The 288,358-nt window shown below is 41.2% G+C and overlaps 1 protein-coding gene across 3 annotated transcripts; it reads right to left on the bottom strand.

The window, feature by feature from the left end:
- Positions 1-21,387: 21,387 nt before the first annotated feature.
- On the bottom strand, positions 21,388-189,996 carry EPB41L4B (erythrocyte membrane protein band 4.1 like 4B). Of its 3 annotated transcripts, none has more exons than XM_058800164.1 (25): positions 189,697-189,996; positions 138,779-138,883; positions 128,012-128,054; positions 125,751-125,829; positions 122,303-122,347; positions 121,538-121,590; positions 117,463-117,583; positions 116,769-116,856; positions 116,124-116,212; positions 115,816-115,885; positions 115,474-115,643; positions 115,261-115,370; positions 113,216-113,246; positions 112,704-112,737; positions 111,683-111,750; positions 93,813-93,994; positions 87,989-88,104; positions 78,422-78,535; positions 67,267-67,334; positions 54,422-54,526; positions 51,412-51,550; positions 50,892-50,969; positions 31,513-31,581; positions 27,612-27,775; positions 21,388-26,019 (listed from the first exon to the last, which is right to left on the bottom strand). In XM_058800164.1, the coding sequence occupies exons 1-25, from the start codon at positions 189,994-189,996 to the stop codon at positions 25,950-25,952; spliced, it is 2,511 nt and encodes an 836-aa protein (XP_058656147.1). In that variant the 3' UTR covers positions 21,388-25,949. The 3 variants fall into 3 exon arrangements, with proteins under 3 accessions (XP_058656147.1, XP_058656139.1, XP_058656154.1); XM_058800156.1 differs by having other exon boundaries at positions 78,410-78,535; XM_058800171.1 differs by lacking the exons at positions 21,388-26,019; positions 27,612-27,775; positions 31,513-31,581; ... (5 more) ...; positions 87,989-88,104; positions 93,813-93,994 and adding an exon at positions 107,237-108,665.
- Positions 189,997-288,358: the final 98,362 nt, after the last annotated feature.

The following is a 288,358-nucleotide window of genomic DNA, read 5'->3' on the forward strand; positions in this document are numbered from 1 at the left end:
GCTCTGGTATCTGAAGCTGGACTTGCAACTAGGTATCCACGAATTGATGGAGGAACCATGGCCTTTCATCCCTTGCCTTACTTGGGTTTGGATTGCTGTCTTTTGGTTATAGCTATAATTTTATTTTTGTGTTATTATGCATGGTCACACTTCCTCCTCTGAGAGTCTGGAATAAAATTTGAGAAAACATCGGGGGGAGAGAGAGAGAGAGAAAGAAGAATGCACAGCAGTCTGTAATATTCTGGAAATTAAAATAACCCTCCATTTAAATATTTTCTATTTGTAGTATCAGTGACTGCACTGAGTTACTTTTTCATGGGGCACTGAGGCTGCCCAAGACCTGGGCATTAGGGATAAGTTCATTCCCATGGGCTGAGCAGTGACTTGTCACACTGGAGTGTGCTCAGCTGCATCAAGTGGAGGATGTTAATTCACATCTCCATGGTTTAGTCTGGTGGAGTAGCATGGTATTTCTCACTGCAAATAGAGGAATAGCTACACAGAGGAAGAAAATAAGTTGCAAAAATAATACCAGTTGCATGCAAATTCAACATGTTCCACAGTAGCATATGGAAAAAGCTATAGGAAAGCAACAGCAAGCTCAACTGCAAAATATTGAGTCCCTTCTCCCTGCCCCACTGAGCTTGGCAAACTTTAGCAGGCTAGTGGAAAACAAGCAAACAAATGGCAATAGAAAAGCCCTTATAAATCAGGCTAACAGGAAAGTAAGGCTGAAGCTTCTTCTTTCTGGCAATAATTAACTTTGATGAAGGCCCCCCATCTCCCTTTTTGAAATAGCTAGCCGAGGGTTGTGGTGCCTGTGAAGAAGCATTTGCTCAGCAAGGGAGCAGCTGTCAGCTGCATGCTGGTTTCTCCTCCCTGGGAACAGGCTTTAGCACACTGTGATATGGGCAATGCTTCACAGTTATCATAAACACTTAGGATATTTGTCATGTATTGTTTGTGCCTACATGACACCTATCATTTTAAATCTGGCAGCTGAGATATCTCTCTGTGATTACAGCGGAGCTGCACTGATTTTCTGAAGTGAAGATATGGCTAAGAAACTGACTTTCCTCCTAGTAAATCCTTAAGAATTAAAACTAAAATATTCCTGAATTTTTTGTTGCTTAGTAGAAGCTCTTGTGGTTGTCTGAAGGTCATCCCTGTCTCAAAAATGGGTTGCTCAGGGAAGCCACATCACACTGAGACAGGTGGAGCTCTAATGAATACCTTCAGTTTTCACCAGACGGAAAGGTCTTCACTGCAACTAACAGCACTGCCAGCAGTACTGCAGGAAAAATCCTTATCTGATTAAGTAATTGATGTTGTCATAAAAAAAAAAGCATTAGCAGAAAGAGCCCAAACTGCAATTGCATGAGCAGCCTTAACCCTCAAATGCCTGAACTCTCTGAATGCCACACTTCTCAGCTTGCACGTGCTTATAATGCCCCTCTCAGAGGAGACACAAACAAGCAATTTGAGTACCACAGGTTGGAAGTCCTCTGGCAGCAGGAGTCCTCTTGCTTTTGCTGAATTAGAGATGTGAGCATTTCCACCACTTCTTGCACCATTGCCTCCTGCCTCAGGGGAACCTAGCAGTCAAATTCTTTCGATGGTTAATTGCTCTAGTTCGGGCAATTCTGTGGTGCTAGCACTCAGCCTGTGGGTGTCTTCCCAGAACTGGAGACCAGACTTATCCCCATCTTATCCTTGAGGCTCACTGTGCCTTCTTTCTTGGCTGTTTTTGTCATTCACAGTACACCTTTAACCTGGAGGCTCATGCTTTTTGGAGCCTTTGGACTAGAAATTAAAGTTTCAATAAGTCTCAGTTTATATAAAAGACATTCAGAAAAAAAATCATAGTTCTCCTGGTCATTTCCATCCAATCAACATGTACTGAAAAATTAGTATGTATCCATCAGTGCTGACTGAGAAAACAACTCCTGAGACAGCAGTTTTCTTATAGTAAATCTGTAGTAACCTGAACCAGAGTTTGTAATTCATATGCAGTTTTCTCAACTCTTACAACACTCTTGTTCAATGTGGGGAATATATCTACTCTACAAGTCATTTATCTTGGGCTCTCCTTTATTAAACAACAATAAATTGAGAAATTGTTGAATCATAAGTTTTCATTAGTAGTCATTTATCCTGTGCTCTAGTTAACCATCTGGGACTCTACAGAAGCATGCTTGTGGTGTTAGTTACTCAGACTAAGACATGGGAGAAAAAATTGTTGGAATTTCTTGCAAGCAGAGCTTTTTCACAGCATACAAAACAGAATGATGATGGGAAATATGTCAAATGCCAATAGACGAAGCACATTTCCTATGAGAAAAGTGAAAACTAAGTGACTGCCTTAGAAAAACCAAAGCATTACAAAGGAAACAGATGTGTGCTATTTCTGAAAGCAGCTCACTAAAGAGATGAGTGAGCTTTTTGAAGGCATGGTATTGCTTCAGATCTTCTGGAGAAAGGCAAGAAAATATGAACTCTAAATATGCTATCATCCAAATAAAAACTGCATTATATCCGTAGATCATCTGTTGCTCAGCACTGGTGAATTTTTCATTTTCTGCTGTCACTGAGTTATGTATCTGGTCTTGCTTCAAGTATCTGGTCTTGCTTCAAGAGTGATTGTGCCATTACTGCCCACAACAGCACTCTTTCTGTAAAATTAATCTAATGTAGGAAAAAACAATGTCTCCAAGCTCTTTTGCACAAGCATAACATACACCAATCTAAAGACTAAGTCCAGAACTAAATCAGCATGAATTTTGCTTCAGTAAGCACTATGGATCCTTTCCAAGGTATATTAAAACTGAAGTTTTGTTAGTTTGTTTGTTTGGGTGTTTATATGTGTGTGTGTTGGTTTCCATCAGGTAGTTTATAACTTTTCTCCCAATACTGCATTTTTTTAACCTTCTGGCACTCTTTGCTACCTCAGCTGGAATGCAGTTCTGGGAGGTGTATCTACCCTGAAAACCAGATCTACCAGATGGTGGCACAACCTGCACCAGGATGCTCTAGAGCAAAATGTTACACTTTTTTTTAACAAGTCCTCATTACAAAGAGGTTATTTATAGTGTTATTCTAATAAGGAGCCAAAGCAGAGCAGCCTTTTATTAGAACTCGCAATGAAGGGCATTACACTGAGGCCTCCCTGTGCATAAATATCAGATACTTACTGTGCAAAAGTTGGCCTGGAGAGCAGAAAAATCCAGTTTGTATTAGCAAAGAGTTCATTTGGGTAGGAAAGTTTTAAAGAGTTTAAGCAGCATTAATTCAATTAATTTTACATGTGACAATGTCATTTTATTCTAATTATTCAAGAATTCAGAAATGGGGAGGGGGTGAAGAGAAACTGTTCTCTCCTGAGACTTCATCTGAAGAATTAAAATAAAAGTGCTGTAAGTTTGACTGTTGGAAAATAACCTTTTAAAACAGCCTTTCCCCAGGCCAAATACAGATATCACTGAATCAATAATAATAATAATAATAATAATAATAATAATAATAATAATAATAATAATAGTAGTAGTAGTAGTAGTAGTAATAATATATTTTCTAGGTGAATATAAGTAAGTGGGTGAGAGAAAGCAGCAGAGGAGCTCCTTTTGGCTCAGTGCTCTGCAGTGAAGGTGCTTTCTATATGTCCCGGCATCTTCAGCCAGGGGATCTGAGGGACATAGGTCTTGGCCCCTCCTGGGCACAGGCTCCTGGGGGGTATGCTTTGTTTCAAGCAACCCATGAATAAATTCCGGGATTAGGGCTGTTTTCTCTGGCTCTTGGAGTCGTTGGAGTGCGGTTGAAGATCAGTCCCCAGGTTCTGGGAACATGCTCCAAGTCTGGCTTAGGGATGTAGCATCCCGGTCACCCGCTGCTGCTTCTGGTGCTGCTGGCCCCCTGCCCAAACACACCCAGCTCTCTCTACCCTGATTTTTGGGCTTGTGCTGCAGGACAGGTGCCTTCTCTCTCTCTGCCCCCGCAAATGCAATAACGCGTTGCGTTCCAGCCGCAAGCGCAGCTTCGGCGTGGTTTGGAGGAAAGAGGGAAGGAGGCGCAGACGAGAGAGAAGAAATGGAGGGGGCAGAGGAGAGTGTCGGCAGGATTCAGCCGGTTTGGGCTGGGGACGGTGCGGTGGCAGAGAAGGCACCCCTGTCCCCGTGCCGGAGCATCGCCCCGGAGCCGCCGGTGCCGGGGCTGGCAGTGGCACCCGCCCGCCGCCGAGCGGCACCAGGGCACCGAGGGACGCCGGGGCCCGGAAAACGAAAAACACACCCCCATCAACGAGGCGAGACGGGAAAGCGGTCTTTTCCCTCTCTGCCCGCAGCAGGGGACGGGGGAACGCTGACGGGGAGCCCCTCAGAGCCAGCCCGGGGAGCCCGAGGCAGCCGGGATCATCCCTGCTGATCATGGCGAGCAAGGCGCGCACGCAAATGACTGGTAAACTAGTGGGACGGCAAGTGAGGCTTCTCCGTTCTTAAGCAGTAGCAAGGAAAAGGTTTCTGGAGCGGTAGGGTGAGTTACACAGCGTGGAAGGAAAATTCCAGCCCAAATTCCAGCTTTTGTCTCAAGCTTCCCTCCTTGCATATCACTATCTACCAGGCGTGTCCGTAGATGGCGGAGTCAGTCTGGTGCACAAGCGTCTTCACTGACTTTAAGAAAAAAAATCTGTTCTTTTGTTCACATAAAAACTGGGGAAAATTAGTTATAATGAAGGCTTTGGGTACCAAAGAAGTCCACACTAATGGAGCAGCGCTATACCTCTCAAAAACCTCACTGCAGGCTTTGGTAGGATCCACAAGGTGCATAGTACTCTTTGAACCATGGATGCAGGGACCAACTAAACAAAAACCAAGTTTCTCTGATGTAGAAAAGATCCCATGCATCTGCTAGTGGTTTAAGAACAAACAGCCTTGGAGAGTCTGGATATATTGTTTTGATATTGCTTGTAAGCTCTGTTAAAGAGGGACATTTTTAATATTGTCATTTATGTAAGTTGCTACTAATATTTAAATTAGCAAAGTCAGGTTTACTCCTCACAAAATCAACGAACTGAGAGTTCAGCATGGCTTATTTATTCAGACATTCTAGAATACAGGAATGCTGATGAAACAACGTTATTGAACAGAGCAAAACATTTTGCAAAAGACAAGATTAAGAAACACTTATACCATTTAGTGTGGGAATAAAACCATCATATTTGAGGTGAATTTGGGGATCTCTAGCCAGTCTTACACCTCTTTTTTCTATTAACTGAAAAAATTGGAGCACTGATAAATGGTTGGGACTTTCTAGTTAATATCTTCATGTGACCCAAGCCGTAAAGAATACCGAACTCATTTTCTTGTTTCTACTGTGCAGGTATGTAATATATCCTAGGGTTAATTCAGTGGTTTACATACAGATGTTTACAAGGATAAAACTAATTAAAAATAAGTATTTAACTGGCTTATCTTCATTTGGCATTCAATATGTGCCTGGAGGAAAGGTTTCCAAGAGCCCATGCTGTGCAGTAGCCCCTTCCCTTACACTTCAAAAAAATGAGAGCATGTTATGAATTCTGAAGCCATTTCAGTATGCCATTAAGCTGATGCTTATGAGTTTTGTTCTGATGCTGTTGCTATGCCAATTTGAGACAGGAAAACAGTCTCCAAGCATTTACTGAAAACATTGCTCATCAATTGGAAAAAAAGAAAACGGGGAAAAAATCCAGACATCAATCTGGTACTTGCAGAGAAACACAAGCTCCCCTGTTCTGGCAGCCGGTTCTCCCACATGTACACAGAGCCCTCTCCCTGCCATTGTGAAATAGTCACATATGTCAGCCACCCAAAAATGTAGCAGTGAAGAGCAAAAGAGCACCAAACAGAGGCTTTCTTGCCACTCCTCACAGGCAGTCAATGTTGCTGAGTTGACACCCAACAGTTTTACCAAGCTCGAGCCACACTGGGGCAACAACATTTTTCGCTGTAAGAGCTGATGAGCATAAACCTGAACCCAGACATAGAAAGAGCAGTTAAACATTATTTACTGTGTGATACAGACAGTTTAAATCTGCCCTCTGAGCATCCTTTTGGACCATAAGAAATTGGTTTTTCCACTCCCTCAGGCCTTTTGTGCCCTGGCCATATGCTGAAGGAAGAAATTGCAGGTGGATAGAGTGTGCAATAGGCTGAGGAGGTGAGATGATTTCACTGTGCAGGCTCCAGGCAAAATGCTAACTGTCAGGCAGGACTGGACGCTGCTCTAGTCCCAGCTCTGGGCATCCCTCAAAGATAGAGTTAATGGTGTGTGGCACTAGGGACTGCAAAACAGCACAGCTTTTTCCATCCATGGTAAGCCATGCTGCTTCTCATGAAATGTCTCAGCATTTAGTTGGAGTATATTTAGAAACATTCACATTTGCTAAAACAACACAAAGAGAAAACCTCAAACTCATCAGAACTCTCATTCGTTGTGAAGTATTAATATACTTTTACCCAATGTAAAAGTCAAGAACAAGGCTTTGATTTTCTAATCTTTTTTGGGAATCAGAGTTCTTTGTTTCTACAACTTTGTTCAAAAGTACAATTTTGTACTCATGACATCATACCATTGCTTATTGTATTCATATTTTGTGTGCCAAAAAGAGTTTAACAGCATCAGAAGAGGTAATTTGGATACTTTGCTTAGTGTTTCTCCATGGGAAAGTTTTACTTTTGGTTCTCAGTTTGAAGGAAGTTCTCAAAACACAAGAAGGCCTTGCTTCTGACCAGTTGCTCTCTGAAGATCAGTCCATGTTAAGTTGAGGTTGCTGCAGGCACCCCAGCCCCTCCACCCCTCTGCCTGCCCTCGCAGGATGACTCAAGCTCTAATGACACAGTCACACATGGGTTTTTCCACAGCACCTGTCCCGTTTGACAGCCTGCAATGAATGAAAGGGTTGAGCAATGTTTATTTTTATCTTCTCTTTTCTATTTGAGCTCTGCTTTGGGGACAACTGTCAAAAGCATATTTAACCACTCACTTTTAAAGACTTGCACGCATCCTTCCAGTTGCATCCCTGTGCTTATAAATTTGACCTTCAGAACTACAACTAAGTCACAATTGCTGAGGAAAAGACTATTTTACTTTATTTTTCTGATTGAAGAAAAAACCCAGCAGCATTTTGCATTTCTCATAAGGGAACATTTCATCTTTGGGGGGAAAACTGAGATCTTCCAGCTCTTCCACAGCACTGTAGTTTTCATAGAGTCATTCTGCCCCATTCCACACAGGAATGCTATTACAGGTATTGCATGTAAAACGTTTAGCAAAGCAGCTGGCCCTGGGACTGAGAGATGCTCACACAGACAATGCAAGCTGTGTCAGCAAGCACTAGCTTAACAACCATGTAGGCACAACTGCAAAAATAAATATTTCTTGTTCTTCCTTGATCCTTGTTTAAACAATTGATGCTCACATCACTTTCCTTTTTCTTCAGTGGTTGTCCTCTATCATCAGGAGTCTCATTTCCTTGTGCTGTCTTCCTTCTATCTGTTCCCATACTGTCAGGGTTTGACAGGTACCTGACCCAAGAAGGGGCTGGCAGAGAGCCTGAACAGATACAAACCCTCAGCCCCTTCTTTTACCCCAAACTTTCCTCTTCAGTCCTGGCTGTTCTTCCCCTAGAAACCCACCCACTTCCACTGAACATTTGCAGACAGAAAAACTTCCTCTGTGTGTGCACAGCCACGACAGGCAGCAGCACACATCTGCCAGCTCCAGCTCATCAGGTGTGCTTGGCTAGCAGAAATAGCAAAATGCATGCCCTGCCAGTGTAAGAAACCTGCAGTGAAACCTTTGATGCTTGCACGAACAAGAACATGAGCATTTTGATTCATTCATGAAGGGTTTTCTCTTCTCCACTTACATGAGGAAGAAATAGGATGGCCATTCAGGGGCTGTGCAGGGGACCAAACTTTGGCTTTGTGTGCCCTGGAACTGTGGTTCCCATGCGCTTACATCAGTCCCTTTTTACAGATTGGTTCCTACAACCCCCATGAGCGGGCAGTAGTGGGGTGATTGCTCACAGGGGACTGTATCATTCCTTATCCATGACCAGAGTCATGGCTTTCCCTGGCATTGCTTTTCCCTAGCTTTTCCTAACTCATGCAAGCACCTGCAGTCCCTATTTGTACAGCTGTGTATCCTTCAGGGGAGCTGCTCACCTAACCTGACCTTGTCAGATGCCTGCACTGTGCTGCAGGTGAGTGAAAGGAAGGAGTTTCTGGATGCAGCCATGTACACTGGCTCCAGCTGCACTGCACACTGCTCTGCTTTCAGCGTGTGGCAAAAGAAAGCAGAAAGTGAAGACAACATTTACAGTAGTTATCAGTGGGAAAGAGAGTGGGAGGCTTTATAGAAAAATCTCTTCTCCAGATATTATTCACGTTCACATCCAAGCATGGTTTTTCAGGGACCTGCCCATCTTGCCTTCCTTTCCCCTCCCACGGATTTCTGCTCAGTAGGTACCACAGTAGTCTTTAACTGAGACCTCTGGTCATTAGCTATCAGTGCTTACTGTCACAGGAGGCTCACAGGTGAGATCAAGGCTTCATTTTTCCAAGTGATGGAGGATCCATAAAGGTGTTGCAGGTCCCTGCTGTAGGGCTGGCCCTGAAATGAGGCAGCAGGTCACAGGGAGCTTTGAAATACCAGCTCCAGCTGCTACCTCAAGGTTCAGCTTAACCAGCCCAGCTCCCCAGAGAGTGACATTACCAAGATCTCTTGGTGAGCTGACTCCACAGGCTGGAAGGGAAGAATAGTATTTCAAATGAGTGGACTGGCAGAGTTCAAAGGGATAATAAGCATTTAAATTCAACATGAAAGACATCTTCCTCAGCAGAGCTTTAGGATGGAATGTAGCCAGGCAGATAAGCTATTTAAAAGCCCCTTTAATCAAGACTATTAACATGGAGATTTTTGTCATAATTAAAAACATCCCCCTATTCAATCACCTTAAAGGGAAAGTGATACAAAATGTAATTTATTTTTCTATTTGAATCCCCTATAAAAGAACAGCAAAAACATTTTTCCTTGCAGGGAACCACAATGTAATTAAAATTATCTTTGAGAGAAGATTCATTCATGCTCATATTTTAGCTCGCAGTGAACTGTTGCATTTGTATTTTAACAAAAAAAAGGTAGAAAGCCTACATTTTTACTTCCCGAGGGTTTAATTTTCTGACCATAAGCAATAGTGAGGTAACTTAAAGGAAATGTTTTCTTCTCACATATTTCCTGATATCTCAGAAGATGCTGTAGAAAACAATGTCAGCTCATGCAGAAAATGCACTGTCTTTTTTGTTGTTTTTTTTTGGGGGGGGTGTTTTTCTTTGTGCATTTGGAAGTAAACTACATTAAAAGAAGCCTACCTACCTTGCAGAAGGCAAAGCAGACAAAATAGTACCATGTACTTGTATTCAGCTAAGCTTGTGAGTACCAGAAAGGGAGGATGACACTTCAGGAGATACAGAGTGCTACCAGTTCACCTCTCTCCTTTCCTAATTTAGGAGCTCTAAGTCCTGCCTGCTGTGGGAATCCCCTCTTCCCTCTAAAACAGCTGTTGACTATTTAGCTAACAATGATGAAGAATAGAAGAAAAAAATTAACAGGACCAGAGAAACTTTCTCAAAGCAGCCACAGCAGGGATGCTTCAGCAGAAACATGGCATCTGAATGGGAACAGGCAGTCCTGAGCAGGACAAGGGCTGCTGTTCACTTTGTTTTCAGGCAGATTCACAGACCTGAATGGGAACAGAGGAAGAGCAGCAGACGGGACATGTGTGAAACCTTGAGCCTCCCCCGCAGTGCTGAGGCAGCTAGCTAAGAACCTAATCCTGGGCAGGGAAAGTATCACCATCTGACTGAGTGTGCCAGTGTGAAGCAGCATTTCTCACAAGCTGAGAAGCTGTTCAGCGGTACAGCTGTGGGGACTCTGAGGATGTCTCCTGTTGATTTTACTAGACCCAAGGATGTTGCAGAGTCCTTTGCTTGTCATGCTCCTATTGCTTTGCATTCCTCAGGTTTTCAGAAAAGTCTTTGCTGCAAATCCTTCTTCATTTCAAACTGATACTGACTGAACTGGAAGATCCAGAAGGAGCATATATCACAGCATATCATATACATCAGCTCAGTGTTACCTCTGGTTTATAGCACAGCTGTGTGCTAACACAGATCCCTTGTTTTGTCCCTGGAACTTGGCTGGCCAGCTTCTGCAAAAAGCCTTTTGTTGGACTGCAAATCCTGAAAATAAATTTGAAAATGCCAGTGTTCTTCCTGAAGTCTTGAGCAGTGCCATTTTAAAGTGCATCTTACCCTCTCATGGTGTTGAAAGTGATCAAGTGTCTCCTTACCTGAATTGAAAATGCTGAAGCAGCTGCATAACCAAGCATCTGCTTGATAAGGTGGGACATCTCTGTGCAAGCAGTCATCTGTACAGCCCTGGTGCAAGTGCTCTGTCTGAGCCAGAGAACATATGCTGAATGGAAAATACCAAATGAGGCTGCTGCCTGACAGGCCTCTTCAAAGATCAAGATCACCCTTCACTAAAAATATTAGATATGTGTATTTTGTCCTGTAGATCTGTATGGATTCAGAGCAGCATCTACCTTTTTACAAGTAAGGAGCATCACCATAGCTATTTATAATAGAAACTTCATATCAGCTTTTCCAAGCAGGTCTAAATCACAGGCATCCTCTTGCTTTCCTTGGCAGCTCAATCCTCTACCTTCACCCTTCAGAATCTTGATGAAATATGCTAATTTCCTCCAGGCTCTATCTGTTCCTGTTCCCTAGAAGGTGTCTGTGCAGGCCGCAAGCTGAACAGAGCTGTGCCAGCTTATGGCAGCGGGCATCAGCTGTGGTAAGACTTGCTCACCAAGCCCTGGGCACTACCATGTTCTGCCTTGTGCATTCCAGGCAGCCTTTCCTTGGGCGTACATGTCTGGAGGAACAGAAAAGGCAGGATCCACCTGAGGTGCTTGGATGGTTCCAAGGCATTAAATCTATTTAGTCACTGCTTGAAACTAAATCTATTTGAGGGCTGTTTGATGACTTTAGTTAATTAAAAGGCTCTTATTTAATGCTGGTTACTCTTACATTTTGTGAAAAAAGAGAGATTATATCCAATATCGTCTCTTTGGATAAGAAGAATTAGCTGCTTTTGCTGATATAATCTCCTCATAGTAAGTAACCAAGAAAGATTCATTATTGTCTCTTGAACCTAAAGAAATGTCAAAGGTATTAAAACATTGACATTTCGTTGCAGTGAGATCTGTGAGATAAACCAGTAAGCTGCCTGAAGGCAAGATCTGAAATTACTCATCTGATTCTGTTGCTGTGATATGTATGGCATTGTGGCATAAAATTGCTGTGAGTCACCCCCTCCCCTGTCAAGGTTCACACAAATGGCTGTGCACCATTTATCATGGTTATAATGGACTCAAAAGGAACAGAACTAGAAACCGAGAGCTGTTTGTGGTGCTGATTTTCAAAGCAAACTATGAGCTTGTTAGAATCTGTACACTTTTTTACCATTGCCAAATGAAATGCTGCACATGACCTTATCAGGCGATGCTGAGAAAAAAAACTGTATTAAATAATTTGGGTTCAGCCAGCTGGTACTCAGAATCATCTAAATGCCCTAAAAAAAAGCTTTTTTCTCCTAAATTAATCTCTTTTCTTCCACCTATCTTTCCTGGTTCCATTTTTATCTTATTACAGTCCTTTGAAAAGACAACATGAAAAAATCCTTGCCTGGTGAAAAGATCTGTCCTGTCTGGGTGTCCAAGATACCAATTCTTCTTGCTCATCTTCTGGGGACTGTGTCTACTGTCCAGCTGTAGCTCTGTCCTTCAGCCTTGTGCTGGTGCCTTTGAGCTTCCCATGGCCATATTCCTGAACTTGCTTGAGTTAAACCATACAGAGGCAGGCAGTTGTCATCCAGTGTGTATCAGCAGCCTCAGTTTCTCCCTTTGCTGGCCAGGACAGACTGCAGGATGCCCTCAGCTTGTTCCACCTTCCTGCAGGACGCCTGGAACTGTCACAGATCACAGTGGGACAGCCATTCCCCCAGCTCATTTCTTCCCTTTCTCTCAGTATATGTTTTAGAGGCAATAAATACTTCTGGGCTTTCACAAAACAGGAGGAATGAGTTTTTTTGACAGTTTGAAAAAAGCACGTTAAGGTTTTTTTTTTTTGCTTTTCTTTGTAATAGAAGGTGGTAAGAAATGAGCTGTAGCACTACAGCAATGAGCATCAGCCAACATTCTTTCTCCACTAACCTATGGCCTGGCTGGCACATAAACCAGTGCTAAAGCAGAGAGGCCTTGGTGTCATTAAAAACCACATTTTCTCAAACACCACTTTTGAATTAAAATGGATTTTAACATCAAAAATCCCATCACCACCATCACTTCAGCCTTCACAGAGTAAGGCTACTACTCAAGCTATAGCAAGGCCTTCCTGCCTTCTCACTAACTCTGTTCTGGATCTTGTTGTTTAGCCTGGAGAAAAGATAACTGACAGGGAACCTCATTAATGGCTGTGAGTATCTAAAGGGAGGGTGCCAAGAGGATGGATCCAGGCTCTTCCTGGTGGTGCAAAGCAATAGGACAAGAGGCAATGGGCAGAAACTGATGCACAGGAAGTTCCCTCTAAACATGAGGAAGAAATTCTTTGCTGTGCAGGTGACCATGCACTAAAAGAGGTTGTCCAGAAAGGCTGTGGAGTCTCCCTCATTATTCAAGATTTGCCAGCCCTCAGGTCTTTTTTTCTAAGGAGAAGTGAGAACTCTGTCAGTTTTGAGTGGTGGGGTTTCTTCAGAGTGGCAGCAATGCTTTATTCCTCTCAGACCCTGAACAAGCTCAATGTATCTTGTGCCCACAGCAGAGGGACTCACATCAATCTCCATGCCCTTGGAACATTTCAGCTGAGATAGCTCAGCCCCCAGAGACAGTAGGTTCCTATGCAGTTACCCATGCTACCAACAGTTTGTGTTTATTTTAGAGTGTTTCCAGTGGTGAGCCCCCTTCCTGCCTCCCAAGAGCCCAAAGGAAAGGAAAGCCCACTCAGAAGGGCTGCCCTTGCTGTGGGGTTCTGCTTGGCTGCTGCTGAGGGTTTCATTTTAACTCTTATTGCCACTCATAAATGCTCAATTTTAGTGGCTCAAGTCTCCTTAAGACATTTCAAGGCAGCTCTCAACCACCCGGCACTCAACCATTCCCCACTGTTCCCTTGCTGGAAAGCAGACAGAGCTGCTGTGCTATAGCTCCTGCTCCAAGGAGGAAAGAAAGGGAATGAGAGCAGCTGGATCACCCCAGTCTCCACAGGCCAGGAGCCACAGATACATTTTCACGTGGCTCACGTCTGCATGGGAAGAACCCACAGATTCAGTCTGGGAAGTACATCCCATACTCAAACTTCTCTCCATGTCTCCTCTTCCTCACCCGAGGAAGATCCAACCTTGATCTTGATTATCTATTTTATGCTCAAAAAAGATCCCAGACTATCCTTAAAAGCTTCTCAAGATGGATCCAGATCCAGATGCAGCCTACAGGCAGCCTCAAATCTAGAAGAGCCATAACTCACAGTGGACCCAGGCTGGTACTTGCTGTTATTATAGTACAAGAGCTCTATTGTCATTACATTGCAAGAGCTTTGTACCTCCTTGATGTTTCTGGTAGGCAGCTCCCCTAGGCACTGACACTTCCTTATCCTCACAAAAGCCAACTAACTCCAATTACCCTCAACCAACCAAATCACTCTTTTATAACACTCTTCTTATTGGCTACAGCTGTGGCCTTTTAAAATCAGGCCTGTTCCTAATCTTTAATAATTAACTCAGCTGCAACTCTTTAGGGGGTAAGACTACTTTCTATACTACCTTTATTTACTTATGTTCTATCCCCCTACAGGTACTGGCACCTGAGACACAGATGTAACCAGGAGAGGGACACCACCAAATGAAAACAGCAGCTCCATCACAGCTTCCAGTCCTTTTCTGCCTTTCTGCAGCCCTGTCTGCCTTCAGAGTGCAGAGAACAGGGCACACACCCCCATAACACACCCCAGCAAAAGGTCAAAGTGAAAACAATCTCTTTTGGGCTTTAGCTGCTTTTGGCTCTTCCTTCTCCTGAAGCCTGGTCCCTGCAGACACCTAACTCCCCCAGCCATCCCTCCATCCCTAGGCCTGTCAGCAGCACTGGACCCCTTTTGTTTTCTAGCTGAGCTGTCCGCTCCCATGGTGCCTGACAAACCTCTTCCCCAGGATTTCTGCCCCACATCCTGTTCACCCTGCCACAGGGCATGGGCTCTGTGCACTCCTTGAGCCACTGCCAGCCAAACGGGCAGAGCTCAGCCCTGAGGATTTGTCAAACCCTGACATGGCAGGCACAGAGAGGAAAATAACTCCACTATCTTTTTCGGAGCAGGCTGCAGCTTCGTGCCTTCGTTATGTATTACTCTTGTCATCAGGCAAAAAGCATGCAGGAAAACAGCCAAGCCTGGCTTATCAAATGTGCCTGGTAAGAATATCTTGTGGTTTAAAGCCTTGGCACAGCACACAGCACAGGCAAGTGCTTCTGCTGCAACTGTTTGAATTTTCCTGGCTATTTTGGAGGGAGGCCATGGGGACCAGTCTCTCCCTGAAGTTGGTTGTGTGAGTGTCTTGCTGAGCCAAGGCCAAAATTTCCCTAGAAGAAAAAGGCAGAGCTTGTATAAGCATGAAAATCAACAACAACAGCAAAATCTTTGCTCTCATTTCTATAAGGCATGGAAATGAGGAACAAATCTACAGTAAATTAGCTAGAGACGAACATTTGGATTCAGATTTCATTAACATGCACATCTGGTTAAAGTGAGGTGTGATTTATTGCAAGCTCTAAGGAGATGTATAGGCCTCTATTAAGCGATTAGGGAGAGGTGTCTTCCTCCTCCTCCAATCACTTTGTTTCCTGTTTTAATTTCATAATAGCCAGTTTGAAATTTCCACAAACACTAATGGGATCTGTTTTCCCTCATGAGAGTTCACTCCTTCTCCTTTGATAATAATCAAAGCCTTTAGCAGGAGGGTGTTGGCACATCCCTGGACACAGTCTGCCTGGATGGACTCGGCAGGGCTGCAAAGGGCAAGTTTGCCCTGATGGGGAAGATTTTCTTTTCCCAGAAAGACAGCACAGCATTTATAAAAAGTCACTCTTCCATATTAATGGAATGGCTTGCACTAGGTGGGTGCATGGCTAAGCTGAGCACCAGGCACCTGATGGTGACATTAAGCACCTGAGGGTGGGGGTGGCAGTGCCAGCCATGGGATGCTCTGGGGAGCTGCAGGTGTTGTGATTTTTCAACCACCCCCAAGAAGCCCTGTTCTCCTGTCCCATTCTTTCTAGGCTGCTGGAGTTCTCATCCAGCCCATGAGCCACACACAGATTTTATGCCCCCAGACTGCAGGATGCTACTACCTTCCTAGGCCGATGGCTTGAGTAGTCCAATTCATTGCTGCATCCCTAAATAATGTGCTTTTAAAACCTGATATTGTAAAAATTTTCCCAAAAGGCAGTCTCTATTCTCTCAGGGGAAAACTGATGGAGTAAGATTTATGTCCCTTCTCAGATGCCCAAGGGTAGGAAAGGTAAAGGACTCCAAATAACCCCCATGTATATCATTGTTTACTCCTAGCAAGAGTTCAGCTGGCAGTGTTAGGTGTGTGAGGGAGAAATCAAGCAGCCGTGGGTTTCATGTGGCAGCTAGAGCTGAATGTACTCAGTTACTGCTCAAGCCCACACAGTAAGGCTGTGGAAGAGATACATGCATAATTCATATACTTTTAATTAAATGGTAACATCTTTCAATATACTGAATTTACTGCAATTACATTTAGTGCAATTACATTTATCTCTTCGCACCTTTTGACCTACTGAAGCATCTGGTTGTTTTTTTTTTTCCTTTTAGTTATGGTATGAGCATAAACAACATTAAGTGGGCTTTAGGACTAGGTGTGGCAAAGGAGGCCTGGAGCTGTTCCAGGCTGTCCCCACTGGAGAGACCAGCGCCAGAACAGGGATGCCCAAGGGCCACTGAGGGAGATGGAAGCTGCCCTGAGCTGAGCCACAGCTGCAGGGAACAAGTCCTGCATGTCCTAAAGCCCCGGCTTGGGGGTTGGCTACGATGTTCTTGGAAGTGTTTTCAAGCAAGCAAGGCTTTCCTGCAGGAGCTTTGCTCAAGCAGAGACCACAGTGGGAGCAGCGGTTTGGGCAGAGGTGGCCCTTGGACACCAACTGAGACACCAAGGGCTGCACAAAGATTTTGTTCAGGGGAAGTGTGTCCCTAGGAAGTGGAGCCTGGCCCTTTTGCCATAGAATTTGTAGGCAATGCACAGAACTAGGAGATGTGTCCCCGCTTAGGAGCAGGCTGCTGAGAACCACCAGGGCACGTTCTGCTCAGCCAAACTCATTGCTCGGCTCCCCCCAGTCTGGGATGGGATCTGGTGGGTGCAGTGCAGGGTCAGTCTGGGTCTGCTGGGCTGGGCAGGCCACAGCACAGCTGTGCTGGGCACCACTCACGTGTGGGAAGATGTTTCAAGGCACCAGGGATGGGCCACAGGACTGGCAGTGCAGGGATTCAAGTCACTGCACTAATCTGGTTTTTCCAGAGAGGGAACATAAATCATCTTGCTGGGGAAAAATGGGAGATAGCAATCCCACAAGGGTAGAATGAGGGTGAAGAAAGGAGACCCCTCCCTCTTCTACCACATCTCCTATTTCTTTACAGTACTTCAAAGTTTAGCACAGCAATATGGAGCAGCATAGCCAAAGACCTCAGTGGTAGGAAGGGATAAAAGGGTGGTCACTGCTACCATGTAGGATTATTGTGAGGACAGAGAGGCTGCAAAAGTACCCTGTCTGAAGCAAGAAGAAAGAAAGGAGAGAAGAAGGGAGGAAGCGTGGAAGGAAGGGAAGGGAAGGGAAGGGAAGGGAAGGGAAGGGAAGGGAAGGGAAGGGAAGGGAAGGGAAGGGAAGGGAAGGGAAGGGAAGGGAAGGGAAGGGAAGGGAAGGGAAGGGAAGGGAAGGGAAGGGAAGGGAAGGGAAGGGAAGGGAAGGGAAGGGAAGGGAAGGGAAGAAGGGAGGAAGGGAGGAAGGGAGGAAGGAAGGAAGGAAGGAAGGAAGGAAGGAAGGAAGGAAGGAAGGAAGGAAGGAAGGAAGGAAGGAAGGAAGGAAGGAAGGAAGGAAGGAAGGAAGGAAGGAAGGAAGGAAGGAAGGAAGGAAGGAAGGAAGGAAGGAAGGAAGGAAGGAAGGAAGGAAGGAAGGAAGGAAGGAAGGAAGGAAGGAAGGAAGGAAGGAAGGAAGGAAGGAAGGAAGGAAGGAAGGAAGGAAGGAAGGAAGGAAGGAAGGAAGGAAGGAAGGAAGGAGAAAGAGATGGAGAGCTAGGGAAAGAAGGTGACTTCTGTCACACTTCTTTGAGGTGCCTCCATTCACTAACTATCATCCTTACTGATAAAATGGAGATTAACCATCCAAAATATGAGAGCAAAATCACTCACTTCATGGGTAAGGCAAATGACAACATTCTCTCTTTAATATTTCTCTGTGTCCTTCTCCGGTGCTATGGAGTCGTCAGGAGAGTCACTGAGGCTGAGCAGTGTATCCACAGGTATTTACTGGACTTGATGGGAGCTCCTGCAGCCCTGGCTGATGGCAGACTCTCACTAGCTGCTCTCTAATGAGAGATCATCTCACAGAGGTTCCCTGCTTGGCAAGAAAACTCATTGTGCTTTAATGCCAGTTTGATACTGGACCCAGGACAGCAGCAGAAGAGGTGAGAGATGTGGGAGACACAGAGGAAAGGCAGAAAAGTGCGTATGGAGGAACACCTCCTGAGGGTCAGGGAAAGCAAGAGCTGGCAAGGGCCTTCAAAAAGGCAAGAGATTTTCAAAGGGAAAGTCAACAAAGCCAGAGGTGCTTGTGTGGAAGGGGTGCTCACAAGGGTAAAGGAAGCAAGCACCCATGAAGCAGTCTGTGAATGAGTGCCAAGCAGAAGAGGGAGAAGGATTGAAGGGTGGCATAGAAAGGCACTAAGGGGTTGTGAGGCAGGTCATTACAGGAGGCGTCTTCTGTTCCTGGTGTCTCACAATAGCCAGGGCAAGTTGTCAGGAACCCACACTGAACCTTGGCATGTTGAGCTGGAAATGGAAAAGGGGGAATGCTCTTGGGCTGCAGAGCTAAGTCAGCTCTAGCACTTCTCACCTCTGTGCTCATACACCAGCAGCCTTGGAAGAGGTGCTTCCCAGGGGCTGTCATCCTGGCCTTGCCACAGGGAGCTGTGAGTCACTGTGACAAGGACACTGCTGTTCTCACCCAGAGCAAGCACGTGCACTGCCACTTCACCCACTGCAGCTCTGCTGCGAACCTTGCCTGTTCCTTGAGCAAAGATGGTCCTGTGGGGTTCAGTCAGCTTTGGAGGGCACAAGTTTGAATTGTCTTTGCAGGAGGGAGGAGTAATCAGTCTCACAGGGATGCTTCTACCACTAAATTCCTAATTTTGCACACTCAGGTAAAGGGCAGCTCACACTGACCTTTCTCCCCAGAGCCTCATGCATCTACTCGTGGTCTCACAACATGGGCACAAGTCAGCCTCCAAAACCTGAGAGCCTCAGCTCTTATAGGTGCCTCTTACACACACAAGCATCTCAGCTCTCAGCCTCAACAGCCCCAAATCCTCACTGAGGGGCCATGGAGCTGCAAATACCTCAGCTCCCAGCAAGGCAGTGCACATCCCACCTTGGAGAGTGAAGAGGTTGAGTCAGCCAGAGCAAGAAATGCACCCCAAGAAGGGCAGTAGTGCTAGGTGCTATTAGTACTCCTCCCTCCAAAAATGCCTCACCCAGTCTTTGTTGTCTCATGCCAAACCACCTTGTGCCCCTGCCGAGCCTGGCATTGCTGGAAGGGGACCAGCAGCCAGAGCAGGGTATGAGAAAATTAGCAGAGAAATTGTGTTTTTTCTTGTTGCTGTTTTTAAGAGCAGCAGGAAAAATAACTAAAAAAAAATAAGATATTTGAGTTCCTCACATCATGAAGTCCCTGGGATGCTAAGCTGACTGACCAAATACCTTTTAAGAAAAAATTTTTGCTGCGGTTTTTTTGGATTTCCATAAGAGTTTGCTAATAAAAGGCAGAGGAAGAACAATGCAGGAGGGTTAACTTGCTCCCTGATTGAAGAACTGAAATAATCACTGCATGAAACAATTAAGACCCATGTGGCTTTTATGCCACTCTGATGACACAGCTGAGCACTCACTGGCATGATATAGCAAACACACACACAGTAGAAATACTCATTAAAAAAATAACACAATTAGTATCAATTGCATGTTGCTTATATAATTAGGCAATTTTGTATTTGTAATTTTAAAATAAAGTAAAAAGGCAAATAATGTTTCAGGCAGTACTTTGCCATCAGGCTGCCCAGCAGGTGACAGTGTGGGTTGCTGCTATTCTTGTTGTTGTTTCTTGTTGTTTTTCCCCTCTTCTCCTGACCATCATAGACCCTAAAGACTGGTGAGGAGAGGCCTTATGCACTACTGGCAGCACATAAGATTGAGTTGTATTTGTCAGGGTTGTCAAACGCATCTGATGCTGCAGCTAAACTGCTCCAATTTCCAGCTTCTCACAAAAAGGGCAAGCCTGGTCTCCTCATCTGACAGCAAAAGCTGGGATGCTCCCATGAACCTGTCCTGGGATGGCTGGGAAAGGGCAATAGTTGATTTTTTATTTCCCTTATACCCTGATGTATCCTCCCACACATCTGGTCAGAATCAAACATGACTCAGGGTTTGCTGCAGGGCTGCCCTTTGGGTCAAGTTGCATTTGGGCATGGGGATCCCAGTGCTGACCAGCCCCAAAGGCTTCACTGTGCTTGGCAAAGGCACAGCCATTGTCCTTCATGAGGCTTGGGGATCCCTCCCCTTGCCTGTGTCTGCACCCTGATGGGTGCCTTCCCACCCCCTTGCTGCCACAGGATTTTTGCACCACAGCCAGGCTGAAACCATTGCCTTATTATCCCCCTGCCCCAACTGAACAGTGCCTGTATGCAAAGTCTGTTTTCTGCTTGAGAAAGCATGTCCCCAGAGATATAGAATTAATCTCAGTGACTTCAAACTCAGTCTCATGGATCAGTCATCTGATAATGAACCAAAAGATTGTTCGGATTTACATCTGAAGTCCCCACACTTCTCCATTGCAGCCAAATTCCACAAGAGTATTTGCCGACCTTTTAGCGCGCAGCTTCTCATCACACTGCACCTCAGAACACTGTTCTTTAGCAAAGGTCTTTATTAAGGAGAATTAATTAACTAGGTTTGCTGTCTGGATAATCAATTTTCTTGGTATAAATTGAGTGGAGTTGGAAGAACGCTGAGCTGTTGCTCCTCTTATTTCTCCGCACAGAGAATAAAAATAGTAGAAGATCCAGATGGAGAAATTGGGTTCGGATCAGATTCCTTCTGAATACAGAGTTTTGGCAACCTCAGAAAATGGGGTGAACATTGCTGGGATATAATTTCCTAAGTGCACTGGGAAAGTTAATGTCAAAATATCTCTAAATCTCTGATTTAGAGATCTTTGAAGGAAAGGGAAATGTTTCATTCTGAAGAAACTTTCCATTTAGACATTGAAAGAAAGGCAAAATCAAGGCAAAATCTGAGTGAAATGTTTTAATTGTGTTTGAAAAACAAATGAAGTAAACAGGCTTAGTTTGTTTGGGTTTTTTTTGGTGGGTATGTTTTTAAATTTTTCTCTATGGAGAAGTTTAACAACCTGGTGTCTCTCAGCTCTGTGTGGAGTATTCCTCCCCACCCCTTCCGCTCTAGTAGTAGTTTTTGCTACCTTTTGATCCCTAGATGAAAGCCCAAAAACCTGCCAAGTTTTGTGTTTGTCTACCTTAATCCTGCCAGTGTTTTCTGGCTCTGGTATTCAGCAAAATGTGCTCCACCTAATGACCCCACAGACGATTGGCACCCACAACACTAGACTACAACTTTAAGCTGAAGAAAACCCTCTGGTCTTTATGAAGAAGTTATCTCTCCATTTTTAATTTGTGTTGTAATTTTTTATACGATGGTGGATCCACTTTCCTAGCAAGCAGAAGTTTCCTTTAATTGGCATGTTGCCCCTTGCCTCCTAAATGACTGATTTGACTACTAATTGACTACAGACTCTGTGATTTATTTTTCATCTCTTTTATTGCAGGCATGAATACAGGAACAGGTAAACAGCGGAGCCGTAAAAGTTTCTCTTTAGGCATGTTTTCAACAAAATGCCATCATACACTGTCTGATGATACACGCTGCTACTCAGGTGAAACAAAATGGTGTGAGCAGTCTTGCTTTAAAGCTGCTACCCACCACTCCATGCTGCAGCTGCCAAAGAAGCCTCCACTTGCTCTCTATCTTCCCTCTTTCTCCACATCATCTACAGCTTCTTTTACGGCACTTAACTTTACAAAACACAGTTGTGAGGCTAATCTTACATGCAATTACAGATCAGTCTCAGTATATTTATTGCAAACTCCTTGAACATCAGGACATTAAAGAAAAAAAAGAAAAGAAAAAAAAGAAAAAATATTCCATTGCATAATTACAAGTAGGTTTTTTTTGTAGCAAATGAACCAGAATTGTATCCAAGAAAAAAAAAAATAAATAAAAGCAAAGGCTATTTGTAAACAGTTCAAACAAAACATGATGCTGCCTCCAATGAAACGTTTCACTGCATTGCTAGCTCTGTTTCAAATGGGCGCGTAGGCATCCTGTTGCAAGAGAGTGAAGCCATGAACTGAAACTTTGGAGGAGTTAATTTTCAAATTTTGCACTTTCAGGGTCTATGAAACATGAAAAGTCTGCACACATGATGGGATCTGAGAGAGGTGCGGAATCTCAACCAACATTTCTAAAGAAAACTCAGTTATTCCTTTTAAAACAAAATAGTGGAAACGGCTGAGCCACACAAAAAAAAACGAAGCACAATTGGTTGGCTTCCATAAGAGACTGCAAAATGAGAAAATATTTAACTCCTTGCATAGCTATTTAAATGGCCAGTAAATTTTGCTGGAATCACCCAAACATGACAACATTGCATTCCGCTGCTTAGAGACTTGGCGCTGAGAAGCTGGGATCTGCTGATGGTGCCGGAGCATCACTCGGGGCACTGTGAAAAGCCAGGGCCACCCCTGGTTAGCTTTGCCAGCGTGGCTATAGCAGGAGGTTTCATCAACTCCCAGATGGAGCATGACTACAGCAAAGCCTCTGCGCTTATATCACTGTAAGTTGTTATCCCAGCTCTCTGTTCTGACAAAAGGACATTTCTGGCAGTTTATTTACACCTAACGCTCAAGGCTTTCGCTGGCACAGCTACGCTGATCCCAAATCATACCTTGAAGCTGAACCCTGGATGATGCAGCTGAGTCAGCAAGGGTTTGCAATGTAGACCTAGCCAGAGGGAGGGAAAGCAGGATTCATCTCACTTAACTTTAGTCAGTATATATACTTAAGGTAGACACTTGAATCAGAGGCACCTCCGGAAGACAGGTCCTTTGATCTCTCACCAGGTGAGAGCTGGGCATTTTAATGTTAGGTGAGATGAACCCTTTCCCAGGAGAGCTGAAGAGATAAAATCCTTTCAGCCACCCTCTTCTATCACCAGTTCTGGAGCCCATGCTTCAGAAGGCTGCTGTTCAAATGCGTTATCTTTACACATGTCAATGTACATGATAATGATAGCCTGTGCTGGGCTTCATGCTGCCACAACTACAAATGCAAGCTTAAAGCTAGCTCAGATACTTCTGCACTATTATATAGACATACCTTCAGGCAGAGTATCCTTTAACACCTGTAAAGTTAAATTGTAGGAGCAAATCTGCAATATCTGCCCCTCTGCAATATGTTCATGTTGACATTGTCTTGTTCACAGCAGTTTTGGGTAACAGGTGTCCTAACACTGTAATTCCCAACCAGAGATGAGGCAGAAGTGTTTCTTCAGAGGATGTGAAAACTGAGATGCTCAAGCATGGCTGAAGAAGGTACGTAGTAAGAAAGAACAAGATGATGACATTCCACAGTTAAAAGTTTAGTTTGATTTCAGTAAAACAGTTTTAATAAAGCTCCATTAGACTGCAGAATAGGAAACAGTGGCAGCCAGTGGATAAGACACTAAAACACAACAAGGCAACATACTTAGAGTTGTTCTGTAGAAAATGTCCCACAAAAACTAAGCAGCCACATGAGCCTTTCCCTCCTCTCCTGGTGGGAACCACAGAAGGAGGAATCTCTGCCCTTCTTCAGCTATCCCAGAGCATGCCTCAGCTATAAAGGTTTGGCCATGTAAAGTAACCTTGGTTCACGTTACTTCTTTTCCGGTTCTGATTATTTCAGCTGAAGAAATTTTATACAATGGGAGCAAAAATGATGCATTAAAAACAATACTGTTTTAGACTGTTTATGAACCAGAATATCTTATAGGCTAGTCTGACTCAGGCATTCAGTTTTGCTAAAGGCTTTTGCTTTAAGTGATCAGACAGTCCTAACGTGGATCTGTTTTGCCTCCAAACCTGAGGGCATATTGTGGGGTTCCTAAAGTCCACTGCATCAATCAGTATGTTCAGATTTTTTTCTGTTTGTTTGGTTGGGGTTTTCTTTCTGGGTTTTCTTTGACAATGACTTTGTGAAACTGTTGCAGTTCAAACACAACTGAGGCTTACCTAACAGGCAGAAAACCAGATTGGGCTAGTCAGCACTGTGCCATTCTCAACCTTACTTTGTTTTTCTCTCCCAAACCAGCATTTCTAGTTACAATTTTCTTTTATTTTTTCTTCAAAATGCTCACCCTCACTTGGATGCAGGCAAAATGTGCTGCTGCTTCTCCCTCACCAATACCTTCTGGGAAGCGGTGAGAAAAGAGTAACAGGAAATTGCATTCTTTTGTGTCTGTGCATTTTCCCCTCCTTTCCAATTTTCTCACAGGGATTTAATGTTCCTAATCAATTTATAAGAACCCTGGATTGATGGACTGGGGCATTAAAACAAAAGGAACAGAAGTGCCCTGGCACTACAGCTAGCAGGTGGACACCATACAAGTCATATCTTGATTACCCAGAAGAGCCACTGGAATGCTCTTAAATCTACAGTCCAGGTGTGTTTTTGTGGCTCCTTGTGCCCACTGCTCATGTTGAGCCACTTGATTAAATTTTGTAATGTGATTTTCTACCTAACAGTTGTGCTGTGTATTTTGACCCAATTTATGGCAACCAGAAAGTGTTGTGCTTGGTGGATTTAAATGGGAAGCTAATTTTTTGTCCCAGCAAATATAAAATAGACAGGTCATTTTATACCTTCACACTGCAATCCAGTCTTACGAAGCTCTCCAGAACTCTCATTTTAGAAAAACAGCAGAAGCTAACTGAAGGAAATCCAGTCTCACAGCAATCACTTCCCAGCCTCCACACAAACAAACTGCTTAAGCTGAGATAAAGCCATTGTAATCAGTGCCAAATGAAAGGCAATATTTTATCTTAATACAAATAAGAGAACATAGTGTACAGAGTAACAGAAAAATATACATCTTCAGCCATACAAAATGCACAAAACCTTTCCTGTTGAAAGAGTACCTTGTAGCAGGCAGTCAGATATTGTTAGTTTTCTAGGTGACCCTGCACTACTGAACAAGGGGAAACTGAGACCTTTTTTTTTCCTTAGGAGATAGTTGGTAGCGTTACCTGTATCCCATCAATTCCCTCCCTGTGGCTCTGCTAGTGTTGGACTACCCACCCCACTTCATGCCTGAGACAGCTCCACTGCAAGTAGAGGCTGCTTGGGTGTTGGAGGTGAACAGGATGTATAGTCCTGCACAGGATTGCTGATTAGTAGAATTAAAAATATGGGTGTAGGCACAGCTATGCCTTAAAATATCATCGTTCTTGTTCTTGAAGGGGACCAATCAATTCATGTCAGCCAGGAAGGTGGTTTTTTACCCAGAAAGGAAAGAATTCTCCTTGTGTGAGCTACGTCCACACCGCTGAGGCTCTGCAACCTTCAGTGCTGGGGCAGAAGATGTCTGAGCGTGGGCTAGCCTTAAAGCCTAGGCAAACTGGAGAAGGTAAAGCTCCTCACTTGCTTTAAAAAAGTCAGTATCAAGCTAGAAAGTCAGTAGCAAATTACTTTAAACAATGGATTTTTTTTCATCCATTAAGGGAAATACGGTAAGACTCTGTTGAAGGTTTAGGTCAAGGTGATAAGCTATAGGAAGTATTGGGTGTGTGTGTCTGTGTGGTGGGGTGTCTCTCCCAGTTGCACCTATTTATATCTCTGAGGGAAGGTTAAGGTTAGGAATTTAATAAGACAGCCGTTTATTCTGTGGAAACTAACAGTCCTGGGGTTAGGATGTAATAATCATTCTTCTGCTTTAAAAATGGTTCTCTTAACAAATAGCAGTAGCTCATTGCAATTTTCAGTTGTACAAAATGACATATTTTCTATGTTACTATCAAAATATTCTGCATAACATTAATTTCTGTGCACTTATTAACATATGTACAGAACAGTGTTTCCCAATAGAAATCAGTATGCTCCTTGCTGATCCTCTTTGCCCTAGATTTACCAAAACCAAACCAGAAATTAATTGTGTTAATAGTATAAAATCTCAGGAGAGAGAAAGGATTGAAGGTTTATTTCCCAGCAGCAAATGAATAAAGAAACTCCTTCAAGTCAAAGTCTAGCCAAGACGTAATTTTAACCAACGGCGGTGAATCCAGGCGAGCCAGGAATATCACACATTTTCCCGATGCATTATGTTGAGTACACAGAAGCAGAGGAATGTAAACAGACAGAAGGCACATGAAAGGCCCCAATCCATTCTCCATCTGACGGAAGTGCAAGTTTCATAATTCTGTCATCAAGAGTCTTTTCATCATTTTCTCTCTCTCAAGTTCACGCCTCAGAGTCTCAGCACTGTGTAATTAATGCACAAACAGCCAATTATGGGAACAACAATAAGTCTCAGATTTCAATTTAAAATAATTAACATTTTCAAAATACCAAAGGAGGGGAAAAAAAGGTCAGACACAATTCAGTGAAAAAGCTGATAACTGATGGCTGATTCAAAAACAAGTATCGCTTGATATTTCTGAGGAGCAAACAGAGGCAAGAAGAAGGATATAAAAAGATCCACATGGCAAAACAGTTTATAATTTTATCTAACCCTCATTAAAGGCTACTGATTTCGAAGGAAGCGGGACAAGGACTCTAAAAATGGAGCAGCTACAGCAAATGCCATTATGATAGACTACTGTGACAGCCTTCTGCTCCTTGGTGTGATCTGATATTTGAAGATATCTATATACATAGATATATAGCTATGCTGAATTTACCACAATCCTACACATAGCAGGATGCCATAATCAGAGCCTGAGGTCCTTGCTCTCACCAATTCACCCCAGAGCCCAGAGGATTTGTAACCCTGGGAATGTCCTGGTTTAGTGACTCAATTTCTGATACTGTTTACCATGCTGTTCTGAAATTTATGTATCTCACACTTGTAACAGTTTGGAGATTAAAAAGGCATTGCAGAAATCTTGCAGCCCATTTGTGGACAAGCAGGGGTAGAATCACCTACTTGTGCATGAGACATCTTACAGAAGCTGAGTTCAGCACCACAGCTTCAGAATTACTTTTTCACTGGAATGATAATTTTTTAGATGAGTAAGCAATGTTGAATTAATGTGCAGGTGCAATTAACCAGCTGCAAAAAATAATTAACAACCAAAAATGGGAAACGACTGTGAATCCAAAAGCATAAAAGATTCATTCATTATGATGTCAAAGAAATACTTTTTTCTTCATAAGCCTTGAATTATTTGTGCTCCAGAAGTAGTGACTATATCCACTGCTACATTGATATTCAGTAAATTATCAGCTTGAGTTCAGTTTTGATTAAATTATAGAATAAGAACCCAGCATGCAAAACCAGTAGGATGACAGAACAGAAAACTGAAAAGAGTCTGTCTGTAAAAAGGTGGTGTAGTTTGTTGATTCTCTGAGAAATTACAAGACCACTATAGCTTGACATTACTAAAATAGAAAAAAAAAAAAAGAGAGAGAGGAACAAGAAAGAAAACCAATGCCTGCTTTTTATTTAGAAGAACAGACATTTCTCAAACTCAGGTTTGGACATTTCATGGACATTAATTTCAAAAAACAAATTGTAACAGCAGTTATTAAAACAAAAGTTGTGTGGTTCAGACAAAATGACTTGCCTGAGGAAAAATCTCCACAGCCCTTTGTCTCCAGGCCATTGGGCACAGAAATGGTACACTGCTGGCTGCAGCAGTTAATTAAGGTAGGCTTTTCTTTATCTCAGAGCATGAGTATCAGTTACAGATATTTCTTTGCATAACCCACCTATTCTTAAGTAGTCAAGCAAAAATCTTTCAGTATAAGAGAAAATGACACTTTATGGTCATTATGACAGAAAAAGGGAAATCAATCTGATTCCTTCAATGCAGAAAACATCATAGCATTTCTGTGAAAGAACTGCACGGTACCTGTCTGCCAGCGAAATGGGCTTATGCGACGTATATACTGTCTGCACTGTTGGAGTTGGGATGGTCTCTGCCAGAGACCTCAGCACGGGTGATGGAGACACCAGCGTAATCTTAGGAGACGACTGCACCGCACAGCATTGTAATTTGCTGTCTGCAAATTCTGCCTACAAAAAAAAAAAAAAAAAGTATACACACACACGGAATGAAAAATTGTAGATTAGCTTTAACAGCAATTAAGAATGAGAAAAAATGGGAGGCCGTGGCTATAACCTCTCAGTGCAGCCTCTGCAGAGGCTCCACAGCCACCTCTTTTGATGCCTGGGGGACCAGACTGATTGCAACATGTACTGAGTGAGGTGACACCTATGGGACTGGCAGCATTCAGGTAAAATAATGATCAGTTTGGAGAATGACACTTATCACTATTGTATTTCCCCTAAAAATTATGCAGAATGTTGACAACATGAGATTTCTGGAATATCCTTCAGGAATCCTATACAATTTGCTGGCGAGTCCTCTAACTACTCTTTGTTTTGTTAACAGCTGGGAATCTGGGTTTTTAGGATTAGGTTTCAAAATCTCCATCTCTTTCCCACTTGCTAACTGAAACATGCCTCAAGAGAATTTTTCTTTCAGTATCCAATGAAAAGCAATGTTAAAGCAATATTGGAAGTGCAGATTTAAGACAAGCAGCAAGCAACCATTTCCTGTCTTTTAGGTGAGGTATTTCAGCACAACAGTATTATAGCAAAGACAGGACTATTTTTACAACCAGAATGGGAAGATCCCTAAAAATCAAACAGTCCTGTCTTGTTTTTTGGTGTGGGCTATTTCTTATGCCAAACCAGAGCAGCTAGTGGCTGCACCTGTGGTGCAGGTCTGACCCTCACCTGGGAAGAATACAAAGCAACTTCAATTGTCAGTGTGTCAGGATCATTAAAACATGCTCCTACTGGTATCTATAGCCTACCTTTCTTCCTTGGTGCCTATTTCCTCTGAACCTTGTTCAGAGTCTAAGGCAGGGAGGAGGAAAAGTCATCATCATAAGAAAGCAGCTATTTCAAGAGCAACGGTTTGTTTTGGTCTTATTATTTCTCAAATTCTGCAACTCTCTGCAAGTGATTCACAAACTTAGTTCAAACAGTGGGAAAACTATTTGAGCCCAGGAAAGACTGGTTGTGTTAGGTTTGCTTGCTTATTGTCGCTTTTTAACATGTTTAAACATATCTCGAATGATCCAAAATAATCTCTGAAGCAAAAGGAATTCCACTAATTCCACAAAATGTAAAATGGAAAAATGGAAAATCAACAAAAGAAACTCTCACGTGTTTCTTTAAACATGTAAATAATGGCTAATAGGACCTGTTCAAAATTCTCTGTAATTCAGCTTTTAAAACTCAACCTTACAAACTGCAGGGGTATGCAATTTGGTGTCCCTGTGCTCCGAGGACTGCCAGATCCTACCCTATGGCATGAGAAGAAGACATCACTCTGAAGCTGATGTAACTTCTGCCAGCCTCACTGAAATCAGCACAGTGATGACAAGCTACATTTGCTGAAGAGCTGCCTTGAGTCCCATAGTGTGTCTGCTCTGGATGATGACTATACAGTAGATATCCAAAGCATCTTTTTATACATATGTCTGGTTGCACACTTCAGCCAAATAGTTAACTGGTCTAAACAGATATAATTTCACTAATTTAAATCTATGTGGCTTACACGTGCCTGAGATTATGGCCATCATACCTGCCATTTTTCTATGGAAATCTCTGAAATTCAGAGGGTTCCTGAGTTGAAGCTTATATTTAAACATTACAGGTAATCAAGTCATCTAATTTTTCATCTGATCAAATCAACAGAACTGCACATACACCACCAAATTTGGAGCTGTACGTGAAAGGTAAAGGCTTCTAAACATCACTATACATAATCCTTTTCCTGCTCAATAACATTCCAATGTTTTCTTCCAAGTGGGGAGAAAAATAAAAGAAAAAAAAAAAAAAGGGGAGGGTAAGGGGAAATAAGGACAGAAAAAAATAAAATATAAAAATGAAACAATTACCAAACAAGTCCTAGCTACCCTTCCCTTAGAGCTCCTGCCTGCGGTGTAGCTCTTCATGCCCTCAGCAGTGCATCAGGATGGTCTGAAATGCTGCAGTGGAGAGACACCTCCCTTTGGGCTGGGACAGAGGGCTGTGAAACACAGGACCAAAGCCACCTAACTCTCCTAATTGTTTTCCCATCTCTGTGCAGTCCCATGGGTAGCTGCTTGTTCACCACAGATATTTGTACTTAAATCACTAAAAGGAATGTAAAGGGTCACGTGATGGATCGTACATCATTCGGTTTTTATTGCAATGGTGTTTTAAATATTTGTGGTCTCAGTTTTTCTCTCCACCTGCCCAGGAAAATGGGAATCTATGGGGACAAGATGGGATTTCAGAAAGATTAGTTTGAATTTTGCTTTGCTTCTTTTCTCCTGACAGAACATAACAAAAATTCAACATTTGAATTTGCTATGAAATAGCCATTCTCTGCAATATGGAAATTTCTGTGGGTAAGTATATCAGTATATCTTCTGTTTGTATTTTAGAGTTCTGACCCCCCCCAATTATGAAAATGTACGTTATGTAGCACTCCTAAATTTTGCTTTCATCCTAATCATCAGGGACAAAAAAATAATATCTGACAATCAATACTAATTAGTGAGAAAGCTATTTTGGGAGGCACATATTTTTGCTTAGATAAAGGAGTACTGTGAAAGACACAAGCACTGTAACTTTGGGTTAGCTTTTATCACAATTTTATCATCTGGACTTGCTGACATAATGAAACATTGATGTGACATTCCTGTGTACTTTCAAATGCATTTAATTAGAGCTCAACTGTGGCACTTACATTGCTTGGGAAGCCTAACTAACTTTGGCTTTAAAGTACCTATTTGGAGAAAAAACACATTTACATAAAAGCCCATGATCAGGTTTATTGTGAAAGAAAAGCCTTTCTTTAAATCATTAAATACAGACAGAACCTTACATGACCCAACAGTGAATGAAATAACTTGTCTTGAATTATATGCCAGATATAGATTGCTGCAACCAGTAAAATTTAAAGTCAAAGTCCGAAATGCTTAATTTTGCAAATGTAACTTTAAAATTACAAATCATTTTGCATGGTGTTTATAAGCAGAGTGTTTCTTAAAGAGCAGTTATTTTTTCATGCTTTTTTGGTCATACTTATTACATAATGCCTCTGCCACCAAAGCAAGATTTTGAACGTACTTACTTTTTAAATTGTCAGCTAATTTTTTTCTGTTTGTACGTAGTTTACCTCACCAAAATCCCTAAGTCACGTCTTCTGTGAATATTTAATAAGAATGAAGTTCAATATTGGATTCAAGTTCTTGGGTAAACATGGGAGTTTGTACAAGGATACCACTGTAGTCATTCACACACCAACTATAATTCTTTAAAGTTCAGCTGTACATTCAATGAAAATCAGGGCCCTCTTTGTGATGGCACAGCAGGTGGTTTCAGGCAGGAGGCCATGCAATTGCTGGACAGAGGACTAAATCTTCCCATTCCCTTACAGCTCCCTGTAAAGATGTCATGGAGCTTCACCTCTACAGTCCTGAAATGTACAACATTTGGGGACTGACTTCATTGGTGGTGAACCTTGACCTTTAACTTTTAGTCCTCTGTCTGTTAAGCAGCAATGTCTGAATGCAGGCAACATTTTGTATAATGGGAATATTTAAATGCTTCGTACTCTTAATTTCTACTTGGAATTTATCTTTTTTTAAAATTTTTTGAGGACTGCTTAGTGCATAGATTTCTGACACTTTAAAAAATCAGTTGGAATTGTGTTAAAACACAGTTCTTTATTTGCACATTCTACTTACAGAAAACTGTGGTACTGTTGTAAAGGGATCGAAAAAAGGATTAGATGTATCAGCAGGGAATGTCTTTATCTTTAAAAAAGATAAAGAAAAAGATGTTACTTTCAGAGCATAAAAATGCAAAAGAAAAAAAAAGCAGCAAAGCATTGCAACCACAGTGACATATCCAACAAATCAGAGCAGTTCAGCAGTGCCTGGACCAGACCCAAAAAAGACCCTTCCAAAAATGCATACAGAAACCTGATGATGAATAGTCAAAGCATAAATATGAAAACTTGAAAAATTAATTTTACCATGTAATTAAATATGTTGAGCAAATACAGAGCTGGTTGCATACAATATATCTTCCAATTCTGTCACCAGAATTATTATGTGATTCTTTCAGCCAGCACTACATTTTAAGATATGCAATATGAAGTGCAGGAGCAAATTTTGCTGTACAGGAACTTTGGGTAAAGAACTTGTGCTTTAAATATTTTAGACTTCCAAATTTTCACTTACACTGTTGCTACCAAAGACAAACAATCACCCAAGATCAAAAGAAAATAATATATTAAAAAACCATGGGGGCAGCTGTTTGTTTCAGGCAGCTAGGATGCTCTGTGTTGAGTAGAGGGCTGTGGATAAAGGATAACCCTTGGAGGTTTTTTGAAAAGTGCATGGAAACAAAGAGGGGAGAGACCAACATATCCATCTGCCAAGAGGGCTTGGTCCATGAGGATATAGTCACTGGTGTGACCAGATCCTGCTGGAAGTCACTTCTGCCCTTAACATAGTTTTAAACATTAGCTGAAATTAAAAATATATCAAAAGCAACAATCTGTCCCACTTCATTGTGAATGCTGTTTCTCATTATTTTCCTTTTTAGAATGCAGACATTATTATTCATTAATTCAGAGAGGACAAAATAGCAAATAAACATTTGAATTTGAACTGCACTTCATGCTTTCCCTTTGGAAAATTACATTTTTCACTGTAAAGGTGTGTTTTTCACTTTATTACAGAAACTGCTGTGCATTGCTTTGTTATGCATGTATTCAATCATAATTTACTAACTACAGCCATACAACTGTTGTCTAATAATGAGGAAAACTACCTTTAGGGCTCTGAGCCCCTGCAGGCCAAAGAAAAACCTGGAATTATGACATCAAATATAATTAAGTAAATGTACAGTGTTTATTTTGCAAATAAAATAGGAGAAACATATTGGCTTATAAGGGTACCAAGGGAAATTAACAGCTATCTGTGGGCTTCCTTCTGCAAACATGTGGAATTAAGCTTAGCATTAATTGTCAGGCTTCTTACACATGAGGAGTATGGATAGCAATGATACTGTCAAGCATGTAAATGACTTTTTAACAGAGTAAAGGTGTTTGTAAATCAATTACACAGGCACAAATGAGCTAACAACTCTGCGAAGGAGAAATTATTTCAAATTACAATTTTCTATGCAAACTTATTAAAGGAAGTTTCACAGTCCTTTTACAGTCCTATATTCATGTCTGTTAGCAAAGCATATGTATGTCTGCTGTACTGCTGATTGAACCTAACTCATTAGACTCACACAATAGCTCCTCACAAGTTTGTAATTTTACATTATACCCAGAGCCAAATCTGGACAGCTGTAGCATATCTCACTCTTTTGAGAGACAGCAAATACTCATGAGCCCAGGCTGACATTCTCAGGTTATGAAGGGTTTACAATATGATGTTACAGTACAAAGTACAAGTGTACTCAGTTACAAATAAAATCTTTGAGCCAAAGACAAACAGGGCTGGGAAGCTCTTTGCTCGTGTGCCATATGAGTTTGATATCCCACAGCTAAAATCTCTCCAATTTTGCCAGTTAGTCTCATTACAGAAATGAAGAGCAGTTACTGAACACAGGAAAGAAAAATTATGCAGAATACTGGAGACTCCACTGAGATTTGGGAGCAGAGGCACATAACAGGAGTCAGCCTGATCACATGCTGTGACTCACAGCCATGCAGAATACCCTCTTGCAAAACCAGCAATCTGTGGATGTGTGTGAGGCCAGCCTATGCATCCAAACAGGGCAAGAAATGGTCAGTCTGGTTTAGTTATCAGTGTGAGTCCCTCTCTCAGTGAGCTGTGCTGTTTTAATCTTGAGAATAGGACAATGTTGAGAAATTAAAGGCTCACTGAATTATAAACCACTCAATTTCTGGCCTTTTAAACAAAGTGGAAAGAGAAATTAGGGAACAGAGGGGAAAAAACCCCATAGCTGTGTTCAATTTAAGAGTGACAAACAAACCATCCCACTTAGCCTTTGCTATTTACTCTTCCCCCCATATTTTTTTGCCTCTGAGAACAGCCCACTGTTACTCAAAAGGCGCAACAGAGTTTATGTTTTGGCTCAGGCCTTGATTAAATTATTGCTGCCAGCTTCCATAGGCAAGGCAGAGAGACAACACTGTTGTTGCCTCTTCAACACTGGCAAGAAGTTCTTATCTATTAATGCCTTGGCTCTTCAGAGTAGGAAGTTGGTACAATATCCTAATCCATACAATAGCAGAAAAAAATATATATTCAAGATTATTGTTTAGACAGAGGATATGCAGGATGGGGAGACAACAGTGTGGAAAGCATCACTTTAAAAACTGGTTTATGTGAAACCTGATTTGGAAATTTGAAAGGTCTCTTCAGTCAGGAATACACTTTGCCAACTTTGACCTAACTGTCCTGCATGTTCACCATGGCCAGCAGTAGCAGCTGCCAGGACCTGGAAGGGGGAAGAAAAGCCTGTGATTCCCACCCCACCACACAAGGAAAGCAGCATCATGGGTGAGTCTCTTCCTTACCCTTGCACTGGAGTTGAGTTTATTGCATGAAATCAAAAATCTCAGAATAGCTCAGAAAGCAAAACAACTCCCTGAGCAGAACCTAAATGTTATGCCTTCCCCACACAGCCTCTCTCCCTGTCTTAGGAGGAAGACATACCATACCTTTAAGTATCTCCTAACTCACATGGAAGAAGCAGACTCTTAACTTTTCCAGGGTGCTTTTTTCTCCCTGTCATGGCAGCATCAGTTGAAAGATGCCACCTGGGAACTGAGAACAGAAGAAGGGCACAGCCAACTCCACCACCTACTTCAAAGCAGCAGTTCCTCCAGCATCTGGAGACCCTCAGCAGCTTCCAGGCTTTACCTGAGAAGGCACACATGAAAGGAAAAGGAGAGGGAAGAGGAAGTGGGCAGTTCCATGGACAGGTTGATCTCACGAGCTGAACTCTAGCTGCTCAGAGAAGTGAAACACAGTAGCTGTCAGTGCATGGAGTTCCTATAGACCAGGGTGAGGTTTGCTGTCTGCTTTGGTATGAAACAAAACAAGTAACACCTTTAAAGTCTACAGCTGGGTACAATTCCTGTCCTGGCAGATGGAGCAGCAATCTCATCCACCCTACTCAGATGAGCATTTTCTGGTACAGTCAGGCTCTTCCATGAGAGCAGCAGGGACTAACTGGTGTCACAGGGGCTACAGAAATAGCACGAGCAACAAGAGGTTAGAGCTGTGCTCTCCTTAACAGCACAGACAGGCTTTTAAGTACGAAACCTGATTTCAAGCACACTTGCTCTCTCTGCAGGAATGCCAAGAGTCTTGCAGCCAAAGTCACAGCCATAAAACAACCTTTAAGGCAAGCCCCATGAGTAACTGTCAGGTGGCAGAGGCATGGCTTGAAAGGGGAGGGAAGAAGGCTGACATTCCAGCAGCATCTCACATACTGAGGGCTTGTTTCATAACCTGAAATGCCCCTTGCTTGAAAGGTCAGGGAGCAGTACCGTAGCAGAACTACTTTGGACAGGTAGCTCCTTGTCTGGAATATTTAGCTTGGCAAGTTGAGAATTTACTAAGCTTAAAAGAACAGTTGGCTCTCAAAAATAACCCAAAAAACCAAAGGATTGGCATAGTCTCAAGAGACGTCCAATGGTTGAGAAATCTTTAAGGTGAGAAACCTAAACACCAGTCAGATATAACAGTCACATCAATTTTCATGGGAAAAAAAGCAAAAATTTATTCCTCTTTATTTTCTGCTAGTACTCAAAGATTCTTATTGCATTATTGCTGTCCATTGGAGTGGATTCCTCCAATATTTTGGAGGAATCTTTGCCACAGCCAGTAAGAATTAATGCACTGATTTTTCTTGACATTTATATAGAAAGGGAGAATGAAGAAGCCAAAAGGAAGAATCTTCCCCTTTTCTTTGCATTTGTGCAAAGAGTTCTTCTGGATGGAATTTCAAATCTCAGTAAAAACAATTGCACATTCCTGAAACACTTTTTAGATGAGTTAAGAGAAAAACATCTTACTTTCTCATACAAACAAATGGAAGTGGAAGGAGATAAAGAAAGAGTACTTTTGTTGAGTTTATTGATATAAAATCAGCTATTTTGGTATTTCTATCAGAAGGGAATATTACAAATATCCTTGCTTCGGCAAAAAAATGCTACCTTTGGGAGAAGTGAGCTTAATTTGGATGTGTTCCCTTGCCTTTGGAATATCCCTGGCCTGGCACAATTATCCTTCCACAAAGGTCCTGTAAAATTTTCTGCTGTTGACACTTTGCTTCACTGCCATCCCCTGCCCCTTGACAGGAGGCATTTGTAACATTATGGTGAAGAAGTGTGATCTCAGTGGGTTTGCACTGTCTCTTTATACACTGACCAGATGGAAGACAGACTTTAGGCCAAACACTTCACTGGATTCCCATGCAGTACTGCAAGAAGAGGCAGTGCTGCTAACACCTGAAGCAGTGTCATAAATAAGGCCCTCAGGATACACATAGAGCCAGAGGAATATTCTGTTTTGCTTTATTTCATTGCTTTATACACAATGTAAGTTGAATACCATCATATCTATACAGCACAGAGACCTGTTTCTACTCATCAAATTAGAAAGGGATATCAGTTGAGATGTCTGGAGGATATTGCAATGGCATTTCCCTGTCCTGACATGTGACATGACTTAAAAAATACCAGTTAACCATTAGGCCTGGTTTCCAAAACCAGTGTGAAGATTCCAGGCTCCACAATTTTTCAGTAAAGCTCCTTGTCTGCTGTAATACCATTTCAGTGGCTGAAATGAATACTGAGGCAGAAAATGTAAAAACCCAAAGAGTTTCTGGAATTTTTTACCATGCAATATCTACAGGGACAAACAAATTCTTTTGAGTGGGAGTGGTTTCAGGCTCAAATGATCCAACACTTGGATTATGTCAACCCCAGTTCATGTCCTTCTTGTGTGGCAACATAACCACCATGACAGGTAGGCATAATCACTGCCAGGATGCACAGGGCGAAAATCAGACCAAAACAGTGCAGCAAACTTGCTACAGGACAGAAACATAAATAAGAACTACTATTGACTAATTAGTCTTGGAAAAAGCTGTGTGAACTTGATGCCCTGATGAACCACATTTGGTGCAAATCCCACATGTATTGCATCACAGTCCACCTTCTTTTCATGGGATGCAGGATTTTTTCTAGTTTTTGAATTGATTTCCAGGTGTTGGTGTCAGCAGACAGATTTTGTTCACACTCATTAAAGAGGGAACTTCTGCAAAAATGTACTATTGAAAACACCCTGAGGACAAAATGAGAAGTTTCTTAAGAGGATGGGTTTCTGCTCAAACTACTAATCCAGGAAGGAAGAAGCTACATGTTCAGAACCTCCCTGCCCTGTCACTCTCTCTGAGGAGACAACACTGGAAAATCTACCTCATAGTTTCATCTGGTATTTGGGTCTCCCTTACTCATCTCAAAAAAAAACTAGGGGAGTCTGGAGATCAAGGAAATACTTCCAAGAATATTCTTTAATTCCTAAGAACCACATAAGGGCATTCAAATATTTGAATCATCTGATTTGGTGTGAGTTTCCACCGGACCACTGTACTGCAGTACCGATTCCCACAGGTACCGCTCAATTCCTTCTGGTGAACTGAAAAAGCTCCACTTTGAAAGCTCCATGTTCATCCCACAGTATCTTTGATGAGACAAGTTCTCTTGGGGCCCCTCAAATGGTGAGCTTGCCATTCCTTTGCTCACTGATGTACACCAGCCCTTCTTTGGCCCTTGCTGCAGGCTGAGTCCACCTGTCCTGGAACATGACCTGGCAGCATACACCACCTTCTTCCTGTCTCACCAGCTGCTTGTACTTTCCTCTCCATCAGGTATTTTCCTCCCTCTTAGAGGGACACTGTGCAATCCAACCCAACACAGAGGCATTGTCAGGAGGGGGCTATGCAGCTCCTTGACTGTGCTCCAGGGACTTCTGTCTCCCAAACGGATGTCAAGGGAGTTCATGAGAGTAGAAGATGTAGAAGGTTCTGTTTCTGCTAAAGCTTGGATTTGCTGCAGTTCTAGCCTTTCACAAATACTTCTTGCATAATAGTTTGTGGCTGCAGTATAAACTATACACTATTTGCAAGCAGGTCTACCTAAATCACAGCAGTTAAGATGCCCTGGGTATAAGCCTGAATCTTCATGTCAGCTTCTGTAACAATTTACAAGGACAGCCCTACAAATTTTGTTGGTGATAGTATCTTTTTTATGCTACCTTTAGGGATCGAGTACCCTAGATTTTCACTCTAAGGACTGTAATTATGGGTTGCTAGCAAAGGGATTTCAGAGGTATTGGGAGAGCATGAGGGATGATGGTAATAGTGTTATTAAATCAGTCCAGCATCTCTACAGCACATTGGAAGAAAATGAATATCCTGGATTTTTTAAGACATAACTTTGCCTTGTGAATATTTTTGAGAAGACATTTTTAAAAGAATACAGAATAAGAACAATTCAGATGTGACAAAACAAGATGGTGTCCATGCTCTCACAGTCTTTGGGATTTTCAGAACTCTTTCACTGGTGCTGTGAAGGCGAGCAAGCTTAACAGAACATAACCACAGAATGGGCTGTCAGCCCAGTCACCATCCCCTGAGGAAAACGTGGCAAGGCAAAATGATGTCACAGTCTTGGTGGGTTGGCTAAAATGCAGACTAAAGACTTGCTTAGTCTTTGTTTAAAACACAGAAATGAAACAAACAGAAAGCAGTAGGTACCCACTGTATATGATTGCTCTCCAACAGTTGCTGCATTAGTTGCATTTCTGGAACAGCTAATGCAAAGTTACCTTTCTTGTCCCTTGGCTTTTACCAATGAAATCAACGGTGATCCAGTGGTGGGTGCCTACACCACGTGCACAGCTAACAAAATCAAGTGGCATCTTGACAGATGGAGGCTGTTTTCACAGAAGAAAGTCACTAAAGATGGATAACATTAAGAGGAGGAAATGAGTGTTGTGATTCCTGCCAGTTGAGAATGCCCCAGGTAAGACATATACTTCCCAATTTCACTGCCAGCAAGCAGACTGTATTTTGTACCAGATGGAAAAACTCACCCTTACCTCACCTGATTATTTCTAAGTATAGACACTGACCCAATATCTGTTAGTTCACCAAGACTTATTAACACGGAGACTTCGAACCCAGGGACATTCCCACAAAGGCTGATTAATAACCATGTAACACACCTACCCTTTTTTGGAACCCTCAGGATCACATTCCTGTCTTGAAAAGTTATGACACATTGGCACAAACAGTGTACTGCTTGACCTTAGTCCTACAGAAACAAATAGTTTGTCTCTCTAGTGTAATCAATCTCTACTTGTGTAAGAGAAAAAGCTGGCTGAAAGTCCTTAAGTGTCTAGAAACTCAACCCATCATAGTCTCCTTGAATGTCAGGATAGTAAGAAATACTTTGCACCAATTTTCTGTCCTATTTTTCTGGGCTATTGAGCTCTGATAAAATCCCCAGGAGTTTATACAGTTCATTATGTTAAAGGAAAAGAATAGCACAGGTAGATTAAAGTCAGTGGAGCTGCAGAAAAAGTGTTAAAATTACAAACTGGTGCACTATTTATAAATTTATAAAGAAGAACACTTGAGTGTATTTTCAACTTCAGCATGTGACCAGTCCCAGGGACTACCACAGCCTTAATCTGTGCACGTGCCTACAAATTTTGGTGACTTCTCACAAGTTATGATCTCAAGTACACATAAGAGTGCTGACTGCTCTGCTGTGCTGCAACTGCCTCTCTACTCTAAACATCTACTCTGAATTAAACTTCTATAAGACAATAATAATTTCCCACCATAATATGTCACCTTTTCCAACATGCATCAAGGAAGCAGAGCACTGCTTCTTTAAATGTAGTGGATACAAAACTATTTGATCCTATCAACTCCAGCTGGAGTAGAAGCTGAAAGTCTATAAGAAGCAATGTGTTGCTTAGTTTAAAATTCATGCATTAACAAATTCAATCCCATATCTAGTAAATGTTTTGTGATAAATGTTATAAATAAAAACCTATTTATTCATAACCTCATTCCCTTGACTATGAATCATTCATATTGCCAGCCATCAAGCATTAAATAAACACAAAGATTCTGTCTTGACTGCAAGTAAAATCTAGTTGTGTTCAAACACAAGAGCTCGTTAGGCATATACAGATTCAAACACCTGCATTGTAACACTATGCCAATTCAGTGTGGTGAAACACATCAGAGGCCTCTGTGTCTGAGGGATATTACCCTAAAAGCCAGTCTCCCAGTCTGAGACACTGCACTCAGATATGTCCCAGGCTAAAGAGATTAGTCCCAGCCAAGGGATAATCCAAATCAATTTGGGCTATTAGCACATAACTCACTCTTGCCCATCCTTAATTACAAAATAAATATCTCCTTTGGACCAAGAGCACAAGTATAGAACTCTTCTGCTTGGCTCAGGAATGACAGCAGTTGAAACTGCCAGAAGGCCGTTCTCATTTGAGCAGAGCTCTGCTTCCCCATATTTTCTTTATTGAGCTAAGGCTTGAGAGGATCCATTATTAAAGACATCTCTGTGAAAGCAACTGAAGAGCATTATAAAGTTACAGGAAGCAGGAAAAGTAAAATGGAAATGAGAGAGAGGCCAAACAATGTCAGTCCTCTCCCCAGAGATCTGCTTGTGGCACCTCTTCAAGGGAAGAAATACACTATGAATAAAATGTCACAAGCAGATCCTGGTCTCCAGTCACCAACTTCCCGTCCATCCCAACAGGAGCTCACAGCCCCCAAACTGGGGCTGAACATTTCCTGTGAGGCATGTTTCCAACACCACTTCCTCAAAGACCCCTTCCCAGCACCATGTGGAGATGGAGGAGGTGAAAACACCATTGTCTGGCAACCTCTGCTGATGTTGTGGTCCCTGGGAAGATTACAGTTTACTCTTTCAGTTCAGAAAAACCCTGAAGTCTTCTAAAATGCAAGAGGAGCAAAAACTGGTCCAGGCAACTTCATAACTTGGAAATGACGAGGGGGCTTACAGTGTTTACTTTTAAATTTCTTCCCAAGAGCCCTGGGATAGCTGCAGGCTAAGACCCAGGATACTCTCTTTTCTTGGCAGAGGGGTAAGAGCAGGGTGTCATTCTCATTTGTTATTGGTTTTGTTTTTTGGTTTGGTTTTGGGGTTTCTTTTGCAATCCTATGCCTGGAGCTTTTTGACTGTGCTTTCTATGAGCTTGGGAACTAACTGTGCCCAACTTGAGCCACACTGCAGATGTACAGAAAAGCCTTTATCCATACTGCCTCACCACCCTGCTCATGGTAAGGAAGAAAAGAGAAAGCACAGTTTCTTCAACCCTTTCTCCAAACCAGTAGCAGCAAGACAGGAGAAGGCCAAAATTGCTTTAGAGGCACACACAAATATGGGCTTTCCTGACCACAGATATTTTGAAGGGAACAAGTTTTGTCTGAAGTCTGGGCAGCTCAGACACTGATGCAAACACATGGATTCTATCTGTATGTGAGCACTTGAGCTTCATGGTTATAAATTTTGACAGTTTGCTCAACTTCGCTGCAGCATGAAATGAGTGCCAAATTGTACACAAATTCAGGTGGTCAGAAGCCCACTGTGCTTGGCACATGACTTCCCATCTCCTGCACTGCCAACAGGGCTCTCAGCAGAGCCTGTGCACATGGCTGGGTGTGTATGCCAGATGGCAGGGCCAGCTCCTTCATCACAATCCATCCTGGCTGGTGCTTTGCCAGAAGAGGCCAAATGACATTCTGCAGCACTGGAGCACTTGCAAGATTCTAGTCAACCTTTTGATAAAGACCAATAAATGACATTAACTTGCTAAATGAGTTTTATAGAGGTTTACTTTCCTGACCTCACCATCTGCATCTCCTAGAAAGTACAAGCATTTGGTCTTGGTTTACTGAAAATGAGAAGAATATCATACCATAAAGCAAACCATAAATCCATAGTTCTTCCATAGTGATTGTTTTGTGGGTAAGTTCCAAGGAATAATTCTGAGAAGTATGCAAGAACTGCTTTCTACTAATCAGGCTTAAAATGGTTGTACAGAATATCTAACTCTGTAGAATTTTTCTTCCTCAGCTCAAAACAGTTTAGCTTTTTTTTTTTTTTTTTTTTTTAAGTCATATAAGGGATATGAACAGAAGGGAACCCTACCTACTGAGGTCATTGGTTTGCAATCCAGTTACCATGATAGCTAATAAGTTAGAATTAGGAAACTCCTGTTTTCTTTCTCCCACAATTAAATCACAATTTTCTTCCATGACATACAATGTCTGGAACAAGGCATAGAACTGTGGAATTTCCATAGATGTGCTGAGGTTTATGAAAACTTCAATTTTATCAGTTTGACTTACTGGTTATTCTTCTATTGCTATTCCACTGAGTTATAAGATTTGCACTAAGCTTTGTATAAAGTCATAGTCATAAGTCATAAAGTCATAAGTCAATGATTGTATTTCTGTTTTGGTTTTGCTTGCTAGTAGACAGACTACAGAAATTTAAATATATATTATGCTTCAGTAGAGAATTTACCCACTGTTGTGAATAACAGCAAAAAGCAGAACAGGCCAGAAGAGAAAATCTCTGGTCGCTTAGGTACCAATTGTGGTTCATCAAAAAGGACTGCTACTGCTTAGGAATTCTCATCAGAAAATGCCTATTTATTGAACGTGTATTGCCCTGAATGTATTACAAAAGAAATGGTGCTGATTAAATTTTCTCTATATTTAAAAATATATATTTTAAAAGACTTCAATCAGCACTTTGTCAGTGCAGTTTTTAGTCCCTAATTCAGAAATGACATTTTGGTTGGAAACGTGAGTTCATTGAAATTAATAACCCAATATCACTTGAAAATGAACCACTATTTAATTTCAAATTGGTCTGATCTTTTTATCTACCCTTCTTACTACTCTCTGACATTCAGTTAAGGATATTTTCCAATACAGACTTTTGAAAGGAAAATGTAGACAACCAGATTTTACTTTTCAAAGAAGAAAAAAAAAATCCTATCAGTTCTGAATATTCAATTGTGTAGCAAATAAAAAGAAAGTTTACTTGATCTTTTTGCTGGTTTTACAAGTTGAGTCACTCAGCCAGTCAAAAAAGCTTCAGAAAGCAGATGTTCCTATTTTCTGCTGAAGCCTGGAGACATTCAACTGAAATTTCACTGAACAGCCAAGCTGTTAGTATCACACTTGTTATCACACTGGAAAAATGTGAATTAGAATTACACATATATCAATTCATTAGATGGTTGGAAAGAAAACAAACACACAATAGTTACTCACTGAAGTCTAAATGCAATTGTCACTAATCACAGTGAGGAAGAGAAATTAGGAACTTCACAGCTGCTGAGACAAAAGGAATAATGTACTTCTCAGGTCAAAAAAAGGTGATCAATATGCCTTTATCAAAAGTCTTTGTGACATAATAGCTTCATCACTGTACTTGTCTCATCAAGAGCAAACGCAAAAAGATATACCTGGTTTCAGTCTTTGCACAGAAGCTGAGCATTCCTGTATCACATTGATTATTGTTGACTGGAAGAGGAGCCTCAGCCAGGACAAAAAGATGGTGATTTATACTCTGTGTCTGGAAAGCATTGTCTATGTATTGTTCACTTTTATTCTTATTAGGCAGACGTTACACTTGCTTACTGCTGCTCAGAACACGGAACATATTTGCTTGAAAAGTAAAGCAATAATCTTAAATAAAAAAGATGTATGATTGAACACATCAGACCTGATTTACAACAATTCATGGGTTATAAAAGCTTTGCTAAAGATTTGCCTTCTCCGCTTGCTGTAGGTGGTAGATGCCAGCTGGTTTAAAATCTGTTTGCTTGCATTTACTTGATTCCTTTCTTTTACTCTGATGTTGATTTCAAGCAAAAGAGAAAGCTGCTACTGGCATGGAATGATCCTTTATTTTTTTCTGAGGAGGTAGGAAAAAAGGATTTCAGGTAGTTTTCTTCTTATTTTTCTTTTCTTTTCTTTTTTCTTTTTTTTCTTTTTTTTCTTTTTTTTTCTTTTTTTAAGCTTCAGTAATGTTCATGACCCTCAAGTTTTCTGACCTTCCTAAACGCTGCTGAAGTGTTGGCAATCTATATCACTTCAGAGGTACTGAGAAAAGCTCTGGACTAAAAGTGACTACTGCACTAATTGCACAAAAAGTGAAGCACACAGACAGCCTTGGACTGCCCAGTCTGTGGTGTTTGGCAGATGCTCTCCATCATCAGGGAGCAGACTCCCTGGGACCTTGCCTGTCAGTTGGCCTCAGGTCACCATTACTGCAGTCAAGCACATCCTGTAACCCCTCCTGTAAACTGGTCAAACTTTAAAATAATTTCAGTAGTACTTCCTTTTGGAGTGCTACTCCAGAAACTACACCGCTGTAAATGTACTTTATCACTCCTATAGTCCTCAGGAGAGCCATCTGTGAAACCCCAGGGTTTCAGAGATTATTTGACCTAAAGCTAAGTAATTTTGTTTGTAGGGTTAGTGTTCAGCCCCACTAAGGAAGCTGGAGCAGATTAAAACATCCAGCACCCACCTACACGTGCAGCTGTGACACCACAACCTCAGTCCTCTAGCTCCACAGGCCAATCTGGAAATGGCCACTGAACCACAGGCGCAACAAACATCCCACCACTGTGCAACAACCTCACAGTCATTAGCTACAGAGCATTTTATATCTCTGCAGGCACACAGGTTCTACAGGATCCTCCAGTCTTCTGGTGTAAATATCTTCTCAAATGAGATCCCATCTGCCCAGGACTGCTATGGAGTCCAGCCAAAGCTTTAAGTTCCAGGACCAGCTCTGCTTGCACGATCTGGCAGAAACCAGATTTACTGATAGGCATTTGCACATTTTATAACTTCTATGACCATGAAGCAGGTGCAAGAAATGCTAGAGAATAGTTAGGACAGCATATGAAAAATCATAAAAGGCAACAAAAAATAATTGTATGTGGCAGAATTTATCACCTCTCCAGGGAAAAGATTCTGCCCTCTTGATCCAAACTATGTTCTGATGTTACCTTCACCTCAGGTTTTATAAAATGTTAGCCAGTGGACCATTGATTATTTAAAATAACTGAATTCTATGATACCTGCCTCAACTTTTTTTCTGTTTAACACCATTCCCTATTTTTGGAAGCTTTTTTTGCTCATATACAAATCATTCCCTATTTATCATGGAGTCCACAGGTGTAAAGTCAGCAATGGATTGCACTTTGTGGATTTTGGGTTTGTTTTTTTTTTTTTTTTTGAGAATTCACTTTCAATTAGTTGAAGAAATAGAAAAGTGTTGAATCATCCATCATATATCTAGAGTGCACCAAGTTGTCCTTCTCAGTATACAGATAATGGGGAAAAATACATTGGGCCAATGAATTTAAATCACTTAAAACAGAGGAAAAATAAAAATAAATTTAGAAGCTTAGAGTTAATCTTTTAGAATTCTCTCTTGCTTCTTTACTGACTATTTCTATAATGGATGAATGAGAGAAAATCTGTAAATAGCAAATCTCTAAATAGCAGTCAAAGAGTTTTAGGTAATTTAGTGAATTTTAAACTAAGATTCAAGGGGCTGTCTCTGAGCCTGACACTCCATTATCTTGCATGTTAGTAATTCAACAGACTGCTTATGAAACTGGCATCCACCAATAAAGCCCTGTACTTTGCAGAGCTACATATTAGTCACAAGTCCTATTTATAATTCTTTATGTGTTCACCCATTTATCTGGTTGTCCAAAGACTATGATTGTTCTAAAATATTCTAAGTTCCATCCCTAGTTACTGACATGCCTTATATAACCTAAATGATGCTCAGGTAACCTGCATCTGCTTGCTTCCAGCTGTGTGCTCCCAGGAGCCTTATGCTGGATGGGCCCCAAGCACTTCCTGCAAATCCCCAGTGTGGTGCTCAGTTTCACTGAGCCTTACAGTGAACCTCTTTGCAATGTGCTCCCATCCAGCTGGTGCCCTTTTCTTGCAGCAGAAAAGAATGGTCCTTTGCAATATGAGTAAATTTAGAGTATTCCTTGAGTTCACGTGGAACTAGATTTATTGTCTGTTGCTGTAAGTTTTTTGTATTGATGTTGTTTGCTTTAGCAATTGCTGTTCTTTGCTTTATCTCAGTTTAATATGGAGTTAAAGGGCACGAACTTGAAACTGGGAATAAAGGTGCATTCGACATCCTGCTTGCCGCTTTTCCTTTTCATGTCTATGTGTAACAGACAATCTGAGTTTTTTTCAAATTCTTTTGCTCATAATTGGCCATTGCATGTAAATTTGAGTGTGCAAAAGCTGTTAATTAAGAAGCTGGCTTGGGAAATAGCGTTTTTAATATTCCCCTTTGAATCCATTGCATAATTATTGCATCCAATTCATCTTATACTAAGAAACTTTTTGTTGTTGTTTTTGTGATGAAGATGTAAAAGTAGAAAGGTTCCAATTCTGAAATATATCACCCAGTCTTCAAGAGTCCTATTTTTTCTTCAGTATGTGGTTCACCATCAGTAAAGCATTTACAAATTTGTCTCTGACTGAGCTGTTTCAAAGATCTTGGGGGCATGCAGAGATACTTGATCTATACTTTCAGTCAGTTAGATAGTAGATACATGCTAATGTTCTTATCAAATATCAGTCTTGAATTACATTATATTCACTCTCGTTTAGAATTCAATGCCAAAAGGACTGGTTATGGAGGTATTAGAGTTTGATATGGTTACCTGTCTTCCGCTGAAAAACTGGTCTGCACAGAAAGTAAAAAGTTCTTCAAAATGAAGGCAGGAATTACTGAATTCACTTCCCACTCTGTTATTTGGCTTATTGCAACCTTGCAAAGTTTTCATGCAAATTTAGCAAGTAAAAATTAAATTAAATCTTCTTTATTAATAAAACAAGCATTAAATGGAAGTAGAATGAAAGATACATTACTTATTTTGCTCCATTCATTACCTCTTGCTCACTATCTACTGAGAGTTTGTGGGGATGTTTTATCACTTCCATCAAGATACAAAAACTTCTCCCATTTTCCCCCCGAGCTGACTCACTTTTGACCTGGTTACCTTCCCTTTATTTCCAGAATAGTAGATTATAATGCTTTAAATTCTGTACACTTTCAGACTGAGATCCCTTTGAACGAGCATGACTGCATACCCTAGCAATGCTATCACTAAAATAGACATACTTGTTTCCAACTAACCCTTAATAAAAAATATCTTGTATTTCACTGAAAGCATAAACTATCATACCGGTAATTTATACCTTTTAAACGTTCTATCTCAAGCTTTAAATAGGCAAATAATTTTCTACTTTCCATTTTCCACCAATAGATGGCAGGTGAAGCTCTAGAAAATTATTCACTTGATACAGCATGAGATAACCTATAATTTGAAAGTACTAGCCAGCTGTAAATTACTGCTCTCTGATGCCTCTTTAGATGTGATCATGACTTAGTTCTAGCCCATCCACCTTGCATTACAAACCTTAGTCTAAGTTTAGGAATACCGCCATGTTGTATGTAGAACTCTTATTTCTTTTGTCCCACTCCATTAGGTCAAACCGAAGTTTGTGCACACTGAGTTCTCTCTTGGTTGAGAAGGCACTGTCAGTGTGGTGTAGCAGTTGTTACATTCATTCAGTGCCTTAAGCCTGAGCTTTCTGTAACTAAACAAGAAAAGCTCTGCATTCATACACATGTCAGAAACCACAGCAATTATAGGCCACAACAGAATAGCTTAAAGCTCAGTGATTTCCAGTTCCAGAAAAGCTAGAAACACAAGGAGGGAGTGCAGGAGGAGAAAGAGCCTACTGCACTGACAGAGCTTATTCTAATATATGTCATTAAGGATGCTCCTAATTAAAATAATTCTTTATATATGATGCTGCATTTTTTAAAATCCATTTGCTTTTTCCAAAACACAAAAGCAGGAGGGATTGAATTTTGTTCACATACAAGCTAAAAGGACATGGTGCTAAAAGTCACAATAGAAGGATAAAAAAAGATGAAGACTCATGCTATAATTGTTTTAAGGACAACAAGTAATATGTTGTAGTCAATTAATTGTAGGATCTAATTGAAAAATGAATAGTAGTGTGCATAAACCACAGGGGTTTAGGATTGCAGAGCACAAAAGGATACCTTTCCCTCTAGGCAATCTGCATTAGTAAATGTACATTATTTTTCCTGCAAAACGATTTCCTGAAATCAGTCTGCCTCATAATTGCCCTGGCAGTCTAAGTATTGATGACTAAGTGACCATTAGAGCTCAGCTGCTTCTTGTATATATCACAATGCCTCCTCCAGGCTGACTGAGTAGGCAAATTTGATTGCTCTCATCCCTGCATTGCACCTTTGATGATTTCTATTAATTCACTCCATTCAGTAATCCTTACATTTTTATAAGTTAATTTATTTTTCTGAGCTCCACTTCTAAGTGTAATTTGCAGAATATATTCTATTATATTTGATATCTTCCACTGTTTTGCTGGCAACAGCAGCAAAACATGGATAAAACCCAAGGGCATCAGCAAACATCAGTGGTTAGACACTGAACAACAAAGATCATGCACCTCATTCAGTGACTATTAATCACTCTCTACCAAAAATGTTAAAATGTTACAGAAAAGAAGGAAGGATATCTAAAGCTGATTCAAATGAACAGCTCTCCAGTGAACTGGGGAAGTTTGGCAGCGTACATCATGACCAAAACAAATTACAAAACCTAATTTTGGATGACCAATTTAGGTGTCTTTGTCTTTCTAGCCCAGACAACAAAGACAACAGAGCTGTTGGAATAACCCTCTGCAGAAAAACCTTGACTACACAGGAACCTGAACTTCTGTCTCTATCACCTCAGACAAATACCCCAAATAAGACAACATGAATGACCCCTTCAGATACTGTACCTGTTACTGAATGTGAAACAAATGTGTGCAATTAATAACCAAATTCCCAAGGGCCAGGCCACAGCATGCAAAACCAGCACATGACCACAGACTTGACAGTAACAGGATGCTAAGCTGCACATTACCTTGACTCTCAAATAACAGACAGCACATTCTATCACAACAGAACTATTAAATAATCAGACTGTCTCAAAGCTACACATTTGCCCTTAGCTTGTCTTTGCTTGGAGCCTCTCTCCCTGAAGAGTAAACTTTTCATTCAAACCTCAGCTGAGAGCAGCCTGTAGTCAGTGAAACTGCAGAGAAAGGTCTGTAAACAATACCTGCTCTGTAGAGAACAAGCTGACCTTTATAGATGTTAAACAAAACAAAAAGGGTTGATTGATGCTGGGCAGTAACTGCTCTCCAAAATATTAAAACCAAGAAAGTCAATGGAAGGTTAGTTCATGAACATACAGTGTGATAAATAATGTCAGTGGGTGGTGGGGTAGGGAAGGGGAAAGCATAATTTGGTTAAATATTTAGGGCAAAAAGCCTGTATGTTAATCTGGAAAAAGAAAAAATGTGTATTGCTGACCTCTGTTAAATGGAAAAAAAACCCCACCAAAACAACCAAACTTATGTTATCTAGAGCAGGTCAGTTGCTGAAGTCTTCATGGCTCATTTCTTAAATTCTGATTAACACAGTAAGACATTGTAGGTTTTTAGAATAAGAAATCTATTTGTAAATTCCAACAGATAATTACAATTTAGCCACAAATGTGCTACTAATATAGAAAAGGACAATCTAACCTAGATAGAATAATGGAATTGCTTATGTTGGAAAAGGCCCTCCAGATCATCAAGTCCAACCACAACCCAGCACTGCCAAGTCCCCCCCTTAAACCACGTCCCTCAGGGCAACATCTACGAGTCTTTTAAATACCTCCAGGGCTGTCGACTCAACCACTTCCCTGGGCAGCCTGTGCCAATGCTTTATAAACCTTTCAGTGAACAAACTGTTACTAATATGCAATTTAAGGCAGTTTCTTCTTTTCCTCTCACTTCTGTCTTGGGAAGAGACTGATACCAATCTTCCTATAACCTCCCTTCTGGTAGTTTCGGTTTCAGTCTGCCTGTGTCTTGTGGATCCCCACAGCTCTCATCCAGTGGTAACAGGACACAAGTGCAGTTATTTACAGACAACTACAATATTGTCTCAGAAGCAAAAGGCACAACCCCACAGCACCTTTCCAATACTGTAAACTAGGACCTAACCATGTAGTGAAAGTAATGCCCAGGATGGAATTACCTCAATACAACAACATTTATGCCCAAAATATAATGCTGTCCTTGTCATGTTTTTTACATGCTTTAACTCTGGTTTCTAGAAGACAACAAAAATGCCTTTGGACAGGAGAGGAGCTACCTGGCATTAAAATTTTTTGCAATGCAGGATGACTTGGAGGAAGTAAAGAATCATATGATTATGCAATAAATCTGCTGAGAATCTGAGATGAAAGAGTTGAGATCACTGAAGTCAAGAGGTATTTCAATTTCAGATCGGCATCTCTCACTGGCTTTTAAGCAAAAATATAAATCATGTAGCTCCAAAAAAATAAGTTAATAATCAGCACATTTTAGGCATCTTTGTCGAAAGTGAGGAAGAGAACTCTGCTAATGAAACATGAAAGTGCAGGTACATGTCTTGGGATTGGCTATTAGGTAAGCTCTGAATAAAATTGTGGCAAAAAGAAGTAACTTTTCAGACAAATCCCAAAAGCAAAGTTATGATTACATTATGAATCTGTGTTGAAGAGACAAAGAAGCTTGTGAAACCAGTGGAGAAATGTGTAAAGATAGGAGAGAGAAATAAGTAGTTATCCAACAATAAATGCATTCAGAAGATCAGCCATAACACTTATTGATGTGGACTGTTTTTCAGAAATTCTGAGCTGAGTTTGACAGAAGCTCAGGATCACTGAATATCAAGAAAATTTACTTTATTCCTGTGCACTCTGTAACACTGCATAGTATCCCATTCATTTTAGCTGCAGACAAATGACTGAAAACTTCTACATTTTCCTGGTTACAAACTAAAACTATTTACCATTGGTGTGGCCTCTGTGAAATCCATCAGGAGGTCACCTGGCTCCAAAGCAAATGTACTCCCAGCATCTGTGGAACTCTAAAGGCAAAAAAGAAACCCAGCATTGGAATAAAGAACCATTTAATTTCTGTGGGGTTTTTTTTGTTATTTTTGTTCAGTTTTTCAATTCCTTAAAGCACAGATTGCCAAATGGATTTTAAATTTCACACCACGCTTTTCAGGTGTGGCTACTCAGGAAAGATAAAAAACATAATTACACACCTTTAAAATCCATGTGAGTAATCTTGATCCACTGCCCACTAATGCTGAGGAAAAGCTGTTATGGATTTTATCTGGGTCTTGGAGCAGGCTCTCAATACTTCCTTACACAACAAGTTAAACATATCACTACAACTCCGCATTAAAAACTGCTTTTAAATGTAGAATTATTCCATCTAGGGAAAACCTTTTACTCCCAACTCCCTCCTATCCTTCCTGAACCCTCTCCCAAGTGACAAGAGCTCATCCCTTTGTGTGTTACCTTGCCACCAGGCGAAACCTGTGCTTGTCCTTCCGATGTTTGTGGCGTGCACGTTTTCTGCGACCCGGGAGAGGCTGAAGACACAGGTGTTGATGCTGCTGCTGCTGCTGCCAGTGCAGGAGGAAGGTCATCTTCATCACTGCCATTGATAAAAACAGACAGATTTTCTCATTAAAAATGCCACTGGAGTTCTGACTGCACTTGTGTCAGAGGAAGCACTGGTAACCTCTATGTCTGCTGTGGTGCTTTGAAGTGAAGCTCCATTTACTCTTTCCTCTAAAAAGCAGCTACCTTTCCAAATAAATTAGATTTTGTTTTCAAGCTTTAAAGATTCCTTAAAAATGGATTGGTTAGGTACTTCTCATCTGCAAATGGAAATCTTATGGTTATTAGGTGCAAGTAGTGTTTCTATGGATTATGTATATATGCGTGAGTGAACGGACTGGATATTACTCCACTTTAATGTTTATTCCTTTCCATGGAGGCTGGCAGCCTTGATAAGAACAGATATGGTGACATCCATCCATGGATCTGACTGCTTCATTGGCTTCAGACACGCTAGGTTTGACACCCATTATGGAGCTAGTCTATGCTTCTATTTTCAAACTGTACTTAAAGGAATTTGATTGACTCCAAAAAGGGTCTCTTTAAAAACATTCTTGTGAGGGTATCTTTTTCCTGTCCCATTTATTCCATTTACAGAGAAAACATTTTATTTAAGATGAGGGTGCCTGCCTACCCTGGGCTTTAGGCCATCAATCTGAACTCTTTCTATCTCACCTACTATTACTACTAAATGGAAGCCAGTAAAGAATGTTACACCTTCATTTACTTTTGCAGAACCCTATTGACTACAGATCACTGGGATCAGTCAGCCCTGAGTCAGGATGCTTCCAGTTGTTAATTGCATTTGGATGGAGGTAAACAGAGTCATAATTTGGCCTACAGAAGCCTTATTACTGGGAATGATGTGTGAAAAGACTACAGATTGACAGCTTAATGCACAGTGAAAAATAATGAGAAAAATTACTTCTGCTCATAAAACAGCACTAATTTTAACTACCAATTAGGTACTCACTGTGCACAGAAGGCTGCCATGCCAGCTTGACTGCATGTATCTGCCTTGCCAGATACTTCCAGAACAGAACTACACTTGATTTAGTGCCACTTGAAGGCAGCATGCCTGGACAACACAAAAACCTTCAAAACTACATGACATACAGGTTATGCAACTTTATGCTGGGTTACCTAGCATTGTTTTTTAATTATGATGTAAGATTTTGGTGATTAATATTATCTTTTTCAAACTTCATTATTTATTCCTTCTTGTTAGGGATAGAATTCAGCACCATAGCAGGCACAGTACACAGGTTTTATGCTGGAAAGAAATTGTGAAATATTTTGGACCTGTTGAATAGACATTTTATTAATGTAACAAGCCCAGAGCTGAGCTGTTGACCTAGTTAATCTCTCTTTCAGAAACATGTAGAGGACATTTTCCCAGTCCTTGGTCTCCACTCTCAGCAGGAATTCACTGGCACCCTCCCCATTCTTTCTGAGTCAAGTTCCTCTGGTGTATACAAGGGAGTGGAAAAATAAGAGTTAGGGTTGATTTAGCAGCCATCTAGCCATGAGCACACGAGCTGCAAGACTGAGAAATGGCCTTTACTGTTATTACTTTCACAATAATCCTTCGCTGTTTCTTCACATTTCCCATGTTTGCATTCCAGATACAAGATAATTTAAAGTGAACAGAATTTGAGTTCACAAAAGCAAAAAAAAAAAAAAAAAAAAAAATTAGGGCCCATATTTTTCACTAGGGAGTCCTTGGCCCTACACATGGCCACAGTATAGGTGGCCCCTGTGGGTAGATGTGCACATCTGCTGTTCCTCACACCTTATCCTGGACAACTAAAAATCCACATGGGAGCAAGACATGTTCAAAACTATTCATCAAAACCTCATCAATCAAAAAGTGATTGTGTGTTTCCACATGCCAGTCTTGCCCTCTTGGACAAATACCAGTTTGGCCAATAGCTCGTTTTCCTCCTAGCTTCAATTTGACTAGTTCCTCTGTTTCTTGTCCTAAATAATTTTTCAGTTTTGGTAATGCAGATTGTTACAAACACAACGTTTTTAACGGTGAAACAAAAAGCCCCAACATATTGATATTTATTAGAATCCTTTTTAAGAGACAAGAAATATATTTATTCACATTAGAATGCTGAAATCCTGGATGGACTAACAGTTGCCATTCCACACAGAAAGCATACATATTTTTTTCCTTTATAATAGCATTGGTAACCTTGTACTTAAGTTTATAAGTTTATGCTGACATTATTCCTTTTTCCCTTTAATTTCTGGTGGCCTTGTCTGTCTTTTCATGGGAGGACAAATCAACATTGACTTTCACTTCTGCTCAGTACCTCACATCTCTAGAGACTTACAAGTGGAATGAAATATGTGTAAATGGGATGCCAAAGCCCTCTAGGCACAGATCCCTCTTTCCAGGACTAAGAGAGTTCGTTTTGCTGGCTGTAGCTGTAGCAGGCTCAGCAATTTCTTCCTGTGACAAATCACAGAGAGGGAGGGTGCACTCTCTGAGAGGCAATGGCTCGCAGCACAGCTTGATGCCCCAACAACTAAAGAATGTTTTCCTCATTTTGAAAATGGGGTTGTAATGAAGCCAACAGAGCAGCTTGTTCCAGCTCACACCAGGTCTTTGACATTTCATGTGGTAAAGAGGTTTTTAATTCCTAATCCATAAGCTTGGGAAAAGGTGGATGGCCTGCAATTCAAAGGGTTAGCCACTGCAGAGGAAAGGCAAATTCATTTTGTATTAAAAGCATGAAGATTCTCAGTGATGAAAGGAATGGTATCGGCATAAGATCATTATCATGTAATTGCACTCATGACTTTCAGAAGGCACAGCTAGAGCAATAATTAGCATCCCCCTTCATTTTCAGCTGTAGTAGGCAAAACCAAAAAGATAATGCTGTATGTTACTCACAAACTGTACTGCCTTGTTAACTTCCTCACACGGGGAGCTTTAACCTCCTGCTTTTCTGCAGGGACAGTTGTTGGTGTAGTTTCAGGTCTCACTGGAGCTGGGCTTCTAAAAATAGCAAGAAAAACATATGTCATAGAGGCTCTATTTAAACTACTTCAGGCATATCACCAAAGTTCTAACTCATCGACACTTACTTATCTTGCAAAGTGGCTAGTGCCCATTGGAGTTCATCCTTTTGTTCCATTTATAGTTCACTGGCCAGTGTGTGTGTGTGTGTACAGAAAAGGATGTGTGAACTCACCCTCCTGTGCTGGGCATACCATTTATAGAAGCAGCCACTGGTTACAAACACAGAGCCTATGTGAAAGACCATGTGGAAATGTCACTGTTTCCAAAATATCACATTTTAATAACAGACCAGCAGTTCAGTCACGTCAGAAATATTTTTACAAAACATATGTTTAACAAAAACTATTTTATAAATTGTGAAACCTGTTCTGCTTATAATATTTTTATTTGAAATTAAACATTATCCTTCCACAGTTGAAAGAACAGCTCAAGGGAAATGAACTAATGGATATGATCCAAGAAAAATGATCAATTTTTTTCCAGCTTGCTAAAAAAAAGCAAAACTCAGATGTGTTTCAGATGCTCATTAATGTGAAATACATCTGCAGAGCTTCAACAAAGGAAAGACATGGCAGGAGGAGGTCCACATGAAAGAATCTTCTCTTAACCATATATCAGTAGAATTAACTCAGGCTTCAATTAAAAAAAAATCATAAATACTAAATAAAAGATCCTCATGACCTTGGGAGGAAACCATTTCAACCATGAGCTTGAGGGGCATGAAGACACATGAAACATCTTAAATACTGCTTTTACTTGAAGCAACAGGTTATGATTAAATACACTATATGTGTACTATAAATATAATAAATATGCCAAACATTAAAAAAAAAAAATTTAAACTCCTGATTAAAAATTTGCGAAGTGGTATTCTGCCATCTAATCTGAAGTCAGATTCTAAATTATTAACTTGAGCAGCCCTACTGATTGCTGATGGGACTGCACATGCACTGAGGTACATTTCACAAATGGCAAACGTTTTTCTAGTCTACTTACATTGTATTAGCCTTCTAAAGCCTTAATAAGACACGCTTGTTTAATTTTCACTATTGTAGATCCCTCTGATGCCCCTGTGTGCTTTAAGCTTTGCTAACTCTCTCTCTGAATCTGATGTTGAGCTACAACAGAACCAAATGAGATGGCACAGCCTTCAGGTTATATATTCAGTTTTCCTAAATATTTCTTAGTCTTTGGAGAGGTCATAGAGCATAAGATGAAACAGTGGAAAATAGTAAAGTACAAAGGGCATAAATACATAATAAACCTGATTACTAGTTCCCCTTCTCATAAAACAACTTTTGTCAATTATTTACCTGTTATTTGTTCCCATTAATTTCAAGAAGTTGGTATAGATAGCAGTAAGGTATCAATATCAGACATATTTCCTTTCCCCTATTCAAATTTCAGTGTCAGTCATTTTTATCACAGATTTCTCAATGATATTAATGCAGAACAAGCCAGCCAGATCTGAAGGCCTTTTGCTGAGTTTGTTAGGCTATTAGGCTGGCAAATAAGGGAAAGATAAGCAAAGGGGGAGGGGGGGGGAAGCCCAAATCATCTGTTTAGTCTTGAATTCAATATATCTGACCTGAAAATATGTGAATCAACCTCATTATGGAAGCTCCCAAGTTTTTTTTGATCAAGTCAGACTTCAGATTGGAAGATTACACTAGCTCTTCTTTTCCTGAAACAAAGGTATCTTTTGGCTACTGAAAAAAATTACTTGTTCTATTTACCCAAAGTGATTTCCAATTGAAGTCTGACATAAGCAGGATAAATATGTTAAGAGACATTAAACAACAGAAAATCACATTCTGAAGGGGTGTAAATGACTGTAATTATTTTCAGCTCAAATATATTGGCTGACATTCTTGCTCTGTATGAATGGTCCTCACAACTTTCCAATAATTTTGTAAGAGGACACCTTACAATTTTTAAAGCTTTTCACCAACTCAATGAGAGTGGAAACAGAGTGATGTAAACTACATGAGTTGAATAACATTTCCTCAAAATGATAGCAAGTGATGAACTAATGCTATGAAGTGGTTCAAGAAACAGCAAAGTGTAGAATAGGAAAGCTGGTTACAAATCTATTTCCAGTTCATGAGTGCTTCGGATTTCTCAGGACAACATTATAACCTGTGATGTAAGTCAGTCATATACTTTCACACAAAGGAAGATTTGAAGTGATAATTTCAGCTCTTTTGTTACGTTTCATTTTACAAAGCCTATGTATCTCCTTTGGAATACCGTGGTTTGTAATTTAAGAAAAGAAAAGGGAAGAGGTGGGGCTTTTGAAGCAATTATCTCAATTGTCACAATCAAATTTTTGTTTGAAAAGATATAGTGCAATTTTGTAACTAAAACAGTTTGCAATGATTTCAAAGCAAGTTATAAAACTCACTTATACATATGAAATTTTTTTAAATTCTAAGTCTGAATTAATGCTGAAAAAATGTTTAAAATGAAAAATTTCACTGAACTGTAAATAAAATGTTTGAGATACAAACAGTGTCTACTCTCTAATCCAATAGAAAGATGAAAAACGTATTATTTTCATTTGAATGCTGCAGATTTTCAAGTAGGAAAAAAAAAAGGTCAAGTAAACATTAGACACACCTACTCCTTTTTCAGCCATTGTAATTGCTCAGATAAACTTATGTTTTGTACTACACCAATAAAGTATTCTACTCACTTATCTTGCAAAACCAATACCATTTTAAAAGCAAAATCTTCTTTCCCATTATGATAAAATTTTGCCATAAGTTTTGTTAGAGGCTGGTGGCAGCAAGTACCTTTCCCCTGCTGTTTCTCAGGCCACTGGGGAAGAGACAGGCACCATTTATTGCATATTTTGAGAAGCTGCAGGTTATCTAGGATGAAAATTGAAGTTACTCCCGAATGAAAAGGATCTGTGGCAATGCCTCTACCCAAAGAGGCCATTAGCACAAGATGAAATGTTAGACTAGTCCTACAAATGGTAGAGCTGGAATTTTGTCCTCATTAAAACCTTGCTAGGTTACCTCTTTTCACACCAGGCTAAAAATTCCACGACAGCTCCTGTTCCATCTTCAAACACTTTTCCTCAGTCTGGATCTGCTCAGAACTGTTTCTACTCTCTCAACAGCAACTAGATGCAGGAAGTGCTCAGCTTGATCAACCCAGTGCCCAATCTGTCTTTTAAAAATGGCAGGCTTTTAATATCATAGAAACTCTTAAAAAGTCTCATTGATATTCCAGAAAAAGTAGCAGAATAACTTCTGTTACTGTCCTTTGATTTCTACAGCCAGAATTCTTATATGGAAAGATATGATTTTTGAAGAGAAGACCTGTAATTATTTCAATTATTTAAATGGAGTGATTGTGTGCAGATATCACCATTTCAAGTTTGTAGTCCTATATAAATTACACAACTATATAAATCACAGTAGTCCTGTACAAAGGATACAGCTTGAGGAAAAGTATAGGAGGAAAGTGTTAAAGGATCAGTGGGACTCAGAATTAAAATGAAAAATAAAATGTACAGTGTATTACAGTTCCTTTAGAAGGTTCTTTTCAATGTCATTAATTCATAAACCTTTTTCCTGTAACAGTACCCAACCACTACTGCATACAAATGAAGGTACTGAACCAAGACAGAGTTACTTAATGACCTGGCACCTTGCATAAAAATCTGTCGCTTCCTGGTGAGAATGACAATAACAGCCATGAATGTCAGCATGCAGTGGCAGGTCAGCAGAAACTGCCTGTGCACTGAGAGCCCCAGCACCCTCCTGAGCCACAGCCAGCACGCTCTCCTGAACTAGCTTCAGCCTGTTCCACAAGCCTGCACAGCAACACAAACATGACCCAGAGAGAGATCTCCCCCAAACCCAAGGAATCTGTTTTGTTCACAGACTAGCAGCCAAGGAGGCGACTGAAACCAAAACTACTCACAAAAAAAAATTACCCTGTGGAACATTTCAAGTGAGCACAGATGTACGCTGGTTTACCTTGAACCTTCCTTGGGGGTGCAATGCATGTGCTCATGCTGAGGGACTCAGGGTGTCCCACCTCACCTTGGCTCTGATTGCAAGGCTGAGGCTGCACTGCTCCTGCACCACCCATTTTTGTGCCATGGCTTCCTTGTCCCCTGCTTGGGAGGCTCTGGACAGACCTCCATGCTTGTTTGAAACGTGGCAATTGGGCTATGCGGGATAAAATGATTGTCCACATCATAAACTGATGGCATTAATTAACTTCTCTTGCCTTGGAGGAACTGCATCGTTCAGGATTTTAAAACTACCAAAGACTGCTGGGGGAACACACTTCCTGCACTTCTCTTTAACAGGCTTTATCCTCTTTACTTCTCTTTCTCTTTGTGTCTATTTTGTCATCTGGAACAATACCTCTCCCTGTGTCTTCCCAAACTGATGCCAAGAGATAGAGGATAAAAACCCCATGATTACAAGGATACAGCCAGCTGCATGAAAGTTAACCTGCTTTCAGATGCTGACTCATGGAAAAGGAAAAAAAAAAGCCCCAGAGGCTGATTTTGGCTGCAGAATTCCTTTTGAGTGGGAACATGATAGTGAAAACTTGGGAAGGATAAGCAAGAAAGAAAGGAAGGAAAAGGAAAAATACTTGATAGATTCATTCTCTTGTATATCAAAGACATAGCCTAACAAGCTAAGCAAACACAGAAAAACACTCAAATCTTTCCTAAACCTGTGCTCTTAGTATTTCACACATTTCTTTTTCAAAGGTCATCCGAAGTTAAGAAACAATATGTTCTTTTTCCCTTTGATAAGGTACCTTTTCTCAGAAGACAGGTTAGCTTTTCAAAACATTGCTTGGACATTTTAAAGCTACTACCCGTATCAAATTTTCTGAATAAAGTTTTTTTCTTCTTTTTACCTCCCATACCCCCCTCCTTATAGATTGCAGATGTATAAAAAAGATCCTTGCTACAGCTTATGTGTTTTTCTTACTCACAAATTGAGTTCTGCTTCTTGTAAAGGAAAAATTGTCAGTTCCTTCCATTGCCCTTGCAATGAAAATTATGTGCAGTCTAGACAAAAGTACAGTGCCCCTGTGGTCCAACAAATAGATAATGATCATACAGGAGCTGCTCTTCTCTCACAGCTCTGGGTAATGCAAGAGGTCAACACTTGGTATCTAAGGTCAAACTGAGTACAAATCCTACCCCTGCTCACAGCAACCAGGACAGCCATAATGAATCCTGTGCTTTCCAAGGAGCCTAAGCACACTTTAGGGGACACAGGACAGAGCCAAAGAAATGCACCTCAAGTGGGGTATTTCCTTAGCTTAACCTCATCTGAAAGGTCTGAGTACTGCTCCTTCCTCTGTAGTTTGTAGGTTAAGAATACAATTACAAACAATTCATCAGCATTTGGCTTCAGGCAGCAGGTCAAAGAGGAGTTTAGACTCAGAATGAAGTCAAAGAACATACCTAGGCGTGCTATCTGTAATCTTTAATGCAGACTGGCATGTAAAGGCTATTCAAGAGTTCAGCTTGAAGTTATGACTTTGATGCAGAAATTACTCCGTGAGGTTCTTGCAAAAAGCTAGAGCAGTAGATCCATTAACCTGTCACTGGACTGAGGCCAGGGTGATGTGTATTCAGATATTCGCTTCATTTTTGGAAAGGCTGGTTGAAATTTTTCAGCTGGAGAATGATTCTTATTATATTTTTTAAGGTAAAGACTGAATGACAAAAGGAGATTTTTAAAAGCAATTCAAAATTCTTAGGAAGAAGCCAACAGAGAGTGCAGACATTACTTTGAGAGACACTCCTTCCTTGATGATACATGGAAGTTATATTTTAGAAGTATTACTTTGGTCACAAAAGGTGTTGGACATTTTCCCATCCATTGAAAGGCAGCCAGACTCAAATCCCAGCGCACCCAAGAGGCACAAGGCACAGCAGGCTGATCACATTCTGACAATCTGTATGAGCCAAGCTTACTCTGCAGTAGGCATTCAGAAGAGTGCCTGAGATTACTTCTCCTGATTCATCTGCACCCCGTAAAACTTGATATAATTCAATGTTTTCCACCCCTCTTTTCTGGTGTGCAGCATCATCGAGCTCTACGAGATAACATTTAATTTTACGTTACGTGTTGAGCAGCTCCTAATGTAATTAGTCTCAATGTAATGGAGTAATTTGGTTTTGGATGGGAAGATTTACAAAGAAAATTAGAATAAATGAATGCACAAAGCACCAGCTGGTGCTTATACCTACTCCCACATAAGAAGAATATTGCTATTTGCAATCCTATGAAAGATGAGATAATTTGGATAACAAGGATCAACAAAGGGTGATGCAGCAGTTGGTCTAAACAGAAAGAAATCCACAGACAAATCCTGAACCATGTGGGATATAAAGCGTGCCAAACCTGGCAGTAACCCAAAAGCATATTTTAAGGGAAATAAATATTGCAGTGCATAAATGTACCACATGGTGCATGACAGCAAAAGGCAACAGCAACAAGAACAGTAATAACTGACCAGCCAACTCAAGGGCTTCAGCTAAAGAGGGTTCCTGACTGACAACTGAACTTATATTTACACTTTTGATCACTATTTTGAGTAAGAGGCTGTCTAATCTCCATCCTGTATTTGGATGTTTTCAAAATTCAGATAGAAAAATCCATGGCTGACTTGATCTAGAGTTGGTGACAGTCCTGCCTTGAGCCCTCATGAAGATTAACATGTAGGAGATGAAGAAGGTATTAGTGTTTACATGTACCAAACATATCATATCTAAGCTTTCCTGAGCAGCATGTGAACATGAAGAAAAGTGTATATTATCAGCAAATCCAGTTGCTAGGTAATGTCCTGTCTTACAAATTTCACTTCAGTTGCTTACCCAACTTGTTTAACTTCAGGCATTTTTACCAACATTTCTACTGTTGGACTTATCCCAAGATGAAAATTTACTTTGGCAAACAGGCCATGCCCAAAGACAGACAGTATTTTGCTTTGTCCTAAGCAGTAGCAATTCTTAACATCTGAACTATTTTGGTGTAATTCTTAACTCTGGAATTCCTTAAGCCAGTACAGCAGAATTATACCCAGGCTTGTATTCAGACATGTTTGAAGAAGAAAACAAAACAGGAAAAAGTGCAGACCTTTATCTTAAATACAGTCCAAATGTGTATGTGTGAACCTACATGCACATGCACTCAGGTATCCATGCTATAGCATTATCTAGGTGGTCATAGCCAGAAAGAAAACATGCTTCAAAGAGTTTTGAGGAGAAATTAATATATAGGCACTGGGGAAATTGGACAGCTGGTGCTTCTCTCTGGCAAAGATTTGACTAAGAAAACAAATTCTTTTCATGGGGATCTGTGCTTAGCCATATATTCCTTATATTTAATAAATTAAGTAGGCTGGCAATTAGTCAATATATTTCTGCAAAGAAAGTTCACGAGTTTATCTTTCTAGCACCCATCCCCTTCTTGAGAAACAGGAGAGGTTTATAAAAAAGTGAAAAGGTGACTTTGCAATTCCCATTCCCTTGATACACTGCAGGACAGAAACCTCCACATCCCAAATCAGAAGGTGGGACATGCCCCTGATCAAGAGGAAAGTGTGACCAGAGGTGATAGGAAAGCTGCTGCTACATTTTTCATTTTTCTATTTTGAACAACACTTTACTTCCTTGACTATATTTCCTTCACTATACTTCCTTCATTGTTTCTGGTAAACAGCTGGAACCTTGATCTCTCAAGGCTAAAAGAACCAAATACAAAAAGACTAGTTGATAGAGGCAGGGGATGAGAGCCTTGTGAAAACTATAAGAACATTCAGTAATCTCAAGCATGAATTAAATTAGATATCTAATCAGCAAATTCTCCCAAAACACTTCTCCCTCAATACTTCCATCTGGACACAGAGACAGATACCCGAGTGTCAGGAATTCTCTAACAGATGGGAAAATACCTCTGCTGCTTCCTCATAATCCCTTCTGGAGCATTTGCTACTATGACAGGTCCTTTTACAATACTAAAGAAGAAAGTGATCTGTTAGAAAGGTTTTTCTAGCTCTATTGTATGATGAATTCCTCTTGTTGGCCTTGAAAGGGATGGATGTGATCACTTCTTCCCTTGTACACTTGGGGTCTACATCCCCAAAGAAGCACTATTAAAAATCCTAGCAAAATGACTGCCCTAACAAATTCCAAACTAACCCAGTGTTGACACAAACACATTTTTACTACATGCCTTAACAAAGCATGCTTCACCATGTGAAGTGGTAACTGCAAACTATCTCTTATTGATTCAACACAGGCAGTATAAAAAGAAAAAAAAAAAAGAATAACAAGAAAAACAAAAAGTAAAAAAAGAAAGCAAATACATAAATAACACTTTTTTCCCAGGTATTTCTTCTTCCAAAAACCAATGTTCTCTTCTGCCTTGTCCAAAATGCATACAGCCCAGCTACATAGTGACTAGTATATAGTTATAGAGTACATATTACTTTGGTGTTGAAGAAAATGTGCTTTCAGATCTGTTACAACAGAGTTGTAATAAAGAAAGGTTTGACTCTTCTTCAGAGGACTCCTGTGTCCTATCAAGGTAACTCATGGCTCTCCTATTTAACCTGCTAGAGAAATTCCCCTTCTGTTAGCTGCTCTCATTTGACTTTGTTCAGCTGAGAACTCTGTCACATGCAGCCCAGATGGATCCAGCTGAGGCAACCACCCAATTTCCCTGTAGCCACTGTCCAGATCTGCAGCTCTGTTACAGGTTATCTGCAAAGCAGTAGGGTCACCAAGGGGAATGTACAACTATGTCCCAATTCAGAGTGTAATTGAGGATTAAAGAGGATGTAAGCTAGAATGCTGCAGCATGTATTCAGTTACTGAGTCACCAGCTCTTTCATCATTTAATGTTGGAACCAGCACTTGAAACAGTCTGGGAGGAAAAAAAATCCTATCCAGAGGAGGAAAACCTACAGAAATGTGCAGGACTGCAGGACTGCTCTCCAGAGGCAGGGAGTGAGACAGGACTGCAGTCTGCTGTGATCCCATATCCTCCTGCATCCTAATCTGGTGTGTACAGGTTATTTATTAACTGCAAGATCAGGAGACAACCTTGCAATTCCAGCCTGTGCACCAAATGACAGAGCAAATTTAACAAGGCTTTCCCTCCTGAAAGCTGCAAAGTTAGTGTTATTTCAGTTTCAGCTTTGATTCCCCCTTCCTCATGTTTAAAATTACTTACATAAAGAAGTGTTTGGAGTTTGCCAGAAGACACAGAAAACAGGTGGATAAACTGCCTAATACATGACAACTTTGCATGTCAAATGACAACATTATCCTAAGGCCATGCCCAAGAAAATTACTGGAGACTGACTTGCAGGAAAAGTGGCTATACCACACAGACATATGAGTAATTACTAGTTGAACCAGAACTAATTCTACAAAGAGCTATAGCAATTGTTAGCCAAATTGAGTCTGTCATGGCAGATGCTAAAATAATTGCTATGGGAGATTACAGGCCATATCCAAGCAGTTAATTCATTAAAAGTGTAATATTCAGAATGGCAATGGAGGAGCAGACAAAATGGTAGCAAACAGAGCACAGTTTTTTAATCAAACAAGCACTACTGCCCTCCTCTGTCACCCTCTAGTTCCCTATTAATAAGAACAATTCATGCTTCAGTTACTGCTCAAAACTGCATATGTTTGCTTACTAGCAGGCCTGAATGAATTTCCCTGTGTCTTGGGTTTGGAAAAAACAAAGAATTTTGTAATGTTTTGTACAGTTATCTGTGACGGTGTCCACAGGGGTTCTTGGATGAGGGAAGAGACGAGGATCTGACTCCATGTTTCAGAAGGCTTGATTTATTATTTTATAATATATATTATATTAAAACTATACTAAAAGAATAGATGAAAAGGTTTCATCAGAAGGCTAGCTAAGAATAGAATAGCAAAGAATGATAACAAAGGTTTGTAGCTTGGCTCTCTGTCCCAGCCAGCTGGGCTGTGATGGCCATTAATTAGAAACATCCAAGATGGGCCAATCACAGATCCACCTGTTGCATTCCCCAGCAGCAGATAACTGTTGTTTACATTTTGTTCCTGAGGCCTCTCAGCTTCTCAGGAGGACAAATCCTAAGGAAAGGATTTTTCATAAAAGATATCTGCGACAGTTATCAGTGTGAAAAATAGACAAAGTCATTGTCCTTGCTATAAATCTCTCACATGAAAAGAGTGGAGTATTGCTAAAAAGCTGTGACAGCTACTAGTTTCAACCAGCAAGATATTTCAGCAGAGTCTTCAAAGATTCACAGAGGCATTGTTTACAGAAATGTCTGCATGAGCACTTGCAGGGAAAAAATATATATTCCATGTGGAAGGTTTTTTTACCAAGGGTTGTTCTGCTTGTCTCTGCTAAAGAGAAGAGAAAAGCTCCCAGACAATTTGTCTCCCAGTATGAACTAACCCTTGGCTCTACTCAGACGCAATTCCTAGCAGAGCAAAGGCTCATTTACGTCCATCAAATTCCACAAGACAGAGGTTATAGAGAATGTTATTGGCAAATAGATCACATGCTGTCTGGCTGCAGAGGTGCATACAGAGCCCTGTAGAAAGAGCAGCTGCTTGAAAGAGAAAGAAAATGGCTAGACACTGGATTTACATATATGTAGGCTGTTAAAATTGGTCTACCCCTTAAAACTGGTCTATCCCTGAGCATTGATTACTTGTATATGTGCACCTTCAGGACACAGCAATAAAAGAATTCCATTTCATTTGGTACAACTCACTGTAGAGGAAATGATGCTTGACATATCACAGATAAAAATAGATATTGGACAAGTATACACCAGAACGCTGCATACCAAGAACTCCAATGTGACTTTTACAATTTTATAAGTTTGGATGTGTGGGAAAGAAAACAGTGAAATTTGCTTTGCAGCCAGGTTACCAACCTTACCTCATGCTGAATAGTACTTTACTAAAAAGCACTTTACAAAGCACACCACTCATTTATAGTTCAAAAGTATGCAGCAAGAGAGAACCTATTCCAAAACGTGGAGTAAAAAGGCTTTTCTCAGATGTTATTCAGAAGTTCAGCAGAAGTGATTAAGGAAAACAAGTCTGTAGCCACAATCCCAGTCACACAGGGATATACAAATTAGGTCCTCCTGAACTGCTTCTGGAAGTGACAGAAAACCAACAAAGCGCTGTGGCAGAGACAACATGGGAAACCCATTTCAATTAAACAAAGAAATAGGTCACTGTGCTATGTATGTGATGAGTTTTCTTAAGAAAGAAAATAATTTCTCAAGAAAGTTTAGTTCAGGTCTAAGAAGAGCAAGGGCACAGAAGAAAAATGGGTGAATCTAAATATCAAACAGAGTTTACAGCCTCCTGGACAAACAAATGAGAAAATCATGGCCTCTCAGGTGAGACATTTCAGCTCTGCAGGGTATCCCAAGACAAGAGACTGGGAAACTGGGAATCACAGCTGCACTGCAAGCAAGCCAGGTGCTGCCATGGGAGGCAATAGCATCGCCTCTCATGTCTCCTCCTGCCTCAGCACCACCAACCATCCCCACCATTCTTCTCTAGGTAGCTGCTTTCACTAAGCAAACACAGCAACTCTGCTAGCCCAACCTGGTCAGAAAGGAATTTCTGAATGAAGTGGTTTTGAAGGCTATGCAGATTTATCACACTGTAGGGAAAATACACATTTGAAATTAACATTGACAAATTTTCCCAACTATAAGTGTTAATTTTTTAGTTCAGAATGACTTAATTTTTCAAATATAATTCATTATGCACCTCAACTAGACTTTTCTATAAGGTGATTAAATGTCTGTTTTCTGTTGCAAGAATCACCACCCAAAAGCTATAAAATAAAATGAGATGATTAGTGCTCCAGTACATATGTATATTACATGTACATGAACATATAAAAACCAGATACACTGGTGTAATTAGCTGATTTAGCAGCCATGCTGTAAATATGCAACAGTTTTCCCTCAAACTCTCCCCTCAGATTTCAACACTGCAGATGTTCAACGTGATGGAACTACCGGACACATAGAGGCAGGTGATTTCCAAATGCTCCTGCTGTAACCTCTAATCACCTGCTGGAAGACAGCATACTGTGCCACTCAAATCATGTTTACAATTAACATGCCTCTTCAAAATGGCCACTCCAATAAAGAAAGACAATTATCCTCTATCAACAGAAGAAAAGTACAATCAAAAGTAGTTACTACTGTCTGCAAATGAGTTATTTTTCTGAGGACTGTATACCAAATGCCTCTTCTTCTGAGAAGAAAAGACCTTGCACAAATTGGGAAAATCTAGACACAGGGATATGCCAGTTTGGACAGCTAGCATGTTTCTGATAGAAAAGTTATGAAAACTGACTTTTTTAATATAAGCTTTTATAAGATTGTCTCTAGACTTGATTTCTTACCCAGAGCTTTTGTCATTTATTCAAATAGATACACTTAGCCTGATCCTTAAAGCTGAGCTTTTATCAGTTCTTGAACTATATCTGATATATATGTGTAAAATAAGCACTGCTCTGACAGCCACCTTCTTCTTAGGTCATTGCATGGTGAGCTTTACTCAGCAACCGGGAGATGAGCAAATTGAACTGTAACAACAAGTTGAAATAATGTTTGGGAAATCCCTCATTACATTAATTTTTTTCTTCCCCTACAGACAAGAAGCAACAGACCTTACATTAGGGTCCTGCAGACTGGAGGTCTTACTGGGATTTACAAAAGAGGTCTCTTCTTTCACAGCCTGTTAAAAGAAGGAGCCAAAGTTTAGTACAACATCCATGCACTTAGGATAATACAACAGTTTATTAAAAAATTATTCCTGTAAGCAGCTCAGAAAACTGCAGCATTCAAAATGCTTACTCTGTCCAGATTTAAAAGACACGATCTTTTTGGGTTTTCATCTCCTACAGCTGAGATTCACTGTGATGAGCAACAATGTACAACATGCAGGGCAATAGTATAAGGGAGAGATTGGTAATGGAGGAGAAAGAAAGGAACACTGACATTTATGGCTCCTCCAGAAAGCACTTGAGCAGAAATCATACAAAATCTACACAGACAAACATACTGTAATTGAGCTGTCCTTTCAATTGGAGTAGAAAAAATATTTATTCTGAAATAATGATGCCAACTCTTCATTCAGTTTTTGAAAATCTAACTGAAAAATGTGATTCCCTACATATATTCACACTGTATGCACAATTCACAGAAAATCTCACTCACTACTGCTCTCTGCTAAATTACAGAGTCCTGTCTCTCATATGCCATTTTTCTGTCGATTTGAAAATACTAGTATTGCAAAATAACTCCCATGGAAATTGCTTTATTACCTAGGAAATGCCCAGTCTGGGCAGGTGTTGATATACTCTTCATCTGAGATGCGGTATTCCCAATCCATGTGTAAATGCCAGTGTGAGGACAACACTGCCCCCCACTACAGAAAATACTGACTACAGAGACAAGAGTATTTCCAAATACTCCTCCCCATCAGTCAGGGACTTCTCAGACTGTGACATTTGCAACCCTCTATGTGAACAGAGGGGGACTGAAATAGTCCCACAACAGAGTGGTTTTTCAGTGTTCAGTATCTGAACCACAGTAATTTGAGGCCGTAGGTCCAGATCAAATTAAATTAAATGTGTCAGTCTAATCCTCTTAAAATGGGATGAAACAGATTTCTTCAAATCCATCAAATCCAAATCAAAGGATTTTACAGACACATAAAAATATTGTAATGTTACATAAGACCTTCCATTCAATAAAAATTGAAATATTTCATTTGTGGGTACTCATAAGAAAAGAAAACAAAATCAAATCTGAGTTTCTTCTATACCTTAGCGATGAACTAAATTAAAAATATCAGTAGGGATACTCAATGCTTGGGGAAATCACCCAAGTGTTGGGTTTGTTTTCCCCTTGTGCTAGAGAGAACAGAACCCTCATTGCCACTTCCCAGATCATTATTTACCAGATCATCAGCCATGCTGCAAAGGGACTGCTCCAGCTTAATTGTGTACACAAAATTAACTGTATGGGCAATTAAACTGGAACCACTGGGAACCTGACAGAAAGTGAACTCTGTTCTGGGTCTTCTCCAGCCCAGGCAAGCACCTGAAGTGATGGGTTAGAGGGCATTTTGAGACAAGTCCTTTAGTAGGAAGTTCATCCCTTCCTACTAGAATTGTTGAATCTTGTATGTTGATACCAAAGCCCCCATCTGCAGAGAGGGGACCTTCTAACCCTCATCAGCAACTTTATCCCTCTCCCAGGGGGCTAGTTCACAGAGGAAGTTGGTTTTCAGCTAGGTTACTTGGAGGAGAACAGGATCAGCAGCAGCTACTGGAGAAGCTCCACTCCAATGTAGTGCCCTTACATATTTGGGTTTAATCTCCCTCAGGCAGAGGTTTTCTCAGTCCTGCACAAACACTCCAGAAATTAAGGAATCAGATAAATGTGAGACATTATCACTACACCACCATCATTGTAACTCAGCCACCAAATGTTTTGCTGCCAAGGTTTTCAGTGAATTAACGTCACCTCATAAACCATTTGGGGATCAAGAGTGCAATTTTACAATTTTAATAAATTTGTAGCTTTAAGCAATTCAGCTCAGCTTTAGAAAACATTTTTACTAGTCTTCTAGTAGCTCTGTCTTGCATAATGTTTATTCAAACTCTTTTGATTTCTTGAAAGGAAAGAAAAAAGTTTTTAAGGACTTGGGAGAAAGCATTGAAAATCATTCTTTGTTGGCATAGATGAGCAGTGGAAGCAATATTTCTTTGTTCTGCAGAAATTATAATGCTTTTTATAAAGTTGTTTGGTTTCTGAAATCTGTAAATGTGAATCCAGCTGTCAGAAACCTAATACAAGGTCTCTTCTTCCCCACTGATGTCTTAGCAACATTTTATTGTTAAGCCTGTCAAGCTAGCTGCTTATTATGTGTCAAATTGGTTACTTTTTAAAACTACAAATTTTAGTTCATTCCAATTTTCACCAAAGTAATTGATCTGCATTTTAAGATGCACTTGAACACAACAATGGAAAAGAGATTACAGAGATCAAGAACGCAATGCAGGGGTTGTGACTAGCAATGAAAATATTAAAATTCCACCTTCTTAAATGCAATAAGCCATGGATCTCATTAGCCAGCTGAGAGGGCTTCACTGTATTAGAGCCTTGGTGGCTTCTCAGCTCTCTGGCTACATTATTTCTCTCTTTTGTCTTCTCTCCATTGGAAGGCTAAACCTGCATCTGAAGAAGTCATATATTCCTAAGCAGCATGACCAGCATGCTCCATCAATGAGGAATTTCTCTTGGTATTAATTTTTCTCCACTACTACTCAGGTTTTAGAGATCAGAAAATACTCCTGAACCCACAAGTAAGCACTGCAGACCAGTGAGCAAGTAATCCCACTCTAAATTGTAAGGAGAGAGGGAGCACGCAAAGAAATGGGGGGGCCTGAGCAGCCCCAGGTGATAAGGCCTGCCCTCAGGGTGCCATGGGTGTGCATTGGCAGGTACAGATTAACAAGGATGGGCTCATTCTTCTCACCTTATGCCTCTCTAGCTGTGGATGAACAGACACAGGAAAATGTTATACTTGCAAACCCTTCTGCAAAGGGCTGCAGCTGTCAGAAAGTGTACCACCCCTGCTTCACTTGAGGGCTTGTTGGCTTTTGGGGTGTTTCTACAAAATGAGGTCAGTAAGTCATCACCTGGCAGCCTCTTGCTTTTATTTTTCTTCTTAACACTGCAAATCACATTCACTAATCACAGAAGGACTTCCTCAGCCTTACTGAAAAGACATGACTGCAGAACAAGGGTTGTGCTTGTAGACAGCCCTGGCACTGTAATTCCCAGATGGTTTGCCTTAATTTGAAAACAAGTGCACCTGCTGGGGCCAGGATTTGGGTTTCCATTGCAGGATGCCTTCCAGCAATGGAGAAAGGGGGTTTAGCCAAGGGTGGCAGGAGGTGCCTGGTAGGGAATGTACACACACACAGGGCTGGGCAGAGGTTCTCACCCACTGAAAGCCCAGCACTGATGTAAGAAAGACAGAGGCAGAAGCAAAGCATGAAGCTGCTTAGGTCTTAACTAAGGCAGATTCTCCCCTCCCACAGAGGCTGCTACTCTGAGGGAGAGATTTCAGGGCATAGCAGACCTGGAAGCCCAATTTATACAGAAGCATATTAATTTAATAATTACCCAAAGAGAAACAAGCCACTTTTCTGGCTACCAGACTGTAAATCAAATTAAAAGTTTATCCATATAATCCATCCACACAATGCCATTCTGGGGTTTTTTATCTGCATCAGGCCCAGAGGAAAAAACAAATAATTTATTTTCTGTTTTCATATGCCATTAACTTTCTGGATGATATTAGAAACAAAGAACTACTTTATCATTTTGAGCATTGCTTTATACTATGAAGGGACAAGAAACATGACTGGGCAGCAATGCCATTGTACAAGCTCTCTTCACAGATGATTGCTAAGAAATAATTTCACCAAAGGATGAAAAGAGGAGAAAAGTACCTAAATTTTGTCCACAGCTCTCTGAGCCATCTACCTACGGGCAGCTGGGAATTCTCAGACTGCTTTTCAGTCAGCTCCTGAGCAGTGCTAATCCCTGCTGCTGCCTTGGCAGCCAGGCCCTTTGGAGCCTTAGAGAGGGGGTGGATGCTCCAGGGATGCTACACCAGACTCTGCTGAGCTTTCTAGAGGAGGTGGGAACACTTTCTGGCCCATGAGAGTAATCCCATGCATGAATTCATAAGCCCTGGTGGCTGGATTTGCCTAGTGAACAGCAGCTCCTTCAATTTTCTTCTGAAGAAAGAGTTAGCCCCAGGGTAATGGAAGACAGAACCTTAAAATGGGAATTGGTTGCACCAAGCATGTACCAAGAGGGAAAATACAGTAAAGACAGAACTTTGGGTGCAGCCAGCCTTCTGTGATTTTTGCCAGTGGGGCACTGTGTAAGGCAGTCTTTGTTCTTCATGCCTCAAGCAAGCACCATGGGGAGCTAGTGCCATTGTGTCTCTCCTCCTACACAAGGGGAATTGCTGTGGCTCTCACCTCTACTGATCCAAAATGGGAGCACCCTGGATAAGCAAAAAAACTGCATGAAGAATCAGATCACTGCAGCCCAGGGGGAGTGCCAGGTTCTCATCTGAGAAAGACAAGGATCTAGAAGGCTCATAGGAAACATATGATGGCCCTTTTTCAGCAATTTCACAACGTTCTCAGTTGCAGAAAGGAGGGGAGAGCAACACAGCTTTCACATGTTTGGAGATCTTCAAAGTCAAGGAAGGAATGACTCTCACCACAGTGGGCCTGGAAGTACTTCTCTATCTTGGCTCTTTCTGAATCTATAATGATGGTAAGGAGCCCTGAATCATATTTGATTTTTCAGCTCTTTATCAACAATTTAATCTTTTGTCAGCCATGCCAAATGTTGGCTGATCTCATTAGATAATACAGGCTAAGGAACATGTCATCAGGAAGAATGTTCTGCCAAGGTAAACCTACCTTGGTGATTTAATATGTCAAATGTAACTTCTCAGGCAGAAAAGCATGATGTTTATGTCTCTTGGGAACAGACTACTCTGGTTTTTTCCCCCTTGAACAAGGCCTGGCACCATGGGCTATGGTGAGGCTCTTACACATCAAGGCAATTAACAGTACTTGTCTCATCATGTCCTGGCAGAGTCTCAGAGAGGAGACAGAGCTGACATATCCACAGCTCTGGGAGTCTTGTGACACCACTGCCACATTTGCCTCCACTATCCCAGGGAATAAACTGAAGATCTCATCAATTCCCATATTCTGTTTATATAAATCTTCACTCCCCTTCTGCATCTCCAGCAAGGCTCCCACATAATTTCCTCAGTTCCTTCCCTGATTTTGAAGTATCATTATTGACACTCTTCTAATGAGCTGCCATGTACCATATATTCATCACACACAATCAAAATCTTGTCTTTTTATACCTGTGGAACCATGAAATTCCTGTAGCCTCACTTTTTAAGTTGAGCAAACCTGTTTCGACATAGCAACTGAACACAGAGAATTTGAAGCTGAGCCATTTTTAAATTCCATTGTTATGAACAATTATAACTGATGCTATGTTGCACTTGCTGCTGTTCCAGCTGAGAGTCCCAGAGCAGTTGCTTCTTTTTACCTAGCCTGAAACTTGACAGTGAGGTTATTGCTCATCCAAGTGGGTGACTAACAGCAACAGCTTTAGCAAGGAAGGCACAGTGTACATAAGGAGCTGTGGAAGCTTCCCCCACAGCCTGAACACCTCAGCTGTGACCTGTTATGCTCACATAATTTCAGTTCTGATCTCTGTGCAAAGACTGTCAAATTGTGCAGTAGCTCAGTGCTGTGAATAAGGACGGATGGAGAGAGGGAGGAAAGGAGGAGAGGGAAGCAAACAGCAACTAATTCATGATGGAAGGAGCCTGAAATGTTGGAAAAGCTGATCCTTTCAGGGTACTTAAGTCAACATCTAGTGAAAGCTGAGAATTCCTCTGGGTATCCAGAAGGATTTGTTTAAGTCCTATAATAAGAAAGATCACATATGATTATAAATCCTCAAGTGTCTTCCCCTCACCTACTCTATTTTCATTCATGACCTGATTAGGATTTGAATCCAGACCTCCTTAAGTGAATAAAGCTCCAAAGACCCAGCTTGCATAAAGATGGGGAATTTTTTCCAGAAATATATGGCAAAAGCATCTGGACTTTGAAGATGACAAGTTCTTACATTTGGCTCTTTCCTTAAAGGAGGCAGAACACTAAAAGAGACAAAGAATTGTCAAAAATGTATCCATGAGAGACTGGTACTGTGGATCGCCTCACTTCTGCACCTTTTCTACCATAAATAATGCATAGATGCCAGACTCATTTACATTGCAGCCATGGCTTGCATCCATGTAGAGAGCACAGGATGACACCAGTATCCTGCATGGCCTGAGGTATTTTCTGTACCACAGACCTGTCCTTTCCTCAAGACATCTCTAAACAGCACAGACTACATGCACTTACTCACATATTTGCAGAACTTAAAGCAAAATTACATGATATTTGGCCTTGTTTCTAGGAAAGAGAGAAAAAAAGAGACCGATGGCTATCGACTTGGCCTAAAAATTTGCATGTGTATAGGCTTGTCAAGAGAGTTAGAGTGTGAAAGGAGTTAGAGGACTGAACGTCCCTTTGTTCAGCCTAAATGTCCCTTTGTTTACTGAGAATGAAGGCAGGGGAATCAATGGCTTGAGAACCCAAACCTGGCTGATTGAAGATACCTCTCCCGGCCAAGAGTTTCCATTGGGGTTGAAAAGGGAGAAATAAATGGGATTTTGTACGCTCTTTTGTAAGGACCCTGCAGCTCCAAACCACCTTTTCTCACCACTTTTTTTTTTTTTTTTCTCAGCAAACAACCCATAATGTAGCTCAGTAGTAATGTCACCTCTATTTGTCTTCTATAAACTGCACTGCAAAAATGTACCTGCGGAATGAGCTTGGCCTTCCCGTGTCTGCAGACAAGAGGAAGATGTGAGTGATGCAAAAATCAGCTGCAGTAGAAATCTGTGAGAAAAGGGATCCTTCCCTGTGCTAACCTGCTGGACACACATCAACCCAAGGATTTAGGAAAGCCTGGATAACAGGTGCAGAATACAGACACCACTTGTGGATGACAAACTGCTCGAACACTGCCTGCCAAAATAAAAAGCCCTGCTGAGATAGCTGTACATTTGCTCAGGACCCAGTGCTTAATTTTAAGGATAATTAGGGTTTGTCCAAAGCCAAAATGGATAAAAATAGCAACTGAAACCTTCAAGTATCTTTCCTTCATCACTTGGGCCATGAACTTTTTGGCCAAAGGGACTCTTTGTTTGATACCAGCAAGTTACGTTTGCTCAATCACAGCATTTCAGCACTGACTCATGCAAGCTGCAAAGGGGTTTTAAATGCTAGGGAGAGCTGGTCTTTTGTATTCTGACAGCTCCTTACTGCATCTTTATACGAGTACCTCTCAAATGAAGAGCCTGGAATATATGCAAAAAAAAAAAAAAAAAAAAAAAAAAAAAAAAAGACATGTCAGTTGCTTCACAGTGTTTAGGGCTCCCCTGGAGCTTAATTATGTGGGAACTGTGACATGTAGTCTGTCAGCTAAAAGGTGGCAGATCCCTGTGGCACAGTTTGAGAGGTGTGTTATGAAACATTACTCATTTGCTCTCGCCCTACAGGTAAGTATGACATGCTCTGTGCAAGCCACAGGTTCCCACAGCTGCATGGGGGTTCCTCACGTTTCTCATCTGTGATGTCCATGGCAGTGAGCTCCTAGATCCAGCTTCCAGCATACCTGCGCACACTGCAGTTTGGTTCTACATTTAGATGAGTGGCACATAAATATTCCCATCTTCACCACATTAAGAAAACCAATCATCACTCATGTTAGTTTTCTGCTGCTCTATAAATCTAAACTACAAGCAGGGCTAAGTGATCAGCACCATAACCTTACAAATTTTCTGTCTCTAACTCAGGGCTATAACTGTGGGAGATGTATTGTCCCCTAGGAATGTGATAAGCTCTTTGGCACAATTCTGAAATGAAAAAGCACAGAGATCATATTCCAGGATATATTTTCAAATGTCTAGCAACATTTCCCCTGGTTTCATTTTTTAAATCATAAGCACTGGAATTTCTAAGGCTCTGTCTTGTGTTGGTGCCTAGCTGCCTTAAAAAAAAAGTAAACTACAAAAAATTTCTGTCCCAACTTATATTTTCCATTTGCAAACATTTACTCAATTCTCTGAATTTACAAGGAACAGCTTCTTCTTCTACTACACGCAGGAGGTGCTTTCATATACTTGTCACATCCTGATGTTAGTAGCATATGGTATTGAAAATATTCCTACTGCTTGAAGGGAGAGCTGTTACAAATACTTCAAGCAACAGTTTGTTAATTTTGGATGTGATCCTACAGTGCACCAATATTTTTCTCATGCTTTTAAACCTAACCATATAATGAAGATGCCCCATGAAGTTTCAAAAAGAATGAGTTAGACCATAGATTTTTTGGGGACCTTAGAACATTTCCTTTCAAACACCAATGTGTATAAGACAGAGTGTTTCTTTCTTCTTCCTTTTATAAACTAGAGGAGCAAATTCTCCTTTTTTCCCCTTTTTTTTCTATTTTTTTGTGCTATCATGAAATATGGGATTAACTGTGCTCTACATGAGGAAAAGTAAGGCTGCCTTGCTTTACAACTCGAGGAATATAAGCTGTGCCTTACAGATCCTAGGTATACCTCTTGCTCTGGCTGCCTAGTAAATTGAAATATGACAGTACAAAAAAGAAGAGATGAGAAATCGGAGTGTTAAGAATAAGGCCAGAAGGCAAGACTTCTCAGGGATATAATATGGAACTGGCATCAAAAGATAGAATTGGGCAGAGGATAACATCATTAGTCCTCCAGATATACTGAGCAGCAATATATGTCACATGGGGTCAAAGAGGGGCAGGATCACAGCCCTGGGGGAATATATGGAGTAAAGTAGTTGTCTTCCATGAAGAAAATTATTCCTTATCTGCTCCCTCAAAAGGATGCTGTGTCTCTCAGCACTGTAATTCCACCCCAGCTCACTTTTCCCAGAAGATGACTGAACTGCCACTGGGAAATGGCTTAGCTAGTGGTATTCAGCTAATTGTCTGGAGGGTGGGGGGCAGGTAGAGAAGACAACTGGGTGGATTTATGGTATCTAATACCATAAAGGTGTTTGTCAGGTCCTCCTGTAGCAGCCTTCCCTTCTCCCGCCTTCCAGAAGATAAATGTTGTGTTTCCACTGGCACCTTCACCATGACCATTTTTCCTACCCTTCTCAGTGCTTGTGTAGCCACAGCTTCTTACTGGAACAGCTGATCACTGCCTGGGCTCTGCCTGCTTATTTTGCAATGTATCAGATATTTTATAATTGACAGGAAGGGAGCTCAAATGCAAAAGAACTCATCTCTAGTTACACAGGCAATTTTGTGGCTAAGCAGGCAGTTGAATGAGGATTTCTAAGATTAAGATGTCTTCCTATTTTACTGGCTATAAATCTTAAGCCACACTTTGTTAGCACTGAAATTTTCAGGGATTTCAAACTGAACCTTATGCCATTATTTTCCCACAATATTTGCTATGCTGCAACAGTCTTCTTTACCTTCCTTCCCCTGAAATAAGATTTTTTTCATTAAGGCCAAGCCCACAGATATCTACTTAATCCAATTTGATTTTTAAAGCCTTGTGAAAAACAACACAGGCAAGAAGGAAAAGAGGAATGCTCAATTTGCTGTGAAAATTATTTACAACACAACAACAGCTAAAGAATATGGTTATGGCAGGAAAAGCAACCCAGGATGCTTTCTCTTGGAAAGCCTCAGACTGAAAAATTAAGGCAGAGCAGGTCAATTGAGAGATGCATACGTTAAGCACATTTCCTATCTTGCCCTAATAATGTATTCTGAATGCAGCAGCACACACTGCTTTCAGCCTTTAACTAGCCAGTCAAACATGACCATTAAGCATATTCAGGAGGAAATACAAATATGAGAAGTATACCATGACATCCTGTAGAAAAAACACAGGAAAAACAGAAGGTAAACCCAAGGGCAGAAATATGCTGCATAAAACACAGTTGATACAACACAGAGTTCAGAGAGGTGAGAGAACTGCTTTAAGCAAAAATGAAAAGACAAAAGAATCACCCAAACAACTCCTTCCTCCTTTTATGCTGCCAGATTTATGGTTTCTGCTATTGAAATCTAAGGCAGTGAGAATAACAAAATTTTGATGCTTACTTAAATCTATCTAGACCAGATGTAATACAGCTCTCAAGTGAAAGATCTGCCAGGGAACAACAAATACACAAAGCTGATTGTTAACCAAGTCCTTTGCAGGGCAAGTTGACCTGGTACATTATTGTGAAAAGAAACAAAGCAATGGAAATACCAACATAATTTGTATTCAAAGAGAATAGTGTGCTCAACTATACCACAGGAACTTGGGATAACATTATAAAAATCTTTTACCTCTATTTTCCTTCCTAAAACTTTGTATTTGGTTTTATTTTTTGGCACTGATGACATTATTTTTTGTCCACAAATTTCAATTAAGAAGAATCCCACATTTTAGGTTTCAGCCTCTGACTGGGAAAATAACTTTTTACAGTCATGCTATTTAGCATCAGTTTTCAGTGGTATGGCATTATTAAAAGAGTATTTTTGAAACAGGATGAATCTAATGTAAACATTAACCAAGCAGTGAAAATAGAAGCTTAAAATTTAGTTAAAAGCACACGAACAAGTAGGAAAGCAAAAGACTAGCTAATATTTCACACTCAGGTATCTAAAGATCATCCCCTGAAATAAGGCTTAAATTTGGATACATAGATATTATCATTAGAACAATCTTAAACCCAGTTTCCATGAGTAGTGGGTAGCCTCAGCAAACTCCAGAGGTTACTCTTTCTAAGCTATAAACTAAACTAAAAGCTAGAGTGACAAAACAGAGATTTCCTGAGGCCATCTTTCCTATTTTCTCAGCCTCTCCTGGCTGTATTAATCATGTCAGTTAGGATAAATTTCCTACTTCCACCATATCAATCATTTTGAGTTACCTGAAGAAACTGCAGAGCAGCTGGAGAACGCTATGTGAATGTGCATACTTGACTAAAAATTACATGCTTCCTCAGGAGGAATGATGGGATTTTGGAGAACTGGTGAAAGCTATGCAACAACTAAAAAAACAAAGTATTAAACTCAGATTACCTGGGCACCTACTCTAAAAGCAGCTTCCACTTGAGCTTTGAGGATGTTGCACTTCAAATGGTCAGGTACAGATGAAGGTGACACAGGCGCATGAAGAGGTTTTTCTGATACCTTCTTGTCTTCAACCTGAATTTATTAAAAAAGCAGTGACGTACATTAGAAAGATAAGTTCATAAAATTATCAAAGGTTAAATTTTTACTTGTAATAACTTGATTCAGCAATATTGGCTAAAACTTCCATATTCATACTCTGAAAGATATATCTTAGAAGATTTCGAAATGTTTAATGACTTGATACTATGTTCAAGACAAGAATAGCCCCAGGGAAGCCTGAGTAATAGAAGCAAAAAAATGATGTGGAATGAAGATACACTAAAAAAGCCCAGCCAGGCCCTGGAGTGGTTGTGCAAACCTGTGATCAGACCAAGGAAACAAAACATTGTCTCAAAATATCCCACAGAAGGCAGAAGAGAAAACAGCACAATTATAGTGAACACTGGCTTTTTACACCACCCTTAAAGTGCAAAGCTTTGCAAGTTTAACCAGAGAAATGTGAAGGAATCTTCACTTAATTGCAAGCCAAGCAAAATCTCCTTCATCAGAAGGAAAAGGAAAATCAAGGAACTTTAAACATTGCTCATGCTGCTTCCACCTGATATCAATCCTTTACCTACGCAGTGATCTGAACCAGAAATTTTGGCCTCGGGGTAGCTAGTGTAGTGCTCTGGTCAAACATGACCTAAAGGTTCTGTGCCTTGAACACAACTATGTCCAGCAGAAATGCCACATTAATAAACTTCTCATGCAGAAAAGGAAAACAAAAAGACAATGTAAGAATAATGTATCAACAAAGAGAGTATGGTGAGACCAGGATTGTAAACAAGAACTCTTAAACAATGCAACTGCAATATGGCACATATTTTTAGAGAATAATTGGGCTATGGCATAACAGCCATTGCAAACTTTCCTATTCTTCCTGGAAGTGACATCTGAATTAGAGATGAGTAACAGCCCAGATTGTGCATTCATTTTCTGCTCTCCTGGCTGAGAAGGGTGAGTGGTTGTATACACCCAGACAGAGCAGATATATAATGCTGCCATTCAGATTTCAGCCACAACAGGTATAATGAATCAGTACACCAGGTCCAGTGATCCTCAAGGTTCACCTCTGCCAAGTATTTCAAGACAGAACCAATAATTTTTTTTGCTAGTGAAATTACCATGTGATTAGCCCTTTAACTTCAAAATCTGTCTCCTTTATCCTTCCTTCTGTCCTCCCCCTTGGCATGCCACTGGCTGATGGTAACTACAATCTTACAGACTCTTTCCTCGAGCAAGCACCGACAAATGGGAATATAAAGATTTGGGGAACACTTTCTGCAAGTGGAGCAAGTCACAAAAGCAATTGTGTTGCCTGAGGAAAATGTTCAGCAAACACTGGGGAGGGAAAGAGCCAGACCTTAGCAGAACTCTGTTGAGACTGCAAGATATTTATGTGTAAGCAAAGTTGGTCTAGCAGCCTTCTGCATCCAAAATTCCATAGCTGCCAGGTATGATTTTGAATAACTGTCTGTTAAAGGACTGCTCGTCATGAGATTTTTTTTTTCTCTGCCAAATTTCTAATAATTCTTACATGTTTATTTGTCAAGTTACATTTACTTTTTTTAGAGGAAGATATATTTGGACTTCCCATTCTCCTCAGTCTCCTCCTAAGGGAAAAAGAAACTACATAAAATGAAAAGTGACAGTGTCTAGCTGGAGCAACTTATGGAACTGCAGTCATCTATTCAGTCTTGATTAAAATAGTAGTTCAGCAAGCATATGGAATAAAACCAATGCACTAAACCCAAACATGAAATATTTGATTGCCATAGGTGTCTTTTCTAGGATACTTGTGAAGATGAGAAGGGGAGATAATCAAAAGCACAAAATTATTTGTAAAGAAAGCACAGCTTTTACTTCACTGATATTCTTGGTAGACAAAGTGAACCCATTTCAAAAAGGCTGTTATCACTGCCAACGCCCATGTGTATTGATTTTTAACAGCTGAAAAAACAACACATTAAACAGTGGCATTTCTAAAGGCCATGCAAAATCTCACCTTTGTTTTGAACACTGTATACTAATTAAATAACATTTCAGTCAAGCAATAATAGACAATGGTATTTTACTTGCTGTACCAAGGCAATTGAGGCTTGTTCAGGAGACAAGTTTGTTTCATAACAAGAAATGTTCCCAAGTCCCATCCCTCTGGTGGGTTATTCAGGTGGATATAGATGTTTTTCAGTTCTATTGTTCTTCTTCCACTGCCCAATTTTCCCACATTGACCAAGAGGAAGATAAAAACTCCCAGGGCTGCCCTATAGCTGGGAATCCTCAAAAGATCTAAATCTCCTGCTGTATTCAGTGTTGTGCAGATGACTCCATTTAACGGAGACCCCCAGTGTGAGATCTGATGTGCAAGTCCCACATTGAGATTCTTGAGAGGTCCAAATACCGATGGTGGCTGACCTGGCTGAAAGAGAAAGCTGCTGCTAGAAGGTGCACACTTCTCATAAGCCAGTGCTGGGTATTCAGTTCTGCTTTAGTCCTGGTTTGGGTGACACTTTAAGGGTTCACCTTCAGGCAAGCAAAACTTGCTTTGCTTGCACTGCATCAGGAGCAGCAGCACCTTTAGCGACTGGTCAGACATGAAGAGCAGACACTGCTGCAATTGCTGCTCGGCCTCGTCCTGCTCAGCAGCCGCTGAGCCAGCAGCCAAAGGCCACCGTGTCCCCCTGCCCCAGTGGAAATGTCAACTGCACACAAACCACACACGGGGCACGGCAATACTTGGCCTGACCCAGGCCTTCTTCAGCTTCTGAACACATGTCAAAGGCTTCTTTGCCTGCCTGCCTTGGTAGCGGCAGTCTTTTCTGCCACAGAAAAGCACATCCTGAATCATTGCTGAATTCTGCTCTCCCACAGCTGATTAGCTGAGACTGTTACACACAGAGTCAGCGGCGCTGAGGATCCAGATGAAAAGTAAACTTTAATCACAGAACAAAGCAGCATCTCCTTATTGCAGACTATTAGCTCTTCTAAGCATCTATATAAGCTCCTATTTTTCCCTAATGCCACTAATCTTTACATATAAGCTCCTTCATCTCCCTGTTTAACTCCTAAAGTATAACTGTCATCAAGAATATGAAAGAAAATATTTCACGGCTACAAAAGTGCCTGCAGAATCTTCTGTGATTCATTTCACTAGTTTGTAAGAAAATCAAAGATCTAAAACCTGTCTGCATTAGGAATCTCCACAGAGTATTGCTACAAGAATGAAAGCTGTATTCTACTTTATTTTGCTGTATAATAAATAAATTTTATATTTCCAGAATCCTCACTGCTCGCAGCATAAAGAGAGCAGCTATTCATCTATTGAGCCAGGCTGGCAGTTATTAACAGTTTGTTTTAATTTATACACTCAGAGTATTGTATTTGGAAATTATTACAATGCTAAGCATGATAGGATGTTAATGAAACTTCTTATTTTATAATTTTTTATGACACAATTCAAAAGAATCTTAGATGCCCCTTTCAAGTGAAAGTCCTAGAGTCAAACTGGCATTTGAAAGAGAGAATATTCTTGCTTAGAATTGCAATTTAAACTCATCATAAAAGGTTTAGAAATTAAGAAAAAACCCATTAGGATTCCTGATAAATCTCCAGTTTTCCATGTCCAATTCTGCTGATCTCAATAACAGCAATGTGTTTACATTTTTTTCACCACCAATGCAGAATTTTATTTTTCCATGGAAATAGAACACTGGAAAATTGCATTTAAATGGAAAAAGTCAAACAAGCTCAGATATATACACATATAAAATTAGAGGCATTTTTTCTTTTTGTAACTGAAGTCTTACATTTGCTTTTTCTCCTCCCAAACATTTACTTTGAATTCAATTACATTTGCTGATACTAGAACTGAAGGCAGATTTGTAGAGTGTCAGATAATGATGACACTGACTTTGGTTTGCAAAGCTAAGTGAATATTAAGTACACATACAGAATATAAAAATAGCTACAAGAAACATAGCGATACCACTCCTGTAGATAACATTTCCAAGCTCTGCTTTAAAAGGTTCATGCTTTGTTCTGCATCAAACTTTGTACCAAAGGCAAGATTCATGATCTTGTGCCTCTGTGAATTTATTGATAGCCTCTTCTTAGACAAACAACATGTTTAAAACATGTATTTGACTGGAGATAACTGAAGAATGGAATGAATATTTTCTTTAGGAATGCAGGTCTATTTTTGTCACTAGTCATCACTACTAGTGGGAGGTAAAATTTTAACAAAGACAACACAAATATATAGGTTCTGAAAACACATTAGCTAACTGAGATTTCCTGGGACTCAACTACATCTGCAAATGTGCATGGAAATCTGCAAACACTTTTGCCCCTTTTTCACAACAAAATTTATTGCTTTTAACCATGTGACAACTAACACCAATTATGAACAGATACCACAATGATAAGACCTGTACAATTATGTGTTACTCTTATTTGAGGTAAAGTTTACAAGCAGAAACTGCATGTTCTTCATTAGAAAAAAAAGTACAATTGAAAAAACAAATAAACAAACCCCTCATTACACTGTCAGACACCGAATATTTTCCTGAGGTTAGCTATTACTTGGTCTAATGAAAAATATAACTCCCAATAAGTCTTGTTATGCTTATATCCTTGGGGTAAACTTCTTTAATTCTTGGTATAAAATTTATTTTATAAAATGCTATTGCTCAATGTTAATAAATCCTACTTCTGTCACTGCTAGCAACATGACAGTCTCAGAGGACCATGGCAGCCTTTTTTCCTGGATATACCCTCTGATGTGTGCACCACACAGAAGAGTCTCAGGTACATCACAAAGGTGAGTTTCATTTGGTGACTTTTCTTAAACTAAAAATGATTTCTGAAACCTCAGTGGCTTTGGACATTGCTGTTATGCAGGAAGCAGGTAGTTCCACAGATTTTTGCAGGTGGTGTCATTTGGAAGCAGACAATCTGTGTAACAGGGCAGTCCTATAACATACTTTTGCCCTGCTAGCAAAAGGCCATAAGTTCTGAGCAGAACTTGCAAAGATGTTGCAAAGATGTTAAGGCTCATCTGGCTAGCTCTCTCTGAACCTTTCTCAATCTGCCTGCAGCTTTGTTCTACTAAGTTTAGCTGTAGCAGCAATAATTTTATATAAAAAACACCAGTGTTCTTTGTAGAATAAGGTATTTAGGACTCTAACACAATCATGTAGTTTAAAACAATGTAGGGCTGATATGAAAACAGGGGCTTTGAGAAGGGAAGACACAGGACATGGTCTAGAAGAGTGCTGATATGGAGTGGTAGGGCAAAGGGCACAGTCTGGCACTGGGGACCCAAGACTGTAAAGAATTCATCAATGGCCAGTTAAAGTGCAGACCTGAACCTGGACAAAATTGGGTTTAGGGGCAATAAAGAGAGCGAAGACATAATATATAGCATATATATGTAAAAGCCACCATGTAGAGTAAATTCAGGTGTAATGCAAAGATGTAGACCATTGAAGAAAGAGCAAAATGCAAAAGCTTATTTGAAAACATACAAAAGGACCCAAAGTATATTGTAGACTTTCATTATATAGACTCCTATTATATTGAAAACATGAACATGCCTGGATAGAACATTGGAACAGGCTGCCCAGGGAAGTGTTTGAGTCACCATCCCATGAGGTATTTAAAAGACATGTGGATGTGGCACTGAGGGACATGGTTTAGTGTTGGACTTGGCATTGCTGGCTTAACAGATGGACACAATGGTCTGAAAGGTCTTTTGGAACCTAAATGTTTCCATGATTCTATGACCATCATAATTCCCCCTCTGACCCCATCAAAATGAAATCACCAACCTTAGGACCCATAGGTGAAGTGAAAGGGTGAGCTTGACATCAGGAAAAGAGGTAGAAACAATTTGAAATGTATTATTATTCCTAATTTTTATGCCATAATTACAGCTGAGCTAATAATTACTAGACTCCTGAGATTTCAGAAATGCTAACAATACACTCTTGGCTTCGCATCATAAACACACACACACACACACACACACACACACACACAAAGCAACAGGGGATGGGAGAATATATTTTTCTAATGAAAGGCTTCCAAGAAGAAAATCAGAAATACATTCACAGCTACAATACTTGAGATTGTCTGTCTTGGAGATAAAGGAGTCTGCTAGCACCAAAGGGCATTGCAAAACAAGTTGAATCAGACTTTCATCATTCAGAAGGTGGACAGACACGCACACCATACCAAACAGCTCTGGAAAAGAGTTTGGACACATCCATTCATCATTCCCATGAGACAAAGTTTGCTGTAGCAGACAATCAAATTAATTAACTGCAGAATCTAATTTACCCAATTTCTTGCTAATTCTCCTATGGGTCGATTATTAAGCCTGACAAATTCCAGCCTGAAAGCACTTTGCTTGAAAAAAATAACAATTATCAACAAGAAGGGAGGGAGTGAAAACTGGGACTCCACAACAATTGTGGGAATCATACCCTTTTTTTAAATCAGAAATAGAGTAAATGAAACAGCTTTTGAATGAAAAAGTAAATGAAAAAGCTTCAGTGGTTTTATTTAAGCATAATATTTTGGAGAATGCAAGAGTAGGCCATAAAAGCACTTAGTAGACCAGAAATCAATGGAGTGGTGCAGGAGAGGAGTTAAAACTTCATTTTTTTGCCAGAAACTAGACACATTGAACACTCATTAAAACCTGTTTGCTGCTGGACTGAGTAGCTAGCTAACTACCATAACCAAAGGAACTTTGAAGGCCTCACTCTCAGTTAAAAATTCTTGTCGCATTTTGGAGTTGTTCAACCTGGTCTAACCTGCCTTGTTGCCTTTCTGCTGGGCAGTGCTCTATGGCATTTCAGCCCAATATTTGCAGCATGTCTCTCTCTTTCACTGGAGAAGTCATCTGATGAGGCAATTCCAGGCTCTGCTCAGAGCTCAGAGACCTGTGGTTTGTTTGTTCTAGATTTGTGAGCTCTGTATACACATTTCACCAGAATCTAGGTCAGACAATGGTACTTGAAGAAACCACAAACGAAAGGCCAAAAGAACTTCAGAATGATTTGTTGGTCACACCCCATAGCTCATAATGTAGGGCTGGATCACTGAAATGCTTTCCAGTGGTGACTCTGGGCCAGTTTCAAGAGTATGTACAATTTTCAGAATGCTAAAACCAGTAATTTTAATAAATTTTGAAGGGCTGGCCTCTTTTGCATTCACATGGTAGCTGCTGTTCATGGGAATGCTGCCCAGTTCTTAAACCCAAACCCTCTATGACTGCCAGGGGAAGGTTTTCATTAGACAGCCTATGTCTCTAGTCTTGCCTTTTGCTGAGTTTCTGCCAGAAACAGAAGCATTTAGCAGCTCTTGGTGCTCATTACAAGACTTTTTCATCAGCTAAACTTTGACTGATGGCAGACTCATCACAGCAGACACAGGCTGCATTTACTGTGCAGCTGCATTTATTGTGAAGCTCTGACTTGTTATGATACTGGGTTCTGCTAATTAGTCCTTAAATAAATAATCCATCTGACTGTGGACAAGATTCTAGAGCTGTGAGGACAAGCCAAAGAAAACCTTTAATTATAAAAGAGCTGAGTCCTCCCTCCACAGACTTGCAGTGAATATGAATGAGCAAGAGGATCAGAGATCAGGCAGAAGCTGCAGGTACAATATTTGGATTACTTTCACAGTATGGTGGGATACAGGACCAAAGTGTTTTAAGCTTTCAGTTTAAGAAAACAGAACATAAATCTACTCATTTTGAAATCACAGGATCACATCTTTGAACCTTTTGCGCAGCACAAGTCAGATTGGTTTGCCCAATTGTGCACTGTGGTCAATGTGGAGGGAGTCCTCTCACATCTTCACTTTGGCCCTTTAAATATGACAAACTCAGCTCTCAGTGAGCTCAGTAGTGTAGGACAGTCCTTTAAAGCATGTTTTGGACATTACATCCGAGTGAATGTTCTCTGCCGGGGTTCAGATAGAGCATCAGTAGTCACATCTGAACTACACCAGTCCGTCCTCTCACAGGACCTGGGTATTCATTGGATGAGTCAGTGATGGAGAATTTTCCTTTTGCAAACTATGTCAGTGCCTAACAAGCTTTGCCTATAAAAAGCTGCACTTATTACCAGTTGAGAATATTTCTAGAAGATGAACTTGAGAAATGCACATAGGAATGAAAGGTGACTACTTTCCCATTTCATCCCAGTTTGTTGACTTTATGATTTATCTTTTTAATTCCCACTTGAGCCAGATAAAATTAGAACCCCTCACAGGTGAAAACCAAATAGATTTGGGAGAAAGTCAAAAATATTCCACCTTCCTCTATTCATTGAGAGATCTCCAAAAATCATGACACAGGTAATTACCCCATGACTACATTAATAAGGCATAAGGACTGCAGTCCATAGCTGAACTACACCACAATCCTATGACAAACACTGAACATGGTTCAAGGAAGTCTTAATGATAGTAAATCCCGTCCATTAAAGAATAAATTCAATTAACCGTAATGTTGAAAAAAAATTCCAGTATTTAATTGTCTCATTAGAAACACCTGGCTCACTGATTTTTAGCCTTGACTTCCATCTCCTGGAATCTCTCATCCAGAGAAAAGAAAGATTCTGCTATATAGATGTACAGTCCCTTTGTGCTTGTATTTTTGGTACACTTGGTCATGCTTCCTTGGATTTTAATTTCCCTAACACTTTTGGAAGCAATATCAATAACAAAAGGCTGTTTGCAAAACCAAGTTAAAATAATTTAGTTGAGTTCTTCCTCAAGCTGACGAAAAACTCTCAAAACACCACTTTTCTTTTAAAAGGTCTGTACAGAGTCACTGAGGGCCAGGACCCACCTCTTTTGAAGACAGTGGCAATTCTCTCATTGATTTCACAGGGTCCAGCTCAGGACCTGTGTGGTTGCAAACCAGAGATCCTGGTCCAGATTCAGATCAAGGGATCCCAGTTCAGGCACAGTGGATTTATCCTCACATGGATATGAGGAGCCACTGATTTGCTGATCTCTGGCAGAAACAGCAGGACATGGCTGTTTGGCCACCCCTGCAAAAACTGTCTCATAAAACACCCACTAACATCAGATGCCAGGGGGAGTTTATGGCATAACACGGACTCCTCATGTAGAAAAACAAGATTTTTTTTATCACTTAAAGTGTTGTTATTTTTTTACAGCTCTGGGCTGCCTAGATGACTAACTCTTCACAACTAAACTAAAACTATAGCATAACATTGTTGCAGCAGCTTCTGAAATTTTAAAAGGCAAAGCTGATTGAAATGCTAAATCTAAAAATCAAATCCCAGTCCCATAAGAAGATGGTGAGAGGTGATTAAAAAGCAAGCCAGTTGAAGATGAATGTTGATTTGAATTGGAAGTGAAAAAGCAGCAGCTTTTGAATATGAAGTGACAAAGGTGCTCTGGCATGTATATGTAAAAGTATATATGTATATGCTATACCTTGTTCATGCTGACGTGCAGGGCTGGCCATGGTCCAACTACCTTCACACTCTCCGTTTCTATTTTCTTCAGATGAGAAGTTTCATCATAAAGAAGGGGAAGTCCTGAGCTCAGTTCTAAAAGGATGCCCAAAAGAAAGAAAGAAAAAGAGACAGTCTGAAGGGAGGCTACAGAAGAACTTCAGAGCAAGACACTCAACTGAATTTGAAGAGACGGTGGTTGGCAAAGCATCTTCTCTGTAAGACCCTCTAAAATGTTTCATAATTATGCCTGTTGGGTCATTTTGCCTTCTTCTATTTAGCAAACAATTCCTCCCCCTCCTCCTTCTCACCCATCCTTTCATTTCAGCAGAGCTTTTGCCAGCTTTGGGCTAGATATTTCTCTCCTTACCTCCCCACTGCCTCTACCCCCTCTATATTCTAAAACTTAGTTGACACCAGAGGGATTATTTATGCAGCCAAGGTGCCACTCTCAAAACATGTGATGTGTAAAGAGATCAGAGTATAGCTTTTGGCTTCTCTCAGACATCTTTATTTATATGCCAGCCTCTTTAAGACTGTTGTCAGGAATTTGCTGTGCTTTGTCAACAGAGATTTTGAACAAGCCACTGACACAGAAAGACAAGGAAAAAATACTTTTTCAGACAGTCCTAAAAGATCTCTGTCATCATCTTGGGGATGCTGTGGCATATATATATATATATATATATATATATATATTTGCAAGTACTCTGAGAAAAAAAACCTTCATAATGTGATGATTTAGTGAATTTCTGTGTCCTCCCATATTTCTTCTTGCCATGGATTCCAGATAATAACAGTTGGGAACAATCCAGTTCTGTAGAGTCTGATTCAAAGCCTACTGAAATCAATAAAAACCTTGCACTGACTGCAGTTTGGTTTGGATCAGGTTCTTAAGCTGTCCTAAGAATATTAAATATTACTCACTCGAGATCTAATTCTACAGCTGTTTAAATATACATTAAGGGCTTTGCTAACTAGAGACAAATTGCTAAAGCCAGCTTAGAGGGATATAAGCGAAAAGCTGTTTTTTTGGTGTTAGCGAAACATTATCAGACCCTGAGGTAATAATGTCCTAGAAAGGGTTACAATATCATCATTGAACTGCTCTTGGTGGTCTTTCATCACAAGTTAGTGTTGCCAGAGTTCAGCATTTCTCACATCACAGCTGCTTCTGTGCATATGAGACAGTGAAACTGGGAATAAATTAACACAGCCATAAAATCAGACATGATGATGGGCAGTTTTTTTTAAGAAACAAAATAATTCTAATTTCCTCCTAAGAAAGAAAATAAAGGGGAGGAAGTGCCTTATTTAAATTATTCAAGTTTGCTATTATTTTAGACTGATTTTTAAGCTGGGTGGTTTTATTTTTTTGATTGTTTAAAAGGAGAGCTCTGGAACGCAAGCAGGCCAGTTTAGCTTTTTAAACCAACCTCAAAAACAAACAAAAGAAAAGGCAAAAAATTAATTTCTACAAAAGGCATAAATTTCCTGAGTCAGCATTAAGTCTTGGCAAACCCAGGCTTTCATTCCAAGGAAGGATCTGGCAGCACTGTGGTTTTTCAAAGTGCTGTTTTCAGCTTGAAACTCAGTCTGTGTTAGACCATTCTCTGCTCAGGATTATGCAAGGTCTTTTGTAGCGAGCTGCTCAGGAGTGAAGGATGCCTTTTTTTGAAGTGATAACCTGCAAGCTCAGCCCAGAGTTCAAGAGGCAACCTGGGTCCCCTCTTCCCATTCCTCATTTTCTGTCATAAAAATTCTGTGAGCTGCACTGCATACGTATTGGCATCTGCTCCCAGTGATAGCCCCAGCTGCTGCTGGCGAGTCTGCTCATGTGCACCTGGAAATCCATGCACAACCTTACCATGCCAATTAGGCTCAGCAAGCAGCTCACCTTCTCTTCCCTGTGAGGCTGACTGCTGTTGCATAGAGTTCTGCTGTTGCTGGGGTTCTGGGATATGCTGGGGGAAGATGTGCTGCACCACAAGATGTGATGCTAGCTTTGAGGTGAGGTGTAGCATTGCGAGTACAAGGATCAGGCTGAATGCAGGAAAACAACATCTTCTGCTGAGCTGCCTTCATAAACACACACGTCAGATTTGTTTCACTGGATTTCACTTCCTCCAGTAATTGAAGCAGACAAATTACTTGGAATGTGAAAAATCAGGCAGATCTGGCCCGAGTTTGTTTTCTGTTTGTTTCTGTGACAAAGTCCTGAGCTGTGTGTTTGCTGGGAAACATGCACTAGCATTTAAAGGAACCTTGGCTGGGTACATTGTTGTTTCCCTCCCTCCTGCCTGTGTCCCACTAATTGCACTGGACTTTTGGAATTTCTCAGAATAGATGTAAGTGGAAGAAAGGCATATGCTTTCTCCCTCTCAGCCTGATGCTGGGTACATATCAGTGGGTCACTCCATGTTCCACTTCAGATGAATCCAAAACCATCTCAGAGCTCAGTGATGAGTCCAGTCCATAGCAACTGGAACAAGTCACAAAACACCTGTGGTCCCATGGAAAAGCACAAGGTAGGTTAAGTGCTGGTGTTACCTCTGTCAGCCTTAGAGGGAAGTTTCTGCTAGGACAGTGTATTTACCCCATGAGATCTTTTTGCTCTTCAGGCATTTCCACTTAAGATATTTTGGTCACAAGCACCCTCTTTCCTGAGAGCATCCCCATTTTAGTGACCACTTCCTAGAAACACTTTCCCAGCACTGGCCTTTCCACACAGCCTGGAGCCAGACATCAGTCCCCCATGTCCTCACGTTCCTGAGGCAGACTGCTGATAGTGTTTCCTCTCCGCCTGATTTTTTCTTGGCCCACACACTGTGCCATGTCCTGCATAAACAGCCAATGGCCAGCATGCTCCTAACCATTTCAGTACATGCACTGTGAACCTTTCCCACAGGCTCTCTACAAGAGTTTTCTCAGCTGAAATAGCCTGAGCAGCATTTTAATGAAACCATTAAAAACAAACCAACCCTAGTCCCTGGAGCACCAACCTTGAAAAGTCACTTAAACCCATCACCCCAAGCAGCAAATGAGTAAGTCGGATTCTGTTTTAAGGGAAGTGCTCCTACCCAGACTGCCACTGCTCTCACAGCATGAACATGCCAGATATAACCGTGGACTGGCTTCTCAAGGTAAATCAGCTTTGCACCTCCAGCCGAATGCACAGGTGCCACAGAGGATCAGCAATGGGTTGCAGTGGGGCAGCACAGCAGCATTAAGACACCCAGCACACGGCATGCACAGCTGCCTGAACAGCTCAGCTGGGAGCAGTCAGCACAGCTGCACCACAGCCTCCCCCTGGAGGTGTCCCATCCCTTTCCACTCCCTTAGAGAAACTGGGAATTGGCATTTGGTGCTACTGGCATTAAGCAAGAACCAGCACTGATTCTCTTCTTCTGCATCAAATAGTGTGGAGCAGTCTTCAGCAGACCAAGTGAAGAGAAAGGTGAATCTGTCTCCAGCAACAGGTGCCATACACACCCTGGCTTCTGAAGTCCCCTTCAGAGCATGGCAGCTGCCAGGCAGGCCAGGGACACTGCTCCCCACCACCAGGGCCAGTTTGAGGGAGAGGGCTCACTCTCCCCATATCTGGGGAAGGACATGGAGCCTCCCAGGCCCCAGTTTCATCTCACTGAGCACAAAGAGAACTGCTCCTGATGTTTGCCCTTGTGCTCTTCTAGGCTTTTCCTAAGGTTGTTTCTGCAATAAGGAGAAGCAGGAGAGCTGTGTGACCTGAGAGGAGACAGAGTGCTGGAATAAACACCCTGTGCCAAGTGGTTTTTGCTGTTTCTTTAATTACCTCCTGTCCCGCAGGTGGGCCCAAGGCAGTGGGGAGCTGGAGACCAGCAGCACTGCGGGGACAGAAGTGGGGCACCGGGAGGGGAACCTGACACGGAGCTGGGGGCTGGATGGGAGCCCCGAGGAGGGGGCCGGGGAAAGCAGGGCCGGCAGTGCCTTCTGGCTCGGGACGCTCAACAGCAGCAGCATAGCTGGCTCTCAATGAATTTCCTGGCATGCTTCAGCTCTAATTTGGGAAAGGAAAATATGGGCTGGCACACCCCCCAGAAAGGTCACCGCCTCCCACGGTGCCAGGCTGATAGCCGGGAGAGGTTTTCCAGCACAGCCGTGCCAGCATCCCCCCAACGCCCAGCCCGGCGTGCGGGGCGGCCCCGGGAGCGCCGGGCCGAGGCCCAGCCCGCACAGGGCCGGGGCTGCCCCACTCCGGCACAGCCCGCACAGGGCGGGGACAGCCCGCACAGGGCCGGGGCTGCCCCACACCGGCACAGCCCGCACAGGGCGGGGACAGCCCGCACAGGGCCGGGGCTGCCCCACACCGGCACAGCCCGCACAGGGCGGGGACAGCCCGCACAGGGCCGGGGCTGCCCCACACCGGCACAGCCCGCACAGGGCGGGGACAGCCCGCACAGGGCCGGGGCTGCCCCACACCGGCACAGCCCGCACAGGGCGGGGACAGCCCGCACAGGGCCGGGGCTGCCCCACACCGGCACAGCCCGCACAGGGCGGGGACAGCCCGCACAGGGCCGGGGCTGCCCCACACCGGCACAGCCCGCACAGGGCGGGCTGTCCTGTCCTGTGCCGCACAGGGCCGGGGCTGCCCCACACCGGCACAGCCCGCATTCCCCTCCTGAGGGGTGCCGGTGGCTGCACAGCAGGGCCGAGATGCAAATACCTCAAAACTATCGCACTCTCTTGGGGAAAGAAAATGTTTCTGATCTTCCAAACAAAGTCTGGTTAAAGTGCCTGTCCAGATAGATGCCTATGCGATACTGCTGAGGTAGGACTGCTTACGGTCAGGGTCACCCAGTACAGTCATAGAACCTGGTTTCAGGAATTTGAAAGTTATCAGATTAACTGACCAGGGTGAACGATTCCACAATGGATAGCTATCTCAGGGTCATTTACAGTTATGAAAGCCAAAACTGGGCAAGGAAAGAACTCATCATTTCCTAGAGACAAGGAATATAATAGATCATATTTTGTTTTGCCCATCATCTGACATTCTTACACAGCTTCAGCATCTGACACACTGCAGAGTGCAGAGATTGTAAATCTAGAAGGCAATGCTCAATGACAGGGATGTTTCTCTTCCAGTTCCTGTGTAAAATATTTGGCCAAGCTCTGTACGCTTAAAAGTGCCTGTACACGCTCAGCAGCAGAGACTTCCACCCAAACTCCCCCAGACTGCATCAGGAGTGAATAGGCTTCTCTCCTTGTTGCTTTTTACAAGCCAAAAATTTCTCCACTAAGGAAGCAAGAATATTCCAGTCTTGGTTGCTAAAGCTTGCGATTATTCCAAATACCCAAACTAAGAGCAAGATGCTGTATGTCCAGGGCTCCAAAATTTCTGCTGCCTGTGCCCAGACATGAAAACAAGATCCAAACAATGAGGGCTGAGGGCCAGCTGGACAGATCAGCAAAAGACAATAGCAGATGAGGGTAAGTTTGTGAAACTATACAAACAAATAGTAACAATGAAAAAGGAGCCTGTGCCAAAAAGTGGTTAGAGAGGCAGTATGTGTGACTAATGGGGTATTTGTTCAGCTATGGAACACCCACCTAACACCAAATCCCACAGCCCTGCAGCAAACCAAGGAAATTGCAAATCTTGTCTCGTTTGTTTATGCTACAAAGCTAGCAAATAATAACAGGAAGCACATTCTTCAAGGACCAAAACTGAAATGCACACTGTTTTCCTTTCCTTTGCCTCCTTGCCTGAGACAGACCTGAAAGCAGCAGAGTCACTGAAATAACAATCACTGCAGTGGACTTACTGGTTGGATTTGGAACTGCAGAAACAATGTCCTTGGTTTCAGGAGTAAGGGCACCGTAATTGGCGTGGTGGTGGTGATGCCGATGGTGGTGGTGGTGCCTTGCAGCCATTTTTGTGGTGTATGGAGTCCCACCATTCTCCTCAATGTTGAACGGATGCAGATCGCTGTTGTTCAACGGATAGCTACAAAATAAATCCAGTTCAAATTAGAGCAGTAAACAGTAGCACCAATTGTACTTTTGGAGAGACAGAGTGGAAACTTTCTTGGGAAAAATTGCTCAGCATTTTTGTAAATAAAATATGTTTTTTTTATCCCAAATCTTTACAGTTTTCTATCTCCACAAGATTTACGTGATGAGAAAAAAGGATGCCTCTGCTTGTTTGTATGACTTTAAGATCAGAACTATTTTTGATTTTACACAGTACATAATCTCTGCTAGAATCTTTCCTGGGAAAGGAAAATTATCAAGCAGAAAACAACAACTCTTTTAAAGTGAAATTGTCCAAAGAGCAGACCAAGGAACAGTCTCAGAGTAAGACTACATTTCTGAGAATGTTCAGGTCTCTACATTTTTGATGCAAAATAGCTATAAAAAAATTCTGACTTAGGGAAAAAATTGGGAAATAAAACATTTTACAGATAACAACATACAAAATAGCACTTGGTCAAGAAGGAATTGTACTGGTGCTGGTATAACTAGTTTGGGTCTTGGTGGGGGGTTTTCATGTGTTTAGTCAGGAGATTAACTATCATCAATCTGCAATAGCTGGCAAACGGGGACACATTGACTTTTTAAGTCATCATCTCTAACTGAAAGGTGACAAATTACAGTGCTGCTTTTCTTCATTAGCTTTAACTGATACTGTTTCAGTTTATTGTTTGAAATTACAATGAATTTCTAGAAGTGATATTTTCTCTCCATTCCAGCAACCAAAAAAGATTGAGATAATTCTACACAGATATTGCAAACTATTTGAATGTGCTTTCCTCAGAAGAGTGCTTAAAAATTTTATAAGGTTTTAACTTATTCTATAGTAGTGCATTAGACAGTAGTTGCAGTAAATCAATCCATTTCAACAAAAGATGAATCCCCTGCCTATTTGAAATATGCTAAAGAAATTATATCTTCAGCTGCATGGGTTTTCAGTTTGCTTTTATTAATAACAGCAGCCAAAAAACCTGACAACATGAAATGAAGGCAAACCAAATAATTAAAGGAACAATGAATAAATTATACCTAAGATAGTTGCTACATATGTTTTCTGCAGATTACTCAGTGATTCAAAGCAAAATTAACCAGTCATCTGGTAAATAAACACATCTGTATAATTTCCAAAGTTCTACTGAAACACACAGTTTGGTACATCATTAATAACCACTGTCTTCTTAGTAACAACTTCAGACGACATGAGGTTTCTGACTGGGTACTAATTGAATAATACTTTTATGCTGGTTACTTTTTGAAAGCAGGAGGTGGGGAATGTTGTGTATATTAATCTTGGCAGGTTCCCAGCATGAAGCAACCACTGCCAATAAAGGCACTTCTGATGGCTTTTTTGCCTTAAGGAAACAATAGAAATAGGTGTCTGATACACAGGGAATAGCTTTTGTGAGCTCAAATAATGCAGGACTGGTCTGTCTTTTCAAACTGCACTATATTTTTACTGCTATAATCACATCAAGCAAGTGCCTACAGGGGGAAAATGGCACAGGCTAATGAGATTGCACACTAATTGTAGCAGCTCTCCTGCACTTTCCCTTCAAGGGCCTTGGATTGGCGTGACATTTTTTGACTGAGAAGATAGGTGGTTTTGTTCACATGGTTAAAACTCTACTGGGAAATGAGTTTAGGGATGGAGCCTCAGCACATTTTTTTTTTTTTCCATCTGATTAATTTTTTTCAGGACACAAAGTCCTACATGTAGGGATTTTCATTTCACCCACTGGCAGGTTGGTTTAGCAGATTTTCAATTGGTCTTTTCAAAATTAATCACACCAAATCCTTACACGGACTCCTCATACTGCTATGGTCCCAAGGTGTCTTCCATGCTGAAATGAGAAGAAGCTGAGCACTGAATGAGCCAACTGAATTGACCTCTGGCACGAGGGCAAATGTGCACCAAATCCTCTAGATGTATTTCTTGACTGTCCAGAGAGGAGAGTAACATGTAAAATGTAAAATGCAGGGACAGCATTACATCAAAGAAGTAAAGAGCTAGCCCAGCAAAGCTGATGTTCAGCTATGCTCTGAAATCCTTGAGAACAGCAGGTCACAAAGCTGCAGACAGGGTGTCACTACCCAGGCAGTGCTCTCCAATGTGAAATCCCACGTTCAGACTGCCGGCCATGTAAAAGCGTGTGGTCACCTGCACTCTTCCAGGGCTGGCAGCAACTGACAGATGGCAAGGCAAGCTTATCTCAGAGTCAGCCAACTCTTGCATGTCCAATGCATATGAGGCTGGGCATTGGCACAGATACCCTCACTGCCAAGGAGTTACTGAACAATCAGAAACAACAGGCCTTGCAGCAGCCCCAGAGCCTGCCAACTAGAAAATCTGACAGTACCCAAACAAAAATATCATAAGTAGTCCAAATCCCTTTTCTATGTGCTCTCTCACACATATTTTAGGGGGATATTAGGTATCTTAGTGTAGTTTCTACAAGGTGACATCATTACTATCTCATATCAGGTGTTTCACTTTTCTGTTCTTCCACTGCCTAAAGATAGAGACTTGACACTTTTCCACTCAATGCATCCTTTTGTTGCTAACTTTGCCTTCTATTGGTTGCTTCTATCTGGCTTACCTGAATAGAAAACATGCTCATGTATCCTTCCCAGTCTATTGATGTAAATAAATCACTACTTTCAGTGAACCAACTTTTTAACCACATGCTGAAGTGTTCATACTCCTGACCTCCAGGAATTTGTACTTGTTCCCCAGACATTAACTAATGCTCTCAGATTATGTGCATTATGTGGACAGGTAGTAGTTTTCATCCTTTCTTTTGCACCTGCATTCTGGCCATCCTAGTATGCCAATGTCACACCTTTGGTTTACTTTTTAAACATCATTCAGCTGTCCTGCAGATTTCCTTTTCTCTGCTGTGATTTACTTGTGTGGCTTTCTCAACAAGTTCCAGCTGTTTCCTATACAGACAGCTCCTGTCCTTCAAGAAAAATGAGGCAGAGCCCTACAGGCAAGTGTGCAAAGGAAGCAAACATTTCTTTCTTCTTTGTCCCTCAGTCAGGAAAAAGCCTCCTGAGGATTCAGTTTCTGCAGGCTGAACCTTCAAAAATGCCACTCAGTGTTCACAAGAAGGTTAGTGCTGCCTTTAGCCTCAAATTCACATTAATTACTTCCTTCTGACCAAAAAGGCAGCACATCAAGGAACAAGGCAAATAACACATATCTTCTAACTTCCTTTCCTATTTTACAGTTTTCATTTACATCACTAGTCCTGTCTCAGTTTTACCCTCCTGACACTTTACCCAAAAAGCTGTTTTCAGTTGACATTCTTAGATTTCATGTGCTGCAGTCACCTACTCTTTACCAAACTGTATCTCTAGTACAGAATCCACATACACAACAGTGTTAAGAGGACATAGGAAAATGAGGAACAGAAAACTTTTTGAAGGCCTTCAAAACCAAAGTATGTGGGCCTGTGTTACCTGAACTGAACCTCCAACACTCTCACTAGCAAAGACTCCATGACCCTCCTGTGCAATCAATTTCAGTGTCTCAACATGTCTACACTTATTTCTTTGTTTATTCTGTCTCTTTTACTGCAATTTAAGCCACTATTTTATCTCCCATCCATCACAGACACAGTAAGAAGGTTATTTCTTGCCACAGAAGCCTGTGTTTTTGAAAATGGCCCTTTACACCTCCCCTCTGGATCTGTAGAGCTCTGAATTCCTCAGTTGCCCCTCACAGGTTGCACATTATATGCAGGTCTGAGACATCTTGCCATCCCTGTCCACCCAGCTGCCCCCTGCTCTGCTTCCAACATGTGGTGCTAAGAACTGGACACCCCATTCCACCTGAGGCCTTACAAACATGTTTCAAAGAGGAAGGGTTGCTTCCCATGTCCTACAGGATCTACTCTTGTTTACACAATGGAACATGACATTTTTTTAATATAGTCTGGGATTGTTGACTCATGTCTAACATATGATGTTCAAGAATATCAGGTCCTTTCCAAAACTGGCCAGGTTTCCAGCCCCACAACCTCAGCTGTGACACATTACTCTTACCCAACAGCAAAAACATTCCTCCTGAGCTGTGCCCTAATCCTTCTGATGTGCTAAGATCAGTAGCTAATCAGGATTTTTCTCTCATCCATGACAGGCCCGGTAGGCAAGGACTCCCATTTTGGTGTAACCCATGAGTGACAAGGGTTTTTTTAAAAAACGTGATTGCCTTTCCATGCCATCCTCCCAGCTACCAGCCTCAGTCTCCTGGTGTAGCTCTGCAGAAACATCTTGCACCTGTGTCCCAGAGCAAGCTTATTCCTGCACCCTGCCCATGCCCCTCTTTCCCCACTCTTCCTTTAGCCTCTTCCACCTGTCTGAAGTTACACTTGGAGAGCAATGGTGGGGCTTTCTTCTCTCCTCTCCATGGGTAGGCTGGAGAGGCAAGAGCAGAAAGCAGGCTCAAACTATCATGCCTTGTGGATGACTCTAAGAGTTTAGACCTTTCCTACCACAGCTGAACAGTGGCTTAAGAAGATCCCAGGCTTCCAGGTCTGGTTGTGATAAATAACCTTCAACAATTACCACACCCACCTCTATTTGCTTTGAACATTCCTCCTGCACCAAACCACTGCTATTTTCCAGTATTTAAAAATCCTCAAACTTTCCACAAACATCTTCAGAACTGCTCTCAGTCCTCCCCATCTGTAGCTCGGAGCAAGCCTCGTGGTGATTTGCATGGGTTTTGGCAGCAAAAATTCACACTGCTGGCATTGTACTGAATGTGCTGGGAGATGTATCACCCATCGCCATGTCATTACAATGCCTTCTCCAACATCAAAATGGGCTTTAGATGTGCTCCCAAATGGCAGCCAGGGGAAGTGTTGCAGTGCCTGTTAACATATATGTGTATTAATGTGTATGTAATGAAAGCAGCCACTGCGTGTGAAATTTCAGTGTGCAGCCAGGGGGAGGAAACTTAACAGCTATGCGAAGCCAAACATTAATTTTTGGGTTTAGTATCTCCCTTTACTGGGAAGATGGAGGGTAGACTCTGGGTTAATTGCCTGCCCATGCTTCAAAAGCAGTTAAAAAATCCCAACCAAATAAACTACAATGAACTTTTAGCTAAACTTCCTTTAATCATGCTTAGAGTCTCACATACCACTTGTTTTGCTGAAGCATGGCAAGTGGCACAGAGAGAGAAGGAATTTTGCATTCTCTGAAAATGTCCCTGTGGAGAGGAAAGAAGAGGAAATGAGGGGATAGGAAGAAGGCGTGTGGATATCACTTAATAGCCAGGGATATTGTACTGAAGCAAAAGACTTGACCCAGGATTACATGAGAAAGGAACAGACCACAGCAGGACGACTGCAATAACAGGAGAGAGGGTGAACTTTCATTTTGCAGCCAAGGACTGGGACATATAAATGCAATGACTATTCCTAAGTAAAGGAAAACTGGGATCACTAAAACCAAACCTATGTTGATTTTTCTTCCTGCACCATGTAACCAAGATCTCTTTGCTGGCTAGAATTGGCTTCCTGGGCTGTGTGAAGTGTAACCAAAGCTAACATTGTGGTTACACTTCCTTGCTCTGCTCTGACACCAGAACATCACAGCTGGCCCATTTGCTTCCTTCAGGGAAGGCATGGAAAATTGTGTTGCACATTTCTTTCCCTGCTGCCAGGGATGATCCACAGTCCTCATCCAATCCTAGGGATACTCAGAAAGCAGAGCAGGCAGCCAGCAGCCTGCTCCCAGAAAACCTTGAAATTAAAGAGAAAATTATAATAGGGAAAAAATATATTAATAAATGGTGACAGAAGCCTGCTGTAGGACACAAGATGCTGAACTAAGTTTTGAAGCAAGACTAATCTGGAATTCTTCACCAGAATAAAGCCTACAGCATGTTCTAATAAAATACCAAGGAACAAATCTTGACTCAATAAAGACATTGTCCTCATAGATTTCACCTTATCTGCATAAAGATCATTAAAAAAATACAGTCTTGCAAAACTGTCATGCAAAATATGCCCACTGGGGAACTAAGCGTGCTTTTCTTCATTTACAAAGGCTTTTAATTAACACTAACAATAGCTAATGATATTTAATCACCTGTCAAAAAAAAATTCATTGTCCCAGATGTCCTTGTAGATGAGAAAACTCTGAAAAGCAGACATAAAATTTTCTAAGACCAACAAGATCCTCCCTCAAGTCTGCTGCCTTCCCCTTTCAGACAGAGGCAAAGGCAAATTTCCTTGTCCTTAGGAAATAAAACAACTTGGGGTGGCTAATCCAAGCAAGCCAGCTCAGGTTAAAACAGGAGCAAAGCCAAGCAAAGAGCTGTGGCCTCTGAGGCAGCCTGCAGCTGATCTCAGATTGCCAGCCATGGTGCAGCTTTTCCCACCACTTAACTCATTAAATAACTCAGGTCCTGTGAGCTAAGCACATCCCTGTCTCATCTCCACTGTGCTCAGTAGCACACTGCTGCCAAAGGGTGCAGAGAGAAGCAGGCACAGGCCTGAGGCTTAGCTAGGAGAGGGGAACACGAGAAATCACAGGATGCAACAGAAGTTGCTGGACATTAAGATTAAAGCAGAAGCAGCTAAAAAATGCTACAGAGCATGCCCAGAAGGATTGCTGAAATTCACAGGTACCTATGAGCAATGGCCAAACATCACAGACCTCTGAAGTATCAGGGTCTCTTGGGTGAGAAGAGCCATGCAAGGCCAGCACTGGCCAAGAAACTCTGTCAGTAACTCTGTGTAAGATCCTAACTATCATGGAAGCCTTGGGACATTTGAGTATGGACTTAGCAAAACCAGAAGCATTGCAAGTAAAAAGCAGGGGTACCTGCAAGGAGACAAGAGAAAGGAAAGAGGTGAATTCACATGCAGGATGAATTTCATTCAGGATGCATAGGAGAAAAATAACCAGCCCCATGTAAGCAATCTGCTGGTTAGTCAGCTTGGCTGGTCAAACTCTGATCACCACAGTCCAGGGCATCTTCTCAACTGCAGTCCTATTTTCTGATTGCACTGAGGATGGAGCTCTCTGTGCTGCCCCACATTTGGGAGCTGCTGTTGGTGTATGCAGATGCTGCTCAAGGTACTGCCCTTCTCCTTCTCGGCAAGGCTGGCTGAGTGGGTGCTCAGTGAGCATTTACATCTCTGGAAGGAATGCTCAGCATGTCATCCTGGCCTGTGAAGCCAGGAACTACAGCAGCCTTGCATCTGGCAGATTAGAAAGGTGTAATCCCTTTAGCCTTGAAGCCAATCCACTGGATTTATCTTCCCTTAACAATATGCTCCCATCTTACAAAATCTCCTTTCTGTCTCCATCCTTACTAAGCTGGAGAAAAAAAACTTGTTTTAAAAGAAATTAACCAAACTGTTTAATTTTCATGCTTCTAAATGATTCTGATTATGAACTGTGCTAATGCTTTACAAAAAATACGCTGTCTTGTGAATTTTCAGTAATTTGCCGTAACTTTAAAGTCCAGCGTGAGCACAACCGACTCCATTGCTACACAAATGACTTCTTTTTAGGTTACAGATTTTTGCCCTTTTTAAAACACAAACACAGTATTAACAGGTAAAAGTAGTACAAAATCAATCACTCAGCACAGCAAGACCTCTCTTAATTACTTACTTGCAACTTCTGCCCTATCTCTGGGCAGGTTCTCACTTCAATACTTGGGCATCTCATCCAACTTACAGCAGGAAACTGTTCATTTTACCTTTAAAGCCATTTTCACAGTTGTTTTTTTTTTTTTTTTTAATCAGAAACAGAGAATGAGACACAAACATTAAATGTAACCACTGAAACTGAGTCATAACAAACAAAGGCCTCCTGGGCTCGAAATTTTGATACAGAAGTAGCATCCAATTTTACATTCAAGTTCCTTGAAGTTTGCTTCAAATCAGCCTTACTACTGATTTAGAAAGCCCCAGGTACTGAAGACAGAGATGCTGAAATCACAAAGCTCCCTTGCTGCTTTCATTCCTCTTCACCATTCTCAGAGTTTCTAGCAGAATCCATTCCTTTTCATTTTCTAGTTCCTTTCTTTTGCACATAACACTGTAAAACTCTGCTTCTCCTAAACTCTCTACTTGAGCTTTTTGTTTGCCTGACCCATTTTTTCCTGAGCTCTTCCTTCCTGTTTGATTCCTATATTCTTACTGATGAGAAAGACTCGGCTCGCAGGCACCTGATGCTGGTTCTGCTGCTTGCCAGCCAGGCCTTAATATTCAGGGCCTTGGTCCCTGGAGATGAAAGGAAACAGCCACTCTGACATCTGTTTAGGTACTTAGTCCATTACTGTGCAATTACACAATTTACAGAGCACCGGAGATTCACTAATGATTTGTATTTCTGCTTCTCTAAGGAAGACAAAATTGCAGAAATTGGTAATGGCAGGTAAGCTACTGTCATTAGAACTCAAGCACAGAGTGTTATGGGTTTAGGGAGAAAAAAGTAACTTAACAAATAATTAGCTTCTTATCTGGAGTTTAATTGCATTAGATCAGTACTTCCTACTTCTAATTAGGTGTGTCTAATTCTTTCATTTTTGTTGTGACTCAGAAAGTAGAAGAGGTTTTTCATTGCCTCAGTTAAAAAAAAGAAATAGTGTTTTTTAAAATCCATCAGCATAAGACCACCAACTAGAGGTTTTCCAAACTGTTCTTGTATGAAACATCTGTTCTTGTGTAATCCAAAACATCATCTATGTGATGCAGATTTTGCTGTTTGATAGTTTTAAAGATAAAGGTCATACTACTACTGCTATGAAAGGAAAATGAAGAGGAAAGGGAAGAGGAGGAGAAAGATGAAAATGGAAAAAAAAAATCAAGCACACTACAAAGATAGTATGTTCACGGTGGAAATATAATTGTGGTGGCAATTTGAAAACAGAACCCTAGGGGCACTTCCACTGGTTCCCATAGCCACAGCTGAACATTTATCTTAATTTTAAATTGGCAGATTCCTCAGTTCTGAGAGGGCGTGATGATTAAGGCAGTCATCATAAATGCTTCTTCTGCTAGTGACAAACTAGATTGCTTCTGAACAGATACAGGCAACAGATCATAGAAGATAAGGTGCCACCAAACCCAAAGAAATATCCCACAGCCATTAGAAAGCTGCTATACAAAATAACACAAAACAAAGAAGTAACATTGGGTCAGGCCGTGGAACTACTTATCTCCACCAATCTGTGTGTCAAGTCTGCCAAGATTCTAACTGAAAGGGGAAAAAAATCATCTTTAGAAAAGCTAGATGGAAAAGAAAGGTTTTTGGTTTTTTAAAAATCTCTTCTTCCTGTTCAAAACTGAAAGTATATTACATGCATAAATTAAAAGCAATATGCAAGTTGTTACAGACATGCTTGTACCCTCCATAGCAAGCTACTCATATCTGCAGGGGACAGCACACAGGGAGGCCTGACACGGGAACTTCACAATTAAATTCAGATTACACTTGTGAAATCAGCTTTGTGAAAGTAAGTTGTTTTGCTTTAAAGCACAGTCATGAAGCAGTCATTAGTAAGTGCTTGAGAACAGCATTTACTCTGTAGCTTTATTACTGGAAATGATTCATACCAATGGAAGAACTCCAACTGAATTATCTGTTGGGGTTTTTTTGAGGCTTCTTGTTTGTTGTGGTTTCTTTTGGTGATGCAGTGGCAACCAGAGCAACAGCACTGAGAAAGGGAAACTCTTTGGCCAGTCCCTTCAAGGTACAAGAGTAGGTAGAAAGCAAGGAAAGCCAAACAACACCTTCATGATCACCACACATTGCTTTACCATGTACTGCAGGAGGTAGACAGAAAAGTGTGGCCCACCTCTCTACATGTTTTTTCTGATCTGATTTGACTAGGACTGTTTTCTTCCAAAAGCTGCATCCTTCTACGTGCCTGCTGGGAAGGAGGACTGATTTTTCTGCAAGCTCTTTGACACTAAAATTTGGGAGCAGCGTAAGAGCATTGAGATTTTCTAAGCATGTGCAGTTTGGCTGTAACATAGGAAAAAAAGTATTTATTCTGATACAGTTCAAAATCTCCATCCTCACAATGTAGCAAAAGTTTGGTTAGGGTGCATATTGTTAGTTCAAGCTGGTTCTCAAGGTTCACATGAAACTTCAGTCTTAACGAAAGAAGCCAGGGTCCTGGTGGATCAGTGCCCTTTCAAACCACAACACACAAACTCCGAGGTCAATTTAAAACATTACATTTCCTAATTTATGTCCATTAATGCTGGTCTATAGCAGCTCTGGCACCAGCAGTCTCTTTAGCTACCATTAGCAATGCTGCAATGACAGCATTTGCCCTACAATTCTGTTTTCCTTGGTTCTCTGTTGCAGAGTAATAGGAAAACCTCTCATTGCCAACATTCTTTCCAGAGAACTGGAGTGTCAGGTTAGATGGATGTCCATCAAAACTTCTCTCCTTTGAAACAGATAGAAGCCTGCCTGCTTGATACACAAACTGAAAATATTTCTCCTCTCAAAAGAGATGATTGCAGCTCTGAACTGTCTCCTCTCTCTGAGAGAGCCCCATCTCGCCAACTCTGATGCCTGAGAAGCAGGTGATATACTAAGTTTCATTTTTCCCCTGCTGCCTTTGATGTTTCCCAGCTCATTCCTTGCCTGCACCTAAAGTTCTATTTTCAAAATTACTTGCAAGCTCTGCCACTTTCTTTTGCAAGCTGAAAAGACATCTTCTGCAGTGCTCATTCAGAGGAAGAGAAAATCACATTTTACATCACCAGGCCATAATATATGCCTTGTTGCCATCCACAATGTGAGGAAACAATCCTCCTCTTGGTCAGTTTGCCCATGGGTTCAATGATAACAGGGTCCAGAAGGACTTAATTCTTGCCTTTATGTATGCAAACCCTTGACTGCCAGCTTTAGAAATGCATTACAAAACCTGATCCCTTTGTTCACTTTGCCTGTGACTCACATCAACTAGAGAAAAATAGCTGAAAATGAAAGTTTGATGAAAAAGCCCACACTAAAACAATATATTCAAAGTGACAACAGTTTCAGTATTCTATTTCAGGTATCATATTTCAGTATTCAATATTAGTCATTAGTTTGCATGCCAGGGCCTGGCTGGGGCTGAAAAGCGATATATTTCAGCTTGTGTTACAGATGTGGTGTCACAGAGTCATCAGCTTTTCAATTCCCCCAGCAGTTCCTGGGGGAGAGGACATGGGATTATGGTTATTACAAGGCCAATCCCTCTGCAAATCCAAATACACTGAGTGTAGAGCCAGGCCTGAGCCCTGGCAGGGAAGATCTGCTTTCCAGCTTTATTAAGCACAGGAGGAAGGTGTGCAGAGAGATGATCAAAAGATACCCTCAGCCAGGTTGTATCAATTAATTCTCCAGCACACGGAAGAAGCAATTCCATGTTGGACTTCAGATCAGTGCAATTTCTGCAAGACCTATTGCTATACTCAGACTTCCCCTCCATCCCCCCACCCCCAGTTGATCCAAGGATAGTGTTTATGACCTGTAATCAAATTACAGAAGTTTCTAAGTGCATGCTGGATTCATAAAAAGGTTTCAGACAACAAACACACTTCAGAACTGGGTGGAGAAAGTTTGCACATGCAATTCAATGGGTACCCCTGAGAACATGTTTCATTTGGATTAAGAAGGTGCTACCTCCTTTTAGCAATCTTCAAGGCTTTAAAAAAAAAAAAACAAACAAACTTTCCTATGTATAACATTTAAAATGTGTTGACTTAGAACGACTGTGTAACATGCTTTTTGGTAAAAACTGTGCAGCATTTTCTCATGAGGAACTCCTAGGCAAAGTAATTCAGTCATTCAGTATATAAACACTCACATACCAGGCCATCAAGGTCCTATATTGAGTTTGTGCCTATAAACTACCAGAGGATTCCTGAAGCAGCACAAAGTTAAGATGTAGTATTGATTTTTTTCGGACAGAACTTTCCCAATAATTTAAATAAAAATTGCTGCTGCGTTTAACAACAGACTTAACCAAACATTTTCCAAACTTTTCTTCTCTCTCCCCTCTCTACATGTAATCTGGTTTCAGCTGCAGTATTTTGTGTTGCTTCAAACAAAAAATTGTAATCTTAGCATCACAAGACCTCTATGACTTGTTAAAAACAAACTGCTGTGAGTTACAACTGTGCTAATTTTAGGAAAAAACCACCAATGTGCTTTTTAATATTTAAAGCAACTCTTTTCTACTACCCTGTTCAGACAGATACCACCCATATCTACCTTTGTTTGGGTGCTGTAAGCTGCACAGGTGAGAGCAGTACTGGGCTCAGAGAGGAATCAGGCAGAAACGCTCCCTCTTCCCAACTGCATCCTAGCCCATTTGCTACAGGAAGCCAACTATGGCTAGAGGAAGGAAGGACAGACACACTGATCTCTCCTTACCTAGCTGACGGCTCCAGGACTTGGCTGGCTCAGGTTTCTGCAGGCAGCAGGGAGGGTGAGGGATGAACAAGGGAAAAGGGAGTGCAGAGTGTGTGGGCTCCTTCTCCAGAGGAGCAGAATGACAAGTGCTTCCCTCGAGGCAACACACACAAACTGCAGAGCACACAGGGCCCTCAGGTTGTTCTTCCCAATGTGCCTGAGGCTTTTTAACACTTACAGGACCAGCTGGGCCTTGAGCTGTCTTTCCTTGCAGTCTGTCAGGGAATGGATCCCTTGCTCAGTGCACCTTCAGCAACAAACCAAACCACACACAGCAACACAGGATGAGGTGGAACACTGGCAACAGAGCACATGGAAGCTGACAAGGTTATATGACAAGAATGACACTGTATTATGAATGTAGGTGTGTAAAGAATAAAGCACCATTGCCTCACACTTTAATGTGAATATTCAAGAAACCCTCCTCCAGACTGCTTTCAGAGCAGCAGCTAAACTACACTTTTGTTCCAGTGGCTCCAACAAAGTTTCTCTTTCTTCCTTTCTTAAATAAAATGCTGCTGAACTAGAGGAAGACTAGTCTGGGGAAACCAAAGTCAGCCTCTGTGATTACACACCTTAGGCTTACTCTGGCATTTTCACATCTCAGTGCACAATTGCTTTATTGTCTTGCTCTCTCTACAGATTGTACTGGAAACATTAATCCACCACAGCATTAGTAACTACAGGGGAAATCAGGTACAAGCATATCTACCCACCCTCCCCCAAAATCTTTCTAAAATAAATAATGCATCATAAGCAGATCAACAAGATTGACATTTTTTTATTTGTACTTAGCACATACAGGAAAGATCAAAACAAATAATAAAAGATAGCATTTGTAAACAAATGTATTTCACAAAAAGTTATAAACTATCAAATTTCCTCTGAAAAAATTTGCTATAGCCATTTATAAATGTGCATTTATCAAAATCAAGTTAAAAACTACTTCATTTTGAAAACATCCCAAATGAAGATTCATTCATTCCAACAACTTCAGAGAGACCACAGATGTAAGGCCTAACTAAAACAAATGCATGAGTGAAGATGGCACTGTGATTTTTGGTTTAAAGATAACAAAAAGTCTGCAAGTGATCAAAATAGCAGCCAGTCCAATTCAAAGTCCTAGGTCTGCAAAATATACATTCAACTTCACAAATGTCTAACTTTAAAAAAATAGAGCTATTCCACTGGAATGTCCTCATTTTTTAATGTACTGATTATATGTTGTGTTTTTGAGCCCATTCAGAGAAAAGTTATCAGCAGGTAGTTTCATGTAATTAAAAGTTCACTTCCATAATCACATTAAATATAAGATGACAGCAGCACCCTTTTAGCAAGGACTCATTTTTAACATTCTTGCCTTTATAGCAGCAGGTATGGTTTTGGGGAATGCTATCAATACAAGAAGTAAAAAAAAAAAAGCAAAAACAAAAAAAAACCTACATACTCTGTGAAATTTATTACAGTGTTCTTTCCCTATATTTGTTTTCAAAGTTAGGTAAGCACCTCTATTTTCTTCTGCAGAACACAAAAACTAGAAACAAATAACATCCAAACCTATGACTGCCTCAGTAGGCTCCCTTTGTTAGTGGCCCACAAGCCAATTTGATTGCCAGAATGAATTATTTCCTTCCTCCAATCTCCTATTTGCATGCCACTAAAAAACAATGTTCTCAATCTATTAATTTGACTCAAAAGACACAAGGTAATAAAAATAACTAAGGCACAAATGTCTGATCTTCAACGCCAGGCAGAGGGTCACAGATTTGAAACTAGGGTAGAATGAAAACCCCCAGAAATATTTCTGGTTTCAAGGCACTGAAAATTCTTACCAGAATTCAAAAGAGGTTTTTCAAGATTTTTTTTTTTTAAACAAAGATATGGAAAACACTTTTCCCAAGAATGTCCACAAACACTAAACAAGGATGGATGTACATACAAAGACACACACTTTATGCACAATACACTTTGAACATACTGCAGACAGACAAGGACCATGGAATGCAATGATGTCTAAGGTGGCAGGTGAAATGAAGATGGCTGTTTTTCAGAGAGTCGTCATGAGTTTATCTTGGTACACCATGCTTTGGACTCCTCCTAAATTCTTCTGGTTCTGTTCCTGGATATACCGTAAATTGCTGTCCTCTCCACTTGTGGGGGGTTTCCAATAGGGCCTGTCATCATGATAGGGTGGCCTGTACCATTTGCACAGTTATTGGTTAGTGAGGAATGGAAGTCAACTTAGGAGTGCTACACAGAAACATGAGCTCATCCTGCAAGTGCTAGGCATGCACGTGGAGCTACAGCATGGCAAGGAAATGGGGACAGACCCATAGGTCTGATGCTGAAGCTGCTGAAGCAACTGGGAATCTTGTAGCTGATTTCAAAAGGCTTTCAACCAGAGCTCAATCATTAAAAACCTTCTCTGTTTGCAATGTTACAGACAAGCACAGTGCATCAATGCTCTGGAATTCCAAAAGGGGGGTGGGGAAGGGGAGGAGGCTACAGGAAAACTAAATTTGTACAACGAACAAGTAAAATAAAACATATCATGCAAAACACTGAGCTCATGACAGTACATCCTTAAATTGCAAAGGGTTAAGAAAGGCAATCCTATTATGAATGAAAATAGCTCTGTAGGTGCTGCCATTCCTTTGGCACTGGTGCAGTTAATTAACACTAAAGCAGCCTGTAATTTACAGAGTTGCATTTTCTTAAGAACACCCCCAGTCTACAGTTAGTACAGGTAATTCTCTGAGACTTGCAAAAGTACTACAAGGAAAATATCTTTTTCCTTAGTTGTTCATTACTTATTGCTGCTTAATATCTTTTTTCCTTATTTGTTCATTACTTATTGCTGCTTAGAAACTAACCTCAGCCATTCCTACAGTGCCCCCTAAATCATTGCAGCAGAGTGGGGAATAAATAAAACAATGATTTTGAACACTATGTAGGAAACCACAACATTTAACATTACCTTATTACCAAATTGAAGCTGCAATTATTATATATACGGAAGAAATTCTTTTCTGTGAGGGTGGTGAGGCACTGAAACAGGTTGCACAGAGAAGCTGTGGATGCTCCATTCCTGGAAGTGTTCAAAGCCAGGTTGGATGGGGCTTTGGGCCACCTGGTCTAGTGGAAGGTGTCCCTGGCCATGGCAGGGGTTGGAATCAGATGATCTTTAAGGTCCCTTCCAACCCAAGACATTCTATGATTCTGGTAAGTTTTTTTTATAGTAGCAGAAACACAGGCAAGGTTTAGATTTTACCTTTTTTTTTTTTTTTAGATATATTCTAAAGTTATATAATGACAGCTGTTCGTTGGATTTTTTTCCAGAAGGTTAAATATTAAGCTAACTGCAAACAATTTCACTGAAAGAATCTGCAAACAATTTCAGTGAAAGAAATTTACTAAGAAAACTGAGACACAATTCCACATACTATTTCACAAGTTATTCAACAAAAGCTCCATATATAATATGTATTACACAAGTCATTTCATTTCAGCCCATGCCTATTCCAGACCTTCATGCACAGCAGAAGGAATTTTATGCATCTGTGGTTGTGATCTCAAGTTTGCATTCAAATGGAATAAGCTTTTTCAAATCAAGCTGTCCAAGATTTTAATTATCCAATTATTTCACTTTGACTCCAAGTTAGAATAACTTGAAACTTCCACTTTAATCACACATTTAAATGCTTCTACCTGAATGGGACCAAAATTCTGAGCACCTTTTCTACCAAGCATCTATGACTGAGCTTTTAAGTATGGGTTGTTTTTTTTAGCTTTACAAGCCTTGCAATAAAAAAGCCATTGTTCATATTTCACTGACCTTAGTCTTTGCCCAGGCAGTGGAGGGGCTGAAGGGGGAGGTTGTCTACACACACTACAATACATTATTGTGCTTATTTCAATATCATTCTGCTCCAGGGTGAACTATTTGGCTTTAAAATGTCACGGACTGGTATCGTAAGTGATGAAACCTTTAGAAAAATTTCAGCAAAACCTCAAATGATTTATAAAATCATTGGGCTCTCTTGGCAGCCACTCTTTCATAATGTGAAATTGTACATTTTAAAGAGCTCATAATAAACTGGATAAAGAAACCCTAAAACCAGGAAGACTCCTGAGCCTGAAATACAGGCAACGTTCATTGCACAACTTCAAGTCTCCTGTTTCTAACACAAATTTAATATCTTCTTCACTGCTATGCACTAGAAATTTTGAGATGACAATGCCTGTCTGCTTCTCTGCCTATTATTTCTAATCATGTACTTGCCCTTTTTCTGCATTCTCAGACTCAAACTCACACCAAATTGTCTTTTCATCTATTTTAAACTTGGCCTCATCCCCAGAGCCTGCCCACACTAAAACCAAAGTCTACCTATTGTGATGTAAGAATATAAATGTTAGATAAGGAGAAACAAAAATTAGGGTATTGGTATTTTTCACTGAAGACAGTAATTATTTGTCTAAAAACCTGAGTCATCTAAAAAGGTTACTTTTTATTAGGATAAAGAAGTGGCTGGCTTTTATAATGTGTACACGTATAGATACATATCCACCAGCAGGTGCATGCCTTCACCGTGCATTCCACCAAGTGAGTTTTAATTGGACTGAATTTCTTCCAAAATGTCTTTTCCCTCAATGTCTCTCATCACTAGCTACAAAGAAAGAAGTATGCAAGAAGATAGCACAACAGCACATGCAGGAATGTTTTTGTGAAATGGTTCTCAAAAACTCAGTGCTATAATTTTACTCATTATCTCTAATGTTCTTGATAAATTGCTCCATGTACTTGTCATTTTTTCATATACATTTCTGCAAAAGATGAAAACAGTGCTCCACTGCAAGAATATAATTATTAATAGCTTAACTTTACAATAAAATGAGTTTCTCCTCTGTCTTAGGAAATTAAATACAAACAAATACTGATTGATTCGCAATTAAGCTACACAGCAGCTCCCTATCCAACAGACTCCCTACAGGAGATCACTAACATTCTATTTTGATTTTTGAATTAGAAATCAACTAGAGAAAAAGATTCATATTCCAAAGCAAAACTTAGAATGTCTCTATATCTCATACTTCTAACTTTTGTTTGCTTTTCATGTGCAGAGAACTGCCCAACAGGGCCACCAAAGCTTCATATCAAGTAACATAAAGAAAGAAGTAATCATCTTTTATCCACAAAGGGAAGATTACTTACCTTACATTCACAGGGGTGTGTGGATGCCAGTGTGGCTGAGCAGGATGTATATTAGGATGATACTGGGGCTGCAAATGGAAACATTGAAATGGTTAATAAAAGCATATTAAAGCTCCCTATTAAGTTTTCACTTTTATTTTCCTGGTGAACCCTAGAAACTCTAATGCTTCTGACCTTCTCCCATGTCATTGAGCACATAGTGAAGCCTCTTGGTGCTGAGCCTGCTCATTAGGACACACTCATGGGACAATGCAAAGAAAATTGTTCTCCTGTTTGACAGACAACCTGGCACATCCAGTGCTTCTCATAGAAAGCACATCAAAAAACGTCAACTTTGATCAAAGGTGGAGAATAAGAAAGGTTTTAACAGCAGGCTTCAGGAGGTCTCCTGTCTTTGGTGACAGGACTTCCTTCTTATATCCACAAGATCTTGAAGAGAAACAGTAAAACAAAATCACTGGTTTTAATAAAAAGTGTTAAGACTAAGTTCTCATGCACATGCAGAGTTTGGAAGCTTGCTTTTTCTCAGTCCTACTGACTGTCAGCAGCACAGATGAAAATCAGGTAATGTTTTCCCTGGAGTGTATTAAAAAAACCCCAACAAGGGTTTGACCAGCAGGGAACTTTGTAAGTGTTGTGATGAGGGAGGTAATTGCAACTTGGAAATTGTCACGATCACCTGCTGTGAGAGGCTGCTCTAGACAAAAGCTTGCTCACAGAGCAGTCTCCTGGGGCCCATCACATTCACAGTCCCAAAGGCTTTAACTTGCACAGAAAGAAAAGGAAGGGAAAGAAGATGGCAAATGGAGTGTACTCAGCTTGCAGAGCATCCAAGAACACGGGAAAAAAGAGAAAAGTCCTTAACCCCAATATGGTGCTGTTTATTTCTGACACATCATAAAATCTCACTCCAGAGTAAGGAAAGGGGAGCAAAACAGCTGTACAAACTATAAAGAGCAAAAATATTTACCATAAAATATGGAATAGACCACATTTTCCTCTGTAACTGGTATGCTCTTACCTGGTAGTTATGGAGTTCCGGAGTATTTTTAGCACTATGAGAGAAAAAAAATTGCTTTTATGTAATCAGTACATCTACATCACAATGTTTTTTAGTTCAGGGAAGTACCACAGAGAAGCAAAATTCATATTATTAAGGACATCATAATTTTATTCAAGATACACACCATAGCAGTTAAGATGTGAAAGAGCGGTGTATAATTTCTTTGCTTTAGATTTAAAAAACATGAACAAATTACGCTTGATAACACAGTATAAGAGCATTTAGCAAAAAGGAAGTATATTTTACTTTGGTCTGATTTCATATAAAAAAATAATAAAAGAAATAGATTAAACAATGGAAGCAGACAGACCCTAAGAAGAATCTGGTGATGCATAATGAGACATGCCAAAGCAATTCATCCCACACCAGAGAATCTGTTTCTACAAATCCTAAAGCATATATTGTCTTCAGAATCTTTTTAGCCTGAAAACAGCAACTGAGGGGTAGAAAAAAGTTGGGCAGTCACTTACCACAGTTGTGCTGCTTTCACAGGATTGTTTGCTTAAAAAGAAACAAACACAAAAATCTTAAGACAAGTGAAATATTGGCTATTTTGCAGTTCTTGTTGGCTGAAGTGAATCCTTACACAGACATATTTGCACAGAAGTGTCTGAATTTCAAGTGCAGCCCTGTGCTTTCTAGTAATCCTGTGCAACATCATGAAGTATGAGGAGACACACATCTCCCTCTGGTCCTGCCAGAGTAAAAGCCCTTTAGAGATGACAGCAGACAAGCATATTCTTCCCAAATGCCAAAACAGAATTTTTGGCAGAGTACGTTCTGCACAACCAGAACACTTTTTTCCTCATCTTACTGTAGTATGATGCCAATACCATCAAGTCCACTGGAAATCAGAAACTACTCCTTGCAGAAATTTTCACTATCTTACAGAAACCAGAGTATTCACCAAGCTGGCAATGGCCTGTGTCTTACTGCAGGGAATAATGGTAGCCAAAATAGCCCATCAGTTGGGAATCCTGGGAGGCACTGAGTAATCTTGAGGAACAAGGTCATGGCCTCTGCTTTGGACAGGCTGGAAAGAATGGTGAAGGTGGCAGCTGAGTAACTGGGGGGTATCATCTCTTTTCCATGGCTGTGAGTGTTTCAAGAGAACTGAAGAACTTCTCAGAGAGAAAGTGAAGATCCAACTGACTGCTGAATGCAGGAAGTTAATGACACACTGCAGAAGTCTCAAAAGTGACAGAGCTAGAAGAGAATCCAACCCTTGCAGGCTGCATTTAGGTACAGGGCTTAATGGCCAAAAGATGCATGAAAAGACAACAACCTACAGAGAGTTTTTGCATTAACCTAACAAACATGCTGTTGAGCTCTCTAGAAGACAATCACTTGGGTGTGAAAAGTTCTGACTGGCTGCAATGGACAGAGAACATAACTAAGCATAAGCCACACTTTCTTCTGCCTCTCTCTCACAGACATAAGTACAGAAGCACTGAGACTCAAGGCAAAACCTGCACATCTGTCAGATCCTGTTATGGCAAGAATTAAAGAATTCATTCTTCCACTTAAAAAATACCCTACACTATATAGTTGACTCTCATGTCTCACATAACAGCATCTCACAGATTTATTAAATATGCATTTCAGTTAAACTCCTTCCATGTACTAAGGCAGGAAGCAGGGGAAAGAGTTACAGCCTCTAGAAAGCATGCATGCTTGTCACCCTTTCTTCCCCCACTGTAAGTGAGACAAAAATGTCCCCATAATACCACAAGGGCTGCTCATGGAACTGTGGTTTATATTCTGGAAATGCAAATGAGTGCAAAGACATTCTAGGGGAATGTCATCTCACCCTACTCTGTACAGCCTTGCTCCATACAGCAACTATACCTGCAGGCTCAAGTAATATAGAATTTGGAGAGTTATCCTGCAGTGCTCCTTCCTAGGAGGAACAAAAAGCTCAAGCTTTTTCTACATGGAACAAAAAGCTCAAGTTTTTAAGGACAGATTACAAAACCACAAGAGAAATTAATTCTCTGTCATTCCATTTAAATTCAGCACATCTCAATTCCCAGGGCAAGCTAGTTAAGGTCAGAGTCTGGACAGGTGAATAACATGTCATTACAATCAGAAAAGCCACAACAACTGCATAAGGAGTCCAATAACCCTAAAATTGTCTGGCTAGGTAAGCAAGTCAGTGAGGCTTTTGGACACGGCTCCACCCCACATGACACAAGCAATTCTTCAAATAAACATGACATGCTTTGCCTTAGTGGGTTTTCTGCAACTTTTCTTTCCTCCTCAATAGAGTAACAAAAGAAGCTGTAGGTACCACCTCCATAGATGGGGGTGGAAGAATTAATTGTAGTTTGAGATCAAAAACAGAAGAGGGAAACAACAAACTGTGGCAAAAAAAAAAAAAAACTCCATGCACGTTCTGGTTTTTAGGTGATCTGACATACTCTGTACAGATGTCACAATTGTAATGTGACATTTTTGGAATTTAATGGGACACCTGCATTTCCAGCTCAGTGCACAGATGTCTAGAAACACTTACCCTTATAAGTGGAATGTCTCCGAGATGGGTATCTCTTGCTGGGCCTTCTTTCAAACGTGCTAGTTCTGCGTAACCTCGTCCCGTGTGTCGCTTGATATTCTGTCCTCCCACTTAAAACACAGAAACAAACAAAGTAAACTGCTGCCTTCTGCTGGAAGCTGTACCTGCTCTTTTGTACAAAGATAAATACATTGCTGTTACTTCACGAAGTACCTGAATCTGAAGCGTGATCCCAGCCTTATGAAGTCGGATCTACTAGATTTACTATTTGCTGGGGCTCGCAATCTGAAGAAAGCGTGGTGCTCCACCGCACACTTCCACAAATGTTTGCACGTTTTGGCACTGTCTAACCGGAAAACAAATGTGTGCTCTTGCTCTCTGCCCTAAATGCAGAAACAAAAGCTTTGCAAGTTGGCATGCATGATATTAGTTATTGTCCTTGGTAGGAGAAACACAGCCTGGGCCAACAGTGTGCTGAGCCTCCCTTGTGTTCTTACCAGCCTGAGCACACACCACACTTTGTTGGATCAGGCTCAAGTAAGGGAAAGAAGTTACCTGTTCATCGTCTTCTACAACCACGAGCGTTAGTTTGCTCTTTTTAAAGTCCATTTTTGTGATTTTAGGCCTAAACACAAGAATCAAAAAGAACAGAATTAAAATAATATTAAATAATTTTATTTCTACAACTTTCACATTTGAGAGTGGTACATCTAATCAGGCCAATCCACTTTGAGATTTAACCTTCAGATTTTAAACTTTGTAGATTCAATTATAACTTACAAAATACAGTCAAGATCCCATTATGCAAAGGAGAAAGATTTCAGCATTTTAACAAAAAGGAATATAACACAAAAGCAGATTACCAAAAGAATAAGCCTATTTTGTTGGCTCCTTCAAAGATCAATATGCCTGTTGGTGTCAGTCCGAGAGCATATTCACAACCATCTCTTCCCTGCAAGCAAGTACAGAATAAATAATTAATCTGCCATGAGCAGTGTACATTTTTTTAATACAGTAGTATTGCAAAATCCATAGGTCTTAAACTAAACAATAAAGTTGCCATAATTTTTTAACATTACAGAGCAGAAGAATATGCAGCTGTATTGGGTACAAAGTGGCATATTTTGGCAACGGGAGGCTGCAGGGTGCCCTTTGTGGGAGGAGGCCATGTGCTGCTCAGAGAGGCTCTCAGATGCATGGAGATGGACCCACACCAACACTGCATCCAGGGCAGCCCACACCTCACCTCACCTGTTCAAGTTCCTGCCAGGGGAAGGAGACACAACAGGAAGAAACTGAGGGACACAGGAAAGGGATGCTGTGGGAAAGGGGCATAGGAAAGGGATGCTGTGGGAGCCCAGAGAAGCACCCTTGGGAGGTGGGAATGATTTGGGAGGGACCATGGCCCATGGGACAGCCCAGACCACAACAAGGACGCTCCTCAGGGACTGGCCCACACCAGGGCAGGGACATCACACTGATAAAATAGAACATCACATAGATCTTACCTTAACTACATGCATATCTACACCATACATTTCTAGCCATTTAGCTTTGTTCAAGTAGCACAACTCAGCCTGCGCCGGGCTCTTTCCCCTATGAACATAAAATTCATACTTCATGGTAAAAAAAATTATTTACTTCAAATGCTTTCAGATTCATCCCCCTAACCCTTTTCTTTGTGTCCTCAGTCTTAAGGATACTAAATGGTATTTCAATCTTATGTTTTTACCCTCTTCCCTCCAAATGAAAATAAAACAGAGGACCAAAAATGCAAGAAGGTCTAAAATTGCCAATAAGGATGAAAGTTCAGGTAACAAAGCATCACTAAAATTTACCATATTTATTAACAAAAGACAGGAAAATGAGTTTCCTAACACCCAAACATAAAATTTATGTTTGAATGAAAGAAAGGGAGAAAGAGAAAGAGATTTATTTCCAACATAAACAGGAAGAAGACAAGGCTCCTTAAGTTATTACAGAATACTCTAAAAGAAAAACCATTAAAAAATTAAAACTCACCCCACCAACCTTCCCTAAATTACTGCCTGGCTTTTCTAGGGAAGGAGAGGGCTCAAAGACTTTTTACAATACTTCTCCACTGACAAAAATAACCCCCACTTCATGCCTGTTGAAAGGATTTGACTTTGGAAGAGAAGAAAACCTGTCGCTAGAGACCCCACTCCCACACAGGTACTCTACCTGCACTCTTTCCATTTCTGAAAAATGTCAAATTCCATTGCTTCAGTCTGGTTTGGTGCAAACCTGAATTCAGACACGAGCTCTGGTGTGTGCTCAGGGTGCTCACACTCTCCCAACTCAGCTGAAATCAATCAATTGAGAAATTAAAAATATAAAGATCTTGAGATGACCAGAAATATTTAATTCCATTGTCCCTACAAAGATAAGGATAGTTTGCAAGTTCCTATGCATGTTGCAGAATGCTTTAACACCCCATCCCCCTACTCCTGGCCCCAGTAAATTCAAATCAGATTTCACAGCAGAAGTCAGATAAATGCATTTGCAGGATTCTGTAGTACAGAATTCTGACATTCAGGAATGTTATGACTGAACCAGCTCAAATAAAGCTGCTCCTCTGGATTTTTAATGCATTTACAGGAAATAAAGTTTCTATTAAAAACAATCATCAATGCATCTTCTGTTTTAGAAGAGGTGACTTTGAAACTTCCTCTCATTGCATACTGTTCACTCCCTAACACTTCCCATTCTATCACATGCTTTGTTATTTGTCCCGGTTTAGGACAAATTCAGGAGTTATGTTTCTATTCATGTCAAAACATGAAGAGAATACCTAGTCTCATTAAACCAGTGATAAAGCTGTGTGGATTTTTAAATCACAGTGGTGGTGTAATATTCATATTAATAATTTTAAGGAAAAAAAATGCTGAAACATTGACATAATTAGGGTGTCACTTTCTACTTCTATGCTTAGGCTCTGGTGTTTTCTAGGAGCAGAATACTTTCCCACTCCACTGAGCTCAGCAGGAGATGCAAGTGCTGAGCATTTCAGTGACTGACACCCTTAACTGCCTTGTGTCTGTGACAGCTTTGCTCCTGGAGCCTCTCAGCTGTACTCAGGCTCAGCGTTGCTGCCTCAGGACCGTGTGGCAAGCACCAGTGGAAAATACACTCTTCAGCAATAGCATTTGTCACCTGACACATGATGTGATTGCCAACCAGCCCTTTGTCAGTCAGCATTTCTTAACTGTTTACTACTCCTACTACTACTGCCAAAATAAAAATAAAATTGAAGAAGCATAGAGGGAAACTAAATCCCTCAAAGAAAACAGTTTTATTCCTTCAGGGCGCTTTTACACTTAACAGCTGCAAAAATTTCTGTCACAGCCAGACTTCAAAAATACTTAACAGGATCCATCAGTAGATAGGAAGTTACATTCAAAATCCAATCTGTTGGCTGATAACACCTACTAGGTGATTTTGAGAACTTGAGCTTTGCTGAAACATTTAGCAGTCCTGAGGATATTAAAGACACTGAATTCCTCGGTCTTCATTTTTAATTACTGTCTCACACACTTTTTTTTTTTTTTCTCTCAACAGTAATCTTCCATAGTGAGTTACAGTATTCTTATCTCTGTTAAAGAAAAGGACATACAGATATCTCAGCTCCCTGGCTGTTTCATCAAAGCTAGAAACCTATTTAACACATATTAAGAATTACTGGCCGTCCAGTCTCTCCAGGATACTAGAGGGAGCCACAGCAAACACATTAGCAAGGAGGAATTAAAGGGGAGAGAAAAAGGTATGGGTCTGAAGTTTGATGTGTTGCCAACCATCTAGGAAAAACATGGGAGATTTCTATACTACTTATCTGAGAGAGAAGGCGGGGAACAAAGGCTGCCTGTGCTGTAAGGAGGATGTGTAGGGATAAGAAGAATCGTGAGCTTGTAGGACAGAAGACACACAGGCTCAGCAGCACTCATATTTTGAGATGCAAGGGCAAAGCAGAAGACCCATCTCTTCATTTTTGTCTTCATGACATGCTTTGGCATGCCCCTTCTTGGGGGGGGGGGGGGGGAGATTGGAAGGTGGGGCAGGTGTTACATAACACATATACATATGTATGAATATGTAATGCATACACATTATCTGTGTTCTTCAAAAAATAACCTGGGGGACATTTCAAAAGGATGTTTCCTAGAAAGTTTTTGAAAATGCCAAAAAATATATTTTTTTAAAAATATATAGCTGATTCTTTTATACTGAGGGAAACAAATTTTGCAGTATTCCATGAAAATATCTTATGATTAGAACTGAAAATTGGAGATGTGAGAAAATGTTTTCTTTTCCAATATAATTAGCAGCTTCAAAAGTATATCTGGTTAAGCACTAAGACCATACAACACTAATGATGCAGTTAAAAACTAACTGTAACAGTGAGAACTCAAGTTTGATGACATTTCCACAGATAAACCCTAAATGAAGCGTAATATTACCTATCTGCTTCATATGTTACCCCATACTATAAACCAGTGTTCCTTGCTACAGAATTTCCTTCATGGGACTGGCAACAAATCAAGAATTACTTTAACAGAAAACTCCCTTGATAAAATGAGACATGTATGAAATTTAAAGCTTATCTGTAAAAAGACTTTTCTTTCAGAGGGCTCAGACTACCAGTGCCTAAATAGCAATTCATAGCTTTTTCTCACTCTTAGGAAAAGCACACTAAGGAGCAAGACTGCATTTTACAAAGAAAATGTAACCTACTGAGGAGGGAATAATCAAAATTTCTTTATACTTTTCTGCTTAATTATGTTTCCAATGTCAATAAAATGTAGCAAACTTGACACCAAAAATGCTTATTATTATGTATGTCAGCAAAGAGAATGAATGAGTTGCAATAATGAAATAATTTGGGACAAGCTTATTGCAATGATGTCAAAATAGTGGAAAACTGAAACTGAAAATAAAAAAGACAGCAAAAAAGCATAAAACAATGTTCCCACAGACAGCAAGGGTATTAGTTTTGGTAGATAGCTGGACAAATCATAAACATGATGGACAGCAATTGTATTGCATTTACACAATAATCACAGGTGTTAGCAGCTACCCAAAATGTTGAGGCATTAACCTATTATTGTTTGCTTGGTCCTCTTTGCTTGGACCAGATGTGAGGCTACTGGAGCTTTTATCTGTGGAAACATAAGCAACAAATCAAATTTGGGCTCCATATTTCCTTCACCTCAAAAAGACAAAAGGAGTCTGCCTGCAGCAGCTCTCTGCACACCTGACAATCACAGTTGTGCCAACTGCTGCAGTAAAACAATCCACTGCCTTAAAATTTACACCTGTTGCTGCTTGAATTCACAGTTTTGCCTGTCAAGTCCATCTAGAATCACTGAGTTACTTCCACTGCTGTATTAAACTAAGCAACTCTGCCCAAGCTGTCTGTGTGCCATGGCCCAACCACCAGTGAAAGAGGAAGAGAATTTTTCATTCCAATGAATGTTGCTGCTATTTGCTTAGAATGGTCCAGCTCACTGCACTTTCTTTTAGAAAAAAATGAACTTGGTTTGAGCTTCATTACAAAAATTTCCTCCCCATCTGCAAAACAAATTGCTTGAAATGGAACAAATATTTGTATTAACATGCTTGCAGCAACAAAAAACCACACTGTCCTACAATAACGTAATGAAACCCAGTGTACCGGAAGTGCTTTTACATAGTGAAATCCTTGCTCCTGCCACTAAGAAGTGATCTTAGTTCTTTACCCTCCCCCCATGTAATTCTCTCCTCTCCAGTACCTGCCACTCCCTCCCTCCTGCCCTGGAACCATCTCCTGAGTCACCCACTGTGGAGGCTTCCTCTCCCAGGCACAGTTCAGGCAGCAGGAAGCCCAAATTCACAGGCACCCACCTCCCACAAACTGTGTGAAGGGCCAGCTGGCTCTTCTGCCTCAAGTGGTAACACTTGTGCATGCACCACAGCTTCTCCCGCAGCAGGGAGCTATTTTGGGTCCTTCTTCCCTGATCAGCCCTGGGCTTCCATGAAACTTTTGTCCAGCCATGCTTTAGAGACTCCCTCCCCATAGCAGGTGTGCTGATATTGGCTAATGCAGTTCAGAAGTTACGAATGGAGGCAAGTCAAGAAAGTGATCTCCCTAAAATTCTCCTCCTTGGGTAAAAGAATGGCATTTATATATGATCAGTAAGAATGCATTAGTACCAAAGGAAAAGAAACCAGCAGGTGAGTTTTTTAATAAATTAGGACAAACCACTTTCAAAAGATGGCATACCTTGAAGACACAGAGCTGCTAGTTCAACAGCAGTTTCATATGGGCATTTCAGTCTTAAAAACAAAACAAAACACAAAACTATAAAAATCACATCTCTTGTCAGTGAAATCCTCTTGCAATAAAGCTAAAAAGAAGCCTGATAGAAAAACTGGAAACATTAATTTCCACAAACTACTCATGCTATGAAATATCTACAATTAATTGTTACTTGTGTATCATTATTTCCTAAGTTGGTACATTCTGATTAGCATTAAATATGATACACTTCACCATAAAACAAGATTGAACCAACAGAGAAAACACTAAATCAACTAGGGAACCATTTTTACTATAACACTGTATTTTCAAATATATGGGTTTAAGGTTTTTCATTTCTGTAATAAAAAAATAAATTAGTGCATGTGTGAATGAATATTGGTCAGGGTAAGACTATAAAAACACAAAGTATTTTTTCAGAGTTGACCTGAACAAAAAGTGTTGCACTGCAATTTTCTCATCCTCTCTTTCACCCACCATACTGAAAAAATGTGGCAAGCCCATGTTACATTTTCAGGTCATAAAACCCAGGACAGTTTTCACTCTCTTTAAACATTTCCATCACCTCATCAATCCATCAAAATCTTTACCCATTCTGGTTGTCAGTAATATAGTCAGGAGACATACAATGTTCTATATGTCTGTATTCTAAAGAAAAACAAAATGCACCAGGAGATTAACTATTATAAATTCCTTAAATTACAGCTACAAGGGTAAAAAGGTACTTACTTCCCTGAAAGAATGTCTTGCCGGAGCTGTAATACAAACAGGTACCTGACAAATAAAAAATTCGGAAAGTCAAAAGTAATTATAGTGGCATCCTTCTAGTTCCAGTGGCTGGAAGAATATCCCAATTCATTGAGTAGTAACAGCAACTTTAATAACTTGCTCTTTAGAAAAAAGGGCCATTGGGATCACACAGATACACCCTACAAGCTTCAAAGCTCCCACAGCTTCCACTAAAATCAAAGAGAAGATCATTTTTTGTCCACTGGTTGTGGCTGGGACATTGTCCAAAGCCTTGCTGTTAAGGATGTGCTCTATCTGAGCATACACCACAGCAACCTAAATGTTACTTACACTGCAGTGTTGTCCTAAACTTGGGTCTCACCTAATTCAGACAGGAATTGAACTACAGTATCTAGAAACAAAACACAGATAAAGGCATGAAGGCTTCAGGACTGCCTTCTCACACATAAATACAGAACAGGGAAAAAGTCCAAATTGGGCAAACAGAAAGTTTCATACCAAAATGTCACTTAAAAATAGCAGAGTTCTGAATAAAAGAATTCCATAGAGCTCACACATTTATTTAGTACACCAAGTAGGAATTTACAGCCTTCACACTGTTGTAGTATTTTAAGCTGTTCTTTGCTAACCTTCAGTTGTAGGCATGCTTCATTGACACCTCTGAGAGTGGGCTCTGAGGCATGCACAAGCGCCCTGGGTCATGCAAGGGGTGTGTAGAGGGCAGGAAGGCAGAGGCAGGCTCTGCACTGCTCTGGACACTGTGGGGTGAGGCTTGCAAAGGTGAGTGACTCAAGAGAGGAAAGCACGAGGCACTCCTGAGAGCCCAGTGAATGCAAACACAGACCTCTCCTGTCTTTACAAAGGATGCTAGAAAGACAAAGTGGGGCTTTTTCATCACAGAGAACATGGAGCGAATGTGGTGAAGGACAAACAGTTGGAATCACACAGGGAAACAGAAATGAAAAGGAAGATTAAAATATCTCATGATAACACTAGAGCAGAATCAGATTTATCCATGTTAGCTCTTTGGTACATCCCTGATTCACATATTTGGCTAATACCTGACTGCCAATCAAATCTGGGTATTTGCATGTGTAGATTAAGGGTAGACAAGTATACATCCTGTTCTTATTGGTAGCCCAGATCATTCACAATCCCATGAACTCTTCTAAACTTGCAAGAAGACTCTAGGCAGTGCACCTATCAGTTTCAGGGGGCTGGTGCAGTGCTGCAGCCCCATTCTGATGGGTATGGCTTACCCTTCTTCCTTTACTGAGCACAGGCTGGCAAACACTGGCAGCTCAATTGCTGCTACTCCAAATCAACAAGATACCTTAGAAAATTCTCCACAACATCAAGTAGAGACATGTTCCTCTGTTGTTCTTCTAACTAAACTAACTAATCAGGTCACACATAAGTGATAGAAGATGTCTTCCAAAATGCACCGTATTTCAACTGTCTTTTTAAACACAAAACCAGAGCAGGTAAAGGGTTTTAATGCTTCCCAATAATGTGTTAATTATGAGAATATGATGTTTTTAGCTTTACTATAAATGGAAGTCTACTACAAAGCAGATCTCCAGAAGGAATTATGAACACCTCCTGCCTGGAAAATTCACAGTTACTGTTAAGGACGATTTTTCTTCTACTTGGAATGATTTTGAGTGTACAATTATTAATCTTCACTTTTCACTCTACATGCTACATGGAAAATATGACACAAAGACTAGCACAAAGACTAGCACAAAGACTCTTAAAAAAACCCTCCATAAATTAGAAGAATAAAAATTTAGGAACTATAGATTTCTTAAATTCAAAATTACTTTCCCCAACCAAAAATGAAAAAAAAAAAAAGAAAGAAGGAAAAAAAAGGCACCACAATTTTTCTTACACAGTTTCACAGTGGTCTTCTGCCAAGCTTATAATTAAAAGAAATTGTTGACAACACTGAATATTTAGCTGACTAAAGTGTTTTTCTAATTAAAATAGTCTTCTGAAATGTCACCTTTCAGCAATAATTAGATCACAAGGCATCAGAGGTTAATACTTTCAGACAAAATGTCTTACTTGATCACAGCAATGATCACATAGCTCAGAAACCCAATCTCACAGTGACTAGGATCATATGCTTCAGAGCACATAAGAAAGAAATCTTGTGGTAGACAGTAATGTCATAATTTGACCACAGGGGAAATGTAATACTTGTCAGACATGCACCCTGATGTATGAAGACTTACATCAATTTCCAGAAAACACATATTATTCCTACTAATTTAACTGCATTTTCTCATTAGAGATGTCCATAAATCATCCAGATTTTTGGATTCTCTCAAGATCTTATACTTAGCTACATAAGTGGCAGGGATTTCCATAAATTATTGATACATTCTATAGGAATATGCCCTTTTATTGAATTATCACTGCTGGGCTAAACTGATAACAGATATTGAAGACCCTGTGTCTCTGTCATGAGGTGATGACAATTAGCCCTTTAATCTTGTCTCAGGCAGTGAAAAAAACGCATGGTGGGCACAGCAGACAGCAGGGAGACAGTAATCATCTGCCTGCAGGCACAAGTTTAGTGTAAACATCACATGCACATGAACTACAACAATCAACCATCCTTAAACACCTCAGGCTGATTAGGAGTACACTGATTATTGCCAAGCAAATTAGAAGACACAGAAAGTGCCCTACGGTGAGAGGCAGAACAAAAGAAAAGATAAAGTAACATTAAGATAGATGAATATTATACAGAGAAGACACAAAGTAAGCAGATACAAAAGATAAGTAAACCCCAGCTGCTGCTTTCCCAGCTCTCAGAATACACTCTGAACCAAGGTGCTATGGATCCACCAAGGCACAGGTCCACAGAAAGAGCCCAGCAGATTGAAACAAGAGACTTCCAGATATTTGTAGAGTGACTTTATACAATGCAGGCTTTTGCTTCACAGAGAACTACGGGGAAGCAGAAGGGATTCAATTCACTGTTAACTCAGAGCTCAAGCTGGCTATTCCCAAAATCCTCTACCCCTGGTACCATTATTAAATCACCCCCAAGTCTGAGGGCAGCAGGAACAAAGCAGGGCACTGGCATTTAGCAGGACATAATGGAAACCCCTCTCAGAGGATGGCAGATATCAAGAGCAGGTGTCTCCCAGCTGCAGCTTTCCCCACCCAACTCTGCCCTTCTTTGCAACTTCAAAGCACCAGAACACAGCATCTCCTACACACCAACACGCTTGGAAAGCCCCATGGATGCTTTCTGGCAGCAAATAAAAAACATGATGTTACTCTGACAGTAGGAAAACACCTAAGAAGGCAGACAAAATGAGCACCCTTAATAAGAAAGCTCTAATCACCTGCTTGCAGTACCCCCACGTGCCTGAGATGTCTCAAATCCCCGTCAGCCACGCGCAGTTCCTACCTTGTGAACTCCTCGTGAAGGTTGTTGGGCTCTGACGAGTAGTACTTAATGCGAAAATGCAGCGTGTACGGAGGTCCAACTGCACATGCAGAGATTTGAAATGGGGAAAAAAGATTTACACTCATTGTAGCCCTGCTAAGGCAGAACAGCTGCCACACCACCCCACAGCCCAAGAGACCCAAAATTAATTACATGTTTCAGATTCGTCAAAGAAAATATTTAATGATTTTTTAAATTCAAAAATGCATGCAATAAACAAAAAATATAGATGATTACCATACTTTTTGATACTCATTAACTGAAATTTATCAAGCCAATAGTCCATTTGGCAAACCCATTTTCGTCTAAAGAGGGGTGCCTCATAGCATGCTGTGAATGACAAGTTTCTAGGTACACACCCTGTTGCTGGGCCCAGGGGGAAATGGAAGGAAGAGGGAAGGAGAGGGTGATGCTCCTTCTTACCAGGCACAAACACTACTCCAAAAAACCCCCTACCCAATAGATCAGCTTTCAACTGAAACACATTAATTGAAAAGGTAAGATAAATAGACTGAAAAGTTCTGGAGAAGACTCTGGCACCCATGAATACAGGAAGCTCAAAAATTCCATGGGGTTGCAAGAATTGTGTTACCTGAAGTCAGAAGGTGAATGCTACATCGAACTTCCCATGTAACACAGATAACAGGAAGTTATCCAGCTACCATGAAACTGTGACCATTGCATCCTCATCTGCCTAACTCTCATCTTCCAGCCAGCTGCCTGCTGATGTATTAATTGATGGACAAATCATTTTTCCTCACTTTTCTAAGATCTTCTATAACACCACATCAACAAGCAAACACGTGCCTATTAATGATCCTTCCACTAACTTATATGCAGCTAATTAGAGCTTTGATTCTGTCTCCCTCACAGCTCCTGTAAGTCAGGTTATAGCACCCTGAGCTCACAGCTCAGCACCACTGGTGAGGTCTGCAAAGCTGAGAAAATGACTTGGAAAAGACAGCAGTGAGCAACATCCATCATGAAAGAGGAACTCTTCACAAAGCATCTGCTGAATTCAAGGTAAAGGAAAGTAACCTGTTGTGAGACAGACCTTTACAACAACCCAACAAATTGCTTCCCTCTTCAGCATTCCTCAGAGCCACGATTTGCTGAATTCTTTTTAAAACAGGCTCTTCACACATTAAAAACAGACAAAAAAATGCAACTAAATTGGCTGAAGGTTCTACAGAATCACTGATTTTCCAGGACAAGGCTATTAGAGAAAGTGCAGCTGCAAACCAGCTAGTCACCTAAGGTAAAGCAGTTATGTGATGAAAAGGGGAGAGAAAACCAAACAGCAAAAACCTTACCCACAGCAGCTATCTTCACCATGGATTCTAGCAGGCTGACACCCACACACCATGGGGTGACAGCAAACTATCCTAAAGGCCTCTGAAGAACTCCACTGTTTACAAAAATCATCTGGATACTTGGGTACTTATATAAAAAAAAAAAAGGCAAAACACCACTGAAGCAATCAAGATCTACCTCTGCAAGGTCCTCCAAGGCAGTCAACAATTTTCTTGAAGAACACATTTTAATCTCACAGAAGCCATGTCTTCATGGCGCATGACTGTTGCCAACTGCAGCATTCTAACAAAACATGTTAATGCCAATGCTGTACTGTACCCAAGCCTGCAACCAGATTATCAAAAATCCAGGAACTACTTCCCTGCCTCAGACAATTTTCACAGAAAATACAGTCCACCAACCCCTCCATCCAAAACTGCCTTTGATGAAACAGCAGCTATTTCAGAACTACATTTGACAAAACAGCAGGTATTTCTGCTAGTTAAACTCTTAAAATAATAATATGGAAAAAAGGTTTAAAAATTAATCATTACACAATGAAGTATTTTCCATTCACTCTCTGAAAGAAATTGCAGGATATCTGTTGTGGATCAGAAGCAGTGACAGGAATGGCGATCTGTGTCCAGGCAACCCAATTTCACAGATCAGACTGAAATTACCTGGCAACCCACTCTGCCTTAGACAAACAGCACAGGTTTAACAAGGGCTTCTGAAGGCCTGGCTGCTGCTTAATAAGTGCTCTGGCCTTTAGACATGGTCAGCCAATTACCCCTTAAATTAAAACTCTTTTCTAAGGAATATTTATTCCATTAGAGGCCATATTTAAACATTCTCTATCATGTTCTAATACACTAAATTCAAATTCTTTAGGAAATAACAAAATAAATAGGCAGAGACACAGTACTTACTTTTTATTTGCTTCTTAATGAATTTTGAATGGTCCAACCAGTGCTAAAAAAAGAAAATCCACACTTAGAAGCAGTTCCATTTCAAGATTTTGTTGACTTCATAAACTGATTACAATAAAATTTAACAGATAAAAATCTCTTATAAGGAAATAGTGCCATATTTATTTTCTAAACTTCTCATATTGGTGAAAGCGTTTATTGGCATGTTTATTAACTACCCTTCTTCCACCAGGGAAAGCTTGATTTTAAATTCATCAGTGGCCAGGGAAGTCACTCTTCCAGAGTAGAAACTTCAAAATGCAAGGCCACAAAGCAGTGGTGTGTAAGGAAGGCACCCTTTTGCCCCAAAACCCTGAGTTTCAGCCTCCTTTAAACCTCTGTTTGAGAGAGGCCCTCCAGAGCCTGTACTATCCTGCCTTCCACTGCTCCACAGCCAAGTTTTTTTCAAGGTAAGGATGGAGACTTAACCCCATTAAGAGCAAACACTGATGTATATCTCACCATCTCACCCTTTCCTTTTAAACTAAGGCAGAAGATCTGGAATAGTGCAACAATGATGACAAAAACATCTGATTCCCAGCAAAGTGTATGCACTCTCTTGTCAGTATAAGTTGCATCTACAGAAAGGCAGCAATAAACACAATCTGGTGTAAATTTAGCTTAAATCTTTGACAGTCTCTGCTCAATGCCCTACAGAAGGCTTCAATCTTGTTTGAAGCAACTCCATGTAAATGCTTCTGTCATACAAATTGGTAAGAGAGTTCTGGATTTCTTTGAAATAAGTGGTTTTCTATCTTTAAATATATTTTAAAATTATGAAGTAGGTACTATGAAACAAAATCTTTGGAAAAAACCCTCTTCCTTTTTTGCTATTAAAGAATAAATGTTTTCAGAAAAAGGATAATCTCTCAATGACTACTTGTTACACCATCACCATGCTACTATGGCTGAAAAAAATGAACAAAATTATTTGTTGTCTAGTAATACTGGTATTTACTTACTAACTATGCTCTAAACCAAGGCAAAAATTTATCACAGGTATAGATGCATACAGATCAAAAGTCTGACAGCTTACTACCCTTAAGGTAAATAAATTTCACAAGAAGGAGAAAGAGAAATAGAGCAACAATTCTGAAGGTGATTTTATTTGCAGGAGACTTGCAAGACTCCCTTAGATGAGGCTGGCAAGAAATCAATTCTTATAATCTCTAATCTGGTAGAAATCTCTACCAGAATGGAAATAAAACATTACAGCAGCTCATATAAATACAATCCTTAGCGCTACAAGGAATTTACTTTGTCTCTATTTTGCTCTCTTATGAAAAAATTACAGCCGTGTGAAATCTCAAATTTTTGATAAGAAAAGAAATATCAACATTGAAACTTTGCCTTTTTTTAACTGAAATTATATAAGTCTGTTACTTTCATAGCTCCAGGGCAGATAAATTTTTTATTCTTCAAACACCTAGCTGTGAAAATGTCTTTCTATCTAATATTTATTTTGGCTAAAGAAAAGTCCCTCAAAGACAAATATAATTAATGCATTAAAAGAAAAGCTTTTCATGTAGAAAAACATCTATAATACATGCTAAAAACTCCTGTTAGCACCATGTTCTGGAACTAGCACTGCACTACCTGAACTATAATAATTCCCACTAAAAAACAGCTGATAGTCCCTTTTCTTGGCATGTGGTCTTTAAGGTACATTAAAGCTCAAATAAGAGTAAGTTTCAAACTGATTATTTGCAAGTGCAAATACTTTAAGTAATGGCTAAAAAAACACCCAACAAGACTGCAGGAACTGCTTGTGCAGACCATTAAGTGAGACCACAGCTTAGACAGGAGCTATCATCACTCTCTGCACCTAAGCAGCCACAGGCAGGCGGCTCCAGGAGATAAAGCACAGCAAGCATTAAAGTCACCTCTCTTCAGCAGCAACAGTGAGCTGCTGTTTCAGCCCCATCCTGCACTGCACATCAAGTGTGTGATGTGCCAGCACACGGATCATAAACACAAAGACGGAGGTAGGGCACGGGCTGACAGCATTATTGACCCAGAGCTCCAAGGCCTGGAAGTTTTCATGCAGATTTATGAACCAACTCCAATTTCACAGTCAGATATTTTCTGCAATTTCTGTGAAAATCAGGCTGAATTTTAACACTTCTTTGCCTCAGATAATGTCAGAGGGCTTCTTCCCACTGTGTACCACACCAGCCTTCCAAATGTCCCTCTGAGCTGGAAAAAAAAAATCAAAGCATTCTAGCTAAAGCCTAAAATAGGTTTGGGCTTGGCTACATACTGCTTGCTGACTCAGTTAGAGGGAAGTGAAAGCAATGAATTCTGAAGTCTCATTAGGAAGCTGAATAAAACCAGAGGAGTGTTGCTCTTCTCTCAGCACAGAGATACAAGACTATATCTCTGCCTCTTTTGTGCTCTGGCTAAATGACCATACATAATTTCAGGATCTGGACTCACCAAAGAAACCTAACTATGGACCTCACAGTGTAGGACCAGGACTGACCAGACTCATTCCAACCATACCCCACCATAATCCCTGTATCCTGTTTGGATTTGGAAATATCAGTGCAGAACAAGGAGGAGGAAAGGGATTATTTGCTTTAGGACTGTGTTATGATAGGAAGACAGTGTCTAAGCTACTTTGCCCATAGTAAGGGAAGAAAAACCCAAACCTGATCAAACTGCAGGTAACCAGAATTCTATGATTATGCTAGAACAGAACAAAGCAGTTCAGCTGGAAGGGACCTACAGTGACCACCTAGTCCCACTGCCTGACCACTTCAGGTTAAGGGCATTGTCCAACATCTCTTAAGACTGACAGGCTTGGGACATCAATTGCCTCTCTAGGAAATCTGTTCCAATGTTTGATTACCCTCTTGGTAAAGAAATGCTTCCCAATGTCCAGTCTGAACCTCCCATGTTTCAGCTTTGAACCATTCCCATGCATCCTTTCCATGGATACCAGGGAGGAGAGCCCAGTGCCTCCCTCTCCACTTCCCATCATCAGCTGCAGAGAACACTGTGGTCCCTCCCTTAATTTTGTCAGGTAAACTGGAAGGTCAAATGCTAGATTAACTCCCATTTATTCCTCTTTAATCTCAGCAAAATTTCTTTGCTCTATCAAATGAATAATGTTTCTTATGGTATTAACTGACATAACACAGTGGCCATTGACTGGGATTCATTTATTGAAAACAAATACCAATAAATTCCACATGAAAGAAGCACCACTTAAAAAAATATCATTTCTTAAAATACTGGAAGCATGTATTTATCTCAGCATGGTCTCCTCTTTTGATCACTTGCTTAATTGAAGAGGAAAAAATAAGTAGCTCAGCATTTCCTAATGGTAGTAGCCAGTACTTTCTCAAAATAGATATACAGCATGGGAAGTATATATTTGCAGATATGCTACAGCTGCTAAAGCAGTCAGCTTATGAGGACCACATGAGTGCCAAATGAAGACTGAAAGGAGGATTTCCACAGCCTGACACAATCCCACAATCACACACCTGAGCTTGTAAATTCCACCACCTCTCTACTTGCTTCCTAAAAGAATGAAAATTCCTTGTCTTGATTTATACAGCCCTCAAAGGTGAGCTGAAAAGGAAAAAAAAACTGCATTTGACCCTTTTTGACTGGCTTTCTTTGCTAGTTTAAAGTGCACAAAGAATATCTTGAATAGACTGTTCTCCCTTATGCTTATTTATATATTTAACGATCAGTAAGAGGAAGCCCATTTTTACTGAAAAATATTGGTTGAAAGCTTTCTCAAGTCATGCCTGGAGGTAAAAGAGAGAGAATCATGCTCAGTGATCAAGTTCAGAAAAGAGGGTGTGCTAAACAAAAGCTGGCATCTTTAAAACCAAAAGTCAATTATCCCTTCAGCTGTCTTCTCGCTTTCTGGTTTCCTAGGCACCTGAATCCTACCAAGCTGCCTGCCATTATTACTCACACAACCTTCTAAAGCAGAGAAGTGAAAAATGTATGTATCACATGGAGGAAGGAAACACCAAAAAATCAAGCCAATAAAAATTCTACCCACCAAACCACAGTTTGGGGATTTCTCTACATTTTTAGATTGAAAAGAGAGCAAAGGAGCAAAAGCCCTCTTTTCTTCTGCAGGTCACCTTTCAACATAATTATTATAGTAACAGAATACCAAATGAGAACTGGGATTATGTAGAAACTCAGGGAGTACACAAACATACACTTAGGAACAGGATAATCTCCCAGGAGTTCACAACGTAAAACAATGAGGTATTGTTCTCATGTTCCTCTAATCCCTCCTACAAAGTTATGCTCCTCTCAAAAAGGAAGGCTCACCTCACTGGTGACTTCAGCTGCCCACTGAAAGGCTGTAGAGAAGGTGATTGACACCTCTGAGAGGTATTCCATGGCAGAAGGATGAGTGGCACCAGACTCAGGAGAAATCCCAGCTAGACAGGAAGACTGTCACCATGAGGCTGTTCAGACAAAGCACAGGTGCCCAGAGGGACTGTGGAGCCATCACCATCCTTGAGGGTGTCCAACCTGACTGAACAAAGCCCCAAAAAACCAGGTACAACTGAAGCTGCTATGAGAACCTTGGATAGAGACACCCCTTTCAACAAACAAGACCTGCAGGCATTTTTCAGGAGGCTGCTCTACAATCTCACCTACCCAACTTGAAAGAAAAGAAGAAAAAAGGGAATGCACTTCTACTCAAATAGCATTCACATTACAAAGCCAAGCTGGGATTAAAGAGGTGAAAAATTTGCATTTGGGCTCAGATGAGACCAGCTTTTCACAAAACAGTGGCAGGATCTTAGAGGGGTTTTAGTCCCAGCTGGCCAGTTTTGATTTAGACCCCCTTTGAACACTGCTGTCAGCATCTTGTTGAGCAGGGCCCTGGCACAGTGGTACAGATCCACATCAACACCGCTGGAGGACCAACCTGATCCAGGGGGAAAGTTTTGTCAGTTTTCTAAGCTGTCCCTGGCCTGAACAAGGCAGACCAGCTGCCCTCCAGCAGCCCCCTTCAGCTGACACCACTGTGCAGCTCCCATGCCAAGCTCTCTCTTGCCCTGTGAAGAAAGGCATTGCCTTCCACAAGTCACACACAGTGGGACAGAGCCGGCAATGTAAGGTGCAAGCAAAGCTGTCCAGCAGCAGGAGGGCAGATGGAGCTGTGATAAAGCTCCAGATTGTGATCTTGGGAAGTACAAGGCCACAGACGCTAATTCCAGAGCCATGAGGGCACTGGTAGGACTTAATGGATCTTTACCAGCCCTGAGAGCTCCACATATTGAGTGGCATTCATGGAAGCCTGGCCTGTCCCAGTCTGAGTCAGCACAGAGCCATCTCAGAAGCATCCTGATAAATGATGTGGTTTAACTGCAGACCAGATAAACTAACCAAGAATAACAGAGAGATGTCCTTCAAGACCATTAGCCTATCCTAATTCATATCCATGTGATAACCAAATAATATTTTGCTTTGCAGACTCGACAGAAGTAAATCACAGAATTATAGAAAAATTATATAAAAAACTTTCCTGGTCTAGTATATTTCTCATTAGATTTACTTTGCAGACAGTGAAGGCTGATACCACTCCAGATCAATTCTAGCAATTTATTTTTAATTTTGATGCCTATGTCCAAACCTGCAAAAATAAACTGAAGGGATTTGTAACAAGTAGGCAACAACCTGACTATATCAGTGGAAGACAACTGAGAAATCACTTCAGCTTATGCTCCAACCACACACAAAGACAAAAGAAAGACAACACAGACTGTTTGCTGTCCCAGAGAGAATTCTTTACACTCCGGAGAGAGGTGCCGAAGCATCACTGACAGACAGCACAACAACCACCTGCCCCGTACGCCTGCTTCTCAAGTCTGTGTCAGAAAAATGTCCTCCCAAAACAGCAGGTGCTACTGGAAGACTAGAGACTGGAATGTGTTAGTGTTTTGCAGTCTTTCACCAAGTGTTCACAAACCACAATATAGACTTGGACAGCAACAGATGGGAAGTGTTCCACATTCATCAGGTGTTCTGCATCGCTGTGGAGTCAGCCACACTGCCTGTGTCCACTGACTGAACTGGCATTCCTATCACTGCCACTATTAGAAACTGAAGCATCAAGCGCTTCAGGATGTTCTACACCTTTTGGGACCCTCCATCTGTGACTGGTATTTTTTGCTCTTGGCTACAATCCACAGACACACGTCCTGCAATTGCCACAGTCCCAAAGTGCTCATCATCCAGAGGAAACAAGAGAGCTTGAGGGAGGGAAACTGAGTCACAGAGGCATGTCACAGCTTATTCATGGGGAAAATAGCATGTTTCTAACAGTAGCAGAAAAAGAAATACTTAGCATTATCAAAATTTTTACTAATCTCCCTTCTTTCCCACATCCAGTATATTGAAAAAAAGGCTTGTCCCAATTTTCTTCTGCTTCACAAACACTCATTTAAGTATTAAGAAGTACAAAAGGAAAAAGACTCCCAGATATCACACTATGAGGCTAATTGACTGGTTTGAACTGCTCATTTTTCCCCATCCCTCACATCTTAAGAAGTCATAACAGTAATATCAAAAGCAGCAGCTGAAAAACCCGATCAATGAGCCCTTAAAAGAAAATTCAGATAGATACAGCAGAGGCAGTGATAATGAACCAAAGCCCTACAAGTCCCGGACCCAATACCTGCTGAAACATCCAGGAATCTAGTTCTTGATGTGTAGAGAAAACAAAGGTACTGACATTATTTGTTGTCCAGCTTGCCTCCTTCCTGCTCCCCAGCACTGTTGAAATCCTTTGTCGTGAGTCATACACGGTCCTGACTCTGTCAGAAAAACCTGGCCAGAAGGCAGCCTTTCATAGAGGTGAGGATCTCAGTGTCAGAATCAGTGCATCCTGACACACTGCTGCTGGTCAGGACCATTCTGGGCAACACAGTTTTGGGCAATTTTTTTCCCTCTTGTTTTTTTTACTTGGAGCAATTGCTTTCATGCAAGCCTATTTCACTTCTACACGACCTTCTCCATGTTCTCCTTCCACTGTCTTCTCACCTCCTGCATCAGAACCCAATTTAGAAACTGGTCAATACTGAGAAGTTCAGATGCAAACATGGTTTACCAGGACAACTCACTGTAGCTTAGTCCTGGTACTCATCTTCCCAGGGAATCCTGGTCCCCCCCATAGCCATGGGCAGCACCTGCAGGAGGTACAGGGTGTCCTCACACATCAGTCTTGCTGTACACACAGTGTAAATCCAGTGCTTCCCAACGTGCCAGATACACTGCTGCAATCACACATCCTCCAAAGGGTTCAACTGGCTGCAGGGCACAGCTGGGAAAGGCTGCTCCATACAGATCTTCTTTAATCTAAGGGGTCTTTGTGACATTAGAGATCAGACATAAAGGACTTAAATGACTTAGAGGATCACTGAAAGAGACACATGTGAGAAAAAGGGCAATTTAATTCTTTTGCTTCCATCCATTCCCAGTGATGACAGCAGCTCATCTGCACAAACTAAAAAAAATAGAGATTTCAAAGACTGATCTTAAAAATCCTTCCCTTTCAATTACCCTGTGATTGTTCTTGTGAACAGAAACAAAATTTATGATGGAAACAAGCAAATTCCAAGCTAATAAACATGAGCAATCCTTCAGTTATAAATTCTCAATAAAAAACACAGGAGGGGCTGGGAGAGCATCCATGTTTTGGCATCAAAGGACAGAAAATTGGAACAAAGAATGCAACTGTAGAAATGAGGATATCTAAATCTTGAGAGACCCTATAAAATATAGAGTTCACAAAGAGCTGTTAACCACAGAAAGCCTTTTTTTTTTTTTTATTAAGATGATTTAGAATAAGAGAAAGGAAGGACATTCCTGGATTGAAAATGAATAAACATCAGCAACCAACAGTCAAACACCCATACCAACCATTGAAAACGTTGCATGCAACCAGTTCCTACAAAGATCGGCGAAATACTTCCTCGTGGCAACTGAACTTCCATAGTATGGTCTCCCAAGATTTTACTATTGCTATTTCTAACCTCAGCCGAAGTTTTCAAGGCCTTCTGCTTTGCTAGAAAACACAGGCTGTAGTAAAAGTAACTGAAAACCCAATAAGCTTTGTATTTTCTCTAAACCACAGCAGAGACCTCCTACATCAGAGTGACACCCTTCAGTCACCCCAAGCACTACATCTCTGTTGAAGTTCTGTAACAGCTAGAATAAGAAATTGTTTTCTTGTATTAGAGTATTTTTACTTCCAGAGTTAACAGCAAGTAACTCAAAATACAACAGTGCACTAAAATTTGTTTTAGAATAAACTATTAGATGATTATCTACATCCTTCTATCCTTCTGCATCCTTCTGATGGATATCTTCAAAGAGCACAAGATACAAGCTAATGCAGAGCTCACTGAATAGGCTTTACAGTATTTTCTGCATTACTGCTGACATCTTGCTTTTTACAGCTTTATGTTGGGGGTTTGTATTAAAAATAAGCTGTTCAAACAATTAAAGCTTTTTCTCTCTCAAAGCAGATAAACTCTAATCATGATTTTGTTTTCTAAATCACAGCTATCAACACTGCTTGTCCCAAGTCTCTGGCAAAGTTACAGGACTGAAGGAAACAGGGCACTCAGAAGCTGCTGGCCTTGGAGCACACAGAAGCAATCTCCACTATTCAAAGACTATTTTGTGTTCTCTTACTTGTAATGGTGGCTTAAAGACGTTTAGCCCTTAACAATACACACTAAAGACAAAGGCTTAGAGCCTCAAAGGGGTTTAACAATTTTAATCTCCCAGTCCCCCACTTGGCATTGTGTGTCTGGGCTGGCACTAAGCAGAAGCCCATGGAGGCTAGGCATTAATTGCTGTGCAAACAAAAAGTTCAGGTCACAGGTTCATAGCAGATGAAAGAAGGCTCTTAAAGCATGGAACCTTTTGGCACAGGGTGCTGGGCAAGATAAAAGCTTGTGCCTTGAAGTTCTCTAAGCTCTACTCTCTGCCCAGCTTGAGCCAGACCAAAAAACACAAGAGCCAAGTAAGAGCTTTTGGCCTTGCACTTCAGGGAAGGTAAAAGACTTTGCCCTCAACACTCCTCTTAATTCAGGATATCACAACCCTACCACCAAAGCCCTGCAACCAGAGTTGGCTTTTTTCAGACCCCCCCAGCAGCTGTTCACAGCCCTCATCCCTTTTGCAGCTGTAGATGCATCATGTACTTCCCTCCTTAAAAGAACAAAGAAATAGCAAACAAACAAAGCTGAAACACTTGCATGTATAGATAGCCACACTGTGCCCTCAACACCAGTGAGAGAGCTCCATACAGAAGACATAGCTACTGCATCTTTCTTACCAGTCAAAAGAGCCCTTCCGTTTCGCAAACATACAAGAAAATGAGTCTTCCCAGCTTCCTCAGCCCAGCTTTTGGCTGATCTGCCCTCATTCTTGCTGAGAAAGGATATTTCACTCTTCCTTTCTGCTTTCCTTCTTACAAAACATGGAGCTCCTTGCTCGGTAATTATTCCTAGCTATCAAATTCCCAGTTGGATGATTTGACAATCAGTGACAATATAATATGTTTTTCCCGTTATAAGCAGGCTCTGCTCTATTAGTTGTGTCCTTAAAATCAGATTCATCATAAAAGTATACACAATTTATGTATTTAGAAATTTTATCAGAAGCACACACACATAATCAACTAAAAATCCCAAAACCATTATGAACATACTTCATTCAAAACATCAGTTTTCAGTGATATTAACCTAAATTAATTTAGACATCAGGATAAAGTTTAAATAGATTAATACTGCTTCTCCCCAAACCCACAGATTCTCTTCTTCTAGTATCAAGTCATTAGTACAGTACCTGGATAGGTTTCCTGTTTGTTGTTCACAGTGACTGGTGGAACACAGATGATAATGCAGCTGCTTGAACCCTGATCCATCCTTTGACCCAAGCTCGTTAGAGAATAAAGCTGAGAATTCTGGGATGATAAACTTAGAACCTACACTTCCCAGGATGTCAATATTGCAGCCATATTTTCCCATTATTTTATTATCCCAGAGAAAACATCTGCTGCTGCTTCATGGAAAAAATATTTATGAACTGACCAGAGAGCACTAAAAGAAACATTCATTTCCCAAATATGCGTATTTTCTATCCACAGTGCAGGTTTTTTGTAAAACGTCTTGCTCACACAGAGTGAGCAGACAAAGGAAAAGATTAAATATATATCAATACAGTGTAATCACAATGCTGTAGTATTTTAATCCTATCTTATTAATATATCTACTCATATCTGTAAATACTTTTTTTAGATTTATTTCTTTCACCTGCAGATACTGGAAGTCCTTATATAAGGAAGAGGAGAAGAACTTTTAGCTAAAACGTTTTGCTCTTGCAAATGAACCTAAACCCTCAAAGCAATACAATGTGTGCACAGAACAACAGAGAAAATTTACAAGAAATCCTTGCTTGCAAAACAATTTGAATACCATGAGTCTAGTAACCATAAAGTACATTTTTCTTTACCAAAATTCATTGTTGTTTTAACTTGTGTGCAATCAAGTTACACGCGTGTCACATAAGATGACTCAGGACTCATTCAGAGGATGTAGCTTTATGTGCAAGAACCAAACATGGCATCACTTATTTCAGCCCCCAGTGCTGACACCTCTCCATGGAACTGCACCAGCAATAAAGTAACAGGCACAAAACATAAAAATCAACTTAAGTTATACTCACTGTAATTTGGGAAGCATCCATGAATTGCAGGCCAAAGTAATCCGTTTCTACAAGGTCCAAATGATACACAATCTGGTCAAACAACTCCTGTCCCTTTGCATTTTTCTGTAACAGAAAAGAAAATGCTTTTTTAAAAATTGGCCAGTGTGGGTTTGTTTGGGTGTGTTTCTTTTCAAGTTCAAACATGTGAGAAGAGATACACAAAGGAAAATAATATCAAAAGAGCAATTCTATTTATTCTGAAAAATTGCATTGACATTTCTTTTTATTTTCCTAGGGAAAGAGAGAGTGACATGCCATTCTTGTCTGCAACTATTCCAACAGCATCAGATTTTGCTCTCAAAGCAAGCTTTCAAAGTTCATCATAATTAAAAATGTACAAGAGAAAGGGAAGGGTTATGCCCTACAAGTGTCCTAAGTCACAGAGCCGTCATTTTGTACCCCAGGAAGTCAGATTCTCAGGAAAAGCTTGATTAACATACACTGCCTGAAATCTGCTGGCTATCAACAGCAACTGCAGCCATGCAGAGCCACATCACCACTGAAGCTGCAAAATAAATTCTGGACAGCCTGAACACTCAAAGAGCACTGTGAAGAAAATTTATAGGATTTGATAATATTTCATTTATGTTGCCAACTGCCATAATATTTACAGTCTTTAAATGAAGAAACAAAGGCCAAAAAAGCTGTAAACTTACTTGGCATGCCATCTGAAACAGGCAAGAATGGAAATAAAAGTTAACAACTAAAACCCCAACTATGGCCTAGAGGTAAGGGTAGAAAACTTAGCAGATCTTAAAGGTAGGCTGCATTGGCCTGGGTACTTGTTTTGAGGTTATGGCAAGAATTTACATTCTCAGTCTTCAACACTAGAAAAGCTTGAACATTACAGGTGGGCTGAAGAAAAAGGCAATAACCAATTCTTCATGCAAATCTTGTTGAGTTACTTGGCGAAGAAAGTTTTCAAATTCTTGAGCAAAATCACCCCTTGGCCAAATATACATGAGATGATCATAAATCTGAGTAAGAGACTGAAGCTACAGCTGTGCTTTATACAGGGAAGTACTGACCAGGATCCACTTTTGTGACTGCTGTCCCTCTTACAACTTTAAGGATTTTTTTTTTCATTTTTAAAAACTAACATATTAGGCATTTCCACTTTACCCAAAATGTAGCAAAATTCACAGTTAAGCATTCAGTTCCTTTAGCTTGGCCTTCTGCACAAAGGCACCATCAATCATAACATGTAGAACTCCTGTTCAGGGTTCTAGGCTGTCTAAAATCAGTTTTCTTCAGCAACAGGCAAGATCACAAGTTACACCTCTGTTTTTCCAAGAAAGTGAAGCAAGCTCAGGTACAGGAAGCAAATTTTATTTAAGTTGTACTTTTTAGGGTTTTTTAACTAACAAAACAGAAGCACAGAAATTGAATCATATCAAATTTCAAGAGCAGAATTAAAGCTCCATAAAAGCTTAACACCAACATTAAACTGTCATTGTAAGATACTGTTTCATTATTTTGAGGGGGGAAAGGGGCAGATAATAGACATCAGTAACCAAAGTTCAACAGTCTATTAAAGGCAGCTGAGACTACAATGGTCTCTTAAAACAGTACATTGCTAAGAAGTCATCGTCTTTACTTGTACTGTAATTGTTATAAACTGAACAAAAACATCCAGAACATATTTTCTTATATGGAGTAAAATCAGCACTGATTAAAAGAAGCCAAACAAAGCTCAACAAAATTTAAACCGACCTTGCTTAAGTGAGGGAGGAGAAAGCCCTCAAAAGCAATGAAGAGAAACAGCAGAACATGAAAAATTCAAAAGTAGGAAAAATGCACTTGATGCCCTACTCTGCTCATGGCTGCTTGCTTTATGGCATTAACTACGAGTACATGTTTATCTTCCACTGCCACACACCCAATATAAACCAGAGAGAGCACACTCCACCTTCTGTACCCAAGCAGTAGTTAATGCTTAACATGTGTTACATGCAGAATAGCTCTGCACTGCACAGCTAGACCATAAAATGCAGTATTACATACACAGCTTACAGGAGATTGTAACATTTAACTCGTCACTAAATGAGCCTTCCCAGCAACTTGTGCCCCTTAAATGATATAAAGCTGCTGCAGCCAGCAAATTGCTGACCCAAAACTTCCTTTGAGATGTTGGACTACAGAGGGAGATAAAAGCGACTGACTCCTTTCCTCTACTAACAGGAAAGGATTACCTGTTCTTTATTCTGCCTCATCACTGACTGACAATCCTGCAGGTCATATTGTGGACTGATAAATGAATGTGCACTGAATGAAATGGGTGGAATAATCAAAATGGAAGGCTTTTTCCTCAGGCATTACATATGCATGGTCTCAAAAGCAAAAAATTTTGATTTTCATCATCTTTTTCTTCTCCCCTCTTCTAGACAAAACAGTAGCTAAAAGACATGTTTCCCTTTTCAAAATTGGGTACCACATAAAGACAAGATAATGCTTTTGTACAGTAAAATTTTCACAGTAGATCAAACCATCTGGAATTTAATAAATCATACTCTCTCTACAGACCTTTGACTTGTGCTTATTTTCTGAAGATACAGCTAAAAAACCCCAACCATAAACTAAAAATATTTTGCAGTCATACCTTGCTAGACAGATGGCTCAGAAATATCAGATGTAAATGGCCTGCATAACTTTTATCTCACAAAATGAAGTACATGGCAACAAACAGTATGCATATACTACTATCTAGAGTTGCTATTTTGTTGGTATGAAGTTACTAAAATTGGGAACAGTGATGCAAGAAAAGTTGCAAAGCCTTGTGTTGACTTGGGTGTTTTTGTTTGTTTCTGTTGGGGTTTTGGTTTTGTTGGGTTTTTTTGTCTTTGCTTTCTGTTTTGGTAGGGTTTTCTTTTTGGTTTGGGAGTTTTTGTTTGGGTTTTTTTTTTTTTTTTTTGTTTTGTTTTGAAACATCAATTAAAGCACTGCCAGTTTCTGGTGGAGTATTCCTTGGAACTCAGGAGAACTTGTGTGAGCACCACGAAACCTCACAGGGAGGGTGGGCATGAAATGCTCAGCTTACAAACAAAACTACAGCTGCAACCTAAGGCATAACTGAATTAGCATGAGGCAGGCACTTGATGAAACACAAAGACTCAATTACACTTGCAGACTGGGAGCCTCCCTGATAATGAGCAATCACTGAGATAAAGGAAGAAAAGGAGTTTCTCATGTCATCCACCCCTGTTCCACCTAAGTTATGAGAGTTTTGTCCACTGTTTCATTGAAGCCATTCTCAAATAAACCCCTCTATCACCTTCCTTTGGATCATGAATCACATTCAGAGAGAATTCTTATGTTAAATGAGGACTCACTGCACATCCTACAAAGACTCCAATTGGGATGGGTACAAAGCACCTTGCACAACAACAGTGACAGCTGCATGGCCCACATTTCAAGTAGGCTACATCTTCTGCTGCCAGAGAGCTCCCAGTCTCAGGGAATCTATGGAAATTCTGGTCAGCTAAAACATGACAAAACAAAGACTAACTTCTCCAATTAGAAACTCTTCCAGACTTGACATGGAAATAGGCAAGAGATTTTAATGTGCTTCTGGTAGACATAAAGGAAAGAGAACATTGGTCAGCCAGGGACATTTTACACCACCTGGCCCTGTCTAAACAAGCTGATTAGTGTTGATCTTAGCTATTCCAGAGCTCTTTGAAAGGTTTTTGCCAAAGGGCATGGAAAGTGGACATACATGCCAGAAAAAATTCCCATTTTAAAGCAGATACAGTGCAAGGATGCCACTGATCACTCTCAGAGCACATACTAGCAGAGCTGAAGAGCTTCTGCCCCCACTTTCCCCAAACCCAAGTGCAGTTACTTGAACCCAAGTGGAGAGGCTGAAATTCTTGAGTCATATTAGAGAGCTCAGACTACAGGGCTACAAACAAACTATTAACAGATTTCAGAAACAGTTGAAGCAGTGCTTGGGAAAACAACCTGTCAAATAGGCCAGGAGGTACATGAAATAGCCTGCCAGCAGACAAAATGACAACCAAAATTAAGGAAAATAAGCTATCACCAAGAGGAAAGTCAAAGCCAATTAGCTTTCTAACCAAAGCCAATGCATCTCAAACTGAATAGTGAGTAGGAACAGCAATGGGTAGGTAGGGCAGGCTTAGTTTCTTTTTTGAAAGAAAGCACAATATTATGTATTCTGCAATATGTTAAATATTTTTTCAGAGTGGGCTGCTATGGTCTGATGGTCGGTCACTCCAGGTCTGAGTTTCTAGTAAATTCTAAAAGGCACCTTTGTAGCAAGCAAGTCTCACCTCCACAGGCTGCTCTGATGGCACCAGCATTTCCTGTCCTTAACACCTCCTGAAAACAACAGTAGCTCAGTATGTTCTGCTCTGCCCTCTCACACCTGTTAGTGTTAACCTGAACTGTTATTAACTCAATTTTCAAACCTAAAGCTCATTTTCAAACTCAAGGCTTGAGCTGTTGGCCATAATGCTCAGCAGTGAGAATTCGCTCTGCCTTTTAGCAGTCACTGGCAGTGCTGTCTCCAAGTGTCTCAGACAGGCTAAACATGCATAAAAGCCATCTGTGCTCCTAATTAGCCTTGACTCCTGGTGCTCAGTTATCATCTGTCCTTTAACTTGCTTTCTTCTGCTCAGTCAAGCCCTCAGTTGCTTCAAACACAATCAGCTGTACTGAAAGCCAGCAGTAGTTCCATAATTTTAAGCACAAAAATGCAACTGTTCTACATTCTTATAAATCCAGGGTATCCAACAGCTTCAGCCAGGTACATGTTGGAGGCCATGGCTGGGCTTGCAAAAGCTGCACTGAAAACCACGTTACCCATCCCAGCACTGCTGCTGCAGGCAGTACTGTCAGTCAGCCACTTGTGTTCAAATGCCAGTGTGCAAGCTGCCATCCATAGAGGGCACACTGCAAACCAGCCATGACCTGGGTGCCTGTCCCACCCTCCTCTGGTGGCCTAATGAGCACACTCAGAAAAGTGGGGAAAGAGTTGCATTTTTTGTGCTTGAAATCATGCAAATACTACTTTATGTTCATAAAATCAGGGCTAACTGAAGAAGAGAAAGTTATTTACTAGCACATCATACTTCCATGAGGCTGGCTAGCTTGCTCAAGCTGCAATGAAGATGTCAGGTTATTTTCTTACCAGCCAACCATTGACTTAAATTTTCAGTTCTGACTACAAGCTCACTTGAAAATGTGACACGGTTCAAATAACCATTAAGCCTCTCACCCTGTCATGGCAATAGCACCAGTACTGCTTCAGAGCCTGCTACTGCATGCAAATGATGTTTAAATGTAGTACAGACCACAGAAACAAGGAGCTCTGCTGAACGTGCCCAGAAGAAAATGCAAGTGATGACGCATGTGAACTTTTATCTGAAGGAGAACAAAATTCATTTTAGTTCTTTTGAGAAATTAGCTGAAAACAAGAGTCAAAATCCCCTTAACTTCCCCCCTGCATAAAAACTCAAACCAGCAAAAAATGCCAAATGCACACACACAACCAAGCCCTCAGCCCTTCATCAGAAGACAAAAACATCCCTTTAATGGTATTTACTTATTATAACCTTGAAAGAACAAACATTTTCCTCCCAGTCATTTCTGTCAAGGCCCCAAACTAAAATATTGCTATTTCCTGAGCATAAGCAGCTTAGAGGGAAAGTTAAAGAACCCCTTGAAAAATGAGAAAACACCAAAGCAAAAAGAACCCCAAATTCCCAGAAATAATAAACCAAACCAACAAATCAAGCTGCTTCCTTCAAATTACTCTCAAAGCCTACGATAAAAGTCTGAAAAGCTAGGACTGTCACAAGTCACATCCCATCGAGGGGATGGAGAGAACCTCAGATAAGCACACAACCACTTCAGAATGTTCTCTCTGTGGGGAGATTGGCCAACAGTGCAAGGCAGCTGGGTTTCTGCAACCAAGATGCCAATGAGAATTTGCAGACGGCCATGAAGAAAAAGTCCCCTAACAGTGGGTATAGTAAATCCCACTATTGCTGCACAGCAGCATTTCCTAACAGCAGCCAGACTTTTATCTATCCACCAGCTACTGACAAGAAGAATCAGCACTCACTGGAGAAGCCTGAACAAGGACAAATAAATAGATCACTGTATTTTATATGTACCAAGTCTCTACATAAACCCAAATGGCACTGGGCTTCTAGTCAGATCACAGTATGTTTACCATGCTAGTGTGACACTGGAAAAGTTTCTTGCACTGGCTTATACTTTCTTCCTGTTATATAAAGGCAGTCACTTGTCAATTAAAAAAAACAAATTTAAAATGGTCCAAGAACAAAAAAGTAACAATAAAAACAAATAAAGAAAGCAAACAAAACCAAGAAACTGAAACTACTAAGAACTAAGGGTTGGGAAAGATAATATGCTATTTTCAAGCTTTGCAACAGGAAGAAAGAGAAGATTTTTCATTATTCATAAAGTACAAACTCATTAGGATGAATCAAAGATTGAATTGGCAGCACAGCATTATAGAGAATACACAGACAAGAGAGCAGAGAGGGAATTACCTCAGATGCAAACAATCTCCAAAGAGTCCAAAGCCATGCCAGGAATCGCTTACTGGAGAGATTCCTACATACAGGAACACAAACATAAAGCAGATCCAGGAAAGTCAGGTGAGATTTGAAGGGAGAGTATAGGGTTTCCTTTGCCACTTCACACATCCCTGCTTCCAGTTACTTCCTTCCCCACCTCTCAAACACATTCTGTCTCTTCCTCCATTGGACAAGTGAACCAAACTTATAAAGTGATCTGAACAATGCCAACTTTTCCTGAAAGCTGGTTTTGCACAGTTTTTGAAATAGGCACTTTCACTAGCTGAATTTTACAGTACAGCTGTTCAAAACTGATTATAGTAGCATATCCAGAGGCTCAAAGCCTGTTTTGCTGCAGAAAAATGGAGCAAGAAACTACCATGTCTCAAGACCTACATTATCTGGAAGGGATAATTTTACCACTTGCTTAGTTTTTTGCAGAGAAGATGGGGCTGTCCCAGGCTGGACACAGCTGGTTTCAGTCATCTCCACAGCAGACCCACTGACCACTGGTGGTGGGGGGTACAGAAGTCAGGAGTGAAGGAGTGGATTTGAGTTAGGGAAAGAGTCAGCTTTATCTTGACCCACGAGTCTTTTAATTCCCATTCTTTCTCCATATTTCCTACCCCCATCCTGCAGACTGAACGAGGGGCTGGGGAGGAGCCTGGCTGATGGCTAAGGCTAACCCACTGCAGTGGGGAAACCCTTATGCAGGGCAATTTCACATTTCCATCACTCATCTAAAGGGCAGCTGCCTTTGCAAAGCCTTTAATCTCTCCAAAAGTCACATGAAGGGCAGGCAGGTACTGCCATGGTAGGTGCCCTATACATGCAATTACTACTGTCAACATTATTGACATTTTTATTTTATTAGACTCAGAGGAGGGTGAGGTTCTGCTCATTGTCCCTATCACCTGCATATACTACTGGCAACACAGACCTCTTCCCAAGAGAAAAGCACTGTCAGCACTTCTAAGTATGATCCTCAGGTAACAGATAAAAGCAACCATCAGCCACAGAACAAAGCAGTAAAAAAAAAAAAAAAATCCTTACTTGCAACTTTATGTTCTGGAAGTCAGTCTGGACTACTGTTATTTCAGGAACAGAGAGGTTACCCCATCACAATTAAAAAAAAAAAGGGTTTACTTGTACGCAAAGAAGATTCTTTTTCACCCCTAGAATGCCAGCTCCCCCTCCTGACCCACTTGAAATATTACATGCCCCTCAAACAAAGTGGTGGAAACACGAAGTAGCTAGGATAAAGAGAACAAAAGCTATGCTGAGACTCCTTAACCTACATGATTTCACTCAAAATCAAATTTACAGTTCTGCATTCCCAGAGGAAGAGGTTTTATTTGATAAAGCTAAGCTATGGGCATTGAAGCGGGAGCCACCTCTTTGAGGTGATACCATCAAACACAACTCAATGTTATGCTTTAGGCTGCCCTTGCCCATTACCCTCCTGCACAAATCACAGTGGGATAGAGGTGCCATTTTTCTGGAGAGCTGGAGAAAATTCTAGGTCATGAATTTAAACTGTATCTGAGAAATAACATGGAACATTGGCATAAGATGACATTAAAAAGAACAAGGAGAAATAGGCAAGTGCTATCAGGAGATCCCGAGAGAGTTTAGCAAAGACTCTGCAGTTTCTTATGCTAATGCAGTAGCAAAGTTTCAAATGACATCTTTGCTTTCTTATACACCTGCACCTGAATTCTCCACAAGTAGAAATAGTTTTAAACAGATGCAACTGTACAAACAAAATTTTCCATATAGACACATCTTTCATATACAATTCACATGCATGGGTGCATGTCTCAACTACTTCCAATTTTTAAAACCTGTTTTAAATAGGACACATTTATGACTGTCTACAATAAAGCAGTTTACCTACCTATAAGGCTCTACTGCCAACCTGGCTTCAGCATAAATGTAGCTCAGACCAGCAGTAAGGGCCAGTCAGACACACAAGCAAGTCAAGTAGCTGTACTTGACATAAATTAAGGCTGCAGGGCTCCCACTCTCCCAGGCAGACAAGTCACAGGTTCTGTTCCTGACCCCCACCCAAGAGGTTTTTCAGGGCAGCTGAACGCCTTGTAAAGAACTGGCTACAGGGAGGAGTTACATCAGTTAAACATCGCTCCTAATTCAAGCTAGCAGTGCTTTCAAGCCCCCTCCCCACACAAAGAGCCACACAGCAGAGCCTGGCATGGGCCTGGTAGCCAAAAGCTCCTTCCTGACACGGGTATCCAGGCAAGGAGGAGGCCACAAAGCTGGGCTGAGGCTGGAAGGCAAAACCTAGGACAGCTGCTCAAAGAACGGGTATCTTACATAATGCCTTAAAGATTGCCACTTCTGGGTGCATAGGACAGAATCCTCACCACCAAGTGCTGACCTGTAAAAGCAAAAAGGTGCAGATTCCTTCAGTACTATCACATCATGTATGCGGCATGAATTTACTTGTACATCTGAAAAAAAACAAAGTTCCTTAAAACCACTCCTCTCCTCCAGCATAAACTTGCACACTGTTAATGCTCATGTAATTCATATTCAATTATTTCTATGTCTTTTTTAAAACTTAAATAACATCTACTATTTGTGGCACTTTTCATAGCACAAAATTAATTCCACATGCATGCTAGCATTAGAATTAATTACCTATATTAATTACCCTATAATGTGCTAAACCTTCCATATAAATCATATTTATTATTAATCACCCTGACAGTTACAGCCAGTAAAAAAAGCTCAAAGATGTGAAAGAGAACCAGTGACCAAAAAGGGAGTTTGGAACTTGAGGACAAAGCTCTAATGTGGTCTTTTCCTCAGAAGCTCTATAGATTTAAAAATGCAGAGAAACTCTTTTTGAAGTTGTTTATTCAGACAGCCAACTGACTTCAGTACTCTTCCCTCTTTGTTCTTCCATATACTAAGTCATAGTCTTCTCCAAAGAATCAATCCCAATTATTTGCTTCTCTCTGAAGAGACCCAAAAATCCAGAGATTCAGAAAAATCAGTAAACTCTCAAACTGCAGGTTTATAATCAGCAGATTTAAAAACAGAGGAAGACCAGGGAAGTTTGCCAGTAAAAGTATTTCATTTAGTGGACAGCCAAGAAGACAATTATTTTTAAACACAAGCATAATTAGACAAGTATATGCAATTAAAGACAATCACTACAAATTACATTTACTTTCAAGAAAGACAATATACAAGATGAAAAGCCATGTGGTTCTTATTCAAAAACTTCATTTAGAACCACTATAAAAAAGAATAAACAGCAGTTCAAGTTAATAGAAAACACCTCTCAGACCATGCTCCTGCTCAGTTAAAACCAATGGCAGAGCTAGATTTATTATAAAAAACTTCAGCACTCTAATCTTCTCACTGCTGCCAAAGAATTACATGACAAGATAAATTCTCTTCATACTATAGTATTTAATTTCTTGCTCTCTTGCAAATATTCAGATCTGAAGGACAAGTGAACACCGTACTGTACTGAAATAGGCATGGCAGCACAATGTTCTGTTTATCCTCATTCTAAAAAATGAGCAAGGACTCATGTCTGGGGGTTTTTACTGAATAAACTGAGAAGTTCTGAGTGCCAATATGAGGTGCAGGAACACTGGGTTTAAGCCAAAAATGATCTGTTGATATTTCATGCCAACCAAGAGATCATCCAATCGAGTTAGGTAAGAGGCTGAGAAGATAAAAGCTCTCATTATAAACAGAACCTCTGAGCCCAGAGTCAGTATGCAGAAAAGCACAGTATTCATCAGAATCTGGAAAAGTGATGTTTTTGAAGAAGTGAGAAAAGAAGAACCGCTAATCTGCACAAGTGTCTGGCTTCTTTCCTGTCAGGTTCCCTGCATCCTGCAGTTTTTGCTGCCTACTTGGAGGGAGTGTTGTGTGCCAGCATTTCCTCTGGATGTAGTTTAAAAGACAGCCTTCAGAAATTTTAAGGCAAAAATACAGATGAAAACACATGATCAAAGGTCCATGTACATACATTCCAGAGAGTATAGACAGACTTGCAATACCCAGAATGCTGCTCCACATATGGTTTGATTTGAAAATCCACCTGGAGCAGGCTGCAGCTTTTAGTGGTTTGCATGAAGTTTTGAGTTTTGTCCTTTGCTTTCAGGGTCAGCTACCCTGCCTGCTCCATGCCATGAAATGAATTCTGGACACTCACACAGCAAGGCGAAATAAAACAGAATCAAAAAACTCTCATGGAAATTAAACCCAAGCAGCATAAAGGAGTAAAAAAATATAGTATCAGCTGGCTTATTATACATGTGTATTAACAACATCTCAATAAGAGCTTGCATGTTTAATTCAGACCACCAGAAAAACATAGGGTAACTTTGCTATTGCCATAGTGTCTGCCAGAAATTCAGCAGAACTCATTAAACTGGTGACACTCCCAGTGCACTGTGACAGGCTAATGGGGCATTCCTTGTGGCTGATTCTTTTCACCTGGGCATTTTACCTCAACACAAGTTTTGCTCCGCTTGACAACTTTTGCAAATTTTTTTCTCTTAGAGTCTGACTCTCAAGATAGATCAGACCTGACACTCCAAATTGGCCAGTCACAAATAGCTGAACTACTACCACCTCAGTTCTTTAAAATAACAACTTAATTTTCAAGTGAAAATTCTTAATTTTTTTATTTCAGGGAAAAAAATGTCACCAAGGCCTTATAGTTTGAATACATCAAAGTCCATATCCAAAAATCACTGCAACACATAGCCACTTCACAGAATAGGTTTTAGTTGAAGGGATAATGAACTACTTAAAAATGAAGCCACTCTTTGATGGCTCCAGCAAAGACTGTACCACCAGTTCTTTGCAGACAGTAACAAAACCTTTCATTTATAAAGCCAACAAAATTGGTAGCAGTCCCTTTGTCTCAGAAGAATTTTATTTCACAATGAAAGTGAACACAAGAGCAGAGAACTCCCACAAACTTGCAATACTTCAATTAAATATCCAACAGAACTTAAACCATCAGCATTAATACCAAACACTCTGATGGTCTAAAAAGTCAAAAAGTCACTGGAGGATCATATTTTGCTGGCCTAATTCTGTTTTCTACCACTAATCACAGAATCATGGCATACCAAGTTGGAAGGGACCTCTGGTCCAACCTTCCAGGCAAAAGCACATTCTAGCCAAGATGGCCCAGTACCCTGTTCAGGTCAATCTTATAAGTGTCCAGTGTTGGGAATCCATCACTGTCCTGGAGACATTATTAATATGAACAATGTTTCTCATTACCAGACTTACAGACTTGGACAGAGTCAAGAGCAAACTCAAGTTCTTCTGTTGGAGCAAAGTTCTGCAAGCCAAACTCTGGCTGTAGGGACAACTTCACTGCCTGACAGCTTTTAGATGACACCAGCAACTCAGATGACTTCAAAGTTATATATATGTAACCAGCAGAGCCTACAATTGCAACCAAATACAACACCACACTGCTGATGCAGGAAGAACAAGTGTCAACTCACTTCTTCAGCTGTGCTGACTCTGAAAGAGACAGCATGTCGTGAAGTTTATTCAGGCTGAGCAACAAAGCACATATGACTGTTGATACAGCCAGAGAGACTGTAGACTAAGAGAGACTAGTCTTTCATCTCCCTGTATTAAAAATACCATATGCTGGAGGAAAACAAACAGTTTAGATTAAGAGAGTGATAAGCTGAATGCTCACTCACCCATCACACACACTGAAGATCTTCAATTATGCCTTTTCATCATCTTAGATGAGAGACCAACAAAAGTTGTTTATCTCGATTGTTGTTGGTTTTCAGCATGGTCTCCCACAACATCCCCACATCCACATTGGGGCACTACAGTCTAGATAGGTTGATCATTGATGTCTACATCACTGCTCTCAAAGGGAAGTGAGTAGTGATTTGAACACCACCTGGAGACATGCTCTAACGGGAATTCCCTCAGGCATCCATCCTGGAACCTGCATCCTGTTCAACACCTGCATCTACCATAGGAAGGAAGAGATGGGACACATCACTTTTCAGAGGACACCAAGCTGGGGTGTTCAGGTGACCTGTGTGAAGGCAGTAGCCAGGAACACTGCCAAGCCAGAGATCAGGGAAGAGCTACAACAGTGTTACAAGGCTGGGTCATATATCCTACCAGGTTGACAGAAGTACAGAAAGATCACTACTGTGATGGGCAAAACAAATTCAACTCGAAGAAGATTAACATATCTTATTGCTAATTAATAACAGCAGGATGGTGAGACATAAAATCAGAACTAAACAAACTTTCCCCTCCACTTTCTTCCCAGGCTTGACTTCATGCCAGACTCTTCTACCTCCTCCCTCACTGAATGGGTCTGGGGAAAATGGGTAGAGTCTCTTCACTGCTGCTTCCTCCTCTTCCATTGCTCCTTCCTTCCCTGTTTCAGGACAGGATCCAACCCCATGGGATACAGTCCTTCAGGAGAGGATCCAACCCCACGGGATAGACTCCTTCACTGACCAGGAGAGGATCCAACCTCATGGGACACACTCCACTGACTTCTGCAGAGTGCAATCTTCTCATAGTCTACAGCTCTTCAGGACTGGCTCCGGCACGGGATCATTCCACGGAGCAGAGTCTTTCAGGAACAGACTGCTCCAGCATGTCCCCCAGCCTGCTCCAGCATGGGCTCCTCTCTCCATAGGGGCACAGTCTCCTTTGGACATCCAGCTGCTCCTGCTTTGGGACATCCATGGGCTGAGGGTGGATCTCTGCTCCCCTGTGGGCCTCCATGGGCTGCAAGAGGGAAATGGGCCTTCCTCAACCTGCTCTTTACCACAGGCTGCAGGGAATTTATGCTCCAGTGCCTGAAGCAACTCCTGTCACTCCTCATCCAGTGACCTTGGTGTCTGCAGGGCTGTTTCTTTCACAGTTTTCTTGCTCCTCTCACAGCTGCTGTGCAGGGCTTTTTTCCCCCTAAATATGTTATCACAGAGGTGCTCCAACATTGCTGATGGATGCAGATTTAGCCATGGCAGCTCCATCTTGAAACTTGCTGGAACTGGCTCCATCTGACATGAGGCCAGCTTCTGAATCTTCTCACAGAAACTTCTCAGCAGCCTCCCTGCTACCAAACCCTGCCACACGAATCCACACATGTATGCAAACATACATATGTTTATGCCCTTTTGCAGACTCCACTGTCTTTAGCTTGGTATGCATGCTTCTCATCCATCACATACAGACTACTGGGCCATCAGTAGAAAATTCAAAATAGTCAGGGCTCCAGGGGGAGGGTAGAGAGCCTTGCTGTACTAGCTCAAGGCAAGGTTATCTTAGATCTGCCATACTCATCGTTACTGAAAGGCAATACTCTCTCTACTGACAATATCACTGAACTCACATCCTCAACAAGGCATAACAACTCTTTCAGTCTCTGAGAACTAGGCTGTCTCCTTTGTTTGTCTCTCTCATCTTCCCTCCCCTCTCCCAACTTTCAGAGGAGGAAATGATTCCACACTTGTTATTCAATAACTCTGGGAGTTAAATTAGAAGTCAACCTTTTAACAAATGGAATATATTTACTGATACAAACACAGTCGATCAACAAAATACAGCTTATTTTGAAGTGAGAGCACTCTCTCCTTTCTGCTCAGACATTCCACACAAAGGGAAGTGCCAAGACTCCATGGGCCACAGGGAGTCAGTGGGGAGGGCACACCTGCCTGCAAGCAACACCAAACGCTTTCCAGCTTCATTTTCACAACATCCAGGGGCTGCGAAATCTCATGTGTTGGAAACCGTCCTTCTTTAGCCTGAGCTACTCTCTCACTCCCAGTGAATTCATTTTCCCCAGTGAATCATGAAGACACAAAATTTACAAACTACAATATGACAAATATTTAACATCTTGAAACATTTTTAAAGCCTTATGTTATTTTAAATGTAAACATAGGTTTAGATTTATTATCTCCCAATCCATGTGAGTCATAAATGTTCCCACTTCCCCCCTCCCCAATTTAAGCTTCCTGCAAATGAAGAGACATAAAATTGACAGTTTGTTGGTAACAAGCCTTTTCTGACATAGTGTGTAACTCGTACTGAATTAATGCCATTTTGTTTACATGCAGCATTTAGAAGCAAAGCATTTTCTCAAGTTATGTTCCAGTTGTCTTCTAGCTTTCATCACTGTTAAATATGCTGGTTGCTTTGAATTTTCAGGATAAACCATGATCTAGGGTGAGTATTAAATTGTAAGATTTGTTTGAAGCACAAGGGTAAGGGCAGACATCAAACTCAAACAATTGTCTTTGTTATTCTCCTCTGAAGCACCCACTTAGTTAAGTATAACTGCATGAAAAATGGAAGCCTAACTACTCAAAACAAGCATTAAAAAAAAAATCCATTGGCACAATACATCTGGTTCCCAGGACACAAGATCAAACAACAATTTTCAGAAAAATACAGGTCTAACCAATTTGCTTTAAACCAACACAAGAAATGCTTAAAACATCATCTTCCACAGAGTCACCAGTTGTCTTCAAGACCACAGGGTCTTGAAGGAATATGGTACAGCTTGTTTACCATCTGGATATAGGCAGATGCTTTCCTGGTCAGTAAGGTAACTTGAAACTCCACTTCCCTCATGAAGAGGTTGTGCCACAAGCAATTTGTTCTGGAGTAACTTCTGCACTTCAGTAAACTCAGCACTCATTTCAGAATAGGAAGTCTGCAAGGTAACCACAGCAGAACAACTCTGCTAGAACTACTATGGCTAAGTTTCCTCTGGAGTTACATCTTAATACGAAAAACTAGATTAAACACATTTTCGACTGAAGTTAGACTGACTCAGCAAAGACTAAAAAGGGCTTAAAAGGCAAACCAAAGACATTTCTCGAATTAAAAAAACCCCAAACAACTACAAGTAGTTCTGAACATATCCCATCAAGATGAATAAGAGGTCAATGCAATATGTACATAGCAGTGTTTTTCACTCATATTATTTGCATCATCCTTAGATATGAGGATTCATAAAAATTGCAAACATCTTTCTCCCTTTAGAAGATATCAGCAGGTATGCTGCACTATTTATAAAGCTTCACAAGGAAACCAGAACTGCCTTATTTACATGTCAGAACAAGCTGGTGCACATGTAACACTACATAATGGAACAGACATCACATACCATACTTTTATCATGCACTAAAATCACATCTTAATTTTTCTCAACAGCTTTAGATGGCATCTGTATTTTTGTACTTCATAGCAGCCCAGCTATTAATCCTGTATTCTTTTTGCAGCATCTCTATAAACAGGTGAAATATTATTTTGATGTTTCCAGACAGGGCAGGGGTTAGTGGAGTCAAGTAATATTTTCTTCATGTAATCACAATATTAATACAAAAGAAGTGGGGGTTTTTTTCTGTATTGAACATGGTAAGCAGATCAGCTAGCTGACAGAGAAAGCAAGCAATACCAGGAGTAAATATATTACATCTGTTATAAGGAGTGCACATCTAATATCTCGTATGCAACTGATGCAGAAACCAAAGGATGAAAGTCATTGTAGTGGAGCAGAGGAGAAAGACTTGGGACTGAAAAAAGTGAAGGCTGCAACAATGTGTAGCATGGAAGAGTCAAGAGAAGACAGCAATAAAATGAAAAAGAAGGTAACAAGAGTCATGGAAGCAAATATAAATTTTGAAATGTATGAGGTACAATTGAAAAATTCAACCTCTAGAAGAGACAATGTGGAAAAAGACAGGAGACCAGTCGGTATTCATCTACTAACCTGGAACCCATCGAGATTACCAGCATTAATACCACAGCAAACACCATTATCTTCTAGATGGTACACATACTGAGCCTTACAAGACCAGTTTAAGGTCATAAATTTCTCTTGCTGCGTGATCCTGCAATGCCCAGCACAACCCTGCCTTAATTATGCCTGGCTGGGCACCATTTACAAGATCTAGATGCTCACCTTTAGAACTTACACAGCTACAAGACTTGTAAGGAGACATTCTGTTTACTTTTTGCCCAACACAGCTATTTTAATTTCAAGCTACTTAAGAACATCTTCAATCACAGAAACAAATGTAAATATTGAAACTGGAGGGCCCACAGGGGGAAGTAGATGGCATTAGAAAACTTAAGCACAAAAGATATTTACAAACAATTTATCCAAAACCAACAAAATTATTGTATGTGTAAATATTGTACTGGAGAACTGACTGCAATGCAAGAATCAAGGTACAGGAGGGAAAAGAGTTGGGCAATTAGTTGGCAGAAGGCTCTGCATCAACAGCCTAGGATTGCCCAAGCAACACACTGTCCACACAAACAGCTCCAGAAATTGTGCAACAAACTCCAAAGTGCCACTGCCTCAAATCAGGAGAAAGGAAGCACAGCTCTCACACAGCCCACTTCCATGCTACAGCTTTCAAACACAAACTCATGAGCAACTCACTCAGATCTTATGCTTCTAGTTCACCACATCTGGCCACTACAGAAGAGCTAGACTTAAATATTCTTATAAAATTACTGCCAGTTCCAGACAACAGTATCAAGTATCAAGTGTAGAGGTATGGCATCCTTCTTCTGAAAGGTAACAATTAAGCAGCAACTATGATGAAGGTAGGGGGATAATGAGTGCTGTCCTAATGAGAATGGAGGATTATTTCACATTAAACATATTAAGCACAGACTTAGACTGTGTTGCTGCAGCAAGTCAATGTTTAGTCTCACAGAGCAAACTCAGCCTTTTGGTGTGAATACACCTAGTCTTTGCTCACTCTTGAAGCCACAGACAGGAATTGCTAAACATATCTAAGAATTCTCAAGCTCTCTAGTGCTTTCCAGTTTTTTGCTTCCTGCTATGCTGAACTTGAATTGCCATCCATCAGTGACAGAGAGAGCCCTTGTGGAAGAGATGTTGATTTAGTGAAGCACAAGGAGCTCAAGAGCAAACTGCTTCCAAGAAAATCCCAGCTCCCCAAAGCAGTCAAATGTGTGCATGGGTGCACATGTGAAGATACCCAGGAACACTTAAGATCCCACTTTCTCAGCCCCATTTCAGGCAAGAAGCTGTTTGGAAGCAGCAAAGCCTACAAGTATACTAAGGGTTCCCCAAAAGCTCTATTAGAATTTCATTACTAGGAGAGAATGTCTCATCATTATGGCAAAGATAAAAACAAAAACCAACAAAACTTGCTTAGTAGAACTCTGCCTAGACTTCCACTCCCTCAATAGGGAGAAAAGCCAGACTATGATCTTGAAGTCTGAAATTACCGTATTTTCCTAGGACAAAGCCCAAGAGACTACTGCTGCCAATGCTGAACATTGTTTAAAGGGACAACTGTGGTTCTTTCTTTTCCCATCTCTCTCCCTATACACTGGAGGTACGTTCATTAACTGCAAAACTTGCTGCTTGGGCATGTTAAAGCATCTCCACTGAATTCAGAGAGACTTCACATCTATTTGTACACATCCCTAAGAAAAATAGAAGAAAAACAAAATGAGATAATGTAAAACTATCAAAGGGCAGGAGGCTTCAACATATCCTTTGCCTTGTATATTTAAACACAATAAGGATAGATGGATGGATATCCATCCATCCAGCTCCTGAAAACTTTTACAGGGAGAGATCTCATGGCTAATCTGGATAACCTGCGCCGGTGCTATACTACCTTCCCAGTGGAGTAAGTTTTCATAATGTTCACTGTAAACCTCTCAAGCTGAAAACAGGTCTTTGGTCTTGTTACATCATCCATCACTACTAACACAGGCTTGGCTCCATCATCTTTGTAACTGCCCTTCAAATAGTTGCAGAGCGTTATTAGCTTACTCTACACCAGACAAGGCTAACTCCCCTCAGCGCCCCCTTGAAGGTCATGCAGACCACCCTGGGAACCATCCACCGAAACATCTGCAGTTTCCTGACATTTACTTTTCCAGTCAGCCCAAAAGGAACGTTCTTAGCAGAGTATCCTCAGTGCCAAGGACTGAGCAACAATAATTTCCCATAATCCGCTGGCTGTACTCCTAATGTAGCACAGCACCAGATTTATTGACAATGATGGCACACTACTGGTTAATATTTAACTTGCTTTCAACCATAATCCCAGGTTCTTTTGAGCAGAGCAGCCACTTAGCCCATCAGTTCCCAGCTGCACTGATTCATGGCTAAGCATCAGGTGCACCACTTTGCACTTCATGTTCTACTTCATGAAGCTTTTGATGGCCCGAGCCTTAAGTCTCTCAGGATCCCTCTGGATTTATGTTTTGCCATATGTCAAGTCAGCCACTCCCACTAATTTAGTGTAATTTGCAAATATATGTCATCATCCAAATCACTACATATTGAAAAATATGGACCCCAGGACCAACCCCTGGCATACTGCACTCTGTCAGCTGCCAGCTGGATGCTGAACGATTGATAATAGTCCAGCTGATTTTCAACCCATTAGGCAGCTTGTTCATCCATCCCATACTTCCTTAGACCTCTAAATGTGAATGCAGTTGGTGGCACTATTCAAACCCTTAGTAACCTCAGAAGGTGACACTTCTGTCATTCATACACAGAGCCATTTTGCCACAGAAGGCAACGAGATTGAGTAAGCACACTCTCGTTAAATGCACACTATTAAGTAATAAATTCTTGACCAGGCATTTACAAACTTAACCGATGTGGAAACCAGCCATGATCCTTCCAGGGATGGAAATAAGGCTGAATAGCCAATTGCTTTCAGAGTTTTGCTGCAGTTTTTTTTGCAGATGAACATATGATTAGCCTTTTCCTACAATTTTTCCCTTATCTACTAGTAATTATGTAGAAACCCTTCCAGTTAATCTTCATTAGCCCTCTGCTGGGCTTTGGCCTTTCATTTTTCATCCTTAAATACTTGAGTAATGCTTTCATACTCTTATTGCTAGTCCATGTTTCCACTTTTTATATGTTCTTTTTCATAAAGATTTTGGTTTTGTTCATAAAGAAGTCTCTTGTTCAGTCAAGTGGGCTTTTCAGTTCAAAGTCCTGACATACCTGGAAAATGAGATGGTGTTTTCTTGAGCTGTCCAACAGGTCAGATTTTCAAATTTCCTTTTCTAAGTCCTTTATCAAACACCTTCCCAGAAATTCCAATTTAACAAATTCTCAGATAAGCAAGTCTGAGTCTAGTCCACAGGCCTAATTTTACTGCTCAGCTTTCCAGCTTTCTCCAAATCCTGAACTCAGTCATCTCATGATCACTCAAGATCCACCAGACTCTTTATTCTTTGCTGTATAATAGGGCAAACAGAGCATTAGCCCCATCTGCTAGGAATTAATCAGCTACAACCTCTGTGAACCTCCAACATCATCTGCCCAAAGTTTAGGCCTTCTTAGCAGATGTCTGGATGGCTGAAAGCCTCTGTGATGACAATGGGCAGGAGACCTCTAGTTGTTTTCAGAAAGCATTAACCACAATATTATATGGCACACAAAGCAGATGATGGAGAAAAACAGCAGCATGTATTTACCAAGGATAAATCTGCTTGATCAACACAACTGACCACTGTGATGAAGCGACTAAATCTGTGAAGGAGAAGGGAGCAATCAAAGTTGCTCACTTTGACTAAACAACTTTCAACATCATATCTGACAGCACCCTTGAATCCAGGTCAGTGTATTGACAGTTAACACATCTAGACTCTAGGTGGATGAAACACTGGCTGGATGATTTGGTTCAAAAGGCAGAAGCTATCAGTCCATCCTGTACCTAAAGGGCAGTTACAAGTAGAGCTCCTCAACCAGAATGCATCCTCACTGAGATGTTGGCACACAGTGAGCTGAGGGGTCCAGTCACACTGAAGTGCAGGGTAGCCCCTCAAAGTAACTCAGACAGGCTGGCAGAATGGTCCAACAGGAACATTTCCCATGAAATTTGCCCATCAAAGTTCTGCACCTGGGACAGACTAATAATCCCCTGCAGTGGTACAGGCTGGGGTCTGATTAGCTGGGATCAGCTCAGCTGGAAAGGACCTGACACTCAGGCAAACCAGGAGCATGCCCAGGCAACAAGGAAGGCAACAAACACACTGGACTGTAGCAACAGGAGCTCTACAAGCAGACTGAGTGAACTCACTCTTTACTCACTGCTTCTTAGATCACATCTGGGAGAAGGCAGCACAAGTTACAACAGAGCCATTGATAACTGGAGGGGGTTCTGCAAAGGGCAGCACCTTCCCCATGAAGAATGGCTGAAGGATCTGGGATTGCTTGGCCCAGGGGAAGGAAGGTTTGGAAAAAAGAAGAGCTATCTGAGAGCTAAGCAGAAGCAACTGCCAGAGCCAGGGTCTCCACTGAGATGCATGGTAAGAAAACGAGACACAAATCGACACAGAAAAGGTTTCAAATGGATGTCCTAAAAACTTCTTTTACCTTAGGGTTGCCCAGAGAAGTTGCAGCATGTTCATTACTGGTTTAAAGATGAGATGATATCCTCAGTCTGAATTTAAATAAAAAGTCTAAATTAAGTTTTGACTCTGCTTTGAGTACGAGCTTGAAACAACCCACATGACTACCAACTAAAAGCATCTAGAAAGGTCTCTAACAACAAGAATATCCTCTAGTCCTAAGCATTTTTCTGTTCAAGTTCCTATGAAGACATAAGCTTTGGACAGCAACTTTTTGTCTTTATATAGCACATCATTTTTTCTTCCACTGGAGAATCTCAAATGGTTTTATAACTTCAGGCTTTTAAAGTCACTTACAAAGTATCACCTTACGACAATTCATTATGGCCTCCAAATGTAACATGACACCAAAGAAAAGAAACTGAGTTCAAAGAAGGAAGGAAAACACCTATCAACATTAAGATACTTCAGGATTTTTCTGTGAAAAAATCAGAATTAATACCTATAGTCACAGACAGAAGAAGGCATCTGAAGGTAGCTCCAATATTTTAAAAGTACTTCTCTATTGAGAAGTACAGAAGCAACAGTCAGCATGTTGCAACAAAATACAGAGGAGAACACAGACCCCAGTATCTCTCCACGCTTAGGAGAGGGGGGAGCACTTTTTCAGTTCCTGATCCTTTCTGACAAGAGTAGAAAGGCTGATAAAAATACTGCACTGACCGGCAGTCAACAGAACAATGCTCACAGATCTCTGTGGTAGATGGCATTTTCTGGTGGAAAGAAGAAACTGCCTTTTCTGCAGAAGGCTGTAATAACTGATTTCAAAGTAACAATGAACAACTCACAAGGTATCTCGATTTGCAGACACACCATGAGGCATCTGTTTTACTGTGTCTACACTTCTGTCGTGAGGGGGCCAAAGTAGGAATCTTTCTGCTCTCTTACAAATTGAGGGATCTACATGCTATATACAGGTATAACTACACCCCAGCAACACAAGCCTCAAAAATATCAGCTAGATTTCTCCTCACAGAGGTGCAGATTGGTCTGGGACCCTGAACCTGCACAGCCCCACTGTCAAGCAGGCTGCAGTCAGAAAGAAGCTTTGCACTGCTCATGCCATGTGCCTTTTTTTTCCCCCAAAACTTCTACTTTTAAAATGGAAAAGTCATCTATTTATTTTCTTTTGTCAACATATAATACCATAAAAGCAAAGCTGCTTTCATAACCAATCATTATATGAGAAAAGTTACCACTGAAGTGGAAAAGAGCAATATCCAAAATAAATCCTCATAACAACACAGTGGTGCCTCAGTGAGATAAGTACAAAGGGAAAAACTCCCAAAATACAAAGCAGTCCAGTCCAAGAAAGCAGTTTAAGTAAGCTCTTCCACAGTATTGGATTCTATCTCTACTAATTACTAGCAAGAAAATTCACATTTAAAAAAAACAAAGAAAAAAATCCTTCGGATACACAATTCAGCTTCTTCTGAGAACAAAGGTCCTGGAGAAATATTTTTAAAATTTATGTATTTTTCCTCAGTATACCTTAGAGGGTGGTTGATTTCTGTAGAAAATGGCATAGCAAATAGTATGAAGTCAAATGCTTTTACGAGCTAGGACCCTATTTATATACTATTTCTTCAATCCTAGTACTTAAATAAAAAGCCAAATACTCTTGTGCTTTCTCCAGCTTGTGGCCTCTATCAGAATATGAGAGGACTGCTCTTTTTCTACAGTTAGAACAAACTGGTTTTGTAAATTCTCAGTATTTAGGGTTCCAATGTAAAATACTTGGCTTCTCTTCACAGGAGAAGTTTATATGAGATGTTGCACTACTTTTGTTGGTTTTTCCCTTTCCCTTGGACAAGGGCATTTCAAGTATTTTCACAGGACATATTACTTTCAAGGTTTCCACAGGGATCCAGGTCTCCCACTTAAGAGTCAAAGTACAGAAGATGTGTCTGAGAAGAGGATTAAGACATATGTTATGTAATGGCAAACCTTCCCCATTCCCAGCAGAGCAATTAACCCAAAGATGGAAAGGAAAACTCCACATGAACTATCAGCCTATTTTAATGTGTTCTCTGAACATAAATTTTTCTAAATACACTCCTAAACAAGTTAGAGAAATGTAATCCAAACTACAATTATGTGGGGACTCATATCCTTGATCAACTGTACTCTCAAGACAGCAGCTAAATAACCTAAGCTCATAAGCAGGAGATAGACATTTTAGGTTATTTCCTGGATGTCATTCTTTCCAACAGTTTTAACTGTTGGCTTGAATGACAAACATTGGCTTTTAAAATTTATAGATGTTATCAAGACACAGGTCAAATAACTTAGGTGAAAGTGTCCAAAACAAACAATTCTGTACTAAGATTTCTTTTTTAAAGATTAAACTCAGAAAATCAAAGCAGCACTAGTAAAGAAAGCATCAATCAAAAGAGGTTTCAACATTAAAAAAAAAAATCCATTAGACATAAGATACCATACAAAGAAGATAAAATCAAGAAAGCAGTAGAGCAGAGAGAATGGGGTGCTCACAATGGAATAAAAATTCCATGTAGTCAATACTAGACTGCTGCCCAAAGAAGCAGGTTCGATTTCCAGCAGAGTGTTATCTTCCTAGGAGGGTTATCAGTGAAGTCTCTGGAAAGCAATTACAGTTCCTTGCTGCTAATAACAAATCACAACTGGAATCCCATACTCAGTTTGGAGCACCGTGTTTACAACTCCTGACAGAAAAAGAGAAAGCACCCTAGAGAGAACTGCAAGGACAATAGTTTTAGCAAATGTGGCTCATACAGAAGAAAACCAAACAAGGCTGCTTGGATGCTTGTCTCAAAAATGCTACCATCTAAGAACACAGCCCAGTCAGAAGAGTCTCCATGTTCACTCCTTCAATACAACTAAGTGCTTTATGAAGAGGACAGCAATCAGTGATGTTCAGTATGGAACAGGAAAGTTTGAACTTGCAGCTGAGCTTATTTAGACTAGGAAAAGTTCTAATAGTTAGAACAGTAAAACAAAGGAGCAAGATGCCTAAGGATGGCATGGGATCTCTTGCCTTGGACAATTTGCAACAGCTAGACTGACAAATACTCCAAAGAGACTTGATGCTGCCCCAGTATCCTGGGCAAATGAACAGTGTCACTTGCATTTCTGTGCTACAGTGACTTTGGAGTACCAGGTCCATGATATCTTCAGAGTAAATCTGTTCTTTAATGTAACAACTGCCTATGTTAGAAATGGAAATCAGCATGGTTGAGGTTGGAATTTACCTCTGAAGGTCTAGTCCAGCTATCCTGCTCAAACAGGGCCAACTATAGAACACTGTCCTGGACTGTGTCCAAACTGCTTCTCTGTACATGGATAGAGACTCTATGACCTTTCTGAACAACCTATTCCAATGCTGGGTCATTCTTATGGAAAATATGTAAAATATGTAAAAAAACGTTTCCTGATGTTCAGATTGAGCCTCCTGTGTTTCAGTTTGCACCCATTACATCTGGTCCTGCCACTGGGTGCCACTGAAGAGAGCCTGTCTCCATCTCTGCACCCACTTCCAGGTATTTAAACACAAGTTGCGTGTGCCATCCGTGTGTCCCCGCCCAGCCCTCGAGGCTTCTCTTGTACAGGCTAAACAGTCCCAGCTCTCTCAGCCCTTTCTCCTATGAAATACTCCAGCCACTTGATCACTTCAGCAGCCCTTCATTCAGCTCTCTCTGTTATCTCTGTGTCTCTCTCGTACCGGGGAGCTCAGAGGCCCAGCATTCCAGGTATGGCATCCCCAGGGCAGAGCAGCAGGGGAGGATCAGCACCCTCGGCCTGCTGCTGACACTCCATCTAGTGCCACTTGCCTCCTTTGTGCCAAGGGCACGCTGCTGGCTCAGGCTCCATTTGCCGTCCACGAGGACCCCCGGGCCTTTTTGTGCACAGCAGCTTTCCAGCAGCTTTCCTCCAACCCAGCATCTGCCGATGCCTGGGTTTGCTCCTCCGTTGGTGCAGCACTTGGTACTTGCCTTAGCTAAGGGACAGGAAAAGTAAGACTTTATATCCTTCCTTTCAAGCAACCTGTTTCCCAACTGTCTTATTTTATCCTCTCTCTCTTCCCTCTATTTTTCCACATTTTTTCCATCTTCTACCAAATCTTTCTTCTGTTCCCTGCAACACTTCAGCAACTATTCAGAGCTATAAACTCCTTACAGATCACATTTGCCTTGCTACCACTTACACTTCAAGATCTTGTCAAGCCTGTTCTTCAAGGCGCACACACCTTCCAGCTAAACGAAATATATTTAAATCAAGTCTGAAATTACTGCTTGATAAACAGCACTGCACATGTACCATGTCTCAGATGTGACTCATCTCTACCAGGGGCTAATATATATGCATGCCAGGATCAAACGGAACAAAACAAATGCCGTCAAGATTAAGAAATAAACACACAGACACAGAGGTTTGTATTTACAAAGCAGCCCAAAGGAGTGTGCACCCAACTAAAATGAAGTGAAATTCAGGCACACAGCACCACCCTACAAGGCACATAACCCTCAGCTATACTTCAGGTTCAAATAAAGAACAAATAAATTAAAAAATAAGACAACAACAATCAAGGAGTAACCCACAGAAATAACTCAGTGCTGGGAGGCAGACTTCCCTAGATTTTCTTATTGCTCCATCTCTTGTTTTTGCAATTTATTAAACAGCTGTCTGTGAAGTTTAATACGTAGACAATGCACAGAGGATAATACTGCTTTAAATTAAGCCTGCACAAAATCCAGCTAATTTCATTGGAAACATAGTTTATAAAAAACTGAATTTGTTCCAAATAATATTGTTAATAAGAGTGTTCTTTACTTGGGGTCATTGTGCATTTCTGTCTGCTTCCAAGCACAAAAGCAAACTCTGTTACCAGTCAGCTTTTTCAACACCCAAAACTCAGATGGAGAGATGGTTTGTAATGATTCTTTCTGCATAAGTTTCTCCTCTGTATTCCACTTTGCAACAAGCAAGCTATGACTGGTAGAAGCTTGCTTTATTCCAGGCTATTTAATAGCACTGAGTTCATATTTCCTCCAACATATGAGGAACACTTGTTGATAATACACATCAGATAATCCAGGAACGCAGGTTCAGCTTTCACCTGAAGCACTGCTGCTTTATTGCAAGCAATTAGGCTGGTTTCTACATACTCAAAATGCTTCTACTGAAACTACAAAATTCTCTGCTATCTGAGACTTTCACATCTTTACTGGCAGAAAAGTGTTCCATGCCTTCACAGTTTGTTTTTGGGAAAAACATATTTAATGTCATTGTTCCTACAGCTCTAATTGTCTCATTAATCCTTCGCTAAATATGAAAGCAAAAAAACAAACAAAGAAAAGAAAACAAAAAAAAAACCAACCAAAAGAACCTGGGTTTTGTTTTATTTTTTTAAATGTTATCAGCTTTCAGGAAAATATTTACTATATTCAGAAAATCAACTGACATGTAAAGGTTTATGTGGAATAGGATTAAGGGTCCTTTATCCTAAGGGTGTAACTCCTTAACATCTTGGAGGAGAAGTACAAGAAGAAATTAATAAAATTTGAGTTTTCTTTGAAGTTATGTAAAAACAATAAGCAATCCCTCTTGGCATGTATGTCATTTAATACTAGAAAAAGAGAACAATCAAAATAGATGTCACTAGTAAAAGCTGTAGCATAAATGTCTTTTTCAAATTGCACACGCATACACAAGAACAAACAACATTCCAGCCTCATTCATGTTTAAATAAGATTCAGAATACCTAAAGGCTGCTTTGAAAACATCTGTTAATTCAGCCTTTTTTGGAGGGGAAGAAGGAGTAAGGCACAATCTCTCATTTATTTAAGCAGCTATTCCAAGAAAACTGATTATCTCTCCAAGGGAATGTTAATTCTTCAACCTTTTCATTCAGCAACTGAACAACAAGACATACGTATCTGTAATACACAACAAGACTGAGGCATGCACTCACAAAAGGAAACAAAAAAACATTTTTGGATGCTTTCAGCAAAATTTTCTTTATATGGCAAGAGATTAAAAAGGCACAGAAGTGTTTGTACTATCAGCTCCTTTAAGAAGATCACACTACAAGCGTACAGCAAACATACAGGAGCTTTGTCAGAGTAAAACAGAAGTAGAACACCAACAGAAATCTGTGCCTAAGCTTGAAAAACAGCAAAATCTTCCCTCAAGTGCACATACAGGCTCTGAAACCCTATCTCACTATCACAGGCAAGCATTGTAACTGGGCAAATTATAGAAGTTCTTGCCAAAGGTCTTTTGTGATGACCAGGCAGGGTTGTAAAGACATCTGCAATCCACATATCAATTTGTGTGGACTGTGCTGCTGATTTTTTCCTCTTCCTAGGAGATAGTATTCATGGCATGTTATACAGGTACTGTAACTATAAAATTACCCAGAAAATAAAGTCTACAGGAGAATTAGCATAAACATCATTATGCTTCTGTTATCTTTGGATGGCTAATTGTCATACAATAGTAGATTACAATACAACAAGAAAAGGCATACACCAGAGGTTAGAATTGTGAAATTTAGCTGCAATTTCTATGTTTATCAGAAGGCAGGCAGGAGAGAAGGGAATGAAACCCTCATTTTTATTTTACTGCCCAGAAATATTCCTCTGTTCTGAGCTCCTGCTCTGCCCTCTCTTGCTCTTGGGAAGGCCAGAATATAGTCCCAGTTTGCACAAAGGTAAAAGCTCTCCAGCATTACTTATCTTTAAAGCTCTTTTCAAACCTAAATAGTTCTGTGATTCAGTAACTGGGTCTCTATAAAGAAAACATATCCCTGTGGATTCCAGATCTCCCAGACAAGCATCTCACTTTTCAGAGTGTATCCAGCTGGCACAGTGCAGGGAGACTGCTCACCTGTGCAGAGCACAGAGCCCAGAACTTCCCAATAACCCCAGAGGTGAGCAGTTTCTATAGAAAGCCAGCTGAGGTTCTGCTGTCCCACTTTCCTGGCTAAAGTCTCATCTCACCATCAAGGATGGGGGCTGAGGAGGAATGCAAGTCAAGTAAGACTTGCAGGGAGTCCAAACAACCACAGGTTGTGTAAGATCTGCTCCCTCATTCCCTCACATTCTGCTGGCTCTCATCCCACTTGTGGCAACGAAATACTAAATCCCTCAAAGTCTGCAAGATAAGAATCTGAGTCTTAGCTACCTTTAGCCACCTAAATAAGAACAAAAGACCTGGGCTCCTGCTGAACTATTTCTGGGAAAGGAACACCCAGGATGAAGCAGCAGCCCTACAGAGATCCAATACACATACACTTTCTCACACAGACAGAAGCTGCCAGGACTTCTTTTTGAAGTGGAAAAGAGCATCTCTGTTAGCTAGAAGTCTCCTTGGGCAAACAAAGTCCTCATTTTTTCCCCACCAGCAAAACTAATGGACCTAAAGAGGTCTTCCAGGTGTAAAAGTGACTTTTGGGAAAGTGAGCAGAACCAATATTCTGATTTAACTGAAAAAACACAACATGCTAAGCAACTGGAGTAGGAAAAGGAGGTAGGAGGACCACAGCAGCACCTTAGTTCAAGTCAACTAAAACAGAGCTGGGCTGACCTAGGTATTGAGACTGAATTGTTCCCATGGGTAAGCTTAAAGAATCAGCATCTGAGGACAGTGCATTAGCAGAGCTCAAAAAGGGCTTATGATACAGGCTGTAACACTGAAAGGCAAAAGTGCTGAAGACACAGAAACTAGGGCTAACATAAAACACACCACTAGAATTTTTTAAATAATGAAATGTAAGAGATGAGCTCAGGTGAAAACCACCTACTTATATCAATAATGCAGTCTTGCAAAAGATTTCTGGTTCATGATGGACCAGCCCAATTTTCTTAAAAAAACCAGTTTCTTAAATGGAAGACAGGAAATCTGAGGGGTATCTAAATGCTGTTGACTGCTAGATTTGCACTGACCCTCTCCTTTCTCAAATCCCCACCCTGCAAAGCATATTTAGAAAGAAGCAAACATAGAGAATACAGAGGAAAAAAAAGGCAGTCTGAAGCTTGACACCTGCTTCAAAGCATGGTATTTTCCATACAGAAAAACAGATCTAAACCAAATCTGAACTGTGAAAGATGAATTCATCATAGCTGGCTACATATCATCTGCCCAGAGTGTCTACCAGTTCAGTGTTTGTTCTGGGCAGGTGAAAGGCCTATTCAGATATCCCTGTTTCCACTGCCTACTTGTCTCCAGACAAGGGTGGAGCACTGGAATAAGCAGGTCCCAGCTTGTTGGCACTACAATGAACTGAGAAATGCTCATCTTACTCTGGTTTTTTCCAAAAACCTGCAGCTCTGCCTTCCTGAGTTTCGATACAGTGCTGTGGCATCAAATGGCTCTTTGGGACAAAGATCTAGAATGAAACAGGACCTGAAACACAGCTTCAAGGAGGGAAATTCAAGGATATATAGGCTACATATGTGATGCTACTGACAAAACGAATACAATCTCAGTATGCCTGAAGTGTACATCACAAAAAAATGGATCCATGCAGGTAAAAACACCCAGTAGCAAATTACTAAAATTCACTAACATGAGCAGTGGCATACTTTCAGCACAAGCCTCTATTTAAATAAGTACTAAGTTGGCATTTAGTACCAAGACTGATAGTATGTCACCATATCAGCTTGCTTAGAGCCCTTAATTAAGGGGACACACTACAACTTCTCCTTCAGTGTTTTTCTCCCCCCCACCCCTGCCTCCCATCCCCTTCCATCAGACCCATAGGGAAAATAAATTCATCCTGCAACAGTTAAGCATCCTTCCAGCGTCTCAGCCTTACATTTCTCAGTATGAATGAACACTGGCCTTATACTCATTTCTAAGGCTCATTTACAATACAGCTGGATCAGTTCTTTCCTAGTTCATTTGCTTTCAATAGGGGCTTCATTCTCAATTCAAATGACAAATCGCTCCAGCAACCACATATACACATGGCTTCCTCAAGCCTGGCATTTTTTAGGTTTAATGAAGCCTTTTAAATTACTGTGTAATTTAAATTGTTGTTTAAATTATTGTGTAGCAATATATACATGTTAATTATTTTGGAAGACCTGTGCAAAGTAGACAAGTATTCAACTTTAATACATAAATATCGTGGCTGAGGATGTTTTAGCTACTGAATAGAGTTCATACTGTTGATTCATTTCATCTTTCATGCATTTTTCTGGCAAAAAGCTTCTAATAACATGAACTAAAGAACATAATCCCTTAAACATCAGGAATAATAGCAACTCTGTTGACCTGAATCTGTTCCCTTCAACTTCCTTTATCTGAAAATTGGCACTCATGCTAAATGGACAACATAAATAACAGCATTTAGTGATCGGTGTTTGCTGGATAAGCTCCTCTACTTTTCCATATTACTCTAGGAGAACCATATTTTTAAAGTAATGATCTTTTTCAGAAATTGCACCCTACTGAATACTTCTTGCTCATTTCAGGCTGCCAGATTTCTTAATTTCAGAAGAAAAATGGCACAGTCATCTCAGTTTCTCAACAAAATAACACCATAATCTGTATTTTAGTTTTGCTAGACCTTAAAATTGCACAAAGGACTCGTAAAACATTTATTACTATAAATAACATTGAGTGCAGGAGGGAGGACGCAAGAAGAATTAGATTTGGAGTATGTTACAGATGAGCCTACATTTGTTATTAGCAAAGTGCATGCACATTGTGTGTTCAGTCAGGAAGCAAGAGTCCTTCTCCATTCTGTGACACTGGCAGACATGTGGAGGTGATGACTATCAACAAAGAGAGCTTGTGATCTGCAGCAGCTCAAGGTGTGCACATGATGCAGCCAGCAACAAAGTCACATTCTCTCACTGCCTTTGCCCTTCCTCTCAGTTCTGCTGCTCTTTTATTCACGTGACCTTTCACATTAACACAAGGTTCTCACCCTTCACCACACCTTCCACAGCAGAGGCTTTAGTCTCATTAATTTTCAGAAACCTTATGGTAACCCTGATTTGAAAAACTATGTCAGCATAAAAATTTTGAGGAAAAAAAAATGCAACACTGGAAAATGCAAGCCTGACCTAGTTCAACCTGATTTATACAAAGAAAAGGTGCTTTGGCTCTCTACAACAGAAACTCTGTAATAACTAGAAATCATTTGAGTACTACTAAAACATAGAAGATGGTCATCCCAATGACAACAGACAAATTTTCCCCTATTCTGTCAAAGAATCATTTTCTTCAGGAATGCAAGTCTGACTTTATCCACAAACCTTTTCTCTATTCCTCCACTTCTCAAACTAAATAAGTATATCCTCAATGCTGGAAGAACAAAGGCAACAGGCATTTTTTTTATTTTCTTGATAAACTTTATATTTACCTTCCCACGTTCAGGTTTGCTTTTACAACGTGCCAAGTACTGTTGCCAGTTAAATTTATCTACTGATTTATAAGTTTTTATCACTCACTAGCTCTTTGGGTCCCAGAGCTGTACTTTGAGTTTCCTTTGCCCAAAGCAAGTGCAGAATGAACCAACATACAATTAAGATGGGAAGTCAGGCAACAATCATCAAAAATTAATGTGAAGAGCACAACAGATTCAGGAAGCAAAACCCAAAAATTGTTAAGTGTCATGAGTTTGGTTTGTCACCACAGCCCATCCCCAGATGAGTCACAGTTACTCAAAACAAAGATCATTAGAGTCACAAAGCATACATAATGAAGTTTTCTTCAACAACCAGGTGCACTTTAGCATTATTACAGCAAAACCACAAAGTTACTGCATTCTATGTACACAAGATCACTGAGGAATGCAGCAGATTTTATTCAAATATACCAAGTGTTCATGCATTTAAAAAGCCCAGCCCTTTCTCAACTCATCTCATATTTGCCCCTATGTCTATGCAAGTTAGCAAACACTATCAATTTATTAAATGTGGGGAAAACCTCATACTTGCTGATCTCAGGTTGATTTTTTTTTTCCTTAAAAATGTGCAGCAAACTGAAGACATGTTATTTTTGTCAAAACTGTTATGCTAGCATGCAAATTCAGCATGTCAAAAAGAATGATTATGCTGAGTTGCACAGTTTGTTACATTCTTTCTTCCTGTCATGAACAAATTATGATAAATTACATAGGCTTGCAATAGTTAATGCAATTTCTCCTTTAACACAAAAATATAAGAGTTCATAATTGTTTAGAAAAATGCACTTTGAATGGATTGCTATAAGCTCTTGAGTTTCTAACTTCAGTATTTTGCCAATAATCTTTTCATGTGTTAATGTTTAACATTCCATTTAACTAAACCCAAATATCACTGAGTTTATAAAAACCAGTTTAACCCATTTTTTGACTGTTATTTTTTATTGAGCTACAAGACATGGTCTTATTCACTACAAGGTCTAAGCAGAAAAACTTGTCAAATCTTTTCCCACAGGTTAAAGAAATTCTGTCCACTGAAGCACCAAACTCCAGAGCATCATAAAGGTCTCTATCACTTGACTGTCTAAGGAATACTTCCTTTGCAAGGCCTCTATAAAAGCCAGTTTACAACATTACTCCTCACCTAATCAAAATAAATACAGTAGTCTTACTTTGCTTATTGTCCAAAATGACATTAGCAGTCTGAGGTTGGGAGCATCACTCTCCTGCCTTGTTCTTTTGAGACATTTTCCAAATGATAGCCACCAGGTCATCCTAAGAAATGAGATTCCTACCACTGGTTTACTTTTTGAAGGAGACAGATTCCTCAAAATCTAGATAAAGTTAAGACACACACACTAAAGACCTCAACACATTCTCATCAAGTACCAAAACCACACCTTATGTCACAATAACCAAGTTCTAGCCTTGAAACATTTCTAACAAAAGATGAAGTTCAAGACAAAACATCAAGAGAAAAGAGCAGGCTCCTGCAGATGTGAGAAGATAATTCATGACATCAAGACTAACTCAGGACCCACAGCACTTATGCAAGTGCACATGCTGGCCACCAGGCTGGAGAACAATATGCTTTGAGCGTGGCACACCAGAACAGAATATTTCAGATTCAGAGAATGACACCAAGTGCACAGAAACAGCCTGAACAGGACAATCATTGGGACAGACGGGTTGTTCCCATTCAAAGCATAGTAACACAAAAGTTCGGCTGCAGGACCAGCCACATTCAGGTATAATTTCTGATACATTGGCCAAGGCAGTTGAATCAGATGGGAAAGGATTATTGTGGTAAAATAGATGCCCTTGGTATCAGCAGCATGAAGTTTGGATAAAGCTGCAATCATTACCTGGCAGATTCTTAGATACTGACATATCAAAAACATATCAAAAGAGTAGAACATCCACATCTTTTAAGTACTGATCAGGAACATGTGTGGAAAAAAAAAAAAAAAAAAACCAAACTAGAGACTTCACTAAGAAAACCATGAATCTAGCACTTAAGAGTGAAAACAATTTAACATAAGTCTGCCAATTTACAAGCACTCACATTTCATTGTGACTGGCAAAATTGTAAAGAAAATGTATTAGAACATTTTAGATGACGCACAACATAAGAGTATCATATTTAAACTTAGCTGGTTTTGATTTGTTTTACACTGACAGTGAACTAGTAATTTGTGTGTTTAGACAAGTCATAAATTCATATCAGAAAAGAAAAAAGTCTAACAGGCAACATGTTCAAAGTCTCAAGTTCTATTCTGATACATTTTTAACAGGCAAATTGGTTCTCTCTCCCTCTCAGACATGTTTAACAAAAGTCTCAAAGAAATCAGAGGTCTTAATTGACTAATATTTCAAACTGCCTCCCCAACCTCCCTCTTCCCCCCTGTTAATCCAAAGTACTTGGGCCGGGGGAACTTCAAAACAAATTTTATCCAGTAATTTGAAAAGTTAATGACAAATATCTGTTTTTCTGTGATTTTAAGTGTGTAACAAGTCACTAACAAATAATAATACCTGTAATCTGTCTAGATTAGCTGCAGCACAGACAGATTTGTATTTCAGCAAATTATCAGCTTTGTCTATGCTTTATCACTGTTCTTAACCAAATTCTACATGCCAGTTTCATGCAAAAGAGGTGCTTTTTCTTTAGGCTGGTTGGGTATTCCACAAGTAAAGCTCATATCTTCTACCCTACAAGGTTATCACAAGACAGTCACCACAATTCAATAAAAAATGTCAGAGCAAAAAGAACTTTGTACTGTAACACTGCAATACCTTCAGTCAGCCCCCAGTATTTGTGTAAGGTGAAATTCTGCTTCTAGAACAAAGTCCAGATAAAGAGGCACCACAGCTGAACGTGTTTCCTCACTCTCACATAGTCAAGGGGCTTTTCATCTACAGAATATGTCCTAAGTATCCACACTTTAACAATCTAATTTTTCCCTCCAGCAGAGTTTCAGATCCTCTTTTGGCCCATACAGAACTCAAGCATTTACTGCCAAAATACAATGGCAATAGTGTGCAGGGGCTTTCCAGACACAAACCTGCACAGAGGAATACTGTGGGTGCAGAAAGAGCAATGCAGAACCACACCGAGAAGCCTGACAGGGCAACCGTACCGAAGGTGTAGAATTCACTGGTACTCTACAAAACCCACACATACCCATGACTCTGCTAGAGATCACCATTCCCTGCACACCACCACACACACACCTTTATCTCAGTGTCTCCCATGGTTTAAACTCACAGCTGCTTATGCAGCAGACCCTTCTGTCAGTTCAGGCACAGAGCGAGACAGCTGAAGGCAGCAGCGTCTTAGGCAGCCTCCGGTAATCTGTTCTGCTCAGTTTATCAGAGCCTCAAGTCTCCTGTCCAGATGGGGATAACACACATTGTCACCTCACCACCCAGACAGTATAACACCTCCAAAGATGCTCTGGGAGTATCACAAGAGGAGCAGCAAACGCCTAATAATTTTTAAAAATTGGATATTAAATTGGAAACCTTCAGCCATGAACACTAAAACCAACACTTCCCACCTCTGGTTGGCATCAACCACAGCAACCTTTAAGTTTCCCAGATCTAAATTGATCTCCCTCACCCCAAAGCTGCAGCACAACAGCCCTGACTGTAAATGGATGCAGGCATGCATGTACACAAAGAAGCACCAGATGGCCTGGGAACTCTGTTTTCTTTAGCATTTTGAAAACAGGATTTATGCCACAAGCTATCAAAAGAACACAACTACTTAGTCATAAGAAAGAAAATCCTGAAGCAAAACTCAAAACTTTTTTTTTCCTGTGGTTTTCCCCCTTAAAAAAAAAAAAAAAGTATCTTTATTCAAATGTTTAAAATAGTTGTCATTCTAGTAGAAACCTGTTGTTCTAATGTAACTTGTGTACTTGGAAGTAGAATCATATTTTCCATTGGAAGACTTTCAGCATGATTCAGAGCTATCCATTTGTTCTTTCAAGACAAATAATCTTCCACCTGCTTCTTAAAAAGCATTGATTTAGATCATTCTCTTAAACAACACTTCCTTCCATAAATGCAGTAATTTAATAGTAAACCTTAAAAGGTTAATTTGGAAAATGTAACATGAAGTCAAATTCATCCACAGTCTACTTTCTACTTTCATAGAGACTAAATTAAAAATAACTGAGGTATTAGAAATGGAAAGATAAAATTTAATTGACATTTATTCACAATCAAGAATTACTGAATTTGTAGTAGCAAGACCCATTTCTGGAATATCTACAAATAGAGATATACAATTAAACTCAGACCATTTTAATTTTATGGATCCTTAATAGATTAGGAATTCAGGCCCTGCTCAATGCAGCAGTCATTTTTTCTGAACATAGCTTCCTTCTGCCTCACCTGCAGCCAGCCTTAAAGGGATAAGGGATGCACTCCATCACAGGATATCCAGATCAGGTAATGACCCTAAGATCACCTTTTCAGTCCTGCTTCCATTTGAAACTCCACTGCTGAAGCCTAGACAAAAGGTGACTTCCTCTAAAATTCAAAATATCTTTCTAAATTCAGTATCAGCTTTGTTGTTCTTATCAACTCTAGCTGAGAGTTAATTCTAGATTCTGAAAATAAAAACTAGAGACAGCTGGGTCCAGTCAGCAATTGATTAGATAACAGCAGCATAAATTATACCACTCATCATGATCTCAAACAAATTGTCTCATAAAACAACTCTAACTTCTTCCCCCATAAAACTACACTGTTATTTGACTACAGCAATAATAAACCTTAGATGAATTTCTTGACTTAGATGAAGATCTCTGACTTCGGACCAGATGAGTTCTTGCAGATCTAGCTCAAGTTATTAGCCACAATTTCTGTCACTGAACAACATGACTGCAGCAACCAAGCACTTATTTCTTCTCCGCTTCACACTAACCTGTCGTACTTTGGTGGGACAGACCAGAAGCACCCACATGACCGAGCTATGAGAGCACCAAGCACATGAACCAATCCATTCCCAAAGTGATTACTTAGAGCCTCACAGCCCAACTCAACAACACAGGCTGTTGCAGAACTTTAGAGCTTCTGTGCCCTCTGGCTACTGCTTGGACTTTCACTTATGCCATAATTTTAACAAATTTCTGACATTCAATGCTGCATATGTGTATTTTTTTCCCCCACAATGAAACATCCCTGGGTCTGATCCCTGACCTGGCTTCCAGCACAGCCCCACAAACAGCTGGAAAGGGCAGATGTTTGTGTCTGTCTACAGCACCATGATGGGATGACAAGCCAAGAACTGTTTCAAATTAAACTGACCACAGAACACCCATACTCTCAAAACACAGCTGATGAGTCTGACAGAAGCAAGCAGAAGCATTCCTAAAATAGATGTGTGTAGTTCACAAGAGGCAGATTTAAAAAAAAAATTAATCACGAAGGGAAAGGAGGAAAGCAGCCAGCAAGAAGCACTGTCAGTGCAACCCCAAAGTGTTCTGCTCACAGTCACCAGTTTTCCCTGGGAGGAAACCAATAAAATTACTCCTGCTGAACAAAACTGGCACAGTAGCAGGAGATGATGGGTCTTTTTGGTTGTACATACTGATTTGCAAATCCTGGGGATGCAGAACTGCATCAACACACTGCAGCTGAATTCAGTGAAAGCACAAGTCACCCAGAGAGGAACGTGAGTTTCACTCACACTCACCAGGTCAAAGACAGCGCCCTGACTTTCAGCAGCACTGCAAGAACCCTGGTATGACAACAGAAAAACAATGGACTGTGATCTCTCAGTGCAACCTTACAGCCAAGAAAACAAACAAGGGAACATTAGGTAAGAAGCAATGCCATTTCATTTAACATTCAGCAAACCATTATAACACGACATTGCTGCACGCAGCTCAAATGTCTGCACAATAGTCACAAAGTCAGAAAAAAGCTATAAACAATATTTCTGAAAAGTCTGAAACACATCTGTAAATATATTTCGTTTTTATCTACTTATACATAGACAAGACTGAGAGGTAGCATGTGTATGAATTTCAGATACCTGCATGTGGAGAATATTTTTTCCCCATAATTCCATGACTTTTTGTTGCCTGCCAGCTCAAGTACCAAGACAGGGGATAACAGGGACCATAAAAATATTAGATACCATAAAAGACCAATTATTGTACTGATAAGTCCAAATGCAACATGAATAAGTAACTGCTTCTCATTAAAGATTCTTGAAGACAGATAAAATAATGAGATCCAAGGAAAGCATCCATGGTAAAAAAGTGACAGCCTTAAAACATATTCTTGGAAGAAGTTCTAGAGACTGATCAGGGAAGAGGAACAGATTAAGGGTTCACAATAACCCTTTCTGACCTGAAACAAACCTACAGTTTAGATCCTATTTATTTACAAACCTATTTATTTATGACTCTCTCAAATATAAAGAGTGATAGAAGAAATTATGTTTAGGAGAATAGTCAGTTGACTTCAATTTAACATCATCCTAACAGCCTCAACAAAAGATGTTAAAAGGAGGAAAAAATGGGAACCAGGATAGCTGGAACATCTGCTAACCATTAATGCAAGGTAAATTTTCTGAGCAAATGCAGTATCTTGGTCGGAAGTAGTGGTGAAGTAGACAGGTTTTTTGGGGTGAGTAGGGTGGAAATAAAAGCAGGTAAAAGTAATCAGAGACTTTCTGCATATATTTCATTCTAATAACTCTCTTTGAAAAATGATTACTTGTAAAAACAAGAAGTTCTGTTAGTCTGTGTAAGTTTGTATTCATTTAGTCAAGACTTGAAAACACTGTCTCCCTCCCTATGCCAGCACAAAAGGAAAACGTGCATCATAAATCCTAGCTACCTCAAACATAAATCCCATTTCTTACTGCCACCAGGAACCAGCAGCCTCACAAAGGCTTTAGAGATACCAAAGGCACTTTAAGGAACACCATAAATTCATTTAGATCTGAAACCAAAGCTGCAGGCTTGTCTGTGGTGCCACTTCTCCATTTAAAACCCACCTTTAGCAGTAAAATCACTCCAAGATTATCAGTACTGTGGGTTATGTCCATGTGCAGGACAGAAAGAGAAGTATACTCCAAAGCATGTATTTTCATTGTAGAGCCACAGAGTCACTAAGGTTGGAAAAGACCTCTGAGATCAAGTCCGAGCACTAACCTAACACTGCCAGGTCCACCACTAAATCACATATCTAAGCATCATATCTACACATTCTTGAACACTTCCTCGGTGGTGATTCCACCACTTCCCCAGGCAGCCCATTACAATGCTTGACAACCCTTTCAGTGAAGAAATTTTCCCTAACATAAAACCTAAATATCTCCTGGCACAACTTGGGGCCATTTCCTCTTGTCCTGTGTCTTGTTACCTGGAAGAAGGGAGTGACCCCCACCTGTCCCCACCCTCCTTTCAGGCAGCTGTGAGCAGTAAGGTCACCCCTGAATCTCCTAGAACATCAGCCCTACACTCAGCCTCCCACGCCCTCGTCTGCCTCTCAGGGAGCTTCCACTACCATCTGTGCAGAGGCAGAGATTACCCAAGTTTGGCATTTCACAGAAGATATTCTCCAAGCAAAGCAGACAACAGTCTCAGAAGCAGAGAAAGTGGTCACATTTTGTCCCTCCAGAACCACACTGAATTCATGTTTTGCTTTCAGAGACACTTTTCCAGCACCACAAACTGGAGCTGGATCACACAGGGTCAGTCAAATATCTGCTGTTTCCAGTGAGCACTTTCACATAATGCACAAGACAACAGAAAGAAAAGAACTTCATCCTCCACCTCACCTGGATCAGCTCTGCAATGCAGACAGACCACTGCACCATTTAAGAAACCAGTACGAAAAATAAATGTAGCTCTCTAAGACTTAAAAGGAAAACTGGGGAAAAAGCTTCCTTCCCATATACAGGATTTCGGAGTCTAATCCAAAACTTGTGCAAGGAATGCAGGCAGTGCTGCTCAGAGAGCTGCTGTCTGTAGGGAGAGCTCCTCAGGCCTGAGGCTTTTCATGGGATCTGTATTTCCTGGCTCCCACAAGTCATTTAATGCTGCCCCAGTCTTGACAGTCTTATCTTGTTAATGAGGTTAGTGCATATGCATTAAAGAGAAATTCATATTCTTTAGATGTTCCCCTATCTCTCTCACAACCTAACCAGTTGTTTGCCCCGTAGCTTGCAAGAAACAACTTTTCCAAACACCTTACTGAAGATTTTGGCATTATGTAAAAGCTCTATCTGCCCTAAATTCAGAAGTAACTTTTGATTTCAGTAAGCAGTAAGGAGCCTTACAGAGTGCAAAAGAAACAAGGTTCATTTTGAGGGCTATCCTTCAAGCCAGCACTTGCACTGCAGCTTTCCCACTCCCAGCATCTCCCGTAAGTCACAGCAAGCTCACACAAAGGTGTCACACAGAGGTTCTTCTCACTATTTTCTCTTCCTAGAAAGCTTCCAGCATGCAGCTTACTGAAACAGCTGGGAAAGTTCTCCCCTCCTGGCATTACACAAATGCTGAGAAACTGGCTGCTTATACAGGGAAAAATCTGCTTTCTGAAACGGAATTTGGATGAACAGTATTTTCTGTTTATGGAAGAACATATCTTTCTGCTTTGTTTGACAATTTTTCAAGATTCTGATCATACTGGAAATGCAGTCAGATGATTTGTTTTGCTATCTCGAAATGAGATGAAATTCTTCAAGAAGAAACCATTCTATCAGTAGCTAATACAATAACATGTATTAAATATGGTCCATTTTTCTGACCATAACAATGTTGTTAAAGCAAAACATTTGCTGAAACAGATGAACTTTTTTATTTTTTACAAAACATGTTTTATGATCAAATCACAGATCAAAATACACTGGGTGTTTAATGTGAAAATACATCAAAATCCAAGCACATGAACTGTAAAATGAGAATATCTGCTGGCAAATTTCAATAGCAGCAAACAAAACCCACTTGTTTTTGTTTCACAGCACTGAATTTTTCTATTCCCACTCCCTTCTGAGAAATGCAGTCATCAACTTAGGCCTATTTTTTTGCTAATATGCAGACAAATGTGCCAACTCCTTCCTCATTTTTTCCATCTTTAAAGTAAACATCTTTATTTTCTAAAGCCAGAAATGACACATCAGAAAAGTTTTACTGTAGGATAAATTTTAATGCATATAATGCATCAACATGCTAAACAGGGAAAAACCCCCACAATTATAAGTAATACCAACAAAAGAGGTGATGGCACAGGGAATTCAAGGGAAAACATGAAGGCAGTGGCTAAATAACTGTTGTATTGCACTGAGGGCAAAACCCAACAAATAACCTCATCTTCTTTACCATTATAACTTTAAGAATACTGTATAAAATATTTGTTGTTGAGATTTTTTATTCATAGACTGACCTCCCAAAATATATTATATGCCCTTCACGAACTGAACCCCTCTAATAAAAAGAAAAATTCCTCTCCAAGTGCCTGCTGTTTGCAACAGTTTGAGTTTTGGTGCCCCAAAGGCTCACCCATTTTCACACCTAAAACCAGGGGGTTTGATTTTATAAGTTTTGAAACAGTTCATTGAACAGAGAAAATCCAAATGTGAAATATCGTTGTGTGAGAAGAAGGAAATGAAGGCAACAGAGCACACACACAGGCTGATAACAGCTTAAGCAATCAGCTCAGAGGAGAAAGGGAAAAGTGCTACAGTCAACATTTAATGGCTTCACTGGCCTCTGTAAAAGGAACCAGGGGTCTCTACTGTCTTAGTAAGCAAGTTCCCCCATTAAAAATAAAACCCATCAAAACGAACATCTGATTAACTGGAAGAACAAAACTCCAAAGTGCTGCTGAGAGCTGCAGGCAGAATGAGCAGTGCCAGGGAGATGCTGGGCACACGGAGCCACCCACCCTGCAGCTGGGTGCTCCCAGCCCCGCTCACAGCACACCCTGGGCAGATGAGATCCCTGGGCTGAGTCCAGACAGCGAGAGCAGGGCTGGAAATGCTCCTCCTCAGGGAAACGGGATGCCAGCCACAAAGCAGAACATTTCCTGCCACCCTCTCCTCGCTGCTGAACAGCAGGGAAAGAAACTAAATCAAACCCAGTAACATGAAACAGCAGGAAGAGGGAGAAAAAGGAATTAAGTCTTTTGCACAACAAAGTTATGTTGTTACACTATTAAACCAGCTCGTCCCTCCCCAGAGCTACAGCAGGATGTCTGAATTCACAGCAATTTCCATAGACATCCAAAGCCCAAAAAATGAGAGAAAAGTGGATACTGCTGGCTGGACTTTACACTTGCAGGGTGCTGCCCTTCCTAGCAATACGACCTACTTTGAAGAATACCACCACTCTTCACTTATTTGCTTAATTCAAAGAGATAACAGACTCATCATTCATCATCTCTCAAAGCACAGCACTCATGGAAGGTTCATTATTCAGGAAGAATTTCTACTCAGTAAGTAGCTTGAATATAAAACCTCCACACTGAGGATCAGCATCACTACTGAATAGTGATCTTTATTGCAACACAATGATTGCACTGAACACTGGTGCGTTCAGACCTGCTTACGAGAATGGAAGTTCTTGAGTTTGGTCTTTTTACACAAATGTAAGCACTTAATTTAAAATCATACCATTTTCATAGATCCAGGAACCACTAACAAGGTAGGAAGGAGATTTGTTTAAATGACAGAAAGCAGCCTTGATCAATTCTGGATGGAAACAAGGGAGAAGAAGGAAAAAATTTCATAGGACTGCTTATTTTCTCAGAAAACCCAAAATACTCACTTGCACAGTTAAAGCAGGTAATGTTTGGACGTCATACCATCAAAAGAGATGTGATGCAGTTAGCCTGCTGATATTATTTATCAAAATCAAAGTGAGAATTTGTTCAGAACATGGGATAATCTTAAAGCTTCACAAAGGCAACTAAAATTGTTCATCATCCAATATATAACCTACAAGATCTCACATAGTGAAAAGCACACAATAGGAAACTTTAAACTTAAAAATGGGAAACAGTATCCTTGTTTAGTGTCAGTTGAGAACAAAAAAACAAACAGGTGTTTTCCCAATCAAGACTGCTAAATTACAAAAATCCTCTCAATCCTCTTCATTTATTTTTGATATATACATAACATACAAATGAAAATAATACATACAATCAATTACTAGTACTACAAAGAACTACTGAGGAAAGCATTATTTTCAAACAGTCACAAAAGAATTAATCCTCAAATAAGTTATCCTTCAAAATAATGTTACAGTCTAGAATAATTAAATTACAGGTCACAATCCACAAATGGTAACACTGCTTTTCTAGCTGTATATTTGATACTGCTATGTTCATATATAAAGTGAAGTTCTTCAAAAGAAAGCACCAACATTCTCCATGTATTTGTGTAGAGTTATTTGTAATATTTCACAAACATGAAACTGGCTCTTCTATTAGGATTTTCAAACTGTACCACACATATTAATATAATGAAATACAGAATAAATTCAATGTGTTTAAAGGAAAAAAAAAGGAAGAGAAAACAAAAAGACAACATTTGGTATTTGTTTGGATAAACTATCTGTGGTTCCATAACAACAAGGAAGGGAAACAATTTGAATCTGTACAGATCAAAACCAAACAGCCAACATAAATTAACTCTTAATATTTTTCATGCTTCATAGCAGGAGTCTGAGTCTGTAACTTCAACAAATATTTCAAAATAATCTCATCACAATATAGCTAATGGTCCAGGACACATTAAATTGATGCATAGAAATAAATGGAAATAGTAAGTCAAATGAAGAGCAGATGGTCACTCTAAACACTTCATTACCCTCCAACCCTTTTATTTCTAATGCAGAAAAAATAAAAGAATAAAAGAACATTTACCATAGTCTACATTGGAAAACAAGTACTAAAAGCCCCCTGTTTCTCAAGTATTTAAAATACTAAGCCAGAAACACTGTACATACTGCTAGCAGCTGTTGAGTTCATCCTTCTAGCAAAAAAGGAAACTATTTGTACTTGTTCTTATCCTTCTATTTACTCTGTAAAGAGCCTAAAAACTCAACCATGTGTATCTTCTCCCTCCTTCTCTCTACCTCCTGTCCACATCATTTGACTTTTCAGGTCCGTTCTTGCCGTCCCATGTGAAACCATACATTTTTAAAGTATGGAGGTTTAACCTTTGAATTAATAACTTCAGCAGTAGCTACCAGTGTTTCCCTAATGTCAGCTGCACAGATGTCCCCAACAAGCTGCCCTCACCCGGCACCACTGGTGCCCTGGCAGGGGGGGCACAGAGGGCTGAGTCAAGCTGCCTGAATGAGCTGCAGAGCCAGCCACAGACCCATGGCCACAGCAGGGAAATTGAACTTTCCTGGGGAAGGAACAGGACTGAGGAGCCTTTCAAATTCCTGACAACTGCAGGAAAACATGGAAATTTTCTAAACTAGTAAGAGGGAATAGGACAGAGAACTATGCTCAAGCCCCAAACCAGAAGGAAGCAGACCTCTAATGCTCTTTCAAAGAATGCCTTCCAGAAGAGACCCCTCACAGCTTGTGTAGCTAGCTGCTCCTGGGAGGAAAATAAAACTACTTTTGCAGACTGGGAAAACAGAGTCAAGTAAAGGAAGATCCATGAAACTAAAATATATCTGCTCTTGTAAGAAGAAAATTCATTAGGTATCATGCTGGTAATACAGATGATATCCACACAGAAAAAGTATAGATAATTGCTGAAGGAGAAGATTGCAAATGAAAAGGGAGAGTTGAAATGGTTGGGAATTTAACAACAGAAGACCTGAATTGCAAAATGGGCCTAGTCTTGAAGAAGGCAAGACACTAAACAAGGCCTCTCAGAGAAAGTTACATAAAAAAGAGGCAGTTTATTTACAGAGGCAGTGCAAACAGGAGCACAAGGAAGTACATGAAGACAAAGCATATGCAGAGAAGCAGGAGCAGAGAAGCTGTCCCCTTTCAGTTTCAGAAAAGAAACAGATGAACAATAAATCCCATACTTTATATATAGTTATACTGTTATTCATACAGTCTCTTCAGCTTTCTTCTTCCTATACCATCTTCGGCAATCCAAACAAAACTCGTCCTCTGCTTGCTCTTACGCATGGTACTGCACTTCCAAACTCTCTTTGCTCCTATTTCTTACCTCATAGGAACTTTTTACATGCCCAGATGTTCTTTTTCCTCTTCAGGACTAAGAGCCCAAACCTACAGGCTTCCCACCTAGCACTATAGGCTAGAACAGAACCACCAGAACAAAGCCCCAAAACATATTAGACATACACTTGACAAAAAAGTTTCTGTATTGTCAAACTGTTCTGTAAGTTTCCTTCTAACAGACCCTCTCCCTTCAAACCCCTGGTAGTCTTCAAAATTTCTCCAAGGCTTGCTATCAGACAGGTAAGCCCAGGGCAAACATCTGCTATGAAATGCATTTTTGGGCTAATAAATGAGAGTCACACTGACTTTTCACATGGTTACTCTCCTAAGCATAGCTTAGTCTGCTAGTCTACTGCTAAAAGGCTTCTGAACAAATGCATACAGCAACCTTATCCTCTCCCCAAACACATAAACTCTCCATCAGAGAATTAGAACCAGGTGCTCTTGCTTTTGCATTACACTGCTCTCATCGCTGGCTTTCTCCCCCTCCCTGGTTGTCAACTCTTTGCAGCAGCACTCCTGTCTATCTGTATTGCACTGAAAAAATTGTATTGGTTTTCATTAATAACTGATGGAACTCACAAGCAGAATCTCTCTTACATATGCCAAAACAAAACACTGCTTTTTGTCTCCTTATTCTACAATGTACTCCCTTTCCTATTATGCTTCTTTTATCTGCTGTAGATTTATTGGGGATGTTTGGCAAGCACATCAAGGGCCAAAAATTCCCTCTTCTCTCTCAAAAGCCTAATCTCATGCATTTCTGAAGCATGGCTGCAGTCATGTTTGCACACCCCATCTCATTTTTCTCTCTCTGGGACTGTGCATGTTCCTGATTCTGTATGTGATTGTACTGTGAATGCCTTTCACACACCTCCAGTACACACTGCAGCAATGCATCAAGGCATATGGAACAGGGATAACATAATTAAAGGTTATTACCAGCAGACAACACATTGAGTTTCAGATACAGCTGCTTAATCAGAGCTGTAACGTACTCAAAAGGCATTTCAACACGAACTGAAGAAGCAAAAATATCCAACCTCTTCTACAACAGAGCCTGATCAGTTTATGAAGCAAATTACTGGTGCTGGTGCTCATAGGAACCCATGAAAATGAGAGGCCTTTCCCTTTCCAGTGTTGCAAATATGCTTTTAACATTTTCCAGCAGGTATTCTAATTTTATATTGTTGAAAGGTAACTTCTGCATAAAGAAGGCATATTACCAATTTTATAAGTGATAAAAGCTTTAAAGAATTTATTAAAAAATCCCATTACCCATGTGATGTAATATATCTGTCAGAGGGGGGTGTATGTGAGTGTAACTGCTTAGTTAGGAAACTCCAGAGCAGGACCTGAATCCAAGTATCTACATGCATATTAGAGCATGTCTTTAGAGATAACATTTATGAAACATTACTTGGAAGTCATATAAGATATGAAAGAAAGAAAAAATGAGTTGCACTTCTCTCCTGATATTTATAACTTTATCAAGTCAAATACACTAATCAATAAAACTGAGATGACTGCTCTAGAGTTACTTTAACATTTACATTTGATGTAAGCATGGAGGCCAGACAGCAATTTTTGCTATGTTCATGTTACCCCAATAAGAAAAGAATATGACACATAGCAGATCAGAGATTAGAAAACAGTACTGAAGAACATTTACTATTCCTATCCTGAAGTGTTTCCATAGCAGCCAAAACAATTATTAAAACAGATACACCAAAAGGATGGCAAAAAAATAATAGAAAAGCCATTCATCTGAAAATAATTCACAGATCTGAAGAGTTATATTTGAGTTGTTGATTAATTTAATCCTTAAACATTACATACTTTCTAATACATCACACAAGTCTTTGTAACAGCCTTCACAGCAGCAGAGGAATTTATTAGAGCAAGAAGATTTTTCGAAAGAAGTATTTATAACAGACGACATGTTGACTGCTGTGGATTCACATCACAGAAAATGTAAGGTATCTCAGATCTGCTTTGCAGGATGAGGATTTTCATAGTGGAGGAAGCTTACCATTTGCTGCTTCTTTTATCCCACTTAAGACTACAGAAAGCCAAGAACACTCTACACATTCTCCTCCCGCCCTCCCACAATTTATCAGAAAATACTGTTTTCAACAGCATTAAGCAACATTAATTCCTGCTGCTCTTGACAGTCACACTGAATAGCCATCTTTCATATCTGCCCTTTAAGCTTTCATAAGATGCACCTAATTAAAAATCAAAGGCTCAGTTCTTAGAAATGTCAGCCATCATGCTTTAGAGTTAAGAAAAATTTGGCTTTTTGGCTTTATCTGAAAGCTATCTATGTATTAACTAGCAGGCACCATCACTGCTGCCTAAATGTCAATGCTCTCCCCTTGCATTCTTTCTGTAAGAACACAGCGTCACCTACAACCAGTTCTTCTCTCATTAAAGTCACGAGTGCTTCAGAAAAACAGAGGCAGGATTGTTTGGCAACAGTGAGCAAGTGGCCTTCCATCTACCTACAACCAAGCTGCAAACTCTGACCAGCTACTAGCCTCCAGTGTGAGAGTGGAACACAAAAGATACTGAACAGGTTCCCAATGGTAAAAAGAAATACACAGACAGCTATGTGTGAGGGAGGAGGGATGATTTCTAATGGAAGAGTTTTTCTCCTTGCATCAGTTCCCATCACTGGATTTCAGATGTGCAGACACGTGGTGTCAGGTCAAGAAGAAGTAATGACACCATTTATATTCCCCTTCCCATGGGAAATCACCCCACAGCAACAGAACTGGGCAACTGCCACTCACTCCTGTGTAACAGCAGCACCAACCTTAATAGCATCTCACATTCAACACAGGGCCCCGAGGGGCTCGTAGGTTTCTAAAGCCATCCAGTGCATTATTCTGTTTAGAAAGAATACTTTTAAAGCACATGATTCTTGCCTTAAGAGTGAAGAAAAAAGCCAGCATCATTAAGCAATCCTTGAAATTTCATGCAAGAAGCTGAGTATAGAAAGCATTATCCAGGGGTATCTGCAGTGCTCAGAATAATCTTATGTTGACATTTGTGTGGGGGCAGCTGGGTACGAAACAAGTTTGTGAAAGCCAGAGAACACCTACAAATGAGAGAGTACACAGCACAGAGAAGGGCAGGCTAGCAGATAGGGTAGTCCAAGGGCAGAGTAAAAAGAATAAAGTGCAAATGCTCCAGGAGAAAGAGGGTGTGGAAGCACCAATAAAGAAGGAAGGTGACTCTAGTTCACTACTGCCATACAGCCTAGAGAAGAACGAGCTAAGGAAGAACTTGGAGATCAGGATAGATCTCTGCTTCTGTTGCCACCATAAACCAACAAGAGCTTACAAGATGTATACTTTCTGATACAGACACTATCACACAAATTATAACATTAAGCACATAGACAGTTATCGATTTACTGATGCAGGATTTATTTTCCAACAGCCCCCACCTATAAGAAAACACTGTGGCAGAATATGTTACATTTAACTTGGACAAAAGTTTCAGGGTTTTGGTTTTATTGGAATATATAAAAAAATGAAACAATAACTAATAGGAAAAGAATTCAGAACCTTTTTTCTGTGTATATAGTTAATTTTCCTCCAGTCATATAGTTTCTGTCATTCCTCCACACAAGCAAATAAACCCCATAGTCTTTGAAATCCAATAAACCTTTCAATTACTTCTAAACAAAGTCTTTGAGATAGCCTAAAAAGTTGTGGTTGCAAGAGTATTGTGTTCTAATATCAACAAGTTCCTTTTTCAACTAGAAAGGCAAGAGGGGAGCAGTGTCAGCACGAAGAGCACATTTTATAGACGCCAGTATCTCCTGAAATTAAGTGCTTGCAAACACAATCAGCAGCACAGTGAAATCCTCTGCAATCATCTCTGTACTTGACTCCATGAGTAAGCTGCTCATTGGTAATGAAGCCCACACTCCCTCCTTTTGATAAAATTTGAGCTAAAATGAAAGAAAGCACCATACACTTTTTTTAAGGGATGTTACTCAATTCATTCAGCTCCACCATCCCATCCCTCCGCTTGTGAGTATTAAAGCACACTCTGTTTCACGCCCTATTCCCATGAAATGTAAACCTACAAAGCTCAGAGAAACTTTACTGATCAACTTTTATAAACACTGCAATGCCTCTTTCAGTTTTTCTAACTCTCAGTGTGGCTGTCACTTTCTGTTAAAGAAAGGAAAAAAACATGAGGAACAGATATGTAATTCAACAGAACAGTTTTTAATCCTCAAAACACTGACAGCTTTTACATGCTCCAAAGTCCTCCATCACTCTAGCAATTTGGGTGAAAAAAAACCAAAACAACTTCTTACTCTCTCTTTGGACAGCTGAGCTACAACCACCACATGTGCAGCTCACATTCTGAGAGCAATGGCAAGTCTAAACTTCATTTGGAGGTCCATTCAAGCAAGTATGCTTCACAGTTTCTTTACTGGGCCAAGCAGATATGTCCATATGTTTTCAGCACTCAAGGACTATGAGCATCATTACCTCACTTTCTGATCCTGCAAACCCTCAGACCCTCTTAAACGGGCTCTACAGCAAAATCTGACCTTTGGCAATCAGAGTATGACCTTAAACAAAATATTTACTGAGCTTATTGACACAGACCTCTATAAGTAAACGCTTAGCACACTGATAACAATCATCAACTCTACATTATAAAAGATTTGTGCTGAGATGCTAGGAGGAGTGCAGCAAGTTGAGAAGGAGATGTGAGGAAAGGAAATACATTAGCATTTCAAATATCTAGAAATGTGCAATTCTGTAGTCTGTAGGCAAGGGAGGCCTGATAATGCTGCAGCAAGTATCTCTAGGTGGCTCCGTTCACATACTTCACTTGTAGGAGTCTTACTCAATCTCTTCTGTTTCCTTCAAGCAGAAACAATAGGGTTGCCAAATTCCATGTTTTAGTGAAATGATGCCAATATATACAGATGACAGCTAATATGAAAGGCACCTAACAAGAGTCTAAAGGTACTCTGAAAAAAACACTCTCTTTTATATTGCTGGAGATTAAAGCAGTGCACAATTTCTCAAGCTGTTACACTCACTATTACTAAGTTCTCCCACCTGTTTCTGGAGACCAAGCTTAATGGCTGCTGACTATTTAGGTTGAAATGGAAAGAAGATTAAATGCTTTTCAAACACAGTAAACTTCCATACTATTTCATGGGAAACTTGGGTTTCAAAAGGGAGGGAAAAGTCAACAAAAAAAAAAGATGTGGTGAGTACTTAGCAGCTGTGAGGAATGAAAACAACAAAACTGCAAATGACCGATACACACCGTGCAGCTGCGTTTAAGAGCGATAAAAGGACACACAACGGGCTTTGGGGATGCCGAAACACCGACAAACACGGCCCGACCTCAGCGAGCAGGCACAAACAACACACGCACAGCCCCTCAGGCCAGCCCCGTCCCTTCCTCATTCCTCACTCCTCCAGCACAGTGGCGGGAGGGGAAAAAGTTCAGCGCCGGCCCCGGCCCCGCACCGGCTCGGGCTGCACCGCCGGAGCCGCCCGGGCTCGCCCTGACCCCGACTCCGCACCATGGGGGGAGACGGGCAGAGCGCCTCGGGCATCCCGGAGGGCCCTTCCGCCGGCCCCGGCAGCGCGGACGGTGGGAAACAAGAACTGAGGAGAAGGAGGCGGCGACCCCCGGAGACCCCCCCTGCGGCCGCGCCTCGCTGTCCCCGCGGCGCCACAGGTGCTGCGAGCCCCAGCCAAAGGCACCGCCGCCCCGCAGAGGCTCCGCTCTCCCCCGGCCGGCACACCGGGATGCCCCCCTAGCCGGCGGTGCCGTCGGGCGGGCTCGGCGGGCAGCTCCCCGCCCCAGCCGGGGAAAAGCACAGGTAGCGCCCGCACCGCGGGAGGGAGGGAGGCAGCGCTGCAAGGGGCTGCTTTGGGCTGCGCAGGGGAGGAGGAGAGCGGCTGCCCACCGCCCCGCTGGCTCCGGGAGAGGCGAGAAGGGCGCAGACGGCTCCCGCCGGCAGGACGGGGGCGGGCGGTGGTCATGGCGGGGAGGCGCGCCGCGCACCTGGCAGCAGGTGCATGCAGGCGGAGACGGCGGCGAGGGCGCCCGCGGAGGGAAGGGCGAAACTAGCGAGGCTTTCCCGGAGAACGGCGCCTGTTGTGCGGCCGGGGGGGGGCACTCGCAGGTGCCCGTCGCCGTGGAGGGGGGACGATGCGGAGGAGGGGAGAGGGTAGCTGCAGGCGCCGTTTTGCAGGCGGCGGAGGGAAGCGCGCACTACTCACCGGCAGCTCCACGTTGACTTCGGTCCCGTCCAGGAGAAGGACGCGGCACTGCAGCACCAGCTTGCTGGCGCCGGCCGCCGGGATGTGAACGGGCGCTCCGGCGCCGTGCACGACCCCTCCGGGAAGCGGCGAGGAGGGGAAGGCTCCCGAGCCGACGGCGGCGGCGGCCGCTCCTCGCAGCCCCCCGTCCCGCTCGTCCCCCTCGCCGCCGAGCCCCCCTCGCCCGGCTCCGCGCCCGGCTCCGCGCCCGTAGCGCTGCATCGACCGCCGGCCAAAGGTCCTGCGCAGGAACCGCAGCATCCTGGGGGCGCCCTGCCCGGCGGCTCACACCCCCGAGCCCGCAGCTCCGCGCCCGGCCCCGCGGCGCCTCCCAGAGCAACGCAGCAGCGCCGCCCGCCGGGAGCCAGCCCGCGCCGGGCGCCGGCCGCGCCGCCCGCTCCGCCCTCTGCAGCGCCGCCCGGCAGCGGCACGGCGGGGCGGGGCGGGACGCGGCCCCTCCCGCCGCCGCGCACCGGGCCGTGCGGCGGGCAGGGGGAGCCGCTGAGGCGGCCACCTGCGGGGGAGGCCGGGGCGAGCGCCCCGCAGCCCGGCTGGGCAAGAGCCGAGCCGCGCTGTTCCGCTCCTCTCCTCCCTCCAGAAGCAGCCCCGGCTCCGCGGGCGCTGGGGCGGTGTCTGCGCGACGGCGGCCCCTCGCTTCCGCCCCCGGGCCCCCAAGGAGCGGAGAGCAGCGGCGGGGGCGCGGAGCCTCCTTCCCTTGCCGGCCGGGCTGCCCCTGCTGCGCGCCGCGCTCTGCGCGCTGCCCCCGCCCCGCGTCCCTCCCGCGCCCGTCTGCCGCTTCCGCCCCTTCGGACCGGCGGGAGAGGGGACGGGGGAAGTTACTTGGAAATAAAAAAAGGCAAGGAGGGGGGATGGAGAACTGGGCGCAGGCAGAAGGACGGATCTCGCCTGTGTTGGAGGTGGCCGAAGCGGCGGATCCCACCTGGGGGAGGAGGAGGAGGGCATCGCACCGCCTCTCCCGCCGCCGCCTACATCCCCGTGCGCAGACACGTCTGCCCGGTGCGTGGAAATGCCCCCGCGTTTGCCTTTGCCATCGGCGCGGTCTGGTCGTTTAAGGAAACCGCTGTGAGAACTTGGCCCCGTGGAAAAACCAGACCCTCCCGACTGTCCCGGGGTTTTACTCCCTTTCGCTTCCCTAAGGAGTACGGGTTTGTTTATCTGTCATAGCAAATCCATAGGTACAAATACTCTCACGGTCGCTCAAAAAGTTAAGTACTTATGTATTCTGGCTCGGGTGGGAGCATTTTTGCTGAATTGCTACTGGACGTGAATCGTGTCTTGCAGAAACAATCAGTGCGGCTAATTCTGTTACCCTATGGTCAAATGTAATCTGACGAGCTTTGAACTGAAATAATTTGCTGCTTCTAAAGTGTGGGTTTGGGGGATTTTTTTTCTGCTGTGAATTTATTTCCCTGCACCTCACTTCCAGGCCCGTTTACACAAGCATTGTCCTATTAGGTATTCAGAAAGCCTGCCAAAATGTCTCAGCTTGTCATTTTTTTATTGAGACTTGATAGTATTAGGTAACTGCCTGCTGCTTCTGCATCCTTTTCCATGTTCCTTCAATGCCCTGGATCAGGTATTGAAGTGTCTCATCAGCCAAGACCGTCACCAAACTGCATGATCTTTGGCAGTGATCTACCTGCAGCCCTTCTGCACTTTATGGCTGCATAAAAGCTTTTATAGAAACAGAGTGGAAAGGTGCTGATCTCTGCCTGCTACTGCTCACAATCAAAAGCAGACGCTTAATACAGATTATGGCTTTTTTCTTCATTTTTTTCCTTGAACTGGGAGCAGAATTTCAATTTTCTTTCAGATCCTGAATGGTGCAGCATACCTTGGGGTTCTTTCACTGCTTTGAACACTGTGAAGATGTCCCAGTCCCATAAAGCTCGTTTGCATACCACAAGCAGCACAAATTATCTTAAGAGTTGGAAATTCAGCAGAAATACTCCTGTCTCTTGAGGGAGCTACAGCAATTCTGTGCAAAGGAGAGTGGGGTGGAAGAGAGGTCTTGCATCACTTGGGACTGGACTGGCAGAAAACTGAGCAAATCTTTTGCCATGCTAAAAATCTGTTTTACTCTGAAGCTGTGAGACTTCAGCCCTTTGTCTCTTTCAAGTTCTGTCATGGAAACAGGAGTCTGGTATTTTAAAATGCAGAAACGTAGGCTTGCTTGACTTAGATTAGCAGCACACCTGATACAGGCCAGTGGCCATACCCCAGAGGCAGTCCTGCATTTACAGAACTGCCATAGGGATGCTGAGGTCCAATTAAGGCTCATCTTAAGAAATACAAGGTAATGCTCACAGTAAAGCATCTTTTAGAAGGAGCTGGTGGTGGGAGGAAATAAAGCTGGTTCCTTAGTGCCCAGCCTCTCTTGGAGTAAAACAATTCCACCGTTATTTTGTCTCATGTTACCAGCAGAGCTATCTTTAGCTGTGAAACAAAAGCCTTGAGCAACAGTGGTACTGAGGATGCCTTGAGAAGTATTTAAACTAGCATTTATATTCAGATTTCTACATAAATGTTTCACCCATCTATGTCCTCTCTCCATTTTCAGATGGAGAGGTCCTGAAGGGGTTTGGTTTGCTGGTCCCTCCTCAGAGTGCCTGCAACTTGCTTGCTTTCCCATGAGAGACACAAGCGGAAACTGTCATGGTCCTCATCTGTACTGTAGTTAAGGGTATTTCCCTTAAATCTTTATCAAAATAGCCTTCCACTGCATCATTAACCTCCTACAGAGTACTCCAGTTTCCTCTGGAAGCTATGATTTGATTACTGCCACAGGAAAGGTGGTGACAATAGGCAAACCATTTTTCCTAACCCATGTTGAAGTTCTGGTAGCAATCCCTGCAAGTTACCAGTCTTACCCTTGGCTTTGCCATGGTGCTGAGCAGTGTGTAAATGGGAGAGCATTTACCAAAATCTTTCCTGACACTGGTGTAACAGCAGCAAGATGGGAAAATCTCTAACCATTGGAGCCCCTGTTGCTGCTTGTAGCTAAATAACTACATAAAAGTTTGATAGATACAAAACTTTGTATCTAAATAAACTTTGACTTTGTTCTTGCTCTTTCACTCAGCGTTTTGGTTTTGTTCAAATCTTGTCTGGAAGCTTTTGGAAAGCTTGGAAATGGAGGCAACCATGTCATGGGGCTGGGGGAGCAAAGCCACTGACAGTTCTGTGAAGAGACTTCTCCTGCACAGGGCATGCATGGGCTGCCTGGACATCAGAGACCTCTGTCTTGTTTTACTTTCTGTCACTGCAATCACATTTGTGGATTTTTCCTGGCCTGCCAGACTTTCACTCCATGCAAAGCAGTGTTCTAAATTTAATTTACGTGCAGATAGAGTTTCTTTTTCTGCATTTTTGGAGAAATGTTATCTTTACTGAATAACTTAAACAGGCTTATATTTTGCAAGGTTCTGCCAGGGTATGTTTTGTTACAGTCATTACTTGGAGCAAACTTATATATACAGATTCAAAGAGCAAGTATTGGTGCAACCCCAAATGTCTATGTTAATAAAACTAGGGGGAAAAAGAAACTTGAGAAGTTATGACATAAATTCACTCAGGCTTTTGGATATTAATTTTCTGGGGCTGTTTCTCTAAACACATAAATCAAATTAATTTTTTTATTAAAAATTTCATTAAAGGGGATTCTTTTCAGCATTAGCACTCATTCCATTACAACATTCATGCAGCAGCTGGCAGTTCTATCTGTTTATTTTCCCCAAAAGCATGTCAGTTAAATGAGCAGGTCTAATGTCACTGATTTTCAGGATTTTTATATATCCAGACACAGATTTAGAATAAAATACAAAGGTAATTCTGAGTTATGTGGCTAAGGATAATTTGCATTTCTAGTCTATCTTTCATCTAGAGAGATCCCAAAACACTTTCATTACAAAAAAGGAAAATTATATGTAGAACTGTTTTACCAGCACTGAAATGCAGCAGCTGTTTAACAGCCCAGAAAAATACTAAGAATCTCTCTCCTACAATTGTAATGGAAATATGCCTTTGAATAGGCAGAAAGTTACCCCAGTCATAGGGCCATGGTGCTGGAGCTGGTGGATGAATTCTTGCAAAAGGTATCACATGGTCATAGGTAGTTAGGACTTTACTTTATCATTAACACTCCATATAACATATAACTCATATAACGCTCCAAGTGTTTCAAAAGTCGTCCATTAAGAAAAAAAAATTAATATTTCTCCATTTGGAATATCAGTGTTTCTGTAGGCATGAATTGTGGCAGCTATTGCTGTTCATGTTAATCCATATATACAGAAAAAAATCCTTTTTTTTTTTGACAGAATAAATAAAATAGTAGCTCACTGAAGAATAAATGTGTCTACTCAAAGAGGTGGTTTTGTATATCCAGAACGGTTTTTTCATAAACATGAAAGAACAAAAAACTTTCCATTAGAAAATCTGGAGAAAGGAAATATTTCTTGAGGAATGAACACTTTACAATGCCTCCCTTCCATCTAATAAGCAGGTTCAATATGACTTAATCATATATTCTTTCCTTTAGTAAGAATGTTATCAGTTCTGTACTGACTTCAATGCATAGAAATAATATTGATTATCTATAGTCAAACTTATGATTAGGTTTAAAGCATTAATTAAAAATGTTTTCAATGCTTTGTTAAATTGCAGAGATAACAGGTGCTCAGCTGAAAAAAATTGAGGCATCTTTCCACTGGTGAACTGTTTTGATGTTAATCTTTGGTGAGCCTAGAAGACTGCTCAGAATGTTACCTATAAGCAATCATCACATGCTGAAAAAGTAAAGTTTTCTAGGAATATTTTCCAACCATAATTATGTATCTTTTAATGCTGTCTCCACTGAAAATAGATATCCATGGCTTCTTGTGCTGTGATGAATTAATAAGCTCTAAAATTTGCCACAAAATTACTTTTGACTGACATTGCAATGCTGAATGATACCTTGTATAGGTCTGATGGGCAACAAACTACTTATGAGAACTGCTGGAAACTTTCAGGGCATATTAAAAATCGACTGAGCAATAAAGCAGAGGTGAAAGTTATAATGAACAAGCATCACATTAGATGTGTTTAATTAAAAGAAGCATAAGTCAGATACTCTGAGTACTCCACTGTCTGGATGTTATGCTGGTGGCAGAAAGGAGATCCCTTCCTCATTTGGAGACTTCAGCCCTTCACCTGTTGAACTGTTTGAGAGTATCACTGAGGCTGCTGAGTCAGTTTATTTGTCCTGTGCCTACCAGTAACAAGGAAACAGGAAAGAAAAATCCAAACTGAAAGACTGAACCATCCGTGCCAATAGTTTAAATAAAAATTATTTTTTTAAAATCAAATTGTATTTCTAATCTTACATTATCCATCACAGGTTTTGCTGAAACCTGAGGGATGTGGGCCCAATTTGTTACAGAATAACAGAATCACAAGGTTGGAAGAGACCTTCAAGACCATCAAGTCCAACCCATTCCCCAACACCTCAACTAAACCATGGCACTGAGTGCCATATCCAGTCTTCTTTTAAACACATCCAGGGATGGTGACTCCACCACCTCCCCAGGCAGCAGGACATACTATGTTGTTGACATACTATGAAGTGGTTTCATACAGTAGAAATGTTCTGTAACTCTTGTTTTTTAGAAACTGCATTTCCTAAACAGCAAACAGCTCATTTTAGGGTGTAAAATAAATGTTCATTAAAATATTATCTTTATCTGACTGATAATCTGAGTATAGAATGAAACAACACCATCTACTTCCTAATGAACTCTCTTGTGTGTATATGGACTTTAGCTTCCTAGATAGATTGTCAGACACAAATGCAAATTTATCCCAGTAATAAAAGCAAAATCTATTATAGGATTGGAAAGCAATATCTCTTCATAATAAATGACCTGGAGGGGAAAATCTTTGAGAGATTTTGTGACTTAACATCTACTTGATCATTGAAGTTTCCTGACATGCTACTTTCCTACTGAGTTTGTGGGGTTGTTGTTTCATAAGAAGTGCAGCACCAACCGAAGGAAACCTATTCCAAATCTTTCTCCTCTCCTTCCCTTCCTCCATCAAATATTAATAATATGCATGTGCTGTCAACAGAGGCTCCTTCTTGCCCAGCATTTTCCTCTTTTTATTGCCAGACACTGTGCTGTGCACACACTGTCCTATGCTATCTTGCAGTGATGGCATCAGAACACTGTAATGTTCTTCTGAGTCTGTTTTCCTTCTCTTGTCACATAAATGGGTTTTTATTTAACAGTATTTTTAGTCTCTCTGGATCCTCTGTCAGAGGATGGCAGTGTAAGGTGGAGAGACACTTAGACCACGGAAACGGTTGTGATGCTGCCAAAGGGTAGAAAAGGGGGTTCATATCAGCTTTGAGATATTCCCGTGCCTATGGCATTTGCCAGTTGGAATCACTGGGAAAAACTTCTGGCAGGTTTTCAGAAGCCCTTTCCCAAAAACAAAAGTAAAATCATGTAGACTGGCTGAAGTATGTGGAAAGATCAGAAAGATCCTCCTTATATCACTGGGACAAAATTTGTATCCTTCAAATTTATCAGGAGCAAACACAGTGAATCCCAAGCGTGCAGAGAAATAAATTTATTTTTCTCATCTTTCTGAAGTCAGTGATACAGAAAGATATGTTTCCTCTATGAAGGGCTGCTTCTGCTCAGAAGACAGGGCTGCATAAAAACACTCAGCAAAGTGCTGGCTACTACATCTTGAGCCAGAGAAGTTTAAAAATATATAAATTATTAATATAATAAATTTCCTTTTATGCATCCTATGACTTAATTATAAAGAAATGTCTTTATATTTTAATAAGAAAGTTTGATAACTTTAGCAATATTACAACACATTGCTGAAGAGTTGGAACCAATTATTTCTGTGTTTAGTTCTATTTTCCTTAAGTGTAGTCCCAGTTACAGTGAAGAAATCTGTCTAAAAATCAAGTCATTCTAAAATAAAAACAACCTGATACAGACAGTTCTGCCTGAAATGAACAAATAAATTTACAGAGCATCATTTTTATGTGAACAACAATATCCACAGTTATTTTCTCCAAAATACTTGGTGTGCCTTCAGCCACACATGAACTCAGTTGACTGGATGTATTGCTTTCAAAAGCAATGGCATGGTCCTGACTCCTTTACAAGTTTGAATTTATGAACTCTTCTAAATTTGCAGTGGAGAAAATATCTCTCTTACACCCTGACAATAGGACCATTTGCAGACCTGAAAGCCACTGGGCAGCTTTAGGTGAAAACTGGAGATTCGTGGAGTGTTCCTTTCCTGTTCACTGGTGTGAAGCCATGCAGAGAGAATTTTGCTGGGTTGGATGGGATTTTTTTTCCCTGGCAGCTCATGAAAGAGTAAGGCATGTGTCATTCAAATTATTAAGACGTAGTGAAAATAATTGCAAGCCTATTTAAATGTAAGTTCTTTATTGTGTATAAGATCATTGTGTTAAAACTCTTAACAATTTAAAAAAAAATCTGAGCCAGAAATAAAGAATGTTGGTAGTTGTACCTCACTGTAATCTCTTTTCCTGCTGAAAGCACAACAGATGTTTCATTCCCATGTTTACAGTTTTAGAGGCGGGCGTAAAAAAATTGTGCTAACAGGCAGGCAACCATAAGTATTCTCTGTTTGGATATTTAAGTATTCTCACCATCATAGATGAGAAAAATTAAATGGGAGAATAGACTGGGCTGTAAACATTTGTTCATTGAGGTTGCCTTGCATGATGCAAGAGCATCAGTGGTAGGGTGAGGGGTACTGACTGCTCCCATCCTGTGCTATAGGGAGGTGAGGGGGCCTTTTGAAGAGTGGTGGGAAGAAAAGAGATTTCAGCTCTTCTGGACCTGCTTCTCCACAGGGGCGTACCAACATGTTACCATCTCAGCCAGGGCCCAAAACTTATCCCAGAACCACTGAGCCAAACACAGCTATCAGCCTGGAACCCTGTAACATTAGAGCTCCATTGTCTCCAGGCTAGGATCCTATTTAGTGGAGAAATTGAGTCCATATAGTTTGTTTGACCTGAGTGAAAAGGACTTTCAGTGCACTACTGGAATAGCTCTTGAGTGTGGAGAAATGGACTGCTTACTTTTTGTCATGAGGTCTAATGTTTTCTCAGGTTTGCTGCAAGATTAAATTTAAACATTAAAAAAACCCAGGGTTTTGTGGTTTTTCAATGTCTTTTGAAATTGCTGAGCAGGTTTATACAGTTATCCAGAAAAGGTAAACAGAAAGTTCCTGGATTAGGTTTACATGTAGGCATTGAGATAAAGCATTATGATTGAAATCTTGCTTTCACCATCTTTCTTAAGTGTTAGCAGCTGAAGTTGTGTATTCTCAGCAATTAATGTTTTATTGCACTTGAAGACTAGAGCAGAGGGAGACTCCCCAGCACAGAGCTGCAACAAGTACACCCAGTGACAGGAGCGGGGAAAAGCCAAGTCAGAACTGAAGTGCAGACAAATGCTGCAGTCTTCAGTGGTGGCAGAGCCCAGGCTGTGGGCAGCTGTTGGATGCTGTGGGAGCTGGGATTGGGTCCCTCCCAGACTGTGGGAACACCAGGGCTGCATTTGCATAGTGGCGCAAGCTAATATTAGGAGCGGCTGGGCTCCCAAGCTGGAGTTTACCAAGGGTTCTTTCACTGTGGGGGAAGGACTCTCAGGTTAAAAAAAAAGAAAAAAAAAAGGATGGAGAAAGTGTTTACTTGTTGATGCACATGTTCTTTCAAAGACCAGCTTCTCAGAAAATTGTGTTTTGGGTGAATGTGGCCAGCCCCCTCAGTCAGTCAGACAGTTTCTGTGAAACACCCACTTAGGCATGGGGAGAAAGGTAATCCCGTTTCATTTTCCAAGAGCAGCAGAAGAAATGGAGCTGTACCCAGCCAAGCCTGGTGCCTGGTGTCGCCATTGCTCTCTCTGACTGTCAGGCTTATCACCCTTCCTCCAAACTCAGAAACTAAGCGTGCATTTTATTCTTTCTCTGACTCAATAATGAAAATTTTGGTTTTTTGTAAGAGTGAAAACTATGAATCTTTAAAGTGCATTGGATAGAAAGAAATTATTTTTGAGACTTCAGATAGCCTAGAAAAGAACTGCCATGTGTAAGATAGAACGGAAGTGTATCTCTGGGAAGTTACCTCTTATCTACCTGTGTTACAAGGGCCATCCTTGTCCTGCATGGTGAAATAACTCCCTGCTTGCCAAGATCAAATGTGTAGCTGAGGTATTTATTCAGTTCCTAAAATGTATCTATACCTGCCTGGAGGCACATCTACATAGACTAGAGAGTTGTTTACATAAAAAGAATGAAACCCAGAGAGGTATAGCCTCCTCTGGTAAAAGTCAAACAAAAAAATCCCTCTCACTTGTGAGGACTGAAAACCCTTCAGGCCTGGTTTCAGGCAAAAACCTCTGCAGATAAGATAAGCCTGGCTGCAATCCCAAACTGAATCCCAAACTGGAGTTCTGCCCAGCCAACTGGGAGCTGTGCAGGGGCAGTCCCTCCAGTTCTGAGATACAGAGGATGCCTCAGAAAGGGTGAGAAGGGCTCCCTGGGGAAAAAGGATCAGCAGGGAGACAACCACACTCGAGATCTTAAGTAGCCTTTAGTACTGGGTGAAGCCACTGACTGACCAGACACTGCAACCTGTGTCTGCTACACCAACATCAAGCTTTCCACAGCAGGAATACATCCTGACAGACGGCTATGCTGGTGGCAGTGGGTGGCCTTGAAGTCCAGTCCCAGGTAAAGCATCCTAAATGCTGATGCAGGACTGAGCTAATGATCATGCTAACAAGAGTGGTGGTCTGCTGGCTGGAATCTTCCTGCTGCCTCCTTTGGCAGTCATAGCACAATTACAGATCTCGGCTATCAGCTAGTGTATAATTTTATAAATCTCAATCAGCAACTGATGAGAAGCCCATTGCCTGCATGTAACCTGGCTCTTCCCCCATCAGGCTGCAGGGTTGTCTAACATCCCACATCACAGCAGGAAAACTGCCCTTTCTAGTCTTCCTGAAACAGATTTGGGGGAGACTTTTGTAGGTATGAGATCATTCAAAATGAAAAACCTCAAAATAAAAGAATTAATGTTTAAAGTTTTTAAAAATAAACTATTCTGACAATATGAACTTGGCAAAGAAAAGAGTAAAGCTCTGTATAATAAAATTTTAAAAATATAGGGCTGCTTTTCTATTCTTTTTCTTGTCCAGCTGGTGTTGTTGTAGAAGCATGGAGCAGAGTTAAAGCTCTGCTAGTCTTTCTCCTGAGAAGTGTCAGGAAAGATGAGTGCCTGTCCTACTCCTGTGCCTGCAGTGAGTTTTACTGCTTTTGTTTTCTGTCCACCCAGTGGAGGCAAGATCTGATATCCCATCCACAAGCAGAAGAGGAGCAGTCATGGTCGTATTGCTTGCCTAAGAGGATGGTCAGTCCCTTTTTGGTGGCTCAGAATCAGCACTGTTTGTGCACAGGGGAAAGGAAAGATTGCAGTCTCGGAGCAGACTTGGTTGCCAGCTCAAAGCTCGTGCTGACCTGAGAGCAGCACAGTGGGATGTGACAGCTCATCAGACCTCTCCCCTTGGGAAGGTTGGTTTTCTGCCTCCCCCCAGCTTTGCTTAGGAAGAAAAGAGTATTATGTGTGTCACTCTTTCTCATATGAGGGGAAAGGGTTCCCATATCTGGCCATAGAGGAGTTCTCATTCTCCTCTTCCTGCTGTTCCAGAAGAATGAGAACAGATGTAACAAGATGTTGTGGAGTGAAGGGGTACTTAAACAGTAGGGCTCTTTTGTCAAGTAAAAAGCAACTCCAGCTTAGGTGTGCTTCAGTTTGCCTTTTTTAGGTGGAATTATCAGAGTTCATGTGCACTCCCTCAGTCTATTTCTGGGCTTTACCAGTTTATGTAACAAATCTTTTACATCAGTTTGGGCCCAGATCCCATAAGAGTATTCTGAGCAGATTTGAAGTCAGGGTGATGGTCACAAGGAAACAGAAGTAAATACACAGCCAGGAGTGAGCTAGTGGCAGAGAAATGGACTGGATGCCTTTGCTAATGATAAGATCTGCAATTCTATCTGACTTGACTATTCAGGAAAGAGTGACGGGAGTGTTTGAAAGCTACCCACTCAGTATGCCAATATTCAGACACCTCACCTTTGTTTTTCTGAGTTGGAGCTCTGTCATCTGATAACACCTAAAAATTATAAAATAAAATGAACCAAGAGGCAGATATAAAACCTCACAGCAGCACTGAACTTTGCACAGTTTAATTAAAATGCCTAATTGGATTAGCAAACAATAATTTGGATTATTAGACTTGCCATACAACAGTTTTCAAATGCATGATGAATCTCAGCAATGCAAATTCTCTCTGTTAAGTGGGGCAGCAGTTGAAGTGCACTAATTGTTCCAAAATATAGCTTGGAAACAACTTTATGAAATCTTTATTAAAAACAAACAAACAAAAAAGGGGAGCAGAGTGTCCCATCTCTGAGAGTGTTCAAGGCCAGATTGGATGAAGCTTTGAGCCACCACCTGTTGTAGTGGAAGGTGTCCCTGCTGTGGCAGGGGGATTGATCTAGATGATTTTTAAATTCCCTTCCAACCCAAACCATCCTATGATTCTATGATGGTTCTGTGTTTCTCAGGAGCACTTGAAAAAAAAAAACAACAAACAAATAAACCAAATTAAAACAACAACAAAAAGCCTTGTCAGGAACTTTTTTTTGACAGAGTTCCAGGTTGTCAAGAGCATCTACTAATTTCATAAGCCTGATCTATACCTCCCATCAGCAGCTTGATTTTTCAGGTTGGACTAAATAACTCAGCTTTGAAAATACATATCCATATATGCCATTTCAGGTATCTAAACTGAGCAGCAAAATCAAACATTTAGTCTTGGGCTGTGGCCATTGCTCTGACTCTGTATTTGCTACTCTAAACAATCTTGCAGTAAAAAAGATGCTGTGCTAATGCTCAAGCTTGAGAATACCTGGAAGTGAAGATGTCCATAGTAGAACTAGCAAACAAACAGCCTGGATTCAGCCAGGTTAGTGGCAGCTGATCATTACAGACAATACTCTTCCATACCTGACAGAAAACAAACTGATTTAGATGTTTGACATTTTGCAAACATGCTTAAAATGTAAAGAATGGAAACACAGTGAGGAAGTCTGGCACTCGTCAGAATACAAAACCCCAAAGCCAATCAGGTGTCTGATACTTAAAGAAATGTGTAGGAACTAGACGTGCTGCAAATGAATTTTCACTGTAGAAGCTTGCTGGAAATGTCACTGAAATATGATTCCCAGTAATTATTTGTAGCCCCAGACAAGTGTCATTGTTCGTGACCAGCAGTGTGAAAGTAACATAAAGTGAATATGTGGAATTCTGTCTAAAACAAACAGCTCGACATTATTTGCTCAGCTAGTGAGGAGCATTGTTTCTGTGAATACCAGCCATAATAGAAGTCTGAGCACAATATTTCAATAATAGCTTAAATAATCTTTGATCAAAGAGCAACAGGCTGGTATTAAGAGCCAGACAGATTGAATCTTCCTCAGAGAGTATGGAGTCCCAAACCTCACTGCTCCAGATGAATTGACTGGAGGGACTGGTCTTTTCTCATGCAAGGGATGCAGCCAGGCAGCATGTGAGCAGGGAGGGAGCAGAGCAGGGCCTTGTTCCTTGGGCAAGGCTGTGGTGACAGCCTGGGGATCTTTCACTGTCCTTCTTCTAGACCTTCTTACAGGTGTAGAAGAAGGACAGTGAAAGATCTCCACAGAGAGGATCCCCACAATGTCCCCTCACTGTCCCTTTGACTGCCTGACTCCTGCTCTCTGAGGCACAGCTTGGGCCCCTCTCTTGGTGTGCCTTTCGCCATTCACTTGCTCAATTTCTCAGTGTAGCTCAGAGCAGTTGATTCTCTCCTGGCCCAGGAAGTAGCAAAGGAACTGGAAGAAAGGTGTGTGGATGATGGTCTTCACCTGCTGCTGCTGTAAGGTGCAAAATAAAAAACAGCATCCAGGTGGACACAACCTGTGAGACACGGTGTTTGCATGTGATTGTCACCCCTCTGCTGAGTGCTGCCACATGCCCAAAGCCTTGCTGTCCAGCTGTCCAGTGTAGAGAAAATAGTGACATGAAGTCTGAGTGCATTTGAAGAGTTGGATACATCAGGCAGGGTGATCCCTTCTATGCCCCTGCAGCACACTGTGAACACACCACTTGCTTCCCTGCAAGAAACTCTGCTTCAGCCACCTTATGCAAGGTATAGACCATGGCAGAGGAGGGTCTGTGCCTGTGTGGTGGCAGCAAAACAGAGCAACTCCATCACAAAACTGCTGTTCACATGCTAAGGAAAAGGCATTTGGATGCAATGCTGTCACCTTATAATGCCTGCCACTGCAATACAGAAATTCTTTGGTTTCCTACCTTTAACCTGTGGCTTTCCTATACACAGAAAGAGGATTTTGTGCAGTCAGTCCTTGGTATCACAACTATCCTGGATTTGTACTCCATTTTAAGGTGGATCTTGGTAAATCAAAGTTGTTCACTGTCTGCAGAATAAAGAAAAAGAAGGTGGGAAGTGAATGTAAGAGGGGATTTCATCAATGTCTCTGATTATCTGAAGGAGCAGCGTAATGGGGATGGATTCAGGATCTTCTCAGTGGTGCTGAGCAGAGGTAACAGGCAGAAACTGGAACAGAGGAAGTTCCACTTGAACATGAGGAACCTCTTTGTGTGTGGGTGACCAAGCACTGGAACAGATTCTCCAGAGAGACTGTGGAGTCTCTCTCACTGAAGACATGGAAAAGCATCTGAACAGTCCTGTGCCATGTGCTCTAGGATGACCCTGCTGGAGCAGGGAGGTTGGACCAGATGACCCACTGTGGTCCCTTCAACCTGACCCATTCTGTCAATCCTGACAACTCCTGCACACCACTCTTCTTAGGAAGAGGCACTCCCAAAATGAATCCTGCCTGCCCAGGACTCAAGGCCTGCAATGCTTATCTTTAAAGGTGTACAGAATAGCAATCTCTGTGCATACAGATCCTGAGTTATTCAGGCAAGGCTGGCAGCACCATTACCAGCCAGCTTAACTAAATAATCTACTTGTTCTTAGTGCTTTCCCTCATTACAGCATTTTACAAAACCTACCTTAATTAAAGTTCACAGCAGTGCTGTGAGTTAGCAAAATGTCATTATCCCAATTTTACAGATGAAGAAATTGCAACAGAGAGGTGAAATGCTGTGCTTGAGGGCATAGAAGGAGAATTTTGGGGGCAGGATTAGCCATTGGGAACTTTTGGCTATATGCAGCACAGCCAGCCTCCGAGAGCACTGAATGAGCTCTCAGAGATGCTGAAAACACTGCACTCCCCCAGGGCTCCTTTGCAATCTCTGTATACTGTCCATAAGGTGACAAAGGACACTGGTCTGGGGTCTGGGTGCTGGCATTTGTTATCCCATACTTACCTTGCAGAGCTAGGCTGTGACAGGCATGTGCTAAGGAGAAGGAGAAAATCAGCAACATGACCTTTCTTGGGCTATTGTGGAGTCTCAGAGCGCTGCTCTGTGAACAAAGAGGGGCCACAAACAACTCAGAGCAGTCTGAGGCTGGGCCAAGCCACAGCAGGCACTGTACCACCTTTGACCGCCGCTGGATTCCAGAGGGCTCAGGACTTAATCCCCAAACCATGCTGCCCTGCTGAGCCAAAAGCCTCATGGTGACCACAAACATATCCAAGACATCCACGAGCAAGCTGAGGCAAACACGGATCCAAAAGGTGTGACACTGGCAACCCATCTGGAGTGGTGCAGGGGCAAACTTCTACTCTGAGTCATGCAGCAGAGATGTGAAGCTGGGTCTCACACCTTTTGAGCCACCACCATAGCCAGAAGGCTCAGATGTGTGCAGCTGACACTCCTACACTTCCATTTCCATGTAAATATTCAGAAGGGTTTATTTTTCCTTATAAGAAAGGAAGGCCCCCATTCTACGTGTTAAAAAATGGTTCACAACAAAGCAGAATCATTACTGGCTACTCAGCTGAGCGTGAAACATTTGGGTCAAAAGGCACCTCAGGATGTCTCTATCCCACTTCCTGCTCAAAGCAGGGTCAGCTCTGAAATCAGACCAGGGTACTCAGTGTTTTATCCAGTTCTGTCTTGAACATCTCCAAGGATGGAGATTGCACAATGACCCTAGGCAACCTGCTCTAATGCCTAATTTCCCTCCTGAGGATTTGTTTTTCCTTATATCCAGTTGGAACCAGTTGGACTGGTGTCCTAGAAAGTAGTGTGTTGTTTCACCTGTGGCTACTTCCAGAATTTTGTTTCTTTGTTTGAAGCTCTGCTAAAAAAAAAAAAATTTAAGAAAAAGAGACCATGGAAACTTTTCAGTATGGATTTTAGTACAGTAGCACTCTGTCAAGATCTCAAGCTGAAGGCTCATGATTATGTCAGAAATACAATAAGAATATGTCTCTTTTTTTTAATGTGACAGAATGCAACAACTTTTTAAAAACTCCAGTGTTATTTTGTTTTCCCCCTTTGTTTTTATGAGGCAGTGCTTTCATGTCCCTGTAATGGAACACAGATCAGAGGTCTCTAAAGCTCTCAAGTCTTAATACCCTAAGGCATAGGTAACATGATTGAGATTTACTGCTGAAATTCACCTAATATATTCTTGTTACATCAGTAATGTTAGTCACCTGTTACTTTCTTGAAATTCTTTTTAGAAACATAATACTCAAATTTTCCTGTGAAGTTATTTCTATATTTACTTCCCTGACTTGGGAGAAGGGGGGAGCCAAATGCGTAGTGCAGGATCTAAACGTCCCTGAATCACTTCTCAGTAATTATACATACACCAAATTATACATGCACCAAAGGAATTGTGTGTGCCATGCAAATGAGGAGGTAACATGGATCTCATTTGGCTTTGTTGTGACAAACCACACCATAATCCTGTATTGGAGTAAGCCTAACATTTATCTGGTTGTGCTTGTAACTGTGTATGGCATTGCTGGGAAATATTGTGCCGTGTTTACTTTGCTCGGTGGGCAGGAGTTACTGCACCCACGTCCCAGACAGACCTGCTTACTCCATGGATGTGGAGTACTCCTTGGTCTGGCAACCAACAGAAAGGTAGCGTGGAGTCTCCCAGAGATCAGTGATAAGAGAGTGAGGAGTTGGATGTAACTCATAAGGGGATTTGCCAAAAGTGGTGCCAGGATATTCTGCCACTGGTATCTCCTGGCAGGAAGTCAATGAAAGGATCCTTCCCATGGAATGAAATACAGAGGGATACTCTGCTAGGGCTGTAGTGGTTCAGCCTTCAGACAGTGCCATTTGCTCATGCATATCGAGAGCCATGCCTCCCACACCTCAGACTGCAAATGAAAGTGTAGTAATCAGTGGCCACATTTCCTGGTGAGCGCTGAAACCCCACTGTGAGTCATCCAGGACCTTGCTCTGCTTACCCCTCCCTCCCTGGAGAGTTTCTTGATGCTGTAGCTGTCTTTCCTCTCCCTCTCAGGTTTCAGCTGATCTGCCCTGCATGAGCAGGAGGGCAGCATGCAGCTCTGCTAATGCCTGAAGGGAGAAATGAAGCAGGGAAGGCTGATCCTACCGATGGGCTGAGATCCCTGAGAAGAAAAAGGAGTCATACTCCTGAACTGTGACTCAATGGTTAATGCAGAGCAGCTGTCTTGAATTGTTCTGGAGAATACTGACTTTTGGAACTTTCACTGTTCCTTTGCCCCCTCTTTTTTCCCTGTTTTCACTGTTTCTACACCTAGCTGGGGGTCAGAGAGACAAAGCCGTGAGCTGGCTTGGGCACTGCTTGGACCACAGTGATGCTGCCAAAGGAGCTGGCTGACTGGAGAGGTGAATTTGCGCTCATGTCCCTGCTGCCAAGGCAGGCCTGGGCCAGAGCTCAAGCCCAACTCAGGTGTACTCATGCGACCTGTGCTGGCTGCAGTGTAGACATATGGTCTGTGGTACTCGAGGCCAAAGCGACAATTATTTATAACTCAGTCTTAGGCATGGGACTGCACTCTTTTATCTCTCACCAAGATGCGTAAGAGGCAATAAGAGGGTCTTATTCTCATGCTCTCTTTTCTCTCCTCCCTCAGTGACAAGAAATTTTGATTGGTTTCTGCTGTCCTTGTTTTGAACACTCACGTGATGTCATCGTGAAACTGTCTGATGTAAAAAATACCTGTCTAAACTTTGACAGAAGTTGACAAATAACTCAGTAGGGTGAAGTTCCTGCATTTGTAAACACAACATCATTGCTTAGTGTTCAAAGTTCTGCAGTGAACCAGCCATATAACCACTAGTATATCTCTGAAATTCAATACAGAAATTCTTACCTGGTTTTGTGCACATACCCTTTTTGTACAAAATGGTCAAAGGAAACCTGTGTCCTTTTAAAAGCAGGCCTTTGATGTTTAGGAATGACATCCTGGTAAATGGGATATGCAATCTTATCATTTTGTTACACTTCTAGACTGAAGTGAAATTTTATTAAGTAAAGAGAAGAAAAAAAATCAATAGAGTATTGTGGAGTTTCCCCTAAGTTTAGCTGTGCAGATCTTATTTGTGCTAGAAGGCTCCTCCTGCTGTCCCTGGTGTCTCGTTCCAGAGCCCAAACTGAACTGAGAGCACAGAAATTACTTCACTAAAGCTCGTAAAAGGGCAGGGTGACACGCTGATAGGAACTCCAAAGTCTGCAGCTCTGGGAGGTGGGAGCAGTAAACAGAGTGACTTGTGAGAAATGCTGTGCCAGAGCTCTTGGTGAATCACGTAGCCTCAGAGGAAGAGTAGATGAATTTTCTCTCTCCTGCATCAAGGATAGCTAGAAAGCAACACCAAACACACTGATGGCTGTCACTCACTGAGGTGCACCCAAACAGAGCTCAAAATTCATTTTTGATGGGTTAATAAATGTTGTGCCTAAGGCCAGGTTTTGACTTCTGAGTGGGTCCTGGCAGACTCCCTGAAGTCAGTGGGAGTCCACACAGAGTAATGTGTAACCCACCACAAGGCAGTGCATCGCAACATGTTTCAAAATATTCAAGGGCCCAAATCCAAAAAGCACATCTCCAGCTTCTAGAAACTGCCTCAGCAGAGAGCTTTCCCTTATTTCAATAGAATCACCTGCAAGGATAAAATTGCCCACATCCATAAATTGAATCAGGACCTTGAAGCATATTTTTACTGGAGCCAAGGCTGGGTACCTGCATTTTTGTGAGCATAACTGAATATTCTGCATGTGCTGAAATCACAAGAAAAGACACAATTTCTTGAATCTGGAAGAAGGCCACCTGCCTGCTTCCATGCCCTGCCCTATTTTCACAGACCAAATACTGCCGTAGGAAAAATGTGCAAAAGAAACAGGAAAACTCCTGTACCTTCTGCTTGGGGTAAGGCTAGAAATGTTTCAGTTCCCAGAGGTTTGTTCTATAGCCAGTAATGAAGTGAACTCTTAGTCCATAAGATGTATATTGAAAGAAAGCAGATTATACTGTGACTTATCTTATTGTCTCTCCACAAAAACTGAGGCTTTTTTTACACGTTATAGGAGAACACAGAGTGGTATGAATCCCACTAGTATTTTATTAAAATTGTTATTTTGATTATACATTATTTTCCTATATGTGGTGAAATTTTTTTAGTTAGGAAAGAAGTCTTATGTAAAAACTTGCTTATACCTGTAACTCCAGAGTTCTGGGGCATGTAGGACGTATCAGGCACTTTTGGTCATTGAAGTTATAGATTCTCTTCCTCACTGTGGAAAAAGTGCATGGGAAGTCAGTTATCAATAGAGGTATCTGTCACAAAGCAACCTCTGTGACACTGTAATAGTGCCTGGTCTACTATAATAGGTTCCAAAAAATGAAGTCTGAGAAAGGTGATTTCTCTCTCTTCCCTTTCCCTTTTCATGTCCCAAAATTGCCATCTATTTCATCTCTATTTGAAGGTGACAGGTATCATCTGCCTTTGATCTTTAACAGGAAAACTAAGCAGCAAATGACAGTGATATTGAATATCTATTAAGATTTTTAATAAATACTCAATATTACCCCCAATAGGTGCAGCATGAAGAAGCAGAAGTCAATAATGAACACATGGCCTAGAAAGTCTGTCTCCTGACAGCAGTGCATAATTTGCATTAATTATGTCTATAGCCATTACATCTGGCTCCAGCCTAGGCTTCTCTAAGCAAATGAGAGATGCCAAATTTGTATTAAGAGTATTGCTTTGTCTGCCAGTGAATTGGACTTTCTGTCTTGGAGCAGAGATCTTTTTGATCAGGTGTCCAATAGCCATGTTTTCCACAGCAAAATTTCTCTGTTTAAAGCCTTTAGCAGTGCATGGGAGCATTCTGCAACCTGGAAGCAATAATTTGTTTGATGGTATTCAAATGATGCTTGAAATGCTGAAGTGCATTTTTGTATGTAAGATTTGCAAGTTGTGGTTAGCTATACATACCAAAAATAGCTTTTTAAGAATGTTCAGCCAAATGGTTTGCCTTTATACAAGAATACACACAGAGACCAAACCAAGAAAATTTTAGATTTAGTCAGGAAGCTATTGCCTAAATATCAATCAAAATTCTCATATAATTGCAATGTGAACTGAAGAAAAAATCTTGAAGTGATTTTTTTCTGTGGCCGTTTTCTTGGTTAGCAGTTCTTTGAAATATTTCCTTTTCCTCATGAATAACTGTGAAGTCCTGCAAGGCAGCTGCCTTGTTATTCTGGCAAGTGCACTGCAACACATCTGCAGTAGCCCAAAACACAGAACTGCTTGGGACTCTCTGACCTGAGACAAAACAAATGTAATAATCATTTACCTGCTTCACTGCAAATTTTGTCATAAAAATACGCACTATTATATGTAGGTAAGATGCTTTATATAATTAAACATACTGTGTATAATATTGAGAGTAAATGCTATATTCTATATAAAATAAAACTGAAATAGACAATTGAATCTGAATTGAACTATCTGTTGACCTTCTTAAAGGGGAGATTGTTGTGATACACAGAAACTTCAGGATTCCTCTATTCTTTAGGAATCTATTTTCTAAATAGATTTAATTTGAGCAACTATTTCCACAGAGGTTTTCAGGCTAAAAGTGACTAAAATGTAACCATTTTTACTACTACCCGGAATAGCATAATTATTCCCCATCAATTTCATACACTCATGAATATGCATGCACTACTACTTTCTTCGCAAAATGGGAGAAATGTGAGAAAACTAACTTATGGCTTCAGAATATGTTAAATATTTCACTTACAGGAATCCATGAAGACGGAATTTTTCCCCCCCTGGATTCTACTGACAACAGGAATTGGTTTGCTGCACTCTGCTCAGAGAAAAGCTTCTGCAAAGCTGCCAGAAGCTGCACAGAGGGTCTGCCTAATATTCTTGCCTACACAGATAATGCATATGTGAGTGTGCACGCATGCTAAAGCACCATGGCTTGGAAAAGCTGCTTGAGGCATATTCAGCATTTAGCTCGGACCAAGCTGACCTAGTGCTGAGAATAGCTGCTGGAGATGTGAGGAAGTGAAAAAGAGTCCCACTGAGAATAGCAAAATCACCACCAGCACCATCTACCAATTAATGCCCCTTGCTTATGCATACTGAAGACAGTCCTACACACCATTGTATCAGTGAGCATCAAAGTGCAAGCTGATTCTTTAAAGAGTCAGAGAATCGTAGCATCATAGAATTATAGAAGAGTTTGGGTTGGAAGAGACTTTTAAAAGTCCTCTAGTCCAACTCCCCTTCAATGAGCAAGGACACTTTGAAATCAGGTTGCTCAGAGCCTGGTAAAACCTGGCCTTAAATGTTTCCAGGGATGGGCTGTCCACCACCTCTCTGGGCAACCTGTTCCAGTGTTTCACCACCATCATTGTAAAAAGCATCCTCCTTACATAAGAATACATTCTTGCTTCTTTCCATCCAGCAGGTTTCTACTCAGCTCCCCACCCCCAGGAGACGTCTGCTAGCGAGAGAGAGACTGGTGCCACCGCTGAGAGAACTGAGAAACAGGCTATTGCCAGGCCTGGCAGGACCAGCCCACTAACCAGCAGGGACATGCAGCCCATTTTCAGTGCTGCTGCTGACACTGGGACAGGCAGAAGGGCTTCTGTGAAGCACTGTCAGTGCTGACTGCCTCACTTGTTTAAAAATGAGCCTGCAAAATTTATTAGATGGAGCCATCTGCTTCTCAGTCATTCTCCTACACTACCTCTGACAGTGACTGACAGGAGAGAAACAATGAATTTACAGCAGTGGGTGAGAATCAATTGCATTTCTGATCCCTCTTCCAGAGCTGCTCCCAGCCCTTGCAGTTCAACCTGGAGTACCTGGTGACACATCTCCTGAACTTTTAAGATGCAGGGTTAGTATTCTTGGTTACTTTTGCTTTGCTCCTTGCAAAAGCGAATGAAGAAGAGTATGCAAAGGAGCAAAGGAGTTGAGTTTGCAATTTTTATTGTTAATCAAGCTAGTAAAGGGGGAAATTCACTATGACAGCCCCAGCTTTTCTCTTGTTTTTAAAAGGAAGCCATTCAAAGGTCATTTGGATCTTATTGCCATATAACTTCTGATTTCAATAGTCCAATATATTTTAATAGTTCTATAGGCCTTAATATACTTATAAGTGTATGAGTGCATGTTCTTTGAACAAGGAGTGAACAATGTTTTTTTTTTCATTAACAGATTCCAGTCTAGAACATTAACTTTTTTTGTCACAAGTACATAATCATCATTGCAAAATGACTTGCAGTTGTGTATGTTTCTTTTGACTGTTTATTCAATTCCTAATGAAAACTGAAAGCATTGTGCGTTGGTTTTTTTCCTGATATTTATTTGGTGTGAAAATCAGGTGCAGAAAATCACGAAGTTTTGTCAAAACAAGAGAAGAAACTGCTTTGATTCACTTGTATTGCAAAGAAATGTATTAGTTCTGCTCCTTCCACTCCAGACCTAAAAAAGAAACCATATGTCCCAAACTTTGGCTACTTTTCAAATTGTACTGGTTGATCTAACTAGCAATACCACTTTTGCCTGCAAACCTCGGATGACAAAAATATGGACTCTCTTGAAGTTAATCAGTGACTTAAGGCAGCAGCATAGCTAATTTATTTCAGCTACTCAAGTATATAAAAGAAACAAGTGAAAGATGTTGCTGCCATTTCTAAAAGCTGATTCACATGTCCTCAGGAATCAGTTTTCAATACCTGCTGCACAAGCTGTGTATGTTATTGGTAGGGTTTGTGAAGGAAGCCATACATGAGCACCAGCAGCAGCTCAGCAGAGAGAGGAGCCCTCGGGCCAGCTGCTGCATAGGGCAGGGCACAGGTGCCTGATCTTGCAGTGGTGGCAGACACCAGACCTGCTAAATTGGATCTGCTTCTCATCAGCCTTCACAGCTTTGCCAAGGCTGGCTGCATGCTTGGGCTTCCCTTTCTCCCAGAAAGCAGAATCCTCCTGGCTCCTTGCTGGCCAAGCAGCCACCACTGGCTGGCTGGCTGAGGTGAAAAGTCCTGAGACAGTGATGTCTCCTCCTTCAGCAGTATTGCATGGCTCAGGGGCTCTTTCTGTGTAATGCCTTGCTCGTGCTGCTGGCAGGGCCACCCACTCACAGCTGTGCTCACCACAGGCTGGAAAACAGGCAGCACAAGTGGGCCAAAGACAGGCAGCATCCTGTCTGTGTTGGCTGCCACCCCCAGGGACTCAGGATCCATGACCAGGGCTCGTCACTATGTGCTCAGCTGCTCCTCTGTACTGTAGGACCTTCTCTGAGTGGCAGCTGTGCTCATGCACATTTAAACAGGTCCAAGCTCCAGACAGGGCAGTGCCCAGGTTGGCTTGGTGACCTGTGCTGGAGCTGCAGGGTGTCAGAGGAGTCAGCAAGCCAACACAGGAGCTTGGAGGCAGTCCAAAGAAAACATTGAGGGTTGGCTGTCCCTTCAGCATGTCCATCTCAGGGCAGACTACCAGGAGCCACTTCTCTCTAAAAAATGTGCAAGTCTTTAGTGTCAGCTGGAGAGTGATGTTTAAAAAATTGTTGTGTTTTTGTGTAAAGAAAAGCATTCAGCTTACACCTGAAAGGTATCTGCTAATACAGATTGTCTTGATGCCAAACTCCAACCCAATCGACATGACCTGGAATAACAAAACTGCTTCCTACACTCAAGTATTTACTAGTCCCAGTATAGGTGAGAGAAAAGACACCATTGGCGTGATAGAGACTATGTACCGTAAGGGAAAGATGAAATAATAATGAACAAACTAAGCTATAAACAGCAAAGATCAACCCTTGTACCTTTTGCATTGTGGTCTAGCAAGAAAAACCAAGCAAAATGAATTTAAGTTTGCCATCCCAAAACCCAACTGTCACCTGGAGGCTGATGCTTAAAAAATTCTGGTGTTTTCCTCCCTTTGGTATTTTTGAAGTATTTTGGTGTTATATGTCAGTGGCGAGCTCACCATACAGGTGACAAAAGGCTGCTCCCTGCTCAAGACAACTTAGGCCAATATCTCTCACCTCTGCTGGCTGTAACACAAGGAGAGACGGAACTTGGGGCACTCATGCTTCTCCTGGAGGAGCTGTCCATCTTTCCATGGCATTACTAGGCACCAGCTGGAAGATGGAAGAGATCACAGGTAGCCCAAGGCCACTTTGGTCTCAGCATTTCCCTGGGAAGAGAGGATGGTCTGTGCTCCATGCCCTTCTGAGCACATCTCAGATCCCACCTCTCCATGTGCAAGCTCACCACCCATAACCTTAGCTGTACAGATTCAAATTCCGTCTTGTGCTCTTTCTCGCCCTCAGTGAACATTTATTTGTCCCTTGCAAAGGGGAACACATAAATAGGGCCCTGTGCCTTCCTGGAGAGCAGCAGCTGCAGACATCCAGCTCTCGTGGCACATTCCTGGAGTTGGACAGTGCCCTTGGATCAGGCTCTGCTGGTGGCACAGGCAGAGGAGCACCTGGCCTGTGACTCCCCAGGACAGGGAGACGTGTGATAAGGGACCGGCCCTTGTGCTGCTCAGCATCATCAAGGCAGGAGCATGTCTGGGCATGCTGAGAAGCAGAATGTGACAACCCTGAAAAATCCAAGTTTGGGAAATACTGATGCATTCAAAATGAAGTTGCTGTGTCAGTTTTGGGGGAAACAGAAACAGTTCATCTATTGTTTGTGAGCAGTTTGTGGTATCAGCAAATACAAAGTAGATACAGCGATACCAAGAAGTGTTTGAGCATTATTAGATGTAAGAAACATAATGTTGTACTGAGCCATGTGACTGGGTGATGATTATATTCCTAAACCTACCAAGACACAAATGAGTGCTTTATAAAAGAAAAGGGAGAAAGGTGTCATGCAAAAGGGGAGAAAAATGTCATGTTATCTGTTGGAATTGCTGCAACGTGATGAAAGTGATTTGCAGAAATATGCACAGCTCACCAAGAAATACTGCCTGTGTCTCATCCCATCCGTAGGAGAAGAAAGCTGGCATGTGTAGAGCTTCTTGATGAAAGTACTGAGCACATCCTCCTCCTTCTCCTGCCTTGCCTGGTGGCATAGCAAAGCACGTTTAGCTTTCACAGAAATCAAGAGCTGGGGTCAATTAACATCTACCTGAAACATTTTGCATCTTGCAAAATGAGGTTCTGTGAGGCTTTGGTGTTGTTTTTTTTTTTTTTTTGCCCCCTTGCTGTGCAGGGTACCTGCTAAAAGCAAGTGCTAGAAAGCAGAGGCAGAGGTATTTTCTGGTATTCTCTGGAGAGGCTGAGCTTTAGCTCCAGCAATCTGTGTTTTCTTTTTATAACAGCACCTCTCACTGTGGTATCTTAACACTTGCTAAAAGGTAATCTCAGAGAGTAAATACATGTCCACTCCTCTGAGTCACCTAGATTGGAATTTGTCCTTTAATTCCATGTTCTGGTGGGATTGCTTATGTAACAGATTTTTTTTTCTTCCTTAAACTAAGGTTATAATTCCATGGTACATAGAATTAGGCAAACATTTCATATCATAAAACTACAGCCTGTGGGTGTGATGGGCTTTGGGCCAGCATCTATGAACAGACAAATGTTTTTTGTCATTTTGAGGAGTTAGGAAATCAGACAGATCACACAGAGATGAGAAATAGTAAATGTGTTTAATTAAAAATTATTTTCTCAAGATTGTTTCAACAAAAATATTGAACATTGGAAATGTTGGAACACCTTCTTCAGCATTGCAAATATAGGCCAGCAGGCCTGCTTTAGTAAAAGGAGAAAGGGGGAGAAATGGAAACAAAAGTGGATAAAAAGTTCCCAAAAAACCCAAATGGGTCTCTATTTCTTAGGAAGCAATCATTTTACACCCATGTTGGTGAAGAGGGTGATACACTTTCTGTTTACAAAAAGGACTTGGCAGGCACAGTTTGAATGGCTGCATGAGGGACACATGCCTAGTGTCACTTTGGTGTCTTGTGCTAGGGGAGCTTTCAAAGGAGCAGTGGAAACCACCCATGAGCAAGCTGGTGAGCTGCCTCCTGATTCTTCACAGAAACGCTCATTAGACCAAGAGAAAAGGTTGATACAGGCAGGATGTGTCCTCCTTCTGTAGATCTGGGCAGCATCTGTGGAGTCTGACTGAAAGCAGCTCACCCTTTAAAGAGTGACACCCCACCAAACCCAGGCAGGGTAGCTCCTTCTAGTGCCTCTGTTCTATCTGTTTTCTTCTACCTTGTGCATGAAGGATGAAATTAGCCTAAACCAGTCAATTCCACTTGCAGAAACACTGCTCTGGCCAGCCTCACCACTAGAAAAGTCAAATCTTTGGCTCAGGGTGGAGGGGCTCTGTGTCTTTCATCTCCCTGATGGCTCCAAGACCAGCTATCCTATTCCATTCACCTGGCATGAGCTGTGACTAAGGCTGATGGAGCAGTTGGCATAGGGAGCCAGCATCACCTCCCAGAAACAGCCAAGCCAAAGGGACACATGGGCAGATTTTCAGTGGTGTGAAGGGCCAACACTGCCTTTTAAAGATGAGAGGAGTGATTAATTAGCTGCCCAGGAAGCATTGTTTTCCTCTGTAAAGCAGTCTTCCCTTTGGAGCTGGGAGACACACTGCTAGTGCTGCATAATCACTCATTTGGGACGCCAAGGTGTCACAGGCTCACCACAGCCCTGGGAGGAGGTAGGGCTTGGGAGGGTAATGCCAGATTCCCATACTGTTGTCCCAGCTTTGGGCAGGTTTTCTGTGGGGCCATAAGCTAGTCACTTCTATCTTTCTACCTTCATTTGACCACCTGAATGAATTAGAAGATGGGCTTTGTTGATTAGCTGTCTAATAAATTACATTGTGCTTTGCATATGCAGCACATGATTAAAGCATCCTCATGGCAGTTCATTAAAAGCCCTAGAGCAGTAGTATAACAACAGGTAAGCATATAAATTTTGACAGCCCCAGTTTTGCAGATGCATCTGGTTACAAACAGAATTTAATGTGACTTCAAATAAACCATGTGAAAACAAGCTCTTCCATTTGTCTGGATTAGCATAAGCTCTTCCTCCCCTCATCTCATTTCCCGCATGTTTAAAGTACAAATACAGCTGAATTTGAATGTAATCCTCATGTCTTTACCAACTCATCTTCACTGACAAAAGTGCATCATTAAGAAATAGTGGTGTAAGAAGTGGGGAGGCAGGGACAGACTAGCCTCCTGTTTTTAAATGTGATAAAAGCAAACCCATCCAAATCTGTGTTAGTGAGTAAAAATTTATTCCCTAAGCACAATAAAAGGTATCACAGAGCATACAGGCAAAAAAAAAAAAAAAAAAGCTTCAGGATTACCAAAGCATTTCTGTAAATTTGGGATGCTTTTCTCAGTTCATAAGCACTTATTACATGTAAGCAGACCCAGTGCCTGGAGAAAATGTGCCACTTAACCTATTATTGATTACTTTTACAATCTTCAGAAGCAGACAGATTGTATTTCAGGGGAGAAATGGAGAAGCTGAACGTGCAGTGCATACTCTGGAGAGCTGCCAATTCCACCTGTAAGGTAACAGGGGGTTGATCCAAGCCCAGTGGACCTGGGAGAGAAAAGTGGTCACTACCTGATACCCTGATCAGGGGAGCAGTGTGCAAACACTCTATGTTTATTTTGGGGATGGGGGTTTTGGGGATTGCTACAAGATGAGCTGCTGCAAGACACATTTCTTTAAGACAAGGATGAGCATCTAGGACCTGAAGAAACTCATCACCTGGAAGTTGCAGAGGGATCCCTGAAGACTGATCCAGCTGTAGCTTGCTTTGCCCCGGTGAAGTCTGGGACTGTGGGAACTACAGCTAAATGTACCAGCAACCAGACCTGAAAGTGGTAAAAGTGACTTCAGTGTAGAGACCTAAAAATCACTTTTCAGGAACATTTTAAAAAGCCCTGTTCCCCAGTTTAGATACTTCTCTCTGTCAGTGCCTGTCCTGCCCTGGAGAAGATAGTGACCACTGAAAGAGATGGTTAGTGAAGGCACAAAAATGTGTAGCTCGATCATATATCCACTGCCACAATAAATGCAGAGAGAAGTGAAACATCAGGGTTGGCCTGGTGCAGCTCTTGTGCTGTGGCCAGAGGAAATACACAAGGAAACCTGTGGCATTACAAATCATCAGAGACATCAGAGTGGCCATTCCGAGTCAGACTATTTGCCAATTTGACCCAGTATTGAGACTCTGACCACAGTCATAGTGGACATGCAAGCAAGAGTGCAAGAACAGGTTAGGCCTGTTTTGCCAGAATAATCTCCCAGCCTTTGAAAATTTGCAGTTCCTGATCCAGCAGAGTTTTTCAGGTATTTAGAAGCTGTAGTGGATGTTTATGAATTAACCCAGTTGGTTTTGGTCCAGTATGGATATTTTACCCTGTCTCTGTGAAGAACTGTTTCCTTTTGCCAGTTCTGCCTTAGCCGTTCTCTGATGTCACTGCATCCTGGTGGAACATCAAACTCATGAGGGACAGCCAACAGTGACTCCCTACCCATCCTTCCATGGTGCTTGTTGGATCTAGAGAGCATCAGTCCTTTTCCTGCGTTGGAGAGTCCTGGTGTCTGTGGCTGCTCCTGGTGTAAAAGTCATTCCACACTCCTGAATATCCTGGTAAACCCATCTCTGAATCTTTTCCCATCCTCTTATTTTTGGGATAAGGGCAGATGTGCCCTTTGTGGAGCAATACTACATTTATACTCACTACCTCTGTTGCTGAGATCACTCTTTTATCCAATACTAGTCACTCTTCTGAAGATGCCCCCCACCTCTGCAGCCGAGAACCAGAGCACAGCTGGGCCACAGGGCACTCACAAGCCCCCAGCAGTGATTTTGGCAGAAGGGAACAGCTGTGCCACCCCTGCTCTTCCTGGTTTGGAGTTGATTGCAGGAGCAGATCCCTGCAAAACTGGCCAAGCAGGGAACAGGGAGAGAATTCAGAGAGGGAGGTGCTTGAGGGATAAACACTTCTGAGACCACCAGCCTTTTCCTCACGAGTTTAATACTTGATGGCGTAACAGTAATCTTTTTTCCCCCAGCATGCCAGTCCTGTGAAAAGAATGTCATCCTTTTCATGTTGCCCAGACTCACAACAATGAGGTTTGTTTTCACAGGCTGCCCAGCCTAATTGCTGTGCCACGCTGGGAGCTTACAGCCAGTTTCATGGCTTTGCTGCACATCATCTCATCCAGCACTTTTCCAGCATTGCTACTTTATAGGCACCTCCAGCCCCATCAAACAGCTACACGTGTTTCTTCATTTCTTCTGGGTGTATTAGCTGGTGTTGTTCAGGTTGGATTTTATTACTATATCCTCCAGATAAGGCTGCTGCCTCTATGATAGAGTTTTTGCCACCTACTATGAGATTAGCTGCAAATTTAATTTGAGAGCTATTCATCTCCTCTTGATACCTACCATTAACAACAATAAAAGTAGAAATCACAACTAAGATTCCCAGAACCCTTCGGGTACCTGGCCTTATTTCAGTATACAGTTGTTGATTGTTCAGTTTTTTCTATTTACAGTCCTTCAAGTAGTGTTTGGTATACAGAGCAGCTCTCTGACATGCTATTAATCACCTTCTTTGAAATGACTGAAGAAAAGATATTGGGCTAGGAGCCAGCAGTTTTGGGATCATGTTAACGATTTGCTGTCGTATTTCAATCACTTGAACTGTGCAAAATAACCCAAGATGTCCCTCCCTCAGGGTATTAAGTAAAGATTGCAGCCCCTGTGATAAGGGAAGATTCTGAGAAGCATTAATCTGAAGGGAGCAGTTCGGTGGGAAATGCAGGGCAAGAGCATCGTTCATGCACAGGGATTGCATCTTTTGAGGGCATGCTTTTTTTAGGAGGAATCCTGTTTCCCCAGCATTCTGTTATTGCTACAAATATTGGGGTGCATTTGGGTGTTTTGCAACATCCAGAGCTTTCAGTTTATATAGATTTAGAAAATCCTTAATTAAACAACAGAAGGCATATTATCCTGTCTCCTTTCATCAGCCTGGTACCCATCAACTACAGCTGGCACAAACCAATTATCCCTGTGGCAACCACAGCTTTTGACAGCTCTTGACACAGACCGTTTTCAATTTTGTAGGCACCCCATGCTATTTTTATGCTTCTGCAGATGATAGATGCACTCTGCACCTTCTTCTCTTGGACTTGTGCTGTGGCAGTCAGGAGAGGGCTTTGGTATTGCCCTTCAACAACAGCAGCAGCCAAGGCTTCCAGGACAGTGGTCACAGTGCAGTGCAGGATTTGGCCATCCTCATCCTTGGGAAGCAGGCTGTTTCCATCAGGCTGAAGCTGATGCTCCAACTTTCTCACAGTGGCTGTCATTCCCTGCAGCCCAGCACTGCCAAGGTCAGTGATTGCAGCCTGAGATAAGCCTGTGTGATGGAACTGCCCTCCTGTGACACCCATCCCTCTGTGCAGGCTCTGGGATGTTGTCTCAGACTGCCTATTGCCTGTCAGCTGTGGAGCAGTGTGCAAGGAGATGGAGACCTGTTGCAATATTTGAGAGGAAGGGGAAAAAAAACAAACTGGGAGGTCTTTCAAGTCAGTGACGTCAGTTCACAGCTAATTAGAGGGCAGGAGTCTCTCTGTGGGCTGGTGACCGGACTGGCTCTGCTTCATGGCTGCCTTGCAGCTGACAACAAGCCATGGATGACTGGGAGCTCAGGCTTTGGGCTGGGTGTCACCACCCCACTCAATGGCAGAGCCAGCCTGCAGTTCAGCAATCACCTCCCAGGCAAAGATTGTCTCCTGGCTCAAAGGGAGATTTAGCATTTTTCTTGGTTTATTCCATTTATCCTTCTCCAAGAGCCCAAGCCAAAAGCTATTGACTTAAATGGGCTTTGCATTGGGTTTACAATTTGTTGCAATGAGAGGCATATGAAATTGTCCCAGATTTCCTCATTTATAAGAGTCTTACTTATGTTCCCTCTGTGCTTAGTTCCATGATCCAACAGAAATCCCAGCATGTAGCAGGAGATAGTTACTGCCTCAAGGACAAAAAATTGTATTTTTCTTTGCAACATCTCCCCGTGGATTTTTAGTCCAAATCTCTTCTCATGGAAATCAATGAGCATTTTAGAAGTGAGATCAAGGAGGATCCAGAGCAGAGTCCCTCAGCAGTTTTTGTTTACCTCAGCTGGGCTGCAAACCTTTTCTCTCTTCTTTTAACAGAACACCATGTTGGCACATTTTCTGGATAAACCTGCAATAAACAGACTTTTAAAGAATCAATATAGAGATTTTCAAAGAGTCAAGAGTCGTGATTTCCCATACACACAGAGGATGGTTGGCTTGTTTTGGAGTTTTTTTAAATGAAAAGCAGAATACCAAGTAAGAGTCTGAGGAGCAGGAGAACAATTGTATTACCAAATGCAGAACATTCTTAAATTCCTGGTGTTTACCTTTAAAAGGAAAACTCTAAGAGCTTGAAGTTGATATTTTATATGTTGCATTTCTGGGTATTTTCTAAAAAAAATATTTAGAGAAATTTTTCCTCAAGTATTTCCACAGGTAATTAACTGGATTGACCTTTCAAAAATTGTGTCTTCAGTAGAAAGATAATACTTTGTAAAGTTCTATACTAAAATGATATGGATTTTTGTGAAGTTGGATGACACCACCAAATGTTTGAATACCTCTTTAATACACTGGTAATTTAGGCTCTATAATTTTAGCCACTGGAGGGCTCCCCAATTTTTTAATTAATTTAGTAGGACATATAGTATGAAAGAGTGGAGGAAGAATACAAAGCAGGGTGGTCCTAGTCGCTACAGTCATCTCCACAAATACTAAATTTAATATGAATTCCAGGTATCCCTTGGCACAATAATTCAATGAAAATACTGGGAGAAAATTTTTAGTGTTTTGGGTAGAATAAATAGTTCACTATGAGTTGACCAACCAGTAAGACTGGGTATAATTTTTTAGCTAGATATGTATAAAGAATAAAGTTTCAGGACTTTGTAGTACTACACAATCAGGTGAATTCCCACAAAATTTACTCTAATATATCTGTTTAAAATATCTGTTTTTCATGTGGATGTTTTAGTTATCATTGTAGCTTCCCCATGCTCCCAGACTACCAGCTCACCTCTATACTGCCACTTCACTGGTACCCTTTCCAGAGGCAGCTGCTCAGAAAGCTGCCTTGTTTTGTTTTTTTTTTTTTAATAATTATCTACACAGACATTTCTGTACTGATCATAGCTGCTCATGGCCAGAACAGATTCTACTCCTGCTTCCTGCTCTAGCTGTTGCACTCTGAGCACTGAGCTGACCATCTTCCAAGATCCTAGATGTGGTTACAAGACAATATCCATGGCTGCTCTTGGCAGAGACCTGGTGGTGTCCTTGCCACAGCTGACTGCAGGAGAGGCCAATAACCCCAACCATGAAAGATTTGCTGGTGAGAACAGACAGGTCATGGGCAGGCCTGTCCCACTGGAAACCATTTAGTCAGAACTAGGTTCAAACAGATTTTATAGATAGAGCTGCAATCCTCTCTGTCCTAGTGACCTGCTAGCTGCCACCCTCATCACACCCAGACCCAGGGATCTGGTATGGCTTGGATGATGCAGCAGCACAGTGGCTGCTATGTACTGCAGAGAGCAATGTGAGTGGGGAAACGCTGAACTCTGAGACTCAGGCTTGCAAATAAGGCACAGAGAACGCAAATGCTCATCAGTATGGATGCATTGGGTGCACCCTTAGGAAAGAGAAATGAGTGGCACCAATTTTTCCCTCAACTCTTGTTTTTCATACTGTCTTTGTGCAAAGCAAAAGTACCCATACCTCAGCATGGTGAGCAGTAGTTGTAGACTCCTCAGCAGAAAGGCATATTTGCTGCTAATAAAAAATTAACCCGGATGAAGGGCTGGTAAAATATTTAAATATCCAACATTCCTCTACTCTTCAGCTTCCCAGCTGGCACAAGTCACTACCATGATTTGGAATCTGATCAAACATGTTTCATCGGTACAAAGAGGCTAATTTATAAAGAAGGATTAAACCCTTTGCAAGACCAGGCTGGTTGGAGTTTATCTTTCCCCTTTTCATGCTGTAAGGCTCTTAAACATTTTTCCACAGAGCACTTTTCACTAATTTATCTTACAGCCTTTTGAGGCCACATATTTTAATTCAGAAACCTGAGGGCTGAAAATTCCTATTTATCCACAAGGCAAGTTCTATTTTGCCCTTGGCCCTATGAACAGCTTTGCAGTAACCCTTCAGCATACTTCCAGCTTGGCCTGTAGAAGGGCAGACAAGGTTACAGCAAGTCTTGGGACCAAAAGAGATGATGAACAGAGGTGGAGAATCATGCCAAAGGTAGAGCAGATACCTAGAGGTGGTGCAAATGAAGTTGCCTGGGACATGGCAAGGGAGAAGAAACAAACATGACAACCTTGGCCTCAGGTAATGCAGGTGCACATGCCATGGTGATGAAGGCCACATTTCAATTAGAAGTGGTGTGGAACAGGCTGCTTTTTGGGTTAAAAGTGGGCTGCCTCATCATTTCAAAGGGTGCCCCTGAGCACTCTGAGAAATGGGACAGAGAGGAAAGTTCCTGTAACTGTCCTGTTGTGGCTTTGCTGGTCGACCTCCCTCTCTTCTCTACTTCCAGCTGACAGAAGCCAGCTTAGCTGGTACTGAAACACCAACATCACACAGAAATGCCTTAAACAAAGGCCATTGCTTCTTGGCCACAGGCAAGTCTGAGTCTTCTGTGGCATTTTGAAGCAAGATGCCCTCCAAAGTCTGCCTTGGAAGAAGACCCAGTTGGCAGCAAATAAATGATATCAAAGGAATGCTTGGCCTGAAAGGTGGATATTTTATCTCATCCCGAACCAACTACCTACCCAGCTTACTCCAGTGTCCTAGGACAAGATCCATGCCTCACTGCATTTCTTGTTCTGCTCATCACAGTAGCAGAGTTGCAAACACACTCACAGAGGTAAGCCTGCTCCAGACATACACATTGATAATTTGCTAGGTAAATTAATTTAAACAACAAATTGGCATTAGACCTATCTTGGAACTTTAAAATCATTAAGTGTTCAATTATTTCCTAGGAAAGCTTTGAAGTGGTGCAGTTAGATTCAGCTCACCAGCTGCTATCAGTGAGCTGCAGAATATGGCATTTGCATACTCCTGGCTTGGATGCTGAGAGCTTTACTGTCTATTATTTCATTGGGTCTAGGTGCAGATTATGGTGATGATGTAAAGGTTTGTCAAAGTTTTTTTTATTATTTGGTTTTAAATTTACATTACAAACAACTCTTAAAAAAGATCCAGTTAATCTCAGCTTGGCCTGTTGCCTGGGAAATTTTCTGTGTGGTGTTTAATATTAAATATTACTCTTGAAGATTTCTTTATTTTCTGAAGTGTTTATAATTATTTCTGTTTTCATCACAGTTTGAAATTGGTTGTTTCATGAGTACACAGGTAAGAATAAGACTCTTCCTATGCTTCATGCAAAAATCACCATTATTTTGTAAATCACTGAAAAGATGTTGCTAATACAATAGCCTGCAGAAGATGAGAAAGGGAGAACTGAAAGGTTTCTGTAAGAATGCCTAAAGAAATGGCAGAAACATGATACAGCTTTCAAACACAGACAAGGCTTCATTCTTTCTGTCTTGTTTGATAAAAAATGAACCACATAGTGAATACTGTAGCTTCATGTTACTCCTGTCAAATCTTTAGTAAGTGGGTGTCCAGGGAATTAGATCATAAGCAGAGGGAATATTCCTCTCATTTGAAAGGTTTCTCATTGTGTTTATTAATTTAACTGTTAAGAAGGCAAAATGTGCTATTTTCAAAGGGATTCAATGAAGTGAGATCTGCCTGACCCCTTTAGAGGCTATTCTGAGAGATACTTCTCCTATGTATCAATGGAAATACCCAGAGAGAATACATGTAATATAATTATTCATAAAAGAGAGCTAAATCACCGAGCAGTTACACATCACTTAGGCTGAAAATATCTTCAATTAAGGTAGGAATGAAGTAATATCACATTTTATGCAAGTTCCCATCAATAAGCCTGACACATGTCAGCTCTCATTTAATAACATATTTTACTTCTAATAATTGTCCTTTATTTCCAGGTTCAAAAAATATCAAAAAGGCTCAACTGTTCACAGAAATGAAATGTAGTTGTAGGAGGAATTAAGGTTTCATGTTTCAGGGCACAAAATAATCCCCTTCTGAGGAGGCTAAGATGCATTTTCCTGTTTGGAAAGGAGCACCAGCATCACTGGGATGCCACATCACTGAATGCAGGAAATGGCAGAAGTGGGAGCAGAGGTTATAACCAGCTTGACAAGTCCTGTGGTTCATACACCTCCACTTCTGTCCCCAAAATGTTTGGGAGGCCCTTTCTGCCTGAGCCAGTGCTGATTGCCTCATGTAAGTAAACAGAAAGGGCCATGTTGTTCTGGCACACAAATGCTTCCAAAGCATTTGGCTTTCTCAAATCAAGTGAAAAAAATGCAGCTTCATCCTGAGCAGCAAATGGGAAGGGAGACAAGTGAAAAAAGCAAGATGTTGGAGATGGGTTAGGACTGGGGAGTCATCCTGAGTGATGGGCTCTGGGCAAGCAGAACAACATTTCCTGCCCAGACAACACTGCAGCTGGTGAGCTGGAGAGACAAGCCTCTTTGCCCCCATTAAACGTCCTAAATCCTGCTCTGAATAGATTGCAGGGATGCCATGCATGTAATCCCACCCCTCAGAACCTCAGTGTCTGCAGCATGGAGAGAAACCAGGCTGGGAAAGGAACCAAGAACACACAGAAGCCATTCCCACAGGGAGCTTCACTTAATCCAACCCCACACAAACACGCTCAGTCAGGAAACAGAAGGGCTGAAGCTCCTGCCAGGCAGCTCTAACAGCAGTGTAATCAGAGGGAAAGAGCAAATCCATCCTGCAGCAGTTCTTAAAAAGAAGCTGCCAGGCTGCAAGAGCAGCAATGTAGGCAGCAGCAGTTAGAAACATGAATTTCCATGTCAGCATCTCAAGCTTCTCTCACTCCTTTACTTCCCTCAGTGAAAGGGTTGCAAACTGGGATTCAGCTCTTTAGGTGTGCAGTGCCATTTTGGGCACCCTCAGGTTGCAGAGAAGTTTGCACAGCTCTGGCAAGTGCCTGGGCCAGCCACTGGAGGCCAGGTGAGAGAGCACAGCGCATCTCAAACAGCATCCCAGCCCCATGTTAGGCAGCTAACTCAAGGTAAACTCAGAGAAATCCCAACAGATACATGGATCTAAAATTAAAGGGATGAAAGGCAAAAAATGGAATGAATTATTGTCAAAAGTCCAAATTTAGTTTCTATAAACACAGACATAAAAATATAACTGTATATATTTGTAAAAAAAAATAAAAATAAAATGTATTTTTTTAATGCAGTATTATCCGTTGTGAGACACTTTAAATTTATTGAATGGGAAATACAGTGAATTCTGCATAGAAAACACATTTGTTGAGATGTTCTCTGATGCACCTAACTAGTGCTGCTCTCCCAGTAGAGACCCAAATTTTGTAAGCTCTGTGTCAGAAATTATTTTCTTGGTCTTTTTGGCCATTTTTTATGTACTGGGATATGTCAGCCCTATGTACAGTCTGGCCTCCTTCATCTCACAGAAACAAAGTTACTTTTTAGTTCCAGTGGCAGTGCTGTCAAATTTCTTATGATTTTAAGGTATGGGAAGAGTGGGAGTAGAACTTGAGCTTTCCTTGCTGTCTTGCTTAAACCTATCCATATTTATATACTTACCAGTAGCTTACTGGTATTTCATAATAAACCAGCTCTCCCCATGCTCATTAAAGAGGAAATTTGGAAGCAAGAGGGCCCAAGGAAGCTGCAAATTAATGCTGATGAAAATGAAGAGGAGAGCAGGTATTCCAATAATTCTTTCCTATCTCTCCCAAGGTGTGCTCCAACAGAGAAATAATCTGACCCTCCAAATTGCAATCTAAAAAGTGCAGGATTCCTTCCTGACTGTAAACTACACAGAAAGCCCCAAGTGTAACTCTTGCTATACAGCTTTTGGGAATGTGATGATTTCTCAAGTAGACACTGTTTGCAACAAGTCACAGTGTCGAGGCAGAAGAGATTCTCACTGAATGATTTATGGGAATTTAAATTACATTTCATATGGCGTAGCTGTAAGTGAAACTAACCACAAATGTAAAGAAAGAGAAAGGTCTTTATCATGTTGAAATAAATTGCTCACATTGACTCGTGAGAAAATTATTAAGTATCAAGTCAACATCTTCCAGAAATTCTGGGTAATGCAAAATTGGAATTTTCTTATATCCTGGTTCCAGTTTAGAAGGATTTTCCCCCTTGTATAAAATGGCAGGATTGTCTTTATAAAAGACATTCAGGTTCCCAGTAAACTCTGCTGTTGCTTTGTTCACCTCCAGTTCTGGTCTCCTGAGCTAAATGAATATTGTTGTGTGTATTAACTCTGCTCTCATTGGCATGAGCTGGTTTACTTCACTTGTTCAGAGGCCACTTAGAAAGTGTGAGTTGTCTCTGGGCAAAGGCTGTGGCTTTCTTCTGTCGTTCATTACACCACATCTTCAAGGCAGGCTGAAGCATCGATTCCAGTGTTATCCTTCTGGAATAACATTAGAAAGCTTTATGGTCTGCAATCATGAGCTCATCTCTGTGCAGCCTCTGGATACAGCTGTAATGAATATACCTGTATTTATTGACCTGTAAACTGGCTTTAAGATACACCTGGATAACTCCTCACAGCTGTTCCTCCACTGCCGTTCTCAGCTAGATCCGCCTGGTTAGGAACAAATGATCCTGATTTCTCTGGAGCTTTGGGATCTGGTAAATGAAGTGTGAATGTGATTTCGCACTAAATGAGTCTATAAAAGTAATGATTTAATGCATGACATTTGTTTATACCTTAAAAACATCACGACCCTTTGCACAGATAACACGGCCACGGCTCACAGGGATCGGATCAAATCTAGGGAGCAAAGGCACAGAAATGGGGCTGTTGTAAGGCCAGCAGAGAAATTCTTGCAGAGAAGCACGAGGGCACCCATTGCATTCCACACACCCCAGAGCTGCTGCCAGAATTCCTGTGAGCTGATTGGCACAGGCAGAGGGTGCCTGCCCAGCCCCTCTGCACCTCTGCACCTCTTGGTATTTCTAAAAAATGCAGGAATGGCAGGGTATCAGGTACAGCCCTGGACAGAAGAAGGAGGCACAGACATGGAAACCAGGTTCCCAAGGAAAGCTCCTGGTTGGGGATCACTTGCACAACCCTCCTGGTTTCCTAACTGCTGCTGAAAGAGCTAAAGTTTATTTCTGTGGAAAATACTGATGTCGTTCATGGGAGCTCCCCATCCACAGTGGATGCCTTGGCTCCAGCAAAAACCTTGGCACTTCAGTGCCAAGGGAGTCAACTCTCAGGTTTACAGGTGGTGGTTTCTCTGACCAGGGGCTCAAATGGCCAAAAGCTAAAAAATTAGGGAATGTGTGACTTAGAGTTTAAAACTGCTGTGGTTCTGTGGGATAAATATTGCTGTTAATGTAGAAGGTATATTTTCAGGGGCAGTGTACATTTGAAGAAGTTCCTATATGAGTTCCTTTACGACAAGTCATTACTTCACTCTGCTGAAACATATTACACAAGCATGGCATATACAAAATCTATAGTGAGAGAGGGCAATCCTGTAACTGGCTTCACAGTATAGGAAAGAAGTAACAGGAACACCGAAACAACTGTCTAAAAGTCTCATAAAGCAAACCAGATTGAAAATCGTTAGTGATAATACCAATGTAATTCCAGTTTAACTCCATTACACTGAGAAATTACCAATAAATGACAAAGAAGTGCGTGCTGCAAGCCAGAAAGCCCAGACAACAACAGATTTTGTCAACTTTTCTCACATTATCTATATACAATACTGCTCAGCTTCTTAATGGAAACAAGGTTTGAAGCTGATTTTGCTTTGTTCCAAACAATGGAGTCTCCCGTTGGTGTGGCATGATTGCTAGGTATTTTTTTCCTGAATTCACACAGTCATTTCCTTCTGCCTTTACATTTAAAGGTGTTATGCATAAAGGCAATGTCCCATAAAATTTTATTGTACAATCTGTGACTACATTTGAGTGCACACATTTCCTGGATAATAGTGGAATATATTTGTTTGAAGTTCAGTAGTTACCAACATTTTTCACTCATTACCTGTTGGCAGATTTGTTTGCAGAGTACCATAGACTGTGCATGAATGCCTGTTTTACATTTTCTGGAGGCTGTGTATTTACTTTAGCACACCTGTACACACTGTCAAGCACCTAGATTCAGCTGGAAATTTCTTTCACATCAATGGGTTTTTCTGTTTCCCTTTTTTAATAATACTTCAGAAAAACCCACAAGAGCACAGCAGTACAAAATGGGCATACATAAGCATATGTATCTAGTCAAGATTAGAAAGCAAGCTCCCAAAAGCATTCAGAAGCAAACAAAGAGACAAGGCTACCCTTGAATCAAACTGCAATCCCTTTCAGCAGTGTTAGCAAATACTTTTCTGCAATATGAATACTTTCCCCTTTTCCAGGACCAGTTAAAAGTGTTTAGTTTCACTCTGAAAATTGCCTGATACTGCATCTAATTTATCCAAATCTAATCTTCCCATCACAGATGTCACGTGTTGGCTCCAGGAAAAAAAAAAGGTAATAAATGCAAGCTGTGCATAACAGAACATTGAACTCTGAAAGGCTGCTCTTGTGTGTGTGTGCAGACCTGCACATGTGCTGTGTGTGGGCAAGGGAACATGGTCAGGTGTGATGGTGTTCACAGGGGTTTTTGGGTGAGGGAAGAGATGGAGATCTGACTCCATGTTTCAGAAGGCTTGATTTATTATTTTATGATATATATTACATTAAAACTATACTAAAAGAATAGAGAAAAGGTTTCATCAGAAGGCTAGCTAAGGTAAGAATATAAAGGAAAGAATGATAACAAAGGCAGCTGTCTCGGACTCTCTGTCCGAGCCAGCTGGGCTGTGATCGGCTACCAATTACAAACATCTAAGATCTAAGGGCCAGTCACAGGTCCACTCATTGTATTCCACAGCAGCAGATAATCAATGTTTGCATTTTGTTCCTGAGGCCTCTCGGCTTCTCAGGAGGAAAAATCCTAAGGAAAGGATTTTTCATGAAAGATGTCTGCGACAGTCAGGAAGGCAACTGGATAATCAAACTGGGGAAATAGGTCTAACTGTCCTTAGTCAGAGCTTTGCCATTTCCCATCTCCCTCCCCACTGTCACCAGGGCCTCCGGGGACCCGTCAGAGCAGTTCCCCCACATTGCTGGGAGCAAAGCTTATCTGCCACATACTGCTGGAAAAACTCACCTCCAGGCTGGGGAAGTGTCAGGACCTGTGGCAGGCAGACCAGAGTGAACCTCATAACCCAGACCAAGGTTCAAGCCAGGATGTAAACAGAAACTGGTTATGAAATCCAAGTCTGAATTTGGTGGTTGGTGTGGGTGCCATAACCTAATGCTGGTCAAAAACTGGTCCTTGAAAACTGAGTGCCTTTTAGGGGTGCTAATAACACTGGGATTGTGGGTTTGATCCCTCTACTGGCCATTCACTTAAGCGTTGGAATCGGAGATCCTTCTGGGTGCCTTCCAACTCAGACTATTCTGTGATTCTGTGACAAGCACAGAAGCTGACTTGGAAGGACAGACTCAGCTGTCATCACTCAGGATGCATCCCGGTGTAGTGCAGCAGATGGGCACAAAGCTGGGCAGGCTTTTGCTGGAAAGGTTCAGTTCATGAGGGTAGGAGAGCAGTGACCCAGCCCCAGATGCCTGCAGTCACAGTCACCCTCAGGGAGCAAGGATCTGCCTGGCCCAATCAGAGGATGACTAGGCAGTGGCTCTTCTCACGATGGGGTTAATCCTCTTTAAGCTTCTGATTTTGGCCCAAAGCGTTCCTGATGGCTTCATTGGCACCACGTAAATTTTCATCCACGAGGCTAAACAGGGAGTAGTATCTCAAACACTACTCCCTGTTTAGCCTGGTGGATGGAAATTTGAAAACCCATTTCAAATATCCAGATCTTGGTACTGCCCTAGTTGCTTCCCTAGGTGCTGGGGAATGGGGGCGCAGGAGCAGTGGCTGGCAGCTGCTCAGAGAGAGTTCATGTCACCTGGTCTAACCTTCAGTACAGATGTCATCCATAGGTGGGCTGTGATAGATCATGTGTAGGGAAGGCATTTGAAGCAATCTTCATGTTAAATGAAGAATTTTTTTTTTCTCCCTGTAATTACCAATTATCATAACAAAGAAACTGAAGGGGCTGATCAGATTTGTATTGAGAACAGTTTTGTTTCCACCTCTTTTCTCTTGTCTTGGGAATAAAACATGCAAAGTACCACAGAAGAAACTTTCCTATAAATTGTTGAATTATAACTAAGCATTTCAGAGGTTGCTTATGTATCTGTGTATACATATATATATATGTAAGAAATCAAAGAAAAACATCAAGTTTACAGACATAATTTGTCTTCCTTTATGACTAATGTGTATTTCTCCCTCCCTGTATTATGCCATCATAGTTTCTCTTACACTCAACTGCCTGCCCCTGCAAGCCAAGTTAACAATTTAAAATCTTGTGTTCCTCAAAGAATCCTAATTACTGTGCCCCACCACTTGGGGCAGAAAGTGAAACACATGCACTCTGTGATGCTTTTGGGTTTTACCCCAATTATTATATAAGCAGTAATATTGGAGCGCGGCAAATACATATGAGGCAATACCTGCTTCTTCCTTTTCTTCTGCTTTACTTGTGATCAAAGTAATCCCATTTCCCAGCTTGACTACTAATACAGCACATGTGCTGTGGAGCTGCTTCTTGCTGGGCACCAGTTCTGGTTTTCTGGAAGTGCTGCATCAGCTGCACTGGTCAACAGTAGCCATGCAAGTCACTGATGGGTTTATGAGACAAGGTTTTGATAGCAAGGATGCAAACATCAACTTCCCATGTGATGCCACCAATGGGGCTCTTAGCAGTGTCAGGAATCTGGAGAATCCGGGCACCTTTGGCCAAGCCAGGTGGAGTCTAGAAACATTGAACTGTGAAGTAGCAACAGCCCTCCCCATTTAGATATTTTAGAAAGAAGAAAAAAACCCAAACAGACATATACCCAAAGAAACATGGGTGAACATGCATTTTTGGAACCTGCAGATTTTTCTACTGGCTTCCCTTCTTTATCCCTCAGATATTTGAGCTGCATCAAGGATTTTTTTCCTTTCTTATCACTGATTTTTCCATTTCACTTTGTAGGTAATTTTAAGCCAACAAACTAGTTTCCCTTTCTCTGTCTAACATTCAATTAAACTTCAGAGGATCCAATTAACTTTCTGTGCTTGTCTTCTTCTCTGCCTTGCCAGTTCGCTATGTTTGTCTGGGCTTTCCTGACTTCTCATGGATGTCCTGGTCTTCCCTGCCACTTCTTACGTTGGCAGTTGAAATGAACTGTCATGTACCTTGCCTTTTTCCCCTTCTTGTCTCCTTCTGATTTTTGTAAATCCACTTGCCTTAAGGTGTATTCCTGTGACAGGAGCTGTCCCTCTTCTGTGACCCTCAGCATTAAATCTCATAGGCCTCCTTTGATCAGAGTGTCTCCAGGGGAAATGGCTTCTCTTCACTGTTCTGTGAACTTTAATCAGTAAAGCTCCAATCCTCACAGGCTTGAAGAAATTTAAGTAATACTTATATGGGCAGCAAGAGCACTGTAAATATCATTATTTTCATAGAAATGTAGACCAGCAAATTCATGGTTAGAAGGCAGCTCTGCACTTGAATTATTGGAAAGGTGTGCATAAAGGGACATGTGATAAATACAGCTCTGTAATAGATTCTGGCTACCATAGGATTTGCTGATTTTCCTGCACTAATGTACCCTGTCTGAGGGGCTGAGAATGAAAGCTTGACTGGGAATGGGTGCTTTTGTACCAAACTTTGTCTTCTTGTTGGTCTGCAGTTACTCATTCTCTGACAATTAACTTTTCTAAAATAAGTTATGGAATTTGGAAAACATCAGTTTATTTGGCACAAAGGATTAAACCCAAAGAAATTAGGTGGTTTTTAACAATCTTTGTCAATTTAGCTCTGTTTTCTTTTGAAGATTCTTATTAAATAGTAACCACATTTGAAATGTAGTCTAATTAAGAGCAATTCTGGAAAGAGAAGGGAAGAGAGAAAGCTTTGACACAGTTGGTAATTGTTAATAGTTTTTCTGCAAGCAGATTCTAATTCTTCATCATTTGCCACAGCTGGAGAGTTGAAATATCTGAACCTTGACTTCTATGCAAGAAGTAATCCTAACTTCTATTCTTGCATAGGTGGTGAACAGTGTATTTTAATTTATTTTGGTGCCTGACCAGCAGTCCCTCCACATGGCTGAGTGGCTGTTCCTTATTTACTACATTCCCTTCAGCTGCATCCATTTCATATGTGAATTAATGCCTTCCTTCTGGTCCTGAGATCTGAGACCAAGAGCTGCAAAGATATTGTGACATACTGTCTTCTTACACTTTATCTGCTTTAGACAAAGAGGATTTTAGAGTTTACTCCAAAGCCTACATCTCTGTATTTCTGCAGTTCTTTTTTACTTTTGCTATTCTTCCAGGGCTACTGGCACTTCGACTGCTCAAAAAGTTCTAGTATTTTCCACAGTTACTTTCCTCTCTTCTTTCTCATGTTTCTTACAAACAGCACCCACCAGCTGTTATGCCCATTATACCCAAGTCTCTTCTTTTAGATCATGGAGCTGCCTTCTGGGCACCACAATTAAAACATAAATAGAAGGGAAAACTTTGTATTTGTGGTGGTATGTGGAAGTGATCTTTTTGGGCATCCTACATATTTTTGATGAATGCCACCTCAAGACCAGCATCGCATTTATGTGGGTCTCACTTTGGTTTGTGTGCTACAAAGCATCCAGTGTGATGTTTGGTTGATGTGGTAAAACCCCTCTAAAACAGAGCTCATAATTCAGTAGGGTCACTTATGACAGAGTGATGACACTGTCTGTTCCTGCTTGTCATTTTCCAATCCCATGCTAAGTCAGGTGTGCTCATCAGGACACTCTATAGTTATTTTGAGAGATGTTCTGATATTTCAGGCTGGGTTTTTTTAGTAGATGATCTTTCTCTTGTAGGGACAAAATTTCAGTCTTTTCTAGGCTTTGATGCTCATCTGAATTCAGAAAGAGCTCAGAGTTAGAAAAAAACAAATCTCTCTAGAGGAGGAATATAGCAAAAAGAATTCCTCAGCCACCTCTTGTGTATAGCATCTATGCAAAATCAGAAAAAGCAATTGGAAAAAAAAAATACTGTGGTCTACCCAAATATCTCTACTAAAATAGGCTGCTAAAATAGATGGCATTTTCATGCACGATATATGAAGTGATACTGATATGGAGCTATTTTGTCTTTCCTAAGAGAAAATGTTAGTAAGGTGAAACAGGACCTTTCCATGAAAAGGTTCAATTAACTTGGTTTATTGATCCAGAAGGCTTACTAAGCCCAGGATTGATTCTAGGAGGTGAAAGTGACTGAGATTTAAACCAACTAGTACTTAACGATTAAAGCATTCTCCTGAGATGCATGAGGCCCAAACTGAAATTCTTACCTCTCCTTTTAGGCTGGTAATTATTTGGCTAAATATATAAAACATGGTAGTTTGATTTGAGAGGTAAAGCTATTTCTTCATAAATCTGTTTGTCCAAAAAGCTGCTTGAATCATGGTCAAGGCAGGCAGACTTACTCCTGTGACCACCACATTTCTGTCTACAAATTAATTTCCATGGTATTGTTTGGGCTCTCTTGTCTATGTTCTCTTTCCTAAGCAAGGTGTTTTTTTTCACACTCTGTTCAGAATGGAAATTTCAGACTCCCAGTTTTTTAAACAAAAAACAAACAGGTTTTTGCCCCAAGCCAAGTTAGATCTGTGTAAATGCCTAAAGCCACAAGAATACCACATTCTGCTGATGTACCCCTGTACAAGCTATCAAACCTAAATAGTGTAACTATCTTTGATACATGTGCTTGAAACAGGATTTCTGTCTCTTCCATAACACTTCAGTTATCTCACTTTTTGCTGCTCCTCATTACTCACAGCAATTTTGTGTACTGCTTTCCATTTATCATCTGGCCAGGATGAAACCTGCTGACAATGACAATCAGGGCTCTGTAATCCCTTCCCATACCTGATGCTCCCAGTATCACATGTGACCCTGGGACATATGTCCAGAGAGAGCTCTTGTAGAAAGTGCACAGTCACAGGGATGCCCAAGTGTTGGCAGGACATGTGTGGGAATGCATTTGAAAACAAAATGAGTAAACACGTTAATGGAAAGAACATGCAGCACTGGGAAAAAACACCTTCCAGGAGTTAATGATCCCTTGTCTAACGTGGCAGTGATGCATTTGGTTGATGTGCTCCTGCTTGTCTTAGCTAAGCCCTCTGAACTTATGAACTGGACCTTTGTTTTCAGTTTTAGCATTACCAGACTTAGGTATGGCACGAGCTGCTGACATGTCCAGACACCAATCTATTATTGAAAAATGTGCCTCTCCCTGAGCCTGATTGTAGTCATCATGCATTTCAGAGCTAAATAGCACCTGTGGTGAACACTGAATCCAGCCAGCAAGAGCAATGAGTGTTTATTAAATCAGCATTTGTGTTGAGGTGGTTGCAGCAAAACCAGATAAATTAGTTCTGTTGTCCTGGGTGGTGCCTCTCTCAAGATCCTTTCTTCAGTATGATTCTAAAGCCCTGAATTATTATAATGACACACGTGATCTGTTAAATTTGAAAATTAATATTTAACTGCATTGACTTGTTGGTAGTTGCATCACAGACAGATCCTGGATCCCATTTTGACAACAGGAATGAAAACAACAAAAAAGAAATGGCTTAGATCTGCTTTATAGAACTGTCATCTGAATCTGTGTTTGTGTTTGCATTTTTACAATAGGAGAAAAAACCTTGCTATGCTGGAGTGGAAGTCTCTATCCTCCATTTTAGAGATCTAGGATGAAAGATGCTAAAGCATGTCTAACTGTACACTGTCTGTGAATATAAATCCTACTTTGTATTGTAGCAAAAATCACAGTCCATGTCTGCCCAGATAGCAGGTGGTGAAAATTTTCTGCATCTATTAGCACAGAACTAAAGTCTAAGGAGATACATGTCATGCCTACTTGTACATGCATAGATAGAGAAGTTAGTTTTTGATTTCTAAACATTGTATTTAAACTAAGTAAACAGAACTATAGCATGACTACTGAGTGACTTAATGAACAGCATATCAGAAAACAGGATATCACAGTTCTTGTTACAGTTCTCATTTATCATAGCAGACTTGAGTGATTTTCATCAAATAACTTCATCCTGCTGTGCCTAATATTCTTCTCTAAAAAATCAGGATAGATAGATCTATTACAGAGTGAAGCAAAGATTTGCTGTCAGTCTGTGCATCATTTCATTAGAAAATACCATTTTTTAAAAAAATGTGCATTCAAAACGTGTAAAAACTGTAATTTCCATCAAAAACATAACTAGTTTTTTCAGAAATATTTGAGACTCCTACAAGGCTGGAGTTGTTGTGAGGAGAGGGCTTAGGGGTATTTTACAGGACCCAGATATTGTGTTGTGCTGCACAAGTTACAGAAATGTCTATATTTCCTCATGGCTTTGTTTTGAAGCTAAAGAGGAGAGTGGCCGTGGTAATTGAATGTCAGAGTAGGATGTGCTCAGGGATGAGCACTGTGGCTATCCCAGGGTACTCAGACATCAAATAGCATGGCTGATGGCCTTCACCAGCAAGCACAGTCTGGCATGTCCTGTGAGAGCCCACCTGTGACCTAAAGATCAGCAGCTGAGCAAGTTGTCATCATGGAGAGGAAACTGTGCTTTTTTCATAGTGCTGCTGCTGCCCTGTAACCCCCATGTTGCTGCCCCTGGGTCTCTGTGAACCCTTCTGATCACCTAAAAGCATGCAGAAATGGTTCAGAGTGATGCTGAGCATGTAAATGTGATGACTGGGGAAGGCAAGCATGGGCACAAACAGCTGGGGACGGGTCACAGCAAGGTAGGTCATGAGAGAAGATAAAAGGGGAACTGGAAAGCTGTGCAAGGCGAGAGCTCAGGTGGTTGTTCCCTTAATTAGGACAGGAGCTCACTGCCACAAGAACTCAGTGAGTCATTCCTAAGATAATTGAGCTGTTGTAGGTGGCAGATTCTGGAAGAGATACAAAACCTGTTTCAGACCACAAGCCAATTTTGGACTACTGAGGGCCTACACCTAACATGGATGCTGATCACTTCAGGTTTACACAGTTTTAGCACAACCAAACCACACTCCCTCATCTATGACAAGACCCTAAACTGGAAGGGTAGGTGGAGCAATCCAGCCAGATCACTATACAGCAAAAGCATTTTAGGCAATGAAGATAAAACTCATGTGAGTAACAGAATCAGCTTTTGTCATTACTTGCAATGAAACCCAGGTGACTCATCTACCCTCAAAAATTTATTTCCATGGTACTCTCAGTGTCATTTTTAACTGCAAAAGGTTCAAGTGAATCATTTATGAACATATTCTGGCAACTCAGCCAAGGGATATTCTTCCAAGCCTGGTTTCTTGATGACACAAAAATGGAAAATGAAAACCTGCATCAGATCAAACTAAAGCTTTCTTCAAAATTTCACCTCAGCCTAGGAAAACTGAGTTCAAAAATCTCCTCTGGTTTAGGGCCAATTCAAACTTAATGTCTCTGCCTGTCAGAAGGGATAATACATAATTACCTACCTCACCGGGGCATTACAAAAATTAGTTATTGTTTGCATAGAGTGGTTGAGTAATTTAAAAATCTTCATCTCAGCTCTCATGAAAGTTTATATTTCTAAAGTAAAATAAACTCTTAGTAATTTCAAATTGGTAGAAGGCGGGTTTCCAGATCAGAACTTGAGTAATTCAGTGATGCCCAAAAGAAAAAGGCAGGTACCAGGGAATAGATGGGATGTGAAGGACCAAATAGCTTGCTCCTGTAGCAGACCTCCTCTTGTAGGATTTTGGACCACCTGCCTGTCCTTCAGATGGAAGACAGAAGCAGAAAACATCAGGAAGTTGCTTATATTTTGTTTGCTTCCAGTTCAACTGCCCTGCACTTTTATCACCCCTTTGCCCCCTCAGGTCTCAAGTGGTGCCTGTGCCCCAAGTGCAGTGAGAAAATGCACATCCTCTGCTCACATCCCAGGACTTTGTGCTGCTTTCACCTCACACAGGATAACTGGCATGGCATGGAAGCTGTAATTTGGTTTTGGTACTTAGATTGCATTTATCAAAACAGTTCATTTGCATTCACAGTCTCACCCTTGATGACACCTGACATTTGAAGTCCATTATATTTGAAAATGTCTTGTCTGTCACTTGCAAGATAGGAGAAACATTTGTGTTCCCAAAAATTCCACAACAAAAATCTCTTCTGTGTGCTTGCTTCCTCAATTCAGCATTAGTGCTTGTTTCCATCCATGTGATGGGGGTGGCACATCAGGACTGAACAGAGCTCTGCAGAAGAGACCTGCTCTAACTGGTGTTTCAGTGCTGAGCTGCAGTGCCAGAGGTGTGGTTGGGACCCCATGCTCCATGCCCCACTCCCACAGGATGAGGACACTGGGTCGTCATTGTGGTTTTTGGGGCAGGGGCTTTGCAGTCAGAGTATCCTGGCTACACAGTGTCAAGAAAGCCTGACTGGATTTCTCTCTTGGATTGTCTGGTTCAAAAGGAAGTACTCAGAATTCAAATTGTTGCACATTTCTACTCCAATTTATTTAAAATTCTGGTATCCAGGTTTTTTCCATCCTTAAGACAAGTGGCTTTCATTCACAGAGAGTGCCATCACGTTTTTTGACCAGGTGAGATAAATTACACAATGCTGCAAATATGGTGCCCTGGATAGGTTTGCAATAAGAAAGAACTGTAACAATCTCAGTGTAGAAAGCTTTTACAGTTATATTTTATTGCCGGTGTGTTCATAATCTACCTAAACACCCTAAATCCCTACATAAAGGGTGGAGGAAGGAAGGAGATCAGGATGGGATTACCATGAAGACAGGGTGTTGAGGAGTCTCCCTGAGGTATGGGAACATTAATTTGATCTCCTAGGTTTGTGCTGTCTACTCCAGTATGAGCTTTTGTGATTTCACCTTCAGAGTCACTTGGGTCTGTAAAAGTGAAAAAACAGTAAATAAAGGCATTTCATTTTTCCTTTCCAAGGAAGACTCACAGATATGGTTGGGTTTGATCATTCACACATTTGTTGTATTAAAACAACTTTCTGGCTAGAAGTTTCCTGGCTGAGATAGGCATGTGTCATCCCATACTATGGCATAATGAAGTATTCCTACAGGAGCATAGGGTTTGCCTTGTGCTTTGTTCCTCCATCCAGAATCACTGCAAGAAATGAGAAGACAGATAAAATAGAGAAGCAAAAAAGGGACATACAGAGGAGATAAAAACGAGCAGTATGTTCACCCTCCTAACCACTGAGGAATTTTCTTTCCTAATTGCATAAGCATTAGTTTTATTATCTCATTGCTTCTCCCCCTCTCTCTACCCTCAGCTTTGTTTGGGGTTGGGATTAATTAGCATAAGATGCTAGAGCATATGAATTGCAGCAAACTTCTGCTTTATTCCACAGCTGGGGTGGCCAAGGCACTTAAAAGCAAATTCTCATTGATGTTTCTGGGAAGAGATTCAGAAAGGATTTTAACCTACATAGTTCTGACATGTAACAGGAACTAAAGGAAAAAGGATTACATTAAAAGAAAAAGATATCCTTCTCTACTCACCCAATCTTCCAACAGTTCATTTCAGTTTTTTATATAATGAAAAACAATAGTTCCAGCAGGGAGGGCAATGGACTATGAATTTTCCACTTCTGCGTATCTACCCCCTGTGGTAAAGTTCATACCAATGACAAAGAAGCTACTCAAGAAGAACAACTTTTGGTTTTTCTGTTTTGCATTCACAATACCATTTATAACTAAAATCCCTCCGAACCTTATTAAGAAATTCAAGCACAGATTTTTGCTTCAGTTCCTCACTTATATCAGCCCTAAGGCATAAATTAGAAGCTTATCCTTACATGCGTACCTTATGCATGTAAATGTCCTTGGGTATCTGCATTCACATGAGAGCCCTAGGTCTGCAGGAATATTACCAAAAGATGATACAGTTGTGAAAATATCTGTAAGAGTGCCTTTTGAAAAGCAACAGTCCCTGAATGTGTTCTCACTAATAAGTATTTGAAATTAGATTTCAAGACTGGAAGCAGTTTTCTTGGGAAACTGTGTTGGTTACACAGAGATCTGTGTGGCTGGTGGAAAAGGACATGGAAGGTCCAAATGTACCATTCCATCAAAGACCCCCTTATTGTCTTCCTATTCTGATAGAAAATGTTTCTTTTTTTCTTTTTCCCAAAGCTATTTCCTTCCCCTTCCTTCTACCTACGGGTGAAAAGTGCACTCATTAAGAGCTGTGAGATCTACTTTTCTTCATTAAAAGTATATTAAAAAACACAAACCAGAATTAGAGCTGCATAATGCAGTCCTCATCACATGATAAAGTACCACCGACAAGAAATATTGTTATCAACACTGTCTTATATTCATTAAGTAAACACTGCTTGAGATGGTGCTCAGATTTCCTTCATTTTTCTACTACATGATCCATTGGACTTTATTTTCTCGTGATTATGGAAACAACTGAACATTACACCTATAAGTTCTAGTTGCTTGCTCCATCATTTTCCTTTAATAGGTTTCAACAGCAAAGAGAAAATTAAACCAGGGAAATCTTGCAACAGAAAATGAAAAATACCTGATGATGTGCATTCAGCAATTACTGAGGAGGAGGGGGTGGTGCAGCTCTTTTTAAGCTATGCCTACAGGGCACTTCCACTGCTTTGGTACATAGGCGTGCAGTTTGCCACTCACTCGTATTTTGTGAAGACATTTCACATAAAATTCCAACTTCTTCCAAGACAGTGCTTTGATACTTGCTTATCCAAAATGGAACAGGGACTGGGTTTGCAGTTCATTCAATGGAATGAACTGTATATACTCTGACCCCCAACTTGGTCACTCCAATGGAACTGGGTTTGCAGTTTATCCAACAAATGGAAATGGAGTTAGGCTTCAGCAAAATTCCAGCAACAGCCAAAAGGATGACTCTCACAGTTTGACTGTCACTGCCTTGAAGGTTCTTAGGTCCACTGTGTCTGACTGAAAACCTGGACATGCATTGGGCATCATGCCATAAGGTGCTCCTCTCCCAGCTGGGCTAAGCGATCATGAACTGTGTTTCTGCTAAAATTTAATACAATTCAGGAGATGAGGATACTTCTGTCCATGGAAAGGGGTGAGGTGCCTGCAGTAATCATTGTCTGAACCTACTAGACTGATAGGACAGGGCACAGAACAAAATCTAGCTGCTGAAATTTGGAACAGTGATGGCAGCTGTTGCACTCTCAGTTTCCATGTCCCTAGACCCTTCCAAAGTGCAGTGTTTTCTTAGCAGTGGGACAACTGCTCTTGGGGATTCAGTTTCCAACAAGAAATCAGCAGGCTGCATCTCCCTGTGGAAACTGTGCTACCTTGCTGGAAAAGAGTTGAATCAGAACAGAGAGGATGCAAATGCCTGCAGTGTCAATAGGGCATTCAGCTGAGATTTGAGCCTTTGATTCACGAGGACTCTCAAGACTGCCGCTGGATTTAATGCAGAAGCTACAAAAATAAACAAATGTACCAAAAGAAACAAATCCCTGCGATTGAGAAACTCCTACTCTGCTCTGGGATTTTTTGCAAGCCATGGATATAAGGTGCCATCTTCCCCCATGATAATGTTCTAGATGGCAGATGGAGCTTCTGCCCTGTAGCCCTTGATAAGTGCCTAAGGCATTGCCCGACTCCACTGCTGCAGCAGGATGCAAATTTGGCTGATTGCAGGTGACTTGCAGCTCCCAGTCAGGCTGCTAACTAGTGTGGTAACTCAACAGGGTAGGAAAATAGGTATGCAAGTGTCTCCTCAGAGGCAGAGAGGTTCTCATAAATTAGGTGCTGCAAAGGTCACGTTTAGCTTTTGATCCTGTTGCTAACAATCTCTGGGGCCTCTCTGGCAGCTCAGTACTACCTTAAAAGTGAAATTTAAGTTCTCTGCAAGCAATTTCCAGCAATATAAAGAAACCTGACTCTAAAGGAGAGTCAGGCATATGTAGAAGATATATGTGCAAAGCTCTGCAGGTCATGAAAGGACTCTTTGTTTCCACCACAGCAGCTGGAGATGAACTACCACCATTCTGTTGCTTCCAGGGCAAGGACAGCCTGGTTAAGCTGAGCTGCCCTCCATCCTCTTCCCTAATGCAGGTATCATGCTGCAAGAAATGTATATGTTCTATGGAGGTGAAAAGAATTCAGCTAGAGATTTGCCTGTCTCCATAATAGCAATTGTATGCTGATTTTTACCTCTAAAATTGTCCTTGTTTAAGGTCTACCTAGAATCATTAAATGAAAATCATTTGGGCTTGTAGCTGGAAGGAACATGGTCCTACCTTCTTCATGCATAGAGAGCACTTGGCTGTTTGTTGCTGTGTCACACAAGAGAAGGACTCAATGTCAAAGTTACAAAGCTGAAGGTAATCCTTAACTCAGAAAAATGTGCCATGAACTAACTCCACTCAGCTCTTCTCTTCAGAATACAGAAAAGAGGAGTTTGTGCTAAAGCACCTTGCTACAATACATATCACATTGCTAATCTCCCTTTGAAGCTGAATGCAGAAGCAGCATTTCAGTGCTTCTAACAAAGAGATAGAGCAGCTCCATGTATAAGCAGCCTCACACTGACAATATTTGTGACCACCCCACTGGTATAAGGGTCTGATGCCCCATGAGACTTTGCTCATCAAGATTAAGGGGATGCAGTGCATAGTTTGTGAGGTTTTCCATCCTATCCTCAGATACTGCACGAACTCCCTCAGGCATATCTCCAGGGGTTGTTCAAGGGCCATCTATGAAGACACTATTCTTATAAAACTACCATTCTCTGCCATTTGGGTGAGTTTGCTCCTTTGTTTTCCCAAGCAGGGAATTATTAATATGTGTTACTGTAAGAAAAAGAAACAGTCAGCTCAGAGCATGCACACACCATTTCCTCTGCTGCAGGTATTCATGAATGCACAAACTACTGCTTCTTTCAATCTCACATGACCACAAGTTGTTTCCCAAACGCTGGCTTTAAAATCAGCTTGTGGTTTTGGAGAAATCTAGGGCAAGTAGCACAGCCAGATTTGCTGTGACTGCCTGGAGGACCTAATGGGGAAGAAACCAAGACTTCAGCACAGTTCCCTTTCTTCTGCCTCCCCAGTGTGGTGCAGCTGTAGCAGTATTCTGCGAACTGCTCCGTTGCTATGCCAGCTTCAGTCAGAGGTTATCTGCATGGTAATGCACAGCTGCTTACAGGCAGCAGCGCTGCTTTAATAGCATAATCCAGAATAAATGAATAAAATGAACATAAGTTGCTGGAGGACTGCAGGGCACTTTCAGGAGCAGCACAGCACTTGCCACTCAGCCAGATAACCTGTGCCATATCTGCTTGCTTTCCCTGGGCATGGGCTTGCTGTCCAGAACTCACCAGCAAGGCCAGCACATCCTCATAGCATGCAAGGAGAGTGTATATGGGTGTCCCTGTATTCCTGCCCTGGGGGGGTTTGGTTTCCCACCTAATTACAATGCCTTGGGATGTTTTTCTCATACTCTGACCCCCAACTTGGTCACTCCTAAAGATTCTGTGGGTCTCAGGCCAGTGCCCGTGTTGTATACATGAGAATTAAGGTTCTGCCTTCTGGTCATTGTGATTTAATGCTGTATTGTATTTGTGCTGATACCTCCACTAGACATTACTGTGCCAATGACAGAGGCAGTGCCACTTTTCCAGAGCTCCAGCAGTTCAAAATCCCAAACCACTGCTGATTTCAGCTTGTTCATGTATTTTTAGCAACCAACTGCTGTGGATGAGGAGCAGAGGTGCTCACTGTTCTGCTGTCTTAGCTGGCATGCAGTAGCTCCTGAGAGGTGTCTGGGCACCATTCCACCTTAAATTCCTCTCCAATATGAATCCTGGTGTGGTGGAATAATAGAATTGTTGAGTTTGGAAGAGATCTCTAAGGTCATCAAGTCCAAGCCTTAACCCAGTTCTGCCAAGTCCATGTCACTATTCCATGTTCCTTGGTGCCACATCTACATGCCTTTTAAACACCTCCAGGGATGGTGACTCAACCTCTTCCTTGGGCATCTCATGCCAGTGCTTGACAAACCTTTCTGTGAAGAATTTTCCCCTATATTTAATCTAAACCTCCTCTGCCACAACTTGAGGCCAATTCCTCTCATCCTGTCACTTGAGATACGGGAGAAGAGACTTCCCCCTGAGCTGGCCACAACCCTTTTTTAGATAGTTATAGAGGAGTGAGCTTTTATAGAGGAACTGAACTTCTTCTTCTCCAGTCTGAACAACCCCAGCTCCCTCAGCCACCCCTCATCAGACTTGTGCTCCAGATCCTTCACCACCTTTCTTGCCTTTCCCTGGACATGCCCCAGCCCCTCAGTGTCTTTCCTGTTGAGAAGGGTCCAAAATGGAACACAGGGTTTGAGTGCTGAGTACAGGGGAAGAAACACTTCCCTGGTCCTGCTGGCCACGCTACTTCTAATACAGGCCAGGATGCCACTGGCCATGAAAACAGCAGGTGCCCAGGAAAATCCCATTAACTTATTTTTTTAATTGACAAAGTTACATTTTAATGGGAAGAACAGAAGCATCTAGTGCCTGATTTTTAACCCTACAGCTTTCAGTGTGACCCAGAGACAAGCACTGACTCAGGCCACACAGGTGGCAAGATGTTTTCTTAAAAACTCTGTAAGACCACCAGATTCATTCCTAGAAATTGCTGCTGTACATGTTTTGTTTCTCTGTGCCCCACTGCTCTTTCCCTTTTGCTTTTGCATGTCTGTTTGCATTCCTTTATCCTGAATCTTTTCTGCCCTTTCTTATCCATGCCAGTGCCCAGTACAGCATAATACAGCTTGATTGGCTCACAATCAACACTTCATAATAAAAATCACGTACTATTGTCTGATATCAGTCAGACATAGTAGAGAATAATTTGATATTTTCCTCTGTCTTATACCAAGAAATTTGAGGACACTTTGGTAATTCTGGTACAATGCTGTGTGTCACTTTGGAGACCTTCAGAGGCCACTGCTTTGCAAAGAGCTATCAATTTGTGAGACTTGAACAAGCTTTATGTAGCAGTTTTTGCATGTAGCATAACTGCAATAAGCACCAATTTTGCCTATAAACAGGTACTACTTCCCATTCTTTAGGGATTTCTTTGGTAGGAGGAATTATATTAAAAATAGACACTTTTAGTTTTGCAATTATCTCAGAAATCATGTTTAAAATGCAGTTTTAAGGGTAACCCTTTACTGACAATGGATTTTTCATTAAATTTTCTCCTCTGTTTTGTGCAGACTATTTTTAAGCAGTGTGGTATGGTGTAGCTCTATGAGATCAGCCGAGATTTTTGAATTAAAGTCCCTCACTGTGTAACTTTCCAAATCTTACCCTCCATTTCCTTGTCCTTCCTACAGTACAGGCTGCCTTTTTCATCAGGTTTTTATTTTCAGCAATCAGATAATACTCTTCAGTGCCATGAAGCCTCAGCACCAAGAAATTCAGACATAGTCTTGATGATGTGAAGATGTGTCAAACTCTTTTCTTAAAGTTAAACTTTATGCTGAACAAAACATACTTACATTGGAAATTTGTACTAAAATAAGAGGAACAAACTTCTGCCTCCCTTGAGAGGTCTGCCTCTCTACTTAAAAGCTGTCATTACCTAGGCAGGCAGAGGAGTAACTTACCCATATTGCACAAAGACTGCAAAGGCATCTCACTGTGAGATGCTCTGTCTACAACACTTTTGAATGGACTACCAGTAGACATTTGCCCACCAGTTCCCTCTTGAGTGGCACTCCTGTGGCTTCTAGGAAAGGTATTGAGCTGATATCAGACTTTAAATAGTTCAGCCCCAGCTGACAACTAAGAACCAGGGAGCTGCTATCTCATTCCCCATCCCCATCCTTCCCCAGGTAGGATGGGGAAGAGAATTTGAAAGAAAAAGGATAAAACCTGTGAGTTAAGAACCCAGTTTAATAAATGAAAAAAAAAAATTCATCGTCATCATCATGTAATGAAAACAGCAGTAACAAAAAGAGAGAGCAATAAAACCCAAGAAACGTAACTGATGCATGATACAGCTGCTCACCACGTGCTGACTGATGCCAGACCCTGTTCCTGAGCAGTGATCAGCCCCTCTCATGAATCCCCCAGTTTACATACTGGGCATGACATTCTGTGCTATGGAATTTCCCTTTGGAAATTGGGTCAACTGTCCCAGCGGTGCTACCTCCCAGTTTCTTGTGCAGCTCCTCACTGGCAGACCATGGAATGCTGAAAGTCCTTGACTTGGGGTAAGCACTGCTAAGCAACAACCAAATCATCAGTGTGCTACCAACTTATTCTCCTGCTAAACCCAAAACACAGCTCTGTACCAGCTGCTAGGAAGAAAATTGACTCCAGCTGAAACCAGGACAGCTGGCTAAGTATAATGCAGTAAGGTGAAGTAAGAAGACAACTTTTCTTTTGGACATTTAGTCAGCAAAAGCAAGACAGTAAGAGGAAAAAGCCAGACACCAGTCATTATGGCTTAACATTAATCAAAGAGCAAAGCAAAACTGGAGATTTGGCCAAGAAGTGAAGTCATGCTGAAAGCACAAAGCCACCTTCTAGAGGAAAGCCTTATGCGACACCATATCTAGTATGTCCCATCCAGGTGGTGTGGTTCTCCACGTCAGCATCCTATCAAATGTGGTTTTCCTCTAGTCCTGTGCAGGTCAGGCATTAAAATGCCCCTCACAGACTGTGAAAAGGACTAAGCTGGGCTACAAGCTTGGAAATTTTTAGAGAAAAAACTTGTCTGTTTACAAGCTGGGCTACATGATGGAAATTTTTAGAGAAAGTTTCCAAAATTTCTGTCCTGCTTTTGGAAACGGCCAACTTGTGTTAGCTAAGATTGAGTCCCTCTTTTCTTCAAACAAGTAAATACAAACAAGTTAGTCTAAGGCATCCCTGCAGCACCAAAACATCTCATCCTTATGTTTACTGTCAGACAAGGCTAAAATAATTCTTTGTAGAATTATTTTAGGCCTGCAGAGTGAGGACCTGACTTGTAGGAGGAGCCTATGATGACAAATGATAAATTAAGAGTCTAACAAGCAAGAAAGGCCTATAGACTTGTCTCCCCTGCAGTTAGGGTGAACATGCAATGTAGAAGTGTCTTGTACCCCGTTTTTTCTCAGTTTCTGCTGTGCTTAGGCCAATTTGTAATTTAGATTGGGAGCAGTGGAGTCCTGGTGTTAGAGGCACATTATCTAAAGCTGTCCCTATAACTCAGGCAATACCATCTGCCTCTGCTGAGATTTTTGGCTTTGGCTGGTGGCTGAGCAGAAAGGGCCTCACTGAATTTACTCATCAGTTCTGATACTCTCTGCATCACCAGGCAGGATCCTGCTGGGTCTGACACTAACTCAGAGAGCCAGCCCAGTGCCACCTTCAACTTCAGAGCCATCCTGGATCATCACCAGAGACCAAAATCAGGAGAAATCCAGGATTTTATTCCCTGTTACAATTAGTTAAGCTATTAGACCAGATGACATGTACTTGGAATTGTGCAAAGCCTTTGACACTGGTGACACTGGAACAGGCTGCCCAGAGAAGTTGTGGATGTCCCATTCCTGGCAGCGTTCAAGGCCAGGTGGAATGGGGCTTTGGGCCCCGCTCCAGTGGGTGCCATCCCTGTTCATGGCAGACGACTGGAACCAGAACCTCTTTGAGGTCCTTCCAACCCAAACCATTCTATGATTCTGCAGACCTTTCTGACAGCTTCACAGCATAACAAGGAAGAAATCTTTCATAAGATCCTTTCAGTAGTTGTCTTGCTCAGTGCTCACCAGCTGTTAGAGGCAAAGAGATTTGTACCTCTATAGCTTCAGGCCACATGGCTTGGCTCAGCAGTCAGTGTTCCAAGCCATATTTAAAAGGATTGCTAGCTAACTACTCTTTGCTATTATCTGTCACTAGACATTAATTTTGGGGTAGAGATTGTACATTGGAGCTTTTAGGAGAATGCTAATGATGTAATGGTAGGGGAGGGGAACCTTTTGATGCCACAGTAACTGAAGAGAAAGAAATGAAGCCAAAATATTGCAAACCAGTAAAGAGTTTAACAAACCAACACAATCAATGGAGAAAAAATCACTTTAAGTGGCTTTGTACTTGTATTCACCATCAAGGTCTCATTAATGCAATTATTATAATATTGATTCTTTTGCAAAGGAAAAAATGTAGTGATAATTTTTTTAAAATATAAGAATAATTTTTAAAAGTGTTCTTGTAAACAGGGATGGACTGGATGATTTCAAAAACATTTCATTATCCTGAAGTCTGGAGCTCAATTATTTACCAGCAGTTCAAATTCTAAATCTCACTCTGCTCATCCAAATCACTTATGAGAAGGACTTGGTTTACAGTAAATTCCTTTCCCTTGGAGCTGTGTCCTGGATTGTATAGGCATTTGCAGATAGGATAAGTGGGCATGATTTCTGGAAGCTCTGGGTTCCTAAAGAAAATGATTATGCATTTAGGAAGGTTTTCTGAAATATCTAAATGGCTTATAATTTATTTTTGCAGGTTTCAGCTCACTGTGATACCTCTGCAGACCTCACCAGTTATGTATTTGAATCCCAAATGTCTTAGAAAATATACAAAAACATACTGCAACCACCTCTCCCAGTTTGTGTTACTGAGCATTTCATAATTTACCTGCTTTTTGGAAATCCCTTGCATACATTTTAAGTAAATATATTTCCGTAAAACACTCTCCAGGGATGAGATAAGTGCATTTCTGAGAAACTGTAAGAGAACCTGGACAGATCCATCAAGTATGCTGTTGCCTTTTCATGAGGGAAAATGGTACCCTTTTCAGTTTCAGGCTCAGTACATCTCCTGAGGCACAGGGAGGTTGTGCCCAACCAGTATGTAGTCCTTGCCACTGATTCCACAAAGTCAGCACCTATTTTACAGTTTTCACATAGGTAAAGCTTAGATCGAACATTTATGTTATTCCAGCAAGTTGTAATGCAAGTCAGTCTGTCAGTCATGCCTCCACACAGATCCATTATTCCCTCTGATTGCCAGATACAAGCAATTTGAAAACAAAATGCTCCTAAAATGGCTTGATTTCTCTTCTTGTAAGTAATCAATTACTCCTTAATTGATTAACAAATGTATGATTTTCTGATGTCTCTTGTATTGTCTCACTCTCTGTTCTGTCCATGTGCTCAAAATAAATATTTGCCCTATGAAGGCACAAAGTGATCCTCAGCCAGCAGCTGAGATTGCTTCCAGTGGCCAGCAGTGTCCAGCAGTGGCCTTTGATGGCCAGCTCTGGCCAGGGCAGGCCTAACAATCCCTCTGAGCACAGGAATTGTTGAATTTCATGTGGGGCTGGGGTGAGCTCTATTCATGTCAACCTGCTCAGCAGCACCTGAGAGTAACAGGGACTGCAGTGCTGTGGGGGCAGTCAAATACTGGGTACTTTGTTAGGCATGAGCAGAGCATACTTGATGAGAGACAGTTGGTGAATCAGTCATAAACCAGCTTGTTACCACTAATGGAAAGTTAAAAACTGAATTTCATGCAGTTAGGATGTGACCTCCCCTGGAAAAAAAGGCCAGACTTCAATGGACCACTTCTGCTAAGTGTCTGGGAATAACCTTGCATAGCTGTGGAGAGTCCCATTTCTATGTCAGTTCAATCTGACCTAGGACAGCATTGATGCTGAAATTGATGTCCTATTCACTCTTCTGACTTTGGTTTCAAGTCCCTATGCCTGACTTATAGTAATGCAAGTAAAAGGGCAGGAAAACATGAGGAGGGGGAAGGAATCTTTCTGACTGGGGCTTGCTTGGTGCAGAGCAATAGCCAGGCCGCCAGGCTGCCAGCTGAAAGAACAGCCCCTGCTGTCTGGTCAAATACACAAAGAAGATTCATACTGAAAGCTTTCAAACTGCTAACAGCACAAAGTAGGTGATGCACTGCAGGAGTAGCAGAAATCTCCTTTCTGCAGTGAGCACTTCTGCATTGTCTAGAGAGAGTCTGCTGCAAAGGCAGAAGTTGTTATGGCAGAGCAGCAAAAGTGCAACAGCAGCACATTAGCAATGATTTCAACTTTCAATAAATGGGAGTTGGTTAAGATTGATGTCCCAAAATCAGCCATATTGTTGTGGTTTTGCCTTGAAATTTTCAGTGTGGGAAAGAACAATAGGTAAAGTTCCAGCTACACTTAGGAAATGTGATGTTAAATTATTGTATTGGAAGGAAATTAAACCATCTCCTTCCCAAGTGCTGATCCACAAGCACATTCAATTTCTGCCCTTCTACTGCACAACCTCAGGCCAGAGCCATGTCTTTCCAATTCCTCAGTGTGCTGCTTTCTGACTTCATTTTGTTGCCTGAACAGCCTGCAGCACCTTTGTCTTCATCTGGAGCACATCTGGGCAAGGTAATTTAGTAGCTGAACTGCCTTTCTGTCAGCTCAGGACAAATGCCAGTGCAGAGGAGTTTCATGGGATGGAGTAGTTCAGTGGGGTGAAGGCTGCCTGGGCTACCTGAGCTTTCATACAACTGCAGGAACACCCCTTATCTGCCTAAGACTTGCTTTGGAACAACTGAAAGCACATCCAAGCCTTAGCAGAACATGCCTATTTAGCCCTCTCATCATGGAAAAATTGGGTATTTAAGACACCACAACAGCATTTAGACACTTCAACAACAACAACAACAACAACAACCACCACAACAACAAAACCAACAAACAACAAACCCTCCCAAAACAAAAACAAAAACAACAACAACAAAAAAACCAAACAAAAAAAAAAAAGCATTTACTCATATTCCAGAAGGATTTCACCAGGGGAGAAGTCTGAAATCAGCATCTCAGATACTCTTTGTGCATCAACATGTGGAGCTGTTTTAGAAGTTGTTAAGCTTTCTGTTACCTGTCCTGCCCTTCTGCTGTCACTTCAGATTTAGGAGCTTGCTAAGCTTTGCTGTAATACATTTTCTACCAGAAACAAGGAGAAACAGGAAAGCAACTGCCATTGAATAAAAAGGTAGAAAGCCATAACAGCAATGCAGAATCTCTGATGCTGGTTCTCAATCCAAGGCATTCATTATCTTGCTCTGCACAACATTTTTCCTATTCCTACCTGCTTCTGCAACCACAGCCTTATTTACCATTCATTTAGTGCACAGTCTTTAGGAAAAGATGTTTATGAGATAATTAGTCTCTCTTCACATGCATAATAAAGAATAAATTAATAATTACATTAATAAAGCAGCTACATTATTATAAGTTCTTTTCTTTATTGCTAACATAAATCATGAATGCCCCTCCACCTAAATTATAGCACAGAGTACAATTCTTACTCATAACTCAGAGCTTTCAATTATTTTTTCAATTTATAGCAACTTACCTTCTCTACCTACTACTATGTCCCCAACAATTCTACTGCCTGCAGACACTAACTAGGAACAAAGCATGCATTACAGCTTGTAGAAATCACATTGCTACTTCAAAATTTAAGCAAAGCATTAACAAAGTTATACGTATCAAGAAGTGGGTTAGCACTACATATTTCTTCTCAAATGATTGTGTAATTAGTTCTCATCAGCCACCAGACTTCCAAACCAACAGCTGGAATTGCTTTCACTATTACTTCCTGGCACATCTTGTGAATGATGACTACAGTAATCCTGTGACATTCAGAACTTTGACATGATGAAAACTAATCTTCATTTTGGGAACAGGGGAGCAAGCAAATGTGAATGCTAATGTAGTAGGGGAATGTTGGGCACTAGTCTTGAACTTACGACTAACATCACTTTTTCGGAGCTGTGATGCACATGTTTAGAGAGAAGAGCAATACATTGAATCCTAAACCATTTAACATTTGCAAATAGGTGTCATACTCATTCTGTGTCGTTCGGTGCAATTCCAAACAAAGCCACCAAACCCACTTCGATCTTGTACTTGGGATATTTCACCTGCCTTCGCTTCTATGTGGTGCAGGTCTGCTAGTCCCAGTGATGGAGCTGACGGCAAACCATAAAATCTGGAAACGTATTCAGTTTTCCACATTGCTCTCTATTTTAATCCTATAAGTCAAAGGGGGATTTCTTCTTCCTAATTTTCTTTGCTTGTGGCCAGCATGAGAACATATTGCAGCAAAAATAGAGTTTTCATACATATTAACCTAATCTCAAGCACAAGGAGTGCATTTCTTCTGAAAAATCTCTTAAGTAAGAACATAACAATTAATATCATGCAACTGGGCTAAAGAAATCCAAAAAAACCCCACGATTCCTTCTATTTCTCTACCAATATTTGGCACAAGAAGACAGTACATTAGTGAGTCACAGGATGTGAGATTCAAAAACTAGAATACTTGGATGTCTGGGAGCAAATTTATCTCCAGGGTAAGGGTTTCACAGGCATTTATTCCATATACAACACACTGAACCCAGCCTTTAGACTGGCATCTGCCCAGAAAAACTGGCCATTACCTCCTTTTCATTTTTATTTCAGGCAGAAATGAATTTGTTAGCAGCTGAAGACACCCAACATTCATTTCCCAACTAGGAGAGGCCTCGCTCAAAAGCAAAAATCTGCTGTTGTCTTTCAAGATCAAAGGCATGTTAAATGAGTAACTATAGCAAATACTTATCTTCTTTCCCTCAACACAACCTGATAAGACTATGAGGAACAGGGTGGGTTAAAGCCCAAAGTGGACATGCCACATCCAGGAGCTCAGGAGGATTCCAGATATTCCATAAGTTGTGAATATAAATCATATTTCTCTGATATACTTGTCTTATAGGCAGCATCTCTCTCATCTTCCATCCCAGTCATAGCTCATTCTCTTGAGCTTTGGCAGAGAAAGAAAAGTGGATAAATCTTTTTCTCTTGGAGACTGAAAATGGGATGAGATTTCCCTCAGCCAGGAAAAAACATGGAGGTCTATGGACCTTAGGCCCAGTCTAATTTCTTTACCTCAGGGAGGATGGCAGCAGTGGGGAAGTGCTTGCTGTCAGGTGGCCCAGGGCAAGAGTAGGACACTCACACTCTGAAAGGACTTTTCTTCTCGAGGGGCTTCAGCACTGGCTCTGCCCCTCAACCCCCTCGGCCCACTTCTGCAAGGAAAGGGAGTTTAAACATCACCTCTCCAGAGAGGAGGGGCAGGGGATAGGCAATAAGAAAGAGATTGCTCCCAGCACGCCTTGAGGCCAGCCCTGAGGACAGGAGAAAGAGGACCAAGGACAGCCTGGCCATCTGTTCAGTTCACTCCAGAGGCACCAACATGCGGCAGTGGGATGCGCTGAATTGGAAACACCCTTCATCTACTCTTCCAATGAGCCGTGTTGTGGGATCCCTCATTTCTCCTCCATTCTTCCTTTCCCAGGAAAATGCAGGAATAGACCTCATGTGCCGTGAAAGGCAGTTTACCCCCTGCTTAATGAATTTACCTTACTTATAATGAGTTTCAGCGCACTTTCATGGAATGTTCATGCTCTCAGCTTCGTCCTCTCTTTTTTCAGTTCATTAAACCAATAATGAAGATAAAGCTCAAGTACTAGGACTGTTAGTGAGCTGATCATGGCTAAAGTGGAACACCCATTAAAGCCCAAACTAACTGCTTCAGGTAGACTTTCTAGTTATGAAACTATCAATTTAAGGATTTCACCATCTTAACAAGTCCTGTTTCTTACATGTACGTAATAAAAATGAATCTATTAATCTTCGATGTGCACATCCCCAGAAAGAAATGAGCAGGAACATTTTAATTTTCAATCAGCATTTCTGGTGGATGAACACAATTAAGTACTGTCATATAAAATATCTATGATAGCTTAAGGGCTTAGAGTAAAACTACATGAATAAATAAAAGGGCCAGTGAATGAATAATAAAAACTTACATCTAAACCACTGAATTATTTTTTAAGATAATAAATCGGGATTAACATAAGCACATTAACATATTTGGGTGTACATACCTATGTGCTCAACCCGCATTTCAAATCCCTTCAAAAACATCCACTATTTTAACCAGTGAACACACATACAGTTGTGTGGACAGTTGTGTGGTGTTATTCCAAGCAGCAAGGAAATGCTGTAAATCAAAACTTTATGGTAAAATATTTATAAAAATCAATTTATAAATATAAAAATTCTGCCTCATTTCCTGTTACAAAGGCTGTTCCACAAGACCAATTGTAAAATCTTGGTTTCCATTATGTCCCACATGTCTGCTCCAGGCAAGCTCCAAGCTCTCCATGCATCCTGGACAATCCTGGTGGAAGAAATTTGTGATTTAGGTTAAGATGGGACAAGTGATAGACTTGCAGAAGAAGTCAAAGCACAGCAGCTGCGGGGCTGCCTGGTTACAGAGGTGGAAGGAGAAGATGAAACAGATGGGCAGGAGCTTCAGGAGCTGCTGGGTAATGTTTTGACAAGCAGGAAAGATATAATGAGAAATAATCTGGAGGGATAAAATCTTAGAACAGAAACAGTGACAGATGTGAGAGAGGTATTTACTGTTGAACAGGAGCAATAGGATGTAGACAGGAGATGAGGACTGATGGCCTGAACCAAGACAAGAGTGGGGTAGAGCATGGAGATCAGATGAAGATTAAATGGGATTCACCAAGCAAATCTGTGGATAAAAAGCAAATAATGAGACTTGAAAAAGATTTCTGTAGATAGGTCTGAAGGAAAAAGTGTTATAAAGTGGTGGTGTTAAAGTGAAAAAGGAGAGAAAACATATCTCTACATGCAAATTTATTTAGTTTTCCTTGCTCATTTCCAGGAAGAGTGGGATTAATTTTTCATTTCTATTGAACATTTGGATTGATTAACTTTTCTTTTTCTATTTTTAAAGTATTTTGGTGCATAGAATTTATCCTGTGCATGTTCCCACAAACACATGTACCTATGTCACAAAGAAATGAACCGCTGAAAGATAAAAAATACTAGCTAAAAAAGTGTTAATGAATTCCTCAGGGCTTTGAGAAGTGATGAGTAACAACCACAAAATATACACGCAAATATAAATAAAACAAATATACACGCAGAAGAATATTTTTAAACTGACTTGTTCACAGAAGACTTTTCCCAGACATATTTATTATAAAATACTGTGAAGTGGTTTGTCTGGGTTTTGAAGAAGAATAGCCTGGAAGCTAAGTCATAACCAAGTCTGTAACAAAATAAATTAAAAAAAAAGAAGATGAAAAATGTGCAAATAGACCACATTAAAACTTGCTCATTACATTTCAGTATTCTCAAAATATTGTTTACTGTATATTTTATCTTTCCTGATGGTAGATCCACATTTCATTTTTCCTATATGTCAAAAATATCTCACTAAGAGTATTTGTAGCTTAAACACTTTCTCAGTGGCAGCAATTGTATTTCTCTGTTGTCTCATCACCTGTTCCTATTCAGGTATAAGTTTTAGCTGTGGTAATATAAAGCTAAATGTGCTTGAATATTGCTTCACATGATCTATGGAGGCTTTAGATTTCATTAAAAGTTTATTTGTTCTACCGAGTATATGTACTATTTCAGCAGAGTGAGAATTCTTTCAGCAGTGTGAGAATAAATTTCAAATAACCAAAAATCAGTATAATGTCTGCTAACAGTATTTGGCTCATTAAGATTGGATTTGAAATGAGCTACTCAAAATTACTATTTACCTTCTTTTTAACAGTCACAGAATGCTTAAATTTTGAAGTCTATGGCTTTTATTGAATTAAGTAAAGAGTAGGATGTCTATAAACAGAAAAGATACTTATTCTTGAGTTGAACAACAAATCAAAAGTTCTTGTTCAGGTTCTAGCAGTGCAGGAAACAGAAGCAAATATATTTTATGCTTTATGCCATATACAGCAGAAGAAGGAGATTTTTTCCTACTTAAGAAGTGAATCTGCCTATTCCTGATTGAAACAGGCACATATCACTAAAATATGCAAGAGTGGAAATACCACAGTTTAATATTTAATAATCTTATGATCAAACTGGTTTTATCCTGTAAATGGAATCAATTTATCACTCATTACATTTTTATCTGATAGCCAACATCGGGGGTTTATTTCAATACTAGTAGATGATGAGATGGTGTTTACCATTCTACTGCAGATTGGTAGACACAATTTGGGTCAGCCTTTACTGGCTGACAGAGATCAGCAGTCTCATACTTGAGAGATTTTGATACTGAGCAAACAAAGTTCCACCAAACTCTCCTCAAGCGAGAAGGAAACTTTACCACTCTTATCTGGTCATCAACTCTCAGAACAAATCATCAACACGTAATGGAATAAGATTTGGAACAGAAAAACAATCATGGAAACATCTTTTTCCCCCAGGTTTTTAGTTCTGGTTAGCACATTGCAAACTTATCTCCCACTAAGGCCTTGTATGTGGAAGTGTCTTCCCTGGAGTAAGTCTGCTGGAAGTGTTACCTGCTCCAGTGGAAAATCTGAGCAGGAAAAGGAGTGGAAACGGGGCAAGTCCTGCCAGCCCACAGCAAGTTTAAGTGTTCCCTGGATGAACAATTTTTCTTGAAGACCTGAATTTTTTCTAAGTGTTGCATTTTTTAACAAGAAATTTTACCTTCTGTCAAAGTCATGCGTGAATTTCTCCACCTCTGACTCGCCCAACACTGGCTTCTTCAACCTTGCAGTAATATTGCCTGAAAAAAGAGCTCCATAGATTTCATAAAGGCTTTGGAATATGGTGTATTGCTCCTCCACAAATATCATTAAAGCCAAAGGTGTGTGTGCCTCATCTCAGTAAATCCTCAATACCAGACCTTGTGGCTGAAGTATGGAAATTATGTGGAAAATAAGCTTTTGGTTTGGGCTCCTCTCCACCACTACTTTTTCCCTGAGGGAGTTCTCTGTTGCACAATTATCTTTGCTCTTTTTCACTAGCAGGCAAGTGTATGCAAAATCCAGTCCAAGCAAGATGTGATATTTGGGCTGACTGAATATTTGCAAATGGACTGCAGAAGAAGCAGAAGAATTGCCCCACACTGTCCCTTCAGATGTGATTTTGCCCTGCAAGATGTGGCAAAATCACATCTGAAGCCACAATTACAGCACAGAAAACACTGAGCGCCTGATAAAGGGTACTTTGTGTTTCCAGGAAGCTGAGGACAAAACCTTAACTCCTGAGATGATGCACACTATTGATGAGCATGCACACAGAAAGGGGGGCATCAGGCAGAGAAGGGAACTACATAGTGCAACACAGAGCTTGAACTGAACACAGGTGTCTGAAACAAATTGCTCTAGAGGACCCACATCCGTCTCTCTACGGATAAAATCCAATGGAGAAATTGTATTCCCAGCAAGGATGGCAGATGGGGCAAAATATGGATATACTTGTATAATTTTAAGAAGGATCTGACAATTATTAATGGTTAGTCTTTAGATAGTACTTTATATTTACAAATCTCAGTACAAGCTGTATTAAATTAATGACAAGTCCTTAAATACACTGGAGTTGAACTAATGCAGCTTAGAATGACTGATGCATGAAGACAGAAGAATCCTTAACCTTAATGAATCATGTTTGGGGCAGTGGATAGAGTAAGTATTAGAAATAAATATGGACAGTGTGTGTTATGTTGGTAAGATAAAAGGTTAGTCACCTAACAAAAGCTCTTTTTGTAGCATTCCAGCTTGTGACTGTTTTGCTGGTAGACTGATGGCTGTGGGGTGAGTTGGGTTGCAGTGGGCAGCCATGTGAAGATACTCAGTGCTTGCTCATGATGCCACAGGCACTGGTTTCCTCTGTCTACTCCCAGTGCTGCCAGGGCGCTTAGTGATTCCTGAGGGTTTTAGCAGATGCAGAATCAAGTCTGTGAGTAACCATTACGTCACTGTTGCTTTCAGGCTTTTGGAATGGGACATAATGGAGCACTACTAATTAAAGTGTATAATTTTAACATCAGTAATGTCAACATTGCAGAATCAAAATGAAAGGCCTGAATGAAGACCATCACCTGCTTAAGCAGATAACCAGGATGACTGTGGTATGAAATTACTTGAGATGAAACTGTTGTCTCCCCAGTCAGGCTGAGAGTGATTCTCCTCTGAGTAGAACAGCACTTCAAAAAGCTTTGACCATCCATTAGTTACAGGCACTGCATCGTCATAAAAACCCTGCAATTCACTGGCTCCGTGCCCTGTATTGCTTTTTGGAAATACCAGACACTATCTCAATCTAATATATTTACAATTGCATTTTGAATATATCTAGAATAACTGGCAGACAGATCAATTTTTTTGATAAAAGTGACTTTTCTATATTAAAAAAAAACCTGTCTAAGCAGTCTGCATTTAAATTTTTCTATAACATATTGCTGTTAAACTTTCTGTGTCTGCTTCAGTGTTTATAAGTAACACCATTATTCCATGACCAGATAAGCACCCTTCATTTTACATTAAATTTTCTCATCCTTAGCCCCTTGAATTGAGGCAAATGGCAGGCACATCTGATTCAGAGGTTGCTAGCAGAGGCTGCAGCTGAGTATCAAATCACATGGGCACTGATTACCCACCCTTGCACCCACAGGTGCCTAAAGGGCTCCTCCCAGCCTTGCTGCTTAAGCTTCCTTATCTCTACTGGGGCAAAAGCTGGGTTTGACTGACATCTGTTACTGACTCCAGAATTCTTCCAACAGCATGAAACTCCTCAGGTTGCAGAAAAACCCTTTCCCAACAGCACATTTGTTATTTACTGCACAAAAATCCATGGCCTACACCAGGACAGCAACATCCAGGTATAACCACACTGAATGCTGTGGTTAGACAGCCCTGTGTTTCAAACTTATAAGCCATTACTAATGATATCATAAAGCATCTTCATGTTATTCTCATTCCTTTAAGCAATCTGCCACATTAAACACATGTTTATTCTTTCATTCATGTAAGAGACAGAGGCTTTGCTCCTTTGTGCTCACTCAGATTAACTCCCCCCTGCAGAAGCAAACAAGAAGAGGACACAGCTCTTGCCGTAAGTATAGGTAGCCTGGTAGCTATGGTAGCAAGAGTTTGCTGAAGTGAGCCCTGTTTTGGAAGTAAGAGTGAATAGGTTACATGAAGTAAAATAAGCACAGATTTGTTTACTAGTAAGCTGCTGTGATAAATAGAAATGAAAAGGATTAGGCATTCCTTTGGGAAACGTGTCTCTTCTTCATATTAATTACACTGACAGTTGCTTATTAATGCTGTGTCAGCTTTTGTTTACAGTTTTCACAGAGAAAAAAGAGAATTGCTACAACAGAATGTGAATACAGACATTTATTTTTTTGCTCGATACATGTTTCAGTGATTATTTGAATAAACAAATGAAGATAGCCTCATCATTATAAGATAAAGCAGAAGAACGGAACTAAAATTATAACAGAAAACTGTCAAAGCTTCACATTTGCTGCTTGGGGAATGCATAATACATGTAAGATTTTCTTTGTGGAATCAGAAAGTCATCTAATTCAGTTCACCTTCAATCTCATTTTCCCAGGTGAAGTTTCAGCTTAAGTTTTTTGAGGGAACATGAAGAGATCTAGGTCCTTGAGAAGACACACTTCTTGTTCTTATGCTCAGCTGCAAATCATCATAATATGTTTATATTATAATGATATAGAAAAGTCTGTATTGGTCCCCTATAAGACATTTGTGTTGCATAGCCCCAGGGAAACCCACATAACCCCCTGCCCTAACACAGCAGGAAAGGCCTGTACTAAGGTCGTGCTCTTCCACATGCACTCCTGCCAAATTTAGCAAGAAACACAGAGGAAACTGCCTGGGCTTTACTAACAAAATAACAGCTATCTGTTTTGTTGAAGAGACTGAAATACCGAGGGGAGAGCTAAAGAAATAGGTTGTGTTTTAAATAAAAAAAGAAACTGAATGCTTGATCAGATCTCTGTTCTAGGATATGTACAAAACTCTGGTCTTGCTTAATTTTGTGTGCAGCTGTATCAGCAGTTCCATCAGGACCCTGAGAGAATAGTGGAAAAAGATGGCATGCAAGTGTGTTACATCATAAAAACCTCTTTTCTAGTTGTTTTTCTGTTTAGTTGATTAATTCTTATCAAAGTTGCTCAACTTTTATTTTCTCTCTCAGGAGTTTATTGCTGAGCTCAGTTGGTTAGAGCATGATGATGCTGGTGTTGTAGGTTTGATCCCCATATGGGCCATTCACTCCAGAACTGGATTTGATGATCCTTGTGGTTCTCTTCCAACTCAGAATAAATATTCTGTGATTCTGTTATCCTGCCTCAGTCCAGATGGGAGTACCAGGGATCTCAGTGGCAGGCACTTCACTCACTAAAGTGGGATCTTCAAACTGAAAATGTTGTAATTTTGCAGCAGCCTGCCCTGCCTGGGATATTAATCATGCATTGTTTGTGGGGGTTAGACCTTGGTGCTTTGTCATGGAACAAACTCTAAAAATATAAGTACCAGTAATAAAACCACTCTGGCAGGCTGGGACGTGCTGCTGAGGTTTACTGTCAGAGGCACGGGGGAAGCTGCTGGGGCCGAAATCCATCACCCTGAGTTGTCCCTGGCATGTTTCCCCCGGTGCTACCGGCATCACGGTGACTCAGCCGCCGCTCCTCGATTGCCAAACCTGCGTCAGCCGCCTGGGGTTAGTCACAGAGGGACCAGGGGAGATGTCTGTCCCTCCCCACACAGCCATCATTACCCAGCTGTGGCCCTGAATACAGAGTGCTGCTGCAGTGGAGAGGTGGCCAGGCCCTCAGGGGGCTCCAGGAGATGATGGTCCACAGCTTCACAGGGCCTGCTTGCTCTTAATTGCCACCCTGTGTCACACGGTGTCCTGGTGACAGGACAGGGTCTTAGATTTGGGTGTGCCATCGCGGGCAAAAAGGTGTCATTCTTTGTCTAGGGACTGGCCTGGGGTGTGGGGTCCTGTGAAACCTCTGTGCTGTGCTGTCTGGCATGGCAGGGAGCACCTCCACCCACATTGTGCCCACCACCGTAAATAACTCACGGGCTGAAACCTCTGCCACCCAGGAGATTCAGGATGATGTTTCAGAGACCTGGGGGATGCACACCCAAATCTCTGGAAATGCAGTGGGACTAAGTTTTCTAAAGAAGTGGCCTATTTTACTAAAGAAGTGGCCTATCACTAGAAACCCCCTTATTATACTGGTGAATACTCAGATGCCTTTTAGAAAGGCTGTGAAAAGCAATAGAGGAGGGCGTGTGTTTGCACACATATACTTATAATGCAAAACAGATGTTCAAAACCCATTATTTTATCTCATGCAAACATTTATAATGTTCCCCTAGAAACAGGCAACCTTGTCTTCTTTGGCAATTAAATGCATGTTTGGCTGCATTCCTATACATTGATAGCATCTATTTTTTGTCACATAAATGACTGACTTAAAGAAATAAATGAAATTAAATAGGAGGTTTTTTCTCTCTTTTTCTCATGTTACTTGTCACATGCAGCAAGAAAACTTCCTGAAATCCTATGTATGTTGCTGGTGTTGTATAATGTTTAGAGTTTTGAGAGCCTTATTATTTTAAGCATATACAGACATAAAATAGCAATATAGTGATATTGAATATTTACCATTACTCTAGATGGTTTTATTTATAGAAACCCAACTGCCTAATTTCTATTTTACTCATGTTTGGGTGGATGTTCTGTCATAGATTTAAAAAATGACCTGCTCAAACATCAAACAGATGGGTTTTTAGTTCTTCTAGGTCTGGACTGACATTTATTACTTATGGGAAATACAGCATGGATTGTCAACAAAAGTTTTCTTGCCTTAAGTTGCCACATGTGTCCATAGCATATGGGAAAAGGGAAACAAAAGGATAATTAAGGACCACATGCCAGAAAGTGAAGAAATATTAATCTAGCTAAAACCTCAGAAAAATAATTTCAAAGTATAAATCTTGACAAGTCAGATCCCTTCAGTGGTAACACAACATTATCAATGAGAGCTGTGTCCTGAGTGGAGTCATAAAGGGGAAAGCCCATAGAAGAGCACTTGTATTTCTGTTTTTCCATACACAGAACAATATGGTCATCAGGCAAAAATCAGCCTGACAGTAATCATTCTGGCTACATGAGAGGACTTTTCACAGTGCCATATGAAAAAGGCTGCCTTTTGATACTCAGTATTTAGCCTTGCCGTTGTCAGGGTGACTGGAAAAGAGCTGTGCATAGAGAGGGATAAGAGAGAAGAAAAATGATAAAACTTTTTTTGAAGGAAAAAAAAATCAGTTCTACAGAAAGAAAATACTGGTTTCATGTCCCGTTCTCGGCTGTTTTTGATGGCCTGGAAAGGCTCGGGATGGCCTTGGGCAGTCCGCGCTCCAAAGGACGAAAAGAGTCTTCAGGTTTTTTTCAGTCTTCAGTGTTTATTAGTTTCTTATCTACAAAATTCTCTCTCAGCCCGACAGAGGTCTGCACAGCAAGCCAGCCATGAGCACACTGAGAGCCCCCGGGGCGGTCACTTATCTTTATACTCAAAACTACGTATAAGATATTTACCTATTTTCCCCAATACCTTTCACCCTTATTGACAAGTGCACTTTTAGTAAGAACCAATCCCAAAGTGCCACCACCACCACCGAAGATGGAGGCTAAGAAGAAGAAGAAGAAGGACAGGACACGCCCCAATTCCTCCATCTTACTTCTCTAGACCCCCCTGTACCAAAATTCTAAAACCTGTGTTTGACACTATAATTAACCTATCCCTTCACCATTTATCCCAGTGAGATCCTCCCATCCTCATACAGGTGTTGTCTCCTGTGCAGGATCAAAGTCCAGCCACCAGACACTTCTGGCAACATTCCAGGACCTCCGAGCCCCCCAGGGGTTGTCTCGGTGTCTCTGCATATCAGGAATGATGTGCTGAGATCCCACAGTTTCATATCATACCAATCATGCAAAAAAAAAAAAATAACTAGAACTAAAATTTAGGGCAAAAGCTGAAGTCTGACATGACAAAATGTTTACAGAATGATTTTCTTTATTCCAGTCAACATTAAATGAGAGAGAAGAGAAAATTACTTGAATGAAGGAAATGAGGGAAAATAACGTGTAATGACATTTTTGAGTGACTTATCAGTGGGGCCACTCCTGAGATCTCATAGCTCCTAGTCTGTAGGATTTCACTCACTTCAGTGACCAGCACGGGCAGGCCCTGTGCAGCAAGTTTCACAGGTACCCAGCTGGGAATCAGGTGCTGCTGTGCTGCTGCCTCACTGCTGGGTGTCCTACCCTGTTGCTCACCTAGTGCAAGATGACCCACTCGAAAAGCTGCAATGGCCCTACACCTTCCCAGAGAGGCATTTCCTTGGCTTCAGTGACTTAGACCAAAGGCACATGTTTAAGGCCCAGTGCTGTGGCACAAGGATTTGAATGAGTCATGTATGTGAGTAGGACCTTGTTTTATCCCTCAGCAGTGGTGAGGAGGAAGAGGAACAGCCTCGCATTTTCCCATTCATATTTTGAAAATCTAAGACATCATATAATAGACCACCTAGAATTAGGTAATAAATAAAAAGATAGAACTAATCTGCACATTAAATTTAAAAAAAAAAAAAATCTTTCCAAGTGAAATGCCAAAGCTTATCTGTGCAAACACTGAAATCACCAAGGAAATGTAAAAGTATTCCACTTCCCTACCTCACTTCTATGTACCAGATTGCTGATTTGTCTCTATCACATCTTGTATTTTTCAAAGAACTCTGCTCCAGGATGGACCAGTCTGGGGACTTGTGCTGCTTTTAAAATACAACTTTTAATCTGTGATAAAAACTAGTTTGTGGGAAACTTGCAAAGCAAGCCATGCAGCAGGGAGAACAGTCCCCTCTGTCCCAGCGCATCTCAAGGCCTGAATGAAGTCTTCAAGGGCTGGTTTCTCTCCCTACCTCTGCTGAAGAAGACAAGCCAAGCTCTTTTTTGATGGCCACAGACTGTGGAGTCACTGCTGCCAAAGTGCATCCATCATGATGGTCCCCCTCTGACTGAAGAAGCATGGCATATAAAGTGTTTGTGAAGTGCCACATAAAGGCCCACAAAGCAAAGAATAATTCATTTCATGTACAGCACTTGGTAAATCACCCATTAAACAACAAAAGAACAACAAAAATTTATGTTTGCCCATAAACTAGGTACTATCTGCTTTGTGTGCCAGACACACAGTTTCCTGGGAATAAAACTGGTCATGCAACAAAAGGTTTTGTTATGTGCACGGGGGGATGACAGCCCCTCTCCTTCTACCACTGTAGCTCCCTTCTTGGCAAGCACCACGGCCCTTTAGCACTGCCTGCCGTGTACAGTCACCTTATATAGTGCTATTTTCTGACTCAGCACAGGACAGGCAGACAATGCGCCTCACTGAAGGAATAAATAATGTAAGGAGGGTTTTTTCACCAAACTGAAAGGGAAATGGAAACAAGCACAGAGAAAAGCACAGTGCAAATTCGCAGGGAACCGACACGTGACCATGGTCTTGCCAGGTGGCTGTCATTTTTGTCCCCAGATAACCTGGGCTTAGTGGGGGCTGAAGCCATGTCCAGTTCCTTGGGAACTGAAATGATGTAAGGATGGCTAAGGAGAACAGGAAAAGAAAGTCAAGTTTACTCAAAACAAACTCAGGTTACTTAAAGCACATGACTGGTTTTCATTTTTTGGCTGAAACAACTCACTGAAAATGTGTTATGTGATGACAGAAAGAGGGAAATTGCCATCTGCTGGTATCCAATACAGCCAACAATATTTTCCTATCCAAGCACCAAAACTGCTTTTGTGCCATATATTCTTGAGCAGCTGGCAATCGTAGCAGAGCAACAAGCTGCTTCAGTGCTTTGACACATGGTGAATGAAAACAAAAGGAAAAAAAAACAGTGAGAAGATATTGGAGAGTGGTTAGAAATTGGCAAGTTGTTAAGCACTAATCTGTGTCTAGACCCCAAATCCTTCATACCTGAGGGTCGAGTGGATCTGTGGTTTGGTTCACTCCTTTTAGAAATGCAAAATTCGTCTTCCTTCCTGTGCTGAAGGCATCCAGCTAATACACACTGGAATCAACTGCAACCCAACAGATTTAGCACGTCTTTGTGTTCATGTGTGCTTGTGCTCCTAAGTGACTGGTGTGAGGAACTGCAGCAACTCACTGCTTAGCCCTGCAGGACACCTCAGCTGCGGGCAGGAGAACTGCAGCGTGCTCCTCACAGGCAGCCGTGACACCCATTGGCATGTGAGTTACTGTGAGTGACCAGGAGGCCACAGATACCTCTGCAGTGTCATCTCCATGATTCCATTGCTGTTGGTCATGAACGACATGCAGGAAGAAGGCAGATGGAGACCCTGGAGAAGCAGCCTTTGCAAAGCTGATGGATAAGAAAAAACTGTGTGGTTTTTACTAGCACAGACAATGGACCAGTAGATGACACCTAGTATGCCTTTCTTATTTCAGAAACTTTTTTAATTTTAGAGCAATCTTTATAAGACAAGCCTGTGTGGCCTTGCACTTTTTGATAAAGGTTATAAATAGAAGGTCTGGTTTTGTTTTCTTTTTTTAATAATGCCTGTGGTTTTGCTAGCAAGCTTCTGAAGTTTTCTGTTTGCTTCTGATGCTGACATCTCATCTCATCATATCCAGAACCTGTGTGTCTGTGTACTGGTACAACCAAAGTATATATAAGCTTCAGGTATTAACTTCCAGAGCCACTTCTTTCTCCAATTTTAGGTGTCTCATAATTCTTTTATTTTTAGCCTTCTCTCAATTCCCCATGTCACTTAATGTGAGCTTCTCTTCTTTTTTGAAACCACAGTATCAGAGAATTGGTGGGGTTTGAAGTGACCTCTGGAGACCATCCAGTCCAACCCCCCCTGCTAAGGCAGGGTCACCTAGAGCAGGTTACACAGGAATGTGTCCAGCTGATTTTTGAATGTCTTCAAAGAGGGTGACTGTATGACCTCCCTGGGCAGCCTGTTCCAGTGCTCTGCCACCCTCAACATAAAGCAGTTTTTCCTCATGTTGAGGTTGTGTTTTAGTTTATGGCCATTGCTCCTCGTCCTGTCACTGGACACCACCAAAAATGTCTGGTACCATCCTCTTGACACCCACCTTTGAGATATTTATATGTATTAATGAGATCTCCTCTTAGTCTTCTCTTGTTCAGACTAACATCCCCAGTCTCTCCTCATGAGAGAGATGCTCCAGACCCCAAATCATCTTTGTGGCCTCTGCTGGACCCTCTCCATTACCTCCTTGACTTGTGCTGAGGAGCCCAGAGCTGGACACAGCATTCCAGATGTGCCTCACTGGAGCCAAGCAGAGGGACAGGATCACCTCCCTTGACCTGCTGGCCACACTCTTCCCAAAGCACCCCAGGATCCCACTGGCCCTCCTGGCCACAAGGGCTCTGCTGGCTCACGGCCAGCTTGCCATCCAGCAAGGCCCCCAGGTCCTTCTCTGCAGAGCTGCTCTCCAGTGGGTCACAGCCCAGACTCTGCTGGGACTTGGGGTTTTCCTCCCCAGATGCAGGAACCTGCACTGGCCCTTGCTGAACCTCATCGGGTTTCTCTTCACCCAATTTTCCAGCCTCCCAAGGTCCTGAATGGCAGCTCAGGCTTCATGGGTAGCTGCCATTCCCCCCAGTTTTCTACCATCAGCAAATATGCTCAGGGTACATCCTATCCCTTTGTCCAGGTCATTGATAAACCACTTGGATAAGACTGGAGCCAGTATAGATCCCCGGAAAACACCACTGACTACACACCTCCATTGCTGATCATGACCCCCTGAGGTCTGCCATTCAGGCACAGCTTGCCTATAAAATAATCTGAGCAAGTTTCTAATCAGAAGAGACAAGCTACAAAAGGTGTAACCTGGGAAAAGATACCACCACTTCTTTTTCTTGCATTTGAGAGAGGAAAACAGAGACTCTTTTCAATTTCTTCAAAGAATGATACTACTTGTTGCTTCTTTTATGCTTTTGCAGGTCTCAGAATATCTGGGGATTGACTATCACTGATCAAGAAAGACAGGATGTTATGAAGGGCGGTGGATGTGTGTGGTTTCCTGTATTTTTTCTTCACTGGATCACAATTTTAGCATCCTGCTGCAAATGGCTTTTTCTGGCTGATAAACAGACACTGTTAAGTAGAGTTCCAGTTCACAGCCTAAATTCCTTACTAAACATGAATACAAAGTGCAGCTATATCTGGGATTTCAATTACTATTGTGGAGAAATCTCCTGTTGACACAAAAACTAAAGAGAAGCTCCCTGTGTTTAAAAAAAAGAAAAGGTTTGCATCTTCCCTGAAGAGCTGGAATAATAGAAGCTTTCAAAATACTCCATGGCCTGTCATTTGTAAGCCTCATCTGGGTCTGTGTTTCAAACACAGTTGGTGTATCTCCTCCTATTCTACACTGCAGACTCCCAGAACTGCAGCTATTGGAAAAGGAGCAGTTTGCTGACAGAATATACAGCAGAGGCATTTCAATTGCTTAAACATAGGCTCCTATTACCTTTTTGGATGGTACAGAGCATTTTGGATAGAGATGGGACTATCCATCTGTCAGTACTAGCAGGACGTGACTCAAACCTCACAGGAGACCCCACATATCTGGGGAAACAGCTGAGGACCAGGTAGTTTGTAATGTCTGGAATGATGCAGGATCTGTGTGGAGAATGGGGTCAAGCCTTGTAGTCTGCACTGTATTCTGTTATTTGTTTCCTTCTCTCCAGAACTTACTTCCAACATAAGAAGTAGGCAATGCTTTCTGTGTTACCCAAAGTATGTTTGCTTCCCACTTGGACTTACAGATGTTTGAAATATCAGCAGCTAACCCTAAGTTACTTGCCCTGACCCCTATAGTCCATATATCCTACCTTGGCTCTACAATGACAGGCACTGTCAGATGCTTGAGACCAGAAGGAAGAATTGATAACTGAAACTACCACCAACTGTAGGAGAGAGAATTTGGTTAGACTAGACACTCATTTCAGGAAGTTCAAAATTAAATTAGGGGTATCTTCCAGTTTGAGTAAGACAAATGTTAGAAATAAACCCTTCCGTGCTGTCCTTTTATCCTGAATCCTGGTGTTTCCACAAGTTGCAACACAGGTCTCACTCTTCAAAGGAAATCAAGCCCTCTCCTTATATACTTTGGGAAAGTCCAAAGTTCTTTGCCTTGCTAACTTCATTATAGGCACTAATAGCAAATTTAAATACAATATAAAACCTACCAGCCCATTAGCCAAGGAAGATGCACTCACATTTACACAAACACAAATAATGCAACGCTGTCTCTGCAAGTGTTGATTAGACCTTGAATGAGGAAAAGAAAATGGATCTTGGATTCCTGGAATGATGTGAAGTGCTTAATTTGAAAAAACTCTTCCATAAAGTGAAAGTTTACTTTTTATTTCTTGAGACGTAAATTACTTTTAGTGAGTAACAATGATGGCTTGTTTATTTAAAATTGTCATTATGGCAAGCGGCTTATGATTTTAAGGTTTTCCACATTATTAGAAGGTGACAAAGATATATGGAGAGTTGGGCAACTTTTAGGCTTTCATGTTTTTCTTTATTTACCAGTAGAAAAAGTGAAATTGTGAGAAAATCCTAAACAACATGGGCTACTTTGAGAAGAGACACAGGACTCAGGATCACAGTTAAACTCTACTGAATAAATAAGTTTTGCATCTGTTTGTTCCAGGGCTGGGAGGCACGTCCAGCTGGGCAAAGTGGCTCAGCTCACACATAGGTGCCATCTGGATGAATATTTTAAGTCTCAGCCTCCCTGTATTGTGAGAAGCTGTGGGAATAAGCCAGATTCCTCATCAGTTCTGAAAGTGGTGCCTGGCATTCCACTGTGGGGAGATGCCTTATGCTAAGCTTGATTGTTTAGGCATTTTACTTGAAAATGAATTTGGGTTTTCCACTTGTGAATAGATCTGATATACAAGAAACTTTTCTGCCACAAATTATCATCCTGACACAGAACTTCAATGCCTGTAGGAGCTTCAGAATGCTTTTCAGCTCATCTTTAAGCTATGAGGAAAGATGACAGAGCACTGTTGATAGTTCTTGGTTTGCTAGGTATTTCTCAAAGTCAGTAAATAAAAATGTCCCAAGTAAACATTCCAAATAATCATTGTTAAAATAAAAATAACAAGGAATTAAGATGGCATGATTATTCATAATGCACCATTTTTCAAATAAAGGAATAAAAGTTATTTGCCAAATATATCCAATTTCATGCAATGAGCACAATTCACACTTACGTGGTATAGTATAGGAATTACCCAGAGAAGTGACTTTGGCCCATCAGTATGATCAAGGCTTTGGGTCACTCCAAAGTTTACGGTACCAAGTTTACGGTAATTTATGTTTTTATCCAACCCTCTTCTTTTTTTCCTCATATTACTCTACTGGAGGTTTCAATTTTAGTGATCCAAGTGCTTGCATTTGCAGTAGACAGTAGGAGGAAAGACAGCATGTGTAACAAAGAGGCATTCACCTGTCTGTGAAAATCACCTGTACAAAAAGCACCACATAACTTATGTTACACTCCTGTAAACTCCAGCTCCATAGCAGAAACCCTTAGCCATGGACAGGGAGACCTTATGTTAAACAGAGTAATACCAAAAAGAGTAGGAAAGAATCTGTGGTGGATAAAACACCATTCACTCAGATGTAGGCAGAGAAGTAAACCTGCACAACTCAGTCAGAGGCAGAAACACTTCACAATGCCAGATTATTTGTAAGAGAGGGTATTTTTATAGCACGTATCAAGTGAATTTGGCAGGATACAACACTGAACATGGCTCAATCACTTAGTTACCTGCCTAGTCTAACCATCTGGTCAGCTTTGTATTTGTATGTCACTGACTTAATATCATACAACATCTATGCTAGGATGCAAAGGAAGGGAAGAAAATACCTTGGTGCCTGCATACTAATAGATGTGCCTCACCCATTTTTGGATTTAGTTTGGATAGAAACTCAATATGCTAACTCTTCTCTAACCCCTCTCACTAATAATAAAAGTAATAATTTCCTGGGGTAAATATTTACCCAAGCTTTGCCCTATTTCTCTTCAATTCCTAGATGAGTACATCCTAATATAGAATGTACTATAATACAGCCCTTATGGTGTCATAGATTTACCCTATGCAGTCATTTATTTCTGAGGTAAGCCTTCTTAAAAACACACCATACTTAAATGCTGCTGGTCAGGAGCTGATCCTGGCAAGCAATTAGCACTCAAAGAGTGACTATCTTACACAACTACAAACTTTCACAATATATTACCTGGACATAGAATCTGGTTCTCACTTTTCTCTGCAGCAGGAATTCTAGGATGTATATCAAATGGGAGGAGATGCAAAGCAGCTAACAGCTTATACATTAAAACCTTTTTCTAAATTTCCAGCAATAAACTCTTTCCAAAAAGGTTCTCTCAGGTAAATGGGTCTGCCATTTACTTAATATAATTATCCCAGAGTACACCTTGATTTGCTATCTTGATAAATACTGTATGGGCAAAGGCACTCAAAGAACTAGCACACAGAAACATGATGCCTTGCAGGAAGCTATTGCTAATAATGGAGACCTTTCAGGGGAAAAAAAGAATCGGTGTACCATATGTAAATGCATTATGATGTGGAATCAGTGGAATAAATGTAGCCAGGAATATCAAACATTAAAACTGGATAAGTCTGTATGAAAGTAATATGTTCTGTGTGATTTCTAAAAATAAATTTTGGTGATACAAATTATATTTGATGGCAATACTAATTTTGACACACCTGCTTATCTGCTTAAGATAAGCAGGCGTGTCAAAATTATTCTCCTTTCCATGCATTTTTTAAACACATATAGTCTTCAGTCTTCCCTCCTATAGTAAATATTTACACACAAGATATGGCACTGTCCCAATAAGACTTGACTGTACATCAGCTATGCTCCCAAGCAAACAGGGCTGTGGAACTGAAGCCACCTGATAACCTGACCTAAGCACTTTGTGCCAGACACAGAAAACATCTCCCCTAGCTGATGTGGATACTGTATAATTTTCTCTCCACCCCGTTATGTTTCATGTGTCAGCTTTTGGCAGATCCTTCCTAAATCCCACCCTTGCCACAGGCACACCAGATTATTCCACCCCCCCATGCAGTTCTGGGAAATCAGATTCCTCCTAGCTCAGAGGCAGCAGTGCTGAAAAGCTGGCAGTGAGACAAGAGTAGAACATGAAGTATAGGCTAGGAAGGCTAACAGTGTCAGGTGTAAGACTGGAATGAGAAGGGACCCAGTAAATAAACCACTTGGATATTCACTTACATTAACCTTGGCCAGCAGCCAGGCATCCAGCCAGGCACTCTCTCATTCCTCCTTCTCAACAGGGTCAGGGGAAAAAAAATTATGAAAATGCTGGGAGGCTGAGGTAAAGACAAGGAGATTGCTTGCCAGCTGCCATCTCAGGCAAAGAAATCTGGGGATAATAAAGCTAATTTGTTGCCAATTAAAATAGATTTGGATAGTGAGAAACAAAGGGAAAAAAAAAAAAAAAAAGGAAACAAGCCTTTCTCCCTAGCCACATCCTGCTTTTTCCTAGAGTCAGCTTCACTCTTTCATACCTGGTTCCTCATCACCCCGCCCCAAGCAACGCAAAGAGTTTGAGCTGTCCATGGTGTGCCCATCACCAGCTGATGGGCTCAGCTGTGTGTGGGCTCAATGCAGACATGGCTGTGTTTGGCGCAGGGCAGTCACTGACTGCTTCTTACTGTGTTTCCAAGAAGGTTTCCATCAGTTAATAGGTCTATTGAGCTGCTAACACCTTGCCATCTACACCCAATACACACTGCCATTGGTTTTACTTACTGTTGAACAACAGCTGAAATCCAGCTTTACAAAGTGGTAGGTGGAAAGAGGAAGGGCATTGTATTGCATGGCTCTAACACAGTATTCTCTCTCTATGGAGAATATCAGCTAATTCTCCCTTGCTGACCTTCATTGTCATTAACAGCCATAATGCAACACAGCCACTCAGTGGCCTCATACACACAATTCAGCTTAAAAAGAGTTTAGGAACCCATCATCTGCGTTTTTATTAACCTTACTGTGCCTTTGCAGTGAGACCTGTCATTACCATTACTGCTCCCTGGCACAGAACCCAAAGTGCCATTTGCAAAGATAGCTGTGTCTCAGTCAATGCAGGGTGAAGCCAGAAAACAACACAAAACAACAATTACAAAGTGCTGAATTTGGGTTTATTATGTGCAACATATGCAGAATCCCCCTGAGTCCTGGAAGATGGAGTCCTCCTAAATCCCTTCTGATTTGGTGCCTCTGCCTCCAAGAGCAAATACAAACAACTATTACTTCTTAAATGAAGCAGATGAGAATTTCTTGGCTTTAGGGATCTTGAGAAACATACCCTAGCTTTCCCAGAGGAATATCTGCACTGGTTTCTTTTTTATTAGATGAGTACTAAACCAGTGATTTATATTTACAGCATCTGACTATGTAAATTTTTAAAATAAACACGTATTGAGTAGGAAAGCGACACCTATCATTATGAATAGGTTTGCATTGCTGCAAAGCTTTCCCTCTAAGGATTTCAAGCCTGTTTCATTTGAAGTCCCTATAGCTTATCCCTGGGGGTCTTCCCCCTGTGTAAACCCGAAGGAGATTGGAGGCTTGGCTGGATTACCATTGAGACACATGGGCAAATGTAGCTAGGACTATGCCTGGATGATTTTGATTTACAAAACTAGGTTGGAAATATTCGTCTGTCTCTGGAGGAGTGAACAGCAGCTTGTCACTGCTTTTAACATCCCCCTTTCTGCATATGGGGTAAATACATTATATTGGATGTTGCAAGGTGAGCATTTAGAGTGGGGAAATATATTTTGTTTCTTTATAACATGTACATATCCTTGCTCTTGGGTGAGCTTCTGGGACAATGTTAATTCTAGTGAAATATGTTTTCAGGTTTTTTTCCCTTTCAGGTACATCCTTCTCCACAGCTCGTGTTCACAACTTCTGGTTTGTAGACTTTGGAAGTCTGTGCACCCTATGCACTGGGAGTTTCCTCTGTCCTTCTGGTGCTAAGTAATCAAACACTGCAACATGGAGGATCTCACTTCCAGAGACAATGACTCCTGATTCAGGCTAAATCCACCCTGTGAAGGCAATGCAGAGAAAGCATCACCTGCAGGCCTGACTGCAGATACCCTCTAGCTCTCAGGCAATGGTCCTTGCAGAAGGGAAGACCATCTCCTGCCTTCAGAAAGGTACACTTTCTACAATTCACACTGTGCTACCTCTCCTCTTCTTGCAATTCTCTCCAATGAAAATGGCTGTTATAAAACCCCACAGCTGCCCTTCTACTGAAACTTTACTAATTTGATGTCCTTCCTTGCTTTATTGATGGTAGTTATAAAGACTCATTTGCCATAGCACTGATATTAGAGATACCTTTTCCTGAAGAGAAGGAACTGTTTATTTGAGTATTTTTTAATTTTTCTGGCTTGCCTAAACCACCAAACTTATTATAAAGCTTTTATGTAGATTATTACCAACAACATTAGCATATTAATTATTCCTTTGTGAATTCCTAAAATGTTAATTCACTGCATACTGCTAATTAAAGAGGGCACAGCTATGAAACTAGGCAGACACTACAGTTCAGTATCCAACAGAGTTTTCTGTTACCTGACAAATAAATCAGCTTTCACTACTTTTTTTGATACTGAACTGAAAGGACTGCCTGCTTTGACTCACCAACACAAATAGCTTGGAATCCTCAGGCTTGTTCCTTGTTTTGTCCAATAAATACGGACTCCTGGATATCACTATATGCTCGTTTCACTCTTTCCAATACTGGCTTGGTTTGGAATCAGGGAAGCAGGGATTATCATCCAGTTATACTATTTGGGTTCTGGATTGGACCATTGGCAATCAGGGACAAGCAACTTGACTTGGATTTAACGTGTGTGTCATGTTGCATCCCAGTGCACAGGTCTCCAACTCAAAAGCCAGTTTCAGTTTGAGGTATGTTTGTGCTCAAGACTGCAGTTTCATTTACAAATGCTTTACCAGTGAACCTGGGAGAAGACCCACTACTGCCATGCTGCCTTGAGCTGGCGTCACCAAACCTCCCTTTTCCCTTCCTGTTGAGGATGTGTCTCAACATCCAGCAGAACCAAGAATAATTGCTGGTGGCCTACAGAGCTTCATACTTAAGAAAAGGGAAATTTCCACAGCCTGTAACTTGCATGTCCCTAAGTAATGTTTCAAAATCTGTTCTGGTCAGAAGGATAAAAATTACATTTGAAGAAAGGCCCAGGCTCATGTCTGAGATTCAGAGGTGCACATATAGCACAGGGGTCAGAGATTTTTGGTTCATGAGTTTTTAACTAATAGGTGCAGAAAATCCACACCTGCTTCTCATTATTATCATAGATTCATATGAATACATCTCCTTAAGATTTTCTGGTTTACCACCTTATGCAGGCAGCTAATCTACCAAAGTAGCAAATTTTGTGAAGAAAACCCCAAACTGCTGTGAGTCTTTTCTGCAAGAGATTGCAGGAGATGGGAAGTTTGGTTACCAGCTGCATGTAGCAGAAGCTTGCACTGCATAACTTCTCACTCAAAATCTCAAAGCCTGTTTAATCAGACTGCAGAGGCAGGTGCATGTTAGAAGCTCTCCAAAGCCTGCTTTATCTCAAAAGATAGACTGACTAGGTTGAAAAATACCATTAATGGAAGCAAAGAAAGAAGATAACATACTCACTGGAAGAGAACATCCCTTTGTAGACTTGAGCGGCCGAAGTCTGCAGAACAGAACTGAACAAGCCCCTTGGCTTCCTGATCTGGGACAGATATAATTTTTCATAGAATCATATGATCACTTAGATTGGAAACAGGATTTAAAATCAGTGAGCTCAACCACAAATCAAGCACATGACTCTAAACCATGTCTCTCAGTGCCATATCTACACGTCTTTTACATACCTTCAGAGATGTTGACTCAATCTCTTTCCTGGGCAACCTGTGCCAAAGCCTGAACACCCTTTCCGTGCAGAAATTTTTCCCTAATATCCAATTTAAACTTCTCCTGGCACAATATGAGGCCATTTTCTCTCCTCCTGTCTCTTGGTACCTGGGAGAAGAACCCAAACCCCATCTCCCTACAGCCCCCTTTAAACCTCCAACTACAACCTAGTTGTATAGACTCCCTCCAGAGCTTTCTTTTCTCCAGATTAAACAATCCCAGCTCCCTCAGATGCTCCTCATTGGAATTGTGCTCCAGACCCCTCTCCAGCTTCATTGCCCTTCTCTGGACACACTAACCCAAAACTGAATACAGGATTCCAAATGCAAAGGAGATCTGGTTGGTCAAGCAGGACCAGCCTTTTGTAAATCCTTGTGGGCTGGACCTCATCCCCTGGCTGTCTTGCATGTGTCATGTGATGGCACCCAGGAATATCTGTTCCATGACCTTCCCCAGCTGATAGGCCTGGAGTTCCCTGAATTCTGCTTTGAACCTTCTTGTGGAAGGCTGTCACATTTTCTCACGTTCTGTCGACTGGGGTCTCACCGATTATCCAGGACTGCTGGTAAATGATGGAAAGTGACCCAGTGAGCACATCTGCCAGCTCCCTCCATACAGGATTGCTGGTAAATGATGGAAAGTGATCCAGTGAGCACGTCTGCCAGCTCCCGCCATACCATCAGGGGGCTCCCATCTGGCCCCATAGACTTGTGTGTGTCTGAGTCTCATGACAGGTAACTCATCATTTCTCCTTGGATTATGCTCCATCCTGCTCTCCATTCATGTCCCAGCCCAAGGGGTTGCATATCCAGAGAACAATGGCCTTACTATTGAAGATGGAGGCAAAAAAAGGCATAATGTACCTCAGCTTTTTCCTCAGCTATTGTCACTTTTTTCCTCCCACATGCAATTTTTTTCTTACTTTCCCTTTTTTTACTCAAGGTAATGTAATGTAAAGTTGTATTTAGACTTGCTGCTAAATAACTCTGGGATCCTCCAATGAGGAGTGCTGTAAAAAGTTCAAGGCACTGTCAGACTGGGAATTATCTAAATCACAGGGAATTAACTAAAGAAGATAAAGCTATTAAACATTCCATAACCCAGTTGTTTCAGAGGAAATGTGAAGAGATAAGTATTAATGGGGTTTCTTAGAAGATAGAAGAGTGAAGAAATGAAGTACTGATAATGTCTTTTGTCCCTTAAATAAGACATATAGTGTGTCTACAAAAAGCAGAATCCGTTTTTCTTAGAAATAAAATTACAACAATTACAGAAAAAAATTCCACACGCAAGTTGTTCTCTTGTAATTCCCATGAAGACTTGAAAGCATGGATTGAAATTCTATATTTTGAAAGATAATAATCTTTGCAAATTCATGGCAATACTACATATTTGATGGAAAAATCCCCCAGACTCAATATCATGAGTATGTTTCTTTGGCATATAGCTTTGCTTTGCGTGAGGAACATTGCTTCCACTGGTCAAACACAGATGGTTTGATGAGAGCAATGGCAAAAACAAGACATGTACACATAGCTCACATGAAATTTCAGTTGGTTGGCACACACAGCTCTACCGAAAGAACAGAGGACTCAGTGAAAAGAATTATACCTGAGCTAATCTGTCAAATAACAATAAATCACCACAACAATACTGCAGGCCCCAACTCCCTTACAAATACCTTCCCAGCAGAAGAACCACGTAGAACAAATCAAGCAAGCCGAACTCTCATGGCTCCATTACTGCTGCACCCGCTAAAGCAAATGCAGTCCTATTTTAAAAAGCATGTCTATTACAGTACTGGCTCACTTTGAATCAATGCTCATATCCAGGTCTTCCTGCGGCTGCAGTCAGTATTTTACTGGCACCATAGAGATATACCTTTCCTACATAACCCTTACAGTTTGAAATGATGTAGACAATCTTCATTAACACCTTATGGGCAAGATAATGGCAGTTCTTTGTTTAAGCCATTTATCTGGGTGCCACTTCTTATGAGGAGATTTAGCCCCAAAGCTGCCTGAGTGCCTCTGTTTACCAATTTCAGTGTGTTAAAAAAGAAAAAAAAAAAGACAAAGTAGTGTATACAACTGGTTTTAAGAGCATAGCCAAAGGATATATTTTGAGTCAAGGCTGTGTGTGATCCTGCTGAAAGTCATAAACCTCCCTGGCTTTAATGGTTCTGCCAGAGTACCCTTATTTATCAGCTATGAAAGCATAAGGCAAAGGCACTTATTGGGAAGCAAAGTTTGTGTCTGGCTCTGTTCAGCGAGAGTGAGCCCTTAGCTCAGCATGGCTAAATTGGTCTCTCTGCATGTCAGCCCCTCTCTGCCTGCTGGCACTGGCATTGCTGTGCTCCTTAGTGCTGCTGCAGCTTCTCTGCTCATCCTTCCCCTCCTCCTCCTTCTCTCCCTGCAGCACGTGGAAGGCAGGCACGTAGAGACTGTAACAGAGGAGGTGTACAACTGCAGGTGCCTCTAATCCAGCTTGTAAAAGGCACAGAGCAACCAAAATCCAACTCAAGCACGACACAGAATGCAGGTCCTGCAGCATTTTGGAGTTTGTTTCCTTCTCTCCATATGAAGTCTCAACAGGCAACCAATGCATGGCGGCATCGGGGTAGCTTAGCTGGTAAAGCGCCTGCTCAAGACAAAGGAGCAGCTGAATGAATTGTGGTCACACAGTTAGCACTCTAAAACCCAGCATTTGTAATAGCCTGACAGTCCCTTCAGGGCCCCAAATTACCCTCTGGAGGTGCCATACAAGGCTGCCAACACCAAACTTGGGGCCAACACCTTGGCTTGGCCAGCACCCCTGAGCAAGACTGTGTACAAGGAACTGACTAAACCTCTGGGATGGATGGTGTGGTCCTGATCCTTGTTTGTTCATATATGGTGTAATCTGCTTTTTGGCCCTGTTCTTTGTGCTCCAGCTTGGGGGAAAAGCTGAAGAGTTGTTCTCTCATGAGCTAGAAGAGTTTTTCTTCTTGCCCTCTGATGTCTGAATGCAAGATGTAAAGGCAAGCCATTCCCACCAGGCAGGTTGGAGTGCCTCTTCCTGCAACCCTCTCTCCCAGAATGGGGACGTATTGCTATGAAAACACTGCCCTTGGAGCACATCTTTTCTGGAACTACAGATGCATGTAGAATACCCTCAGCACTTGCAGAATGAGATTTTTTTAAATAATAAGTGAGAGTATTCTAGAATGGTTTTGGGGAATCTGATGATGAAGAGACAAAACTGACACAGAGGGAGAAGCTACAGCTAATGTATTCATAATGCAAGACTTAGCTGTCTCTTCTGGGACAAAATGAACATGAAACTACCCAAAGCAAAAGAAAGAAGCCAATTTGCATAGTAAGAAGGGGAAGAGCTAAGTGTACAGTAGTGTGTCATACACTTTCAGGGCTCTGGTTGAAGAGAGGTATGCTGTTTCCATTGGAAGTCGCCAAGTTCTTTATGAAAGGAAAGAGAAAAAGAGGTGGCAAAAAATAGAGATATATTCAGGGACAATTTTTTTTTATTTTCCCATCTACAATCCTCAGCTTGCAGATGAACTTCCTTCAGTGACATGTGCCCATTCCAGGCCTCACTTTTGCTCCAGGCTGGGAGCAACTTGGCCGCAGATCAAGCAATCAAGTGCACTTTCATTAATTCAGGTCTGAGCTGTCTTGCCATCATTCTAACCTTGTTCTCTGACACAGAAAAATTTCCCCCTCCCCACTTGCCCTGGGTAGCTCAAAGACCTGCTGCTTGGCACCAGGGAGGATTCATAAAATAAGTGTCTAGGTTCAATAAGCACAATGGAGTGGAAATGGCCCAGGTATATTAGTAACACTGCCAATATAGAATTGCAGCTTTGACAACTTTGAAGCAAACAGAAAAAGCTGTCATTAGTGGAAAGGTCATCATGCTGTCTGCAGAGTGAGCAATGTGACAAGTCAAACAGTTTAGCATTTTGAGAATGGTGCCCAGGAGAAGATGGTGTGTCTGGCCTCCAACAGTGTTGTTGTCACTGCCTGTGGGCTTCCCACTGTGGCGCTGGCATCGCTGCTCCCCGTTTTCCCAAGATGACACCACAAGAGAGGCTTGGGGAAGATGGTTGGTGACCAGGATAACACACCTGGGTGAGACACTCCAAGAGGAGCTTGATGGCCAAGCACAGCACCTTGCACAACTAAGGGCACATTGCTGTGGTGCCCTGTAAGGACATCATCAAGAGCTCACCTCTGTGCAGTGCCTTTGTATGCAGTAATGGGCCCTTATGCCCACAAGATACTGCTTAGACCTACTTTAGATCAGTTCATTGCAAATTTCAATTCCAGCTGGGGCTGCAAACATGTAAATTGCTGTAAATGGGTAATGCAGTGAGATTCTCCACAGGTCCATCTATACCATGTGTTGATGGCAAGTTGAGAATGAGTCAGCAGTGCCCTGGCAGCCAGGAGGGCCAAGCATGACATCAAGCACAGCATCCCTGGCTGGGCAAGGACAGAGATTGTCCTGCTCTGCTCTGCTCTGCACTGGGGTGGCCTTGCCTTGAGTGCTGGGGGCAGTTTTGGGCACCACAGTATGAAAAAGATTGAAAAGTTGTTGGGGAGCATCCAAGGGATGCTACAAAGGTGGTGAAGAGTCTTGAAGGGAAGTTGAATGAGAAGCAGAGGTCACTTGGTCTGTTCAGCCTGGAGAAGAGCAGACTGAAAGGAAACCTCAGCACAGTTACATCTTCCTTGTGAGGGGAAGAGAAAGAGCGAACACTGATCTCTCCTCTGTGGTGACCAGTGACAGGACCTGAGGGAATGGCCTGAATTTGTGACAGGGGAGGTTTAGGTTGGATATGAGGGACAAGTTCTTCACTCAGAGGGTGTTTGGGCACTGGAACAGGCTCCCCAGGGGTTATGGTCACAGCACCTACCCGACAGAGTTCAGAAAGTGTTGGACAATGCTCTTAGGCGCATGGTGTCACTCTTGGAGTGGTCCTTCACAAGGCCAGGAGCTGGACTCAATGATCCTGATGAGTCCCTTCCAACTAAGTACATTCTATGATTCCATAATCTTTTCCATGGGTATAAAATTGACCCTTTGTGATCTGGTAGGATTTTACATATTTGTGTGAAGGACTATAGCAGAGATCAGAAGTCAAAGAAGAATCACTTTCTCCTATGTGATGCAGTTTTCCTCAAGTAGTTCTCATTGTCATCAAATAGTCTTTAGAATTCTAATTTCTATTCCATTTTAAGTAATCAAACAAAATACTTCATGGTTCATGCTACTCTGTGGCTTGTTTTCCAAACACTTGCTGTGATGAAAATAGGGATCTGTTTTGTGTGGATTTTTTTTTTGTAATTGTTGAAACTGACACTTTTAAATAGTGGGTACATGAAATCATAAGTCCTAAAGTAACTTGCTGTGTGGCAAGTAAGTCCCAACTCTGCTCCATCTCTCCTGCTTGCCTGTGTGATTACACTCAGCACTGCCAGGATCACCTTTTTTCAGCACAGAGGGCACCAAACACCCTGCTTTGTTACCACTTCAGTTTATTGATGAATTAGAAAATTGCAAAACATGTTATGGGGATCAATAAATGCATCTATTTCACGTAGCCCATTTCTTCTCTCCTAGGCAGTCCCACATAGACTGTTCTCTCTGGAAATTATACTGCCAGTGAGGGCCACTATGCAATGCATCTGACATCCTGATAGCACATACTCTCATTAGGCAAATCCCAAGGATAACTCAGAAGCTAATGAGAATGGTTACAGATGCATTAACAAGGTCACTGATAAGAATATAGTCACAAATCACCTAATTAGGAGGGGGAAAAATCCAGGCAAGCTCTTTTATATTTCAGTTTTACGAGTGCCTCTCTGCAGCCAGCTGCTAGCTATTGCTTCTCTTTCTCCTACCTGCACAGACGGCTGCCAAAATACCTCTCCCAAGCCCTGAGGCCTGAGAAAAGAGGAAGGAGCAAAAACTCCTGAACTGTGGCATTTTGATCCATTATGGAAAAACTAATTTGTGATTGTGAGAGTATCTTTTGTACCCTGAAGTGTTGCTCACATCCCCCTGCTGCCCTGCCGAGCCAGTCTCATTCTGCGCTCATTTTGTGTCAAAGGACATCGATGGGGGTGTGGCACTCACTACACTGAATGCAAACCCCACAGAAATTGAGATTTGTTAATCAGTTTTTCATAAAATCTAACCTCAATTTCAGAGAATTAAGGTCAGTGAAACTCAATTCTGGCACCATTGGGAAATTTTGATTTCTCTGGGTTCTGTTTGCTTGGCTAGAACCAGGACAGAAAACCAGACACACTGGTATTCCCAAGGGACAGAATAAAGGTGCAAATGAATAGGATGGAACCTAACACTGACATAATACTGTCATTATAGAGGAAATATAAAGTTGACATAATCCATTCCAATTTAATCAAATGCTCTATATTTCTATGAGGTCAAAATAATACCCACATCAACTGCATGAAAACAAAATGTTTCAATTTAACCAAGAGGTTTAATTTAGCTGAATTAACACCTTTTGAAATAAAACAAAAAGTGCTTTTATAAAATTTTTGATGCTACAAGGAAATGCAAAATAACAAAATGTCCTGCATCTGCAACTGTGCTCTAACTACTGCCTTACTGTTAATGTGCAGGAGATTTAGTCTACTCCTAATAATAAGAATTAACCTGTTAAAATATCAACTAATACAGCCTGATTCTATTATGGGTTTATTACACAAATAATTTGTAAAATTGTAATAATGTATTCCATATATAGTTACAGTAATATGTATGTACAAATATAGAATACTATAAATACTGAACACAAATATTTATAATAGTTGTACAAATCCTAGATCAAAATTCTTACATAAGTCATCCTGGCTGTATTTATATAAAAGCAGAATATATATGCTGACTCTAGGAGAGGACAAGGCCTTGAAAGCAGAGATATTATACAACCACAACATGCCCTTAAGATAGAAATTTATTCCCTTCTCTATTAATTCACTAAATCCTGCTCACTCTTGCTCAATACAGCAAACTTCCCTACTGTTCCCCATCCAGTGAGGCAACTTCATTCTCTGCTGGCACTTTCAAGGTTACTCTCTGCCTGAACAAATGATACCCACGCTGTCTTTTCCTGACTTCAACAGAAATCATCTTGTCCTTCATGATTGGTGTGCAAATGTGTGAGCACTAATAAATAACAGTACTGCTCATTCACACAGCGTCCTTCACAGGAGCACTTTCCAATCCAGCAAAATTAACAACAACATCAAACAAAACCCTTGCCAACTGGGATATAAAAGCTAAACCACTCACTGACTGTCTGAGTAAGAAGAGAAATCAAGGTAAGGAATAAATATGGGAAATTTATTCATACATTTCTGGAAAAAAATAAGTGGAGATCTTTAGTAGCCTGGTAGCAAACTGCATGGGGAGCTGTGCTGGAATATAATCTTTTTTTGGGTGCTCTGGGTCAGGTCCCCCTACCCACATAGGTACTGGGCAACACATGCAGCAGACATGTTGGTGGCAGGGAGTTTCCCATAGGGAGCAGAGGTTATTTCATCCTCTGGGTAGTGAGGGAAGCACAGATACTGTGCTGAAATATTGAGGTAAGTCTTGCTCTCAGGCAGCTTTTAAGCCTAGAGGGCAGGGACAAGGAGTAGGGACAATGCCCAGAGCAGATGCATGAGGAGTCAGTTGCTGAGTCTGCTCAGGTCCCCAGGAGAGGGCTGGCAGGACCTTCAGCTCCTGCTGTGAAGTAACTGGGTGGGTGTCCACCTCGGTATTAGTACCCCAGAGGCTTAGGCAGACAAGAGCCTGAGGATCTGTGAATGCACTCAGCAGCTCCCCCTTATTTTAGGTCTGACCCTGCTGCTGGCTACAGCAGAGCTTCAAAATAGCTGGGAAAGGAAGTTAAAAGGTAGCAAAAATTTACCAGTTCAATGTTAGCACTATCTCAGAACCAAAGTTCCAATTGAAATCTAAATCAGTAGTCTAAGAAGAAATCTGGGTATTTTCCATTTTCAAAGATCTCTATGCCTCTTAGATGAGCAGTACATTTAAATTACCAAGTATGCTAGTTAGCTGGAAAAACTGTAGAATCAAAGATTGACTTTAGAAAAGTGCCAAGGGGCACAGGTAGTGCTGCTCAGAGCTGCAGTGGGTCAGTGGAGTCTCAGCACCCAGAAGTCTCCACTGCAGCAAACATTTTGGTGATAAATGGTTAAACAAGGCAGCCAGCACAAGACCCTGAGTGAAGCCCATCAAAAGGCAGCCCTCAAAGGGAAACACAAATGATCAGCACCTTGAGAAAAGACAAAACATAAAATAACACACCACAATTCTGAGTGTATTTGGGTGGTAGTCTTGAATGTCCCTCTCTCCACTCTCATTGACATCAAAAAATGGTACAAGATTGAAAAGCTACAAAAAGCACATTCCAAACCTGTGACCCAGCTTTTCCAGCCACTGTCCCAGCCTCAGCAGCAGCTGCTGGCCAAGGGCCTGCACCCTTAGGGGCAGGGAGGGGAGGACAGGGGGATGGAGCAGGCAGCTGGAGGGGCCCTGCCATTTTCAGGGAATTTATCAGCAGCAGCTTGCTTGGCAGACTCTGACACCAGGCACGTGCACACACAATTCTGCATATGATTATTTCTCAGATTAAAAGATGAGATAAAGTAGGAAGTTCATGGGTGCAGAATAAGACAAAGAGTGAGCAATCACACCTGACAGCCAGAGGTTTGTGGAAGCTTCATGAACTGTTGCTCTGAGCTGCTTGCAGAGGTTTGCACCCACGTCCCTTCACTGCTGCCATGCAGCTGCCATCTGAATTCATTGCTGGATGCCCCATTTATGCTCTGTGGTTTTAAAGAAAATTGAAGCATATTTAGAGGGTGAGGTTCCTACTGATTTTGTTAAAAAGCCAAACACTATCTTTTGGAGTTTGGAAAAAGCACCTTTGTATGCTGGAAAACTCTGATCTCCTCTCTTTCTTCTCATTATGAAAGTCAGTGTATGTGTTTCAGTGCTTTCTATTAGGGCTGCATAATCAAAGCTTTTTGCCTGGTTTTTAGAACACAGATGTCTAAGCCAAACAAAAAGACTTTGTGGTTCTTTTTTGTTCGTTTTGGATTTTTTTTCCTTTTCCAACATAGATGTTTTAAACAGTATTACCTGTAAGACTGAGATAAGTAAGACCTCTCTCTTGCAGCTGGCATGCAATGGAAATTATAGGTTCTGATTTAATCTGTTTGTCCAACTTCCATGATTCTAGCTAATTAACTAGAAAACCCCCAATAATAATAAAAAAGTTGCATCAGTCCTTCCATCTTACTATTTTCTCTCTTCCTAAAACACTCACTTATTTATGCCAACATATACCTTAGAGTTTGAAGGAGAATATATTAATTTTTCCTGAATCTGAAGGAAAATATATTGTACACTGACAAACCCTTTGCCAGCAGAGACAAATTCAGATTGCACATTAACCCCAGGCCTGCAAAACACAGTTTAAAAAAGGGGGTGTAATGTTCTTCATGTGTGAAAAACACCCTATTCTTCAAACTGAATCACATTTCTTTTCACAGACAGGTCAATATTTTATCTTGATTTGCCATATTTAGTGTTCCCAGAATGAAAGTGGGTAAAATAGAAAATCTCCTAATTGTCACAGATTCTGTGAGAAGCCACAATGGCTGTATGTCACCTTGAAAAGCAGCTTATCCAGTACAAGAGACCTGCGTTCACAAATTAATGTAAATTATGTGAAAGCACCAAGGAGTGGAACACAGGGCTATTATTCCCTGAAATGAGTGACTCACAGTATTGCTGCTGGAGTAGAGCTCAGAAAAAAATCCCTACTCCTCAAAATCCCAGCTTTGGTTTCATTTTAGAAAATACTGTAATTCCATTTTCTAATGAAAGTAGATTTGGCCTTCAATTCATTGGTCTCACCATATTAAAAATTGATCAAATACAATTGAAATGAATATTTTATTCCCTTTTTTTTTTCCCGTGGCCTTTCCTTTCTGAAGGTAGCTGCACTGGGGTGTTGCTTGCGGCAGCAGAGTCCCGCAGGCACTGACCCATGCACGCTGCAGGAGCACTGTGATGTGCTGCTGGCAGAGCTCCTGCTGGCTGTGAGGGCTGTGGGAAGGGCCCCTCATCCATTTTGTAAATCTGTGGCAGAACATGCGTGGGCTTGTCCTGATGACATCTTGCCAGGTGGGTACAGTTTGCTGTGGGCTCCCTGCCCTGAGGAATGCACAGTTCCCAGCCCACGAGGCATCTTACAGGTTTTTGGGCTGGCCTCCTTCACTCCAGTGCATGGCAAAATGAGTGTCCAGATGAGCTCAGCCTGGAGCTTCCCAGCCTTGCACATGACTTCATCCACTGAGCTCAAAGCTTATCCAACATGAGCTGCATATTGGAAAATCTTTTCCCAGCCCCGGGCCTGCAGCCAGTCAGGTGTGTCATCCAGGGAGCTACATGAACCAAGGCTTCTTGTGTCTAACCCTATTCTAATTCCACATGGGACATATTTTTCCCCCCACCAGATAAATTTTCCCCTGAATTATAAACAGTGGGAAAATGCTGTGGTCACAGTAGGGTTATGCTTTGCAAATGTTCTGTTATTCATGTTCCATGTCACTTATTAAAAACAAAATGTCTCGGAGCTTCACAAATGCACACAGCACTCAGAAGCTGCAGGCAGTTTTCTTCCCTCTTCTGTTCAGAAATTCACTGTCAGCTGGTGAAACCCCACCTTGGGTACTGTGTTCTTTGGGCCCCTCACTGCGAAAAGGACATTGATGTGCTGGCCTGTGTGCAGAGAAGGACAAGGAAGCTGGTGAAGGGTCTGGAGCACAAGTCCTGTGAGGAGCAGCTGAGGGAGCTGGGGTTGTTTATCCTGGAGCAAAGGAGGCTCAGGGGAAGCTGCATTGTCCCCTATAATTACCTGTAAGGAGGCTGTAGTGAGGTGGGGCTCAGGCTCTTCTGTCATGTCTCAAGTGGAAGGATGAGGGGAATTGGCCTTCAGTTGTGTCAGGGAAGGTTCAGATTAGATATTAAGGAAAAAAATATTCACAGAAAGAGCAGTCAGGCACTGGAATAACTTGCCTGGGGAGATGGTGGAGTCACTGCCTCTGGAGCAGAGGAGGCGGATGTGGCACTTGGAGACACAGTTTAGATGTGATTGTGGTGGTGTTGGGTTGACAGCTGGACAAGATGATCTTGAAGGTTTCTTCCACCCTTGATGATTCTGTGAAAGACACACTGTTTTCTTTCAAGCTGGAGACAGAATTTAACTGCAAATGAGACAGAATTTATTAAGTATGATTTGTCATGCTCCTGTAAAAAACCCCAATTTCTATATCAGCAAAAATTTTAGGTCTATCCATACTTGTAGCTTCTGTCCTCAACAAGAAACACCTTCATATTGCTCGCTATCTTAAATACTTCTTCCCTTATTTTAGGATTCATATTCTAAGGTTATCCACAGCCTCTTCATGGAGTACCTATAGAGCAGACTCTGAGTTTACCTCCTTTTTTTTCCCTCCAGAGCAGGCCTTGCCTCTCCTCTTGCACTTGGACGTGTCAATTCTGGGTCAATAGGCTTTTTTTAGTTAACTTTTACCAACTGCACAGCGTTTTTGTGCCTCCCCAGATCTTCCATCTGGCCCCCCTTTTTCATTTCTGTGTTATCATATTTAATTTTAACTTTATATAATTCAGCCATGAAAAAGAATTTTACATTATAATCTATAAGATAGATATTTTACAGAATAAAAGCTGAAATGCATTTCTCAGGAAACAAGAAAAATATTCAAAGATGGTATGGTCTCTATTTAAGTTATTTGCCATTTTTAAAATGCTTTTTCCTCTGCTGCAAAAACTTCACCCACTCTTGTATTCCAGCCCACGGCCACTGTGAATAGTTTGGAGCACCCACACACATGTTCAACTTCCACAGGTCTAATCACTGAGTCCTTTTCACAGTGATTTTCAGAACAACATAGATGGAAAAAAATAACAAAAATTTAAAAATCAAGGTCGATTCAAAGTCCTGAAAATTTCCAGGTGGTTCTGCAGAAGTTGAGTGAGACTTGACCATGGCATAAGCACGGTCACAGGGATGTCATGCTGTACCTGCCTCCCTGCCAACAGCTGATGGGACTTTCCAGTCGTTGATCTTTGTGCACAAATCCCTGTGATATTGCTGCAAACAGCTGACATGGCTTGTTATTTCTTTTTTATACCCTAAACGGTCTTATCTTTTTTACCAGTGAATGTAATTTCAGACAAATCAGCTTAAAAAGTAATGGCAGTCGCTCTCTTGCATAGTGGGAGGAGAAATGAAAGATAAGATCGTTTTTCTCCTATCTGTCTTTATAATGACCATGAAAAAAAAGCCTCTGAAATTAGTTGAATGAATCTTGGCACTTCTTTTTTGGTTGAGATCATAATTTCACGGTTAATTATTCTGTATCTAAATTCTCTCTGGTTGCAGCTTCCATGAACTTTTATTACTTTAGCAAGATTCCTGGTTATCAAAATCTCAGTTTCTGTTTACCAAGGCAGCAATACCCACACTCAGGACAATGTCTTGGCTTGACTTTGGACTGTCTAAGTTCACGGTTGCTTTTAAGAATACAAGACAACAAGTGGGGTTACATATCTTTTCTAGTCACATTGTAGCTACTGAGCAGCATAAGTGCAGGAAACAATTTTTTTTTTTCTCTTAAGGAATTTTTTTTTTTCTCTTAAGGGTACAGTAACTTAAAATTAAAATCTGGGGAACAAGTTTGAGAAGAGTCTGTCTCTTCTCTTTTTCCATCACACTGCCAGCTGGGCTGTGCCATTCCTAAAACACCTTTTTCTCCTCTATTGACAGGAGATGCAGATTCAAAATTTAATGCAAAACAGAATTAAATCCTCAATCTGGGAAAGTGAAAACATAGGCTTTTCCTTTTAATGTATTTCAGATATATACTATTTGCAGTAATAGTTTTTTAAAATGAAAAGTGCCAAGTATACCTGTGATTTTAAGCCGTGTGTCTCTAAAACATTGCAAGGAGAAACTTATATTTTCATGTGAGTACTAATGAATAGATGTCAAAACTCACTTTACATAACAGCTAAAAATACAAACGCTCCCCAGATTGATGTTGCTTTTGAACTCCAGTTTAATGGACAAGAAATGAAATTTTAAAGTCCAGTCATTTTACCCTTGCCTCATTCAGAAGAGCTTTTTTCTCCTTGGCATTTCTATTGACTGTGTTGTTTCCATGGGGAAAAAGCAGTTGTCAGTGTGGAGACAATAAGACTGAGTAGCTGGGACAGGATCTTGCTCTTGAGCATTGCTAGAAACTATACGAGCTAGAAAGGGCTAGAAGGGCTCCTATAGTTTCAGGTGGATTCGGCTCATGACTGAATGTGGATCTGTGGCCACAGGCACTCCTTGACCCTCAGGAGGCTTTCCCAGAGCGACTGTGCTACAGCTTTTTTACATTTTCAAGGAGCACAGAAAAGTAGTCACAGACTGATG

The sequence above is a fragment of the Ammospiza caudacuta genome, chromosome 1 (assembly GCF_027887145.1).
Source record: "Ammospiza caudacuta isolate bAmmCau1 chromosome 1, bAmmCau1.pri, whole genome shotgun sequence".
In the NCBI taxonomy this organism is placed as follows: Eukaryota; Metazoa; Chordata; class Aves; order Passeriformes; family Passerellidae; genus Ammospiza; species Ammospiza caudacuta.

Bases quoted from the DNA above. Each gene is read 5' to 3' on its own strand.
- EPB41L4B (XM_058800156.1), bottom strand. From the start codon at position 189,996: ATGCTGCGGTTCCTGCGCAGGACCTTTGGCCGGCGGTCGATGCAGCGC. The intron at 93,995-111,682 runs GTAAGTAATCTT...TTTATTTTGTAG, and splicing joins CACACCCCTGTGAATGTAAG to CTATCCGTTGAACAACAGCG. The intron at 27,776-31,512 runs GTAAGTAGAATG...TTTTTTTTGTAG, and splicing joins CAACAGTACCACAGTTTTCT to GCAGAATTTGCAGACAGCAA.